At 37.0% G+C, this 288358-nt stretch overlaps 3 protein-coding genes across 9 annotated transcripts; 2 read left to right on the plus strand and 1 right to left on the minus strand.

Annotated features, from left to right (window-relative positions):
- The first annotated feature begins 454 nt into the window (after positions 1-454).
- On the plus strand, positions 455-50532 carry LOC137240993 (RNA-binding protein 5-A-like). Of its 2 annotated transcripts, none has more exons than XM_067768095.1 (13): positions 455-738; positions 825-948; positions 1099-1401; positions 11566-11710; positions 31809-31875; positions 32290-32363; positions 42184-42282; positions 44075-44189; positions 44340-44576; positions 46330-46830; positions 48866-49742; positions 49805-50051; positions 50121-50532. In XM_067768095.1, the coding sequence occupies exons 1-13, from the start codon at positions 714-716 to the stop codon at positions 50232-50234; spliced, it is 2928 nt and encodes a 975-aa protein (XP_067624196.1). In that variant the 5' UTR covers positions 455-713; the 3' UTR covers positions 50235-50532. The 2 variants fall into 2 exon arrangements, with proteins under 2 accessions (XP_067624196.1, XP_067624197.1); XM_067768096.1 differs by having other exon boundaries at positions 455-723; positions 50121-50531.
- A 25237-nt stretch (positions 50533-75769) lies between these two features.
- On the plus strand, positions 75770-199134 carry LOC137240994 (dnaJ protein homolog 1). 6 transcript variants are annotated; one of them, XM_067768099.1, is made up of 8 exons: positions 75807-75979; positions 76252-76487; positions 146406-146512; positions 148453-148610; positions 148677-149099; positions 150385-150613; positions 152340-152709; positions 198317-199134. In XM_067768099.1, exons 5-8 carry the CDS (start codon positions 148874-148876, stop codon positions 198542-198544), a joined length of 1053 nt encoding a protein of 350 aa, XP_067624200.1. In that variant the 5' UTR covers positions 75807-75979; positions 76252-76487; positions 146406-146512; positions 148453-148610; positions 148677-148873; the 3' UTR covers positions 198545-199134. The 6 variants fall into 6 exon arrangements, with proteins under 6 accessions (XP_067624201.1, XP_067624200.1, XP_067624199.1 ...); XM_067768100.1 differs by lacking the exon at positions 146406-146512 and having other exon boundaries at positions 75770-75855; XM_067768098.1 differs by lacking the exon at positions 146406-146512 and having other exon boundaries at positions 75807-76043.
- Positions 199135-235821: 36687 nt separating this feature from the next.
- Positions 235822-244736, minus strand: LOC137242789 (uncharacterized). Its single transcript, XM_067770042.1, has 4 exons — positions 244558-244736; positions 244344-244492; positions 239074-239196; positions 235822-236101 (listed from the first exon to the last, which is right to left on the minus strand). The coding sequence occupies exons 2-4, from the start codon at positions 244481-244483 to the stop codon at positions 235957-235959; spliced, it is 408 nt and encodes a 135-aa protein (XP_067626143.1). The 5' UTR covers positions 244484-244492; positions 244558-244736; the 3' UTR covers positions 235822-235956.
- Between the last annotated feature and the right edge of the window lie 43622 nt (positions 244737-288358).

A 288358-nucleotide genomic window follows, 5' to 3' on the forward strand; every position in this document is an offset into this window, starting at 1 on the left:
AAAATGTCTTTGTGACACGGTCTTCATGAACATAATAAAATCCTTTCAGACGAGGCCATTACTTCGCACATTTTCTTCAGGGCTGTTGGCATTTCCTACAGCGCCGCTACCTTGTGCAACAATAGCGAACCACTCTGGCATTCCCATAACTACTCGTCGCTCGTTGGTAGGAAATTGTCAAAGTCATAGTGTACAAGTACAAGTGTGTTGACTTATCTGTCAAGCATTCTGACAGGCACTCGCTGGATTCGGAATGACAGCGAATTCAAAATGGATACCATTACCGAGTGCGCCGAATGATTGAAAAATTGAAAAAGTCGATACGATTGGTAGTCAAAAATGTTGTCGTTGAGACCAAAAATGCGACTCTAGACCTGAGATTTCCATCAGGTGAGCGAGGCTGTTTGTATTTTTGACGTTTATCGCTTAGTGAACACACTTGGTATAGGTACACTATGGTCAAAGTGAAAAATCGATCTAGCTGCAGAATTGTAATTTTTATAGTGCTAAATTGTTTGCATTATTAATCTTTAAATACTCAATATACGGTGAAAAAATAATACTAAAAGTATAATAGAGTAAATAAAATAAAGGACCGAAGTTGCACGCATTTCTTCTATTTGACCCATTCAAGTTGTGCTGCTGCAAGTGCAAGGCAATCACACTTCGTTGGCTGTAATTGTGCGCGTGAAAAATTTCTATACCATAAGATAATGGATAGGAGTGAGTTTTTTACATGTACATATATTATAGTTTTTATATATTCGTTTTTACAACTTTTTAAAATTTTTTTTTGCTGCATTTGCACTTTTTGTTAATATTAGGTTCACGATCCCCAGGTGGTCGCCGATATCGCAATGGTGGCGGCAACATTAGTAGCGTAATGGGTGGGGGCTCCCGGCGAGATTATCGTCGTTACAGTCGATCGCGTTCACGCTCAAGATCACGGTGAGTATACATGATTGTTAATACACATAATTTACATTTATTATATCATATCCAAAATGGTTTTTTTACGATTTTTTGGTAGTTTTAAAAGCAGAATACATGTGCTTTCTTTTACTTACACTATTAATTTAAATATCTACTTCTTTTTAGTGAACGCGGTCGCGAACAAAATTTTCGCAATCATAATACACGTTCTAGATCAAGAGATCGCATAGGTCCACATCGACGTGGTGGAAGCGTAGAAAAGGATTTATATCGGGACATAATCTATGATGATTACCAAGATGACAAAATCTATAATAATCGTGGTCATCGTGGCGGACGTGGCGATGATGATTTTGCTGATGAACGTGAGCGTTTTTGGAATGAACGAGCTAGGGATAAAGGACGCGACTATGAACGTGAAAGAGAACGTGAACGTGAACGTGATTATGATCGTGAACGTGAGAGAAGGTATGTATGTAGTGGTAAATACAAACGAACATTTTATGTCGTATCTTAAATTCCGAATAACAACAAATAACTACAAGGCGCGATATACCTCTGTGGAGATTGTCTAGAACAGCAGCCGACTGTCAATTCACTGAGAAGCGTTTAATGACAGCAATATACTCTGAGTCCGGATCAGCGCATTATACCTCATACCCTTCCACTTCCATTTCTTTGGAACTATTGGAATACTAATGCATCGGCTCGTTCGCCCTTTGACCGCCCTTACGACAACTTACCACCAATTTTTGTTGTGATATCGGCCTACTGATTTGTAAGATCGCGGTTTTGAATCGAGCTCAAGGCCTAACAATAATTATTTTATCATTATTATTGTTATGATAATTTTTTTCTTGATTAAAAAAATTTTAAATTAGAATAGAAGAAAGGAAAAATTTAGACAACTGCCAAAGCTCGTTGTATAGATCCATTTCGGGAACTGTTAAATTCCTTCATCGGCAACGTTTAGGCGCCGCTGCTATAACCATTCAGCTATCACAGCGGTTGTTTGTTTATCTTCATTATTTCTACTTCTATTCTGATTCTTGCCAACTGATATTCACAGCACTGCGACATCTGTTGCAGAATAGCTGTGAAAATTGGACTTGTCCCATGGGCAATGATGCCATAGTGTCATATTTTATGGACACTTTTTCCCCGTGCTCTGGGATGTATTAACAATTTTTGTTGTGATATCGGCCTACTGATTTGTAAGATCGCGGGTTTGAATCGATCCTAACAATAATTATTTCATCATTATTATTGTTATGATATATCTTCTTTATTGAAAACATTTTTTAAATTAGAATAGAAGAAAGAAAAAAATTAGACAACTGCCAAATATCCATTTTTTCAATCAAGAAAAAATTTATCATAACAATAATAATGATAAAATAATTATTGTTAGGCCTTGAGCTCGATTGAAACCCGCGATCTTACAACTTACCACCTCTATTCTGGATCTAAGAGCCCCACCGAAGAGCAAGTGTGGGACCAGGTAGTCATATAAAGCAAACTCTGAGTAAAAAACACAACATGCCACTCTGCCAGGAGTTTGTGTAGCGATAAAGACACTCCCTGAATGCTTTGGGGAGGGTTATCGATGTTGATGCTCCTTTGCCGGATATAAACCCGGTACGTTCCGGTAACAATACAAAAGCAACAACATTAAGGTACAAACCCAACCATATCGGAAGCAATAATATTACCAAATTGAAATTTTTTTTGTTGATATCCTTCAAAATTCTTCTTTTTTTTTTTTAATTTCAGTTTTCAACCAGTTTGTCAAAAGTAAAATATACTATTAAAATATACATTGGGTTGAGTATATAAAATGCAGAAACCGTTGAAAATTTTCACAAATGTGTTTTACTGTTGTGTAGACAACTTTTGGCAGTAAAATGAAAAACTTTCTACGTTTTTTTATGGATTTTAGACAGAGAGAATACCCCTAAAATTTCCAAAAAAATTTAAAATAATATTTAAATCATTATGTAAAAAAGCCAGGTGTTCTATGTATAGACAGCTCATTTTGAAAACTCCCATACTAAACGAAGGATCAGCGAAAGGGAAAGAAAAGAATATGGCCTTTTGTGAAACCGTATTAAATTTAATGCTTTTTTTTATCAAAGCACTACGTGCGTTTTTTTTACATTTTTCATGAAAATATTTCTTATATTAATATTAGCTCTCAGAATATACTTCAAGTTTGCTGTACTATACCCAAGAACATTAGGTCCAAGAAGCCTTAAGAAAGAATAGTAATCTATGGGGGATTCAAGGGGTTGTGTAGCGCAATATATAGCTTCTCCAACCCAATTGTCAACCTCACCTTCGAGCGGCGAATCCCGTTTCACTAACAGACGAGGCTCTGGCGACACCAGGCTCCTCATGGAACTTGGGGGTGGGGAGGGAGGGATGGCCTGAAGGTCCAATGTGGCCATATAAATCGTTCCCGAGATGGTCGGGCCAGCACCTTAATGGTGTTGTGTTACCGGAGCGTATCGGATCTGTATCCGACAAAGGACCATCACATCGATAATACTCCCCAAAGCCTTCGGGGAGTAACCTAATCGCTACAACAACAACAACAACAATAATAGTAATCTATCTTTAAGTGACCGGCCCTGCGTGTTTTATGCAAACTACGAACTGCACCAGCTAGGACTGGTGAATTCTCTCTGTTGTTGTTGTATTAACGATAAAGACACTCGCCGAGGGTTTTGGGATGTTGATGATCCTTTGCCGGGTATAGAACCGGTACCTTCCGGTAACAAAGCACAATTAAGGTACTACCTCGACCATCTCGGGAACGATTAATATGACCCAATTAAACCTTCTAACCCATAACGCCCCCTCCCCACTCCCTAGTTCCATGAGGAAGTTGGGGTCGCCAGAGCCTCGCCTGCTAAATATGCGTATGATACATACATATTTGTAACCGGATTCCCCTCCCGTAGCTGAAGTTGACAATTGGGTTGTGGAAGCTTTGAAGCTATAAAGCTTTGTATTGCGCTTATCAACCCCTTGAATCCCGTGAATTCTCACTTAACAATTAATCAGACTAGATATAGTTACGGATTACAGATAAATTACAGGAACATACAAAGTGAAATGTGTTGGATACATTAATAGAAAAAAGAACTCACTACCTTGATTTTAGTGCATTAAAAATAAATAAATACTCAACACGATTGAATTTTGCTGCTAATATATTTGGTTTGGTTCAAAGTAGTGATTGTTAACAAGTAGAGCTGATGAATACTTGATATTAAGGTTAATCGATAAATTTTAGGAGTAGGGTTAGTAAAGTACCAGGTGAGATAAGTACAATGTGGATAAAACAAATTAAGTAAGTTGATGAAAACCAAACATTCTCCCCCACTAAGAACGACTGTTCTTGAATTGCTTAGGTGTTATCTTGTGGTTCAGGTTGTTCCTGGTCCTTGTTGGTAAACTCCATTATTGGTAGCAGACACACCTTGGATATCGGACGTTTCAGCAGTTTACCGTTGAGTAAAAGTGTAACCATCCTTACCAGTCCATCTGTCCCAGGATGGGTTTGATGTACTCTCGCTAAGGGCCAGTACCCTGGTGCACTTCGTTCGTGCTGCAGTAAAACAATGTCGCCAACTTCTAGGTTTCGATTAGTATGAGGCCATTTAGAACGTGTTTGTAGGGTGTGAATGTACTCACTGCTCCATCTCTTCCAAAAATGCTGTTTAAGTCGTTCAACTAACTTCCAGCGGCTTAAAGAATTTTCCTCGTAAGCTAGTAGATCATATTCAGATACACAGGTAGTTGGCCACAAGTTGGCCGGATAAAGGACACAGTGATCGTGAGTTCAAGCAGCTCTCAATTTGAGCTAAAAGCGTGGTTAATTCTTCAAATGTAAGTCTTTGATCACGCATAACACGTCGCAGATAATGCTTTACAGATTTTACACCCGCTTCCCATAAACCACCGAAGTTAGGTGAGCCGGGCGGAATAAAATGCCAGGTGGTTCCTTCGTTAGCCAGTCCAGCTGCCAAATACTCGGGTAACTCTAATTTTTGAATTTCGAAGCAAATTTCAAGTTCTGTTTCGGCTCCAATGAACGTTGAGCCGCAATCAGAATACAAGTCTGTGCAACGTCCTCTTCTTGAAATAAATCTTCGGTAAGCTGCCATGAAGGCCTCGGTAGTTAAGCTGGATACTACTTCAAGGTGAATAGCTTTCGTGCACATGCAGACGAAAATGCAGATATAAGACTTAACAGCTGGCGTTTTACGTGATGTAGAATTTCTTATTAAAACGGGCCCAGCATAGTCTAGTCCACTATGTTTGAATGGTCTGGTAGGTTGAAGTCTCACTGCTGGTAGATCACCCATCTTTTGTTCATGCATTTTCGCAACATATTTGAAACACACAAGGCAGTGTCGAAGTACTGATCTAGCCAGGCTTCTGGCAGATAAGATCCAAAATCGACGCATAACGTATGCCATCATTTGTTGCACTCCACCGTGAAGTGTTTGATTGTGAGAATCTCTAAATATGAGTAACGATATTGGATTTTGCTTAGTTAGCACTATTGGATGTTTACTGTCGTAGGCTATTTTGGCCTTAGACAGTCGGCCTCCGTTCGAAGTATATTGTTGTCGTCGAGAAATGGAGAAAGTTGTAGGAGGCGATTGTTTTTGCCTAACGTGTTCTTCTTTGATAAACAGTCGATTTCAATTGCAAAGTCGACACGTTGGACTACTTTAACGATTGTGATAAGTGCTCGCTTTAACTCGTCCGATTTTAAAAAACCTGTTTCGTGGCTTACATTCTCTTGCATTTGCTGTTTGCGTTTGTTCACAGCTGATTTAAGCGTATTATAAAACCAAAGAATGTAACCTGTAATGCGAAGAAGCTTCGAAAGAGTAGAGTATTTAGTAATTAAAGAAAAATATTCATGCTTATCTGAGGTTACAGCAGTGTTGTGAAAGTTGACCTTAGTCTTTCGTTCTTCAAGCTCAGTATGTAAATTCAAATTTTGTGTCGGCCAGCGAGATGGAGTTGCTATCCATGGTGGTCCATTCCACCACAGCACATGTGTACGAAGTTTTGAAGGTGTTAGACCTCGTGTTAAACAGTCGGCGGGATTTTCGCTAGTTGAAACGTATTTCCATTGAGATGTGCTGGATTGCCGTTGAATCTCAGCAACCCTATTCGCGACATATACTGCCCACCGATTCGAATGGCTTCGAATCCAACTCAGAACAGTGGTGCAGTAATAAGTAGTTCTAAGATTTGACGTGAAGTAAGTTTTTTCTGTGGCCATTAGTTTTACGGATACGGCTTTAAGCGGCGCTACCTTTGTTTTCGATTGTATTAATGTTGATGAGAGAATGCCATCTGTACATACTACTGCATACACTACAGCCCCGTAAGCGGCTTGAGAGGCGTCGCAAAACCCGTGTAAATCAACTGTACTTGTTTGTTTGCAGCCAATCCATCTTGAAATCTTGATTTGCTCTAGCTCTTTCAATGAGTGACGATACCGAACCCATTCTGAATGAATTTGAGGTGGAAGCGGATCTTGCCAATCCAGTCCTTCTAACCATAATTTTTGAAATATAATTTTTGCAATGATAGTGGTAGGTGCTAGCCAACCAAGTGGATCAAAGAGCTTGGTCGCTTCAGAAAGAAGGCTGCTTTTAGTTACGGTGGCAGAAAATTCAAAGTTAATTTTGAAGTAGAAATTATCATCTTTTGTTTCCCAATGAAGTCCAAGCGCTTTAACAAAATTTTCGGAAGTTACCTCGAATGAGTGATGCTTATCAATGTGGTCTAGTGGAATAGATTCCAGCAACTCTGCCGAGTTAGAGTTCCACTTCCTTAAATTGAAACCACCACGTTTGGTAAGCATCGTCAGCTGTTGATATAATTCGGTTACCTCTTGAATAGAGTCTCCACCTGAAAGTATATCATCGACGTAGCTGTCAGTTAAGAGGATCTTACTTGAAAGAGGATATGAGCTCCGCTCATCATTTGCTAGCTGATGTAGCACACGTATGGCCAAGAAAGGCGCTGAAGTAGTACCATAAGTAACTGTGCAGAGTTTGTATATTTTTATTGGTTTTGTAGGAGCGTCTCTCCAGAGTATACATTGGAACAGCTGGTGTTCTTCAGAGATATTGATCTGTCGAAACATTTTTTCTACGTCAGCGGTAAAAGCTATGCGATGTAGTCTCCATCGAGACAATATAAGCGGCAAACTATTCTGTAAAGCAGTTCTTGCAGCGAGTTCCAGGTTAAGGGAGTTTTGGTTTTGATGATGATTTCCGCCATCGAATACTACTCTTAACTGAGTAGTACTGCTGCTGTCTCTCAAGACACCGTGATGACATAGGAAATATGAGTTAGCTGGAAGATCTTGCGGATAGTTTCCGATTTCCTTCATGTGACCTAAACGAACGTACTCCTCCATAAAGTCTCTATAAAGCCTCGAAAACTCAGGTTGAGATCTGAATCGTTTTCCGAGCTGATTCAGTCTTCGAAAGGCGTTAAAATTGGTCTGACTGATCGTTGGTAACTCATTTTGCAAAATAAGACGTTTGAATGGTAAGTGGACCTGATCTCGACCAGTGTCGTCACGAGAGTGAGTTTCCAAAAAATGTTTCTCTACTGCAGCTTCCTCAGTAGAAATTAGCGGAAGATCCACCATATCTTCTTGTTCCCAAAATAGACGCAGTTGGTTATCGATGGAATCGATTGACTATTGTTTAAGCGACTTAAACTATGAACATTTTTCGTTCGTTTGTTTCAGTAGCCATTGAGTGTGCTTGTAATTCTCAACTGGTTAGTGAAATATTCTAAAGACATAGTTTGAGTTTTTTAATTAAAATCGAGGTTCTTCGGATGGTGTGCTAATACATCAGAGCCCAGTGCTCGCCTCCATATCACACTTTGAAGGGGTTCTTCAAATAGAAGATGAGGTGGCTCATTAGAGCGAAACCTCAGAGTGCCCAACGCTCGCCCCAAATTAAATAAATAGAGGTTTTTCTTGTAGAAAATGGGGTGCCAATACCTCAGAGCCGTTCCGTGCTCGCCTCCATATCACATTTTAAAGGGTTCTTCAAATAGAGGATGAGGTGGCTCAGTAGAGCGAAGCCTCAGAGCCCCCAGTGCTCGCCCCCAAATTAAATAAATAAAAGGTGTACTGATGCTATGCATCCTCCCATGACTTAAACACACCAATAACACTAAAACTACCCAACTTAATAAACTGAACCCCTTAAAATAAACACAAATAAATAAATAAAGGTGTACTGATGCTATGCATCCTCCCATGACTTAAATACACCAATAACACTAAAACTACCCAACTCAATAAATGGAATACATTAAATCAAAAACCCCATAAACTCAATACAGTCCATTAATAATAATAATTTATAAAATTTGCAGAAAGATTGCACTCAATAAAATTGGTTTTTACTGGACCTGAATTCATCCACCCAAAGTAGGTTTCTTGCAGTAGTAAACCATTTTCACATTTTATCATTCCCGAGAGCAAAATGTTACAATAAAGCTCAGCACCCAAAATAAAATCGATTTTAGATGGAGAATTGAATCTGCAAGGAATATGTTTGGTAAATCCTTCAGGTAATTGGGATCGGTTGCAGTAGGAGAGTATGTTGTAACCCTTGGCAGTAAAAGAAATTGGCATTCTAGATTAAAGTGCTTGTTGTAAGCTGACCGCAAACTTATGTGAGCAGCCCTTCTTGTTGTAAAAAATTGAGAACCTCCAATACCCGAAATATTTGCAGTAACGTTACGTGTATTTAATCTTAACAATTGAGCTGCATCCTCAGATATAAAAGACGCTTGAGTTCCTTGATCTACAAGAGCCTTGAAACAAAATTTCCTACTGGGCGTTTCGACTATTACGCGAACGGTAGCTAGGAGTACTTGTGTACTAATATTAGTGGACAAAGTGTGAACGTTGGTTGACTGCACGGTCGCAGCTTTAGAGGTGTTAGATACGCCAGATTGGTGAGAGTTGTAAGTTGAGTTTCCAATTGAGGAATCGCTGTGAAGTAATGTATGATGCATGCTTCCACAGACTTTGCATCGTGATGTTGTTGTACAGTTACTGTAGGTGTTACCCTTACCTAAACAGTTCATGCACAGTTTGTTTTGTTTAACGAACTCCTGTTTATCCACTGCTGGCAATGCAGCGAATTTAAAACATTTATATAGAAAATGGTTCTGTTGACAGCAGGAACAGCTGTTATTGGCGGTGGCAGTTGTTGCTGTAAGTACCGATTTTGCGTATGCACCACGCCGTAAATCTTTATAGGAACTGACAGAAGGTTTTGCCAGTTTCGCAATAGGAAGCCCTTCTTCAACAAACTCTAATGCCTTGTAAGTGGAATCTAAAAATTTAAGAAATTCTTTCACTTGTGGGATGTCAGTGCTGCCGTGAAGTGATTGCTCCCATTCCTTTCAAGTTTGCTTGTCAATTTTTTGGGTTAACAAAAACATAAGAATTGGATCCCAGTTCGAGGTGTCCACCTCTAATCTTCTTAAAAGCGCCAAGCAATTGCGTGTTATGTCTAGCAATTGTTGTATAGTACGAAGACGTCCGTCTGTGTTTTCAGCATTAACCAATTTTCTTAGAATTTGGTCAACGAGTTTGCGTTTGTTATGATACCGATTCACGAGTGCAGCATAAGCTGGTTCATAACTGGTATTTGTAGCTGGATACTCCTCAACCATTTTTTTGGGAGTTCCGGTACACGAACCCTTTAAATAAAAATATTTTTGCACCTGCGTTAGGTTGGTATTGTTGTGTACGAGCGACAGAAACATGTCGCGGAACGGAAACCACTCCAAGTAGTCCCCTGAGAACGTAGGAATATCGATTTTAGGCAAGCGAGCGGCAGCTGAAATGGTATCGTTGCGTGAATTACTGGCGACGAATTTTTGTACCAGGTGTCGTAGGCAAAGCAAGTTCCAATTGTAAGTCTAACAGTTTTGTTTTGAAATTGATAAAAAGATCATAGCAGTCGTAAAAGGTCTCATCTTTTAGGTAAGGAACGTCGGCATCAGCAATAGAGTTTGCTCGTACTTCCGCGCAGATGTCGTCGTGGCCTTGCTTAAAAGTACAGAACAGCAATTCAGTTTCTGTAAGCCTTGTATAAGACCTGCAGTTTTTGATGCAGCGGGTTTTTCGTCAAAGTTTTTTTGGAACCTTTGTAGTTGCTTGTATGTCTTTCGCTGGTCCTCGATCATCGAATCGACGGTGGCCATTTTAGAAATTTTAATAAAGTGTATAGATATAAAGAGGTTAGATAATCCACGTGATTACTTTACTTTACTTAGCTGGTAAGTTTGGCAATTGATGTGGGATGATTGTAGAATCAGTTATTCCCGGGTTTCGGCACCATTTAATGTTGGATGCATTAATAGAAAAAAAGAACTCACTACCTTGATTTTAGTGCATTAAAAATAAATAAATACTCAACACGATTGAATTTTGCTGCTAATATATTTGGTTTGGTTCAAAACCATATGCAATCAATATTTGAGTTTTGAACCACAGCCTCCACGAAACTAATCAAAGGATATGCAATGAACAGATGGAATGTTGTAAGGTAAGGAGTGTTGTTTATCTGTTCTACAAAGTATTGTAATTAAAAGTCCATCTTACGTGAAGGAAACTAGAAGATGGTGAGCAGGAGCTAAAATGGGTCACATTCTTCGATTAGACATTGAGTGGCACGTCACAACTCCACCGCTATTTATTGTAGCGATATAGACACTCCCCGAAGGTATTGCGCAGTGGTATCGATTTCTATTTAAAAGTGAGCGATGTATGTAGCCTATTATGATGAATTTCATATAAAAAAGGCACATTTTGAACCCCACCCCCTCAGATTTTCATGAAATTTTTCATAGAGGTACACTTTACCTATACAAACACCACCTCGTTTTTGGAAATTGCATTTTTGAAAAATTGTGGGCGTAGAAAGGTGTCAAAATTGTGAAAAATTACGGTAATAGGTACTTTTTAGCTGTGATAACTACGGAATGGCTCAACCGATTTCAAAGATCTTGGTACCATTGGAAAGGTGACGTATACTGTAAGAATTTTGAAATGAAAAACCATATTTTTTAAGTTTTTTTAAAAACTAAACTTGGAAAAAAGATCAAGCATTTAAAAACAAAAAAAAAAAATGCTTTTCAGTGTAATCAAAATTTTCCCAGTGCACGATTTCGGTAGCCGATTAGAATACCTTCCCAATGGTACCAAGATCTTTGAAATCGGTTGAGCCATTTCATAGTTATCACAGCTCAAAAGTACCTATTACCGTCATTTTTCACACATTTTTCACAACTTTGACACCTTGCCACGCCCACAATTTTTCAAAAATGCAGTTTCTAAAATTTAGGTTGTGTTTGTATAGGTAAAGTGTACCTGTATGCAAAACTTCATCAAAATCTGAGGGGGTCGGGTTGAATGCAAATCGGTTTTGATATATATGAAATTCATCTTATGTAAATACACAACTGGGTATACATTAGTCGATTTCATCCGAATGAAGACTAACTTTTTTAATTGAATTGTTCGTTTTTTCTTATTTTCCTTTTTTTTAGAGACAACCGTCATAGCATTAAATACAGTCGACGTTACGAGGATAGCGATGATAGTGATGACAGCATACATAAACATTGTAATAACAAAATACCATCGAATACTATTATTGTTTTAGGACTACAATCACATATAACCGAAGCTGATGTGAGTTTGGTTTTTTGCTAATGGTCTACACAAAAAAGACATGAAACTATTAGACAAATTGGTAATAATTTCGACAAAGCTAAATTGATTGGAGGCACAGTCGGATTTTGATATTTTGTAAACACCGCCTGTGGCCCTCATTCAAATGTTGGCCCATGTATAAAAATTTAGCGAAAAGGGAGTCGTTTGTGGCTGATGTAGGATGATACATGCGATAAGAAACGATTGAGCGCAAGAGGTTTCGGTTTTCGAAAAATATTAGTCGTACAAATAGGAAGCGATCAGTTTGCAAATACCCGATAAGTACTAAGCTGCATAATTCCTTAGAAATTTTTTTTTATACTCAGCGTGCTTTGCACACAGAGTATTTTAACTTTGATTGGATAACGGTTCGTTGTACAGGTATAAAGGAATGGAGATAGATATAGACTTCCATATATCAAAATCACCAGTATCGAAAAAAAATTTTATTGAGCTATGTCCGTCCGTCCGTCTGTCCGTCTGTCTGTCCGTCTATCCGTTAGCACGATAACTTAAGTAAATTTTGAAGTATCTTGATGAAATTTGGTATGTAGGTTCTTGGGCACTCATCTCAGATCGCTATTTAAAATGAACGATATCGGACTATAACCACACCTACTTTTTCGATATCGAAAATTTCGAAAAACCGAAAAATGCGATAATTCATTACCAAAGACGGATAAAACGATGAAACTTGGTAGGTGCGTTGACCTTGTGACGCAAAATAGAAAATTAGAAAAATTTTGGACAACGGGCGTGGCACCGCCCACTTTTAAAAGAAGGTAATTTAAAAGTTTTGCAAGCTGTAATTTGGCAGTCGTTGAAGATATCATGATGAAATTTGGTAGGCACGTTACTCCTATTACTATATGTCTCCTAAATAAAAATTAGCGAAATCGGATGACGAACACGCCCACTTAAAAAAAAAAATTTTAAAGTCAAATTTTAACAAAAAATTTAATAATCTTACAGTATATAAGTAAATTATGTCAGCATTCAACTCCAGTAATGATATGGTGCAACAAAATACAAAAATAAAAGAAAATTTCAAAATAGGCGTGGCTCCGCCATTTTTCATTTAATTTGTCTAGAATACTTTTAATGCCATAAGTCGAACAAAAATTCACCAATCCTTGTGAAATTTGGTAGTGGCATAGATTCTATGACGATAACTATTTTCTGTGAAAATGGTCGAAATCGGTTTGAAGCCACGCCCAGTTTTTATACACAGTCGACCATCTGTCCTTCCGCTCTGATGTTAACACGATAACTTGAGCAAAATCGATATATCTTTACTAAACTTAGTTCACGTACTTATCTGAACTCACTTTATCTTGGTATAAAAAATCGAAAATCGACTATGACCACGTCCACTTTTTCGATATCGAAAATTACGAAAAATGAAAAAAAAAATGCCATAATTCTATACCAAATACGAAAAAAGGGATGAAACATGGTAATTGGATCGGTTTATTGACGCAAAATGTAACTTTAGAAAAAACTTTGTAAAATGTGTGACACCTACCATATTAAATAGAAGAAAATGAAAAAGTTCTGCAGGGCGAAATCAAAAGCCCTTGGAATCTTGGCAGGAATACTGTTCGTGGTATTACATATATAAATAAATTAGCGGATTAGCGGTACCCGGCAGATGGTGTTCTGGGTCACCCTGGTCCACATTTTGGTCGATATCTCGAAAACGCCTTCACACATACAACTAAGGCCCATTCCCTTTTAATACTCATTAACACCTTTCATTTGATACCCATATCTTACAAACGCATTCTATAGTCACCCCTGGTTTTTCTTTATGGCGATATCTCGAACCTATAGAACCAAGGACCACTCCCTTTTAAAATAATCATTACCACCTTACATTTGATACCCATGTCATACAAACACATTCCAGGGTTACCCTAGGTTCATTTTCCTACATGGTGATTTTCCCTTATTTTGTCTCCAAAGCTCTCAGCTGAGTATGTAATGTTCGGTTACACCCGAACTTAGCCTTCCTTACTTGTTAATTTTATGATGAATTTATTAACATGCTGATCTATTAGTGTGGCTGAAAATAGGTAATTTTATGAAAATTACGGACATCAAGGAATCGGGCACTTTCGTAAACCTATGAACATACGAAACCTAAACCAATTTAAAATTCATCGTTCAACGTCAAAAACTCGCCTAGTAAATTGATTTACGCAAAAATGTAATTAGTAAAATGTATTTTTGGAATATTATGTATATACGAGGTGTGTTCAGAGAATAACGGGAATTTTTTAATTTCGATGGTTTCGAGTGTCCAATTCATTTTTTTACTTTGTCAGTGACAGCTGCTTAGGTTAGACGTGTTTTTATGAGGTCGGCGGTTTTCGTTTGTTATAAAAAATGGATCAAGTGGACAAGTGCGGCTTTTCCACCACAATAATGCACCCTGATCACACTTCATTGCTTGTTCTTGAATTTGTAGGCAAAAACAATACTGTAACGATGCCACAGCCTCCATATTCGCTAGACATGGCTCTGTGTGACTTTTTTCTATTTCCAAAAATAAAGAGAACCTTGAAGGGCTGTCGTTTTACAAGCATAGATGAAATTAAAAGCGCATCGCTTAAAGCGCTGAAGGCTATCCCAAAGATCGAGTTTGAGAAGTGTTTCGAGGATTGGTCGAAGCACTGGCACAAGTGCATAATATCTAATGGGAACTATTTTGAAGGCGACAACATTAATGCAGATGAATAAATAAATATCTTTTTCAAAAAACGAAAATTCCCGTTATTTTCTGAACACAACTCGTACTTAGTTGAACACTTCCATGAATACTTAAACGGAAAAGAGCATTCGGATTTTGGCAGCGGGCGTACGGTAGAGATGTATTTTCGAAGGTCAGAAGATGGTAAAATTTTTACCCGCTTTGAAGAAATAGGAATAGAAAAACAAGTAAGGAAGGCTAAGTTCGGGTGTAACCGAACATTACATACTCAGTTGAGAGCTATGGAGACAAAATAAGGAAAATCACCATGTAGAAAAATGAACCTAGGGTAACCCTGGAATGTGGTTGTATGACATGTGTATCAAACGGAAGGTATTAAAGAGTATTTTAAGAGAGAGTAGGCCATAGTTCTATGGATGGATGCCATTTAGGGATATCGCCATAAAGGTGGACCAGGGCTGACTCTAGAATTTGTTTGTACGATATGGGTATCAAATGAAAGGTGTTACTGAGCATTTTAAGAGGGAGTGGGCCTTAGGTCTATCGGTGGACGCCTTTTCGAGATATCGCCATTAAGGTGGGCCAGGGGTGACTCTAGAATGTGTTTGTACGATATGGGTATCAAATGAAAGGTGGTAATGAGTATTTTAAAAGGGAATGGGCTTTAGTTCTATAGGTGAACGCCTTTTCGAGAAATCGCCATAAAGGTGGACCAGGGGTGACTCTAGAATATGTTTGTACGATATGGGTATCAAATGAAAGGTGTTAATGAGTATTTTGAAAAGGAGTGATCCTTAGTTCCATAGGTGGACGCCGTTTCGAGATATCGCCATAAAGGTGGACCAGGGGTGACTCTAGAATGTGTTTGTACGATATGGGAATCAAATGAAAGGTGTTACTGAGCATTTTAAGAGGGAGTGGGCATTAGGTCTATAGGTGGACGCCTTTTCGAGATATCGCCATTAGGGTGGGCCAGGGGTGACTCTAGAATGTTTGTACGATATGGGTATCAAACGAAAAGTGTTACTGAGCATTTTAAGAGGGAGTGGGCATTAGGTCTATAGGTGGACGCCTTTTCGAAATATCGCCATTAGGGTGGGCCAGGGGTGACTCTAGAATGTGTTTGTACGATATGGGTATCAAATGAATGGTGGTAATGAGTATTTTAAAAGGGAGTAATCCTTAGTTCTATTGGTGGACGCCTTTTCGAGATATCGCCATAAAGGTGGACCAAGGGTGACTCTAGAATGTTTGTACGATATGGCTATCAAACGAAAGGTGTTACTGAGCATTTTAAGAGGGAGTGGGCATGAGGTCTATAGGTGGACGCCTTTTCGAGATATCGCCATTAGGGTGGGCCAGGGGTCACTCTAGAATGTGTTTGTACTATATGGGTATCAAACGAAAAGTGTTACTGAGCATTTTAAGAGGGAGTGGTCATTAGGTCTATAGGTGGACGCCTTTTCGAGATATCGCCATTATGGTGGGCCAGGGGTGACTCTAGAATGTTTGTACGATATGGGTATCAAACGAAAGGTGTTACTGAGCATTTTAAGAGGGAGTGGGCATTAGGTCTATAGGTGGACGCCTTTTCGAGATATCGCCATTAGGGTGGGCCAGGGTGACACTAGAATGTGTTTGTACGATATGGGTATCAAATGAAAGGTTGTAATGAGTATTTTAAAAGGGAGTAATCCTTAGTTCTATAGGTGGACGCCTTTTCGAGATATCGCCATAAAGGTGGACCAAGGGTGACTCTAGAATGTTTGTACGATATGGGTATCAAACGAAAGGTGTTACTGAGCATTTTAAGAGGGAGTGGGCATTAGGTCTATAGGTGGACGCCTTTTCGAGATATCGCCATTAGGGTGGGCCAGGGGTGACTCTAGAATTTTTGTACGATATGGGTATCAAACGAAAGGTGTTACTGAGCATTTTAAGAGGGAGTGGGCATTAGGTCTATAGGTGGACGCCTTTTCGAGATATTGCCATTAGGGTGGGCCAGGGGTGACTAGAATGTTTGTACGATATGGGTATCAAACGAAAGGTGTTACTGAGCATTTTAAGAGGGAGTGGACATTAGGTCTATAGGTGGACGCCTTTTCGAGATATCGCCATTAGGGTGGGCCGGGGGTGACTCTAGAATGTTTGTACGATATGGGTATCAAACGAAAGGTGTTACTGATCATTTTAAGAGGGAGTGGGCATTAGGTCTATAGGTGGACGCCTTTTCGAGATATCGCCATTAGGGTGGGCCAGGGGTGACTCTAGAATGTGTTTGTACGATATGGATATCAAACTAAAGGTATTAATGAGGGTTGTAAAAGCGAGTGGCCCTTAGATGTATATGTGAAGGCGTTCTCGCGATATCGACCAAAATGATCACTGATCGTAACACGTAATACGGGCCCAGTGCGAGTAACATTACTTTTAGGATGGAATAAAAATAAAAAATTCAATTTGGCCACTTTAACTGACCTCAATTTCAACTGCAGTTGAAACTTTCATTGAAAAACCGGACATAAAAGAAACATGTATTATTCATATAAGGTACATACATACATATGCACGTCAGTTATTTAGTTGTACTTTTCTGCCTTTGGCGGTACTTAAATGGGTTTCGGGTTCGATGAAAAGTTTTACAGTCACACTTGGAAGTGATCGTGATAGTCTTAAATGTGTTTCCGTCCCTTAAAATTCATTGACATGTTCATCTGCTTTATTGGTTTCTCGTTGAGAGTCGGGATTAAAAAATATGCTCTTCTAATATATAATAACAAACTTAATCAGAAGATCCTCCAAAAATTCTTGACAGTTGAATTCATGATGTATTACTAATGTTACCAAGTTATTATTTACCAACATATATCAGGGGATAGACTAGCTCAGTGGCATTCGGCCTAGAACGATAAGATGCTGATCCGAAGCGATCTGGATTCATATATTCTAAATTACAATCCTCTCATCTTAGTGTTCTGATTTTTGAGTTAAAATTTTTTGTATATTTAGAATACCACTGTTTAGCCGAATTTTTTTCTTGTTTTTTTGTTTTTTTCTTGTAGGAATGAGAAAAACATTCTTCGAAAGTCTTCACTAGTACTGTACAAGGGAAAATCTTTGGTTGAATATGACGTGAATGCAAATAGTTTGTTTTAACATTTTTTTGGGAACAAATTAAACATGTGTATGTATATAATAACTAGCAGTCCCAGCAGACGTTGTTCTGACCTAAATTTGGTTTATCTGCATACATTTTAATAAGCTTTTTCCGTATAACTCTGCCCTCGCCCCTCTACACTTTTTCCTAATCTTTGTATTCACTCCTCCCTCCGTATTTTTCGCTTCATCTATCTCCATCTTCGTCTCATTCTATCTCTTTCTCAGTCTCCTTCTCTCTTTTCTCTCAAGTTTTTCTCATTCTTCTGCATATCTTATTGCCAGTTCCAGAGGGTGGTATGTATTTTGTTCCAGTCCCATTCCGAGTCTCAGTCCCAGTCCCTCTTCGAGTCTCAGTCTCAGTCCCAGTCCTAGCCCTAATCCCAATCCCAGTCCGTCTTAGGTCTACTTCCCGGAAAAAAGCATCGTAAATACTCATATAGGCAAATTTATATACCAAATTGAAGGCAAATCGAATAGGACGTATGTAAATAGGTATGTGGGTATTATTAATTCATGACTTTATTTCGGCTTCGCATGCATATTTATCAGTTTTGCCAGGTTGATGCGACTAAATCGAATATCACTATGAAAATTACTTTAAAGCTCTCAGCAACAGCTTTCATTTGATATCCATAATACACACACATTCTAGGGGTATTCGGGTCCATGTTTTGGCCTATCTCTCGAGACCCTAGTCACCCAGCGGTGTAAAATTTATCCACGATTTGGCCTATATCTCGAGACCCTAGTCACGAATAGGTATGAAAACTACCCTGTACTAAAGCACTTATCAACAGCTTCAATTTGATACCCATAATGTAAAATTAGTATCTAGGCGTTCACGGGCCCACGTTTTGGCTTATATATCTCGAGACCCTAGTCACCCAGTGGTATGAAAATTACCCTTTACTAAAGCACTCATCAACAGCATTCATTTGATATCCATCTACTATATATTTGTGAAAGTATGTCTGTATGTATGTTTGGACTTGCAGCCTAAACCACAGAATGGAATCGAACGAAATTTTGTCATGACATACCCTGAGTGCGTCAATCTATGGTAGGTTATATAAAAAAAGTTTTCGACAAGGGGGCGTGGCACCTCCGATACAACTGGAATTTTTCGTAGTCAATATATCTGAAAGTATTAAGGCTAGACGACTGAAATTAGGTGAGTGGTTATATGAGACCAATCCCTACCCCTCCAGAAAAACTGGGTATAATGAAAAAGGGGGCGTGGCACCTCCCATACAACTTGACTTTTTCGTTGTCAATATATCTGAAAGAATTATAGCTAGACGACTGAAATTAGGTGAGGAGGTATATAAGACTAATTCCTACCCCCTCGGGAAAAATTGGGGATAGCGAAAAAGGGGCGTGGCATCTCCCATACAAATGGGGGTTAGGAGTAGTCTAATATATTAGTCAATATAGTACTGCTTTTATTTATAGCAGAACGACGTCGGGTACTCTGCTACTATTTAATAAACACATTATAGGGGTACCCGGGTCTACGTTTTGGCCTATATTTCGAGACCCTGTTCGTCGATCCTGAATTTCTTTGCTCTAAACCTCACGGAGCCCGAGACCTTTACAACGAATGCAAAACCGTGGAAATCGGATCGTGCGTTCTGGAGTTATAGCGTCAGGAAGGAAACCCCGACTTATTTTTATATTGTAACGAATTTACTTGCAATTCCTCTTATTTCAAATTCTCTGCTAAGTTCGAATCACTAAACTGTTGAATAAATAACTCCAATATGTAATAATGCAAAATGGCCTTTATTAAAGTACTTCACAATAACGCTCAAACTGTGCAACGAATAGCTTGCTTGATAACCAATCTGATTGATAGCTCAAATGAAACTCTACTATTCAAAATAATACTGCTCTTGCTCGCTAGATAGCGTCTTAATCGAAATCTCAAATCAAACTGAATTCCAGCGCCTCTACAATTGCCGCCTTTTATACTCTTGGATTTCAACGTTCACATCTTCTAGGCGCTTCCAGAATCTACTAGTCCAGCAGCTCTCAAACTTCTCAGCTGTAACTACAATTGCACAATTTTATAGTTTTTCTCATTGCATACTTTCAGGAGTATCTCATATATATGCATGTGTTTGTGCATTGACTCTCCGCTGCTCGTACAAGTACATGGTACATATGTGTAGACGCAATTATTGTTTCGTATATGTAGATATATAGTGATTTATCTATGGATGTGAATTCACGTCACTGCTTAGCATCAGCTTAGAGACGATAGCATCGCTCAGTGTTGCTAACATTCGTTACACTGTCCTCCACCTAAGTCTGATCGTCCCGATCAGACAAATCTCTCGATCTATACGCTGCCAGCCTTTCCAAATGAACCACTTTCATTTTGGTTCGTGGTTTGCCAAAGGTTTGTATGCGGTAAACTACATCGTTGATCCGTTTTAAAACTTTGTATGGGCCCTTCCCAATTACACTGCAATTTCGAGGACAAACCTTTTTTTCGGTGTGGGTTGTATAACAGCACCAAATCTCCTTCCTGAAACCCTTCCGAATTAATTGCTTTATCATATCTCGCTTTCATCTTGTCACTCATAATCTTTGCTCGTTGCCTTACAAGATCGTGTATCTCTCTCAGCTCTTCTTCCAAGACACCAGTGGATTTCTTGACATTTCTTTCCCAATGGCATCTATCCCAAACCTCAAATCAGCTGGCAGTCGAAGGTCATTGCCAAAAATTACTTTTGCAGGTCTTTGGCCCGTGGTTTCATGCACTGCTGATCGGTAAGCCATCAAGAATAATGATATGCGGGTATCCCACTCCTTATGGTACTTGTCTACTACTTTCCTTAAATGCTCTTCCAATGTTCTATTGAAACGTTCCACCATACCATCGGACTGAGGATGTAATGCAGTTGTCCGTGTTTTCCGAATGCCCAACTTCTTGCACATTTCTTGGAACACAGCTGGTTCAAAGTTCCTGCCTTGGTCAGAATGTATCTCCATTGGTACACCATACCTTGCAACCCATTCGTTGGTAACCACTTCTGCTACTGTTTCTGCTTCTTGGTTTGGGATTGGGTATACCTATTACTGAAATAATCCATAACCACCAGTACGTATTTGTTTCCGTGGTTGCTAGTAGGAAATGGACCTGCGACATCCATAGCGATCCTTTCAAATGGTGCACCTGAAATATACTGCTTCATCTGACCATGACTTCGTGTTTTGGGCCCTTTCGCTCTGTTGCAAACCTCGCAGTTGGCAATCCACTCGGTGACCGACTGACGGCAACCAACCCAATAGAATCTCTGCTTAATTTTCTCGAGCGTGTTCGTGATTCCAAGATGACCTCCACTTGGACCATTATGCAGCTCGCTGAGCACGTCAGGATTCCTCTTTCTGGGAACAACTATCAGTTTCTTCTTGCATTTACCATCCTCACTCTCCCATACTCGATGAAGGCAACCGGATATCAATTCTAAACTGTTCCACTGTGCCCAATATGACTTCGCAATGGGACTCTCTGCTGACATCTCTTCTCTGTTTGGTCTTTCGTTTCGTTCGAGCCCTTGCATAACACGTGACAGATCTGTATCTTCTAGCTAACACTTTCTTAGCTGTTCCTTGTCCCATTCATCTGTACATGTTATAATCGTTAGCCGGACATCTATAATGTCTTCTTTAGCCTCGGCTTTTGAACAGTGCTTGCATTCCAAACTACATGGTCTTCGTGACATTGCATCAGCATTTCCATAGGTACTACCTTTTCGATGCTCATTGGAAAAGTCATAGCTTTGTAGTCGCTCGATCCACCGTGCCAATTGTCCTTCCGGATTACGGAACTGCAGAAGCCATTTCAACGCTGCGTGATCAGTCCTGACGCGGAATCGCTGGCCGTAGAGGTATTTGTGGAAATGTTTAATGCACTCTACCAATGCCAACAGCTCTCTCCGTGTAACGCAATAGTTCCTCTCTGGTTTTCCAATTGAACGGCTGTAATATGCAACTACCTTCTCCTGTCCATTGACCAATTGTGATAAAATACCTCCTATAGCATATCCACTCGCATCTGTATCTAGAATAAATGTTGCCCCTGGAATCGGATATGCTAACATTGGGGCAGTGCACAAACGCTCCTTCAATGTTTGGAAAGCCACTTCTTGCTCCTTCTTCCATTCAAAAGCTTTATTTTTTCTTGTAAGCTCATGGAGGCTATGGGCTACGCTGGAAAAATTTGGTACAAATCGGCGGTAATATGTGCACAGCCCAAGGAAACTTCTTAATTCATGTAGGTTCTGTGGTCTTGGCCAATCCTTTACAGCCTCTATCTTTTCGTTCGCAGTGCAGATGCCCTCTGTCGCTACCTTGTGACTCAAATAATTTACTTCCTTTTTAAACAGCTCACACTTTTTGGGACTTAACTTCAGACCAGCGCCAGCTATTCTTTGGAAAACTTCCTCCAAGTTCTTAAGATGTTCATCAAAATTCTTGCCCAATACGATGATGTCGTCCAGGTACACCAAGCATGTTTTCCAATGTAGTCCTTTCAGTACCTGGTCCATGAGTCTCTCAAAAGTAGCTGGTGCATTACAAAGTCCAAAAGGCATCACTGTAAATTGCCAAAGACCATCACCGACACTGAAGGCTGTTTTCCCTTTATCTTCCTCCTTCACCTCCACTTGCCAGTAGCCGCTTTTCAAGTCCAGCGTGGAAAACCATTTCGTACCAGATAGTGAACCAGAGTGTCGTCAATTCTTGGCAATGGGTAGCTATCCTTTTTCGTTACGTCATTCAACTTCCGGTAGTCCACGCAAAACCTCATTTTCCATCCTTCTTCTTTGCAAGTACTACCGGTGAGCTCCATGGACTAGCTGATGGTTCAATGACGCCGCTGTCGCTCATTTCTTGTATGATTTGACTCACAACTTCCCGCTTCGCCAGTGGAACACTACGTGGAGGTTGACATCCATGTGGTACATCCATGTTTTTATATCGCATCGTCTTGCTTTGCATGTCGATCTTGATGCCCTGGTCGATAAAGAAGTCCACTCCAATTATGATTTCATCAACAATTTCTGCCACTATAAAATTGTGTACTATCGTGACGTTCCCAATTGCGACTTCACATGATACTTCTCCTAGAACCGTGCTGTCTTCTCCAGTGGCTGTACGCAATATTGCTCCATGCAATGGTCTTATCTTCTTGTTGACTAAATCCGCTCGAATGAGGGAATGAGATGCACCCGTATCTACAGTCAGTAAACGTTCCTTTCCATCCACATGTCCTCCGACAGTAAGATTGCTCGACCTTCTTCCAATTTGTGAGATAGAGATTATGGGGCATTCAATTGAGGGAGTCAGCTGTCGCCCCTTGCTGCTGACTCGCTTTAGTTTAACGATTGATTTGTCTTGGAGATTTGCTCATCTCCTTCTGCTCTGCGTTTACGACCACCCACATTGTTGGAACTGTTAGGGTTGGTGTTGCAATAACGCGCAATATGCCCTGGCTTTCTACACTTAAAGCATTTGACTGCATCATTATTCTTCTGCTGCGTACCCTTCAATGCTTCCAAAATTGCGTCTACCCAGTCTGGCTTTTCCACTTCCACGCGATGAGCTTTGTACGCTGGCTTACTCAAAAGTGAGGCTGTTTCCTGAGTCAGTGCAAGCGATACCGTTTCAGCAAATGTTAGTTTTGGATTCGCATATGTAGCCCGCTTCGTTTCCACATCTCGTATGCCATTTATGAAGCTCTGGATTTTGACCCTTTCAGTGTATTCCACGGGTGCATCAATATCTGAAGCAAACTCCTGCAATGTCTCATTTGCTTTTTGGTAGCGGTTTTGCAACTCAATTTGGAATATCTGTTTCCTATGCTCGCTTCCGTAACGTCTCTCTAAAGCGCTCATCAATGTTTCGTAGTTGTTCCGCTCAAACTCTGGGATGGTCTGTAAGATTTCCGCAGCTGGTCCTTTTAAAGCTACGAACAATGCAGCAACTTTATCTTCAGCATTCCAGTTGTTCACTGTTGCGGTCTTCTCAAATTGTAGCTTAAAGACCTGGAAAGGAACAGAACCGTCAAAGGATGGTGTTTTTACCTTTGGATTACTCGTTGAAACTGTTGGGCGATTTATTTGCAACTCCTGTATACGACCTTTCAAAGCTTCTATCTCGGCATCCATTTTGTCCTCGAGCTGTACAATTTTTGTATTCTGTGATTCTAGCTGCGAAGACATTTGTGCCACCTGCAATGATAACGCTCCTCTTGTGCTTCCATCTTGGATGTAATCTGTGTCGACATTTCTGAAATACGCGTTTCTTGTGCTTCAATCTTCGATGTTATTTCTGACGACCATTCTGCAATACGTGTCTTCTGTTCTTCCATCTTGGATGTTATACGGTTCTCTTGGGATTCTAGCTGAGATGACATGTTGGTGGATATTTGTGATGACATTTCTGTTATACGTGCCTCTTGCGCTTCCAGTTGGGATGCCAATTGCAACGACATTGATGCTACTGTCGATGTTTGTGCAGATATTGCAGCCAATATCATGTTCAAGTCTGTGCTGGTAACCGTCTGCGATGTTTCGTTTTTCTCTTCAATTTTTGTTGTCTCCTCGCCATCAAGATGAAAGACATACTCTTCCACATCAATTCCTTCTGCTTCCATTGCCTCTCGTAGCCGTGCCTGAAGTTCGAGTTTAACGCCGCTTGTATTCAATCCACGGCTCTCCAACTTCTTTAGTTGCTGGATCTTCAATTCACTGAACTTTGCCATGTCCTTGTTGTCCTCTGGAATTTATTCAACAATTCCTCTTCTGACACCAATTTTAACGAATTTACTTGCAATTTCTCTTATTTCAAATTCTCTGCTAAGTTCGAATCACTAAACTGTTGAATAAATAACTCCAATATGTAATAATGCAAAATGGCCTTTATTAAAGTACTTCACAATAACGCTCAAACTGTGCAACGAATAGCTTGCTTAATAACCAATCTGATTGATAGCTCAAATGAAACTCTACTATTCAAAATAATACTGCTCTTGCTCGCTAGATAGCGTCTTAATCGAAATCTCAAATCAAACTGAATTCCAGCGCCTCTACAATTGCCGCCTTTTATACTCTTGTATTTCAACGTTCGCATCTTCTAGGCGCTTCCAGAATCTACTAGTCCAGTAGCTCTCAAACTTCCCAGCTGTAACTACAATTGCACAATTTTATAGTTTTTCTCATTGCATACTTTCAGGAGTATCTCAGATATATGCATGTGTTTGTGCATTGACTCTCCGCTGCTCGTATAAGTACATGGTACGTATGTGTAGACGCAATTATTGTTTCGTTTATGTAGATACATAGTGATTGATCTATGGATGTGAATTCACGTCACTGCTTAGCATCGGCTTAGAGACGATAGCATCGCTCAGTGTTGCTAACATTCGTTACAATATTATAGATAATATCAAAAATATGGAAGTATTAGTTTAGCACGGCCTTACTTATGGAAGAGAACACCAAAGATAACCTAACTGATGAATTTCTGTAGTTAAATACAGTGAAGGTCGATCGATAGCCGTGAAATTATAGTGAAAAATTTTCAGATAGCCGAATGACAGAAGAAAGAAGAATTTAGAGCGAGACAGTTGACGGCTTACTTCACATGGTTATTCCACCATGATTTTCGTGTATTGTGACAATTTAATTACACAATTGACAAAAAAAGGAAACATTTTTCTTACAAATTTAAAAAGAAGTTTCAAGTGCGTCAAACGGCGCAAAAGTTGAAGAATTTTAAAATCACATCGCCGACTCCGTGGTCGGTGGCATCAAATATGAATGAGCGGCATCAATCCAGTGCTAAAAAACCCAAAATTATTAGTAACAAAGATGTGAGCAACTTTTATGAGCTATCTTCGAGTGGGGGCTTAATAAAAATCAGTGAAAGAGGTGAAAATTTGAATATGCAAATAGACCCGGAAGTATCAGGTGGCAGTGGGAGTAATTGCGCAAGCAACAATAGCTCTCAATTGCCTAAAAATTAACATAACGATAATGATGGATCGCATGCCATCAACCCAGATATCCGTCTTGAATGTAGGGGAGGGTAGTGATGGTGCTCACGCTATCGACCAAGATGGCGGTGCTGCAAAAAATATTGCACTTAGCGGTAGTGGCAACGGTGCCAGTACAGTTAACCTAAAAGACTCTGAAAATGTTGAGTCTCCAATATTATACCCACATAAATTTAATGGAACAAAATTTGTACTGGTTGATTCTTCAGCCAATACAAATATGCTTAAAATTTCTTCAGGTTTAAATTTATATTCCAAATAAAAGACTTAAAGCTAAAAGACATTGAATTAATCAATGCAATTGGAAAAACACTTTACAAAATCACCTTCAAAAATACTTTCTCAGCAAATAATTTTACACTTGATAAACGTCTAATTAAAAGAGGACTCAGAGCCTTCATTCCTAAATCGGCCTTAGAAGTTGATGGTGTTGTGCGAGGAATACCGACCGTTTGTAAAGAGCAAGACATTAAAATTGAAGCAATCTCTGCAATTCCAATTAACTCTGTTATGCGCTTCAACAGAAAAGACAATACTACTAATGAATATGTCCCAACCACTTCCTTAAAAATTAGCTTTGAGGGAAATGATATCCCCAAATTCATAATATACAATTATACAAAACTTAATGTTGAAGTTTACATACCACCTATTAGACAGTGTCGTAACTGTGGTCGTTTTGGACATACCAAGATGGCATGCAAAAGCAAAACTTTTATGTGGAAAACCCGAATGTAAAGAATCCTCTTGCAATGCAAATTCGTGCATTCTTTGCGGCAATAAAGGTCACACCTTTAAAAATAAGGAAGTTTGCCCAAAATGGGAAAAATAAATCATAGTAAAGCGTATTAGGACAGCCAAAAACTGCCTAGAAAGGAAGTGCTAGATCAATACTTAGGCAAAACAAATTTAGCATTTTGGAAGATGATTAATCATTCCCATCACTACCAACGCAAAAAAACAAAAACAACTAATAAAGATGATAGTATTAATAGAAGTTTTATTAAAAAGCCATACAACTTAATAGCTAAAAGGGGTCAAACCATTTTAGCTTCACCTCCATTAAATAATCAACTTAGACAAAATTTACCGGAAAAGCATATCACACCAGTCTTCAACTCTCCTGAATACCAGAAAGGGTCTGGTAAGTCAATTTGAGCGACTCTTGACTGAAATGATCAAAGTCACTCAAAAAGTTTCAATTCAAACAAATGACAACCAACTTTTCAATGAAATACAACTCCTCAAAAACCAATTTGAAATCATCAACCACAGAGATGAGTTGGAGATCTCGGGATCTTCAAAACATACGTTTCAATATGATGAAGATGATGATATATAATTGCCAATCTTTGCGTGCTAATCTAGATACAACAGAATTTTATTTACACAAATACAACTTTAATATAGCATGTTTTAGCGAAATCTACTTTACTAGTCGCACTCCTCACAGAAAACTTATTAATTTTAATCTAGTTAAAAAATATCGCGCTGATGGCTATGGCGGTGTTGCTATCGCCATCAAGAAGCACATTATTTAAAAAAAAAAATTCAATTTGCCACAAACTATGACATTTTAATCATAGAAACGAAAACTATGAGTAATAACATCATTATTTGTAATACTTACTTTCCACCAAATATCTCCATAGGCGATTTCAATTCTGAAGTAACGAGGCTTCTAAACTTTTTAGAACCCTTCAATAATATGTTTCTTGTTGGTGATTTCAATGCTAGGGCTCTTGCGTGGGGTGATAGCATTGACTCGAACCGAGGTAAACATTTCTTTAATATCATTCAAAACTCTGCTTTTCATTGTATCAATAATGGCAGCCTCACGTATAAAAATGACTTTAGATCTGCTAATGGATCTGTCTTAGACCTTGCCTTCACAAATTCGTCTATAAATTGCTACTTTTCTGTTGATTTCACTAGAATTGGAGGCAGTCATCACAACTCCCCATAACTATTGAAACCAATTCAATAACTGTAAACATCACTTCCAAGAAAAAACTTTTCACCTCTTTAAAGGAAATTTACCCGAAATTGAGAACAAAATACAAGAAGAAATAGTTAACTCTTCATACAGCGTAAAAATAATAGAATTCCAAAATCATGGTGGAACGATGACATGTCCAAATCTTACAGATTCCTTCTAATCGCTCACAAAAAGGCAAGACAACATCCAAATACTGGTAATTTTGATAACATTATCTTACAACAAAAACAATGGAAAAAGGCAGTTAAACTGGCAAAAAAAAAGTCAATTTTAATAACAAAATTGATGGAGTGAATCAAGGTTTGGGAAAAAGATCATGGAAGTTTCTTAAGGCGTTGAGGGGTGATCACAGTCAGGACTATTCAAATTCCTGGAATGAAGACAATAATAATTTATATTTAAACATGCTCAAGGAGCAGGTTTCTGCGCAACCCATAAACTATGAAACAAATGCACCTACCGAACCAAAGAACAATGTTGCAATATCATATGAGGAAATACAAGAAGTTCTAAGGAAAAAAAGACAGTGCTGCTGGTGCTGATGGCATATCCTATAGGTTAGGTTAGGTTGAACTGGCCGGTCCATGAGGACCTCACATAGTCCACTGATTGAGTCCATAGTGTTACCAGAAGTTTGTTTTAACAACCAAACTGAAATAACTCCGTCCTCTTGGCAAATACTAGAAGCTTCCTAGGACTTAAGCCACTTGCTGCTTCTAGATCTGATAGCTGTATCACTCCTAATAGCTGGAGTCTTAGCCTGGCAAGTGCAGGGCACGAGCACAGAACGTGCCCGATCGTTTCCTCCTCCAACCCGCACTTCCTACATCTGCTATCACTGACCAAGCCTAATTTAAAGGCATGTGACGCCAGAAGGCAGTGCCCAGTCAGAATACCCGTCATGAGTCTACAGTCCTCTCTTTTTAATGACAGAAGCAACTGTGTTAGTCTAAGGTTGTAAGACCTACGCATAATCTTCGACACTTTACACCCCCGCGCTTGAACCCACGCCTTTCCCGCTTGGTCGAACATGTGCACCTCTCGCCTTCGCTTAATCTCGCCCAATCTAATTGGGACGTCTACGGAGCATATCCTATAGTATGATTAAAGCTCTTTCAGATCAAACCTTGAACTCTTTTAAAACTGCCATCAATGATGTATTTCTAACCAATCATATTCCTCAACACTGGAGAATAATAAAAATCATTCCTATCCCCAAAACGGACAAAGACTTAATCTCTATCAAAATTTTCGCCCGATTTCATTGATTTCTGTCATACTTAAAATTATTAACACTTGCATAAAAAACAGATTAAAGGAAATAATTGAATCTGATAACATTCTGCATCACAAGAGCTTTGCATATAGGAAAAACAAATCCACATCAATTTGCTTAAATCAAATGCTTCACCAAATACATTGTCTAAAGAGCGATAAAAAATAAGTTATACTATTCTCGTATGATATTTCGGTAATAGTCTAGTTAAGGGGTCGACTACTAATACGCGTCAAAAAATATCGAGAGAGGTATTAATCTCGAGAACAATAATCCGAAGGCGGAAAAGAAAAATTTTCACTCGTTCAAAAGATATTAACGAAAAACCGAAAAAGACCCGCGGGTACCTCCGAAACCGGGGGTGGGATCCATAGTATTTTTGCGCAGAACACCTTTCTGCGTTGGCGGCCTTCGGCCGCGTTTATAAAAAATAACCCTGGGCTACGCCATGCCAAGTCCGGGCGTGTGCTATAACCGTGGCTACCGCCACGGTGATGCACAATTTTTTTTGTGGGTACAACCATAACAACAACCACATGAAAATCGCCAACTTCAACTGCAAATATCTCCGGACAGAGATAAAATTTGTTCTCGAGATTAATACGCGTCGTTTGACACCTCTCTCGATATTTTTTGACGCGTATTAGCAGTCGACCCCTCAACTAGACTATTACCGATATTTCCAATGCATACGACTGCGTTGACATTAACATTCTCAAACAATCTTATTAAATTTACAAATTGACAATCTCTATATTGATTGGATAATCAACTTTCTGTCTTATCGGACTTTACAATTAGGTAGCAGCAGCATTGATATTCATAATGGACTTCCTCATGGTAGTGTCATGTCGCCTGTTATCTTTAACATTTACACTTCCAAACTTCATGAATTAAGTTATTTCAATACATATATATTTTTTCCAGTTTGTGACGACTTTTTATTTCTTTCTGCTGGATCCAATCAACCTGCAATATGCAATCTAAACTCAATCTCTTTATTTCAAAATGCAACCAACTTAACTTAAACTTTAATCCCACAAAAACTCAAATAATGGACATCAAAAATGGCGCAAGGAAAACAGTTGATATTTTCATTAATAATATCAAATTAAATGAAGTTTCTGATAAGAAAGTTCTTGGAATAACCCTAAATTGTAAATTAAATAGTAAAGATCACTATAACTATACGATCCAAAATACTTCTTCTAATTTAAATTTTTTTAAATACTTCACAAATATTAAATCAAGTCTTCAGCCCCATAAGGCTCTAAATATTTACAAATCTCTAGTTAGATCTAAAATTGAATATGCTTATACCATTACTGCAAACACATCTAAAACTACATTCTATAAAGTTTCAGTATTGCAAAATAAATTTCTCAGAAGATGTCTTGGCTTGACCCCCTCTACGCCTATTCCAACTATGTATGCCCTTGCAAACGAATTGCCCCCGCAAGAACGAGCCATATGGCTCACTGCCAAAGAGCGCATCAAAACGTTTGCTAACAACGATCCTTTTATTGCATCTATAACTTCAAATACAAATGTAAATTCAAATTATTCAAAAATATACAGACAATTCCACGAAGTTTTTGACTGTCTTGATACGATTGAACATTTTCCTAATACCACCAACATTAAAGTCATTGAAAAGACTATACTTGGCAACAAAGAGTCAATAGTGCCGGAAAATGTGAAAACTCTATATGCAGCTCTTCTGGAAAATTACCTCATGGACTAGTTTCATATTATGTACACAGATACTTCACTCTCTGATCAAAATACTGGTTGTGACATCTACAATTTATCTGATAGAACTGAACACTCATTCCACATTCCTTTCAAAGCTTCCTCTCTTTTTGGTGAACTCCTTGCCATTGAGGAAGCAATTGAAATTGCAACAAATAATGAATACAGGAAAGTGGCTATTACTGAAAGCCTAGGAGAATGCAACCTTTTTAAAAAATGTACCACAACTAATATCATTGTAAACAGAATCAGAAAAAAGGTATTTAATAGCAATATTTTTGTTGATATAATTTGGACTCCTAGCCACAAAGGAATTCCAGGAAATGAAAAGGCTGATGAAATTGCTAAAAAACTGACCTTAAATTCCACCAGAAAGAGCTGCAAACTCACTCAATGAAGCCATCCGACAAATTAAAAATGATATCCATGAGAAATGGTATAATGAACTCCTTATCTATTCCACTAATCATCCTAACTTATATGCCTCAATTTTTCCAAACTGCAATAACAACACTTGGTTCAAAAAACTTTCACTGCCACCTGCTAATATTAAAAGATTAAATAGAATTTTAACTGGGCATACGTATGATAAAGCGTATCTTTATAAAATAAAAGCTTATAATTCAAACCGCTGTATTTGTGGTCAAATAGATGATTATGAGCATTCACTGCAGAGGGCTCATAAATATTCGCAACAATTTCTCATTCTCTTAAAATCACAATACCTTTCCAAAGTCAAGGCCTGCATATAAAGTTCTAAGACAATAAGCCATTTTCTTTTTTTTCTTTCTTAAAACAAATTCTAAAAGAATGACCAATCCAACATAACTATGAATTCATGAAATATTTAGTAGAAAATGAATTATTTCCCCAAAAACTGTTGGCATTAACAAATTTATTATCAGTAATAATATACTACTAAAGGTACTTTCCCAAAGCACCGTCATCATTGGAGAACAAACCTCTAGTAATTGAATCATGCGCAATATCTTCACAAAAATTTCGCTTTGTTAAAACTATTACATATTATTTAAAATATCTTAATTTGAAATATCAGTAATAATTACATACTTACGTTCCATTTAACCAACGTAAACACTTTTCGATTTACAGTTAATGAGCACATTAATTCAAAAAGGCATGACCGCATCAATACGTCTTATACGTAAACGTCAAACAGGTGGGTGTCACGACCGTTTATTTGTGTTATAAATGTAAAGCGCTAGTTTAGATTAAGTATGCATGTAAATGGTTACAAAAATGTAAATGCAATGATGACAATGATGACACGTAAGTAACGGCTTAAAGATCTGTACAAGCTTTCCAATGCAATAGAAATTTAACAAATGGGATGGCAATTACAACGGCAGCTACAGAAAAACAAAATAATAACAATATAAAAAAGTTCTACAAACAATTATGTGCTATATATTGTAGTTGACAGCAACAAACGATATACTAAATACTCCATATGTTGCAAGTCTTCTTAAACAAAAAAAAAAATTCAACCTCAAACTCAACTATTTTCAACAACAACAACAATACATTATTTTTTGACGTAAATATTTTGTATTTGCTTCTATCTAAAATCTAGGTGCATCACGAGGCTTCGCATTCGTCGAGTTTAGTACCGTTGATGAAGCTGTACGTTGGATGGAACTAAACCAGGTATCTCAACTTGTTGCTCAACCAACTCCACACAAAACCATTAAAAATAAAAAAAAGTGACAAAATATATATATATTTTACTAATAAATATGTATAGTAAATAGATATCACAAAAATGACAAAAACATGCAGGTTCTAGGGAAGACAGTTTTGGGGAAAAATATTTTTATTTTGAGTGTTCAATTATTTTGTTTTATTGATGAAAATCGTGCATAGTGGATAATATTTGGGGTAATTACAGTTTTACATTATTTAGGGTAATAACACCGGTTTACAGCCAAAATGCACCAGAGAAATTCCTATTATGAAATTATGAAATTCCTATGTAAAACCAACCCCTGATTCCGAAAATCAAATTTATTTTTAATTCTATGGTAAAGTTTTTGAGATATTTACGAATAACCGTTTTTTCAAAAAATAAAAAAAATAAAAGATTGGGTCCACTTAATCATATATATCTCAAGAAAGAATTAAGCAATGTCAAAACGGTTTGAAGCTTTTAAAAAGTAATAAAATTGTGCATACAACACTGCATACAACTAGGCCCTGCAGATTCAAAGATAACGAACAATCATTACGGATTTTTTCAATTTTTTTTGTAAAAATATAAAAAAAATTTGTACTTTGCGAGGAAAGATTTCGAAAACTTTTTTTTTTTCTCTCTAAGCTCTGTTTTATTACAAAAAAAAAATAAGCTTTGATTCAAGAAAATCGACAAAAGTTATAAGCATTCAAGAAAATATATCCATATAGTAAAACTTAAGTACCCTACAGATAATAGCATATGTACCTATGATTCTCTCTTAACTCTATGATCTTATTTTATAATTGAAAAAGTTATGTGACTTGTTTTGACGCTTATTTAGAATAGAATCGGTTTCTCTTATCAGAAACCAACAGTAGTCACCCATCATAGCGACATCCCAGAATCCTTGATACCGACTTTCAATCATTTTCATTTGCTGGTGAAACCTTTCGCCATGCTCGTCACTTTCGTCGCCAAGATTTTGCGAGAAAAATTTAAATGGGAGTGTAGAAAATGAATTTTTAAAGACATATTTACTCCTGAAAGAAAATAAAAAAGTAAATTAGATAAATACATAAGTGACACATTAGTATATAATTTTCTTACGCTGGATTTATCTTTAAATTCAGAACAAATTTTTTGTTTACATTTTTCTCGTTCTTGTTTGTTCGGAACTGGACGTTGAATTCAGATTTAGGGCTATATATTCTCATGTAAATTTAAAAATTTTCATAAAAATTTTTTGTTTATCGGGCAGATAGGTTTTAAAGTTGACTGAGAAAACGGTCTTAAATATGTTTTTTTATTTACCCATTTTCGCATAGTTTTTGATTAAGTCGTTCACTATCATCTCGTAGTTAGGATTTTTGTGTTTGCCTAAAATAGAAGTAACGACCTTTTCAAGAGAATCCCACGCTGCTGCCTCCACTGGTGAGAATAGTTCTTTGAAATGGCAAATTCCTAATTTTTACAACGCACCTTTTTGTTCCGGTTTCCCATAAAATCAATTCGACTCGACATGTGGTGCACCAGAGATCTGCTTTGAGTACTAATAAAATTAGTGCACTTAGTCATGAGCCAAAAAATTGTGTTTAAATGTGTACTTAGTCAAGTACAGAAAAATACTATGAGTGACTAGCACATAAAATAGAAAATACTCGCAACACATATGTCCCATACATATTATTATTGTTAGCTTCTTTAATTAGCCGTAGATATTTAAAACTTTCAGGTACAGTTCAGTAAAACAAAATCGGTAATCTTAGCAATAGCTAATTGGCTCTAATATGATATATTATCAGTCTTTTAAATACATTAATATCTCTTTCGTAGTCGCGTTAACTCAGTAGCACGTTGGTTTCGTGTATACTTCATTTATTATCGGTTTTTTTTAGCGCTGCATTCAGTTTAGTTTCGTGTACATCGATGTGTTGCTAGCGCCAGAAGGCTTATATGACTGTATTCATTTTATTGTACGTTAGTCTTACTTACAGCGTTGCCATATATTTTTTTTCCAAGTCGTCAAACACCGCCGAAAAAATCGTCAAAAATCGTCATATCTATGGCAAACACCAAAGTCGATTTAGGGCGAAAGTAGGTTATTACCAGGAGCCGTACGATGAGATCGCCGGTTTCATTCAACAATATTATCTTTAAAAGCGCTTTCTTGAAAATTGTCTTTGGTTGTTATTTCTTGTTGCCACATATAACATATAACATATAAAAGCCTTTTTAATTTATTTCGTTTTATTTTATAAATGACAAAAACGTCTTAAAAGATAAATTTTGTATTACATATAAAAGGTACTTGTTTTCAGTCTATTTCATTTCTTAGTTAAACATTTTCACGTTAATTTTTTTAGCATATTTATTTGCGGTTCAATATTATGACAGGAAAAGTTATTTAATTTTAAATAATCTTGAGCTCCAGGCCTAACAATAATTGTCTGGTCTTATTATTGTTATGATACATTTTTTTCTGTCTTCTATTATAATTAAATTTAAAAAAATTGTTCCGTTAAGAAAACATTTATCATAACGATAATAAGATAAAATAATTATTGTTAGGCCTTGAGCTCGATTCGAACAAGTCATCTTACAAGTCTGTAGGCCGATATAACAACAAAAATTGTAATCCTTGAGCCAGCAATATTCCTTTTAATGTATCATTAAAATTTATTTTAGAAAAATTCATTCTACATTCGCTGATGAGTATGAAAAGCACATTACATCTGCAGCGAATGCAGCGTATGTAGAGTCAGCTCTTTTAGTAGTAGAAATAGTTTTCCAAAAAACTTCTGGGGGAACCTTAGAAATGTCTTCAGAATATGTCTTAAATTCTAAAAACTCCAATTACCTATACTCGTTATCAATATCCTGAACAATTTTCTGATTTATTGTGTGTAAAGAATGTTGCAAGACCAGATGCAAAGAACAACTTCTTTTGGATCCATGAAACTTAAGTTTTGTAGTACAACATTGTTAAAATCAAAATGCTTTTTAATTTGATCATACAGTTCACTATAAAGATAACACAAACTTGTTTAAATTTTACTTTTTCTTGCACAGAAATGTTAGAGGCAGTCTTAAATCGTAATTTTTCATTACAAAATCGTCCAAGCGTCATTCTAGTTGAAAATCGTCAAAATGACGACGGCGTCGTCATTCGTCAACGCTGCTTACGTATTCCAATTAGTGTTTTCGTATAACACAGTTGACTTTCTTGCTCAATAAGACAATTGAGTACTGAACTGCTTCGTGGCTTATGAGCGGTTATTCAATTTACGAAGCATCACTATGTAAATGTGTTTTAGTGGATATAAGTGCTTGATATTCTTTGTTTGTGTACGCACGCACTAATACAAATTTTTTGGTTAGTCCACTAATAACCTTAAAAGATGAATAATTGCAGCTCACTGTGGTGCACACAGTATTCGGTGTCCATGGTTTTTAGGCTCAATTCCAAAATACTTATAGTATGTAACTTTCAAAGGATTTGAAAACACACGTCGCATCCTTTTAACGATAAATTGACCGCAGATGAAACAGAACATATCTGGATTTTTTGCACACTCAAACTCTCGCGCCCTTTTATTCATATTATATTTTTAAGTAAACGACAGGTTATAAACTGCAATTATGAACTGAACAGTATCCGGCGAGCCTTGCAGTTATTTTGAAGGAACAGGGCGCATGTACTATTATTTATACTTAGATCAAGTAAAAATTCAAGCCTACCTAGACAAAAAGGTTCCCTAGTTCTGCAAAGAAAACACTATCTTAAAAATATGCTCTTGCTTGAAATGTACCTGGGTTTGAGATAACAACACTAAGTTTTGTGTATCTAATAACCCTTCGAAAATCTACCTGCTAACTGATATACGAATACTAACACATATGTACCAGTAGCGTACTTAAGTATTCAGTGGATATATTTACTTGAATGCTTATAACTTTTGTATTAGTCCATCGATTTTGTTGAATGAAAGCTTATTTTTTTGTAATAAAACAGGGCTTAGAGAGAAAAAAATCTGCAAAAAATAAAAAGTTTTCGAGATCCTTAAAAATAAAAAGTTTTCGAGATCGTTCCTCGCAAAGTACAAATTTTTTTATATTTTTACAAAAAAAAATTTTAAAAATCTGTAATGATTCTTCGTTATCTTTGAATCTGCAGAGCCTAGCAAAAAGTATCGTATGCACAGTTTATAGCAAATTTTATTACCCTTTAAAAGCTTCAAACCGTTTTGGAATTGCTCATTTCGTTCTTTAGATATATATGATTAAGTGGACCCAATTTTATTTTATTTTTTTTTTGAAAAAACGGTAATTCGTAATTATATTAAAAACGTTACCATAGAATTAAAAATAACCTCGATTTTCGGAATCAGGGGATGATTTTACATAGGAATTTCATAATGGCGTCTCTGGTGCAGAAAAAAAATTGGAATTTGTGATCCAGTGTAATCTCGCCTTATATTAACTTGTATACACTGCTAACTGGCAGCTTTCTATCTTGGTAAGAAGCGAGATATAACGAGCTGCCACATATTGCTAGCTGAGCTTTTTGTGTTTATTTTTAAAAAAATGTATGTTACTAATGCCTATGCTATGCTATGTACTTAAATAGCTGAGAAACGAGGTGAATTTCTAAAACGCCCCTTGGTACGGAGTTCTGACTTCACTTTGATAAGGAATGAAGGTTATGAAATCATTTCAGCAAACTTTATTAAGCAGGTACCGCAAAAAATGTTAAACCCAATGAATAAAAAAAAAAAAAAACGAATGATTCGTATAACGAAAACTATGTATTCTTGTAATTTTTTCGATCAGTTCAAATTAATATTTTTATGAATTATTTCAGGCTTGGCTGATCCATTTATTTGGGTGCAAATGAAAGAATTCAATTCACCATTCTGCCCAACGTTTCGCTGACAAATTTCAGCATCATCAGGGGCAACTCTGTTTATTTTTAAAAAACAAAAGACATGTATCAATTATACATTCGCACAAACAGAAGAAATAAATGCACTTGAATTTTCGCAATACTCACTAAAATATTAAACAATTATATTAGAGCTTAAAACTAGTACCATCAGTACCACTTCTTGTGGTAGTCTTGTCTAAACTAAATTGCTGTTCATTTTTTTATGCATAACAAGTAAGCTGAAGCTATATTATCGGTGTCCTCTTTTTTGTTTATCGTCTCCTCCCTTCTTTGTAATATTCTTAGACTCTCTAATGTGTATCGCGTTATTTCTCTCTTTTCTTTGTCGATGATTCTGGTGTTGGTAAAGTCAGCTGCGTGGCCACTACTTAAAATGTGTTGAGCTAAGGCTGTGCTTTGTTTTTGCTTCTTTATATCCGATTCATGTTCGGCTAAGCGGACGCCTAATGCTCTTTTTGTTGTTCCGATATACACTTTATCACAGCGTTCGTCGTCGTTGCCTTTGTATTTTATTTCATAAACAACGTTGCTTTGTTGTTGTTTTTCTATTGGGCTTTTCATTTTCGTATAAATGCTGGATATTGTTGCATTCGATTTGTATGCAAGCGTAATATTTTGTTGCTTTAATATTTTCTGATCAAAGTTCTCGCTGAGTTTTGGTATGTATGTGACGCTATAATATTTTTTTGACGCATTAGATGTTTCTGGGTTTTGTTGCTTCGTTTTCTGTTCTCCTGTTATTATTTTCTCTTGTGTGATCAGTTCGAGTATCAATTGCACTGGGTAGTTGTTGCTTTTTAGTATGTTGTATATTTTTTCTATGTTAGCTTCGTGGAATTTTCTATGGCTTATTGTCAATATTTTACTAATTAAATTTTTCGCTGTGTTGATTTTATATTTCCTAGGTTGGGAAGAGAAATAGTTGATCAGACGTCCAGAGGAGGTGGGTTTAGAGTACCAGTTCAGAATTATATTGTTTTTGTCTCTATGTATACGGACATCAATAAAGGGGATGCTTTCGTTTTCCTCCATTTCTATTGTAAACTTAAAGTTTTGGATGATATTTGTTAAGTGTCTCTAGAATCTTGTTCGTGTCGCTTCGTTTTGTTATTGCAAAAAATGAACAGCAATTTAGTTTAGACAAGACTACCACAAGAAGTGGTACTGATGGTACTAGTTTTAAGCTCTAATATAATTGTTTAATATTGTAGTGAGTATTGCGAAAATTCAAGTGCATTTATTTCTTCTGTTTGTGCGAATGTATAATTGATACATCTCTTTTGTTTTTTAAAAATAAACAGAGCTGCCCCTGATGATGCTGAAATTTGTCAGCGAAACGTTGGGCAGAATGGTGAATTGAATTCTTTCATTTGCACCAAAATAAATGGATCAGCCAAGCCTGAAATAATTCATAGAAAACTATGTAAGCCAACTTCAAAAACCTTTTCGAAAAATATCGAGCTGTTCAAGAAAAACATAAGAAATTCAACATTTTTACTTCTAGAAACTCTTACAGAGTTGTACACCAAGCGAAAAACTCGAAAATTCGCGAAGTTTCGAAGTATCAAAAAAATTTCAAAATATGTACATATGTATGTATGTGTTCAGAATGTTGGAAATTTTTGCGAGCAATTTCAATTTTCATAAAATTTTACAAGTTCTTGTTCAAAATTTTGCACACTTTTTGGGAAATTTTCGACGGAAACTATGTAAATGAAAATTCAAATTTGTTTTTGAGAAAATTCGAATTGTTGAAGAACAATTAATGCAAAGTTACAAATTTTGATTTCTTGAAACTTTTACAACGACAACTTAAGTGCTGTTCTCTCTGTCTAGAGTCCATAGAAAACCTAGAAAGTTTTCCATTTAACTGTCAAAAGTTTTCTACACGCAACAACAAAGTGCTTTTGTGAAAAGTTTTCTAAGGTTTCTACATTTTCTAATCACATACCCATGTATGTATATTTGAAATGTAAATTTATAAATATGACAAGAATGTTGAAATTGAGTTTTTAATTAAATAATGCTACAATTTTCTGTGCGCGTCAATCTTATAAATATTTTAAAGCATAAAATATTCATTTCTTATTTAATTTTCGGCGCAAAATGAAGGATCAAATCTAAAATATATTTCTTGTGTAAGTGGTGCGTCCTCGTGAGTAGTTTTGGTTTAGACAGGGAGAATTGCCCTCATGTAAACACATTTCGAATCTTTCGAAAAAATTCGGGACATTTTAAAAAAATATTTGGTAAAAGTCTAGTTGAGGGGTCGACTGCTAATACGCTACCAAAAATATCGAGAGAGGTATCAAAACACGCGTATTAATCTCGAGAACAATAATCCGAAGGCGGAAAAGAAACATTTTTTCTTTGTCCGGAGATATTTGCAGTTGCAGTTGGCGATTTTTATGTGGTTGTTGTTGTGTTGTACCCACAAAAAAAATTGTGCATTGTGCTACCGCCACGGTTATACCACACACCCGGACTTGGCATGGCGTAGCCCAGGGTTATTTTGTATAAGCGCTGCCGAAGGCCGCCAACGCAGAAAGGTGTTCTGCGCAAAAATACTATGGATCCCACCCCCGGTTTCGGAGGTACCCGCGGGTCTTTTTTCGGTTTTTCGTTAATATCTTTTGAACGAGTTAACATTTTTATTTTCCGCCTTCGGATTATTAATACTGATGTCAAGGCGCGTCGTTTGACACCTCTCTCGACGCGTATTAGCAGTCGACCCCTCAACTAGACTATTACCAAATATTTATGAACATTTTAAATTCATTTTGTCTAACAAAAGTGAAAAATTCTACTTTGATACCATGGCTCAACTATATGGTTGGCTCATCTCTACAGCACCAACATACCTTTGTTCAGATTGTCAAAATCAGCGTGTTGGTGTTAGACGAATGGAATGGAATGAAAACATACAACTTAGCAGCTTTTTTGTGTAGTAAGAAAATGTTGTCAATGTGTTGGTTTCATTTTGAGTTTTTAAGATTGAAAAAAATTTTTAAAAAGCTAAAGCGACACTATGCGGTTATTACATGAAGAAATAGCACGATGTTGGTTTAAAATCGGTTCGACATTTTTTGTGAAAACCGAATTCGGGGATGGGTGATAAAATTTTATGATAATATTTGATGTTTTTTTACACGCAGATATATACGCTATCAGATGGGGTTTGGCCAAGATGGTCTCCAAAAACTTTATCTTAGAGGTCGCTACCGGACTTTGAAAATTCCATTTTTCGTTAACTGGGAATTGCTATTTAATGATGCTTCGATGAATAAGGTGGTTTTAAAAGAAAATAGTTTTTTGTAGTGTCCCTATTATAAATTCCTTCAAATTATTTCGAAACCAACCATCTCACCTAGCTAGAATTTAAAATGCAAAAAAAAACAAACAAGTATAGGTGTCTAAGTTCGGGTGTAACCGAACATTATATTCTCAGCATGAGCTTCAATTGTACATTTCATTTCAGACAACTTACTTTTCTACATAACATGTGGCACCCCCGTTTAAAAAAAAAAATGTCTCCACATTTCCTCCTACAATGAAACTTGATAAGTGAAATATCATTGAATCAAAACTATTTTTTGCTATGTTATAGTTTATTATTCTAGTCTACGACTCCTTTAAACTTGTTTTATATCTAAGTTGCCGTGGTGTTTAACCGATCCCGTCCATTTTTAATAGAAATATTTTCTGCTATAAGGAAAATATGTGTACACAATTTCATTACGATATGTTAATTTTTCTTCTAGTTATGGCTCCCGAAACATAGAAAATTGCTTAGTCATAAAAGGGACGGTGCCACGCCATTTAAATTTTTTTTTTCAAATTTTTATCAAGTCTCAATATCAGTCCACACGTCAAATTTCAACATTCTAGGTGTATTATTTACTAAACAATCAGGTTTTTTGTGTTTTTTAAAATGTTATATATATAAAAAGTGGCCATGGTTATCATCCGATTTCGCTCATTTTCAATACCAATCTATTCTGGGTCCAGATAAGCTCGTGTACCAAATTTGGTGAAGATATCTCAATATTTACTCAAGTTATCGTGTTAACGGGCAGACGGGCGTACGGACGGACGGACGTACGTACGGACGGACATGGCACAATCAAATTTTTTTTTCGATACTGAGGATTTTGATATAAGAAAGTCTATATCTGTCTCGATTCCTTTATACCTGTACAACCAACCATTATCCAATCAAAGTTAATATACTCTGTGTGCAAAGCACGCTGAGTATAAAAGCATTTTTCAAATCGTAGCTTACTGTGCGGAGCTTTACATTAAATCGAAATTTAATGACTTGATTTTGTTGAAGCAATATTTTGCTTTTCTTTAACACCACGATAGTAGTTGACAATTAATTTCAAATTTCCAAGCTAGCGAAAAACGTAGCTTTCAAACGCCGGTAGTGACCAACCCCTAAATACATATGTATATTATTTTTTCGACCAAGCCTCATCTTTTACACCAAATAATCGAAATATTTATGAAAATCAAAAATAATAGGCATTTTCTTTATTTTTAAACACTGTGATAAATAACTATAGGATAATTAGCATAATTTTAGGATGATTAGCATATTATACTGTAATCGAATAAAATAAATATAGTAATGTTGTAAAAAAAAAAAAATACCAAAAACATAAAAACAAAGGCAACTAGTTGAGTCATGTTCGAGTTTTAGTTCAACGCGAGGTGCAACCTGCAACATGGCAAACTCAGTGCAGCAAGCAACCAATCGGTGACTGTGTAGTCTGTGGGAACTTTACAATAAAATTGTTGCTAATCTATTCTTTTTTCTTTTCATTCTCTTCCCTTTTTATGCTTTATAGGGCTCATTACTGCTACCGGATCAAACGACAGTCAGTCTACAATATAGTCTTTCACCTAAACAGAAACTGATTAATATCACTGATTGGCATTGTGGCAAGGTTTGTGCTTAATTTGTTATATGGGGCTTTTCACGTCAAGTGTTCCCACTCGAAAAACTTGATATCTTCAAAATCCACAAAAGTTGGTGAACATGTTGTCATTATGTGGTATGTCACCCGGGCAGTAGGAGTGAACGAAAATGTAAGCGGATTGCGATGATACAGGGTGTCGAAAGTAGGATTCTTTTCCTTGATAATTAAAAAACAAAAAAACAAGATTTGCATGATTATAGTACTTTTACTGTACCTTCCGAAAACAATTATTAAACAATAATTTTACCAACTTTTGTAATTTGATATAATTTTTCAACTTTTTCAAATTTTGCAACCTTTTGAAAATGAGTCTGCTTCGATTACACAGGCCTGCAAAAATGGTTTTTTTTTTTGTTTTGGATCAGGAAGTCATTTCCGACGTATTTTTGCGCGCTGAGTCCGAATCCGTCCTCAGATTTGGACAACAGACCCCAACTTGAATTGACCATATCTTGGGAAAAAAATCGAATCGAGGCGTTCGAAAATAGATTTTGTGGGGAAAGAGTTGTTCTCAAAGATACTGTAAGCAGATTTGCACAAATAATTTCCTATTATTAAAATATAAACTTAAAAAATGCTAAAAACAGCGTTTTTCCACATTTAGGTTAGGATATCTCAAAAATCTAGCGTGCTGGACCAAATCTGAGGACGGATTCGGACTCAGCACGCAGAAATACGCCAGAAATGACTGCCTGATCCGAAACAAAAAACCGTGCAGGCCTGTGTTATTTGTGTTGCTCGAAATAAAGAGTTCAAAAAATGTACAGGATAATTTGTAGTGCATTGTAAATTTTTATATATAATAAAAATCGAAGCAGGCTCATTTTGCAAAAAGTTGCGAAATTTGAAAAAGTTAAAAAATATGATTACAATAATTGGTCAAATATTTTTAAAATAATTTTTTATGAAAAGTACGGAAGAAGTACTAAAAGAATCATCCAAATCTTGTTTCTGTACGTTGAAATTTAGTGGTCTAAATATATTGTAACGAATTTAGGGAAATTCCGCTTATTCCAAACCTTCTGCTAACGTTCGAATCGCTAAACTGTTGAATAAATAACTCCAATATTCAATAATGCAGAATGGTCTTTATTAGACTACTTTGAAATTCTTCACAATAACACATACTTCACAACTAATAGCGCGTTTAAATCAAAACTGATTACTGACTACTCAGCTTGTGCTGCTTTTATACTCTCTGTTACCTTGTCCGCATATTTCTCCAAATGTCTAGACGTTTCTCCTTCTAGAATCTACTACTTGGTTACCACCTATATGCATGTGTATTTGTAGTTTATAGCCTCTCGCATAGCCATATGCGTGTGAATATGTGAGTACTACTTCGGCTGATGATTACATGTGTTTATGAGTATCTCTCCGTTGCCTTGTATGTATGTGTGTAGATGATAATTGATTTGTTACGTACATACGAGTGGCTGCTTAGTATCGGCTTAGTGATGGTAGTATCGCTGGTTGATACTAATATTCGTCACAATATATTAAAAAAAAAAAAAATCGCAAAAAATAAAAGCTAATTTTCGACACCCTCTACCATCGCAATTCGTTCATATTTCGGTCACTCCTTTTTCACGGGTGATGTAACCTATAATGAGAAAATGTTCACAAACTATGGTGGATTTTGGATATGTCAAGTTTTTCGAGTGCGAACACTTGACGTGAAAAGTCTCATATACATATGTATATGAGTGTTTCTCTCAAATATAATATTTTTTTTATTTTTCTTTAAATATAATTTTAGTGTGGCGTTTTGAATTTTAAACGACGCGATGTATGTTTCAAATGCTATGCCACACGTGAGGATTGTGAAAAAATTGGCGAGGGTAGCGAAGAAGTTAGCAACATCTTAACCAAAAGTACTTACATATATTATATTAAACAAATTAATCTAAGCAAACTAATGAATGCAAATTTTAAAATAAGCTTAACGCATACATATGTATATAGCCTTAATATTGATTTGAACTAAAAATTCTACTCTGTCCCAATCCAATACTTCAATGCAGAGATTATGTTACGCAATTTGGATACATTAACCACAGAAGAGACTGTACTCACTGCAATGCAACAGCATGTACCGGAGTTGGCGAGCAAAATAACGAAAATACTCGTTAGTCGCGATACATTAACGCAGACATCACGTGGTATTTGTTATTTGAATTTTGATAGTTTAATTGATTCGATGAATCTGTATACGTCCTTGAAAACGTTGGATCCACCGTTGGAAATTGATAATCGACAATGTAAGTTTGATGTTAATTTTATTAAGTTAGTACACAATCTTATATGAGGAGTTCAAAAACAAAACGCAATAAGTGCATCATTAACTTTTTTTGAGATGTTGGTGGGATTTAAATTCACTTTTTTAAATCCTATGCAATAACCTTTATGGCAAGTAAAAAACAGCAAATATAGCCTCTCTGGAACACTCCAAAAAATCAGGGACGGAAAATAATAATAATTTTTTTTTCGGAGTCGAAAAAGTCCCCGTAAAAAATTTGTCCTATGTGAAAATGTTTGAGTTCCCAGGTATCCCTATAGCAATATCATGTCGAATCATGCATCCTTTTTATTTTTCGAACTTTTTCCATAAAAGTCCACATATAAAAGTAAAATCTCTATTTTTATTTTTTGAGTCCGATAGAACTAGTTAAACTCAGACTTTTAAAAATAAAAGTTAAATCCGGACTTATTTTTTAAGGCCAAAATAAAAGTCCGGCTTGATAACAAAGAAACGGCTTATCCGAATTAAAAATTTGTATTTTTTATTTTTTTGAGTCCGATAGAACTAGTTTTTAAGGCCAAAATAGCAGTCCGGCTTGATAACAAAGAAACGACTTATCAAAAAATAAAAATCCGAAAATAATTTTTATATTTAAAGTCCAAAATTAATAGTTTTGCAAGGAATTATATTATAAAAGGAATAACAGGTTCAGCCCCTGCAAAAAATACGTTTCATCGCAAAACGCAATAATTTCATACAATTCTAACAATTTTTGCCTTGCAAATTTTGTTATATGAATGGGGATAATTTGTGGAGTACCGGTATACTCCTTAAGGTTGCTTTAAGAATATTTAAGGGTATACGAGTACTCCATCCTCATACGTATAAAAAAATATGGTGCAATTTACATTGCGATGTCCTGGGCCAGGATCAATTACTTCAGCTCGGAACACTCCTTCATAGTACTCCATGGAACACCTACGGGCGAGAGCTTTCCAAAAAATCATAAAAAATATTGAATGGACTATTCACAAGCAATACTAGAGCTGGAACATGTACTACATATTGGAGAACTAATATGACGAAAATGGTACACATTAGGGTGGGTCAAATTTACTGTTAAAACGTCACATCCAGTTTCTGAATCTATGGGTCATACTGAGTAATATTGTCCATGGGACGAATAGCGGCTCTCACAAATAAAACACATGAAAATAAATGTAAAATTCGGATTTGGATTGGGATATAAAATTTTCTAACAAAATTAGGGAGGCTCGAAATTCATTTCAGACCTATGGTCCCATGGACAATATTACTCAGTATGACCCATAGATTATTCAGAAACTGGATGTGAACCTGAAGTTTTTTCCCCCATTTTTCCCCATACAATTTGACCCGCCCTAGTACACATGCTTCAACTAAATAACAAAAACTGTTTACACCAAAGTGAACACACTGCAATAACTTCCAAACCAAAACGCATTAATTCCAGAAGATTTCAAACCAAAACGCAATAAGTAAATTTTTTCAGACGAAAACGCAATAATTGCAAACAACGACTTTCTGTCGTAACTTCAAATCTAGATGTCCGATAAATGTGATTTTTTGGCTGCATGTGCGTTTTTCCATAACTGCTATAATATCATAGGTATCGTTTGAAAATATGGCTCCATTTAACACGGAGGTTTTTCTCATTTATCTAGAAACTTTTTATGAGTCAATTATTGCGTTTTGGTTTGCAACTTATATTAATTATCACATTTCTTCTTCAGTAATCGTCACCTATTGTATTGATCATGAGAATCGACAAATTGTACCCAAGAAAACCGAATCAATACCAACTGCACCTCCGCCGCCTACTATTGGCCCTATGACAGCTGCTGAAATGATAGCTTCCTCAGGTCTTAATACAGCTGCAGAATATACAATGGCTGATGTGCCGCGTTTAGCTGAATACAGTGCCGCCATATACGCTTCAACACCAGCTGAACATGCACAATATTTGAAATACTATACCGACTATTATGTTGGTGAAATAAGTAAAGGTCATTATGGCAATTTGCCAAGCTCTGCACAATTAGCTGAAACATCAGCAAATTCTGGTGCGGCTGTAGCACTCTCGGCAATACAACGTAAACAAAAGAAAATGAGCGTCATTGAAACGACAGCAACACAAGCGGCGGCTGCTGCAGCTGCAGCCGCAGCAGCGGCAAAAGCTGCTTTAGCATTGAAGAGTATCGTAACGCCGAGAGGAAATGATGGCAAGACTTATCGTAAGACATTATAAAATTTATGGGTAACGTTTTACAAGACGGTGAACTACCTAATTTTTAGCAAAAATTAAAAAAGGGGGCATCAAAAGACGCGTTTCGATCACCGTTTTGGAATTCGAAAGCGGATATTGCAGATTTTATTTCTGTCGAAAGATATTTACAAAAAACCAGAACATGACCCCGAGAGGGTCCGAAATCAGGGCCAAAACCCATAGCTTGTATTGCACAGAACACCTTTCGATTTATAAAAATAACCCTGGGTGGGTCCAACACCTGCTTGGGGATCAAAATTGTATCCGCGCAGAACACATTTCTGCAAGAAATCTGGCAAAATATAACAACCACATGGAAATTTGGACCAATTATTATACTCAGCTGAGCAGGGCTCACAGAGTATATTAATTTTGTTCGCATAACGGTAATCCGTAACGACGTAAACTAATCGAGATAGATATAGACTTCTATATATCAAAATGATCTGGGCGAAAAAAGAAATTCACTTAGCCATGTCCGTCCGTCCGTCTGTCCATAAACGCGATGACTTTAGTAAATTTTGAGGTATCTTGATTAAATTTGGTATGTAGGTTCCTGGGCACTCATCTTTGTTCGCTGTTTGCAATGAACCAAATCGGACTATAACCACGCCCACTTCTTCGATATCGAAAATTACGAAAAACCGAAAAGGTGCGATAATTCATTACCAAAGACGGATAAAGCTCCGCCCATTTTCATTTAATTTGTCTAGAATACTTTTAATACCATAAGTCGAACAAATCCTTACCAATCCTTGTGAAATTTGGCAGGGGTATAGATTCTATGACGATAACTCTTTTATGTGGAAATGGGCGAAATCGGTTGAAGCCACGCCCAGTTTTTATACACAGTCGACCGTCGGCCGTTAACACGATAACTTGAGCAAAAATCGATATATCTTTACTAAACTTAGTTCACGTACTTGAACTCACTTTATCTTGGTATAAAAAATGGCCGAAATCCGACTATGACCACGCCCACTTTTTCGATATCGAAAATTACGAAAAATGAAAAAAAATGTCATAATTCTATACCAAATATGAAAAAAGGGATGAAACATGGTAATTGGATTGGTTTATTGACGCAAAATATAACTTTAGAAAAAATTTTGTAAAATGGGTGTGACACCTACCATATTATGTAGAAGAAAATGAAAAAGTTCTGCAGGGAGGAATCAAAAGCCCTTGGAATCTTGACAGGAATACTGTTCGTGGTATTACATATATAAATTAATTAGCGGTACCCGACAGATGATGTTTTGTGTCACTCTGGCCCACATTTTGGTCGATATCTCGAAAACGCCTTCACATATATAACTTAGGGTCACTCCCTTTTAAAACCCTCATTATACCTTTAATTTGATACCAATATCGTACAAACACAATATAGAGTCACAATGGCGATATCTCGAAAAGGCGTCCACCTATAGAACTAAGCCCACGACCTTTTAAAATACTCATTAACACCTTTCATTTGATACCCATATCGTACAAACAAATTCTAGAATCACTCCTGGTCCACCTTTATGGCGATATCTCGAAAAGGCGCCCACCTATATAACTAAGCCCACGACCTTTTAAAATACTCATTAACACCTTTCATTTGATACCCATATCGTACAAACAAATTCTAGAGTCAGCCCTGGTCCACCTTTATGACGATATCCCTAAATGGCGTCCACCTATAGAACTATGGCCCACTCCCTCTAAAAATACCCTTTAATACCTTCCATTTGATACACATGTCATACAAACACATTCCAGGGTTACCCTAGGTTCATTTTCCTACATGGTGATTTTCCCTTATTTTGTCTCCAAAGCTCTCAGCTGAGTACGTAATTTCGGTTACACCCGAACTTAGCCTTCCTTACTTGTTTTTGATAAAAATTAGGTGGTGCACCGTCTTGCGAAATGTTACCAATTTATTGTAAAAAATTATTACATTATAAAAGTTAATTTACTTGAGAATACTTAACTTATATTTTTATGTATTTCTTACTCAGCCACACCCGATGTCTCGTTGTATCAGTATGATGAAACTTCAGGTTATTATTATGATCCCACAACTGGTCTGTACTATGATGCACATTCGCAATATTACTACAATAGTGAAACGGGCGCTTACCTATATTGGGATCAACGTAAGAGTACATATGTGCTGGCAACACCAGCTGCTACAACTGCGGCTGCAGAGGATGCCATAAAAGAGGATGCGGCAAAGGGGGAAGCAGCGGCCGCGGCAACTGTTGCTACTACTGCAGCGCCGAATGCTGACGAAGAAAAGAAAGATAAAAAGGATTCAACAAATAAGCATGATAAAGTTAAGGTTGCTAAAAAAATAGTTAAGGATATGGAAAAGTGGGCTAAGCAATTGAATCAAAAGAAAGATTATACAGTTGTAGCAACGCCGCAACCTATATTGCCTTCGCGTGGCGATGAACCAGCCGGACGCTCAGCGGGCTCTAGCGCACAATCATCGAGTGGTTATGCCGATGTTGGTTTTTCAATTTTGGAGAAGAAAGAACGTCCTAAATTAGTTGATTATATGCCAGCAACAGCGACGAGTAATAACAAACTTACAGCATATGCTTCTGATTCGGATGATGAACATGCTGGTCCGTCAACTGTGGCATTGGGTGCATCTGTTGTCGGTGAAGCTAGTGAAAAGGATTATGTTGATTTTCAGAAACTTACATGTCTCTTGTGTAAACGCGGTTTTCAATCTTTGGATATATTACAAAAGCATTTAAAAATGTCAAATTTACATAAAGAAAATTTACAAAAATTCAATATGTCGCGTGCAGCCGCAACCGCAGCCGCAGCCGCAGCCACAGCATCTAGCGCTAGCACTTCCGCTGATTCATTCAATGCAGCTTTATCGTAAGTGTTTTTTTTACATATTTAATGCTGCTTATATTTAACAAACATTTTACGCATTACAGTTATAGAGACCGCGCAAAAGAGCGTCGCCAAAAATATGGCGAAAGTGATCCACCTGTTACAAATCGTACTCGTGAACGTTTTGCATTGGAAATGAAATCCATGGCAGCGCGTCAAACATCGCATGCAGAAGCGCCACCAATGCCGATAAGTTCCACAAATGTTGGCAGTCGTTTGTTACAAAAAATGGGTTGGTCTGAAGGACAAGGACTTGGACGCAAAAATCAAGGACGTACAAGCATTATAGAGGTTAGTTTAAAATACAGCACTTATAGTACGCATGTTCAGCAATATATTTGATTATGCTTTTTTTTAAAGGCGGAAGCACGCTCGTCTTCTGTAGGATTGGGTAATAAAGCTGGCATTTCACCCGGTGAAGACTACAAAACCTATATAAAGAAAATGATGAAATCACGCTATGAATCCGTCTGATTCTTTTGCTTGTTTAAGCATTTATTTTGAAGTTCAAAATTTGAACGCATTGTATAATAGTTTTGCGTGATTATTATTATTATAAGTTTTCTATTCAAATCAGTTCATATTAAAAACGATCTGTGTTTAAGTGCATTGACACATTTTATAAATAGCTAATGTGTCTATAAAAAGGTCTTCAATTATTTGCCGAAAAGGCGTACAGTGATTATCTTTGAATATTTGTACATTATTCTCTCGGTAATTAAATGTATATTCAAAAAGAATAATCATAGTCATAAATAAATAAGTTTGAATTTTATTTGAAATAGCGACGTATCAGCTACGAAAAACAAAAGAATTTAAAAAGAAAAAAATAAAATTACAAAAACCACCACATGTGTCATACACAGGGATTTTGTGCGTGATGTGTGACTCCTTCGATTATTCCCAAAAAACATTTTCGTCAATTCTCAGTTTGAGATACATTTGAGAATCAGTCCATTTCTCACATTTCAAACGTTAGTTTTCAAATGCATTTCAAATAACCGTTGATAGCACTCTCAAGCTAAAAGGCACATTTTTATTATGGAATTTTTCTTTTTTTCAAATTGAGATGTTTTGGATTCTCAGCTTTTTCTCAAACGAGAATAAAGCGGAACGAAATGGATTCCGTTTAACTTAAAAAATTTTTTTAAATTATTTTATTTTCAAGTTTTTAGTCTTTATTTAATTGCCTATTATTTCTCATTCTATTTAGTTCATTTAGTGACTCATTATTACAAGGAATCTTTCCTGACAATTTGTTACAACCTAAGTCCTCAATATATAATCCATCCAAAGACTCTACTCGACTCTGCGCCATGTATGCTTGTCCCTCCTCCAACTCCAAAATATTTTGATGTCACTTCTACCGGACTGTATGCAATATTTGTTCCAAATATGAGCCAAATCGGGCATCATAGGTCGATTTCTATTCTTGCATGTATTATGTGTTCCAAATATGAGCCAAATCGGACCACAAATGCGAATTTGCGAATATCTCGATATTTGCGCCACCTAGCGGCGATTTTTTTCTTATTATTGCATTGTCATCGGGTTCTGAACTACATTCCAAGTTTCAAGCTTGTAGCTTATCGGGAAGTTACTTTACTTTTAATTACAAGATTCGTCCACAACGGCCGTGCAGCCTGTCAACTCAAGCTAAATAAAACCGTTTAAAAATGTATAAATACTTCCTTATTTTTTCACTTCAACTCAATAAAATCGGTTGTTTACTTTTCCAGCTAAAGTATGTAAATTAGACCCTCACTAGGGTAGGCACCTTGTCGTTGATGTGAGGGCTTAGCCGAACTCCATAGCGCCCGACTATGAGGCGGAGCTGTTTAGGACTGATATCTACGCCATTTCGGTCATAGGAGGGCGGCGGGATGTCGGTGACCAAGAACTGCCAACCCCCTAATCCAAGGTGTTATGCGGGCCGTGCCTATTGGACGATTTGCAGCCAGGGGATAAATTCGGCTGTATTCGAACGGAGCCTTCCCGATACCGGGCCACCTCGGGAAGTATTAATGGCCTTACCACAGTAAGGGGCGTTGCTGTGGCGGACGGTTCTTTCCCTGTATATAATACTGGACCGCTGAGCCCACCTTGTCGGGCAGGTGGTCGTACGACCAAGATGAACGACTCATTACCTGATTGTAATAAGGACGATGTAAAGAGGAGGACTGAGTCGCAATCCAAGGACGACAAATACGAATTAAGCGATGCGTCGGACTCGGGGAGTGAGAGTAGTGCTTATTCAATGAACTCCGTGTTGGAGAAGCACACAAATGAAAACGGAGTAGAAGAGTGGAGAAGGGTACGGAGCAGAGGAAGTAAAAGAGCTCTCTTGCAGTACCGTGCAGCACTAAGAATTGTACAACGCTTGGCAGCAGTGGTCGACCCGACAGAAGTGGAGATCGAGCGCTTGGAATGGGCCCATGAAGCGGTAGAAGTAGGTCGAAGGCAGTTCAAAAGGTTTGCTACGAGAAACCCACCGTTCTGCAACCGGTACGAGGAGGAAGAAACGTCGAATGGCAGAATGAAGAGGCAACGGAAGGCGACAAGCCTGCTTTAAAGAGGCAGAAAGGACCCAGTCCTAGAGCCGCGAGGCAGGGCAGTCGCATAGACAAGACAAGTAGGCCCAAAGCTGTAAGATGGGCTCCAATAGCGAGGTACCAACTACCTCGAAAGCTGCGAGTCAGAGGGAAGTTCCAATTACCGAAGTAGGAGATAAGCCAAAGGGAGATAATGTTAAGGCTCCGGCTTTCCCGGAGGCGCTAAAGGGAGTTAACGCTAAGACTCCGGCTTTCTCGGAGGTGCCAAAGAGAGATAACACTAAGACTCCTGCTTTTCCCGAGAAGATGAGTGATGTGGCAAAGCAGTCACTGACTGTGGCGCTGGTTGATCGTAGCGGTCCTTTCGGACAAATGACTACTGAAAGGTGGAGATCTGTGGAAAGGGAGCTTATTAGCTTAATGCTTAAGATGATGCGGGAACAACCAAGTAAGCCCCTTCCAACCTTTGATTCGGGGGATGGTATAATGGTGTGAAGATGATAGCGTGCGACAACATCGCGAGCTTGCGGTGGCTGGAGGAAGTGGTTCCAAACCTCCAAAGGCAAGGCACGAACGCGCGGTTTGAGGTGGTGGATAAAGCGCAAATCCCCACGGTGCCAAAAGTTAAGGTATGGATACCATGCGTGATGAAGTCGGAGGATACACTGCGACTTCTGCAGAATCAGAATCCGAACATAGCGATACAGGATTGGAAGGTACTTACTGTATCTCGGCCTACCGAGGATGGTCCGTTCTACATCTTCCAAATAAACAAGCAGGCGGAGGATATTTTGCACACGCAGCTTGGCAAAATGTCCTTTGGCACTGGCAAAATTTACTTGCGACTCAGGAAAAGAAGTCCCGAGGATAAAAACCCTAACACGCTAGAGGTGGCCGAAGTCGAAAAGGACCTCAAAAGCCTAAGGGAAAAAAGACAGGTGGAGGTCCCCGACGTCACCACGAACGTGCTAGAAGTGGACCAACCGCTAAATGGTGCTGTGACTCGCACAGAGGAACACTCGGCATAACAGTCACGAGAGGCTGAAGGGGGCCTCGAATACTCTTAACCAAAAAGGCAAGGGGAGGACGACGATGTCAAGACGAAGTTGCTGGAAGGGGACAAACAGCTCAATGGTGCTGCGAGTCCTACAGATAAACCTCCAACACAGTAAAGTGGCGTCGAGCGAGCTCCTCCTAACCCTTGAGGATGGTTCCTTTGACGTGGCGCTGATCCAGGAGCAGTGGCTCTCATCGGGAGGAAAGGTTTCTGGACTTAGCGCGCGCGGGTTTGGCGTTTACTACGCGCAAACGGAAGGACAGGTGCGAGCTGTAATAATGGTAAGGAAACAGCTGCATTCATATATGCTGCCTAATTACACCACTGAGGATCTCGTAGCGGTGGCCGTTGAGTAAAAGAATAAGTAGGCATTTATCCTGGCGTCCTGCTACATGGCCCATGCTGCGGAGGTTCCACCGATGGAGTGCAAAAGGCTAGTACAGGAGGAAGGGCGCAAAGGGCGGTTGGTCATAGGCGCAGATGCAAATGCGCACCACAATGCGTGGGGAGGAGCAGATACGAACGATAGAGGCGAATCTCTGTTTTGTTACGTCCTGCAAACCAATTTGCAGATAGCCAACAGGGGAAATGTCCCTACATACATTGGTCCAACATCCAGCAATGTTCTGGATATTACATTGAGCTCGGAGCGTGATATATCAAGGTATGATTGGATGGTTCTTGATAGACCATCCTTCTCCGACAATGCGTATATCAGCTTCAGCATCCCCCTAAAGAGGGTAGAGAAGGGAGGAACCTTTAGAAACCCTAGGTCAACGAACTGGACTAATTTCCAGAAACATGTAGAAACAAAACTGGGACAACCCAAAGAGGTTGCTAATGTAGAGGAACTGGAGGAGTCGAATGAATTCCTAACAAGGACGCTTATGACTGCGTATAACAAAGCTTGCCCTCTAAGAAGATTCAGAGGAAAAGCAAAGCTGCCATGGTGGAGCAATGAGCTGAGTCTTCTAAGAAGATAGGTAACAGAAATGTTTTAGCTCGCAAAGACCGCGGAAAGCGAAGCGTGTCTGGACGAGTACAGGGATCTACTGAGGATCTACAAGCGTGAAATTACCAGGGCGAAGAGAAACTCATGGAAAAGTTTCTGTACGGACATAGAGTGCTCCGGCGAAACAGCACGGTTGAAAAAGTTCTAGCAAAGGGAAACATTGTCCAGGGACTAATAAAGAAAGAGAACGGGGAATGGTCACGTAATAGTGAGGAATCCCTTGAGGTGCTTCTCGATACACATTTCCCATCGGGAGACGGTTTAGAAGAGCCAGCAGACATCACTCACACTTCGATCACCGAGCTAGTAGTGCCGGGCTTGGTGACCGATACCAAGATCGAGTGGGCAGTGAAGACGTTTTCTAAGTTTAAATCGCCAGGTATATTCCCGGCCATGCTACAAGTCTCAAGTAGGGCGGTCGTGGAATGGCTTAAAATAATATTCGATGGGTGCATAAGACTGAATCATGTACCGCACTCTTGGAGAACTGCTCGTGTAGCTTTTCTACCAAAGGCGGGGAAGATCGGTCACGTGTATCCCAAAGACTATAGACCTATTAGCTTAACATCATTTCTGCTCAAAACCTTTGAGAGGCTGATAGATGTGTACATAAAGTTCAACGTGGATGAAAAGCTGCTCTCCACAACACAGCATGCGTACACCAAAGGCAAGTGGGTAGACACCGCATTGCATAGGGTGGTAATAAGCATAGAGAAATCCCTGGAATATAAGGAGTATGCTCTAGGAGTCTTCTTGGACATTGCCGGGGCTTTCAATAATGTTGCAAAATGGGCGGTTATGGATGGTCTTAATTACATTAAAGTACATCCTGCCTTAATCAGATGGATCGGCTGCATGTTAAATTGCAGAAAGATTACATCACAATGGGGATTGTACGAGGCCACGAAATCAGTGGACAGGGACACGCCGCAGGGAGGGGTGCTATCACCTCTGCTGTGGACGCTGGTCATCAACCAACTGCTCAGGCAATTCGATGAGGGACCCGTAAAACTTACGGCTTACGCAGATGACGTTGCAATTGTCATAAGTGGAAAGTGCCTTCCGACGATTAGTTCTTTGATGGATCGGGCGCTTCGGGATATTCATACCTGGGCATCTAATGTCGGGTTGAAAGTCAATGCGGAGAAGACGGATATGGTCTTGTTTATAAAGATGTACAAGGTCCCAAATTGGACCAGGCCTAAGTTAGGAGGGGAGACCTTACAGGAGAAACCTTGCATAAAATATCTAGGAATCATCATAGACAGTAAGCTGTCATGGAAGCTCAACGTGGACGAGAGGGTCAAGAAGGCCTCAACGGCACTCTATGCATGTAAAATAACGCTGGGGTGTACGTGGGGCCTATCGCCCTCTCTTTCTCATTAGGTTTTTACAGGGATTGTAAGCCCTATTATATACTATGGAGTTCTTGTTTGGTGGAAAGCCACACAAAAAACAACATACCTCAAAAAATTAGAGGGGCTATGCAGACTATCGATGCTTAGCATTATGGGAGCCCTTAAAACAACCCCGACGGCTGCACTGTATGCCATTCTGCACATCCCACCTGTAGACCTGGTAGCAAAGAACAAAGCGTTAACGACCGCAACCAGGCTCGGTGCTTCGGGGCGGCTTGAGCGCCGACCATATGGCCATAGTAGTATAGCGTCATCAATCACAAGACGAACAGACTACATGATTCCCTATCTGCGCTTCGAGGGAGATCTTAAAGCCACAATAGAGGTGGACGGTTGGCGCAAGGGTGCGCAAATGGCGGACGAGGCGATACATGTGTACGCCGATGGTTCCAAAGTATTGGAAGGAGTAGCGTCTGCGGTATACTATGCTGATCCGGAAATAAGCAGATCCTACAGGCTGCCGGATTACTGTAGCGTTTTCCAAGCGGAAATATTAGCCGTAACCAAGGCAGTAGAAACCCTGGAAGAGAATAGCTTAAGCTGTAACCGTGTTAACTTTTATATTGACAGTCAAGCAGCAATTAAGGCAATAATCTCGCATAACACAGCATCTAAATGCGTGTTAGAGTGTAAGCAGTCTCTGGAGAGAATCGGGACAGGGAGAAGCATACATCTATATTGGGTCCCAGGGCATATGGGAATAGATGGGAATTGAAAAAGCGGACGAACTAGCTAAAAAGGGCGCATCTCTTGAAGCTTGCTCCGTAGATGTCCCAATTAGATTGGGCGAGATTAAGCGAAGGCGAGAGGTACACATGATCGACCAAGCGGGAAAGGCGTGGGTTCAAGCACGGGGCTGTAAAGTGTCTAAGATTATGTGTAGGTCTGACAACCTTAGACAAACACAGTTGCTACTATCATTAAAAAGAGAGGACTGTAGACTCATAACGGGTATTCTGACTGGACACTGCCTTCTGACGTCACATGCCTTTAAATTAGGCTTGGTCAGTTATAGCAGATGTAGGAAGTGCGGGTTGGAGGAGGAAACGATCGAGCACGTTCTGTGCTCGTGCCCTGCACTTGCCAGGCTAAGACTCCAGCTATTAGGAGTGATACAGCTGTCAGATCTAGAAGCAGCAAGTGGCTTAAGTCTTAGGAAGCTTCTAGTATTTGCCAAGAGGACGGAGTTATTTTATAACATAGGTCCTGGTTTTTGATAGGGTTTTTCAGTTTGGTCGTTAAAACAAACGTCTGGTAACACTACGGACTCAATCAGTCTATGTGAGGTCCTCATGGACCGGCCAGTTCAACCTACCATGTAAATTAGAGATCGACGAATTATCAACGGCACTATCAACAACACTAGCATGTTGTACTATGTTTTATTTTATTTTGGGGTTTCATGTACTTTAAAATTTAGACACATTGGCGCAAAAAGTATTCACATTATTATTAACGAAAATATTCCATGATATCGATGGTTTTCAATCAGAATGGAACGAAATGCAAGTATATCTCAAACCATTCTCAAGTTGAGGAACAACGTTTGAAAAAAAGTTGAGAGAATATTTAGCTTCAAATGATTAATAATGCTGAATATCAAACTGAGAATTAATGTTTTCTCAAACATTTGAGAGAAACAAATTTTCAAGTATGTCTCAAATTATTTTCAAGTTGAAGATCGACGTTTGAGAAAAAGTCGAGAAAATATTTTGTTTCAAATGATAAATAATGTTGAATATCAAAATGAGAATCAATAGTTACGTTCCATTGAGACTTGAGCGAGATACGGATAGAAATTTAACATGCAAATGCAACAACAACGTTGTTATCCTGATATTTATCTGGTTCAATTTCTGATCCGTATAGCAGTTCTGTTCGATTCGTTTTCTGTAGTAGATTTTTTGACAGCTAACCACTTTTGAGTTGGTAGCACTATGGCTCAACTATATGGTTGGCTCATCTCTACAGCAATAACATACCTTTGTTCACATTGCCAAAATTAGCGTGATGGTGTTAGACGAATGGAATGGAATGAAAACATAAAACTTAGCAGCATTTGTAAGTAGTAAGAAAATGTTGTAAATTCGTTGGTTTCTTTTTAAGTTTGCCATCTCCTTCTGACAATCCCTACTCCAGTGAAATGAAAAAAATAAAATCAGCTGGTGAGATGAGCCAACCATATAGTTGAGCCATTGTAGCACTGAACTAAATACGTGTACATTTGTGTATACATAAAAGATCTCGCCATATTTAAAAGCAAGAACACTGAAAGAGTAAACAACTTGAAGATGATGTAAGGAAAATAAACAGTTTGCTTACGTGCGAAACTATTTAAATGGTAATAATTCTATCAGTATCTTAAAATTTTGTGTACGTTTCTTCTTATTTTCTACAAAACAGATGTTTTATATTAGTGCTGCCAGCTCTCATAAAGTTGATCTAGATCGTTCCAATGAGATTTGAGCCAGAGCCAGAGCTCGATAAACCAATGGAACGGCCCTAATGTCGTATTCATTGATAAATATAAAATTTCAGGATGTTTCCATGGTTTCCTATACAAACTTTTAATAAACTTAGCGATAGGAGACTTAATTAAAACTGCACAAACAAAAACATTACTTTTAGGTATTATATTTTCAAACTTCTAGGATAAGTCTATGCCTTCACTAGCTATACGTTTTGAATGTAGTTTTGCTGACAAAGTTCTTAGTTCCAGCATTATGTTGTTAATTGGAAAGAAATAAAATGTACAGCGCAGTTAGGTTTTAGTAAAGAAAGGCTCAAAAATTTGCGTTTTGGTGTAGCCGAACTATGAGCAAATTCAGTTGTGACGGACTTTTCCTTGTGCCGGGGTATGCTCAGTCCGTCCAGGATCCCTGTGGAATTAGAGAAGAATCCCTATCGTCTCCTTTTAAAGAGAAAGATCCCGTTTTGTTGTTAAAAAGAAACGTTATAAACTCTTTATTCCGAAATATTCAAACTACCCTTAAAGCTATGGCGACGGAGGTGGGAAACCACCGTCGGTTCTACGCCGATGGGGTTGGGAGAACCCCCACCGGGACTACGCTTAAACTAAAAATCTCAGACTACTTCGTAAAGAAAGTGGAGGTGGAGAACCACCACTTCCTCCCAGTCGGTGGAGTTGGTAAAACCCCCACCGAGTATATAGCTTAAGAATACCCTGCTCTTTCTGAAGGTTGCGGAGGTGGAAAAACCACCACAATCCCTCTAACGATGGGGTTGGAAAAACCCCCAAAGTTGCTAAAATAAAGAACTCGTGAGATGGAAAAATCCCAGGAGTCCCATTCACCGCTAAACAAGGCGTTAGCAGGCTACTATACCTAGCTGGCTACTGTCTCAATTCGCGAAATTAGTCGCCCTTTTATACTTATCCACGCGCAGGTGGACAGTTATCCTACAACAATAAATTTTACTTATTATATGTATTTACTTAAGGTATCTTACATTTAACTGTATTATTCTACCCATATCTCGCATTATAAGTATTTATCTCCAAATTGCGTATGTAAAAATGCCTCTTGTACTGCTCCCCCTAACATGTGAGTTCGTTGGTACGCATCTCCAGTTAGCTAGCATAGTTATTTTTGTTTTCCCTCTGCTGCTTGCTTATTGGGTCTTGTTGTCGACGAGTTGGTTGCCCTTCGTAGGTAACTTGTGTCTAGTACCCACGCTGTGTTGTTGGTATGGCTAACGTGACCGCTTCCTAGTACATTGCATTTTTTCGTTTCTCTTTGTGCGATGTCCGCCCCGACGGTTCGCTTTAATGCCTGCTGTGCTTGGTCGCAATGGCTTGGTATACGTATGTTTGTATGTTTTTGGTGTTCTTCCAATGGGAGCTTATGTGTGTTGCTTATTGCATTGCTGTATTCCCAGCATTATTTAAAATTCCAGCCGGTTATGGGTTATCTGTGGAAATTATAATGTTCAACCAAAATATTTACCGTATGCGGGCAGAGACAATTATTTAAACGAAGAAATTAGATGTTGTCATGAATGTTTGCATGTATATTAGGGTAATTCAAAAATGATTATTTTGTATGTGTAAATTTAATTCATATAATTCAGTTTTGTACATTTTACATGCTATATGTATAAATCCATTATAATGCAAGTAGGATTTATACACGTTTTAATGAGTTTTGATAAATATTTGTAGGTTCGAATGTGTGGGCTCCAAAGCCGGTGGATTTGGGTCCTCACACTCTCCCCTCACCTGCCGTAAGCAGGGTTACCGTTACCAGGCCGGTCCTACTGCTGCGGAATGATGATGTACCAATATACGAATGTAAATTCAAAGTTATACGTATATGTACATTAGGGTATTTCAAAAAAATTATGTCGGTAAATTTGAATATTGTAAAATTTGAAAAAATGTGGTTTTGCGTGTGTGGCCCCAAGGCCGATGGATTTGGGTCCTCACGCTCTCTCCTCACCTGCCGTAATGTGACTAACTGTCACTATTGTAAAATTCAATTTCCCGTAGCGGTCAATACTTGCGTTATTTATAGGGTAATCTCTCGCGATCTGGGTCTTGTTCTAAAATGAAATGTTATGCAGAATTCCGTCACCAGGTTATAGCATTGGCTGGCTATGTGGTTGACGTAGTTCATCGTCGTCAGGATCCCGTTGTCTAGGGTTGGGGCTTGCGCTCGTGCTGTGTGCCACCCACTCCGGTCTTCATCTACCACCTGTTGGTTGTTGATTATGTCTGCGTGTTCGATTCCGAAACCATTTGCACCTGAATTGGCGAGTGCTAGTGAAGCCCACGTCGCTACCGTGCTGTAATCCGTCTGATCTTCTTCCGTGACCTGGACTGTTTGCGCGCGTGGCGTTGCTCTTACTACGGCCAGTTGCTCTGTGTGTTCCTCGGTGGATATCTCGGTGGAATGTTGGTTCGAGTTTCTACTACACGATGCTGATGATGGTGCGCGTTGTGTTGTTGCTATCGTCGTCGGTCGTCTCGTTTGTTCCCCGATGGGAACTTCGGTGATGCCCCCATTCGGGGCTTGGCGGGGCGCTTTTGACTTACCACGTTCGCGGGGTGAACGTATTCTTCTTTCTGTTTCTGGACTTGCTTCTTCTTCGACTGTCGCTTGATGGTATGCTTTTAGCTCGCTTATGTGTGCCGTCCTCCTTTTGCCGTTATGCACCTTGTCTAGCTCGACGATTACGGGCGATACGAAGTTCGTTACACGATGAGGCCCACTGTATCTTGGTGCTAACTTTGCTGCGAAATTGTCCACTGCCTTGGACAGCTGATGCTCTTTACTAGTACCAATTCGCCCACCGCCGGTTGCCATTGCCTCCTACGTAAATTATAATGCCTTGCCTGCTCCGCTGATGCTTGCTGTTGTCTACGACGTGCCATCTGATATACCTCTCGCATTTTCGCCATCTTTTCACTGAGAGCCACCTTCTCCTCGCCTGTGCCAAGTGTTTGCTCATCGTAGAGGGCGTTGGGGATCCTCGGTTCCCTACCCTGTACCACGAATGCTGGACTGTAGCCTGTTGACTCGCATACGCTCGTATTCAGTGCTAGTGTCATCTCTGGCAACAACTCATCCCATGTCTTATGCTCCTTCCCAGTGAATTGTGCTATCATCCTCTTGATGTTACGATTCGCTCTCTCCGTCGGGTTCTCTTGCGGTGTGTACGGTGCCGTTAGCTGGTGCTTTGTGCCGGCTTCTTGTAAAAACTTCTTGAAATTCCTGCTTGTGAACTGTGCTCCATTGTCTGTGATTAGAATTTTTGGCGCGCCAAATCGGGCCAAAATCCTCTCCCTCATACCTCTGATCACATTCTCCGTCGTCGCCTTCCGTATTGATATGATCTCTCCCCATTTCGAGAATTTATCCACGAAAACTAATGCCATCGTATTACCATGCTTCGAACGAGGGAGTGGTCCAACGAAATCTGCACAAACGGTAGCAAAAGGTTCATCTGAAATCTGCGTTAGCATCTTACCTGCAGCTTTTTGCTGGCTGGGTTTGTAGACTTGGCATGCGTGGCATTGTTGCACGTACTTCCGTACGTCCCTGAACATCCCAGGCCAGTAATACCGCATCATTGCACGCGCGATGGATTTCCGTATCCCCAAGTGCCCCGCGCTTGGTGTGTCGTGAATCTCGTTAAGCACTCTTCGCCTCTCCGATTTCGGTACGCATAACTTCCACGGTACCGCATCCTCACCATCCATTTGACTTCCAATTCGTCTGTATAGTCTTCCTTTCTCTATGACGTATTCGGGAAACTTCTCTGGTGTCCTCGTTACTTCAGCCATCTTTGACGTGTACCACTTGCAACTCAAACTTTCTTCATGTGTCGTAAGGCTACCCAGCTGTTCCTCCAGTGGCTGCCTCGACAGTGCATCTGCGACCACGTTCATCTTGCCCTTCCTATACTGCACGTCGAACGAATACTGCTGTAACTCGAGCGCCCATCGAGCGATCCGGCCTGACGGACTTTCGATCGCGTTCAACCATTTCAAAGCCAGGTGATCGGTGATAACCGTGAAATTGTACCCTTCTAAATACGGTCTCATTTTCCTTATTGCCCACACGATTGCTAAACATTCCTTCTCAGTTGGTGAGTAGTTCATCTCGGCTTTATTCAGCCGGCGGCTAGCATACGCTATTACTCGCTCTTCGTCATCCAACCCCTGTGTGAGAACTGCTCCGAGACCATAATCGCTCGCGTCTGTCTGTAATCGAAATCTTTTCGTAAAATCTGGGCAAGCTAGTGCTGGTGCTTGTATTAGTGCATTCTTCAACGCTTCGAATGCCGCCTGTTGTTCTTCGGACCATTTCCACCTACTTCCCTTCTTCAACATTGACGTCAGTGTGTGCGCAACTTGTGAAAAGTCGGGTACGAACCTCCGGTACCAAGAAACTATCCCCAGAAATCGCCTTAACTCTCGTATGTTGTGTGGTGGCGTCAGCTCCTTGATAGCCGCAACTTTGTCGGGATCCGTGTGTATCCCTTCCTCGCTGACGACGTGTCCTAGATATTTCAAACTTTTCTTAAAAAACTCACATTTCTCTGGGTTGATCTTCAGATTCGCCCTCCGTAGCCGCCGAAATACTTCCCCTAGGTGCTTTATATGCTCTTCCAAAGTTGTGCTGGTGATGATGATATCATCCAGGTAGGCAAACGCATTTGGTTTCAACTCTGGGCCAATAACACGGTCGAGTGCTCGCTGAAACGTAGCCGGAGCGGAATGTAGACCGAACGGCATTACTTTCCATTGATACAACCCTCGGCCGGGCACGGTAAATGCTGTATACTTCTTGCTATCTTCTTCCATCGGGATTTGCCAATAACCATTTTTGAGGTCCAGACTGCTGATAAAACGCGCGCTACGTAGCCTATCTAAGATATGCTGTATTCTTGGGAGTGGGTACGCATCTGGCACTGAGCGAGCGTTGAGCTGCCGATAGTCAACGCAGAGTCTCCATTTGCCGTTCTTCTTCCAGGCTAGAACTATTGGTGCACTGTGTGGGCTGTAGGATGGTTCGATGCAACCCTTCTTTATTAGCTCGTCTACCTCCTTGTTTATGATCTCCTGCATCTTTGGGTTCTTAGGGAAATACCGCTGTTTGATTGGACGGTCACCTCGCATCACTATCTTATGCGTGGCAATGTTGGATACTCCTGTCATCTCTTCGAAAATCTGTAATTCGCGCTTTAGAAACGTACTCACCGCAACGTCACTCCTCACGTCTTTCTCGATACTTGCGCTACCTTCGTCCTCCATCATGGTTGTACACGTCACCATCTCCTGCGCTCTCTCTTCTGCTCGTAACGTCATTGTTTCGTTGCCACACCTCAGCTCAAATTTAGCCTTTGCCAGATAATCTGTCCCGATCACCACGCTGTCGACTAACCCAGGCAGAACTAACAACTCACTCTGATGCACTTGATCCCCCAGTTTTACCTCTGCGTCCACTGCCTCCGCTATCCATGCTGCGCTGCCATCGCCCATCACCACTCGTGTATGTATCTTCTTGAGCTTCCGTGCGTCTATTTTCGCCGCTGTCTTCTCGCTGATGAAACTTCGTGTCGCCCCCGTATCTACTGACGCCATGACTTCCTCTCCATCCAGGGTTACTGCAGCCAAGATTCGCCCTTGGGTCTGCCTAAATGTACTTACTGAGTACGAGGTTGGGTTTGTTGAGACGCCACCCCTCGATACCAATGGGGTCTCTGCCCGTTTCCCTGCTGTCCACGACAGCAGTCACGCGTTAGTATACCTACTCGGCCACACTGCCAGCAGAAATCCCTTCGTTCTTTTCGACACCCATGTGCGTAGTGTCCGCTTTCCCCGCATCGCCTGCATGCGTTCCGTGGATCGATGGGCCCTTGGCGTGGTGTCGTCGCATGCTCTGGCGTGCTCGCTTGTCGTTGCGCCTCCGTTCTCCGATCTCCTTGCTTCTCATCTTCGTGTATATATTGATAATGCTCGGTTGGCCGTCGCGGCACAAAAGGTTTCGCCGCCGGCCTTAGCGGTTCTTTCTCCGGTAAGATGTTTTCGTAATCCTCGGCCATGCTTACCAGTTCCTCTAAGTTGGTGAACTCGCTCCGTTTGATGTAAAGTTGGTACTCTCGTCGACAATTTCTGTAAATCCGGTTCAGCTTCTGCTCGCCGTTGTAGTCAGCGTGACGCATGAGTGCCTGTAACGATAAAACGTAATCCTTAAACTGCTCACCTGCGCGCTGCATACGCTGACGGATCTCGTCCTCTAGCTTCTCGAAATACCTCGAGCTCAGGAAAAATTTTAGAAAGTCCTTCTTGAAAGCTTCCCACTCTTGCCACTGCCTGTTGTTGTTCCGGTACCACACCAAGGCCTTGTCCTTCAGCAACTCAGGTAACGCTCGTGGGATGGAATCGCGACCAACTTCGTAACTGTCGGCCAGCTCCTCCACCCGTTCAATAAAACATAGCGGGTCCTTCCCACCGTCATATTTCAGACCCCACTTACGTACTCGGTCCATTACGTTGGCGTGCGACATCGTGCGCGTCTACTCTGAATTCCCTTGTGTGATCTTCCTGTGATTTAACCACCTGTTATCCTCTTGTTGATTGTACCCCACTAGTGATTATCCTCGTATTGTTACTTGTTTGCCATGTGACTCTATGTATTCAGAGTCCCTGCTCGGGCGCCATTTGTGACGGACTTTTCCTTGTGCCGGGGTATGCTCAGTCCGTCCAGGATCCCTGTGGAATTAGAGAAGAATCCCTATCGTCTCCTTTTAAAGAGAAAGATCCCGTTTTGTTGTTAAAAAGAAACGTTATAAACTCTTTATTCCGAAATATTCAAACTACCCTTAAAGCTATGGCGACGGAGGTGGGAAACCACCGTCGGTTCTACGCCGATGGGGTTGGGAGAACCCCCACCGGGACTACGCTTAAACTAAAAATCTCAGACTACTTCGTAAAGAAAGTGGAGGTGGAGAACCACCACTTCCTCCCAGTCGGTGGAGTTGGTAAAACCCCCACCGAGTATATAGCTTAAGAATACCCTGCTCTTTCTGAAGGTTGCGGAGGTGGAAAAACCACCACAATCCCTCTAACGATGGGGTTGGAAAAACCCCCAAAGTTGCTAAAATAAAGAACTCGTGAGATGGAAAAATCCCAGGAGTCCCATTCACCGCTAAACAAGGCGTTAGCAGGCTACTATACCTAGCTGGCTACTGTCTCAATTCGCGAAATTAGTCGCCCTTTTATACTTATCCACGCGCAGGTGGACAGTTATCCTACAACAATAAATTTTACTTATTATATGTATTTACTTAAGGTATCTTACATTTAACTGTATTATTCTACCCATATCTCGCATTATAAGTATTTATCTCCAAATTGCGTATGTAAAAATGCCTCTTGTACTGCTCCCCCTAACATGTGAGTTCGTTGGTACGCATCTCCAGTTAGCTAGCATAGTTATTTTTGTTTTCCCTCTGCTGCTTGCTTATTGGGTCTTGTTGTCGACGAGTTGGTTGCCCTTCGTAGGTAACTTGTGTCTAGTACCCACGCTGTGTTGTTGGTATGGCTAACGTGACCGCTTCCTAGTACATTGCATTTTTTCGTTTCTCTTTGTGCGATGTCCGCCCCGACGGTTCGCTTTAATGCCTGCTGTGCTTGGTCGCAATGGCTTGGTATACGTATGTTTGTATGTTTTTGGTGTTCTTCCAATGGGAGCTTATGTGTGTTGCTTATTGCATTGCTGTATTCCCAGCATTATTTAAAATTCCAGCCGGTTATGGGTTATCTGTGGAAATTATAATGTTCAACCAAAATATTTACCGTATGCGGGCAGAGACAATTATTTAAACGAAGAAATTAGATGTTGTCATGAATGTTTGCATGTATATTAGGGTAATTCAAAAATGATTATTTTGTATGTGTAAATTTAATTCATATAATTCAGTTTTGTACATTTTACATGCTATATGTATAAATCCATTATAATGCAAGTAGGATTTATACACGTTTTAATGAGTTTTGATAAATATTTGTAGGTTCGAATGTGTGGGCTCCAAAGCCGGTGGATTTGGGTCCTCACACAGTAAATCATAAATGATGCTTACTTTTTCCCCTGAACGTTGAAATTTCATACCAACGCCTAGATTTAGTAAGTGTGATTTTTGAAAAACCTTCATTTACTGAATCTAGCCCCAGGCTTCAGATTAAATTCCAACGTCTTAAAAGTTTCAACTGTGCAATAACGGAATGTGATTACATTTAAGTAGGTACTAGAAATTAGTTAACAGCGTTGTTATTGAAGTTTATGGGGTTCTATACCTACGAGAATAAAACACAAAACACTTTCGAAATCAAATCTTTTTTACATTTGCATCAAATTTGTTCAATCGCGATTCGTTAATAATTTATAAAGTTACTGCTTTAAAGAAGTATTCCTGCCTTACATACAGTTAAAATATTTCTTATGCCAAGCTACTTAGTTTTCAAGTATGCGGCGTGCCTTAACACCACAATACACCTGAAATTTTCACATAGGATTTCTTTGTAAGAAATTTTGAAATTTCATCATTTTACTTAGTTTTCAATTCAAATCTTAACTCGACGGCCATCGTAATGGCTCAAACAGTGGAAGGCCCTGCCAAATTTCTTAGAGGCACAAGTGCATTTGAGAAAAATTATCTCTACTAGTGAAAAAAATCCATCACGAAAAGTGTTTGATAAACGATCGAAATATCTGAATACTAAAACAAGAATTTTTTCTGATAAGTCCGTGTAATGTTTTTTTTTTGCCCCTAGATCCATCACTTTATTAATGCCTCGCCTAAAATATCTCCTATGAAATGTCATTGGTCTGCTACATTTTATTGACTGGGCAATTTTTGTGGTAAGATTTCCATATACATAAGTAAATTGAAAATTATATGTGTAATGAAAGTGTGCCAAATGATGTGGGCAGAGTTGTCAATTTTAACCCTCAGTGAAAAAGGAAGAAAAGTACCAAAATCGTGGCTAATGCCTAAAAAGGACCAAAATCGAAAAAAAATTCACCAGTGGACCGAATGGGTTTGGAAGGGACCATTTTTGGTCCAAATGGACCAAAAGTGGCAACCGTGATTTCAGCGCTTGTACAGTGAGCACCTATCACACGCATTCTTGTCTAGACTGTTTTAAGCGCGCGTGCCTCAAAATGAAACTAAATGAGCTGTTGTTGATTTTGACGAAGTAATCGTTGTGCTCTTGCTCATCGTATATGTATATGATCGCTTAGCAGGTGCTAAGCTCACGCCCACCCCTGATTATGATTCTCTAGTAACGCTATGACCACAAATTTTTAAAGAAATGGACCGAAATAAAACAAATCGATCACAGAGACTCAGCGAATTTGATGTGCCTGCTATTGTAGGCATTACAGCTACTCGGATCACTATCATACTATGCGTGGAAGTTGCATCTAGAATTGCAAACGTAATAGACAGGTCGCCTTTGAAAAGAGATCACATACTATTTAATGAACCCTTGAAAAATGTAAGTGCGTAGATCTAAACTCGTTTTGGAACACTTTTTAAAATTTCTAGGGATTGCAAGAATGGAAAGAAAAGAAGTCATCGTAAGTGGGGGAAAACTCCCGCAGAGCTAGTTGTGGACTAGTTTTGAGACCGCAAAGTCCGAATTAGGAAGAATCTCACTGATATGTTCAAAACCAAACGTGGTACCAGCGCAATACATAGCTTCGCCAAACCCAATTGTCAACCTCACCCATCCGTGGTGAACGCTGTTCCATTAACAGCCGAGGATCTGGCGACCCCGAACTCCTCATGGATCTAGGGGGTGGGAGGGCGGGATGGCCTAGAAGGTCGCATGTGGTCATAACAAATCGTTCCCGAGATGGTCGGGCTTGGTACCGGAACGTACCGGATCTGCATCCGGAAAAGGACCATCAACTCGACAACATTCCCCAAGGCCTTCGGGGAGTTTCCTTATCACCACAACAACAACAACAAGGAACTTGATGTCATCAAAAAAAGAATCGGCGGCCAAATCACTGGCAGCTTCGAAATCTAGCGTAGGTTCAACTCATTCTTGCTTAAAAGTGCCACTTTGAGCGGAAAAGCAAACTCCAATCGCTCCTTTGTTCTGCAAACCGGCGCCAATTGGTAACACCAAGGGAATTTAAATCGTTTTTCACCTGCTCCTTCCAGGGGAGTGGTAAGGCTCGTACAGTTCATAATTCTTGTACCGGAGTGTACCGGATCTATATCCGGCAAAGGACCATCAACATCGATTAAAAATCATATCTCCGAAACTACTACGGGTGCCGCAACCATAGGAGTACAAAATGTTTAAAAAATATGTGGCTGACTTAAAAAAATACGAAGATACATTGAGGTTAGTTTTTTTTTACTATTTCGCTTTTCTCATAATCTAGACCCGCAATTCAAAGTGCATATTAATAAATTTAAATCAAGTTATGAAGACATGAAAATTAGTATTACACCTAAAGTTCATGTTGTAATTGAACACGTGCCTTACTTTTGTTCAAAACATGGAAAAGGACTCGCTTTTTGGAGAGAGCAAGTTTTGAATCTGTGCATGCAGATTTTAAACGTGGGTTAAGTACAGTGTTAAAATATCTCATCCAGAATACTTTAGTCGTTTATTGAGAGCAGTTTGCGAATAGAATAGTTGTCATTTGTGATTCAAATAAATTGGAGAAGCTGATTAACGAACTTTTGTTGTTTCAAACAAAAATATGCATTATTTTGTAAATTTTGTTTAAAATAACTGTTTGCTTGTATGTAACGTTACATAAAATAAATGTTTACATTATTTTTTGCAAAGAAACATGATTACTTTTGCGTTAAAATAGATTTCCCTATCAATAACGCGTAGAAAGCTTTAATTCCAAAAATTAAAAACTTCAAGTGACTAAAAAAAAAGCGCCGAATATGCGATTTCGCGGTAGGTTTTTTTTTGACACTAGGCACCTCCTAGAATAAGCCCACAGAAAAATTTCCCGGGTGGTCGGCAGAAAAATTAAAATTTTTTAAAACCCACCGTGGCTTACGTTCGTATCGCTAAACTGTTGAAGAAAACACTCCAATATTCTGTATTACAAAATGGTCTTTATTAGACTACTTTGAAAGTATTTCGCAATTAAACTTCACTTCGCAACTGATAGCGTGCTTAAATCAAACTGAGCACATATTACTCAGCTTTCGCTGCTTTTATACTCTGTGCCCAAATGTCTAGACGTTTCTTCTGCTAGAATTTTCTACTTAGTTACCAGCTATACGCTACCAGCTATAAACTACAGATACACGTTTATAGCCTCTCGCATATCCGCGTGTATATGTGAGTAGTACTTCCACCGATGACTACATTTGTATGTGATCTCTTCGCTGCCTTGTATGTATGTGGGTAAATGATGATTAATGTGTTTATATAGCTTGCTTAATGTTTGTGTTGTTGTGCCTTTATTTAATAACCTTAAAGATGGTAATATTCGTCACAATATCTTTGTTCAGATTGTCAAAATCTGCGTGTTGGTGTTAGGCGAATGGAATGGAGAGAAAACATAAAACGTTGAGCCGAAATAGTGGAGTTTAATTTACTTTGCACTAAGCAAATAATGGTCAAAAAGCCTATTTAGACTGCTCTTAAACACATAATTTACCGGCTATCTTTTAAATAAAACTTTGCAATTCTTGTGTGATGTGGGAAAATAATGCGCTAAGTTAGATGGATTTGCAAAAAAAAAAAAAAAAAATTACTTAAGGTGATATGAAACTATATATATATATAAATATATTTTAAATAAAAAATTTACCACCACGGTAGTAAATAATTGTCAATGTGTTGGTTACATTATGAGTTTTAAATCTCCTTTTGATAATCCCTATGCCAGTGAAATGAAAAAAAAAAAAAAATAATAATAAAACAAGCTGATGAGATGAGCCAACCATATAATTTAGCCATGGCTAAAAAAACGTAAGTCCAGAATGAAATTACTACAATCTTTGTTAAAATAATTTAAAAAACACACATTAAAGCAATTCACAAGGTCTCTTATTTGTCGTATGCGCTATGCTTAATCAAATTTTGCATAAGAAACCATAGAAACATCTCGAATCTGAATTTAGCCCAATTGTATTGAAAGTCTATTACCAATATCATATACTGAAAATGATCATTGGTCTTTGAACGGTATTGCTCTTTAACGGCAGAAGTGTATACTTTCTGTAAAATTAGATACCTAGGTACCTCAATTAACTTTTAATATTTGTTTACGAACTGGTGTATAAACTGCAAGTTGTCAAATGTCAAATAAAATTTCATTGAGTGAGCTTAATTTTTTCCATATTTTATTATTAATTTTCATAAAAATTCAAATCGATAATGAGAGTACGAAACAACTCTCACCACTTTAACAGATCGTTTTGTCTGCCATATGTGGTAAAAATGTATAGCAAAACATAAAACTTGAAAACTTAAATAAGAAAGCAAAAAAAATCAAATAAAAAGAATACTCTGAAAGGCGTAACTAGGCTTCGAGCATAAGAGGGGTAGGCATTTATGTAAATAGAAGTGATAACATTTTTTGGTTAAACTATCAGACCAATTCTAAATATTCTCGCGGATTTTTTTATTCCCGCGGAAAAATTCCTCCAATTCTTTTCTCCTAGGGAGAACAATAATTGGGGAATAGGAATTTCGAATTTTCGAAGTCAGCTGTTTTTTGGTTTAATTATTGTTTATTATTGTTGCAAATTGGTTTGAAATTACGAAATAAAATAATATAAGCAATACAGTATTGCATTTCATATGGTATTCACTGAAATTAGTAATGAATTGGTGCCACAGCAACATTAACGGAGGTGCATAAGAAGAAGAAGGCGGGATAACACAAATCTGCCGGAGTTGCCTCCTTCCATTCAGCAAAGCAATTTTCTAGCGGCCAAGTCGAGTTGAATTCGTCCTTCGTCATATGCCAAAATCTATTTATGCCTTCTTAAAATATCCTTGCGCAATTTCTGGATGGCTGCATCAAATATACCAAGAGCTCTTCCGTTGCTAATGATATACTTTTCGACTTAAAATAAGGAATATTGTGATAGAATGTACATATATTAGCACAAATTTGTATAAATAAGTGTTCTTTCTTAAAAGAACCAACTTCCTTTAACTATTTTGATGCACTCCCTTTAATTTAACAAGTGAAAAAACTCCTAAGAAATGGCAAAGAAATCTCCCTCTCACTCACATTCATAATACCTACTTTTCTCCCATAACCGGTTTCCGCGTTTTCGAACATTGTTCAGAATAGAAGGAAAGAGAGAAGTGAAAAAATTCACAAGGAATTTTTATTTAGAATACGAGGAATTGGAGAAGGGATAAAACTCGCACGGAATTTTTGTTTAGAATTGGGCTGTATATTTTTTTCCCAGTGTAATGTAGATTGTACAAATTTACTTTAAGTCACGGATGGCTTTCCATAATTCGATTTCGAACAAGAATGAGTATCAAATGGACGTTTTCGATTTCCATAACCCAAAATGTCGACGCATCGTACCCAACGTTCGATAAAAACTTTACGATACGTAATAAGCTATCGAATTACATATTCGTAAGTCGAAAATTTATGCTATGGTTTTTTTTTAATGAGGAGTTAAAAAACCAACTGATCACAATAGAAAATATTTTGAGCTTAATATTTAAACTATTTTGTACCACATATGTATATGTATTACCAACCAAATTTGGTTTAAAATTAAAACTTTAGAGTTTCTCATGAATGATGGGCGTTTAAAACTTCAATTGTTATGATTAATAATAAGGCCTTAGATGACAATTACTCAATTTCATTAGAATCGCCAGATTCATCTGTTGCAATATATTGTCATTACTCAAAGCTCCCTTACAGTTCTTGAACTTTGTAAATAAGCAGGAAAACAAAAATAAATTGCTAAATTTTGTTAGTCAGAAAAAAAAATTGCTATTTTTCGTCAGCCACAAAGTGAGATTGCTAGTTTTGGTCAGTTAGAGGCCGAAAGTGTTAGCTTTCGAACGAAATTTTGAAAAAGTTGCAAAAATCCGCCCCTAAATATCAAGCTTATGTTGAGAGGGTTTCGGTATTTTTTTTTTTTAATTTTTTTTGATCCATCGAAATAAAGCAGATAAAAATAGTAATTGTAATTTGGTTATTTGACTTCTGATTTTGAAATTGATTCCTCATTATTTTGGTGTTGGAATTCTGCATATTTGCTTTCAATGTCTTTTCGAGTTATGATGTCGTTTTCACATGATTAGAGGTCAGATAATTGGGTTTTATTCAGCCTACAGTATTGTTTTCGTTTTACCAGACGAAAGTACTTCCAAATTCATGTTATTGTTACTTTTGAATCATGTTCCTAAGTTAATGAAAAAAGAAGTTATAGCACCGAATCCCGAAGATCTTTTGCAATCCCGGAATTTCGGGATTTAAAAATGACCATCCCAGGATCCCGGGACTTTTCGGTATCAGCCAGATACTGTTACCTTTGATTTTTTAATTATTATCTAATGTATACGAATATGAGTAGTTTATTTATTTCAGTCCTTTGTTTTATAACGAAAATTTGTTCTGAACTGTATGTATGAATGTATGTATGAATTCGTTTCACACAAAAATAAATAATTTGTGTTGTACACTTCAGCCCATTCAAAATACTTTATTCTAAAAAGTATCCTTATTACATGAGTTTATCTAAGCAACATCTGAAAGGCTAGATCTTAACTCGGTACGGCCGTAGGCGAAATTGTAACTATACTATATTTCTAAATGTACACCACGAGATCCAACGGATAGAAAAATGTTTGCTTCCTTTGAATTCGGATTATTGAATTTTGGTTATGTCTAAAGAAGGAAAAGAGAATCCTTTTCTGTGGTTTGAAATTGAACTTGGAAAAATAAGGCAATTGAAGATTTTCAAATTTGGGATATGAGATTTCGAAGAAATTTTGTGATCTTATTAATTTAATCCCGGGGTGGCAAAATGGCTCGGAAATTCCGGGATTCGGGATCGGAATTCTCGGGACTCGATGCCTTCATAGCTACTATTCAACTTGACTAATTACATGCTATTAAGTGGGCAATTCACAAGAGTGTCGTATTCATGCAACAGTTTAAGATTTGAGATGTCCCCATGGTTTCCAAAATAAAATTTGGTTAAAGCGAAGCACATACGGTGAAGAGGAATTGCGAATTGACTAAGTATGTATGTGCATATAAAAAACAATTAACATACTATACATTGCCAATTTTTCTAGAGATATAATTTAAAGTATGTATGTATATTTGTCGATAAGGCCTTTGTAAGTAAGCTGCAAACACGTTAAGTTCAAGATGTCAGTTTCAGTAAGAATGTAGATACCCACGTTCTTTATTAGGACTTATCCCTTTCCCAATTTTTTCAAGGGATTGTTTATCTACACTCTAACATATCTTTAGATAGTGCGCCATGCGAGATCGTAGCCTTAACTGCTGCTTTGCTGTCAATGTAAAAATTGACGTAACTGCAGTTGGAACAATTTACGGGATTGCTTTCGGGATAATTTTTAGACCATTTCGGGATTGTGCTTAAAATCAATTCGGAACTATTTCGTCATTGTCTTCCGAACTATACCGAGCTCGTTTCGGGATAGCCGCGGAGCTATTTCGGGATTGTTTAAAGATCTTTTCGGGACTACTTCGGAACATTTTCATTGCAATTTTGGGACTGTATTTTTTTGTTATGCCCAATAATGTCAATATCATTACCTTACACAGCTGTACCGTGGCAGGTTAGCTCTGAGTCTAGAATTCTTCAGCATTACATTAAAGAGTTCACACTATAGGAAGTCTCCAAGCTTCTGTTTGGAAAGACTTGTTAACTAACGATTTTTCGCTTATGATAACGATTGTGCTACTCACTAACTCAACATGGCTAAAATGGAGACTATTATTATAAGTTTAATTGGAAGAATAATGGAGTTAAAGTTAATGCCGTTGACAACCTTCATCTTCTATAACTTAGCAACAATAACTTATCAATATTTAACGAATGTCGATAATTGGTTATTGAACATGAAAATTGTTATAATTATCAACTCGCCATTATATTGATCACAAAAGTCGTTAACAATGTTAGTGAATTCGTCTGCTGTATAGAACTACTCGCGAAACCTGACATTATCACCGAGTAAATCATCGGCGACCTTATTTACAACATGGACGTCTCAGATGTTGACCATTTTGAACATCCACGTCAATGGCACTACGCTATCTACACGACTGTCACCCGAAAATCTTGGGTGTGACGTTTGATCAGGATCTACATTTTGGTGAGCATGCAGCCGCATTTGTACCGAAAATCCAGAGCCGTAATAAAATCCTCAAATCTCTTGCTGGCAGTAATTGGGGAAAAGATAAAGAAACGCTCATTACCACTTACAAAGCAATTGGCCAGCCGATTGCATGCTACGCGTCCCCGATATGGTCGCCAAGCCAAAAGACCACTCACTGGAAGAAGCTATAGGCCTGCCAAAATACTGCCCTCAGAACCGCCACGGGTTTTCTTCTTATGTCCCCAGAACACCATCTACATAATGAGGTGAGAATACTCCCCATTAGGGGGAGAAATGAAAAGCTAACCAAACCGTTCCTGTTGAATACCCAGAAGCCTGAGCATCCCAACAGACATCTGATTGATGAGCCAACACTGTCCAGGGGTTTAAGGAGTCATCTCCGGAAGCATTATGCGGAAATACGGCACCTGAGAACACAGCCGTATGAAGCCAAAAACACAAGCAGGTCCTCAGTGAACTCCACAAACGGGCGTCGGACCTCTATGCCAGGAATTGCCCGGTGAATCCTGTACTTAAATAATAATACCCTAAACTTGCAGAAGAGGAAGGCACACTCCCTAGGGAAACGCGAGTCACTCTAGCACAACTTCGACCTGGATACTGTAACAGGTTAAACTTTTACCTATCCAGACACAACCCCGACATACTAAACATATGTCCTGCTTGTAACGTGTCGCTACATGACACCAACTATCCCTTCAACTGTATTGTGGAACCAACGCCTCTAACACCCCTCTCATTATGGTCCACCCCTATTGAAACAGCAAGTTTCCTTGGACTCCCGTTAGAGGATATTGATGACAACGTGTGATCGGTCGCACCTATTGGATGGGGCGAAGCACTGCTAGAACAACAACAACAACGTGTAGTCCCTTTACATCATAATGAGGTTATTCACATTGATCATAACTGCATCCGATCGGAAGTGTGGATTCATTCCACGCATGTATTATAATAAAATTAAACTTTTGGATGGCATTGCCCCAGCTAGCTGTCTCCCCTTGGTATACGCCCATGAACGCACTGTTGAAAGCCCACTGATCGCTAACGATCGGCGCACCACACTCTCACAACAAAAGCTAAAGGCAAAAGCAATCTCAAAAAGTTTACAAATAGTATCTGTTCAAACTTTGTGTGTTTCGGTTGTTGGGTTGGTTGGTCAGCTTGTCGGTAAATTTTAGTTGTGCATTGACTTTGTTGGATAGTAAAAGCGAGTCCATATAACGTAAATGGAGTGATTTTGATGTGTGAAACGCCAAAAGCAGACGAAACGATCGATATCCATGTGAAAAGTGTATGTGAAAAATATACAGTGGAAACATACTTATGTACATATGTACATAAATACATATGCACATGTAATAGCAGTAGAATATATTAAATTTTTAAAAAAGTATTTGTTTAAAATGACCAAAAAATTAGGTTTTGAATGCTGCAAATCGCATATTCAATGCGGCGATCGTGCTAGTACACCAGATTACTTTATAATTTTATGAAGCAGATTTTTTTTATTTAAAGTTTGAATTCTTTTTTTTTTTAATTTTAATTTTGTAATTTTTCTAATAGGAGTGCAGCTACAGTCCTTAAATAATATTTAAAAAAATTGTGATTAAAATAAATCGAAAAGTGTCGCTAAGTAGTAAATAACATCTGGTAAATTACGCGTTCACACTGATTCATAAAACGAGTAAAGAAAAAAAAAAAATTAAAAAATTTGCACCAACAACAATAGCAGCGTAACTCATTGTGCAGAAAATTATTTACCGGTATTCAACACGCTACGGAAAAAATATACAAATAAGGTATGAAAAAACAAGTTCGAATCAAATGGAAGAAAAAAAAAGAATCAAACATAATAAAACTACATATATGTATGTATGTACTTTGGTTATATATTAGACTGGGTCGATTTATTAACCGATATCGCGCCATCGATGTTTCGATAGGATTTGGGCTCAGGAAAAAAAGTTCCATTACGCATACCCAAAAAAATTATTTTCGAGCCTGCGAAATTTCATTTTCTTTGACTTTTTTCGATTTTGATTTTTAAGGTTTTTTTCATGACCTACTAAACAAATTTTCATTTGATTGTAAAATTTTCACGTATACCCTGTCCGACCCAAAAATGTCCGCTAAAAACGTTGTCGATAACAGTCTTTTGAATAAAAAATATTTTTTTATACATATGAAAATTTTTTAGTAGGTCATGAAGAAACCTCAAATATCAAAGCCGAAAAAGTAAAAAAAAAAAATGAAATTACACAGGCTCGAAAATTATTTTTTTGGGTATGCGTAGTGGAACTTTTTTTTCCTCAGCCCAAATCCTATCGAAAAATCGATGGCGCGATATCGGTTAACTTTCGTCCATAAAATTCGAACCCTATTATATATAAATAGTTATGCGGTGGAAATAATTTCAGATTTATGTGCTATTAAAAAACCAAAAGGGGACCTTTAGCAATAAAAAATATTATACCCCATGCCACTAAAACCCAAACTCGTGATGTGGCTATATACGGCCGTCGTCAGACCCATAACCACATATGTACATATTGAGCTATAGCGTGGTGGCCGGCCATGGGCAAACAGTACAGCCGGGCAGCCCTCCGAGGACAACAGACGCACTAATGTGCTCCTAAACCAACTACCTCTGCACCTTCATATATGTAGGCGAAACTGCAACTTGTTCGGCAGTAAGACTTCGTGAGTCTAACTGTAACTGAAGGCAGGATGGCCACAGTAGTATTCTCAGAAGGCTTTCCCTTGTGGCTTCGTCATCATGGTGTCACAGGAAATTATAGTTTGAAAGGTAGAGCGTTCAAAGTTGACAAATTTTCAACACTGGGAAAAATTTGTAGTTTTTGTTTTTTTCGGTGTATTTAAAATGGCTTTGTCTATAAATTAAGGGACCGGTTGCTGCTTTCTTGTATTGTAATGAAAGATAATTTATTTTGCTAAAAGTTTACGGGTCTACCCGTTTTACAAAAAGTCTATTTTTAGTCCCTTTTTCAAACTTTGATGGACAATAAAAAAAAGTTCAAAGAACACCTCCGTGTATAGATAAGAAGGTGGCAAATTTTGTCGGTCGTAAGGTTGTTGTTGTTGTAGCGATAAGGTTGCTCCCCGAAGGCTTTGGGGAGTGTTATCGATGTGACGGTCCTTTGCCGGATACAGATCCGGTACGCTCCGGTACCACAGCACTATTAAGGTGCTAGGCCGACGATCTCGGGAACGATTTATGTGGCCACATTAAACCTTCAGGCCATCCCCTCCCTCCCCACCCCCAAGTTCCATGGGGAGCTTGGGGTCGCCAGAGCCTCGTCTGTTAGTGAAACAGGATTCGCCGCGGATAGGTGAGATTGACAATTGGGTTTGGAGAAGCAATATATTGCGCTGGCAACCTGAAGGGTTGCACTACACAGCCCCTTGAATCTGGTATTTTAGTCGCCTTTTACGACAGGCATACCTACCGCGGGTATATTCTGACCCCCTAACCCGCTAGGCAGTCGGTTGTAAGGTCGGTTTTGGTTGTTGGAATTTGTTACCATGCCTACAATTGGTGGGACCTACATCCTCTAAACCGACTCCAAACGGCATCTGCAAGGCAGATGAGTTTTCACTGAGAATAGTGTTTGCCAAATAACTGCCGTGGGGTGACTCCGGTTAGAAGCACTTTTCTTGCTTGCCTTGCAGATGTAGTTCTGAATCAACATGATACAGGTAGGGCCTGCAAGGCCAATTTGTGGGGTTTTTGTGAAGACCGTGGAACAACTTCTACGACAGGAACGACACCCCGCGAAACCTGACATTATCACCGACTAAATCATCGGCGACCATACTTACAACATGGACGTCCCAAATATCAACCATTTTGAACATCCACGTCAATGGCAATACGCTACCACTGTCTTACACCCCAAAATCTTGGGTGTGACGTTCGATCAGGATCTACATTTTGGTGAACATGCAGCCGAAAATCCAGAGCCGTAATAAAATCTCCAAATCTCCTGCTGGCAGTATCCGTAGGAAGGCAAAAAACACAAGCAGGTTCTCAGTGAACTCCACAAACAGGCGTCGGACCTCTATGTCAGGAATTGCCCGGTGAATCCTGTACTCAAAGAACAATACCCTAAACTTGCAGAAGAGGAATGCACACTCCCTAGGGAAACGCAAGTCACTCTGGCTCAACTTCGATCTGAATACTAACAGGTTAAACTCTTACCTATCCAGAATCATGTCCGACATATGTATGCCCTGCTTGCAATGTGTCTCCACATGACACCAACTATCTCATCAATTGTAATGTGGAACCAACGCCTTTAACACCCCTCTCATTATGGTCCACCCCTATTGAAACAGCAATTTTCCTTGGACTCCCGTTAGAGGATATTGATGACAATTTGTGATCGGTCACACCTATTGGATGGGAAGAAGTACTGCCACAACAACAACAACAGGAACTCTCCTATATAGTCTGCGAGACTTCTTCATGAAAAAGTACGCGTCCATTAGCTCCTCCTAAGAAGGTGCATTATCCCGTCTATTATGGAACATATGGTATAAATTGCCTGGCCCGACATCAAGTTTGGCCACGCCTGTAGTCTGGGTACTATCTCCAAAAATTTACCTCAGCAAGTTAAAATAGCTATATATTCTTGTAAATCGATTTTAAGGATTTGAGAAGAACCTTAACACTATAAATTCAACATTGAGAGAGATGTTTGGTAACAATGCCGGCATTTCAATATCATGATATATATTATTTCTAATTGCTGTTTTTATGTACGGGCCCCTTTTTCGCTCTTATTTGACATCCAAATCTATAAAGTTTTGGTTGTAAAGATGGAGATTCAGGCTATTAGTGAGCTTTGGGCAATTTTGGTCGTAGAGCTTTTGTTTAGCTATATTTTATTAAAATAATTTGTTAAAAATAAACGATTGTGAGCACACAAAGAAATCTATTTGTACTATGGCACTATTGTGAATATTTGCACTGCATTACGGGCAGCTGCTCTCATACGCCAGATGGCAGCGCAAGCTGTAAGTTTTAATTGATTGATAGAACATCTGATATCTGTTGATATTTGATAAGAGACGTTTAGATTGGTTGCGCAAGATGCGCACGGGTTACTTAAAAAAGGAGAGATAATGTGTTAAAACTTGCTATTGTGTTTTGCTATTGTTATGCTGTAAAAACATTGACAGAACAGCAATAGAGAAATTAAGGGCCTCATTCTCTATTGATAAACGAACGTTCTTAATCGAAAATTTTACCAACCATAGAATATACCAAATTAAAGCGAGATTGATAAAATTGTTTAAAATATGTATGTTCGTTTATATATTTATATGCATGGAATAAAGGCCAGATCACATTCGGAAATTGCACCGTCTTTGATGCTGGCGTCACTTTGAAAGAACGTAGGTTGAAAGTTTTCCTGCTACAATTAACACTAAAAGAAAATTAAAATTTTAATTTCATTCAAAAATAAATAACAAATGTTTTAGCTTAAAAAAGAAAATATATTTGTAAATTGAACCCGATTGACTAAAAATAGAATAAAATCGAGCAAAATAAAAATACTTTGGTGTTTCCGTTACATTGTTTTTGGATTGAGAACATAGCGGGAATGTTCAAAGTCAGCTGTTAACGAAGAGTAAGTGCCAAAAACCACGTAAAAGTCGAATGTGTTTGGACATTAAAGGCGGTAGTTGCAATAAGAAGGCAATACTTGGATCGTAACAACTCATGTCAAGGTTGGATAAAAAAAATGGCTAGAAAACATACTCACATAAAAGATGGTGGTATATAGATTAGAGAGCTTAGGCGTCCAGCTCAGAAGCGGTGAATGCCATGCCATAACTCTTATGCTACAGGATATTCATATGGAGTTCCGAGGCTAGCCTAGGAATTGTGATTGACGAACCCATCGTATTTCATATTTTCTTTGAGGCACTCTCGTATTGTGTATATATCTTTATTTTAATATTTCAAATATGTATGTATGTCAAATAGGCAGCGCGGCCTTCCAAGATTTTAAAGTTTGGCAATGAAAATAAAAAACTTTGACAAAAAACTTTGATTGACAAATTTGTTGTTGTTGTTGAAGTGATAAGGACACTCCCCGAAGGCCCTGGGGAGTGTTACCGATGTTGATGGTCATTTGCCTGATGCAGATCCGCTACGTTCCGAGAGCAAGCACCATAAAGGTACTAATCCGGCCATCTCGGGAACGATTTATTATGACCAAATGAAACCTAGGCCATACCGCCCTCCCACCCCCTAGATCAATCAGGAGTTCGGGGTCGCCAGAGCCTCGGCTCTTAATGAAACAGGATTCGCCACGGGTAGGTGAGTATGACAATTGCGTTGGAGAAGCTATATATTGCACTGGCAACCTATTGAGAATGGTTGCGCTACACAACCCCTGGAATCAATTTGGTGTTTTAGTCGCCTCTTATGACAGGCATACCTATGGTGGGTATATTCTAAGCCCCCTAATCCGCTGGGGCATGACAAATTTGTTCGGCTGTTTCGGTGACATAACGTAAATAAGGTAAAGATCGAACGGAAAGGATAGAGAATAAGAAAGCTGGACGAAATCGCCGAGAGACGTATCGTTCGTCTGAGCTTTTGTTCGTAATACAGAATGAGGCCCAAAAATTTCGAGAAAAAATTTTATATAATTATAATATTATATTATTATCCACATTTCCATAAAAAAAATGTTTCCTCGTCAATCCTTTTCGATTTATTTGCGAAAGTTTTCCACTCATTTTTTGGTTTTACGAAAAATTTCATGGTTTCATTTCTTTAAATAAATTTTATTTTTAGCACTTTGCTTAGTTTTGGTTTCTTTAAATGTTTTTATTTTTGTATTTTTTTAAATTTATTTTTACTTTTGTTGCTTCTTTGGTGGTATTGTTGTTATTGTTGCAGTTTTGCGCGCGTTGTGTGATTTTGGTCTCTCATTTATATTTTGATTTTTCGCATTTGGAATAACTTTTCTTTTCGTGTTAAAATATGCATTAGGGTTAGCAAGGAAAAATGTACATATGTATTAATAATTTATAAAATAAGAGATTAGCCGTATGAAGCTTGTGAACAAATAAAAAATAAATAAATAAATGTAAGGCGCGATAACCTCCGAAGAGATCTAAGGCCGAGCTTCTCTTCCTATCGATTTTTATTTAAATGGGCGTGGAAGCAAATCGATTCCGTTTATTTTCACATAGTGTATATATAACAGCAAGAAAAATCTCAGTAACAAACTTCATTATGATATATTCAACGGCTTTTGATTTACGGCTTAAAAACGTTTGAATTTTCATCTTCCAATACGGCCATTTTATAAAATTTCATAAAATTTAAATTTTTTTCATAAATTCAACCTGCATATCAAATGTCATCATGTCACGTTTTTGGTAATGCATAATCGCATTTTTTTTTCCATTTTTTGAAATTTCGATATCGAGTTTTTTTAAAAGTGGATTGCGTTAAGTTTCATAATGTGGCAATATCCTCAACGGCTTTTGATTTACGGTTTGAAAAACATTCAAAATTTCGTATTCTAAACGTGAGCAGTGCCACACCCATATTCAAAAATTTAAAAAAAATTATGTTTATGGTAATACCCATATTCGAAAATTTTAAAAAAATTATGTTTATGGTAATAAAATAAACTTACGTATAAATTTTAGTTAGTTTATTCGTCTTTGGTAAAGAATTATCGATTTTTTTTCCATTTTCGATATCGAAAAAGTTGGCGTGGTTGACGTTTCGACTTTCAATACCAATCTATTCCGTGTCCACATAAGCCAGCATACCAAATTTCGCGAAGATATCTAAATTTTTACTCAAGTTATCCTGTTCACGGACGGACGAACGGACATGATTGAATGCAAAAAATTTTTTTGATGCTGATAATTATACTCAGCTGAGCAGAGCTCACAGCCGTCCATCCGTCCGTCCGTCTGTCCGTTAACACGATAACTTGAGTAAATTTTGAGGTATCTTGATGAAATTTGGTATGTAGGTTCCTGGGTACTCATCTCAGATCGCTATTTAAAATGAACGAAATCGGACTATAACCACGCCTACTTTTTCGATATCGAAAATTTCGAAAAACGGATAAAGCGATGAAACTTGGTTGGTGGGTTGATCTTATGACGCAAAACAGAAAATTTGTAAAATTTTGGACAACTGGCGTGGCATCGCCCACTTTTAAAAGAAGGTAATTTAAAAGTTTTGCAAGCTGTAATTTGGCAGTCGTTGAAGATATCATGATGAAATTTGGCAGGAACGTTACTCCTATTGCTATATTTTCAAAATTGGATGATTAAAAAAAAATTTTAATAAAAAATATTTTTACAGTGTATAAGAAAATTATGTCAATATTCAACTCCAGTAATGATATGGCGCAACACAATACAAAATAAAAGAAAATTTCAAAATGGCCGTGGCTCCGCCCTTCTTCATTTAATTTTTCTAGAATACTTTTAAGGCCATAAGTCGAACAAAAATTTACCAATCCTTGGTAATATGATAGGTAATATGACGACAACTGTTTTCTGTGAAAATGGGCGAAATCGGTTGAAGCCACGCCTAGTTTTTATACACAGTCGACCGTCTATCCTTCCGCTCGGCCCTTAACACAATAACTTGAGCAAAAATCGATATATCTTTACTAAACTTAGTTCACATATTTTTCTGAACTTACTTTACCTTGGTAATAAAAATGGGCGAAATCCGACTATGACCACGCCCACTTTTTCGATATCGAAAATTTCAAAAAATGAAAAAAATGCTATAATTCCATACCAAATACGAAAAAAGGAACCAAACATTGCGATTGGATTGTTTTTTTGATTCAAAATATAACTTTAGAAAAAGCTTTGTAAAATGGGAACCATATTAAGTAGAAGAAAATGAAAAAGTTCTGCAAGGCGAAATCAAAAGCCCTTGGAATCATGGCAGGAATACTGTTCGTGGTATTACATATATAAATAAATTAGCTGTACCCGACAGATGATGTTCTGGGTCACCCTGGTCCACATTTTGGTCGATATCTTGAAAACGCCTTCACATATACAACTGAGGGCCGCTCCCTTTTAAAGCCCTCATTAACACCTTTCATTTGATACGCATATCGTACAAACACATTATAGAATCACCCCTGGTCCACCTTTATGGCGATATCCCGAAATGGCGTCCACCTATAGAACTATGGCTCACTCCGTTTTAAAATACTCTTTAATACCTTCCATTTGATACCCATGTCATAAATACACATTCCAGGGTTACCATAGGCTCATTTTCCTACAAGGTGATTTTCCCTTAATTTGTCTCCAAAGCTCTCAGCTGAGTATGTAATGTTCGGTTACACCCGAACTTAGCCTTAATTACTTGTTTTGATATCTATTTTCTCTATGTCTATCTCGATTCCTTTAAGACATTACGCACTACCGTTATTCAATAAACGTTATATTACAATCGTGTACAAGTACACGCTGGGCATAAAAATATATGCGATTTTATTGTAACGTGTAATCAATTAAGGAGGCAATGAACTTTATTTGATTAATCAAAAGTAAAGAGTGACCTTTTTTCAAGATTAACTGAAATACTTAGATAGAGTAGTGGCAGGACTGATTAATCCAAGTTTTGACTCACTAATAAATCGAATACCCCACTTATTTTTTTTATCTAACTTTAAGTACAGTATACAGCTTGAAAGAAAAGCCAAAAGTTCATGATAGGGTGCAATATTCGTAGGTGTATTAGTAATTTCCCTGAATAATCAGATATATTAAATTTTAGTCAGTCGGAGTAATTACTGTGCCAAAAAAAAAACTTTAAAATTTTCATTTCAGCGTATTCATTTCATTAATTAATGTTGATTATTCTCTGATTAAATAAATAATCAAGTATCGATTTAACGGTACATTTATTTAACTGATTGACTTTATATCAAAAAAAAAAGCAAAAAGTTTGTAAATGTTATATGTAATTGATAGATTATAAAAATGTTTAGTTATTTATTTCGGTGATTAATCAGATTCAAATAGTCGTAGTAATTAATGTTATTAAAAAAAAAAAATAGTAATAAAACAAAATTTTTAAGTAGGCTATTTGACCTATTTTGGTTTTCAGCGCAAATAAAACAATTTTACTTCACTGTCGCAGCTCGACGTTTCGCCAGTCACCCTAGCATCTTCAGGAGCGAGATCTATATTCAACAACAAAATCATTATACATATTTTGCATTACATTTTAAATTTTAACAATTAAACATTGAGTTACATATGGCAAAAACAAAAACTAAAAAACTTACATTATTTGTTTATATTATTAACTAAAAAATTAACTAATTATTAGTACCGCGCGCATTGGGTATCATTGTCATACTAAAGTGGTTATCGGCATAGTAGGTATGCAGAGCTGTGTCTTCCTTTTTATTGACTGTGTTTTCCCTTTGTTGTAATATTCGTAAGCTTTCCAAAGTGTATCTTTTTTAGTTAATAATATAAACAAATAATGTAAGTTTTTTAGTTTTTGTTTTTGTCATATGTAACTCAATGTTTAATTGTTAAAATTTAAAATGTAATCCAAAATATGTATAATGATTTTGTTGTTGAATATAGATCTCGCTCCTGAAGATGCTAGGGTGACTAGCGAAACGTCGAGCTGCGACAGTGAAGTAAAATTGTTTTATTTGCACTGAAAACCAAAATAGGTCAAATAGCCTACTTAACTCCAATAAATTTAAGAAAATTTACCGGAATCACCAATAAAAAATTTTTAAGTTAAACGGTTTTATTGACAACAATACTTACATGAAGTAATAATAATACTAAAAGCTAGAAAATAATTAGGTAGGAGACGTAGCATAACTAAAGGTTCAGTTGGTCTTATATACATATGACTATCAATAGAAATTTGACGCGTCCAACGCTTTTATTTAATTGTCGGATCAACGCCCTATATTGATGAGGAATGTGATGACTAGTACCTAGGACCTGCCTAATTATTTTCTAGCTTTTAGTATTATTATTACTTCATGTAAGTATTGTTTTCAATAAAACCGTTTAACTAAAATTTTTTTTTTAATTATTTTATTTTCAAGTTTTTAGTCTTTATTTAATTGCCTATTATTTCTCATTCTATTTAGTTCATTTAGTGACTCATTATTACAAGGACACTTTCCTGACAATTTGTTACAATCTAAGTCCTCAATACATAATCCTTTGAAAGACTTTACTCGACTCTGCGCCACGTATGCTTGTCCCTCCTCCAACTCCAAAATATTTTTATGTCACTTCTACCGGACTGTATGTAATATTTGTTCCAAATATGAGCCAAATCGGACCACAAATACGATTTTTGTGAAGATCTCAATCCTTGCGCCACCTAGCGGGGATTTTTTTCTTATTATTGCATTGTCATCGGGTACTGAACTATACTCCATGCTTATCGGCAAGTTACTTAAATTTCAATTACAAAATTCGTGCCAGTCAACTCAACCTAAATAAAACCGTTTAAAAATTGTACACTGAAACTTTTTGAACTTAAAATACAGTTTTTTCAAGAAATATATGTCCTCACACAGAAGAGATAGCAGCAAAATTGAAAATCTTGAGCATTTTCTTTAGAACTGGATACTTAGCTAAATAGGCAACAAATTTCATAGTCCGGTCAATAAAGACATTCGTAGTGCAAAAAGTCAATTACAAATACAATTTTGAAACTCTTCACCATTTCAGTGTGTGGAAAAAATTTGATTCAAGGTCACAAAATTGAGTTTTTCGCGATTTTCAACAAAACGGTATGTTTTATTATGGAAATATAAATGGTAGATCATCCTTTTCTTTCCTACGAGCTAATATTTCTGAGATATTACGATTCAAAAAGTTGTAAATTTTTGCATTAATTCTCTTATTTTTTGGTCTAATTTGACTGACCTATCAATTCTAAAGGGCCTTGCAAAGTTGACATAGTCATAACGCCATAGTCCTAACCATATTTTTACCTAACCATATTATGATTGGCATCCGTTATTGGTGCCTTAACCTAAAAATCGTGAAATTTTCATAAAAATTAAGAAAACGCAAAAGATCACAAACACATTCCACAAAAAATAAGTCTCTTAGTCAAAACGTATCCAAAGCAATTAATAATAAAAAAAAAACAAAGAGTCAGTTATCCGGTAATCTTCCAATAGTTTCTTTGTAAGTTCTTGGTAAATATTTCCAAAATTATAGCCCAATTTACCGATGTTTTCATGTCTAGTTACTTACTAGTTAATAATTCCATATTCTAAATTAAATAAAGCAAATTTTCTATCAAAATTTATTAATAATTCATTCTTTATTTAACAATAATTAGAATTAAAACTAAATTTAAAAAAGTTAAATTCTAAATTTAAACTCTAAATTTAAAATTTAAAGTTAGCACGTGGTATAAAAGGTGAGTTACATACGTTCAAACATGCAAGTGAAACTTATATACATATGTAAGTGGCTTAAACGAATAAAGTTTATTTTATTTATTACTATTATTTATTATTGACTTAACGTGCTTAAATCGGTTATGCGCCAGATCGATCGACTTCCGCATTAATTTGTCAAACGTTTTGCGACCCAAAGATGAAAATGCATCTATAAAAAAAGTTAAAGTTATTAGATAGTAACCTTTCGTTCATACAACTCTATTGACTAAAAGCCAAAAAGTTTTAATTCGGAAAGAAATTTAAGTCTAGCCATCTTATTGAAAACTTGTAAAATCTCATGTGTGTAAATTCCTTCTAAATAATGTTAAATTTACTGAAAAAACCTCATTAAAAAGCTTAAGGCTGTTTAACGCCAACTTTGTACAGCGACCATCCCAATTGTATTTACGAACTAAATTATCTTTTATTAATTACCTAAAAACGTCGTCCAGCGATGAAGACGCTCCTTTTTGCTTTAGTATGAATGTAAGCGATTTGGAATTATTAATTAAAATCTTATAAATTTTTTAAAAATTTCAATACCATTGCATTCTCGAAACCAGGCTTCCGTTTCCATTTTGTCTAATTCGTCGACAAAATATATAACTCCATCTCCCCACACAGCCGCTTTGTAACCTTAAGCAACTGCCGATTTATAACCAGATTTTCTCGCAGCATTTTAGTCTGGTCATCAAATTCGTTCTTATCTATGAACTGAAAATAAAATTGAAATTTGTCCCAGCGGGTATATTACGTTTACGTACGGTGGTCACGCAAATTAAATTATTACATTTTTGTGCAAAGTTTCTTCTATTCCTTCCAATCTTTTCGTAGTGCAAAGTTGAAAACCTTTCTGGTTTTCCACCATCTTGGCAAGTAATTGATGTATACTGGGCCTGGGCATGTTATGTATTTCCACTAATTCTAGTTGTTGTTGATTTTCTATGTTGACTCTATTGGATAGTTTTTGGTGAATCGCATGTAAATAACCGAATGCTAAATTTTTTTCAGAGATTTGGATGAACCGACTTCAATCCCAGTTTCCAAAAGAGATGAAACTTCTTTGCAAAATCCTCACAAATACTCTTCAATGTTCCTCAGTTTTTCTTCTCCACTAAAACAACCTATTAAAAAAGGATTAATATTTGGAGTTCCAACAATTGCTCCTAAAATCGGCCAAAGAACTTTTTTTGAGCTTTTAAAAATATTGAGACCATCTATTCCAATGTCAAGTGAAACTTCTTGCGAGGATGATAAAAAATCAAACGACTGAGAATTTTGTATGCCTAGATATGCAAGCTCGCCAGATTCAATTTTGCTTATTTTAATTTTGTTAAAATGAGTTTTTGTCTGTAATAATAACCGAGCAGTTATGGGCAAACCATCAAAACCTAAGAAAACCATAACAAGTCGTCAAACTGGCTTTGAGGAATATTGTTACGCATTGCGTACAATATAACTTGTTGAATTTTTAAGTCAGTTTTTTCTGAGCTTGCATTTTCAAAATTTTGAAGTGACACCACTGAGGAGTCTTCTATTTCCAGAGGTCTATCTGAACATGTTTCCTCTTCAAAATCTCCTAACTTCACTCTTTTGATTTTCAAATTTAAATCTGCTCTTGATAAAGCTCTTTTTTTTCTAAACACACTAAATTTTGTATTGTCTTATTATTCATTATATTGTATTGTTTTATATATTATTGTATATATTTTAACGTTTATATCCTGCAATATGGAACTTTATCAAAATTTTTTTTTTTGATGCATCTTAACCATAGTCAGGCACAGTACTTTAAATGTTTAGTGCATTGAGCAGTTCAATACCTCTAATCAAAGTTATTTATTATAACTCTTAACGCTAACAATATATAGCTACCAAAATCTAATGAAAAGCTTCTTCAAAAAATCGCCCACTTTAAAAATGTTTATGGGGATTGAGTAACTTCCAAGAGTAACTTCCAACTATGTTTAGTGCATTGAGCAGTTCAATACCTCTAATCAAAGTTATTTATTATAACTCTTAACGCTAACAATATATAGCTACCAAAATCTAATGAAAAGCTTCTTCAAAAAATCGCCCACTTTAAAAATGTTTATGGGGATTGAGTAACTTCCAAGTAGACTCAGTGCCAAATTTTAAGATAAAAGCTGCATTGAAAAAACACTAAAAAATTGAATGGTAACATGTGAGAATATAATATGTGCCCAACTATGGTATTAACTTACGAATATAAAGAACGGTCCGCTCAAAATGCAAATAGACTGATCACGCCTTTTTTTTTATACTCAGTTGAGCAGAGCTAATAGGGTATATTAACTTTGATTGGATAACGGTTGGTTGTACAGGTATAAAGGAATCGGGATATATATAGACTTCCATATATCAAAATCATCAGTATCGAAAAAAAATTTGATTAAGCCATGTCCATCCTTCCGCTCGGTCGTTAACACGATAACTTGAGCAAAAATCGCTATATCTTTACTAAACTCACTTCACGTACTTATCTGAACTCACTTTGTATTGGTATAAAAAATGGCCGAAATCCTGCTATGACCACGCCCACTTTTTCGATATCGAAAATTACGAAAAATGAAAAAAAAAAAAATTTCATAATTTTATACCAAATACGAAAAAAGGGATGAAACATGGCAATTGAATTGTTTTATTGACGCAAAATATAACTTTAGAAAAAAACTTTGTAAAATTGGTGCGACGCCTACCATATTCAGTAGAAGAAAATGAAAAAGTTCTGCAGGGCGAAATCAAAAGCCCTTGGAATCTTGGCAGGAATACTGTTCGTGGTATTACATATGTATATAAATAAATTAGCGGCACCCGACAGTTGATGTTTTGGGTCACCCTGGTCCACATTTTGGTCGATATCTCGAAAACGCCTTCACATATGCAACTACCACAACTCCCTTTTAAAATTCTTATTAACACCTTTAATTTGACACCCATATCGTACAAACAAATTCTAGAGTCACCCCTGGTCCACCTTTATGGCGATATCTCGAAAAGGCGTCCACCTATAGAACTATGGCCCACTCCCTCTTAAAATCCTCTCTTTAATACCTTCCATTTGATACACATGTCATAAAAACACATTCCAGGGTTACCCTAGGTTCATTTTCCTACATGGTGATTTTCCCTTATTTTGTCTCCATAGCTCTCAGCTGAGTATGTAATGTTCGGTTACACCCGAACTTAGCCTTCCTTGTTGTTTATTTATTTATTTATTTAAAGTCTTCACAAAAGGAAAACGGTCCACTGACAAAGTATAAAATTTGTACAAAAAGTATTAAACTTATAAATTATAAGATTAAAATTCAAAAAAGTAAACTTATGCATTTAACAATTCAAATTGATTCAGAGAGAATATCAAACTATAAAATATCAGGTCAAATTAGAAAGTATCAGTCAATTTAATACAGGAAGCGAACATTCGGTACTTATACATTTATACAGGTCATTGTAGTGCGCACACCAAATCCGCAGAGGGTTACTTGTTGCGAAGTTTGGACGACATAGCGGTAAAAGAAAAGGTACGTAGTGTCTCGACGTCCTAGCGGGAACAGCGAAATTAAGCCGAGCTAGAAATTCAGAAGAGTCAATTTCACCGATGACCAACTTATGGATGAACAACACCCCAAGTAGAATTCTACGATTTTCAAGAGTAGGCAGATTGCTGAGAAGAAGCCTACTTCTGTAAGGTGGAAGATTAATGCTAGAATCCCAATTAAGACCGCATAGTGCAAATATTAAAAATTGTTTCTGCACAGACTCAATCCGCGTTATATGTTTTTGTGTCCAGGACACCAGACACACGAGCAATACTCAAGTACTGGGCGGATCAAGAAAGTGTATAGGATCTTCCTGAGATAGTAGAGACATTTTATCCTTTTAATATTAGTTTTATTTCGCGCACTGATTAAATTACTTGAACACTATACATACCTCTTTAATTAGTCCACGTTAAACAATCTGTATTATATAAAAATGAAGAACATTCTTCGCAAGTGAATGAAAATTTATGAAAGACAAATTGATCGTTTTTCACATAGCCTACTACTATGTAATATATGTTTCCAAATATTCTTGTAAATTTCAAGTATTTTACTTGTAAAATATTTGAAAAATACCGAGTTTGTGATACGTTTTTTTTGTCGTCTTTATTATGGAAAGGTACCGAAACTTTACCTAAAACTTCTTATTCACAGCTCACAGTATAAATTGAAGAAAAATCCAGTAAAATACTGGCAGATTCCTAAAAATTACTGAAAACTACCTCAATTGTAAATTGGTAATTATAATGGATGGCTACTAAAAGTTTACCAAATGCTTATTTACTTTCTTTTCATTGGTGTTAGTAAGTTAGAAATTTTTATGTTGTATTGGTAGTTTCGGTAGTGGATGTTTGCAGGGTAGAAGGTTCAATATGGTCATATTAATTTTGATCATTTTGTTGTACCAACAAAAAAAAAAAATTGTGAAGAAAAGTGTTTTGCGCGGATATAATTTGATCTCCAAACCGGTGTTAGACCAACCCAGGGTAATTTTTTATAAGCGCGTCCGAAGGCCACCAGTGCGGAAAGATGTTCTGCGTAAAAATACTCTGGATACCGACCCCGGTTTCGGAGCGGTCCGGGATAATTTTTCGGTTTTTCGTGAATATCTTTTGATACACCCACAATTTTTGGCTTCCGTTTTCAGAGTTCTGTGCGGCCCAAACGTGTTGAGTGTCATGCTGCTGTTCTATAGTATTACCGAAAATTTTAATTTTCGTGCGACGGTCAATTTTATGGGGGGCCATTTTTGGTTTGCGTACTTATACGTAAACTTTTGATACAGAGCAGCTGTTTGTCTGTTCAATTGTTTTCTCATATAGCGCGCATACAAACATACATATATATATAATATGTATGTTAACTTGAGGGACCTTGAAATCGGCGTCAAACCCATTACCAACCCATGCCAAACAAATTATTCGACTTTGATTGGCCGGCGATGTGTTGTGTGTAATTTTTATTTCTTAATATTCAATGAAATATGAGTGTAAATACAACAGTAAAACAACAACACTTAACCAACCGAAAAACGATAACAAATTTAAGATTTGCTAAAACGCTATAAAACCAAAGTCATATGAATAACTTACAAAATTTGGATTTACAAAAGGGTATACGCGAATTATAGAGTTGATCAAATAGTCGGATTGTTGTCGTAGCCGCTCCAGAACAATGTTACTTATGTAACATTTATGGAATTGGAAGATAAGCTATTGTTAATTGAGACTTCCCTCTTCCTTGGCTTCCACAGGCGCGATCCGATAAGTATACCTCTGGGCCGGAGCATCTTCTTTCATTCGAAAAATACGTCCCAGCCCGCATGCCTGCTGTGTTTTCGCTAGATTAGTTTGATGCCAGCATTAAGGTCACACAGCTCATCATTAAAGCTCCTTCGGTGATGATGCCAGCGTCCATGCTTCTTCAACATATAGCAGAATGAGTGCGATAAGTGACTTGTAGAACTTGATTATTGTTTTGCCAAAAGGGGTCTTTACTTCTCAACTGCCTCCCCCAATTGCATTGTTGACAAAGGTTATCATCCGTTGGATTTCTCGGTGAACGTTTTTGTTTGTGCTAAAGCCGGTGCTTCCATTCGTGGACATTTATATCGTTGTAATGTGATGCTCTCTGTGGCCGTTGTAGGAGGACACGAGCACACCTTTGCTCAAGCGGAAAAAAAGAGTGATAAATCAACTATTTTCACTCCTCATCCTGACAGTTTCTACAAAAGTTTGTTCGTAAATACCATCAAGTTTATCCAGTGAGATAGCGCAGTGACCAGTGAGAACACAAGCGACCCCATGCTCCTCACGGGGTGGGCGCATTATCCTAGAAGGTTTAATGTGGTCATATTAATCGTTCTAGAGAATGTCAGGCTAGTGTCTTGATGGTGCTTTGTTACCGGAACGTACCGGATCTATATGCGGCAAAGGACCAACAACATCGATAACTCTCCCCAAAGCCTTCGGGGAGTGTCTTCATCATTAATACAATAACAACAGGACACAAGCAAGTATTCTTACTGCATTTTTTTAGTTCGACATGGATTAGGGATCTTGAGATTTCGCAATCGTCCCGACTGGCCCACAAGTTGACCGTTGTCCTAGCGAATCGTTCTTAAATTTTGTAATGAGCAGTTCGCCTCTCTAGTTCGTTTCTGCTGCACAACATCACATTGCAACAGTTTTGATTATAATGCCCAAGATGCAGATTGCCTGAAATTCACTATCCTCTAGCAGACTAATCACGCCTTCTCCAGCATAGATCTCTGCTGAAAAAATGAAATAAGTAGGAACGCCGATAAGACTGTCTCGACTGCATAACCATAGCCCTTTTAAGAACCATTGTCCTTTGTCTAAGTTCATTTTCCAAGTTCTCTCTCATTTAATTCTTATGAAAGTCATAATAATAATAATATCATCTAACAATTCTGGAACATATCCTTCCTTTTCCGGCAACGGAGAAATTGATCATTGTGCTGTCAGTTTAGGAAATTAAGGTGGCATTCGTTGTGATTCTAAAGCAGAAAACGAGACTCATCGCTGGTCCGTTTTGCGGTCCACGCCACGAATATTTCTATGCATTACCTTAATTTTAGGATATTTCTAGTGATCTGTCTGAGTCGCCAGCGTATACGACTACCTTCGTTTTTTGCCATCAAAGAACTTTCCTGACTACATTAACTATCGTTATTCAGAGGTAATACGCTAGAGCTCCTCCTTGAGTGGTTCGCTGGCAGTCAATTTATATATAAAGAACTTGCAGTTCATCTTACTATAGAGTGGATGGTTCCATGTCATTCGAGTGTTCATGTTAAGAAATGGACTTGGGATGTATTTCTGTAACTCAGAGATTTACCACAAAAATGCTCCCGTAAGGAGCGTTGTCGATATATATAAGCAGTCTTTTGTCCGTTATAATCTAGTATGTTCCGGTTACAGTACCTGGTAGTAATCAGATTGCGGCGGAAACTGTTTCTTTTTTATCCCTCGAGCTCTTGGATTAAAGTCTTCTCTAAGAACGGGCATGCTTTACGTAGGAATATTCTAATCCCCTTAACCCGCTTTCTGAGTGGCAAGACAAATTTCCAAACGCTTCTTCAGGCGTATGCTACATATCCCATTCGAACACAATTAACTAGAAGGAAAACCGAACTGTCAAAAGCGAATTCCGTCAAAGTTGGTATCACCCAGGGCTGTTTTGACCATCTTAAGCTAAGTTCGCCCGACATCGCCCAGCATCGCATTGAACCGAACTGACCCAGGTATAGCGCTTAATCCATTTTGGGGGTGAAACATACAACTTTTCTGATTTTGATTTAACGGCAAACCTGTTACTGATGTTTAGAACGGTACCAGTTCTACCAAAAAGCAGAATGTCGAAGTCAAGAATTTTCCCTACTATGAGGTTCGCTCAGATTATCGCTTCCCCGTATGTTGAACAAATAAATGAACAAAGTAGATGAAAAACCACTAAAAAATACAACAAAAGCATTTAAAAACAAGTAAGGAAGTCTAAGTTCGGGTGAAACTGAACATTGCATACCCAGTTGTACAATTGAAATGCTCTTGTTGTTTGTTTTGTGTGCTTAATAATGTTACAAGGCTGCGCAATAGTACATATACATATGGTTCTATTCTGAACTAATTTTTCTTCGAGCTATCGCTCCCGAAACATAGAAAATTGCTTAGTCATAAAAGGGACGGTGCCACGCCCATTTTTTGAAATTTGAATATTTTCCTATTTATTGTTATAAATCCACTTGGGAAATGAAATACCATTGATATAAAGCTCCTTTTTGCAAAGATATAGTTTATTTCATTTGTCCACGACCCTTCTAAAAATCTTTTATATAAAAGTGGACTTGGTCCTTAACCGATTTCGTTAATTTTTCTTCAAAGCATTCCTTATAGTAAAGACATCCTCTCTGACGAATTTGGTTACGATAGGCTTCACGATTTTTGATTTATGATTAATAATATTTGTAAAATTGGTTTTATCACAAGTGGGCGGTGCCACGCCCATTTTAAACAAGTAAGGTAGGCTAAGTTCGGGTGTAACCGAACATTACATACTCAGCTGAGAGCTTTGGAGACAAAATTGTCTTTTTCATGGGTACATACAAATGGTAATACTAAAAAGTGGAGCAACTAGCATTTGCTATCTTTCTTCAGCTATCAATTCGTTTTATTTGAATATTTTTTTAAATATGAAAATTTGTTTAAATTTGAACGCATTTCTTTATCGTTTTTTTTAACTCACCCCTGAAATATTTTCGAAGCGCTCTTAATTATGAGTCCGATAAGAGTGCGAAATTGTAGACCAAGGGTGGCGTTTTTTGGAACGATTTTCCTTCATCCCCTGTCAAATAAGGAAAAATCACCATGTAGGAAAATGAACCTAGGGTAATCCTGGAATGTGTTTATATGACATGGGTATAAATGAAAAGGTATTAAAGAGTATTTTAAAAGGGAGGGGGCCTTAGTTCTATAGATGGGTGCCTTTTTGAGATATCGCCATAAAGGTGGACCAGGGGTGACACTATAATGTGTTTTGTACGGATATGGGTATCAAATTAAAGGTATTAATGAGGGGTTTAACAGGGAGTGGCCCTTGGTTGTATATGTGAAGGCGTTTTCGAGATGTCGCCCAAAATGTGGACCAGGGTGACCCAGAACATCATATGTCGGGTACCACTAATTTATTTATATATGTAATACCACGAACAGTATTCCTGCCATGATTCCAAGGGCTTTTGATTTCGCCCTGAAGAACTTTTTCATTTTCTTCTACTTAATATGGAAGGTGTCACAACCATTTAACAAAGTTTTTTCTAAAGTTATATTTTGCGTAAAAAACAACAATCCAATTACCATGTTTCATCCCTTTTTTCGTATTTGGTATAGAATTATGGCTTTTTTTTCATTTTTCGAAATTTTCGATATCGAAAAAGTGGGCGTGGTCGGATTTCGCCCATTTTTAATACGAAGATAAAGTGAGTTCAGATAAGTACGTGAATTAAGTTTAGTAAAGATATATCGATTTTTGCTCAAGTTATCGTGTTAACGACAGAGCGGAAGGACAGACGGTCGACTGTGTATAAAAACTGGTAGTGGCTTCAACCGATTTCGCCCGTTTTCACAGAAAGAAGTTATCGTCATAGAAGCTATGCCCTTACCAAATTTCACAAGGATTGGTAAATTTTTGTTCGACTTATGGTATTAAAAGTATTCTACACAAATTAAATGAAAAAGGGGGAGCCCCACGCCCATTTTGAAATTTTCTTTTATTTTTGTATTTTGTTGCACCATATCATTACTGGAGTTGAATGTTGACATAATTTATTTATATACTGTTAAGATATTAAATTTTTTGTTAAAATTTGACTTTTAAAATTTTTTTTAAAAAGTGGGTGTGTTCGTCATCCGATGTTGCTAATTTTTATTCTGAACAGATACAGTACTTAATAGGAGTAACGTTCCTGCAAAATTTCATCGTCATATCCTCAACGACTGCCAAATTACAGCTTGCAAAACTTTTAAATTACCTTCTTTTAAAAGTGGGTGGTGCCACGCCCATTGTCCAAAATTTTACTAATTTTCTATTCTGCGTCATAAGATCAACCCACCTACCAAGTTTCATCGCTTTATCCGTCTTTGGTAATGAATTATCGCACTTTTTTGGTTTTTCGAAATTTTCAATATCGAAAAAGTGGGCGTGGTTACAGTCCCATATCGTTCATTTTAAATAGCGATATGAGATGAGTACCCAGGAACCTACGTACCAAATTTCATCGACATACCTCAAAATTTACTCAAGTTATCGTGTTTACGGACGGACATGGCTAAATGAATTTCTTTTTTCGCTCAGATCATTTTGATATATACAAGTCTATATCTATCTCGATTAGTTTATGCCGTTACGGGGTACCGTTATGCAAACAAAGTTAATATACTCTGTGAGCTCTGCTCAGCTGAGTATAAAAATCAGAAAGATTATTGCACTCCAACAACTGTGAGGGCTATTGTCAGGGGGAAACTTATTTAGTGTGTAGTGTACATGGTAAGCAAGAAGAGAATCAAAATAACCAATCAGCTCAATTTACACGATCAACAATTGAGTGACTTACAAACTTCATTATTTATAAACATAAAATGTGAATTTTTCTTAAACATTTGTATTAAAAGGGAAGTGGTTCGATGATTCTTTCTAGGGAAGTTTTAATAATTAAAGATAGTTTTAGTTATAAATATTTTTGTTGAAAACTTTTACTAATGTTTTGCTCTCTGATTTCAAATTTAAATTTTTAATAAAAGCTAAACTCTCTCCAAAGATATATGTATGTATATTTATTTTTTGGTATGTACGTAGGTATTTGTAGTATTTACTTATTTTTAAATTATGACACATAATTGTATCATTCGCTATCGGCAGTGAACTTTTTTCGTTTTCAGTTTGGCGATCACTCTTAGAAACTTGTATTGTATATATTTACATACGTATACATATCTGTGGCCAACGCAAATGAGTATGATCTCGGTACTTTTAGGCTGGCTGTGGACTGTGGCAAAGATATGTATGCTAAACTTAGCCGTAGAGTATTTGTTATTAAACATGTTAACGGAGTTCCAATGAACACTAATTCAGATCCCGATAGAAATTTAACATGCAAATGCAAAAACACCGCTGTGATCCTGGTATTTATCTGGATAACTTTCGTGCATTGTAAACCTTAGCAATTGTTTGTAACACTTCAACCATCGTAGGAGTGCGGGTTCAAATCCTACTCCCGGGAGAAAAGGCTTTGAAGGGATTTACAAGATATAATCGAAACAGCTGTCGCCTTGTCCGTTCTGATGTCACGTTGGTTAAATTTTTCCCAAATTATTAAATAAATTATAAAAAAATTAAAAATTGCTTGAAATAAATGTTCATACAATTAAAGCAATACGGGCAATCCCCGATTAATTCATATAAAGAGACAACATTTGGTTAATTCGTTGTAGTTCTATAAATAGAACAAAAACAGCAATAAATACCAAGATTCTATGAAACCGCCTTACAAACATGCATAACTTCAACATATAACTACATACGAAGTATGGGATGTGTAGAAGATAATATATGCGAAAGAAGGCAATTGGGAAACACTTTACAACAACTAAGGCATGACGTAGCTGAATGCGTTTGTAACCATTTTAACTACCGTAGGAGTGCGGGTTCGACTCCCACTTACGGGAGAAAAGGCTTTGAAGAGATTTACGAGGTATAATCGAAACAGCTGTCGCCTTGGCCGTCCTGATGTCACGTTGTTTAAATTTTTCCCAAATTATTAAAAAATTATAAACTTCCTTAACCCTAACGCCATAGTCGTAACCATATTTTTACTTATCTATATCAAATTGGCATCAGTAATTGGTGCCTTAATCTCAAAATCGTGAAAATTTCAAAAAATTGAAGAAAACGCAAAAAATTACAAACATTTACCCATATATGTAATACTCCTATATTGCTAATAGAAAATGCTCGCAATGTGTTTTGAATTCGAAATTAAAACAAAACAGCCTATAAAATTTTTGTGATTGTAGCAGCATAAGTGTGACAAGAAAAAAATAAATTTAGGTACATCCGATCATTGAATACAAAAACAAAAACGTTTAAAAAACAATATATCGGCACTCTGATGTTTGGGAATGTACCTAGCCTTTTGTAGCAATATAGGAGTATTACATATATGCATATACCACAAAAAATAAACCTCTTAGTCAAAACGTATCAAAAAAAAAAAGAAGGGTTAATAAATTCTCCAACTCAAATATTTTTAGGTTATGGATATGGCGAAAAACAAAAAACCAATTGGTGGGCTATGTGTTATGGTATGGCTCCATTAATCGATTACATTGATTTCCATAAGGTTGGTTCGGTCAGCTGTTTTATCTGTTTATGGATAAGTCACTATTAATTGGCCCTTAACTTGTTAGCACTTACAGACATATGCACTAGGTTCAGATATATATGTATCAAAATTTTCCCACTCGACACCCCATACATATTTGGTTTGGCCGTGAAATATGTACATCATCATCATCATTTTAAACCATGCTAGAAAAACCATAAACTTTCTAAGTCAAAATAAATGAAATTACCAAATTTTTCATAGAAAATTGCAATTCATAGCAATGAGCTACACATACACAATCACAAATTAAACAAACCAAAAAACGTATTTAATAAAATTCCATTAAATACACTCTGTTAAATGGTTTTGAAGGGAAAATTGGCGCGTTTGACTTCGTTATTAGTAATCTGTAGCTAAAATTAAAAGTTTTGCTTCCTTCAAAATATATCCAGAAAAAACAATGAAACCGCTTAGCCGTTCCAAAATCGGCGTCCAATCAACAGGCTTTTCTGCACAGAACACATCTCTGCGTAAGTGTGGGTGCTTCTGTGCAACGAAATGTGAATTTTACGGAAAATATCTGTTTCGAACTTCGAATTCCACCTCACAAAATTTGTGGGAAGCAAAAAATAAATAATAATAATTTCGAAGAGAATTTAGGCCGAGCTTCTCCTCCGATTTGCGTCGTGCTCTTTTTTATTGTAAATTTTTCCTACAAATTGGTGGGACGGGACCTACATTTTTTAGCCGACTCCGAACGACATCTGCAAGGTAGGTCAGTTTTCACTGAGAAACTTTACATGACAGACATGTTTGCCAAATCACTGCCGATGTTATAGTTTTATACAGAAAAAATACCGTATTTGTGGCATAGTTAGAAGAACTAATCATATTATTTATTAATTTGATAATTTGTTTTCAAATTTCAAAAAAAAAAAAAATTTCGGGAAATAAGTTTTCAAATAACAGGTACCCTTTTATGCGTACACATAAGTTGAGATCTGCCAAATCTGCGCGTGATCAGAGCCTGATATCTCATTGGAACTCATCTATTCTCTCAATTTTTCTAGGGGTTTGTTAAGCCTCGAGATCTAAACCAGCTCAGCTACAGAGAAAAACTTATCAGCTAAGTAAAATAAATGTAAAGTCTAATAGATATGTATGTTTATGTATTATAGATTATAAAATGAAGATAGAACATGTTTTAATGTTAATAAGAAATGACTCGGGAGCGACAGGTAGAGGAAGACTTAATCTCCTGGGTGCTCGCAATTGGCGTCAGTTATCGCGAAAGAGGGATAAATGGGGTAAATTGCTACGCAGCGACGAAAATTTCGAAGCCGGTTAATGATGATTATGAAGATGTATTCTACGTCAAAAGTTCTCTCAAAATTATTTACATTTAAATGTGAGAGCCTGTATGTTTGTGAAATCCAAAAGTGAGCATACATATGTACATTAGACTGAGTCGGTTTATTAACCGATATCGATTTTTCGATAGGATAAAAAAGTTCCACTACGCATACCCAAAAAAATAATTTTCGAGCCTGCGCAATTTAATTTTTTTGACTTTTTTTCGACTTTGATTTTTAAGGTTTTTATCATAACCTACTAAAAAATTTTCATTTGATTGTAAAATTTTCATGTAGACTGGGTCGATTTATTAAGCTATATCGCGCCATCGATTTTTCGATAGGATTTGGGTTCAGGAAAAAAAGTTCCACGACGCATACCCAAAAAAATAATACTGGAGCCTGCAAAATTAAAAAAAAAATTTCATTTGATTGTAAAATTGTCATGTATACCCTGTCCGACCCAAAAAAAACTATCTTAACTTAAACTTATCGCCAACGTTTTTATCCAACATTTTTGGGTCGGACAGGGTATACATATGAACATTTTTTTAGTAAGTTGGTGATGAAAAAAACCTTAAAAATCAAAGTCGAAAGAAGTAAAAAAAATGCGTAGTGGAACATTTTTTTTCTGAGCCCAAATGCTATCGAAAAATCGATGACGCGATATCGGTTAACTTTCGTCCATACAAATCGACCCACCCCAATGTACATACTTTTATTGAGTAGTACTTGCACATGAGAATGAGATCGTTAATCAGTTTAAATGTTGATCTTTAGCGTCGTTGTGTAGGCACTTGTGGGGCTAAGAGGTGATTTCACAGACCAAATCGACTGTCAAAGGGTTACCTCGGCGTGAACTTGTAAAGCTCGTCATTCACAAGCTTGTGGGAAAATTAAAATTTTGTTTGCTAAAGAATTCAAAGAGATATGTACATAAATTACAAACGAATGAGAGCTAATCGTGAGAATTGAGCACATATGGGGGTGTAGGTGTTGGTGCTAAAAAAGTGCGTGTGAGACGCCTACATATTGGACATTGATTTTGCAAATTTCGTTGTGAAGAAGAAGAAGAAAAAGAAGAGCCATAAATAGACTAAATAAATTATGAGTGTCTCATAAAATATAAGAAACAAGTGAAATTGTTCGAATAAATTTCGGTTTTAAAAAATTTCCAAGTGAGTTTATGAGGCTAAATTTTATGATTTCATGAAACAAAATTTTTTTATTTGCGGAAATAACTTAAGTGTTGGAAGGTCACCTATTTACATACATATGTTGCTTTGCTATTGCCTTTTTAATTTGTAAGTTTGTGTGTAAGGTTTGATCGTTTTGGCGGATAGGCTAGTAGTGATATTGCAAGCTTTGGGTTGGTTTTTAAAGAGTTTTTCTCAATTTGACTGTTCGGGTTAGGTCAATAGCTGGGAAGCGAAAAATATGTATAGATATGTACGTATTTCTGTGTAATTTTTTTCTAGTTGCAGAAAGCGTGCCACTATTTTCTTTTTCCCGATGCCGAAAACTTCAAAGGAAGCCCTGTTCTTTCTAAACACATTGTTCGAACATACGACCTTCCTAAAAAAATATGACCTTACTATTGTAGCCGCTTGAAGTATAGTTTAGGGATGTAGCAGAGCTTCGATTTCGATACTTCGAAGCTTCCGACTGAAGAAGACTTTTGATTACGATTTAGGTTCCGTGTGTTTGGAATCCAGCGTTTAACGGAAAGGTCAGAAGAAAAGTTTAATGGGCAAATTGTGTATCCTTAAGCACTGATAAAAAGAGGTTTTCGCAAGAACGTCAATTCAGCTTCGGCACACTTCATACCAGCTGACAAAACACCTGAAATAAACCCTGTTCTTGTGGGAAGGCAAAACCCGCAACTCCTCCAAATAATGGAGCTGAATGCGTAGATCAGGCAGCTTGTAGACAAACATAAACGAGAAAAATGGAAAAAGCAATTCCAAACTGTGATCACTTTGCTGATGCTGGAAAGCTGTCGTCAAGTGTGTGCTTGGCAAATCAGACAAAACTCAAAAGATTATCGAGCCCTTTGGAGCGAAAATTTATAATACATCCTTCAGTTGAAGTGACAAATGGCCAGCTATAGGACAAACATAAAAAAAACGTAGTGCCGATGACTATCGCGGCCATAGAGATGCACTCGTGCGCCTATATTTCTTATAGCAACTCTTCACAGCTCAGTACTTCGACGAGTGCCACTGCTTTCTTATTTCTTAGCCAGAATTAAAGCTTCCCCACAAAGTGTGTCATGTGACGTGGTTTGGCGGCGCATTTTCAGCAATAAGAGGCCATTGAATGCGTTGTACAGCGAGATTATTTCGGCAAAACTTGTTAATTTTAAGTGAAATCTAAGTGAAACATAATTTTTGGCTCTAGAGACAGTTTTTAAAGGTCATTATGCAGCATTCTATATATGTACTTAAGTATCTATGTATATGTGTAGTAGGGACGTAACGAAGCTTCGAATCTGATTCTGAAAAACGGAACTTCCGAAAGATAAGACTTTTTGTTTACGATTTCGATTTCGTTTGTTTTCAATCGCAGGTACACCCAAAGTTCCTCAGTGGAGAATACTTCTGATAATTGCATGAAGTGAATATAACTTCACATTCTATCGTTTTTTCAGTACAAGTACAACTCAATTTATTAGTTAAACGACGCTCAAAATTATTATGCAGCTTTTTAGTCATCTTTAGCAGAAGTTTAAGCTAAGCTTTAACGGCCAATCTTGTAGAGTTAGACTCTAGTTAATCTATCAGCTGTTTGCTTTTACATTGAAGTATAAAAAAGTTATTATTCCCTCGACGAAAATGATGGTTTGATAAACGAATTAATTTATTTATAGATAGATATTTAAATTTATCCTTTTTCCTTTTTAGTCACAGCCTTTTATGCTCGGAAATGACGTCGAATATGTCAACAAAATCCAGCTGTCGACATAGTATCTACCAAATATGTAGATAAAGAAAAATCAATTTTCCGTATAAATAAAAGTTTTGGGAAATGCTATCGATTTTGATGGTCCTTTGGCGGATATAGATCCGGTAGGTTTCGGTAACAAAGCACCATTAAGATAATAGCCCGACCCATATAGGAAACGATTACATGACCACATTCCATAAGGATCTTAGGATCGCCAGAGCACCACCTGCTAAATATGTGTATAATACATTCCAATTTGTAACCGGATTCCTCTCGTTTAGATGAGGTTGACAATTGGGCTGTGGAAGCTCTGAAGATATAAAGTTTTGTATTGCGCTTATCAACCCCTTGAACCCCATATTATTTTACTCAACATCTTCCTTATATTTAGTTAGATAGTTGCACGATTCTTCGACTTCCGATTTCGATTACGGTAAACTTACTTCCGTAACACCTCTAATATGCACAATATTCTTGCATATTTTATGATGGGCGCTCACATCACGTTTGTAGCATTGTCTCACATTTCCTTCAATGATTCAATTTATTCAATTACGGCTTTAGTTTTAAGCATGCAAATTTTTTATGTAGATCTTCATATATGTATTTCATACATACAGTAGCGTAGCTGTGACATCGACAGGAGAGGGGGCGGGAATGAAACATTTGCTATGCTGAGGGTAAAATATTTTAGCGGAAGTAACCTTATTGCTTAATGTACTAAAACATATATTAAAGCAATTTTAATTTTTAAATTTATGGAATCTTTGGGGAAAAATGTCTACAACTCGATATCGACAGGACAAGGCGAGAGTTGTTTCGATTATATATTGTCTCATTCTCGAAATTATCCCACTCCGATTCCTCATCCTATGTCAGTCACCGAATATGTTGACCTAGGCGTTGTGTTTGATTCCAACTTCACCTTCAAAACTATATCTGCTACTTATTTCCTGCCAAAGGCCTACAGAAATCTAGTTTTCTTTCGCAGATATGTAAAAGATTTTAGAGATCCTTATACCAGGAAAGCCCTATACATCTCTTTGGTGCGCTCTAATTTAGAATATGCTTCCATTATTTGGAACCTTATCTGTAGCAGTCATTCGGTTCATAGGAAGTTTGTTCACTTTGCCTTATGCTCTTTAAATTTTGATGATCCGTTGCCATCTTATTCCTCTCGTTGCATACTTATCAATTTGCAATCAATTGAAACAAGGAAAACGGTGCAGCTGGTCATGTTTGTCTACGACCTCACTGCAGGCTCTTCGCACTGTTCAGCTCTTCTTGATAACATACTATTTATTGTGCCCCTAAGAAATCTTTGCTCATTCCTCCTGTCTTATTTATTTGCTAGTCCGGCCAATTACTATCAATTTGATCCAATCTTCTGCGCCCCCACCGAACTTAATAGACTCTCAACAGTTGTAATGAGAAACCTTCAAGTCAGCTATTAATATTTTCTTAATATGACATTATCTTCTATTTAAGTTTACTGTTATATTTAATATTTGTTGGCTTTTATATTTTGTTTTAAAAGATTTTATTAATTTTTGTATCTAGTCTGTAAGATTTTGTGATCATAGACTGAATAAACTAAGCTTAAACTTAAAGTTAAACTTAAATTTCGTCAAAGCCTTTTCTCCCGGAAGTGGGATTTGAACCCGCATTCCTGAGATGATCGATTTGTTGACAAACACTCCACGTAATTTCTCAAGTGCATTGGATGTGGGATCTCTTCAATCAGATGCCTGTTGGGATGCTCAGTAGGGATCTTAAAAATATTCGAAATTTTCGATTAATCGAATACTCGATTATTCAATATTAAATTTTTGAACGTCTATTAATCGAATTTCACTATTCGAATAATTGATTTATTAAATTAAGTATACGCCCTGCATGTACCATATATTTCCACTTTTTGAATTTGCTCGATAATTAGGTATTGAAATCTTCGAATGGTTTGTGTCAAAAATGTTGTCCCTAAATGAAATTTTCCGAACTTTCCCCTTCCGATGAGAAAACATAATTAAGCATACAAAACTTTCGTAAAAAATCAATATTTGGAAAAGTGTTTCTTAATAAGAAGAAATTTTTTTCGTATTCGCCCGTCGGCAGTGTTCGGCAAGCACGAGTGTATTTCTGCCACGAAAAGCTCTCAGTGAAATGTCCCACCAATTTGTGGGTAAAATCAAGAGGAGCACGACGCAAATTGGAAGAGAAGCTCGGCCTAAAATCTCTTCGGAAGTTATCGCGCCTTACAGTTATTTATTTAATGGCATTTAACAAGAAGCAGACAATGCCGGATTTATCGATGTGGACTTCTTATTTGATTATAAAAACTCAACAAACAGCGTTGTGTCACAAAATTATTCATTCATGGCCGAATTTACAATCGGAGATAATACTCCCCCCTTAACATGATTGAAAAACCACCGTATAGGTTATCTTGAACTATATGGTTTGACGACCAAGCATTGGTGTATACCAGCTAAATCAACAGAATCTGGCCACTTTTTTACCAATGCTGAGATATTGTCAGTCCACGTAGAAGTTGTTTGTCGCCACAAATGTACGCCTTCTAAGATTCCTTTATGTTGTCGTTGTTGTAGCAATAAATACACTCCTCGAAGATTTTGCGTAGTGTTATCGATGTTAATGGTCCTTTGCCGGATATAGCTTGAGTACGTTCGGTTTAAAAGCACCATTAAGGTACATGGCCGATCATCTCGGGAATGATTTAATATGACTACATTGAACCTTCCATTGGCTTGGAGAAGATATAAATTGCGCTGGCAACCCCTTCGGGGATCAAATCATAATCCCTTCCTCAAGTTTTTTGGTATATTTTTGTATCGTTTCGAACCTATATTTGGAAAATTTTCAGGTTTATTAAGGGATGACTTTGAGACCATTTCATCAGAATAAATTTTTATATACGGAATAAGCATTGGTCCATAGTAACCATTTCAGAAGTTTTTTCGGCATCAACATGGGTCAAATCGAAATCTCTAGACTTCAATTTATGATTTCGATCACGGATCGTTTAAAGCGATTTATTCAAAATATTTTGGGAAAAATGAATACAACGCAACATCAGGACGGTAAAGGCGACAGTTGTTTCCATTATACTTTCTAAACCTCTTCAAAGCATTTACGTCATAAATATGAACCAGCACACGTACACAACGGATCAAAGATAAACCCATTAATAGGTACAGCGGTATGAAAGGCAAGCTGAGATGATTTAGCCATGTAGGTTTGTCTGTTCGAGCGGGAAATTTTTTTATGCCTCAATGCAACGCTCTGCGCGTGTAGCACTGTCTCCCACTTTGGATAGAATTCTCACAAAACGTAACCTCACAAAGCTTGGAAATTGTTCTTGAAACTGCGTTAGCTTTACTTTGGCTATATGATTTCTATGGCTATTCCAATCCTGATGGATTATAAGGTAAAGTGTTCGTATTCGAAGGTAAATGGCCTCTACATCCTTGCATACGCCCCTGTTCTATTTATAAGTCATGCGTTTTGGCGCGAAAACTACTTTGGCTCTTGAAATGTTCTTTCTCAATTAGTTTAATGGCGTTTTATATCTTCTTTAAGTTACTGAGCTGCATACGTAAATAAATATATATATTCATAGAGAAACATTTTTTAAGAGAGCCTCACGAGAATAAAAACCACTCCAAATGATTACTAATCATATCTGTATCAAACCAGTTTTGTAAGAATTAAGTTAAAATGGTTTTTATGAATTTATCTGTCAAGTGATTTTCAATGAATGAAATGATAACGAAAAAGCGGATAAACTAGCTTAAAATGGCGCATTCCTTCATGCTTGCTTCATAGATGTCCCAATTAGATTGGGCGAGATCAAGAAAAGGCGAGAGTTGCACATGATCGACGAAGCGGGAAAGGCATGGACCCAAGCGCGGGGCTGAAAAGTTTCGAAAATCATAGTACAACCTTAGACCAAGAAAGTTACACCTATGATTAACAATAGAGGAATGCAGACTCATGACATGTATTCTGACTAGATATTCCCCTCTGGCGTCATGTGACGTTAAATTAGGCTTGGTCAGTGATAGCAGATTTAGGAAGTGTGTGTTGGAGAAGGAAACGATTGAGCACGTTTGGTGCTTGCGCCCTGCGCTTACCAGGCTAAGACTCCAGCTATTAGGAGTGATAAAACTGTCAGATCTACAAGCAGCAAATGGCATAGGTCGTAGAATGCTTTTAGTATTTGTCAAGAGAAAGAAGTTATTTTATAACATAAAATGAAATGCAAGTCGCGATAACATCTGAAGAGATTCTAGACCGAGCGTATACCAAATTTGGTGAGGATATCTCAAGTTATCGTGTTAACGGACGGCCAGATGGACGGACGGACATGGCTTAATCAATTTTTTTTTCTATATTGATGATTTTCATATACGGAAGTCTATATCTATCTCGATACCTTTATACCTGTACAACCAACCGCTATCCAACCAAAGTTACGAGTATAGCTGGGTATAAAAAGAATGAACAACATGTCTCGAATTTGCAAAAGGAAACAAATATACTTACTCACGTACGTATTCACCATATATGACGTTAGTAATACAAAAAATGCAGTAAAATAATTTTATTGTTAAATATTTGCATTACAAAGTGAACAATGCTACTCACCGGAAGATTTCGTAGAGCTTTGAATGCCAAATTCAAATTCACCGTTTGGATATGACGAAAAATTAAATTGCAAAAAAAATAGCTCAAAAATTTAAATTCACAAAATGATGGGGGTATTCACGTAGGCTCCGTTATTTTAGATAAAATAAATTCCAACCACGCTACTGTTAGGTTAGGTTGAACTGGTCAGTCCATGAGGACTTCACATAGACTGATTGAGTCCGTAATGTTACCAGAAGTTTGTTTTAACGACCAAACTGAAAAACCCTATCAAAAACCAGGACCTATGTTATAAAATAACTCCGTCCTCTTGGCAAATACTAGAAGCTTCCTAGGACTTAAGCCACTTGCTGCTTCTAGATCTGACAGCTGTATCACTCCTAATAGCTGGAGACTTAGCCTGGCAAGTGCAGGGCACGAGCACAGAACGTGCTCGATCGTTTCCTCCTCCAACCCGTATTTCAAATATCTTCTATCACTGACCAAGCCTAATTTAAAGGCATGTGACGCCAGAAGGCAGTGTCCAGTCAGAATACCCATCATGAGTCTACAGTCCTCTCTTTTTAATGATAGAAGCAACTTTGCTAGTCTAAGTTTGTAAGATCTACACATAATCTTCGACACTTTACAGCCCCGCGCTTGAACCCACGCCTTTCCCGCTTGGTCGATCATGTGCACCTCTCGCCTTCGCTTAATCTCGCCCAGTCTAATTGGGACGTCTACGGAGCAAGCTTCAAGGGATGCACCCTTTTTAGCTAGGTCATCCGCTTTTTCATTCCCATCTATTCCCATATGCCCTAGGACCCAATATAGATGTATGCTTCTCCCTGTCCTGATTCTCTCCAGAGACTGCTTACACTCTAACACGCATTTAGATGCTGTGCTATGCGAGATTATTGCCTTAATTGCTGCTTGACTGTTTAACACGGATGCAGCTTAAGCTATTCTCTTCCACGGTTTCTACTGCTTTGGTTACGGCTAATATTTCCGCTTGGAAAACGCTATAGAAATCCGGCAGCCTGTAGGATCTGCTTATTTCCGGATCAGCACAGTATACGGCAGACCCTACTCCATCCACTACTTTGGAACCATCTGTGTACACATGTATCGCCTCGTCCGCGATTTGCGCACCCTTGCGCCAACCGTCTACCTCTATTGTGGCCTTAAGATCTCCCTTGAAGCGCAGATAGGGAATCAGGTAGTCTGTTCGTCTTGTGATTGATGACGCTATTCTACTATGGCCATATGGTCGGCGCTCAAGCTGCCCCGAGGCACCGAGCCTGGTTGCAGTTGTTAATGCTATGTTCTTTGCTACCAGCTCTACAGGTGGAATGTGCAGAATTGCATACAGTGTAGCCGTCGGGGTTGTTTTCAGAGCTCCCGTAATGTTAAGCATCGATAGTCTGCATACCCCCTCTAATTTTTTGAGGTATGTTGTTTTTTGTGTGGCTTTCCATCAAACAAGAACTCCATAGTATAGTGCTTACAATCGCCGTAAAAACCCAATGAGAAAGAGAGGGCGATAAGCCCCACGTACACCCCAGCATTCTTTTACATGGATAAAGTGCCGTTGTGGCCTTCTTCACCCTCCTCCACGTTGAGCTTCCATGACATCTTACTGTCTAGGATGATTCCTAGATATTTTGTGCAAGGTTTCTCCTGTAAGGTCACCCCTCCTAACTTAGGCCTGGTCCAATTTGGGACCTTGTACCTCTTTGTAAACAAGATCATATCCGTCTTCTCCGCATTGACTTTCAACCCGTCATTAGATGCCCAGGTATGAATATCCCTAAGCGCCCGATCCATCAAAGAACTAATCGTTGGAAGGCACTTTCCCCTTAAGACAGTTGCTACGTCATCTGCGTAAGCCGTAAGTTTTACGGGTCCCTCATAGAATCGCCTGAGCAGTTGGTTGATGACCAGCGTCCACAGCAGAGGTGATAGCACCCCTCCCTGCGGCGTGCCCCTGTCCACTGATTTCGTGGCCTCGTACAATCCCCATTGTGATGTAATCTTTCGGCAATTTAACATGCAGCCGATCCATCTGATTAAGGCGGCATTTACTTTAATGTAATTAAGACCATCCATAATTGCCTATTTAGAAACATTATTGAAAGCCCCGGCAATGTCCAAGAATACTCCTAGAGCATAATCCTTATATTCCAGGGATTTCTCTTGCTTATTACCATCCTATGCAATGCGGTGTCTACCGACTTGCCTTTGGTGTACGCATGCTGTGTTGTGGGGAGCAGCTTTTCATCCACGTTGGACTTTATGTACACATCTATCAGCCTCTCAAAGGTCTTGAGCAGAAATGATGTTAAGCGAATGGGTCTATAGTCTTTGGGATAAACGTGGCCGATCTTCCCCGCCTTTGGTAGGAAAGGTACACAAGCCGTTCTCCTTATGCACCCATCGAATATTATTTTAAGCCATTTTACAACCGCCATACTTGAAACTTGTAGAATGACCGGGAATATACCGTTTGGGCCCGGCGATTTAAACTTAGAAAACGTGTTCACTGCCCATTCGATCATGGTATCGGTCACCAAGCCCGGCACTACCCACTCCGTGATCGAAGTGTGAGTGATGTTTTCTGGCTCTTATAAACCGCCTCCCGATGGGAAATGTGTGTCGAGAAGCACCTCAAGGGATTCCTCACTATTACGTGACCATTTCCCGTTCTCTTTCTTTATTAGTCCCTGGACTATGTTTCCCCTTGCTAGGACTTTTTTCAACCGTGCTGTATCGCTGGAGTCCGTACAGAAACTTTCCCATGAGATTCTCTTCGCCCTGGAAATTTCACGCTTGTAGATCCTCAGAAGATCCCTGTACTCGTCCCGGCACGCTTCGCTTTCCGCGGTCTTTGCGAGCTAAAACAAATCTTTTACCTGTCTTCTTAGAAGACTCAGATCATTGCTCCACCATGGCGGCTTCGCTTTTCCTCTGAATCTTCTTAGAGGACAAGCTTTGTTATAAGCGTCCTGGTTAGGAATTAATTCGACTCCTCCAGTTCCTCCACATTGGCATCTCTTTCGGTTGTCCCAGTTTTGTTTCTACATGTTTCTGGAATTTAGTCCAGTTCGTTGACCTAGGGTTTCTAATGGTTCCTTCCTTCTCTACCCTCTTTAGGGGGATGCTGAAGCTGATATATGAATTGTCGGAGAAGGATGGTCTATCAAGAACCATCCAATCATACCTTGATATATCACGCTCCGAGCTCAATGTTGGCTATCTGCAAATTCGTTTGCAGGATGTAATAAAATAGAGATTCGCCTCTCTCGTTCGTATCTGCTCCTCCCCACGCATTGTGGTGCGCATTTGCATCTGCGCCTATGACCAACCGCCCTTTGCGCCCTTTCTCCTGTACTAACATTTTGCACTCCATCGGTGGAACCTCCGCAGCATGGGCCATGTAGCAGGACGCCAGGATAAATGCCTGCTTATTCTTTTGCTCAACGGCCACCGCTACGAGGTCCTCAGTGGTGTAATTAGGCAGCATATATGAATGCAGCTTCCTCACCATTACTACAGCTCGCACCCGTCCTTCCGTTTGCGCGTAGTAAACGCCAAACCCGCGCGCGCTAAGTCCAGAAACCTTTCCTCCCGATGAGATCCACGGCTCCTGGATCAGCGCCACGTCAAACGAACCGCCCTGAAGGGTAAGGAGGAGTTCGCTTGACGCCACTTTACTGTGTTGGGAGTTTATCTGTAGGACTCGCAACACCATTGGGCTATTTGTCCCCCTCCAACACTTTCTTCGTGACGTCATCGTCCTCCCCTTACCCTTTTGGTTTAGAGTATTCGAGGCCCCCTTCATCCTCTCATAACTGTTGTGCCGGGTGTTCCTCTGTGCGAATCACAGCACCATTTGGAGGTTGGTCCTCTTCTAACACCTTCGTGGTGACGTCGGCTACCTCCACCTTTCTTTTTCCCTTAGGCTTTGGAGGTCCTTTTCGACTTCGCCCACCTCTAGCGTGTTAGAATTTTTGTCTTCGGGACTTCTTTTCCTGAGTCGCATGTACATTTTGCCAATGCCAAAGGACATTTTGCCTAGCTGCGTGTACAAAATATCCTCCCCGTGCTTGTTTATTTGGATGTAGAACTGACCTTCCTCGGTAGGCCGAGATACAGTAAGTACCTTCCAATCCTGTGTCAGTATGTTCGGATTCTGATTCTGCAGAAGTCGCAGTTTATCCTCCGACTTCATCACGCATGGTATCCATACCTTAACTTTTGGTACCGTGAGGATTTGCGCTTTATCCACCACCTCAAACCGCGCGTTCGTGCCTTGCCATTGGAGGTTTGGAATCACTTCCTCCAGCCACCGCAAGCTCGCGATGTTGTCGCACGCTATCATCTTCACACGATTATACCAGCTCAGCGGTCCAGTATTATATACGGGGAAAGAACCGTCCGCCACAGCAGCGCCTCTTACTGTGGTAAGGCCATAAATACTTCCCGCGGTGGCCCGGTATCGGGAAGGCTCCATTCGAATACAGCCGAATTTATCCCCTGGCTGCAAATCGTCCAATAGCACGGTCCGCATAACACCCTGGATTAGGGGGTTGGCAGTTCTTGGTCACCGACATCCCGCTACTGTTGGCAGCGATAATTTCGAAACAGTAAAAGACTTCATTTATGTGGGAACCAGCATCAGCAACAACATCATTTCTGACATCCAGCGAAGAAACACTCTTGCCAATAAATGCTTCTTTGGACAAGGTAGGCAATTGAAAAGTAAAGTCCTCTCTCGGCAAACGAAAATCATACCCTACAAGTCACTTATCACTTCCGTTATATGCTGACATCAACATAGTCCAGCGAATTAAAACGCAGCGGCCGCGCTGGCTAGGCCATGTTATGCGAATGAAAGATGACGCTCCGGCCAAGAAAGTGTTTCTATCGGAAACCTTCTGTGGAAGCAGAGGTAGACGGCGGCCCCCACTCCGCTGGAAGGACCAGGTGGAAAACAATTTAAACTCCATTGGTGTAACCAATTGGCGCCGGTTGGCAGAGAAGGAGCAACTGCCGCGCCTTGTTGGATGGCCATAACCATTTAAACGGCATTTGAACGGTTAAGCGCAAATTAAGTAAGTAAATTACATGAAAAAAAAAAAAATAATGGCCTGATATTCTGACGCAAATACCCCGAATGTTTCATGAATGATATCGATCTTATCAGAAGTGAGCACAAATAATAACGATCATCATCGTTTGACCGCTATGCAATAAAAAATAATGTGGGTCATACCTTTTTAGCGATAACTGATACCAAATGGAAACACCAAGGGACTTCAAGTAATCCAACACATTCTTAAAACATAAAGAGACTGTTTTCTCATAGCCTTATAAGCTTTGAAGAGAAGCGAAGTTGATGGTGGAGTAATATAAAGTCAATGGCCATAAGGTTAATTGCTTTTATTACCACTTCAAATGGGCTATTAGGTCCATTGGCCTTTTTAAAAGGCCATGAGGTCAATTGGCTTTATACCATTTTTAAATTTGACGTAATGGCCACTTACGAATTTTTTGTTGACCAAGAAAAAGGCCATCACCATATTTTTGCTGAATTGAGACAAAAAACAAAAATAAAAAAGCTCTGCAGGATGAATTAAACGTTAGGTTAAAATATTTTTATACTCAGTTGAGCAGAGCTCACAGAGTATATTAACTTTGATTGGATAACGGTTGGTTGTACAGGTATAAAGGAATCGAGATAGATATAGACTTCCATATAGCTGAATAGAAAATTAGTAAAATTTTGGACAATGGGCGTGGCAGCGCCCACTTTTAAAAGAAGGTAATTTAAAATTTTTGCAAACTGTAATTTGGCAGTCGTTGAAGATATCATGATAAAATTTTGCAGGAACGTTACTCCTATTACTATATGTATGCTTTATAAAAATTAGCAAAATCGGAGAACGACCACGCCCACTTTAAAAAAAAAATGTTTTTAAAGTCAAATTTTAACAAAAAATTTAATATCTTTACAGTATATAAGGAAATTATATCAACATTCAACTCCAGTAATGATATGGTGCAAAAAAATGCAAAAATAAAAGAAAATTTCAAAAGGGGCGAGAAAATTTCAAAAGGGGCGCCCTTTTCAATTTAATTTGTCTAGGATACTTTAATGCCATAAGTCGAACAAAAATTTACCAAACCTTGTGAAATTTGGTAGTGGCTTAGATTCTGGGACAATAACTTATTTCTGTGAAAAAGGGCGAAATCGGTTGAAGCTACGCCCAGTTTTTATACACAGTCGACCGTCTGTCCTCCCGCTCGGCCGTTAACACGATAACTTGAGCAAAAATCAATATATCTTTACTAAACTCAGTTCACGTACTTACCTGAACTCACTTTGTATTTGTATAAAAAAAGGCCGAAATCCGACTATGACCACGCCCACTTTTTCGATATCGAAAATTACCAAAAACGAAAAAATGCGAAAAAAGGGATGAAACATGGTATTTGGATTGGTTTATTGACGCAAAATATAACTTTAGAAAAAAACTTTGTAAAATGGGTGTGACGTGACACCTACCTTATTAAGTAGAATGAAATGAAAAAGTTCTGCAGGGCGAAATAAAAAACCCTTGAAATCTTGGCAGGAATACTGTTCGTGGTATTATATATATAAATAAATTAGCGGTATCCAACAGATGATGTTCTGGGTCACCCTGGTCCACATTTTGGTCGATATCTGGAAAACGCCTTCACATATACAACTACCACCACGCCCTTTTAAAATACTCATTAACACTTTTCGTTTGATACCCATATTGTACAAACGCATTCTAGAGTCACCCCTGGTCCACCTTTATACCGATATCTCGAAAAGGCGACCACCTATACAACTACCACCACCCCCTTTTAAAACCCTCATTAATACCTTTAATTTGATACGCAGATCGTACAAACACATTCTAGAGTCACCTCTGGTCCACCTTAATGGCGATATCTCGAAAAGGCGTCCACCTATATAACTAAGGCCCACCCCTTTTAAAATGTTCATTAACCTCTTTCATTTGATACCCATATCGTACAAACAAATCCTAGGGTCACCCCTGGTCCACCTTTATGGCGATATCCCTAAATGGCGTCCACCTATAGAACTATGGCCCACTCCCTCATAAAATACTTTTTAATACCTTTCATTTGATACACATGTCATACAAACACATTCCAGGATTACCCCCGGTTCATTTTCCTACATGGTTATTTTCCCTTATGTTGTCACCATAGCTCTCAACTGAGTATGTAATGTTCGGTTACACCCGAACTTAACCTCCCTTACTTGTTATTATTGATATTACAGAAAAAAAAAGCAAAAAAAAAAAACAAATTATTTTTATTTCCCGATTTTCCATTGGAATATATTTCATATTAAGTTAAATCAATTCTTTAACTGTCCAACAGTCACGGGTTCACTAGTTACTACCGACCGATCAAGCACGTTTTGTGCCCGTACCCTGCGCCTGCCAGGCTAAGACTCCAGCTGTTAGGAGAGACACGGCTGTCAGATGTAAAAGCAGCAAGTGGCATAGGTCCTAGAAAGCTTCTATTATTTGCCAAGAATCAAGAGGGCGGAGTTACTTAAAACATAGGTCCTGGTTTTTGATAGGGTTTTTCAGTTTAGTAGTTACACAAACATCTGGTAACACTACGGACTCATTAAGTCTAAGGGAGGTTCTCATGGACCGATCAGTTGAACTAACCTAACTATTGCGGCAACGACCAACATTATTCAACAGTGCTAGATGCTAGTACCGGATCGGGCGAAATATGTTAATGGGCTTTCTTCTAAAGTTATGGGAATGATAACCAATCGATATCTTTTGAAAACAAATCGATAGTTTTCGATAGTAAAATTATATCTTTTCAATAAAATATCGATAAATTTTTAGATAACAAATCGATATCTTATCGATAACTCGTCGAAAAAAAAAAATTGGTAACTCATTGAAAACCTTTGTTATCCATAACAAATTTATCTTTGTTACCGATAAAAAAATTGAAAATTCGTCCATAATACATCTATGCATCTACAAAAAACCGATAACTCGTCGATTAAAAACGGATAGAGTGCCCGTCGATAAAAAACCGAACACTCATATATAACCAACCGTTACCACATTGTTAACACATTGATATCACGCTGTGCCGTTCCGGCTTCGGGTTTGACTCCAAATCTTTCCTTTCCTCTTCCCTTCTTTGTTTCTTTTCCTTTCCTCTCTTTGCCCTACCGAAATTTTCCGCCCGTTTTCGCACATATCAACTCTACCACGTACATATGTATGTACATATATTATTACATTACGTTGTAGTGTAGTGACTACATCTATGCTTACAATCTGGATTCTCAAAACGTGGAGCAAAGAAGTTTACACATCAAAAATGTTTAGACTATATGAGTCCGGCATGGAGACATACCTCTTGTTCAGTACCCTTCTTTTACAGAACAGACCAAAATAATGATCATCCATATTTCGTATGGAAACGTGACTATTTTGTCACAGAGTAATTTATCTGAATGTGAAGGTGATAAACTCTTTAACGAAAACAAATTACATAAATGGCAGCACGTGAAATTTTCATAAAGAAAATCAAATGAAGAACTTGAAACAATTGCTAAATTGCTCTAAAGCTCTATTTTTACAACAATACGTACATATGTAGAAATGTGTATGTGTGTGTGAACATGAAAAAATGCAATAAGGAAGTAAATAAATTAAATAAGTTGGCATTGATGGCGGCTAAATGGCAAAAAAAATAAAATATGTAAATGGAGAAATTCAAAGTTCAAAGGAAAATGTGAAAAAAATATATTTTATGACTTTTCGCCGACTTCATGGGCAAGGTGAATTCAATACCAGGTGTTGTTATCCCAACAGCTGTTTGCTATGGTATGAATTCGCCTTACTTCGTGGCTCGCACCTTAGGCGAAATATTTCATTGACGCAAAAGCAAGGAGTAATAGCGATTAACGTAACTGTTTCGGATTCGCTAAATGATTCGGTTATTTTTTACTCAAGGCGAATCCATACCAGGTGGTGGCAAAGCGAATTCAACCAATTCGCCGTTCAGAAGAATGTCAAGTCAAAAGAAAAGGCTTTGTATCGAAAATTATCAAGAAGAAACAATCAGCTGTTGCGATAACACCACCTCTACTGAATTCGCCTTGTTTTTTACTGGAGGATGAGATCTACAAAATTTTTAACCTTTCCTTACGAAAAGAAACCTCGCAAGAATATAATGGTTAAAGACGGAACATAATTTTAGTGCTGTACCACATTTATAAACAGCTGTTTCCACTAGTTTTTATAATAAGGCAGTTTAGGATTTTGTGCAAATGTTCTCATTGCAAACATGTGTAACATATTGCTTACAATACACTAACAAAATACACGGCTATGCATTTGCTAAGTCATGGCACATACTGAATAGCAAATCAACAACGCCAAACAAAATATGCAATGAAAAAATTGAAAACGAAAAAAGTTGTTCACTATCCTTAGCTTTTATTTGCTATAGCAACATTTCCAATATCAAATACTCAAAATTCTGAACTCCCTTAATGCTTTGTATATGTGACATTTCTTTGCTTAGTTTTTTTTTACTATTCTTTAATCAATTACGTCAGTGCTTTTTTTGCGATGGATTGGTGTCCTGCCAGTCGAGTCTTGCAGGAAGGTCAAGCGAAATGCGCATGAAGCCAATGAAAACGTTTTTAAATGACTCATTTAGAAATACGCATTTCAGGCCAATGGAAATTAGAGGTACCCCCCATAAATTTAGAAAGGAAAAATTCAGAAACACATTTTTTTTCAGAAAACATTAGGCAGAAACCTTTTTTCAGAAAGACAAAATTCAGAGGTCAAAATTCAGAAGTCAAATTTCAGAAGTCAAATTTCAGAAGTCTGATTTCTGAAGTTCCATAATATTATGTCTCCACGGCACCAAAATCAAATTGATTTCGGAAGATTCTTAATTTCAGCCGAATTAAGCTCGAAATTAGCTAATTTCGTTATGTGAAAACTGTCAAACGAAATTAGAAATTCTTCTTAATTTCATCGAAATTGGACCCAAATTATGTGCAATTTACTGAGCGACTCTGGGGTCGATTACAATTTATACAAAATAATCGATGGGCTGCCCGCACTAGCTGTCAAATTTCAAAAAAAATATATTTATCTTGTACGTTTTCATTCGGTGGTGAGGAAAAAAGCGAGAACAAATGTCATTTGAAATTATGCAAAAGAAGAGCACAATCGTGTGGACAGGTATGTAATTTACGAAATCATACTACCGAAATCGTGTACCGTGTAGACATAGTATAAGGCAAAATTCAGAAAGTAATAAGGCGACATAAAAAACATTAAATTTTTTTGAAAATTCAGAAACCTTTAATTATTTGGAAGGTATTAAGTATAAAGTAAAATAGTACAATCTAAAATTTTCAATTATGGTTTTTTTGCTGTCTGATTACTTTTTGAATTTTGAATTCTGAATTGCGATTTCTGAAATTTGACTTCCGAATTTTGGCTTTCTAAAAAAGGGTTCTGACTAATGTTTTCTAAAAAAATGTGTGTTCTGAATGTTTGTTTTCTGAATTTGTGGGGGAACCAAAATTAAGTGTTATTCTGATGAGCGGCTTACTTGAGAATCGCTAGGCGCGTGCGAGCCACCAGGGTATGAAATGACTTTCTCATCTGGTATATTCACCACTTAACTTACAGAGTAGAGAAAGTGAGCAAGTGAATATATCCTAACGTGTAGGCGTAAAATAGAAGGCAGGAAAATAATGGAATTACATCTAGAGGATAACGCTTCAAACTTAGGTCTGCTGTACTTTCTTATTAACACGCTCATATAGCATTTTCAGGTCAAATGAAACTTTTTTCAATTCAAATGAAACTTTTTTCATTTCAAATGAATCTTTTTTCATTTTAAATGAAACTTTTTTTTATTTTAAATGAAACTTTTCATTTTAAATTAAACTTTTTTCAAGTCAAATGAAACCATACTACTAAGGTAATTGTCAATATATTTATATCGTACTTTATAACGCTAAGTATTTATCAAATTTTTCTTTAAGACAACTATTTCTAATTAGCCACATTGAAGGCAAAATTTTTGCTTAAATTTTCTTTGTGAATTTAAGCTGCAGTTAAGGTCGGCTTAGTTTAGCCTTGCCTTTTGATCGTTTCAATTTTTAATAGACGAAGTAGCAGGGTTATACGCTAGGCAACTTATATACTACAGTTTAACCGCCCACTTAAAATAAGCACCTATATTTTTTACTTGTATCTACTCTTCTTATATATAAAGCACATTCTTCTTCTACATATACTTCGTTAATAACGTAGGAATAAAGCAACGTAGAGAACAAATAGAAGGAACCAAAGAGCATGATGTGAGTATATTTCCTATTCACTGTCTGACACCAACTAACACATCGGTTGAATCCTCTGTATTATGCTTTTCTCTTTGACCAACGTCTTACCAAACAAGATAGAACGATAGCAAGGTATTGAGAGAAACATTACTTTTACCAACTATATAGTAGAGCATGTGGACTGTGGAGAGATCTTTTTAACTATGCTGAAAAACATAACGGTAAAAAGTGATCTTTTCTACTCTATGGCGTAGTTACATTGCACTCCACTCGCTTGGGCCTTTGAAAACATATATATTTGTTTTTATTCCATTATTTTTCATTGTATATTGTATTTAAATGTAATACTTAGAATATATATATTAGAATGGGTCGATTTATTAACCGATATCGCGCCATCGATTTTTCTATAGGATTTGGGGTCAGGAAAAAAAGTTTCACTACGCATACCCAAACAAATAATTTTCGAGCCTGCGAAATTTCATTTTTTTTTTTACTTTTTTTGACTTTGATTATTAAGGGTTTTTTCATGACCTACTAAAAAAAATTTCATACGTCCGACCCAAAAGCGTCCGCTAAAAATGTTGGTATACATGAAAATTATACAATCAAATAAAAATTGTATAGTGTTCATAGTGTTTAATGTGACAAAGTGTACCACATATCGATGGTACCGATTTTCTATGTAATTGATGGTGTAATATTTGAAAATTTTATTTAGTTTTCATTTGTAATTTTGTCAACCGCCACATCTCAAAATATTATTCCCCTGATGATGCCAAGGAAATTTGGCGAAACGTTGGGCCGTAAGGTGGAATAAACTTTGTTTTTATTCGCACTACAACGAAATAGATCAGAATAGTTTAAAGGAAACTTAATCTCCGAAAATTTTTTTAGTAGGTCATGAAAAAACCCTTAAAAATCGAAGTAAAAAAAAAGTAAAAACAAGTAAGGAAGGCTAAGTTCGGGTGTAACCGAACATAACATACTCAGTTGAGAGCTATGGAGACAAAATAAGGAAAAAGTGGACGCCTTTTCGAGATATCGCCATTAGGGTGGGCCAGGGGTGACTCTAGAATGTTTGTACGGTATGGGTATCAAACGAAAGGTGTTACTGAGCATTTTAAGAGGGAGTGGGCATGAGGTCTATAGGTGGACGCCTTTTCGAGATATCGTCATTAGGGTGGGCCAGGGGTGACTCTAGAATATGTTTGTACGATATGTGCATCAAACGAAAGGTGTTACTGAGCATTTTAAGAGGGAGTGGGCATTAGGTCTATAGGTGGACGCCCTTTCGAGATATCGCCATTAGGGTGGGCCAGGGGTGACTCTAGAATGTTTGTACGATATGGGTATCAAACGAAAGGTGTTACTGAGCATTTTAAGAGGGAGTGGGCATTAGGTCTATAGGTGGACGCCTTTTCGAGATATCGCCATTAGGGTGGGCCAGGGGTGACTCTAGAATGTGTTTGTACGATATGGGTATCAAATGAAAGGTGGTAAGGAGCATTTTAAAAGGGAGTAATCCTTAGTTCTATAGGTGGACGCCTTTTCGAGATATCGCCATAAAGGTGGACCAAGGGTGACTCTAGAATGTTTGTACGATATGGGTATCAAACGAAAGGTGTTACTGAGCATTTTAAGAGGGAGTGGGCATTAGGTCTATAGGTGGACGCCTTTTCGAGATATCGCCATTAGGGTGGGCCAGGGTGACTCTAGAATGTGTTTGTACGATATGGGTATCAAATGAAAGGTGGTAAAGAGTATTTTAAAAGGGAGTAATCCTTAGTTCTATAGGTGGACGCCTTTTCGAGATATCGCCATAAAGCTGGACCAAGGGTGACTCTAGAATGTTTGTACGGTATGGGTATCAAACGAAAGGTGTTACTGAGCATTTTAAGAGGGAGTGGGCATTAGGTCTATAGGTGGACGCCTTTTCGAGATATCGCCATTAGGGTGGGCCAGGGTGACTCTAGAATGTGTTTGTACGATATGGGTATCAAATGAAAGGTGGTAATGAGTATTTTAAAAGGGAGTAATCCTTAGTTCTATAGGTGAACGCCTTTTCGAGATATCGCCATTAGGGTGGGCCAGGTGTGACTCTAGAATGTTTGTACGATATGGGTATCAAACGAAAGGTGTTACTGAGCATTTTAAGAGGGAGTGGGCATTAGGTCTATAGGTGGACGCCTTTTCGAGATATCGCCATTAGGGTGGGCCAGGGTGACTCTAGAATGTGTTTGTACGATATGGGTATCAAATGAAAGGTGGTAATGAGTATTTTAAAAGGGAGTAATCCTTAGTTCTATAGGTGGACGCCTTTTCGAAATATCGCCATTAGGGTGGGCCAGGTGTGACTCTAGAATGTTTGTACGATATAGGTATCAAACGAAAGCTGTTACTGAGCATTTTAAGAGGGAGTGGGCATTAGGTCTATAGGTGGACGCCTTTTCGAGATATCGCCATTAGGGTGGGCCAGGGGTGACTCTAGAATGTTTGTACGATATGGGTATCAAACGAAAGGTGTTACTGAGCATTTTAAGAGGGAGGGGGCATTAGGTCTATAGGTGGACGCCTTTTCGAGATATCGCCATTAGGGTGGGACAGGGGTGACTCTGGTATGTTTTTGTACGATATGGATATCAAATTAAAGGTATTAATGAGGGTTTTAAAAGCGAGTGGCCCTGAGATGTATATGTGAAGGCGTTCTCGCGATATCGACCAAAATGTGGGCCAGGTGATCCAGAAAATCATCTGTCGGGTACTGCTAATTTATTTATATATGCAATACCACTAACAGTATTCCTGCCAAGATTCCAAGGGCTGTTGATTTCGCCTTGTAGAACTTTTTCATTTTCTTCTACTTAATATGGTAGGTGTCACACCCATTTTACAAAGTTATTTCCAAAGTTATATTTTGCGTCAATAAACCAATCCAGTTACCATGTTTCATCACTTTTTTCGTATTTGGTATAGAATTATGGCATTTTTTTCATTTTTCGTAATTTTCGATATCGATAAAGTGGGCGTGGTTATGGTCAGATTTCGCCCATTTTTTATACCAAGAAAAAGTGAGCTCAGGTAAGTACGTGGGCTAAGTTTAGTAAAGATATATCGGATTTTGCTCAAGTTATTGTGTTAATGGCCGAGCGGAAGGACAGACGGTGGACTGTGTATAAAAACTGGGCGTGGCTTCCACCGATTTCGCCCATTTTCACAGAGAACAGTTACCGTCATAGAATCTATGCTCCTACCAAATTTGAGAAGGATTGGTAAATTTTTGTTCGACTTATGGCAATAAAAGTATTCTAGACAAACTAAATGAAAATGGGCGGAGCCACGCCCATTTTGAAATTTTCTTTTATTTTTGTATTTTGTTGCATCATATCATTACTGGAGTTGAATTTTGACTTAATTTACTTATATACAGTAAAGATATAAAATTTTTTGTTAAAATTTGAATTTAAAAAATTTTTTTCTTAAAAAGTGGGCGTGTTCTTCATCCAATTTTGCTAATTTTTATTTAGCACATATAGAGTAATAGTAGTAACGTTCCTGCCAAATTTCATCATGATATCTTCAACGGCTGCCAAATTACAGCTTGCAAAACTTTTAAATTACCTTCTTGTAAAAGTGGGCGGTGCCACGCCCATTTTCCAAAATCTTACTAATTTTCTATTCTGCGTCATAACGTCAACCCATCTACCAAGTTTCGTCGCTTTATCTGTCTTTTGTAATGAGTTATCGCACTTTTTCGGTTTTTCGAAATTTTCGATATCGAAAAAGTGGGCGTGGTTATAGTCCGATATCGTTCATTTTAAATAGCGATCTGAGATGAGTGCTCAGGAACCTACATACCAAATTTCATCAAGATACCTCAAAATTTACTCAAGTTATCGTGTTAACGGACGGACGAACGGACGGACGGACGGACGGACGGACATGGCTCAATCAAATTTTTTTTCGATCCTGATTATTTTGATATATGGAAGTCTATATCTATCTCGATTCCTTTATATATGTACAACCAACCGTTATCCAATCAAACTTAATATACTCTGTGAGCTCTGCTCAACTGAGTATAAAAAAACAAGTAAGGAAGGCTAAGGTCGGGTGTAACCGAACATTACATACTCAGTTGAGAGCTATGGAGACAAAATAAGGAAAATCACCATGTAGGAAAATGAACCTAGGGTAACCCTGGAATGTGGTTGTATGACATGTGTATCAAATGGAAGGTATTAAAGAGTATTTTAAGAGAGAGTAGGCCATAGTTCTATGGATGGACGCCATTTAGGGATATCGCCATAAAGGTGGACCAGGGCTGACTCTAGAATTTGTTTGTACGATATGGGTATCAAATGAAAGGTGTTACTGAGCATTTTAAGAGGGAGCGGGCCTCAGGTCTATCGGTGCACGCCTTTTCGAGAAATTGCCATAAAGGTGGACCAGGGGTGACTCTAGAATATGTTTGTACGATATGGGTATCAAATGAAAGGTGTTAATGAGTATTTTCAAAGGGAGTGACCCTTAATTCCATAGGTGGACGCCGTTTCGAGATATCGCCATAAAGGTGGACCAGGGGTGACTCTAGAATGTGTTTGTACGATATGGGTATCAAATGAAAGGTGGTAATGAGTATTTTAAAAGGGAGTAATCCTTAGTTCTATAGGTGGACGCCTTTTCGAGATATCGCCATAAAGGTGGACCAAGGGTAACTCTAGAATGTTTGTACGATATGGGTATCAAACGAAAGGTGTTACTGAGCATCTTAAGAAAGAGCGGGCATTAGGTCTATAGGTGGGCGCCTTTTCGAGTTATCGCCATTAGGGTGGGCCAGGGGTGACTCTAGAATGTTTGTACGATATGGGTATCAAACGAAAGGTGTTACTGGGCATTTTAAGAGGGAGTGGGCATTAGGTCTATAGGTGGACGCCTTTTCGAGATATCACCATTAGGGTGGGCCAGGGGTGACTCTAGAATGTGTTTGGACGATATGGATATCAAATTAAAGGTATTAATGAGGGTTTTAAAAGCGAGTGGCCCTTAGATGTATATGTGAAGGCGTTTTCGCGATATCGACCAAAATGTGGACAAGGTGATCCAGAAAATCATCTGTCGGGTACTGCTAATTTATATATATATGCAATACCACTAACAGTATTCCTGCCAAGATTCCAAGGGCTGTTGATTTCGCCTTGTAGAACTTTTTCATTTTCTTCTACTTAATATGGTAGATGTCACACCCATTTTACAAAGTTTTTTCCAAAGTTATATTTTGCGTCAATAAACCAATCCAATTACCATGTTTCATCCCTTTTTTCTTATTTGGTATAGAATTATGGCATTTTTTTCATTTTTCGTAATTTTCGATATCGATAAAGTGGGCGTGGTTATGGTCGGATTTCGGCCATTTTTTATACGAAGATAAAGTGAGTTCAGATAAGTACGTGGACTAAGTTTAGTAAAGATATATCGGTTTTTGATCAAGTTATCGTGTTAACGGCCGAGCGGAAGGACAGACTGTGGACTGTGTATAAAAACTGGGCGTGGCTTCAACCGATTTCGCCCTTTTTCACAGAAAACAGTTATCGTCCTAGAATCTAAGCCTCTACCAAATTTCACAAGGATTGGTAAATTTTTGTTCGACTTATGGTATTAAAAGTATCCTAGACAAATTAAATGAGAAAGGGCGGAGCCACGCCTTTTTGAAATTTTCTTTTATTTTTGTATTTTGTTGCACCATATCATTACTGGAGTTGAATGTTGACATAATTTACTTATACACTGTAAAGATATAAACTTTTCTTTTAAAATTTGAATTAAAAAAAATTTTTTTTTAAAAGTGGGCGTGGTCGTTCTCCGATTTTGCTAATTTTTATTAGGCAGACATATAGTAATAAGAGTAACGTTCCTGCCAAATTTCATCATGATATCTTCAACAACTGCCAAATTACAGCTTGCAAAACTTTTAAATTACCTTCTTTTAAAAGTGGGCGGTGCCACGCCCATTGTCCAAAATTTTACTAGTTTTCTATTCTGCGTCATAAGTACAACTCACCTACCAAGTTTCATCGCTTAATCCGTATTTGGTAATGAATTATCGCACTTTTTCGATTTTTCGAAATTTTCGATATCGAAAAAGTGGGCGTGGTTATAGTTCGATATCGTTCGTTTTAAATAGCGATCTGAGATGAGTGCCCAGGAATCTACATACCAAATTTCATCAAGATACCTCACAATTTACTCAAGTTATCGTGTTAACGGACAGACGGACGGACGGACATGGCTCAATCAAATTTTTTTTCGATACTTATGATTTTGATATATGGAAGTCTATATCTATCTCGATTCCTTTATACCTGTACAACCAACCGTTATCCAATCAAAGTTAATATACTCTGTGAGCTCTGCTCAACTGAGTATAAAAAAAATGAAATTTCGTAGGTTCGAAAATTATTTTTTTGGGTATGCGTAGTGAAACGTTTTTTCCTGACCCCAAATCCTATCGAAAAATCGATGGCGCGATATCGGTTAATAAATCGACCCATTCTAATATATATATTCTAAGTATTACATTTAAATACAATATACAATGAAAAATAATGGAACAAAAACAAATATATATGTTTTCAAAGGCCCAAACGAGTGAAGTGCAATGTAACTACGCCATAGAGTAGAAAAGATCACTTTTTACCGTTATGTTTTTCATTATAGTTAAAAAAGATCTCTCTACAGTCCACATGCTCTACTATATAGTTGGTAAAAGTAATGTTTCTCTCAATACCTTGCTATCGTTCTATGTTGTTTGGTAAGACGTTGGTCAAAGAGAATAGCATAATACAGAGGATTCAACCGATGTGTTAGTTGGTGTCAGACAGTGAATAGGAAATACGCTCACATCATGCTCTTTGGTTCCTTCTACGTTGCTTTATTCCTACGTTATTAACGGAGTATATGTAGAAGAAGAATGTGCTTTATATACAAGAGGAGTAGATACAAGTACAAAATATAGGTGCTTATTTTCAGTGGGTGGTTAAACTGTAGTGTATAAGTTGCCTAGCGTATAACCCTGCTACTTCGTCTATTAAAAATTGAAACGATCAAAAGGCAAGGTTAAACTAAGCCGACCTTAACTGCAGCTTAAATTCACAAAGAAAATTTAAGCAAACATTTTGCCTTAAATGTGGCTAATTAGAAATAGTTGTCTTAAAGAAAAATTTGATAAATAGCGTTATAAAGTACGATATAAATATATCTTGACAATTACCTTAGTAGTATGGTTTCATTTGACTTGAAAAAAGTTTCATTTGAAATGAAAAAAGTTTCATTTAAAATGAAAAAAGTTTCATTTAAAATGAAAAAAGTTTCATTTAAAATGAAAAAAGGTCCATTTGAAATGAAAAAAGTTTCATTTGACTTGAAAAAAGTTTCATTTGACCTGAAAATGCTATATGTAACTCTCCTTTGAATTAAGAGCTAATTACAGTTAGAATATCCCAACATTTGGCGGGCGCCGTTGTGTGGCGGTTGTGTGTTCTCTGACCACAGTAAAGTACCTGGATTCAAGGCCAGTGAAAAACCATATAAAAACTTTGGAAAAAAGTTTTTTTTTTTTTTTAAATTAGCAAACAAAATTTCTAAGCGGTCTCGGGCCTGTGGTTTGGCAAATATTCCGAGTGTTTTTCTACCAAAAGAAACTTCTCAGTAAAAATTCGTCTGACTTGCAGATGCAGTGCGGAGCCGGCATAAAACATGTAAGCCGATTTGTAGTAACAAGTGTAGAGACTTCCCTTAAAAAATACCGAGCACGTTTACACAAGTTCTACATATATACATAAATGTTTAACTAATTTAGTATAAACTGCAGTCAGTTCATTAGAACTAGTGCCCATTTCCACGCCCGTCTGTTGATTTTGTTGTCACTGCTTATTAATATTAATATTGAATGCGTTAAAAATTATCACAGCAAAAAGTATGAAAATGTATATAAATAAATGTAACTTTTAGTGCAATTATTTACTTTGACATATACAAGGAAGCACCTTTCAGCAACTTGTGAATTAATTGTCAATAAAGGAGGATTCAATTAATAAAAAAATTAATCATCACAATACAGCAATGTAAAATATTTTAAAATTTATGGCGGTCAGGTCAGATTAAGAGTTGTTACAAAAAAAAAAGTTCATTCATACATAAGTAACAAAATTTCAAAGCATTATGTACATTAGAGTGGGTCACAAAAGACATTTGTTAAAGTGCGCCTCTAAAACAGAATCTTGTGTTGAGAGGGTTTTGGAAAAATTGTCAAAAAATTGTTTTTTTTTTATTGTAACTTGGTTATATGACATCCGATTTTTAAAATTGATACGTAATTTTTTTGGTTTTGGAAATCTGCATATTTTTTTTCTTTTAATGTCCTTTGGAGCTATGAAGTCGTTTTCATAAGGTCAGGTTAGCTAATTGGGTTTTATCCCGCCTAAGCTATCCTTTTCGTTTTACTAGGCGAAAGTATTTGCAAATTCATGACATTGTTGCTTTTGAGCCATTTCCCTAAGTCAATAAGCAAAGAAGTTATAGCACGTTTAGATTCATTTATACATAGCTACAAATCAATCTGTTTTAAAAAACAATAAACATATTATACTATGTTCAAACAGAAAAATAAATTGAGGCAATTTCGATTTAAATTTAGTGGTCTTCATACAACTCAATTTAGCTTATACAATAGAAATTTGATAGCTAGTTGGCTCATCTCTACAGCAACAACATACCTTTGTTTAGACTGTCAAAATGTGCGTGTTGGAATTAGGCGAATGGAATGGAATGAAAACATAAAACTTTGAAATTTTTGTGTGTTGTAAGAAAATGTGTTCAATATTTTGGTTTCATTTTGAGTTTGCTATCTTCTTTTGACAATCCCTACTCCAGTGAAATGAAAAAATCAAATCAGCTGGTGAGATTAGCCAACCATATAGTTGAGCCATGCGTAACTGACGTTTAAATCTACTCAATAAACACACTTTACAATATTGCATTTGCAGTTTTAAATAATTTATTACGCAATTGTTTTTAAATTGGCAATTTATTATTACAATTTATTATATGATAAATTGCGTAATAAATTGCCTAAATGGTATAAATTGCCAATTTAGTGTGGGTGTGTATATAGCATATACTGAATAGCTTGAAAAAAAGGGGATTTGATTTGTCTCCATAATTGACACTAAAGGTGCTATAAATTCTTTGGTTATTGACTAAGGGAAACGGTTCAAAAGCGACGATGTCTTGAATTCAAATGTAATTTCGTCTAATATAACAAAAGGGATACCTTAGAGGGGATAAAAATTCGCCAGCGGGTTAGGTGTAGGTATGCCTGTCTAAAAGGCGACTAAAATACCAAATTAATTCAAGGGGTTGTCAGCGAAATATACAGATTATCCAACGCAATTGTCAACCTCACCTACCCGTAGCGAATCCTACCCGTGAGACCACCTTTATGGTGCTTGTTACCGTAACGTACCATATTGGCATCCGGCAAAGGACCATCAATATCGATAACACTCCCCAAGGTTTTCGCGGAGTGTCCTTATCGCTACAACAATAACAACAGGCGATAAAACTCAATTAGCCGATCTGACCATGTCAAAACGACTTCATAGCTCGAAAGGACATTAAAAGCAAATATGCCGATTTCCAAAACAGTTTCCGCTGTATTTGGAATGATAGAAAAAAATGAAATTTTTTTCCGAGACCCTCTCAACGTAAGCTTCAACTTTAGGGACAGACTTTCACAACTTTTTTTTTGTATGGGAACTAGCCCAGTCTAATGTACATACTTCTGTGTATATTCGAAAGATATTGCGAATCACCATAAATTGCAAACCATAAATCAATTTTAATGCCTCTAAATGTATAAATACATCTCCCATACATATACATTTTAATTGTTACATATGTATATATATGCATACATATAAAAAATAATTAAGGAGTGTCCTTAAGTAAGTAATTTGAAAAATTAAAGGCGCATCAAATCAGATATGAGCTACATAAGTGATAATAAATACATATGGGGTATTCCATCCCATTTCGACCAATTTTGAACCGACCCCTTTAGAATTGGCTAAAAGTTTTTCTTCTTTTTATACCTTTCATGAAAATGAAATGGTATATTAATTTCGTCACGAAACCGAAAATTGTAAGTCCTTAAAGGAAAATAGATAGACCCACCATTAAGTATACCGAAATAATCAGGTTGAAGAGCTGAGTTGATTTAGCCATGTCCGTCCGTCCGTCTGTCCGTCTGTCTGTTTGTATGCAAACTAGTCCCTCAATTTTTGAGATATCTTGATAAAATTTGGTGAGCGGGTGTATTTGGGTGTCCGATTAGACATTTGTCGGAACCGACCGGATCGGACCACTATAGCATATATCCTCCATACAACCGATTTTTCAGAAAAAGAGGATTTTTGTAATATCTTACCCAATTTAACGGATTGAAGCTTCAAACTGCACCATATACTTTCGTATATTGCACATATTTTTGCCTGAAAAAATTGATGAGATCGGTCGTATATATAGTATATATCCCCCACAACCGATTGTTCAGATAAGGAACTTTTCGTAGTTACTGCCCTATTTTAAGAGCTAGAGGCTTCAAATTTCAACGAATGCTTACGTATATAGCATATATTGTTGTCTGAAAAAATCATAAAGATCGGTGGTATATATAGTATATATATGGTGGTATATATAGTATATATATATATAGAATATATATATATATATATATATTTTCGCAAATTTTAGCCCCATTTTAACAGCTAGAAGCTTCAAGTTTCACCGAATACTTACGTATATAGCATATATTGTTGTCTGAAAAAATCATAGAGATCGGTTGTATATATAGTATATATCTCATACAACCGATTGTTCAGATAAGAAACTTTTCGCAATTTCTGCCCCATTTTAACAGCTATAAGCTTCAAATTTCACCAATTGCTTACGTATATAGCATATATTGTTGTCTGAAAAAGTCATAGAGATCGGTTGTATATAGTGTATATATCTCATACAACCGATTGTTCAGATAAGAAACTTTTCGCAATTTCTACCCCATTTTAACAGCTATAAGCTTCAAATTTCACCGATTGCTTACGTATATAGCATATATTGTTGTCTGAAAAAATCATAGAGATCGGTTGTATATATAGTATATATCTCATACAACCGATTGTTCAGATAAGAAACTTTTCGCAATTTCTACCCCATTTTAACAGCTATAAGCTTCAAATTTCACCGATTGCTTACGTATATACCATATATTGTTGTCTGAAAAAATCATAGAGATCGGTTGTATATATAGTATATATCTCATACAACCGATTGTTCAGATAAGAAACTTTTCGCAATTTCTACCCCATTTTAACAGCTATAAGCTTCAAATTTCACCGATTGCTTACGTATATAGTATGTATTCTTGTGTCAAAAAATCATAGAGATCGGTGATATATATAATATATATATGATGGTATATATAGTATATATATATAGTATATATATATTTTTTTACGATTTCGGCCCCATTTTAACAGCTAGAAGCTTCAAATTTCACCAAATGCTTACGTGTATAGCATATACTGATGTCTGAAAAAATCATTGAGATCGGTGGTATATATATTATATACTTCATATAAACTGTCATTTTTGCCCCTTTTTTACGGCTAGAAGCTTCAAAATTCATCAAATTTCATCAAATAGTTACGTCTACGTCATATATTTTTGAAATACGTGATTCGTAGTCTTATTTTTTACATACAGACCACAAAAAACGTGAAGCTTTGCATCCTCACACAAAGTACCTACCTGTTTTTTATTTTATATTTATCTTAAAAATCGTTAAGGTATGTGGATCTGTTCACTATATATTTCTTATCTTATACATCCGATTATTCGGAGATTACGAACGGGATAAGATTATTGTTCAGCCCCATTCATGAAAGGTATGAAGTCTTCGGCACAGCCGAAGACAGTCCCGTTCTTACTTGTTCTAGCTTACGAAAGACGTTTTTCAGAATTTTTTCAAATTTTTTCATCCAACTCAAAAAAAGTTATGAATTTAAAAAAAAACACCGTTTTTGTTTTCAAAATGCTATAACTTTTTCAAAAATTGGCCGCTTGGCATCTCTTTTTTTTTTAAATTTGTTTTTAAATGTACTTTTCGGAAAAAATACAAAAAAATTTTTAAAGTTTTTTTTTTTTAATTTTTCAAAATGACTCGCTTTCGCTGTCCAGCATTAGTCCTGGTTATCTTAATCGTAGATTACCATAATATATAAAGAAAGAATACTTAAAAATCATTTTCTTACATTTTTTTTATATAAATAAAATTGATAAAAAAAATTTTTATTTTTGAATTTTTTTTTTTTCAATTAAATAAAAAAAAAAATAGTGGGGATGATTGCAGAATTGATTGAAGTTTTTTATGAGAAAAAAAAATGGCGAAATTCGAAAAATCTCGAAAAACTGAAAAATTAAAAAAAAAAACTTTAAAAATTTTTTTGTATTTTTTCCGAAAAGTACATTTAAAAACAAATTTAAAAAAAAAAGATCCCAAACGGTCAATTTTTGAAAAATTTATAGCATTTTTGAAACAAAAACGGTGTTTTTTTAAAAATTCATAACTTTTTTGGATTAGATGAAAAAATTTGAAAAAATTCTGAAAAACGTCTATCGTAAGCTAGAAAAGAAGAAAAACTTTCAGCCAATTCTAAAGGGGTCGGGTTCAAAATTGGTCGAAATGTGATGGAATACCACATATATACTGCGGAAGTTCTGCTTACTCCAAACTGGAAAAAGAAGGGAAACATCTTTTGAAGGTGAATGAGCGCAAAACGAAGTACCTGCTGTCATCAAACAAAGGGTCAGGGCTTTTGCGCCTTGACAACCACTTCTCTGTTGACAGCCATAATTTTGAAATAGTAAAATACTATGTTTTTCTAAGACTGGTTGCCCCTCTGCAGTGATTTGGCAAACACTCGGAGTGTATTTCTGCCATGAAAAGTTTTCCAGTGTAAACTCAAGTGCCTTGTAAGTGCCTTTCGGAGGCGGCGTAAAAACACGTTCCGTCCCTCCAATTCGTAGGAAAAGCCAAAAGAAGTACAGCACAAATTGGAAGAGAAGCTAGGCCTAAAATCTCATCGCAGGTTATCATGCCTTGTATTTATTTTTATTTAAAATACTTTTTTATTTGGGCACGAGCATTAACACAAACAACAACACCAGCTATGAAATCCAGCAAAGAATAATTCTTGCCTACAAATGCTTCTTTGGACTAGGTAGGCATTTCATCTCTCGGCAAACGAAAATCATGCTCTTAATGTCACTTATCGCACCCGTCCTGCTAGCTAGGTGCAGAAGCATGGACCATGAAATCATTAGATGAGGCGGCTCTATGAGTGTTCGAGAGAAAAGTTCCCCGAAAGATTTACAGACCTCTACGCTTCGGCGACACAGACCACTCTCTTTTATTTTGTGTGTCGGTGTTATTTTTGCAATTCAAGAAAAATATTTATAGGATTTGTTACGATTTATTACGAGCTTAATTTGTTGAACAAATTTTTCTTCCACACAATGGGTTCCACCCTAATATATATGTACAGTTCTTTTTGAAATAAGTACATAAAATTAAACAAGTAAGGAAGGCTAAGTTCGGGTGTTATCGAACATTACATACTCAGCTGCCAAATTACAGCTTGCAAAACTTTTAAATTACCTTCTTTTAAAAGTGGGCGGTGCCACGCCCATTGCCCAAAATTTTACTAGTTTTCTATTCAGCGTCATAAGTTTAACCCACCTACCAAGTTTCATCGCTTCATCCGTCTTTGCTAATGAATTATCGCGATTTTTCGGTTTTTCGAAATCATCGATATCGAAAAAGTGGGCGTGGTTATTGTCCGATTTCGTTCATTTTAGACAGCGATCTGGCATGAGTTCCCAGGAACTTGCATACCAAATTTCATTAAGATACCTCAAAATTTGCTCAAGTTATCGTGTTTACGGACGGGCGGACGGACATCGCTAAATGAATTTTTTTCTTCGCCCAGATCATTTTGATATATAGAAGTCTATATCTATCTCGATTTATACCGTTACGGGGTACCGTTGTGCGAACAAAATTAATATACTCTGTAAGCTCTGCTCAGCTGAGTATAAAAATATAAATATTTAATTTAAAATAAAGAACTATTCGAAATCTGCCATTCTTGCATAATATTTTCACAAATCTAACGATTGTGTTAATTAGAAAAATTTTGAAAATTAAAAATTAGCAAAAAATTACAGCGCTTAATCTGTATGTGACTGTAAATATCCCAGCAGTAAAACCAACTAGCAGAAAACAAACCCAAAGCTATTACGAAGATTTAGCCTAATAATTAGTCAATAAATTGTTTTTATTCTATACTGGATACTGATACCCTGCGAGAACTAAAGAGTCAGAGGCGCGAACTTTGAATTTTATAAGCAAGGAAACTAAAATTAAAAGTACTAGTTGCCTTTTTCGGGCTGTTCAGTTTTCTGCGAAACCTTAGATTTGAAATTTGTACAACTTTGATCTTTTACGGATTAGTTTGATATGAGTTAGGTGATTTTTGTTGGAAGCTGGTCTATATCTTAACTGATTTGGTATTTTTCTACGAAGATATTTGGCGTATTTGTATAATATATACTATATTTATATATAATATTAAATTTGTGTACTTCACGTTTTTCATACCAAATAAAATTTAACTACATAATTTGCGGCATTTGCTTTGACTATCTTTTGGTTTTCGTTTTGCTTTTTTTTGCACTTTGGCAATCAAAGAATGAACTAATTTTAGCAACATCACGTTCGTTGCAAATTTTTCGACATCTCTTTAAACTTGTTTGTTTTTGAATCTGAATTCATTCAAAAATATAGACAATATTTGGAAAGAACTATGAAGTTCAGAATTATAAAAACCGATTTCGGATTTTGTTTTGGAAACAATTATGTATGTAGTATCTCTGTTTGGAATGCACGGAAATTCCTTGAAAGAAATAATGATAGTGAAAGTGCGTACATATGAACATTAAGTGAGCCAAAAAAATTTCTTAATATCTTATTGATTAAGTAAAGGCATCATAAATATAAAACCACCTTCATATCCATCACCGTTGCCAATTCCCATATTCTTTCCATTGAACGCTGCATATGACCTTTAATCGTCATTCTCTTTGCCATTGTCAGCCAAAATGATCGCGTTTGGGACTCCCTCCTCCATGCGCTGCTCCTTATTGTATTTCATTCATTTTCTTTGTGTTCATTTTGCGTTGAATTTGTTTTTTGAAAGATGTGTAGGGATTATTTGAAATTAAACATAACATTTGAGGAATTAAAAAAAAATATTTACGAATAGTGTACCTTATATAGCAATATGGATGAAATCTAAGCTTTGGTAATTCGGAGGTTGACTATTTTTTTATAATTTTATTATTTCTCCAGCTATTAGGAGTGATACAGCTGTCAGATCTAGAAGCAGAAAGTGGCTTAAGTCCTGGGAAGCTTCTAGTATTTGCCAAGAGGAGGGAGTTATTTTATAATCATTTCATATCTTTAAAAATGATATTTTCACATATGTATGTATAAGCAAGACCAACTGAACCTTAATCAGATCATGCTACGCCTCACGTTTTTAGAAATTTCACGCGCCCAACGCTTTTATTTATATGTCTGATCAACGCCCTATATTGATGAGGAGTGCGATGACTAGTACCTAGCACTAGGACCTACCTAATTATTTTCTAGCTTTTAGTATTATTATTACGTAATGTAAGTATTATTTTCAAGTTTTTATTTAATTGTCTATTTTTTCTCATTCTATCTAGTTCATTTAGTGCCTCATTATTACAAGGACTCTTTCCTGGCAACTTATATAATACCAGAAGAGCCGGCAGACGTTGTCCTGCGCTAAATTTGGCCTATATGCATACATTTTAATAAGCTTTTTCCGTCTGACTCTGCCCTCACCCCCTCATCACTTTTTCCTAATCCTTTTATTCACTCCTCCCTATGTTTTTTTTTTGGTTTAATCTATCTCCATCTTCGTCTCATTCTCTCTCTTTCTCAATCTCCTTCTCCTTCTCTCTTTTCTCTTCTCTCAATTTCTTCTCATTCTTCTGTATCCCTTATTGCCTGTCCTAGAGGGTGGTATGTATTTTATTCCAGTCCTAGTCCCAGTCCCACTCCGAGTCTCAGTCCCTTTCTTAATCCTAATCCCAGTCCCAGTCTGTCTCTGGATAATATATTACTCTGTACTAAAGCACTCATCAACAGCTTTCATTTGATATCCATATTGTATAAACACTGTCTAGGCATTTACTGGCCTATATCTCGAGACCCTAGTCACCCAGGGGTATGAAAATTACCCTCTACACAACTAAAGACTCTCCTGAATTAAAAAAAATGTCGTAGTACCTCTAAATCGCGGCCCCCCGCACCCCCCCCGAAAATATGAGTGCTACTGCGTATACGTAACATTTTATTATTACGTATAAACAAATAAAAAAAATTGCAATAAAATTATATTGCGACTATGAACTGATATATAACCTATCCTATCTCTCAAGTTAGATCAAACTACACACGGGGTGCAAAACAAATACAAAATCGTTTCAGTAGTCTAGGAGTCCATCGCGCCCAAAAAGTTTGTGACACGTGTTTTTTATATATTAAGATTTGTTCAAAATTTGAGCCGAATTGTACGAAAAATACGCTTTTTTTGAATATCTCGATCCTTGCGCCACCTGGCGGTGATTTTTTCATAGGTCGCTTTCAATTTCTGTTTTTTTATACATATGTGTTCCAAATATGAACCAAATCGGACTAAAGATACGAGGTTTTGAAATATAGCGATTCATGCGGCACCTAGCGGAGTTTTTTCTTTTTATAGCATTGTCGTCGGGTTCTGAACTTTATTCCAAGTTTCAAGCTTGTGGTTTATCGGGAAGTTACTTAAATTTCAATTACAAAATTTGTAAACAACGCTCGCTACACAGAGTCAAGTTAAATAAAACCGTTTAATAAAAGTCCGGTTTGTATAATTTCTTCGGACTAAAAATTTAAAGTCCAGAATTATTTTTTTCTGAAGGACTTTTAATATTAAAGGAATAACAGTTCGGTTCGCTGGTTTTTTGCTGTATTTTTGTTCGAATGAAATAATAATTTTTTTAGTTAAAACTACGGCGTTCCTGTTCATATAAATTGATCCAATTCTAATGAAAAATCGGATAAAAACCGGCACATTGAGGTCCTTTCTGATTTCGATTTTTTATTCTAAAATGTGCTCCCCTGTGGCGCTCCTTTTTTCCGGTCTCATTTTAGTAAAAATTAAAAACCAATCACGGCCCCATCTAGACTTTCTGAGTAAAGTCAGTACAGAAAAAAAGCTAGGCAGTTATACACATCAATAGAGTGCACAAACGTACTGTCAAGAAAACAACTATACTTTTTTGTTAAGGTAAATAAATAAAAAATGTAAGGCTCGATAACCTCTAGGCCGAGCTTCTCTTCCAATTTGCGTTATGCTACTTTACATTTTTCCTACAAATTGGCGGGACGGGACTGAGAAGCTTTTCATGGCAGTAATACACTCAGAGTGCTTGCGGAACAATACCTAGGGGCGACGCCCCATAGAAAAATGTTCTTCTAATTGAAAAAACTTGTTTCTAAAATTTTGATGTTACTGTGCCCGGGGCGTGAACCCTGAATCTTCGGTGTAATAGGCGGAGCGCTGTACCATCACACCACGGTGGCCGCCATTTCCTTTCGAATAGAGTTAGAAAATAATGCCGTGGAAATGGATAAGGCAATGATAATGGGATTGTGATTGTGAGTGGAAGAGAAAGTAGAAGTACGCTAACGCGCTTGTACGCTTATACGCTTGTATATTTTTACGTTACGACTCTACGTTTACGCATTAAATTTCGATGGTAGCTATGCCTGCAACTATCACTGGGATTATTGTTACGTCCCCAAATTTCTATTTATTATTTTGGTCGTTGAACAAAGTTCTGGTAACACTGTGGACTCATTCAGTATATGTGAGGTCCTCATGGACCGGCCAGTTCAACATAACCTAACCTAACATCGCCCAAGGATAAAGCAGGAGGACGAAAACTAGGTCTCCCAATTGACATCAGACACAAAGCGTATTTACATACTTATTTACTTTCTGAAAACAACTGCATCATGCATGTAAAACATCTCGTCTAACATTAGAGAATACCTCGATGTCTGGTCTGCTCATTAGAATACTAAGTACATATTACATAATATAAATATGTAAAAGAAATGTATCTACACATGTACATATATATGTATGTATGTATGTAAACAATTCAATTCGCATATAAATGATTCGCGCACGTATAGCCAATCAATCAAGATGCATATTTACATACTAGAAACACATCCCACAAATGCTAATAATGACAAATTGACAACACGACAAGCGCGTGTCTGATATGAGAATGTATACATTATAAATATATTTCTGCAATTAAATTTGCATATCAAAATAGAAGAAGAAATACATATTTAATGAAAATGTAAAATGAAAACAATCCATCAATACATTTGTGAATCGATCATATATATTATTTCTAATTGCAGTTTTTATATACGAGTCCCTTTTTCGCTCTTATTTGGAATCCAAATCTATAAATAAAGTTTTGGTTGTAAAGATGGAGATTCGGGCTATTAGCGAGCTTTGGCCAATTTTGGTCGTAGTGCTTTTGTTTAGCTATATTTTATTAAAATAATTTGTTAAAAATAAACGATTGTGAGCACACAAAGAAATCCATTTGTACTATGGCACTATTGTGAATATTTGCACTGCATTACTGACACTTGCTCCTATACGCCAGATGGCAGCGCAAGCTATAAGTTTTAATTGATTGATAGAAGAGCTGATTTCTGTTGATATTTGATAAGAGACTTTTAGATTGGTGGCGCAAGATGCGCACGGGTCCGGCTCGTAATTTTTAAAAGCGAAAGTTTAATAAAATTGTGGTCATAGTTGCCACAAAAATGGCATAAAAAGTATTCACACTAGACGACATGGCAAGCACAGAAATTAATTTTTTTTATTTACCAATACTCTTTTCGCTACACACTACTCATAATCCAATTAAAACCGCATAAATAAATATAAAATAAATATTTACTAGTGGAAAATTTGTGAAAGATTAATAAGATGAAAACTTAATTGGGTCAGCAAATTGGAGCACCCTGACCGTTTTATGTACGCCCCAAAGAATCCACTAAAGGCGGGAAAAAGATCTCAAAAATATAAAACAAAACAAATTTAAACTTCCATATGCACAAATATATGTTTCTACATACATACATATATGGAACGTTGTTTCGTACATATCTATGCCGGCATTGGCGCTAATTTTTAGTCTGCAAATCCAAGTTCACAGACACACACTAAAATGCATCATACATAACAGTATTTATTGTGGGATATCATGGTGGGCGGACGGCTTTTAGTGAGTAGTTGACAAAAATGTATGCACATACAGCAGCGAACACAAAAATAGTAGTCTAAATTGTTCTTCAAACTTTGTCATATACATACATAATTTCTTCATTTTTTATTTTCGATATTTTAAGAAAAAACTTTAATGAATTTCGTAACTCAAAACAAACTTAAAAATCAAAAAGGTTTTTGGAAAAAAAGTCAAGAAAAAAATTGGAGAAGTTTCAGAAAATCTTCGAACTTTTTATTTGCAATAAGGGCGATAGTCATAGCCGGTTGTGCCTGTTTCAGAATAATATTGTAAATAAAATGTATTTCTCATATATAAACAAATAAATATTGCAGCCAGTGTAGACCCTTCAGCACAATTGTAGTAGATCAACCACATTTTGAGCAAATTTCCCTTTATACCTCATCTGCCTTTTTTTTTAAATCTACCACAATTTGGTTTGCCAACATGTTGATATTAAAAATTTTCAGAACTTACTATTTTCTTAAATACGAGTTTTATAAACTTAAGCTGATTAATACAAGGGGATGAAAAAATGAATTCAACCCAATTCGCCATGCAGAAGATCGTCAAGTCAAAAGAAAATTAGCATTGGTTTCGATCAAGGCGAATTTATGTAGCAAAGCGAATTCAACCAACTCGCCGTGCAGAAGAATCTCAAGTCAAAAGAAAATGTTCACTGATTTTGATTAACTGGCAATTTGTTGTAGCAAGGCATTGTCTGAAAAATATCAAGAACAAGCAACCAGCTGATGGGTAACATCACCTTGTACAGAATTCGCCTTGGTTTTAATATTGAAAATCATACAGAAAATATTTATTGCGGTCTTAGGTTAACATTTTCCAAGTACAATGAAAACAATTCGAAATCATTGATTTTGGAAGTGGCAACACTGTTTGTAGTTCTTCGAATTTTTTTATGCAGTTTTATAGCCGAATCAATTTTAGTCAAACAAAGTATGTACAAGTTATGGGTGCCTCAAAATATGCATTGTTTTTTGACAATGTTTTTCCCGAAGGAAAGTTTTAGATTTTTCTCCATACAAAAAGGTGAACGCTTTATTTAATGTGGAAGAAAATCTCAAATATAGCTCGGGAAATAGTTTTGAAAAATCAATGGGAATTTTGAGAAACCTAAAACTTTTACTTTGTTAGACCAAAATTGATTGGGCTCAAAACAATTTAATGAACTCCAAATAAAATGTGAGACATTTTTATAAAAATATCTCGAATTTTTTCGCAAACGTTTTTGAGACTAGTTTGCATAGTTTCAGTTACAAAATTTATAGAAGTTGTTTCGCAAAATATCTAAAATAAAAAAAAATTGGAATGAAATTGACGAAATTTGAAAAAATCGCTTCTGCTATTTTTCTTTTCGCTGCTGTATATATGTGTCCATATACATACCTATATATTTGCATATATATATACAACAACATAGATATAATTTAGAGGTTATATGGAACATTGACATTCCATTGCTACAATTTCTACGTAGTTAATCATGTTTCTTTCCAATTTCACCAAATATATGTACATACATATGTATGTATCTTCTGCCGTACCAAGTATGTTGATCATATATTGGGTCTCATGCACAAAAATACTCGATTTTCAGACTAAACGCAGTATATATTTTGTTTCTGTAGCAAAACCAAAAAGGCCAGCTTTTACTTGAAAAATCGAGCCTGAGTATTTGCTCACTTTTTAGCTATGAGCCCCATTGCGTTTGTGTCCTGCGCAAAGATAGTGCTGACCTGGTACCGAATGCGCCTAAGCTAGGGATAGAACACTTATCCATTGCTATATTACTAATACTTTAATGCTTGGCGAGGATGGCGAGTGGAGGCAAAATCTGGGTAAAGATAATGCAACAAATTTTGTGCGAGATATGGTCAAACGAGCGCATGCCTTCAGAAGGGAGAGTGAAGATGAAGAAGAAGTATTTGTTGTTATTTGTCAGAAACTCACTCTATCCAACACCTGCAACTTGTACTGATTAGGAAACTAACAATTGAATTTCCCTCTCAACGAACAAAAATCCCTTTCTATAAGGCTTCCATCATATGTCCTGATGTACTGTTCGGAACCTGGAACGGTGTCGTTGAAATATTTGAGTGAAAAGTTGAAGATTTATAATTCTTCAGGCGATACCAACGGATTTGATCGAAAGAAGGAAAAAGCTGGTTATATAATGCTGTGTGAAGGAATAAGCACGCTCCGAAAGTATTTCAGAAGTACTCCTATCGAATCTTCTTTTTTCAGTTTTTATGGGTGGAACAAAGAGACATGGGTGTTAGAGGCATTGATTCCACATTGCAAATGAAAAGATGGTTCGTATCATATGGAGATAAATAATATGCAGGACATCGAACCTCGTGCATAGAAGCAGAGGAGGGGGCCGGCTTAACTAAAATGCGAGATATAGGTCGAGATTTGAAGGTGCTCCCAATTAATGTAAGTTATCGCTTCAGTATCTGAAGAAGTTTGTGATGGACGCTTTTCTTAAAAGCGTTCAATCAGCTCCTCTCGACGCCTATTGGAAAAGATAAAGCCGCTTTGGGAGTCAATCGACTCTGATCTTATTTATAAACAGACTTCTGTGTAGCAGAACTAGCACTAGTGTGCATGGATGGAAGCTAGTGGCACAAATCATAATGAAACCGCAGTGAGCTGTTTTGTCTCCCAGTTTCAGGGTTATGGTCAACAACGATCCACTCTAGTGGTGTCCTGCGCTGAAAATCAGATACTCGTATTCCTCGGCAAAAGGAAAATTCCGGATATTCCTTTTTACTTTTATCAGGTTATCTGATTACGGTGGCTACATGATCTGAACATACGGACTAGCTGTAATTTCTAATAAAAATTATCTTATTATCCTCAAAGTAAGGTACAAGATACTTGTATCTAGACCACTTCTCAGTGAAAGAGTAGCGCGTTTGGCAATGTGTCCGATTGCTATATGTCATGGCAGCTGAATATCGCCACTGCTGTCTTTGCTGTCAAAATATGAAGACAGCCGGAAAGTGAGGCTACAAGACCATTGCAGCTTCTTCGGAGTTGAGAATATTTCACAAACCAGCTGCGAATTATAACTCCATTCAAACGTTAATGTAGTAAACGAAAGAAAATTCTTAATAAGATCTATATCCATAATAGGATCCCTGATCCAAGTATGTATAAATTCTATCTAGCTTGGAAATTTATTTTGTTACTTATTCGTCATGGCATCCCCTCGGAATCACTTCAGTATGGGAGTCTCGTTAAAAGAGACGAATATACATATGCGCTTCAAATAGTAAGTGTTTCGGCTACTTTTAAATTAAAATAACATTTCCGGTCATATTATTTTCAACACATCTGTACCAAAAAGCTTCTGCAACTGATTGCAAGAACTGTGTTCCGATAATAAAGTAAAAATTCCAAAAAATGGTACTATAATTCAGTAGCGGCATTAAATGCCCAACGTTGGGCATACTTAGAATCGATCTAGCCTTTAAACAAAACAACCCAACTTATGATTTTCCTCACACGTTCATTTAGAAACCAAACTATTTAATATCTAATACTAAGCTTTTCGAGAAATATAAACTACTTATTCAAACACCTATACATACATATGTATAGAAGAGAACAGAAAAATAGCAGTCCATTTTTATTAAATAACGTCAATCTGGTTTTTTTTTCGATATTTTGAAGGTACATTTCTATGGATTTTATAACTGAAACTATGCAAACCAATCTCGAAAACATTTTCGAAAATCCGAGAAAGTTTTAAGAAAGATTCGAGTTTTTATTTGGAATTCTCTGAATATCGTTGAGTAGCAGTTTTGTAGCATAATCAATCTTAGTCTCATAAAGTACACGCTACATGTATCTTAAAATCCGCATTAATTTTTGACATTTTTTATTCCGAGGCGTGTTTCGATTTTCTCCGATATAAGAGAATATTATTTCACACTTTGTATACAGGAAAATCTTAAGCCCCCTTCGAAAAAAACTTGTCCAAAATGAACACAAATTTAGAGAGACCTTAAAGTTGCACTTTTCTAGACTCAAATTGATTGAGCGACAAAACTACATATTCAGAGAAAGTCAGGGAGCTGGAAATAAAAAAATTGAAATTTTTATAAAATTTTCTCGAGTTTTCGAATTTTTGTCGAACATATTTTTGAGACTGGTTTGCATAGTTTGAGTTACTAAATTAATCAAAATTTTTTCTTAAAATCGCGACTCGAAATGAAATCATTGTTTTTGTTTGCATTTGTTGTTGGTACACGAAAATTAATGTTTACAAAAATCGCTGAAAATGCTTATAATCATTAGCGAAATATTGGGTGTAATAGTGAAATAAATGTTTTAATTGCACTAAAATAAAATAAGAACAGAACAGTCCACGTTACAGATAACATTAAACAAAATGTAATTGACGAAAATTGTTAAAGACTGTCACTGCTGTTTTCTTCTTCGCTGCTGTATATATTTCTATTTTGAGACAACATAAGTAATCATGTTGAGGGCAGTGGGAAGAATTGTTTCTTTTTTTTTTGTTTTGTCGTAAACATTTATTAAATTAGTTGTACGAGATTAATTTAATAAAACCAATCACTTAAACTTGTTTAATATGTAAATATTTATGCACACCACAAATAATTTTACATAAACTATAGACCGGCATTTTGCAAGTTCCTACGAGCTCTTATAGCAAATATATTAAAAATTAGGTAACGAGAACATTTTTTAGTTTATAAAGTGTGAAAATTAAAAGATTAAAAATAAATAGCATAGGTAAGCAGTTTTAAACAAGTAAGGACGGGACTGTCTTCGGCTGTGCCGAAGACTTTATACCTTTCATGAATGGGGCTGAACAATAATGTTATCCCATTCGTAATCTCCAAATAATTGGCTGTATAAGATAAGAAATATATAGTGAACAGATGCACATACCTAAGCGATTTTTAAGATACATAAAAAATAAGTAGGTAGTTTGTGTGAGGATGCAAAGTATCACGTTTTTTGTGGTCTGCATGAAATAGCTGTGACAATGAATCACTTGTCTCAACAATATATAACGTAAACGTGAGTATTTGATGAAATTTGAAGCTTCTAGCCGTTAAAAAGGGAGCAGAAATGACAGTTTATATGGGGTATATAATATATATACCACCGATCTCTTCGAATTTTTCAGACAACAATATCTGCTATAGAAAAACATAGTAGTTGAATATTCAATTATTATAAGCCGGTGTTAAGCTCATGAATTCTTAAATAATAAGTATAAATGAACACACCATTAAAAACAGACAAACATAAATATGTTAAACTGAGCCCGAGTTTACAAAGCTTCTCATTCGCAACGAAAAATAAACTTTACAAAAACAAGTCTACATAACACAAATTAATATGGAGACAGAATCTCTCAATTGTGTTGTTAGTGTAGAAATGAAATAAACTGAATTAAGCTAGGAAACAAATACCATCAGGATAGTTAGTGGTTAAGGCAATTGCAGTTTCACCGTGTGATTCGCGGTTCGAATCTCGGTGAAACCTTTGATAACATTACGAAATTGTCTGATGATGATTACGTGGCGGTTTTCGAAATGGTACCATCGCAATATGCCAGTAAATGTTTCTTTCTTTCTTTTCAGTTTCTCTTAGAAAAAACATAATAATTGAATATTCAGTTATTATACACCGGTGATAAGCTCATGAATTCTTAAATATCTGCTATATACGAAAGGATATGGTGAAGCTTGAAGGTTCTAGCTGTTAAAATGGGGCAGAAATTACGAAAAGTCTCTTATCTGAACAATCGGTTGTGGGGGATATATGCTGTATATACTATCGATCACGTCGAATTTTTTCTGACAACAATACTTGCTATATGCTAAAGCACATGGTGAAATTTTAAGGTTCTAGCTATTAAAATGAGGCAGAAATTACGAAAAGTTTCTTATCTGAACAATCGATAGTGGGGGATATATGCTATATATACGACCGATCTTATCCATTTTTTCAGAAAGCAATACGTGTAATATCTGTAAGCATATGATGAAGTTTGAAGCTTCAATCTGATAAATTGAGGAAGATATAACAAAATTCCTCTTTTCTGAAAAATCGGTTGTATGGGGGATATATGCTATAGTGGTCCGATCCGGCCGGTTCCGACAAATGTCTAATTGGACACCCAAATACATCCGCTCACCAAATTTTATCAAGATATCTCAAAAAGTTTACAGTTTACATACAAACCGGCAGACGGACACGGCTAAATCAACTCAGCTCTTCATTCTGATCATTTTGGTATACTTATTGGTGGGTCTATCTATTTTCCTTTAAGGACTTACAATTTTGAGATTCGTGACAAAAATTGATATACCATTTCATTTTCATGAAAGGTATAAAAATACACACATATTTATACCTATATACATATGTATAATATCGTTTAAATAGTAGATATGTTAAAAAATATGTTTTGTTTTAAAAAAATTTCTCTTCACATTCTGCAATATTCAACCAAACGCTTGCCAATTCGTCGTCGTTGTCGTCGTCAAAAATATGAGCGTCATCTCCATCCAAGATTTTGTTTCGTATTCACGCCGTTAAGGCATTTACAGTTGGCCATTGGCCGTTCGTCGTTTATGTATGGTGGTGCTAAATTTGTAGAATGCGTGGGTTGGCGCTAAATTGATCATCATCATTATTATGATCTTCATGCTGAAGAGAGCGATGATTGTACATTCTCGCTTTCATGGCAACACATTTTTGCTATTATTATTGATTTAGTTATTATTTGTATTTCAATTTATGAATATTTCTTATTTTTGATTTCGCAAATAATTTAAATAAGTTATCTTTGCGATTTCATATTTTTGCCTATTCCGTTTTGCGATAAAATTAGTGGCGGTAATTATAAGTTAGATAAGTTTTGAAAAAAAAAGACGAAACAAAATATTTGTTTTGCTGAGACTCATTTTTCCAATGACCGTGAGTTGTTGTGATCGCTTTGAATGCTATTTTTATATGGGAAATTTAGTTCGAGAGGATATGCAAACATATGGAAGGTTAAAGGGCTAATTAAAACTTCCTTAACCCTAACGCCATAATCGTAACCATACCCATATCCATAACGATCTCCAATGTGATCGGTTAATGGTGCCTTAACCTAAAAATTGTGAAAATTTCATAAAAATGAAGAAAACGCAAAAAATTACAAACATATTCCACAAAAAATAAGTCTCTTAGTCATAACGTATCCACAAACAATGAATAAAATCTACAAAAAGTTATTAAATTCACCAACTCCAATATTTTTAGGTTATGGATATGGCGAGAAACCAAAAACCAATTGGTTGGCTATGGTATGGTTATGGCGTTATCGTTATGGTATGGCACCATTAGTCGATTACATTGATTGCCATAAGGTAGGTTCGATCAGCTGTTTTATCTGGTTATGGTTATATGGTTATAAGTTACCATTAATTGGCCCTTAAACTCGGGCTAACAGTGATGCAGTCCCCAATCAGAGTAAAGTTAAGTTATTTTATTAGTATTAAGTACAAAAGCGAAAGTTTGGATGTGAGGATATTAATATATTCAAATGCTTGTGCGTTAAATACGATAGAACGGCTGCACTGATTTGGATAGCGCACCGTAACCCAAAGTCTGGAGGGATCCACAAGCTATTTAAGAATTCTTTTCGACATCGTTTCGGAATAATTTCGTTAGCGTTCCGGATTGTATTTGAGATCATATCAGAAGAATTTCGAAAGTGTCTTATGATCATCGGAGGGATCTACAGGCTATTTCAGGATTTTTTTTGGCTTCATTTCGGAACCGTTTCGGGATTGTGTTCCGAATTATTTTGGGACTATTTTGGATTTGTTTCGTCATCCGTTCGGAGTCAATTTCTTAATTCGAAACTATCACATGACTATTTCAAAACATCTTCAACAATAATCTGCGGCTTATTTCGGGATGGTTTTTGGTATTATTTTAGGGGTTTTTCAAACTATATCAATATGGTTTGGGACCATTATGTAGATTGTTTAGGGATTGTTAACAAAATCATTTCCATACGATTTCGAGATTGTTTTAGGGACTATGAGACTATGTCAGGATAACTTCGCAGAAGCTTTCGCGATAATGTAAGGAGCTATAAAAGATAATAACGCCAATTTTTTGGAAGCATTCAGAATAGTTTTCATATATGTATATTTCGGCGTTGTTTTGGAGCCATTTCAAGATTATTTCGGAACAAGCTTCGCGTCATTGTATAAGTAAGCACGAAACATTTCGGCGTTATGTATATGTAATGATAAAACTGCCCGTTATGGTTACATGAAGTAAACATGGAGAGATATTCTGTCACCTTTGGATAATCGAAAGAAAACCCTCCCTATTCAGGCAACGCCCAGATAAGTATGTAATCTTAGTTGTGCTTTGTTTTCACTTCAGATTTGTAGCTATTGCACTGCTTTGGAAGCGCTAAATCACTCTCTTGAGTCACTGTAATCTTGTAGCGTCACTGTACTTGATGAACTACAACGATCCGTTAAACCAAAGCACTTTGTTCTAAGAGAGTAGTGATTTCTCCTGATCGTGCCATATCATTTAGGTCATCGAGTAGCTATCTCTCGGTAGAAATCCACTTTTTAGCGGATCTCTCAGTACAAGGTATTGACATGCCATCAGCTGATTGCTTTTCATTGTGGGCTTTCTAGGAAAATCTGATACCATTGGATGTTCAATAATACGGAATAAGTTGAATTTATATGCGTTAATAGCAAAGAAAAAGCAGAGCTAATTCGCCGTACAACAGAATGTCAAATTGAAATAATATTTGCTTCATTTCGTATTTTTCGAGAATAATTGCAAAAAGATGGTCCAACTATATGGTTGACTCATCTCTACAACAACAACACATTTTTGTTCAGATTGTCAAAATCTAGGGGTTGGTGTTAGGCGAATGGGATAGAATGAAAGCATAAATCTTTGCAGTTCTTGTGTGTTGTAAGAAAATATTGCCAATGTGCTGGTTGCATTTTGCGCTTGCCATCTTCTTTTGACAATCGCTACTCCAGTGAAATAAAGAAAAAATCAGCTGATGAGATGAGCCAACCATGTAATTGAGCCTTCAGGTAATCCTATACTTTTGCAGTTTCGAAAACTTTCAAACACTTTTAAGAGTCAAAAAATCTCAAAGTAAAAAGTTGATTTAAAAATTTATTGTTTTGATTTTATTTTGCTTTTTGTAATTTTTATCTTGAACAAATTTCCGCCACATTTTTAAAAACTGTTATTATAACAAATAAATTGATCGTATTAAAAAAAATTAACTAAATTTCTTCTTCGAAACTTACAGTCCAGGCACAAGGGTCTCATTTAAACATTTCTCCTTATTTACGTATTGGAACAATAAACAATGTCTATGCCGTATGCCGCACGCACAGAGGAATTCTATGAAAGTGGAAAACAATAATTAAGGACTTTCTTGTTTCAGCTTAGTCAATTTGTTTTGAGGTTAGTAAATTAAGCAAAGCGAAACGTACATATGTTTATATACTAACTGACCTCTATTTCCAATAGATCTAAGCAAATAATTCAAGGTAGCTCTTGCAGAAATCGGCGTTACTTTGCCCAGCTAACCCAACTCCTTCCCAACTTAAACTTCCACATAAATAATCCAAAAATATAAAAACTCAAGATACTCACCACAATATACAACTAATAAGTAATTCACCATACAAAACGAAACTACACAACACAACACAGAGTAACATAAAATGGGCAAAGATTATTATAAAATACTGGGTCTGCCCAGAACGGCCACCGATGAAGAGATCAAAAAAGCTTACAGAAAATTAGCGTTACGCTATCATCCTGACAAAAATAAAGCTGCTAATGCAGAGGAAAAGTTCAAAGAGGTCGCTGAGGCTTATGAAGTACTCTCCGACAAGAGTAAACGAGAAATGTACGATAAATATGGCGAGGAGGGACTAAAAAGTGGAGGTATAGTGATCGTGATTCAGTACTTTTATTAAGAGAGCGACTGAATGGGGATTTTTAAGTTTCCACTAATGTGAATATTTATATGGTGATAGCAAAGCGAATTCATTCTGTATAGCATGTCAAATCATAAGAAAATGTGCGTTATTTTGTTTGATTGGCCATTTTTAGTGCCAGCGTTTTCTATGAATTCGCAATGTTACCACTTGTATGGAATTGGCGTTGTGCCAGCAAAATCAAGGCGAATTCAGTACCAGGTGTTATCCCAACAGCTGATTGCTTCTTCTTGATTATTTTCCATACAGCGCCTCGTAGTTTAATATGTCAGTTAATCGAAATCAATTAAAATTTTCATTTGACTAGACATTCTTCTGCACGGCGAATTGGTTGAATTCGCTTTGCCACCACCTGGTATGGATTCGCCTTGGGCAAAATAAAATCTAAGGAGAACTAAATAAAAAGTGATTACTTTTACTTGAGATTTTCCTTGGAAACCCCCTTTCTGTGGAAGAGCAGAAAAAAACTCAGATTTTTTATTTATTTGGCATTCAGCTTTGCGGCGAATTGGATCAGAACTGGCTTTGCCATGACCAAGGCGAATTCTGTACCATGTGTTGGTATCCCAACAGCTGATTGCTTCTTGATTATATTCCATACAATGCCTTGTACAACAATAAGTCAATTAATCGAAATCAATGAAAATTTTCTTTCGACTTGACATTCTTCGCTTTGCCATCACCTGGTATGGATTTGCCTTGGCCATGACTTTGTGTAGATCCGCCTTGTCAATTGTTGATGGTACAATGAATAAAAATTTATGGTCAAAACGAGTCGGTTCAATGCAAGAGCCAATTCGCCGTACAATTAAATGTCAAATCAAATGAAAGCTTACGTTATTTTCTTTAACTGACATCCTGTAGAACCAGAATTTCTTAAGACACTCGAAAGAAATAGAAATCAGCTGATGGCATGTGTTCACTTTGGACTGAATTCTTCCTATTAAATATTTAATCAAGGTGAACTCAGTACGTGGTGGTGTTATTCTACCAGTTGATAGAATTTTTTTCCAAAATTTCGCACAGCAGAATGTCAGTAAAACTAAGTCGACTATAAGTTTCTTTCGAGTTGATATTCTGCTATACGGTGAGTTGGGTTGAATTCGCTTTGTTATCACTTTGGATAAAAAACGGGTGTCTTCAAAAAATGCTTCACAAAGTTCGGTCGTTCTATATTCTTGTTTCTTCTGTACTCATGTTATCAATACTTTCTCGTAAAAATACTTCCGCAGGTTCGCGCAATGGTCCCAGTAGCGGTAATACGTTCACATATCAGTTCCATGGCGATCCACGGGCGACATTTGCACAATTCTTTGGCTCCAGCAATCCGTTCGCGTCTTTCTTCGATATGGGCGATAACTTATTCGATAAGAATGTGTTTGATTTAGATACCGAACATGATTTCTTTTCATCGCCATTTGGTGGTTTGGGCTCGCGGCATGGTCTGGGTAGTGGGTTCAGGTAAGTGTGTAATATTATTAACAAAACGGCAAATGCTTACTAAATTTTAAATGAGATCACATTTGAAAAAAAAAGAAACGTATTAGATGGCCTGAGGTTGAATGATAACGATTCTTATAAGAGGTTGGAAATAAAATGAAGTGCTTCAAAATGGAGTCTTGTCTTTGCTTCGCCTCTTTATTCTTCGAGGTGGTATAAGCGCAGTGTACTTATGTACTGTTCCATTGATTCTTTTCACCATGAAACGTGAAATACTTCGTAGAAAAAATTCTTCTGCTGTTGGTTGGTTCCTCTGCTGTCTGGTTCATAAAATTCCTGTGTCAAGGCACCGCTCGGGTGCCAGTTTTTTGCACTTTTTTCTTCAAACGCTTGTTGCTTGTTGCTGTGATTACTGGAAGCTTTGTTTTACAATTTCACTGAGTCCCGACAGCATACGGCTGCTCTTTTAAAGCTAATGTGTGTTTAATGGGGTACATACCTTGTTAATGTTTCTGTGGCACTCGCCTCAACCACATCTTTTGCAAAATGGGTCCCAGCTGTCCGTGTTCACTCATTTCGGCAGTAATTCTAAAGGTTTCTTTCCCTGACTTTTTGGCATGTCCTCTGTTTTTCTTATATCGTATGACTCAAATTAATATTTTCTGGAAACTCTTGAGAGATGCTATCAGAGTCAGGAAGATTGAATCAAGGCGAGGTCTTTAGCTTAAGAGAGAAAATACCAGTCCAATACCCGTCGGTGGAGAGCGATGTTACCCCCTTTGTGCACACCCTGTCACCCCATAGTGTCTTCTTAAGGGAAACCTCACTTCACAGCTCCTGTCAAAATTCAGCAAGGAAATGTGATAAAATGAAGTTTAAATCACTCAAGAATACTGGCTCGAGCTCGATATGTCGGACTCACGAAGTCTTATTGCAGAACCTCTTTGTAGCTCCACGTATGTGGAAATCGCGAAGTAATTATTGAAAGATCATGTTAGTTGCACACAACCTTAGTGCTCCTACTGCCCTTCCAAAGTCCAAAGGTGATGACCCCTTTGCTGATTGTCATAAATATTAACTAACCTGCAACAGAATATTAATCCCTTAGCGATTCACAGTTAGCATATTCTATAAAGTGGATTCCTTATATATGCTCAGTAGACTTATCTACATAAAACGGATCTCTTACAGCTCTCAAGTAACCTTTATCTAAATGAAGCTCAATCAGAGTATTTTTTAAAGTAGATTCCTTTAATGAGCTCATCTCATGGTAAACCCAATTCAGTACCAGGAAGCAGTATCCTTCATAAAGAAATGAAGAGACCTAACCAAGTCATGAGTAGAGTGCCTTTTCAGTAAGACGGTGTCACTTACAAGCCAAAAAACCGGCGCCATAAAAAATCGTCCGCAGAAAACAGTTTTCTTGAGAAATATTTGGAGAGATCTCACTAAATATACACGATACACGCTGCTGAGAACACTGCAAGGATCATACCTCTTTTGAAGAACTTTTTTTTCGAATTATTTAAGAGCCATAAGGTGTACGAATACACGCAGAATCTAGATCTTTCCGTTTCTTTTTTTACGTCTAACTATGTCTGAAATTTTATCCTTGTGTAAAGGATCTGTCTCCAAGTCAGTCTATAGAGCTATTTCTCTCTTAAACATGCCTTTTGGTCAAAATCAATCTCTAAAATCTTAATTGCTTCTCGCTTGTAATAACCCCCTAAAATACAAAAACTTATAGACCTTCATTTAGGTCGCATTCGTTCAATGTACATACCCCATTTGAAAAGAAGAAACAACAAGATCCCCCCGTTGAACATGATCTCTACGTAACATTAGAGGAAATCTATCATGGTTGTGTGAAAAAGATGAAAATCTCCAGACGTGTCGTCAACCCGGATGGTGCGTCTAAAAAAGAGGATAAATATGTTAGCATATCAATTAAGCCGGGCTGGAAGTCGGGCACGAAAGTGACGTTTCAGAAGGAGGGCGATCAAGCACCCGGCAAGATACCAGCAGATATTGTTTTCATTATAAGGGATAAACCGCATGCGATGTTTAAGCGAGAAGGCAGTGATTTGAGATACACAGCGCGCTTAACGCTCAAACAGGTGAGTGAATTTATTCGTAAGTTTAAGAGATAAATTGGTGGGGGGTCATTTAAAAAAAAATTGTACCATGAAAAATATGTTTCTCTCGGTATTATAGGCGTATGTCATGGGTAACTCAACTTTTAGTTCGTACTAGACACAAAATGGCTTGTAGGCTAAATTGTATAACCTTCAGGATACCATACTTATACTTTCTTCAAAAAAGAATTCGTGGGAGTTAAACTTCTTGAACACTCATGAAAAGTTTTATCAAATGTTTTCCAAAATCAAAATTGTTACTATTCCAACTGGGATTCTAGATATCTCTGTATAGTAAGATAATCCTTAGTATAAAATTGGAATTATGTATATTCCCTTTAAGGAGTTAAAAGGACTGGTAGTGGGAAAGCAGAAGCTTTAGAAAAGGGTTTTAAATTTTAAATGTGATCTAAAGTCAGGAAGGACAATGTCCAACAAAATCTGCAAAAAGTCTAGACCTAGAAGTTAATAATTTTCAAAAGGTCCTCGGTTCGCTTAATCCGAATTCGTAATCAGATATTAGTTTGGTTGTTGTTTTCGACATTTTCTTACATAAAGGTACGAAAATCACGCTTTTCAGTTTCATTAATTTTGTAATTTTGTAACGAAAACTAATTTTAGTTAAAACTCTATGTATATCATTTGAAAGCATAATCATATCGTTCAAAAACACTCACAAATGTTTATCGTCATTTAATTGTGCTATATTGATATTGTAACGAATTTAGGGAAATTCCGCTTATTTGAACGGTTATGCTAACGTTCGAATCGCTAAACTGTTGAATAAATCACTCCAATATTCTGTATTGCAAAATGGTCTTTATTAGACAACTTTGGGAGTAGTAGTACAATTATATTTCACAATTATACTTCGCAACTAAAAGCGTGTTTAAATCAAACTGATTACTGCTTTTATACTCTCTGTTGCCTTGTCCGCATATTTCTCCAAATGTCGAGATGTTTCGTGAACTTCATGCTTGGTTACCAGCCACCAGCCATAACCATTTATATTTGCAGTTTGTAGCCAGATGCATGTGTGTATGTGAGTACTACTTCGGCTGATGATGTTGTTGTTGTTGTTGTTGTAGCGATAAGGTTGCTCCCCGAAGGCTTTGGGGAGTGTCATCGATGTGATGGTCCTTTGCCGGATGCAGATCCGGTACGCTCCGGTACCACAGCACCAATAAGGTGCTAGCCCGACCATCTCGGGAACGATTTATGTGGCCACATTAAACCTTCAGGCCATCCCCTCCCTCCCCACCCCCAAGATCCATGAGGAGCTTGGGGTCGCCAGAGCCTCGTCTGTTAGTGAAACAGGATTCGCCGCGGATAGGTGAGGTTGACAATTGGATTTGGAGAAGCTATATATTGCGCTGGCAACCTGAAGGGTTGCGCTACACATCCCTTGAATCTGGTATTTTAGTCGCCTCTTACGACAGGCATACCTACCGCGGGTATATTCTGACACCCTTACCCGCTGATGGTGACATGCGTTTGTGAGTATCTCCCCGCTGCCTTGTATGTATGTATGTGTGTATGATGATTGCTTTGTTTACGTACATTATGCTTAGTATCAGATTAGGATGCTAGTATCAGTTAGTGATGGTAATATTTGTCACAATATACACGTTTTCGTAATCTACGCACTTGATCGCTGGGACAAAAGCAATATGCGTAGCACACTTTTAGGCACACTTTATTATATGGGGTTTGGAGTTGTGCAGCAGATAGAGTACTGGATATAATTTTTTTCAACTTATAGCGTTTTCTTTTCTGGCATAAGTGTTACGCTTTTTGTACGCCGCGCAAGGGTTGTAAATATATTTTGTTCTATTCTGAAAAGCAGGTAATGCCTTTACGGAGTATTTCGTTCTTTTGTGGAAATTGTTGCCTGCTCGCAACGCAAAAGCGTTACAGTTTTATCCTGCATAAAATGGCGGTGTGCCAGTGCAACTCTGCTAAACCAGCTGATCGTGACAATTTAGTTTCGTAACTTCACAAATTTTTAGCGAAGAAAATTGAAATGAAGGAAATAATTGCTAATGAATTTTTATTATCATTGACAGCGCGTTTGTGAAAATCAGCTAATATAAGGGGTAGCCATTTATGCTCTTTGCATGCACTATAAATGCTGAACATTTTTGGGGTAGGAGTAACTCTATTAAAGCTTTACCATTTACTCTTTATTTAAGGAAAGAAAACACTATTAAATGTTTTGTTTTATTAGTTTAATATAATATTGTAACGAATTTACTTGCAAATCCTCTTATTTGCAATCCTCTGCTAAGTTCGAATCACTAAACTGTTGAATAAATAACTCTAATTTGTAATAATGCAAAATGGCCTTTATTAAAGTACTTCACAATAACACTCAAACTGTGAAACGAATAGCTTGCTTAATAACCAAACTGATTGATAGCTCAAATGAAACTCTAGTATCCAAACTAATACTGCTCTTGCTCGTTAGATAGCGTCTTAATCGAAATCTCAAATCAAACTGAATTCCAGCGCCTCTAAAATTGCCGCCTTTTATACTCTTTGATTTCAACCTTCGCATCTTCTAGGCGCTTCCAGAATCTACTAGTCCAGCAGCTCTCAAACTTCTCAGCTGTAACTACAATTGTACAATTTTATAGTTTTTCTCATTGCATACTTATAGGAGTATCTCAGATATATGCATGCGTTTGTGCATTGACACTCCGCTGCTCGTATACGTACATGGTACATATGTGTAGACGCAATTATTGTTTCGTTTATGTAGATACATAATGATTGAATTATTGATGTGAATTCGCGTCACTGCTTAGCATCGGCTTAGAGATAGCAGCACCCCTTAGTTTTGCTAATATTCGTAACAATATATTCCGAATACTTATGGTTTGCTGAATCCGCCTACATTCAGTTAAGTGCTTGAGACTTCAAACTTGTGAAAAAATTATGAACGAAGAAATTATTAAAAACCTACTACAGTTTCAAAACAGAATACCCCGAATGGCTAAGTTAACCTTCCAACAAATATAATTAGTTTTTCAAGAAAAATAGTTTCGCTTTCAAATTTCATGTGTTGTTTTGTAATAAAAGAGGTTTTCGCGACGTAAAAGCTTAGTGAATATAGCAGTAGAACGTGTCTTTAGCACTTACAGGTACATATAAATACATACATATCTCGAAAACCACAACTACATAATTCAAATTCTACCACCGAATTCAGAAAAAATGTACCGAAAGCCTTTAGAAAAGTATAGACTTATTTCTGAGTCAAAAAAAAATGTCGGCCTGAGTTTATTTTATGAGCTACAAATTTAACACCTCTCTCACTTCACGCAGCAAATAAAAGTTACATGTTTTTTTTTCATTCATGCAACTAAAATTGAATGGTTTAGTGTAAATATATAGTAACTTATGTAACTAATAAATATTTTGTTTGTAAAACATATTCGCGCGATAGTTCAAATAGTATCACGTTATTCATTAATTTGAGACCAACCAGTGGGAAAAAACTAACCAAAATTCACTTAACCAATAAATATTTTTAGACACAATTTTTAGTATTTCTTATAGTTTTTTTTATATAAAAAATGGTTATTGTAACATATTCTGAATAAAATAAAGTGTGGTTGAAAAAACGTGAAGAAATGTACAATGGTGGCCACCTAAATAGAAACCTATTGTAGACAAAATTCATAACTGTTTTTGTGCATAACTATTTTTATACCCGCTGTACTTGTACACAGGGTATTATAACTTTGATTGTATAACGGTTGGTTGTACAGATATAAAGGAATCGAGATAGATATAGACTTCCATATATCAAAATCATCAGTATTGAAGAAAAATTTGATGGAGCCATGTCTGTGCGTCCGTCTGTCCGTTAACACGATAACTTGAGTAGATTAAGATATCTTCACCAAATTTGGTACACTCGCTTATCTGGCCCCAGAATAGATTGGTATTCAAAATGAGCGAAATCGGATGATAACCACGCCCACTTTTTATATATATAACATTTTGGAAAACACAAAAAAACATGATTATTTAGTAAATAATACACCTAGAATCCTGAAATTTAACGTGTGGACTCATATTGCGACTCTTGATAAAAATTTGAAAAAAAAATTTTAAAATAGGCATGGCACCGCCCCTTGTGATAAAATCAATTTTACAAATATTATTAATCATAAATTAAAAATCGTTAAACATATCGTAACAAAATTCGGCAGAGAGGTTGCCTTTACTATAGGGAATGCTTTGAAGAAAAATTAACGAAAACGGTTAAGGACCACGCCCGCTTTTATATAAAAGATTTTTAAGAGGGTCGAGGACGAATAGAATAAGCCCTATCTTTGCAAGAAAGAGCTTTGTATCAATAGTATTTCATTTCCCAAGTGGATTTATAACAGGAATAGGAAAAATTTCAAATTAAAAAAAAATGGGAGTGGCACCGACCCTTTTATGACTAAGCAATTTTCTATGTTTCGGGAGTCATAACTCGCAGAAAAATTAACGGATCGTAATAAGATTGCGTACACAAATTTTCCCTATAGCAGGAACTAGAAAAAATGGACGAGATCGGTTAAAGACCACGCCCACTTTTATATAAAAGATTCCTAGACGTAAATAATAAGCTATATCTTAGGGAAAAAGAGCTTTTTATCAATAGAATTTTTCTTTCTAAATTGAATTATAACATTAAATTGGAAAACACTAAAATTTTTGAAAATGGGTGTGGCACCGCCACTTTTTTGTTTAAGCAGTTTTCAATGTTTCGAGAGCCATAACGCGAAGAAAAATTTACATATTGTAACAAAATTGGGTACGCATATTTTCCTTATAGCGGGAAATATTTCTAGGACCACGCCCACTTTTATATAAATGACTTTAAAAATGGTCATAGGCAAAAATAATAAGTTAAATCTTAGCGAAAAATAGTTTTGTATCAACCGTAATTTTTTTTGTTCTGTTATATCTTTATTTTAAAATAAACATTAGGGAAATCTCCATATCTGATGGAAAACTGCATTATTACTCGCTCAAGGTCATTGGTGTTAGCCTCTGTATCCTTTTTGCTTCTTTTAAACGAAAATGAGTTCAGAATAGAATCATATATGTATTATTGTGCAGTCATGTAACACTATTAAGCACACAAAACAAACAACAAAATCATTTAAAGTGTACAGCTGGGTATATAGTGTTCGGTTTCACCCGAACTTAGACTTCCATACTTGTTTTATTTTCAATTAAAATATAATCCCCTCAAACATTCTCGGAGCACTCATAACTTAGGAGTCTGATGTGAGTCCGATATCTGTGCAAAATATGACCCTCAGGAGTCTGTTATGACTCCGATATGAGTAAAATTATGAACTATATGCCAAAAGTGTTCAGCAAACGAAGCAACTCTGCGACAAATATTCATATTTTATTTTGAAACAAAAAAAAATTTCTTCATAAAGTGTCTTGCTGTTTCCATTTTAAACTGGCATGGACGCTTCTATCTAATCATCTCCGTAATAATCACATTTTAACAATGTAAGTATTTCGAGCAAAATTTCCTATGTGGTATGCCCTGATAATAAGCCCAACGGATTAATAGCCTCCAAAACCCGCCCAACCGACACGAGGGGCGCATCTACATGTTGTACGGATTTTGTTTTTGGCGAGTTGTTAAGTGTCGAGATCTAAAACTGCTCAGCTACAGAATATTAATCGTCAGCTGAGTATTATACATAACAGTTAGAAATTATACATATACTAAATTGTTAAATAAGTGAACACTTTTAGTATATAAAGATTTTCATTTTTTATTTATTTATTTTTTTTTATTTGGTTGCGAGTTAAGATAGGATAGGAGAGTTAAAAGGCTGCCGGCAAAGGTCTCCGAGAGAGTGACATGAATTTACATATATTGAGGTTCAGCGGCATTGAATACGCGTTGCACCAAGCAAGCCGCTTGAAACAAGAGGCATTCTTCAATAGATGCATAGAAGCTAGTCTTTTTAATTTACGAAATGGGTATGCTCTACATTTATGAGTTTACTACGAAGTTCCTGTTGCTCAGCCAATATTGAGGATGTGTGTCCCCATTTTTAATGGCATGCGTCCAAAATCCGTCCTGAGCTAGCCAATCTAAACCCTTATATCAAACTTATAAAAAACTCCGAAAAGAGTCATACAAGGAGTAAATTATTAGCTTTTTATGAGCCTATTAGGAGTCATATCGGACTCTTATTTAGGCTCATACAATGTATGAAATAAGGTGCATTTCGAACGACCATCGAAAGTAGAGAAAAGCCTTTATTTCGAACTTCGAAATGTGCTCATAATGAGCGTTAACGATACGGACTCCTTTTTGACTCTTTTTTTTTACCCCGAATATTTGCTGGCATGCTTTTTCTTTCCGAATTTCTTAAAGCTCAAATACAATACAACTCAACGAATGCTAAAAATTTAACATGAAGATTTTCAGCTTATAATAAGGAGTTTTTAGAATTTTTTCAAGTACGCTGTGAATTTTATTTTAAGTATTGGACTTAAAGTCTAAGAAAATCGTAAAGAGAAATTACCATATTTTAATTGAAAATCAACAAAACAGTTAAACATAGAAGCAGTTGTTAACACTGTGTAAAAACAAATGGTTTCTATTTATGTGGCCACCACTGTACATATAAGCATTGTATGTGTGCATGTAAGTGGAAAAAATTGTCAATTGCCAGCGATTAGCTGTACAAAAATGGTAAATTGCCATATTTGTATAAAGATTTTTTTTCAATAATAAATTTTCAAGCTTTATTTTTTTGCTTTGCTACGTAGCAATAATTTTTCAAGTGTAACAAAATTGCATTAATTCAACCAACAACCAAACGTAAAAGTGTATATTGCATGCTGTGAGAAAATGTCAGTGTGTTATTGGCCAATTTAAGTTATTAATTAAATTTTTTTCTCCAAAATTTTAAATTGAGTAAAATAATGCTGTTTTGGATTGATTTCTCTTGTTTTGCTAATATAACAAACGTGATAAAATCTTGATTTATTAAATTCGTAAAGCTCAAGAGATTTCACGAAAAAAAAAATTATTTCGTAATAAATTTTGATTGGGAAAAAGTTAACTATTTTTTGAATGAAGGATAAAAAAAATTTTACTAAATTTGAGGTGAACTTTAAGCTTGTAAACTATCGTCCGTGTTATCGATACAAGTGATGGTATAAACTTTGGACTATTACAGATATTACATACTAGTAGAATACTAGACATTGCTTGAGTCACTAACAATCCCTACCTCCACCTAGGCCCGCCGATAGGGGGGGGGGGGTGATGGGGATCCCGCCCTGGCCCGGGGTTTCTCAGGGGGCCCGCAATTTAGAGGTACTAAGAAATTTTTTTTTAATTCAGGAGAGTATTTAGTTGTTCCATGTGCAAATTTTAAGCCGAATTTCAAAAGCACCGAATATTTATAATAACTTTTTGCCTGGGCCTGAGGATACAATAAAAACATCAAACAAAACTGTATGTTTACACGAATCCGAAATCGGAAACTTTTCGTGGTGACACTGATGAAGGTTCATCTTCAAAAAGTCTTCGAACAATACCACCAACTCTGTATCAAAGTCCAGATTATTTAAACGTCTTCGATATCGGTACCGTGAATAATGAGTTTTTGCGATCTGAAGAAGTCAACGAAATAATTCGTCGAGGTCATCATGACGGAGGTTGTCATGACGGGGCATTTCCTACCTCGTTGTTAAACAGAATCTTGCCAAATGGAGAGAAAGTGGAGCGTGACTGGTTAGTGCGGAGTGCCAGTAGCAATGCTTTTTATTGCCTACCATGTCGTTTTTTAAGCACCAATACTTTAAATCGACCTAAAATTTGTTGTGCGGATATTCGAAATTCCAGGTATGGGAAGAAGCTATACGATAAACTGTCAGCACACGAAAAATACTCAAGATCACATTAAATGTTATATTCAATGGCGATCTTTACAAAATCTAATTCAAAAGGAGCCTACAATTGATATACTTATCAATGACCAGCTAATCACTGAAACTAAAAAGTGGAAAGAAATTTTATATAGAATTTGGGACACGATTTTATTTTTGGGTGGAAGAGGCCTAGCTTTCAAAGGCGAAAGTATATATATTGGTGGACGAAACGATGGACATTATTTGCGCATCTTAGAAGTCATAAGCCATTATCATCCGATACTTAGAGATCATTTGGAGAAAGTTAGGATTTCAAAACAGCAGCAGAAACGTTTACAAGTTCACTATCTTTCCCCAGATATTCAGAACGAGTTTATAGAAACACGTTGGGAAACTACATATATTAGATCAACGCAAGAAAGCCAAGTATTTTGCTATTATCGTTGATGCTATGCCTGATGTTAGTCACGTTGAACAGACTACGTTCATTTTACGCTACCTCCATTTCAATTCGAAAGCAACAAATTTTACAATTCAAGAACGGTTTTTGGCTTTCGTGAATTGTAACCAAAAACTGGTCAGGAATTCGCTGATTTAATTTGCCATCCTTGATTGAAGATTGTCGTGCACAAGGGTACGATAACGGCGCCAATATGAAAGGAGCTTACAACGGATCACTATGTCACATTCCCGACAAAAACTCGAATGCTGATTACTCGCCTTGTGCAACCAACAGTCTCAATTTATGTGGTGTTGATGCTGCAGAATGTTGTATGGCTGCAATTACTTTATTCGGAGTTGTACAACAATAGTTTACTATTTCCAGCAGCACTCCACAACGATGGGACATCCTCAAGCATACGGCGATGTTACCGGCATTCTCAAGTACATCAACGAGTTCGAATGTATCCTGCTGTCCTTAATTTGGTTCAAAATACTGACTACCATTAATGAAAGAAACATGGTCCTCCAAGCTAGGGACGCCACCATAGATGTTGAAGTCCGACATCTAAATGCCTCATTAGCTGATTTGAAGTTGATCAGGAACCAATGGGAAACAATTTTAAATGAATGCAAAACAGTTGCTATTCAATTGAACATCTCGCCAAAGTTTCCGGACATGCGAAAGAGAAAACCCAAAAGACGTCCCGAGATAATTTAAATGAGATGATTACGGATAATTCAGAGTCTGATTTTAAAAACAATACATTCCTGGTGATCGTTGATGCGGTAATAACGATTTGCAGCCATGAGAAATTTGAGCGGGACGTTTTCCTTTTTGTGGCAATTTGAAGACATGGGTAAAACTATGATGCGGGCGAGCGCAGCAAAAGTTGTCGAAAAATACAAGCCGGACATTTTTCAAAGCTTAGAATACGAAATAATTCACTTGAAACACATTTACGAAGCAAATTTTGATAAAGGTCTGTCACCATTGGATTTGCTAAATGCCATCTACATATGCTAAAAATCTGTATACGATTTTCCCCAACATTTGTGTTTCTTTACGTATCTTTTGCACTATACCTGTCACTGTAGCTAGTGCAGAACGTTCCTTCAGCGTTCTTTCAAGAATCATAAACTTTCGTAGATCTTGCTCATCTCAAGAGTGAGTTTCAGGACTTACCACGCTTTGTGTTGAATCCGTTTTGGCAAGACAGTTAAATTTTGATATTATTATAAAAATTTTGCAGCGAAAAAAGCAAGTAAAGCCACTCTTTGATATCCGAACCTTCTATATTGAATAATTAAATTTATCAGAAATGTATTAAAGTGGTACCAAATAACTAGAAAAGATTATTTGAAACAATATCTGGTTGTTAAAAGAGAATTTTATTTCTACGTTACAATAAAATAGTATAAATAGTAAATATTCTGTGTTAATTTTATTGTCAGCTCTTAGTCCAAAAATCACTTGATGTGGCAAACATTTTTTTTCATGTAATCCATCAATAATGATTCATGAATGAGACGTCATTAATTCAAGTTAATCAAATATATTAGTAGATTTTTTATAGGGGGCCGTAAATTGTTTAGTCCCAGGCCTGGATTTTCTCTCTATGGTCCAGCCGCCACATAAATTCCAATCTCTTTCCTCTCTCCATCGTTCCCTACATCTTTTCTCAACTCGCTATTATGAAAAACCAAGAAGGAATGGAAATCTCGGGTAACTTCATTTTAGTCGTCGTTTTTTAATGGTAAAAACTTGCACTGCCATTCTAAGTAGCATCGCACGTTATCAGAAGCACCACAACACCACTTTACATTCATATAATTACTACTACATACGGTAACAACAATCAGCAATTCCCTCAACTTGCACAGGCCCGCAACTTTTGAAGATGACCTCGGTCGATCTCTAATTTGTAGTGTCCCGATATTGGGCGTGTAGGAACTTAGTTCCTACCTCATCCTTCTCACAGACACAAGTGTGCCTGCCACCAACCAACGGTTGCTTAAAAACCCATCGATCCACCTGTTAGTCCCTTGGATTTTTGCGGACTCCCATTTCACCAAGCACCGCTTGTTTGGAAATCGATCAATCCTATCCGCCAACATTTATCAATCTACCGATTCGTCAGCTGAACGGACATCGATTTCACCAACCATCGGTTGCTTGCAAATCGATCAACCTATTCGTCATATACGCATCTCCGATTCATCGGGTGTGGCCATTACACCTCCAAGCCACCAATCGCCTGTACCACTATCGTAATCCCTTCCAATCATCGATCGGATACTAGATATGCTGCAAACCCAATCACCATTCACCGATTACACCAGAAACCGTAATGGGTCCGTCAACCGATGCAGTCCTCACCTGTCCACCGACGACACCAGCAGTAAAACGCTGTTCGTCGATCTTAGGCTCCTCTCTTTTCCATTAATCAGCGGATGGTTACAGTTCCTCTCCAACATTACGATTAGATACGATTCTCCTCCATGGACAGGGTAATAGCTCGACTTATTCTAGAGCCATATTCTGTCATTCAGTCATGGTCTCAGAATATTTTGCAAGTGCTAGATCACCGTTCTCCGCTTGACATGAAACCCACCTATCTAGAATTTTGTACATAAATGCCAGCGAAATTCTTAAATCTTAACAGATTGTCTTCTCTTATGTCACAAATATGCGGCGTACGTATTACCGGGTATGTCGGTTATGCCCCAGTAGGAGGCAATTTATTCATATTGTAATGTAGCTAAGGGAGTTGATTTAACTATGCAGGTAAACAAAAAATAAGACAAAACAGCGTCTGTATGTGCTAGTATTAAATATACATAAGAATGTGCGCACCCAAGAAGATATCATTATTAGCTTCTCCTTTTTGGTTTTTACAATTCTAGTTGCTGGAGCTGTAGCTAATTCTTAGTTCCAAAAAAAAATTATTCTGCTTAAGCTCGCTTGATCTTCCCTATGTACATATGTACTACATACAAACATGCATATACATTAGGGTGGGTCGATTTGTATGGACGAAAGTTAACCGATATCGCGCCATCGATTTTTCGATAGGATTTGGGCTCAGAAAAAAAAAGTTCCACTACGCATACCCAAAAAATAATTTTCGAGCCTGCAAAATTTCATTTTTACTTTTTTTTCGACTTTGATTTTGAAAACAAAAAAAATTTTTTTTTTGCAAAAACTGTTATCGACAACGTTTTTAGCGGACATTTTTGGGTGGGACAGGGTATACATGAAGATTTTACAATCAAATGAAAATTTTTTTTAGTAGGTCATAAAAAAACCTTAAAAATCAAAGTCGAAAAAAAGTAAAAAAAAAATGAAATTTCGCAGGCTCGAAAATTAATTTTTTGGGTATGCGCAGTGGAACTTTTTTTCCTGAGCCCAAATCCTATCGAAAAATCGACGGCGCGATATCGGTTAATAAATCCACCCAGTCTAATATACATACATACACATGTATCTGTTTGTGGTTACTTGTAAAGTCACGTTTAGTTTGTTGTCATGTCAAAAATTGTTAATTGGATTAACTAAAGTTGACAAGTGCATTAAATTACACCAACAATAGTAACAACAAATATAAAAAGCAAACACCAATAAACAACAACAATATTGTTAACTATTTTTCTGTTGTTTCAATGAACGATTGATGGCCAAAAATGTTTGTTAGAGAAATAAACAAAACGGCAGTTGAATACTAACTTAATTGTTGTTTATTATGGCGAGTCGCGACGAGAAGAGCTGTCGATACACAATTTAAAAAGAGCTATGATAAAGGGGAATTGAAAAGCAGTTAGTATGTACAAATGTATGTAAGTATGTAATGACTAGCTAGTTTTGGTGTTAAAAAATATTTTTACAATTCGTATATTGAACATACTAAATATTGTATGAGACCAAGCGAGACTATGTAAAAGCTCTGTATGCGACAGTCACTACAAAAAATTACACACTTTGTTAACAACAATAACAATAACAACTGCATATGCACATTGTACGCGGTTAGTGATTGCAGCATTTTGTAAATTTTTAGGATTTCATTGCTTGTTAAATTTGACCAATTTAGGTAGAGGAATTCTTGTTGCAGTAGGTTTTTTTGGTGATAACGATTTTTTTTAAATTTAATAAAGTGTGCAAATAGTTATGAATTTGGCCAAGAATTAGAAAAATGAACTGTGAAGAGATAAAATAAAATAAAATAAAATAAAATAAAATAAAATAAAGTAAAAACAAGTACGGACGGGACTGTCTTCGGCTATACCGAAGACTTCATACCTTTCATGAATGGGGCTGAACAATAATCTTATCCCGTTCGTAATCTCCGAATAATCGGATGTATAAGATAAGAAATATCTAGTGAACAGATCTACATACCTAAACGATTTTTAAGATAAATATAAAATAAAAAATAGGTAGGTAATATGTGTGAGGATGCAAATCTTCACGTTTTTTGTGGTCTGCATGTAAAAACTACGACTACGAATCACGTATTTCAAAAATATATGAAGTAAACGTAACTATTTGATGAAACTTGATGAATTTTGAAGCTTCTATCCTTAAAAAAGGGGCAAAAATGACAGTTTGTATGAAGTATATAATATATATACCACCGATCTCTATGATTTTTTCCGACAACAATATATGCTATATACGTAAGCATTTGGTGAAATTTGAGCTTCTAGCTCTTAAAATGGGGCCGAAATCGCAAAAAAAAAATATATATATACTATATATACCATCATATATATATTATATATATCACCGATCTCTATGATTTTTTGACACAACAATATATACCATATACGTAAGCAATCGGTGAAATTTGAAGCTTATAGCTGTTAAAATGGGGTAGAAATTGCGAACAGTTTCTTATCTGAACAATCGGTTGTATGAGATATATACTATATATACAACCGATCTCTATAATTTTTTCAGACAACAATATATGCCATATACGTAAGCGTTCGGTGAAATTTGGAGCTTCTAGCTGTTAAAATGGGGCTAAAATTGCGAAAATATATATATACTATATATATACTATATATACCACCATATATATACTATATATACCACCGATCTGTATGATTTTTTCAGACAACAATATATGCTATATACGTAAGCATTCGTTAAAATTTGAAGCCTCTAGCACTTAAAATAGGGCAGTAATTACGAAAAGTTTCTTATCTGAACAATCCGTTGTGGGGAATATATACTATATATACTACCGATCTCATCAATTTTTTCAGGCAACAATATGTGCAATATGCGAAAGTATATGGTGAAGTTTGAAGCTTCAATCTGTTAAATTGAGTAAGATATTACAAAAATCCTCTTTTTCTGAAAAATCGGTTGTATGGAGGATATATGCTATAGTGGCCCGATCCGGCCGGTTCCGACAAATGTCTAATCGGACACCCAAATACACCTGCTCACCAAATTTTATCAAGATATCTCAAAAATTGAGGGACTAGTTTGCATACAAACAGACAGACGGACAGACGGACAGACAGACAGACGGACATGGCTAAATCAGCTCAGCTCTTCATTATGATTATTTCGGTACACTTAATGGTGGGTCTATCTATTTTCCTTTAAGGACTTACAATTTTGGGTTTCGTGACGAAATTAATATACCATTTCATTTTCATGAAAGGTATAAAAAATAAAATAAAATAAAATAAAAAACTAAAAATAAAATAAAACAAAGTAAAATAAAATAAAATAAAAAAAAAAACAAAACAAAATAAAATAAAATAAAACAAAATAAATAAAGTAAAACAAAATAAAATACCATAAAATAAAATAAAACGAAATAAAAATTAATTAAAATAAAATAAAAAAATTAATAAATTAAAACAATTAAATAAAAGAATATAAAATAAGAGATAAGGCAAATAAAAGTACAAATAAACTTCAATAAAATAAAATAAAACAAATAAATAAAATAAAAATAATTAAATTAAATAAGGGTTCAAAAATAAAATAAAATAAAATAAAATTTAATTTAATTTAATGAAACTAAAAGAATAACGTAAAGTAAAATAAGAAAAAATAAATAAACAAAAAAGCATAAAATAAAATAAATTTAGATAATCAAACAAATAAATCAAAAAAAGTAAATAAAACACAATACAATGAAATAAAATAAATTCAAATAAAAGGAAAATAAATAGAGTGATCGCGAGGGCATATGTAGCGAAGTAGAAGGAGAAGAATGATGTAAAGGAGAAGAAAAGGGTAAGGGAAATGGAAAGATGGAAGGGAACATTAGAAGGAGACGAGTAAAAAGGATATGGAGTAGGAGAGGTGAAAGGAGGAAAACTAGAAGGAAAGGAGGGAGAAGAAAAAGAATAAGCGTGGAAAAGAGGAGGGGGAGCATAGCGAAAGGAGAAGGAACAGAGATGGAGAATTTGAAGTATAAGAAGGAAAAAAGGAATATCTATGGAACATCTCCAAACTTTTTAGGGGCTATAAAGGGATCATTTAACACTTATTTCGAAAGTGGTACAGGGATTGCTTAAGCATAATTTTAGAATCATTTAAAGGTCATAGTGGTATTTTTTTTTTGAAGGGTTCGGGATTGATTTCAAATTTGTTTCGTTATTATTTTAGGGATCATGTCGGTACCAATAAGAGATCACGTCAGAATTATCCCCGCCTCATTTTCTGATTCACACTCGAAAATTTCGCTACTTTTCTGAAATAATTACAAATGTGGGAACCTTATTGGCTTTGACATTTCAAGGAGCCAGGGGGAAAGTGCAAGACGGAGTGCTTTTGAGATCAAGTAAATAACTTAAAGGGCTTTTGGTACACTTTTTTTGCCTAGCTCAATGATATTTATTTCCTTATAACCCGCTGCTTTGCTTGCTTTTTTTCGCAATACTAACTTTCTATCTACATATGTAGTATGTATGTATGTATTATATCTTCCCTACTATATCTAATATTTCAAAATTGGTATTTGACAAGATTTTTGAATTTATTAAAATTTAATTACGAGTACAGCTTTCAAATGCCACCAAAAGGGGCACCATAACCAACGCAACAACACCAATCGCTTCACATGTTTGTTGTTGTTGGTGTTAAATGTTACACCGTTCCGTATTGGGGCCAATTCATTTAAAATTACAATCTTAGTTAATCATCTGCTATACTCGCACAGTGTGTTAAATATTCTACATAAAATGGCATGACACCAAATATGCGCAATTATAATGAACATTTTTGCTGACTTCGCATAATTTATGCCATTTAATTGTGTTTGTATAAAAAAAAAATTCTAGAATTTCCAAAAATATTTTATAAAATTTGTTAGCCGTCACAAAACTGTCAAATTGTCATCATATTTTTTCAGCGCAAACAAAAAGAGGAGGAATATAAATATGCGTATAAAAATTTAAAAAAAAAAAAAGTAGGAAAAAAACGCTACAAACTGTCAATAACTTTGACATTTTGTTATAAATCCAATAGAATTGGTTGATGTGTGATCGACCGTCTTTTGGCTGTTTTGTCATTGGCCAATATCTACGCATTCGATGTTACATTGTTGTTGTTGTTGCTTTAACATCTTGGGAACCAACAAGTTTTCGCATAAATATGACTCTCGCATTTCCCAAAAAAGGTCGTCATCACTTCGCATATTTCACACCTGAGCGACCGCGTGGCTGCGTGGTTTTGATTATTGAATGTCTATTGTATTGGCAACGCTTTGATATGATATTGTGACGAATATTAGCAACACTAAGGCATACTATCATCTCTAAGCCGATATTAAGCAGTCACTTGTATCTACATAAGAAAATCAATCATTATGTCTACACATATGTACATACAAAAAGCGGAGAGATATGCACAAACACATGCATATATCTGAGATACTCACAAAAGTATGCAATCATCGGTCGAAGTATCACTCACATATACACGCGCATATGAGAAACTGTAAACGTGCATCTGTAGTTTATAGCTAGTGAGTTTATACCTAGTATACAAGTAGTAAATTCTAGAAGGAGAAACGTCGACGAGGAAACCGAAAGAAACCGAAGAGTATAAAAGCAGCACCAGCTGAGGCATGGGAATCAGTTTGATTTGACAAAACCAAATGGATGCACAAAGACGAAGGAAAGAATTTCACAGAATGTTGTGAAACGTGGGAACGATACTCATTATGAGACGCCAATTCGTCAAGCGCAAGCTCTACGAAGTAGATCATTGGCCAAACAATAGAGTGTGAGGGAACGAACCAGGATAATGAGTAGTAAGAGGAAACCCAGGTATGACGAGAACGAAAATTTGGAAGGTTTCTTGGAGGAGATTTGGTACTGTTATACAACCCTCACCGGCGGAAAGGTGTTCCATCCAAATTTCGGTGCAGTTGGGAAGGCCCGTACAAAGTTTTCAAGAAGATCAGTGATACCATCTACCGCATACAAACCATTGGGAAATCACGTAATAAAAGGGTGGTTCATTTGGAGATGCTAGCGGCGTTTAGATCAGGAAATTTGTCTGATCGGGACGATCAGACTTAGGTGAAGGGCAGTGTGACGAATATTAGCAACACTAAGGAATACTATCATCTCAAAGCCGATACTAAGCAGCCAATTTTATCTGCATAAACAAATCAATCATTATGTCTACACATATGTACATACAAGAAGCGGAGAGATATGCACAAACACATGCATATATCTGAGATGCTCACAAAAGTATGCAATCATCGGTCGAAGTATCACTCACATATACACACGCATATGAGAAGCTTTAAACGGGCATCTGAAGTTTATAGCTGGTAAACAAGTAGTAAATTCTAGAAGGAGAAATGCCTAGAAGTATGCCGACGCGGAAACCGAAGAGTATAAAAGCAGCACCAGCTGAGGCATGGGAATCAGTTTGATTTAAGCACGATATTGGTTGCGAATTATGAGTGTAATTGTACTTTCAAAGTAGTCTAATAAAGACCATTTTGCATAATTGAATTTTGGAGTTATTTATTCAAAAATAAGCGGAGTTTCACTTCGTTACAATATGAAACCAATAAATATACACACGCGAGAAAAAAAATTGCAGAAAATATGATTTCCAACTCCTATTATTTATATTTAACATGTCAAGGTTTTTTTCTCTAAAAACTCCAATTTCAAAAACCTTTCCAAAAATTGAAATTTTCAAAAAACTTGCCACGATTTTCAAACTTTTGCTGATTTGTAGGGTTATAGGGGGTCCTAAAAATTACAAAATTATCATCCGCAACTCTAGGAAACTCTTAGTTTATGAAATATAAGCTTTTTAATTTCCAAATTTAGTAAAATTTCAACTTAAGTCCTGCACTTAAAATTCGGGTCGCACATGTCGAAAGACGCGTATTTGCGTCAAGATTCAGAATCCTAAAGCAGAAACTACATTTTTTATCTCGTTTAAAAGTTATTCGCGGAAAACCCGTCGGTACTATTGTCGCTTTTTTCGTTGTTGCAATTAAACAAATAACGGTGGTGAATAGTGTTGCCAGCTCCGCAACAATATCTTTTTATCTTGGTAGAACATAATAAGGTGGTGGCACTTCGACATAAATGCAAACAAACATACACTATTAATGTATTTTGTTTTTGTAAAACACTTTTAATAATTGTAGTCTAATATTATTTGGGGTGCTGCGCAGAAGGGTGTACTACGCAGAAGGACATCACCGTGGCGGTATTATACCACACACCCGGACTTGGCATGGCGTAGCCCAGGGTTATTTTTTATAAACGCGGCCGAAGGCCGCCTATGCAGAAACGTGTTCTACGTAGAATTACCGTTGGAATCAGCATAAAAATCTCTATGAAGTCCAATTTTTTTTTTTTTTTTTTTTGACAAATGTATGATTCTGATGAACAAAATACATTGATAGTGCATGTTTGTTTGCATTTATGCCGACGTGTCACCACCTTATAATCTTCTTCCAAGTTAAAAAGATATTGTTGCGGAGCTGGCAACACTATTCCCCACTTTCACTTGTTTTCGTTTGTTTAATTGCAACAACGAAAAAAGCGACAATAGTACCGACGGGTTTCCCGCGAATAACTTTTAAACGAGATAAAAAATGTAGTTTCTGCTTTCCGATTCTGAATCCTGACGCAAATACGCGTCTTTTGGTATTGCTATCGACATGTGCGATCTGAATTTTAAGTGCAGGACTTAAGTTGAAATTTTACTAAATTTGGAAATTAAAAGGCTTATATTTCATAAACTAAGAGTTTCCTAGAGTTGCGGATGATAATTTTGTGATTTTTTGGACCCCCGCCGCCCCTCAAAAAAAAGGAAAGTTGGAAAATCGTGGCACCTTATTCTAAATATTCCCCTTGGAAATGATGCAATAGCAAATATAAGCTACAGATTGTGAGCAACTTTTTTCATTAAAATTTTTTTTTATACTAGATCATTTGCACAAAATCGTGAACTCCCCTATAAATTTAAAGAAACTTTAGAATTGTTTAGCTAAAGCCATATTTGAATATTTAAAAAAATTGAAAAACTCGAAGTTTTAAAAATCTTCAAATTTACAAATTTGAAAAATATGGTTTTGAAAACTTTTTTGATATGCAGTTTAGTTTAGTCTTATTCATTTTAGCCTAGCAAACTACATGTTTGAAGCGTAACAAAATTCGCTGTAATTTTTGAAAATTTTTTTCTAAAGAATTTATAGTATTGTTACGAATATAAGCAAAACTAAGGGGTGCTGCCATCTCTAAGCCGATGCTGAGCAGCGTCTTAGGAGATCAGAATATACCCGCCGTAGGTATGCCTGTCGTAAGAAGCGACTAAAATACCAGATTCAAGGGGCTGTGTAGCGCAACCCTTCAGGTTGCCAGCGCAATATATAGCTTCTCCAAACCCAATTGTCAACCTCACCTATCCGCGGCGAATCCTGTTTCACTAACAGACGAGGCTCTGGCGACCCCAAGCTCCTCAAGGAACTTTGGGGTAGGGAGGGAGAGAATGGTCTGAAGGTTTAATGTGGCCACATAAATCGTTCCCGAGATGGTCGGGCTAGCACCTTAATGGTGCTATGTTACCGGAGCGTACCGGATTTGTATCCGGCAAAGGACCATCACATCGATAACACTCCCCAAAGCCTTCGGGGAGCAACCTTATGGCAACATACAGCGCCTTGCATGCACATCCATAGATCAATCATTATGTATCTACATAAACGAATCAATCATTATGTCTACACATATGTAGGTACACGCAGCTGAGAGCAACGCACAAGCACATGCAGATATCTTATCTGAAATGCTCCTAAAGGTATGCAATTGTGATTGCGGAAGTGTCGCTCACACATACAAGCGCATGGGGTATGAGAGAAGCTATAAAAATTATACATCTGTAGTTGCAGCTGAGAAATTTATAACTAACTAAATTCTGGATGCGCCTAGAAGATCCCACAAGGAAATCACAGAGTATAAAAGCATCAGCGGTAGAGGCGCTATGGGCAGTTTCAATTAAGCACGCTATCTATCGGGCAATATATCAATTTCATTTAGGCTATCAGTCAGTTTGGTTATTAAGCAAGCTAGTTGCAAAGTATAAGTGTTATTGTGAAGTACTTTAATAAAGGCCATTTTTCCATTATTCAATATTGGAGTTATTTATTCAACAGTTCAGTGATTCGAACGTTAGCAGAAGATTGCAAATAAGGGGAATTGCACTACAGTATTTTATGTCATGAACTAAAATACGGGACGAAGATCCGAAACAACCTTAGAAGAAAAAATTGTCAAAAATCAATTCGAATTGTGGGAAGCTTCTGATTTATATTTTGTTAGACTAAGATTGGTTCAATTGAACTTCGATTTTTTCCCGAACATTTTCGAAATTCGGTTACAGAGTTTTTCGAAATTAGATTCATTAAAGCTTTGTTTTTAGTTGCAGTAAATACAAAATGAAGAAAATAACTCACGAAACTTGAAAATAGTTGTTACTGCAATTTTCTTACTCGTAGATGTAACAGCTCAGTTTTATGCAATCCGCATTAATGTTAATTCATCAAAAACCATTTTGATGAACTTTGCTACGCATTAAATTACGCAGCAATATTAATCAAACCGGAGAGAAATTAATATTAAACAATATAGAGAGAATGAAATAGCAATAAATATAATATTAATCATAAAATCATGCACAAGAACAACAATAATACCACTGCATATAAATACAGAAAGAGCGATGTAATTACTTTTGCTCACGTCATCAATTCACATTTTATATCTAAATCGTTCATGTATGTAAATAAACTTAAAATAATCGCTTAGTACCAGGAAAACGATCTAACCAATTGGCTGTACCGCTGACAAGTGAAGTCCTCCTTCTTCCTGTGTTTCAAAATGGGTGTAGATAGTGATATTTTCTGGGTCGGAGCGTCTTCACCCATTCACAAAACATTATTCAGCTGGTAACACTTTGAGCTTTTGTTCCTTGCACTAACTTCAAAGTATCTCAGTAAAGCTAATAAAGCACGTCATTATAATTATCTCCATATACGTTATTACCATCTAGGACAGCACTATAAATCTTCCGGAGATAATTTCTCTTAACCAAAGTTATTTTTATTGGCCGAGAAAGGACTTTTTAGTTCCAAAATCGTGGATGCATCTTCTCTTCCGAGTACTATTGGATTTTGCGGACTCACAAAAAACCTATGGTGTTAGCAGTGACGGTGCTGCTCGGCTATACAGTAAGGTTGAAGATAGATTACTTTTAATGCGCTGATGTGAGATCCTAGTGGAGTTCTCAGCAGCTTTTAGATGTTTCTTCGCGAACTTTCTTAGCCGCACATAGGCGCGTGTGATTCTTGGCCTTCTCATGTCATAAATCACGTTGATATTTTAGCTCTCGTAAAGTGCGCGCATCGTTGTCACTCATAAAGAAATGAGCCAAGATCTGGCATTCCGGAATTTTTGTATTTGTAATCGAATTTGAAAAAAAAAGTTTGATGACGTAGGGCTTTTAAAGTTTTTTGATTAGTTACATTTCTCTCATATTTCGCTACCAGTGTTCGGAGTATTTAAAACTATTACCTGAGTAAACCACTACCCCCCAGAAAAAATTAAATTTTCGGAGTATATTTTTTATTCCTTTTTGAAAGCGGGCGAACAACTAATATCAAATTGATTTGGTGGCTTGACAATCCCTTCGATTGTGCCATGAAATGTTTCTCAGAAAAAAAGTTATCTACCTTATCAGAGGCACATGGGGTCGGTCTAAAACGTGTAGGATGACTAATTAATGCTCCCATAAGCATACCACATTCTGGAAGAAAAGTGGGCTTTATCTCCCCGGATATTTATCGCGATATTTATCATACATATTTCATGCTCCTTTAATGACAGAAGGTTTCAAGACCGGGGCAGATTCCTGTAGGAACGATAATGGCGACCTGGTAGCTGACGTACAGAGTGTGGAGGAAGACGAAACCTATACCCCACGGCACCAACTATGGCGAAGTGAGAATGGCAATATCACGGCTAAAAAATCGCAAGCTGCCAACTAATGACGGGATATCCGCCGGGGTGTTCAAACATGGAGGCGAAAAGTTTGTATAAGATAAAGAAGCAAAGAAAGTGGGTCTTGCACTAAATGTGGACAGCACGAAATATTTGCTGTCATCATGGCATTTGTAGCCATGTCACGAGCTCATCTGGACCCAGAATAGATTGGTATTGAAAATGAGCGAAATCGGATGATAACCACGCCCACTTTTTATATATATAAAATTTTGGAAGACACAAAAACCCTTATTATTTAGTAAATAATACACCTAGAATGTTGAAATTTGACTGATATTGAGACTCTTGATAAAAATTTGTAAAAAAAAATATGTTTAAATGGGCGTGGCACCGCCCACATGTAACAAAATCACTTTTACAAATATTATTAATCATAAATCAAGAATCGTTAAACCTATCGTAACAAAATTCGGCAGAGAGGCTGCCTTTACTATAAGGAATGCTTTGCAGAAAAATTAACGAAATGGGTTAAGGACCGTGCCCACTTTTATATAACAGATTTTTAAAACGGTCGTAGACGAATAAAATAAGCTATATCTTTGCAAAAAAGAGCTTTATATCAATGGCATTTCATTTCCCAAGTGGATTTATAACAATAAATAGCAAAAACTTCAAATTTTAAAAAATGGGTGTGGCACCGCCTGTTTTATGACTAAGCAGTTTTTCGAGACTGTGAAGGATTTCGTCTATTTGGGAAGCAGCATTAAAAGCAAAAACAATGTCGGCCTAATAATCAAACGGATAATAACTCTTGCCAACAAGTGCTTCTTTAAGCAATTGAAAGGTAAAATTCTCTATCGACGAACAAAATTCTCGCTCTAAATGTCACTCATCATACTTGTCCTGATGTATAGCTCGGAATGATAGAAGGTGTCGAGAAAAGATGAGATGGCTCTCGGAGTATTCGAGAGAAAATTTCTCCGTAAAATTTATAGTCCTATCCATGTCGTCGACGGGATTGTGCAGCGAATAAAAAGAGAAAGCATCGCTAGCTAGATCATGTTATGCGTATGAACGAATACGCTACGGCAGTTTGTAAACAGAGGAAAGAGAAGACTTTCACTGAGTTGGGAAAGACAGTTGGAGGAAGCTTTGACCTCGATTGGTGCTCCTAATTGGCGACCTCGCTGACTCAACGTACTTAATTTTTATATAAAACTTCAAGGAATATGTTGAATTTTGGCAGGATTTACAGATCGCGCCCGGACACATTTTTTGCTTACATTTTACTCCTTCTTTTCTCATTCCGCACGAAAAAGTACAAGAACTGTTAGTAAAATGTGAACAAACATGTCTTAAGACATGAACAATGAATCGCGTAATTTCATCTAATCGTCACTTTTAAACAATCAGCTTTTCATAATAATGCTATGAAAACTTCAACGAAAAGATATTAGATAGTAATACTATTTACTAGCGGAGCAAAATACTCCGATTGGAATAAAGTCTGAACACTGTGTCAGCAATGAAATATGACGTCACGCCGAGAAAATTTATTTCCCAGCCAACTATGATTTTTGTGCTCTCTCATTTTTTAATGCGGCATCTGTTTATTGGCCATGTCAATCATGTAAAGAGACAGCCAAATAACTTATTTTTTTATACTGAAATCTGGTAATGCTTATTAGATATTTCGAGCCCCGGCAAAGTCGATTAAATTGTTAATCAATCCGTTTTGACGTCAGCAACATAACCAATATCAATACCGACACCAAGCACGAGCAGCGGTAAAATGCCTTTTTATCAGGGACGGAAAATAATAATTATTTTTTTTTCGAGTCGAAAAAGTCCTGGTCAAAAAATTGTCCTAGGTGAAAATGTTTCAGTTCCCAGGTATCCCTATAGCAATATCATGTCGAATCATGCATCCTTTTTATTTGTCGAACGTTTTCCATAATAGTCCACATATAAAAGTAAAATCTGTATTTTTATTTCTTGAGTCCGATAGAACTAGTTAAATCCGGACTTTTATTTTTTAAGGCCAAAATAAAAGTCCGGCTTGATAACAAAGAAACGGCTTATCCGAATTAAACATTGTTTTTTTTAAAGTCCGAGTTTAACTAGTCCTATCGGACTCAGGTAATGAAAATCCGAAAATATTTTTATCTTGATCCAAATATATATAAAGTCCAAAATTAATAGTTTTGCAGGGAATTATATTATAAAAGGAATAACAGTTTCAGCCCCTGCTTTTTATCATGAAATCCACGTCGTCCGCCTGTTAGTGCACCAACATCAACGTCATCACCAGCACCAATACCAACACTGAAACTAACACCAACACAATTACCAACACCAACACCAGCACCAATACCAATAACAACATCAACACAAACACAAACATCAAAATCAACACCAACACCAACATCGATACCGAAAACAACAGCACAAACACCAACCCAAAGAATAAACCAACAATAGGAATAACAAGTAAGGAAGTCTAAGTTCGTGCGAAACCGAACATTACATACCCAGCAGTACACTTGAAATGCTGTTGTTGTTTTTTTGTGTGCTTCATAGTGTTACAAAGCTGCGCATTAATACATATATGTACATATGGTTCTTTTCTGAACAAATTTTTCTTCGAGTTGGGGCTCCCGAAACATAGAAAACTGCTTAGTCATAAAACAGGCGGTGCCACGCCCATTTTTTAAAATTTGAAGTTTTTGCTATTTATTGTTATAAATCCACTTGGGAAATGAAATACCATTGATATAAAGCTCTTTTTTTTGCAAAGATATAGCTTATTTGATTCGTCCACGAACCTTTTAAAAATCTGTTATATAAAAGTGGGCGCGGTCCTTAACCCATTTCGTTAATTTTTTTTTCAAAGCATTCCTTATAGTAAAGGCAGCCTCTCTGTCGAATTTTGTTACGATAGTTTTAACGATTTTTTATTTATGATTAATAATATTTCTAAACTTGATTTTATTACAAGTGGGCGGTGCCACGCCCATTTAAAGATTTTTTGTTTCAAATTTTTATCAAGAGTCTCAATATCAGTCAAATTTCAACATTCTAGGTGTATTATTTACTAAATAATAAGGGTTTTTGTGTCTTCCAAAATTTTATATATATAAAAAGTGGGCGTGGTTATCATCCGATTTCGCTCATTTTCAATACCAATCTATTCTGGGTCCAGATGAGCTCGTGTACCAAATTGGCTGAAGATATCTCTAAATTGACTCAAGTTATCGTGTTAACGGACAGACGGACGTACAGACATGGCTCAATCAAATTTTTCTTCGATACTGATGATTTTGATATATGGAAGTCTATATCTATCTCGATTCCTTTATACCTGTACAACCAACCGTTATGCAATCAAAGTTTTACCCTGTGTACAAGTACAGCTGGTTATAAGAATGTTAACATAAACAACAAAAAGGGAAAAAGCACAGGCGCAAATAAAAATAATTTTATATTCAAAAATCGATATTATTTGCATTAATTTATGTTACACATAAGCTGATAGTCGCAAATTTTTTTATTTATATTTATTTGCACCAGAAGCTTTCACACACCTGCGAGTAAAAAAATAGCAGCGAAATTTATTTGAACTTAAAATGAATTAAAAACATCAATTAATCGAATTAAGAACATTAAAATAATCAATTTCTAAAGTGTTTTCGAAAAGATTCGGAAATTCGTGAAGTTTAAAAAATATCTGACGCTGTTTTTGTTTAACCAAAATTGTGTAAACTAGTTTCATAAACGTTTTCAAAAAAAAAAAAAAAAAAAAAATTCGAGATGTGAAATTTCATCGGCAAACACTCATTTTTTATTTAGGGCTTTATGAAAATTTTTGAGATTGGTCCAACTAAAACTTGAAACTTAAACGTTTTCGAAAAAATTTCGAATATTCGAGAGGTGAAATTTTCTTGCCAACTGCCAAAGATATATTTAGAACTAAAAAAATTTGTTTGAGAATTGCTTAACCAAAATTGAAACTTAAATATTTTCAAAAAAAAAAATTTTAAATAAAATAAACATCGAAACGTGAAGTTCCTCAAAAATTTGAAGTTTTTAAAGATCTTTTAATATTTCCAATTTTTTTAAAACATTTAAAACCCAAAACTATGTAACTCAATTTCGAATATGTTAGCGTAAAAATTCGAAATTCAAAAAAAAATTCCCAAATTTCTTACGAAGTCAGTTAATTTCAGTACAACGTTTAATTCTTTTGTAGTTCAGTTCATTTTAGTACAAATTTTACTTTACCTATGAAATTCGGAAATGTTTTAACTAAAACTTGAAACTTAAACGCTTTCGAAAAAATTTCGAATATTCGAGGGGTGAAATTCTCTTGCCAACTTCCAAATTTATATTGAGATTTTTGGAAAATTTTTTGAGAATTGCTTAACTAAAACTTAAACGTTTTCAAAGAAAACAAAGATCAAGAAGGGAAATTTTTTAAAACTATAAACTCTTAAAAATATTTGACAATTTCCTTTTTTTTTAGGATTTGAAAACTTTTTGAGAAACCTTTTTTGCAGTTCAATTTATTTTAGTAGAAGTTTTAGTTAACCAAAATCATGTATCTATTTTGAAAATGTTAGCAAAAAATTCGAAATTCGAAAAAATTTAAATTTTTTTACGAATTTAGTTAATTTCAGTAAAAGTTAGCAATAATTTTTAAAATATTTTTTCCAACATTTTAGCAGATTTTCTTCCATATATGTACTTAAAAATAATATTGAGCACGCTTTTGTGAAAACTTAGACATTTTTTTTCAAAACTGAAATGTACAAAAAAAAATACATATTCAAAAAGTTTCGCAAAATTCTTAATACCAATTTGGTATTTTTGGTGAATTTTTTTCAAGTTTTTAAAGTTATTAAAATTTTCGAATTTTTTAGCTTTTTATAGTTTTTGCTACTTACTTACTTACTTAATTGGCGCTTAACCGTCTAAACGGTTATGGCCGTCCAACAAGGCGCGCCAGTCGCTCCGCCAGCCGGCGCCAATTGGTCACACCAAGAGAGTTTAAATCGCTTTCCACCTGGTCTTTCCAATGGAGTGGGGGCCGCCCTCTACCTCTGCTTCCATAGGCGAGTTCCGATGGAAACACTTTCCTAGCCAGCGCAGCCCCTGCGTTTCAATTCGCTGGACTATGTGGATGTCTCTATATAGCTCGTATAGCTCATCATTAAATCTTCTTCGGTACTCGCCATCGCCATCGCCAACGCGTAGAAGTCCATAAATCTTTCGAAGGAAATTTCTCTCGAACACTCCCAAAGCCGCTTCATCTGCTGTTTTCATGGTCCATGCTTCTGCCCCATATAGCAGGACGGGTACGATAAAAGCTTTTTTGCTATACAGTACACAATACATTAAAAATTTGTCTAAATAAACAAAAATAAGAAATGAAAAAATATCTAGTAAATTTGCTAGAAATTTTCGCTGCTGTTTTTTGGCTCCAGGGTGTGAATAATACTCCCAAACGCCAAACTATATTTTTATTCTGATGAGTTTTTGTTTCTATCTGGATCTGATGCACATCACATGGCATCAAAAAGTGCGCAATAACAAAAATACCGACTGATTGATAAAACGTTTTTTTTAGCAAAATGCATTGCAGTGCCCATTAAGCAAACACGAAAGCAGCAAATATTAATTCCTAAATAAAAATATATGAAAAATATACAAAAAATCGATTTTAGTGGGATTTGACTTTATAGCCAATGGAGCTGCAACCGCACTTTTGTTCATACATTTATTTGTGCATGAAATCACAATTTTTTGTTAAACCAAATTTTTGTAGGTATGTCAGTATATTTGGCTTTTTAAGTGCAATCATTCAACTGTATTATTACAGTCTCTTTGGACTGGATGAATTGGCGTAGCGCAGCGGTTTTATAATGGCTTTGACTGTAGTTGGTAAAATGCATAAATTTTTATCGCATGCGATCTTTTTTTACAAATATTTTTTCATGTGTTACACCACACAGTAGTTTGTGCGTTATGTTCTGGTTGGGTTTTCAGTTTTTTTTGCCTTTATGCTCTATAGTGGCACCGCTTTTTATGATGACTTAATGGCTGTTGCACGCCAAATAAGGCAACAACAGCAAATAAAAGCTGTGACTGTGACTACGACTGACTGATTGCGCGCTGCTGAGCTAACGAGAAGACAAATGCTTGTGTACGTACAAAAATCTGAAAAATATTTTTCATTGCAAACATAAAAGCTCAATAAACTTCACGCTTTGCAAAATTGTAGTAAAAATACTATATGGCAAATATGAATATCGATAAAAAATGAAATGAAGGAAAAAAAAAAACAATACAGATAAGCAATAAAAAAGGTCACAATGGCGATGAAATGAAACCGCCAAGAGAAAAATAAACCGTAAAGAGGCCAAAAAACGTCAACTAAATCAGTTGATACGCATAATATTTTGAGAGGTAACAAAAACAACAACAAAAAGGCAGTTAAATTCAGAAAACGAAAGAAATCAATCAATGGCAATAAAGCAATATTTAAAGTTGGTCAAATATATAAGATTGAAACAAGTAAGGAAAGCTAAGTTCGGGTATAACCGAACATTACATACTCAGCCGAGAGCTTTGGAGACAAAATAAGGGAAAATCACCATTTAGCAAAATGAACCTAGGGTAACCCTGGAATGTGTTTGTATGACATGTGTATGAAATGAAAGGTGCTAATGATTATTTAAAACGTAGTGGGCCTTAGTTCTATAAGTGGACGCCTTTTCGAGATAACGCAATAAGGGTGGACCAGGGGTGACTCTAGAATGTGTTTGTACGATATGGGTATCAAATTAAAAGTATTAATGAGGGTTTTAAAATGGAGTAGCCCTCAGTTGTATATGTGAAGGCATTTTCGAGATATCGACCAAAATGTGGTCCAGGGTGACCCAGAACATGTTCTGTCGTGTACCGCTAATTTATTTATATATGTCATACCACGAACAGTATTCCTGCCAAGATTCCAAGGGCTTTTGATTTCGCCCTGCAGAACTTTTTAATATGGTAGGTGTCACACCCATTTTACAAAGTTTTTTCTAAAGTTATATTTTGCGTCAAAAAACCAATCCAATTACCATGTTTCATCTCTTTTTTCATATTTTGGCATTTTTTTCATTTTTCGTAATTTTCGATATCGGAAAAGTGGGCGTGGTCATAGTCGGATTTCGGCCATATTTTATACCAAGATAAAGTGACTTCAGATAAGCACGTGAAATAAGTTTAGTTAAGATATATCGTTTTTGCGCAAGTTATCGTGTTAACGGCCGAGCGGAGGGACAGACGGTCGACTGTGTATAAAAACTGGGCGTGGCTTCAACCGATTTCTCCCATTTTCACAGAAAACAGTTATCGTCATAGAATCTATGTCTCTACCAAATTTCACAAGGATTGGTAAATTTTTGTTCGACTTATGGCATTAAAAGTATTCTAGACGAATTAAATGAAAAAGGGCGGAGTTACGCCCATTTTGAAATTTTCTTTTATCTTCTTATTTTGTTGCACTATATCATTACTGGAGTCGAATGTTGACATAATTTACTTTTATACTGTAAAGATATTAAATTTTTTGTTAAAATTTGACTTAAAAAATTTTTTTTTTTAAAGTGGGCGTGCTCGTCATCCGATTTCGCAAATTTTCATTAAGCACACATATAGTAATAGGAGTAACGTGCCTACCAAATTTCATCGTGATATCTTCAACGACTGCCAAATTACAGCTTGCAAAGCTTTTAAATTACCTTATTTTAGAAGTGGGCGGTGCCACGCCCATTGTACAAAATTTTTCTACTTTTCTATTTTGCGTCATAAGGTCAACGCACCTACCAAGTTTCATCGCTTTATCCGTCTTTGGTAATTAATTATCGCACTTTTTCGGTTTTTCGAAATTTTCGATATCAAAAAAGTGGGCGTGGTTGTAGTCCGATTTCGCTCATTTTAAATAGCGATCTGAGATGAGAGCCCAGGAACCTACATACCAAATTTCATCAAGATATCTCAAAATTTACTCAAGTTATCGTGTTTACAGACGGACGGAGGGACATGGCTAAATGAATTTCTTTTTTCACCCAGGTCATTTTGGTATATGGAAGTCTATATCTATCTCGATTAGTTTATGCCGTTACGGATTACCGTCATGCGAACAAAGTTAATATACTGTGAGCTCTGCTCAGCTGAGTATAAAACAAGTAAGGAAGGCTAAGTTCGGGTGTAACCGAACATTACATACTCAGTTGAGAGCTATGGAGACAAAATAAGGAAAATCACCATGTAGAAAATGAACCTAGGGTAACCCTGGAATGTGGTTCTATGACATGTGTATCAAATGGAAGGTATTAAAGAGTATTTTAAGAGAGAGTAGGCCATAGTTCTATGGATGGACGCCATTTAGGGATATCGCCATAAAGGTGGACCAGGGCTGACTCTAGAATTTGTTTGTACGATATGGGTATCAAATGAAAGGTGTTACTAAGCATTTTAAGAGGGAGTGGGCCTTAGGTATATCGGTGGACGCTTTTCGAGATATCGCCATTAAGGTGGACCAGGGGTGACTCTAGAATGTGTTTGTACGATATGGGTATCAAATGAAAGGTGGTAATGAGTATTTTAAAAGGGAATGGGCTTTAGTTCTATAGGTGAACGCCTTTTCGAGAAATCGCCATAAAGGTGGACCAGGGGTGACTCTAGAATATGTTTGTACGATATGGGTATCAAATGAAAGCTGTTAATGAGTATTTTGAAAAGGAGTGATCCTTAGTTCCATAGGTAGACGTCGTTTCGAGATATCGCCATAAAGGTGGACCAGGGGTGTCTCTAGAATGTGTTTGTACGATATGGGAATCAAATGAATGGTGTTACTGAGCATTTTAAGAGGGAGTGGGCATTAGGTCTATAGGTGGACGCCTTTTCAAGATATCGCCATTAGGGTGGGCCAGGGGTGACTCTAGAGTGTTTGTACGATATGGGTATCAAACGAAAGGTGTTACTGAGCATTTTAAGAGGGAGTGGGCATTAGGTCTATAGGTGGACGCCTTTTCGAGATATCGCCATTAGGGTGGGCCAGGGTGACTCTAGAATGTGTTTGTACGATATGGGTATCAAATGAAAGGTGGTAATGAGTATTTTAAAAGGGAGTAATCCTTAGTTCTATAGGTGGACGGCTTTTCGAGATATCCCCATAAAGGTGGACCAAGGGTGACTCTAGAATGTTTGTACGATATGGGTATCAAACGAAAGGTGTTACTGAGCATTTTAAGAGGGAGTGGGCATTAGGTCTATAGGTGGACGCCTTTTCGAGATATCGCCATTAGGGTGGGCCAGGGGTGACTCTAGAATGTTTGTACGATATGGGTATCAAACGAAAGGTGTTACTGAGCATTTTAAGAGGGAGTGGGCATTAGGTCTATAGGTGGACGCCTTTTCGAGATATCGCCATTAGGGTGGGCCAGGGGTGACTCTAGAACGTTTGTACGATATGGGTATCAAATGAAAGGTGGTAATGAGTATTTTAAAAGGGAGTAATCCTTAGTTCTATAGGTGGACGCCTTTTCGAGATATCGCCATAAAGGTGGGCCAAGGGTGACTCTAGAATGTTTGTACGATATTGGTATCAAACGAAAGGTGTTACTGAGCATTTTAAGAGGGAGTGGGCATTAGGTCTATAGGTGGACGCCTTTTCGAGATATCGCCATTAGGGTGGGCCAGGGTGACTCTAGAATGTGTTTGTACGATATGGGTATCAAATGAAAGGTGGTAATGAGTATTTTAAAAGCGAGTAATCCTTAGTTCTATAGGTGGACGCCTTTTCGAGATATCGCCATAAAGGTGGACCAAGGGTGACTCTAGAATGTTTGTACGATATGGGTATCAAACGAAAGGTGTTACTGAGCATTTTAAGAGGGAGTGGGCATTAGGTCTATAGGTGGTCGCCTTTTCGAGATATCGCCATTAGGGCGGGCCAGGGTGACTCTAGAATGTTTGTACGATATGGGTATCAAAGGAAAGTGTTACTGAGCATTTTAAGAGGGAGTGGGCATTAGGTCTATAGGTGGACGCCTTTTCGAGATATCGCCATTAGGGTGGGCCAGGGGTGACTCTAGAATGTATTTGTACGATATGTATATCAAATTAAAGGTATTAATGAGGGTTTTAAAAGCGAGTGGCCCTTAGATGTATATGTGAAGGCGTTCTCGCGATATCGACCAAAATGTGGACCAGGTGATCCAGAAAATCATCTGTCGGGTACTGCTAATTTATTTATATATGAAATACCACTAACAGTATTCCTGCCAAGATTCCAAGGGCTGTTGATTTCGCCTTGTAGAACTTTTTCATTTTCTTCTACCTAATATTATGGTAAGTGTCACACCAATTTTACAAAGTTTTTTCCAAAGTTATATTTTGCGTCAATAAACCAATCCAATTACCATGTTTCATCCCTTTTTTCGTATTTGGTATAGAATTATGGCATTTTTTTCATTTTTCGTAATTTTCGATATCGATAAAGTGGGCATGGTTATGGTCGGATTTCGGCCATTTTCTATACCAAGATAAAACGAGTTCAGGTAAGTACGTGGGCTAAGTTTAGTAAAGATATATCGGTTTTTGCTCAAGTTATTGTGTTAACGGCCGAGCGGGAGGACAGACGGTGGACTGTGTATAAAAACTGGGCGTGGCTTCCACCGATTTCGCCCATTTTCACAGAGAACAGTTACCGTCATAGAATCTATGCCCCTACCAAATTTGAGAAGGATTGGTAAATTTTTGTTCGACTTATGGCATTAAAATTATTCTAGACAAACTAAATGAAAATGGGCGGAGCCACGCCCATTTTGAAATTTTCTTTTATTTTTGTATTTTGTTGCGTCATATCATTACTGGAGTTGAATTTTGACTTAGTTTACTTATATACAGTAAAGATATTAAATATTTTGTTAAAATTTGAATTTAAAAAAAATTTTTTTTAAAAAGTGGGCGTGTTCTTCATCCAATTTTGTTAATTTTTATTTAGCACATATATAGTAATAGTAGTAACGTTTCTGCCAAATTTCATCATGATATCTTCAACGACTGCCAAATTACAGCTTGCAAAACTTTTAAATTACCTTCTTGTAAAAGTGGGCGGTGCCACGCCCATTGTCCAAAATCTTACTAATTTTCTATTCTGCGTCATAAATTCAACTCATCTACCAAGTTTCGTCGCTTTATCTGTCTTTGGTAATGAATTATCGCACTTTTTCCGTTTTTCGAAATTTTCGATATCGAAAAAGTGGGCGTGGTTATAGTCCGATATCGTTCATTTTAAATAGCGATCTGAGATGAGTGCTCAGGAACCTACGTACCAAATTTCATCAAGATACCTCAAAATTTACTCAAGTTATCGTGTTAACGGACGGACGGACGGACGGACATGGCTCAATTAAATTTTTTTTCGATCCTGATTATTTTGATATATGGAAGTCTATATCTATCTCGATTCCTTTATACTTGTACAACCAACCGTTATACAATCAAAGTTAATATACTCTGTGAGCTCTGCTCAACTGAGTATAAAAATCACTTCACATACCACAATGCCATATTAAAACGCGTAGTAATAGTGGTTCATTCTTTTGTTTAACATAAAATCGTGGCCACTCTTGCTTATCTGCTTTTTATTGGTGTAGTTGTTAAGCTGGATTGGAGATGAATTGTAATTTTTTTTGGAGCCGGGTACTTTTTGGAGCCGTTTACCTTTTTGATCCGATTACTATTTCAAACCAGTTCCTTTTTTAGAATCGGTGACTTACTTGGAACCGGTTAATTTTCTGGAACCGCTGATTTTGTGGGAACCGGTTACTGTTTTGGAACTGGTTACATTTTCGGGGCCGGGCCGCAAATTTGGAACCAGAATTTATTTTGGACCGGTTAAATTTTTGAAGCCGCGTTGGAATTTGGAAGCTGTAATTAATTTTGACCCTGAGGCTTTTTCAAAGTCGTTATCTTTGTTTAAAAACTATACTTCTTTAGAATCCGCCAATTTTTCGTAAACTATCGCCCTTGGGGAACTGATTACTTCTTTTGTTTCTGTTTTGTTATCTGGTTTTTGGAACGGGTTCCTTTTTCGGAGCCCGTTACTTTTTTTGAATAATATACTTCTTCATAATTGGTCTATTTTTGTTAATTATTGATGTTTATGAACAGGTTATTTGTTTTGAAAACGGCTAATCCTTTCTGAACCGGTTACTTTTCGAAACCGCTTGCCTTTGTAGGAACGATATTGTTTAAGTAGCGGTTAACTTTTTGGAACTGGAGACTTTTTGTAGCGGTTTCTGTTTTTTGTTCTGCCTCTCTTTCTGGTTTCTTTTTTCACACCGTTTACTTGTTTTTCATAACTTTTTTGGAGTCGATTACAATTTTTTAACCACTTGCTTTTTTGCTGAAAGTAACTTTTATGAAAACTGTACTTCCAAAGAACTGGCTAAATTTTGGTAAATAATTGCTTCTTATAAAACGGTTAATTCTTTTGTAACGGTTGCTTTTTGAGATCGGTTACTTATTTATAACTAGATCCTTTTTTGAAACCGGTTACTTTTTTTGAACAGGTAATCTTCTTAGAATCGGATACTTGTTTGGCACTGATTCCTTTTAGAACCACCTCCTGTTTTGTAGTGGGTTACTTTTCTGTAATCGGTTTTCTAGAATTGGTTATGTCTCTAGAACTGGTTACCTTTTATCAGTTACTTTTTGGAACCGGTTAGTTTGTGAAACCGGTGATTGTTTTAAACCCGATTAATTTTTATAACCGATTACCTTTTTAAAACGGTTTTTTTTTGTTTATTTATATTTGTGGATCGGCAATATTTTAGAAATCGGCTACTTTTCTGTAGCCGCTTCCTTTCCTAGAATCAGTTACTATTTTGAAAGCGCTTACATTTTATGGAACCGGACATACTTAAGATACGGAGGCACCACCTCTCCCTTACTTATGGGAAGCTACTGCACAATTTTTCTTGCAAAAATCAATGCAATGAAAATTTGCTCTAGAGAATGCTTTCGAAGATTACACGGTGCTACAAAAAAAAAAAGAAGAAAATTCAAAACACTTTTCAAGTGACCTAGTAGATGTTGTAGGCCTTGACGAGTACATCACGATAATGTATCTCAAAATTGTCTAACACCCCCAAATTTTCAAGTTATTGTCAAATTGCCGTTTTTCGTATACTGCGCACACTCTAACAATCATAACGTCGTCATGTTTTAACCGTTTTTCGATTGCTTTACGGTTTTGGAAAGAAGATGAAGAAGGCTTTAAGCTAATATATATTTGTTTTCATTTTATATAAAAAAAATGGGACATTATCCAAAAGTTATCTAAGATTTACCCTTTTTTCCGTTTTTTACAGTTTGCCGTCTTTTTTATGTAACATATCATAAAAAAATTACTTTTTTACATTTATCCTTAAAGAACCATTTATTCCGAGTAAGAAAAATCATGGTTTATTAAAATCGGTTTATAAATGTTTAAGTTACGACGCTTATTGTAAACAAGAAAATTTAACTCCCACCATCAATGTCGTCCCACTTCAGGATCATGGATATGATTTCAGTATAGAATAACTTCAGAATTTATCATAATTATTGTTCGAGAGTATCTTCGTATTACTTATTTTGTAAATATTTTATCATAATAATTTATTTGAAATAGATTTTCGTAATTTTTTAAACAATGTTGGTGGTATATATATATAGAAAAGGAATAATTGATTTTGAACACAAATAGTTATAATATTGTTATATTTCAAGTTCTTATTACAGCCATACGTTGAATTTTGTGACTATAAAATGTTTGCTTGATCTCTTACGTTTATAGGCTGCATCATCAGTCTAGCGTTTGAGCGACCAGCAGTAGGTAGCCAGCATTCTTATTTGATTCTTGCCAACAAAACGTGTTTCAATCGCTGATATTTCCTGGTGAAATCGTTCTCCTTGTTCATCGCTGAGTTTTCCAAGATTTTCGGGGCAGAAGTCCAAATGGGAATGTAAAAAATGGATTTTAATCGACATTCTGCATCCCATGTATTCATAAGCCTTTAAAAACTTATTTACTACTTCAACATAGTCATCACTCCTGTTGTTTCCAAGAAAGTTTTCACACAAAGAAATAAAGCTCCTCCACGCTCTTTGCTCGATTGGGTTCAATTTTTTGAAAAAGTCTTTGGCAGAAAAAATATTTCGTATTTCTGGACCAACAAACACACCTGTAAAGTCAATGGATTTTGATGTAGATGTAATAAAAAAATTCTATCTATGGTCTGTACTCAGTTAGTTGAAAATAGTTGCGTACCTTCCTTGATTTTTGCCTCACTTAGTTTTAGAAACACAGCTTTCAAGTGCAAAAAAGCCTCGCTGCTTTTGTCAAGTCGTTTGAATGCTTATCATAATTTATGGAGTGTAAAATTTTCTTCATTGTCGCATACGTTTCTTTCATATTGGTAGCGTATGCTATTGGAATTGATGGAATGAACAGTAAAGACATTTTCGATAAAAACTTACTTTTGCACGAACCGTCCAAAAATAAACGCCACTCTTCTGGTTGGTGTTCGTGATCAAGACAAACAAAGAGAAAGAACAATAAACAAGTTCATTGTTGACGTCGTCAGATCGGAATATTTTTTCGAAGGACGATAGGTTATCATCCCTCGGGAATATAGCCTTAAATTTATTTTCCACAATATTCCACTGTTTCACCCTCGAGCCCAAAATTTCTGTATGCCTCCAAGACAAACCTAAATCACGCATAAGGTTACGAAAATCTTCATTTGAGACTACATGACGTTCTGTTGTTCGAACCCAAGTTGGAAGAAATTCCTTGTCAATTTCAGAATTTTCTTCTTCATATTCCAATGCATTTCTCGATTCTAGAGTTGGAACCAGAGTATTCGTTTTTTCTTCCTTTATAGGGCGAAATACGGTTACATTAGCATATTGTATGCGGTCACGGGTTTTATAATGTTGACCAACGGTGTTTGTTTGGCAGAAATAGCAATCTTCTTCCTTATGGAAAATTTGACGATGCCAAACCATTGGGGTTGAAAATGGTAAAGGTCGCTTGTTGCATTTTTCATTTTTCCATTTTTTGAGTGCACTGGAGGACGTTGGAGACGCGTATTCTGGTTCATACCAAACACTTTTATCATACGCGTGATCGAAGGAATTGTTAAAAGCTTCTTTCACGGCTTTATTTGTCTCTAATTTTACGCGTTGTTGCTTGTCAACGAACAAACCACAGATATAAAAAACTTGTTACGATTATCACACATTGTATAAAAAATAAAACAGCGATATACCTTTACACGAGTTTAATTTTCTAATTTTAATTTTTTTAATTTTCCAAAACTAAATGACGCAAAAATCAAGGAAGGTATGAAAATATTTTCAATTTATACATGGTGAATCAACTAACAGAGTACAGACCATTGATAGATTTTTTTTTATGAATTTTCTTGTTTACAATAACCGTCGTAACTTAAACGTTTATCAACCGATTTTGATAAACAATGACTTTTCTTACTCGGGATTAATAGAGAATCAACGTAAAAAAGTACTTTTTTTTTTAATGATATGTTACATAAAAAAGACGTCAAACTGTGAAAAACGGGTAAAAGGGGGAAAATCTTAGATAACTTTTAGAAAATGTCCCAATTTTTTGTATAAAGTATATCCAAGTGTATATCAGCTTAAAGTCCGAATCTTGATCTTTTCAAAACTGTAAAGCAATCGGAACTCGGTTAAACCGTGACGACGTTATGATTGCTAGATTGCGCACAGTAGACGAAAAACGGTTTTTGGACAATAACTTGAAAATTTGGTGGTGTTAGACAATTTTGAAACACATTATCATGATGTACTCGTCAAGGCCTACAACGTCCACTAGGTCACATGAAAAGTGCAAAACCACTGAAGCATTGTGTTATTGGAACGATGGGTAGTGAGAGAAGAAAAAGAAGAGGGCATGGCAAAAAGGAGGTATGGGAAAAGAACACATATGTGAGAAAAAAACTGGGAAAGATAAACTGAATGGGAGGGTGGCAAGTAATATATAGAAAGAGAAGGGAAATACAGCGAGCAAAACAAAAGGAAACGAACAGGAAAGTGTAGGGGAAAGGAGTAAAAGAATTATGAAGAAAGAAGAAGTATAAAATTAAATAAGCGGAATTAGAAGAGGAAACATAATTCCCACGTACACCATTCCGGAATACAAAAAATTTTAAATAAACACTAGGCTCGATTTATCTCACGAGCTGATATAAAACTCCATAACTTCAAGTGCCCAAAATTATAATCACTCTGAGCAAGTCTCGGTCCACCAGGTACATATGGAACTGATACATGTTGGCTGCGTCGATTATATTAAAATCAGGCTAATACATGCAATAAAGTAGACATACATACATATATGAAAACAGTAAAATACTTATGCAAGTATGTAATGTTTAAAGGATGATTATAATGTACATACATGATGATGATGTTGCTCTTGATAGAGATTAAAATACTGCTACTGATGAAATCTTCATCAGCTGCCGATGAGTGCATTATTACCTTGCCTGCCTAAGTATTTCAATTTCAAGTACGTGCCTCATTTGACTACTTCTCCTTTAATGAATTTTATTTTCAAAAATCATATATGCGGATTTACTTACTGCTGATTTAGCTATCTAAGGTATTTACACAAATTGAGTGGCATGCCTCCAATAAAATAATATAAATCCAGCAATTAAACCTAAATGCGTGTCATTTGTTTGTCAAATTTACTATTTACATGCTTACAAACTACAATTTACTACAATACAATTACAACTACATATTACATAACTAATACATACATAGTACTATCTGTGCAACACTGTTTGTGATTCAATGAATTTAGCTCACTCATCTGTCAGTTCGTCCTTCGATTTTATCACTCACTCGCCTGTGTTGCATTGCTGTCATTTCGACATTTATTGCACCGCAATAAAAATATTTATATGCGAACTTCTGATTGATTTTGGTGAAATGGCAAAAGCAATTGGGATTTACGCATAGGTACGTGGATGTCATAAAAATATGAATTACCGTTCTTATAGTATGTTTGCATATTAATTTGGTGTGTGCATGTGAGAGATTTGAGATGAGCATACGAGACCGGGACAAGTAGGGTTTTGAGAAAACTAAAAACAAATTTTATAGATTTGAAAGAAAGAACAGGCACATTCAAACCTTTGCAGCCATGCCTCTGTCGACAAATATACATTCGAAACTGTGAAAGAGTTCGTCTATCTGGGAACCAGCATTAAAAATAGAAACAATGCCATTCAGTGTCAATGTGACTCCTACCAAACTGTAATGAGTAGGCAGTTGAAAGTCCTCTCTCCACTGACAAAAATCGAACACTAAAATTCTCGGTATCATGGACGGTGTAGGGAGAGGTAGCCATGGCTCCTCAATAATTGAAAAAAAAGTTGCTCGGAAGGGAAGATGGTTCTTCCCTTGCAGCTATCGTTATGTAATACGAGAACTTTAATAATGTGTTAAATGAGTTTTGTGCAGATATGAGCAAAATAAATCGAATAAAAACAGAAACTACGGTCTAAAAAGGATTCATATAGTTACTCGTAGTAAAAGAGGATGGGGGAGACCACCACTATATTACGCGGACGAACACTTAACAGGAAAAGGAATAACAGATGCAGTGAGCAGTGCATCTATAGCCTCTGCAAGTATTCCTGTAAGGTTTGTCCACAAACACAACAACTGAATAACTCTGGCTTCAAAGACCAATCGTTGACAGCTACGTTTCCCTAAAGGTATTAAAATCTCATCTCAATACCTTTATTTGTTGGTACAATGAGCGTCTCAATAACAAAGCGAATTAATTCGAGATAAGGGTGTTTGGAAAGACAAACAGATATTATACAATAATACGAGTACCATACTACAGTACGAGTTGAAGACTTGTTTTCATATGTTACTCCTACACAAATCATCTGAATAAGGAGAAGAGGAACCGTTTTTTCGCCCCCCATGAAAACCCTGAAAAGTAGAATATCGTAAAAAGTGTTGGTGTACCTATATATCTGCGCTGACGCCCGCCACCTGTGCAATGTTCAGCTCACTCATTCCTCTGAGAGAGACAGTGGACTGGAAGTGCATCACTTTAATAACTCACTTATGTCTAGACTTTCAAAGGGAATGTTGGCGTGGTGGCTACTGTCAGTTGCTTTATGTAATGGAATATTATGGAACGATTAGAGAATTCCAAATCTAATGGAATAGCCAAGCGGCTGTTAAAGTATACGGTGCGTTCAAGTGTGCTTTGTAATAAGGGATATATGTATTAGCCCATATGGATACGAAGTTCGCTAGCCGCCTGCAGTCCACTTCAAAAATGATTGATATCACCAAGGTGCGTCCTTCAATAGTGGTTGGGATTCTGAAGGGTCTCTATCGAACAAGAATCCATGCGGCACGTCGTTAAATACCAGTGAACCCTTTTTACAGCAGCTTACTTGAAGGATGACGAAGTAAAATCATGGAGACACTGCGTGCCTGACTGTCCATTTTTTTGCCAGAACTTTGGAAAAGTATTTTAGTCTCGATTTACTTGAATCGCCTGAGTAACCAAATCTAATTAATTTTATCTTACATCACCGATATCTTTTGTTGTATTACAAGGGATTTGTATACTGTCTAAGTGAGTTTATATGTGAATGCAAGCAATCGTTTAATCAAATTTAGGTTAAATTGAACTGGCCGGTCAAGTGAAACTTCATATAGGCTGAATGTGTGCATAGTGTTACCAGAATTTGTTTGACGATGAAACTGAACAATCCTATTTAAAACTAGGACCAATGTTATAAAATAACTACACTCTCTTGTCTAACACAAGAAGCTTCCTAGGACTTAGCTTAGTTGCTGTCTATAGCTCAAGCCTTAAAACGAACACAGAACGTGGTCTACAGTTTCTTCCTCAGCTCGCATTTCCTACATCTGCTGTTACTGACGAGGCATAACCTATAAGCATGTGTCGCCAGAAGGGAGTGTTCAGTTAGTATGCCCATCATGAGCTTGAAGTGTTCTCTCCTTATAGATATGGGCAACTTTGTAAGTCCATTATTGTAAGATTTTGTAATCCCGCCCTTCTGTACACGCCTTTGAAGAGTATGCGATACTGAGCATTTACTAACCTTAGGCTCTTGTTGTTGTCATCATTCATCAAATTGAAATACTCAATCCATGTCCATTACTTCTCCCAACTTCTTATCATTACTTATCAATAGATTCCGATTCACTTTCTTTGTTTGCAAATGGACACTTTCCTCCATTTATGTGAAAATATTTACTCACAATGAGTAACAAAAAATAATCTTTGATGGATGACTTTTTTAAAAGGCAAAAAAAATCATGAAAAAGGAAAAAGATACGAAAAAGAACTAGAAAATATAATAAAAATTAAATTAGAAGGCTAAGCTCTTTAAATGTACAGGAAACTTACGTATGTAATAGAGATGCATGTACTGAGTGAGTTCGTGCTCCGTTTGATCTGATAAATATTCGTCAATGCTAGAAATCACCTTAAGACACAAATATACTTAGCTTAAGGGATTTGTGACATTTTTGCTAACAATGCTGAGGATTATGTAGACACACGAATGAATATATATGTAGTAACCCACCAGAAAATCGTGCTATTTCAAAACTAGCACAGTAGTATATAAATTATAGTTATCAACCGGCGCAATATTTACATTTCTCATTCCCACTCATTCCCTCTTCTTCGCCTATTTCTTCTTCTAAATCTATCCTTACACCCAACTTACTTTAACCATCAACTTTCTTCTCACCTTTCCGCGCTCCCGGCTTACCTCTCGCTCGCCTCTTCCCTCTAACTCCTTCTTCTTCAGTTCATCTGGTTCTTTGTCTGCATTTCATTGTTCGTTTCAACTCCATATCCATTTCAATATACTTTCCCGTACAGGTCTATTTCCTCATACCGCTCCATTTACCACTCCCTCTGTCCCCCTCCCTCATAAATTATAAATACGATGTTTTTTTAAAGTTCGCTCTCTGATTTCCAAAATAAAAAAGGCTAGCCACATCTTAAAGAATATTTTAATATTTTTTCAAAGAGTTCCATCTCTGTTTCATTCCCCGTACCTAAGTACCAAATTTTAAGCGTATGGAATCATTAATAATATTTTTTCCATAAATCGGTATCTGCCTCACATTCCTGAAAAAAATATTGACCTATGAAAAGAAAGAATAAGGTATGAACTTTCTTGAATAAAAGGTTTCGGTATTGTCTCGAATGGTTCCGAAAATATGTCAGTAATATGAGAGATTTGGTTTGTATGGGAGGATGAGAGGTGCCACGCCCAGTAGTGCTTAAAAAATCCGCAAAATCTCCAAAACCTTAACCGAAATAATGTGGGTAAATTACCATGGACTCTCTTTTATGTCACCTATCTCTTTCGAAGTGTAAGCAATAACTTGACGAAGTGTGATTGAAATTCGATGAATAGTTTGCTAGCTTCTATTAGTATGTATTTCTCTAAGTGCTGATAGGCAGGATCTACACAGAACGCTTTGTCGCGTCAAACCGAAGAGAAGGGCGGGTCTTGAACACACACATTATACGTGGTTCACTGAAGCCACCTCAGCAAGAACGCTTGCTTTCGCTCTTTCGCCGACCAATCGGTAAAAGAGAAGTAGGTTGCCTGCAATTTGTATACTGGTGTGAGCAGAGTGATTCCGTGGACTTAAGTAGAGTATCCCTTTAACTATATCTTTAGCACTAACAACATATGTCGTAATCCAAAGTAAATGGGGGCACATTTTGACTCGTACTCGGAACTTGTCAGACTTGTTTTCATCCATGATTTTCACGTAGAAATTTCTGAACTCAGACTGACTATCTTTCAATTTTGACCCAACTAGGCGATGTTACTTTAACAGGAAGATGCACTAGGGGAAATGTGTATGCTACAGTAAAAGCGTATGACCTCATGTGGTGATTTTTTTGTTTTTTAATTTCTGACTAATCATAACCTGATGAAGCAGAGCTACAGGAACAAGATCCTGCCAATTTTGGAAACATTTTTTTTTTGGCAGGATTCCTTAAAATGATGCAGTTAATATTTCGATTAAAACTAGGCTATGTTAGCTGTCAGCAGTTACGAGGCAAACTTTTACTGATTGTATCAAAAATAGACGTTGGACGGTTAGTTGCTGGGTTTGACAATACATCGAGCCTTCTTAGAGATATGGTTACATAAAAGCTTGGAACGTTCCATATTAACTTAATATCAATTCAATATGGCCACCCATCCTAATATAAATGTGTGGACATATGTATGGGAATATGTTCATATAAAACATAAATATATGCGGAAAACAATCAATAATGCTAAAATGAACAAATAAATATTTTAGCAAAATCGAAAGCGAGATGGACTATAAGCAGACAGCTTAAAGCTTTGAGTGATGCTTTTCAGAAAAAAAAAATTTACAAAAAGTAAATACAAATGTATTTGTTCAGCAAACAAGTTGTCAACAACATGTTTAAGTGCGATTAAGTATATAAAAAGGATTTAAGATGTCGTATTAAGATATCCCAAATGAATAGTAGAAATCAGCGCACACATGCGCACATCCACACATATGCATTCAGTGTGTGTGTATTATATTAAGGACGATATAGAAATGTATTAGTTTATTGAATGTTGACCTTTTTTTTGTCATTGTAACCGCTTGGATTAACTGTCTAGTATGCGTATTTAGTAATGAAGAAGATTGATAATTTGTTGAATTGGAATATTGGCGCATGTTTACTATCACAATAAAAACAAAGACAATTATATGGCAACAAGTTGAAGATTTAAGTACATTGCAGACAGATGACATTTGCCGTTAAATGAATGATGGATGCGGGCATGGAAAAATTGATAGGAGATGCAATTGTTCATATATGTAGCAATAAGCGCCTAAGTCCTCTCTTAAGATATAGGATTTCGGCTGTTATTGTTTGTGACCACAGATATATCGATGTGCGAAGGATTAGTTTTCATTTGATTGAACGATATTTAAAATTCTCTTTGCATCCGACGATTGTGGAGAATAAATTCAAATATAGGGATGAGACTACTATTTCGTTATTATTTCTTTGTTTATAAAAACTCAATTTAGTATGTACTCTTTTTCACTTTGTTTTTACCCACGACTGCAAAAAAGTCAAGCACTGTAAGGGTAATGCTTGATTTAGCGCCATGGGTTTTATATATTTTTATTTTTACTTTTAACCGAAAATAATTATTACTTTTGATGTATATTGGAAAATCGACACCGATTATGACACAACGCCGAAACCGGTTTTACTCGAAACCAAGGGATGGCAGAAAATCGTTCCAATATACATCAATTATCCACCATGTCGGAAAATCAACAATACAAAATAAGTCTATTACTTTTGAGTTTTTCATTTTGTTTGAAAATAATAGGTTTGTTTAGTGTTTTTTATTTGACTGAATGAATAACATTTATTTTGGGAGTATTTTATTTCTCTTGGAGAAAAACAGGTATATTTAAGTTATTTTATTTCACTCGGAAAATAATAGTTATTTTTGCGTTTTTTTTACGCTGAGAAAAATAATTATTGTTGTTTGAGTTTATTGTTTCGCTTAGAAAGTAAGAGCTTTCTTTGAGATTTTTTTTTGAGTTGTTTATTTCACTCGGAAAATAATAATAATTTTTTAGATTTTTTTTAAATGCGTTCCGATAAAAAAAACTTATTAAGTTTTTTGATTTTGCTCGGAAAATAAAAGTTAAACTTTAAGTTTTTTACTGCGCTCAGAAAATAAAAACTTTTTAGTTCGCTGCGAAAATATTAATTTTTTGATCCGACAAAAATAGTTAATTTTTGAATTTTTTATTACGTTCGGAAAGTTTAATATTTACTTGAGTGTTTTTTTAATTAGCTCAGAAAATTTTTTTATTTTGCTCGGAAATTAATAGTTTTTCGCTCGCAATATAGTCTTTATTTTTTTTCGTTTTTGTGCTCTCGGTAAATAATAATTACTTTTTGGGTTTCAATGTGGTGATATTAAATCGTTCCCGAGATGGTCGGGCTAGTACCTTAATGGTGCTTGTTACCGACACGCACCGGAGCTATATCCTGCAAAGGACCATCAACATCAATAACACTCTCCAAAACACTCGGGGAGTGTCTATAGCTAAAAAAAACAAATGAAGCGTTGAGCGACTCTCGAAATAGATGTATCTACGCAGCTATGTGAGGTGTCTGAAAACTATGTCACTGTAAAACGGATAGTGCCATTTTGCTTAACAATTGAACATTTTTTAAATAAAAAAAAAAAAAATCTGAAATTATAAAAAGTTTCATGTTATAACATTAATATTACAAAAATTACTGTTATAAGTTATAACCTGGACATCCAATTCGAACCAAGAATCTAAAAAAAAATAATTTATTAAGAAAAAGAAATATTCCATTATATATTTTATAAATGCTACGATACTTATCAGTAACCCAATTTATTACATACTCTCTATTTTATTGTTTATTTTTTATCCTTCAACAATTTGTATGTACTAATTCCCTCTTTCTTCTCTCATCTCTTCAAATTAGGCGCTTTGCGGTGTGGTCTTTCAAGTTCCTACAATGTCCGGTGATAAGTTGCGTATCAGTACCATGCAAGAGATTATCAAACCGAATACGGTGAAACGTATACAAGGCTATGGTTTGCCCTTCCCCAAGGATACGTCGAGAAAGGGTGATTTATTGGTGGCGTTCGATATACAATTCCCCGAGAAGTTGACTGCCGCGCAAAAGGAAGTACTCAGAGATATGTTATGATGAGAGCAAAGAGAAAAAGATAAGTCGAACAGTAGTAGCAGAGATACATAAGTAGCTGCAGCAATAATAGCGAGAGAAAAAACCACGAGCAAGCACGCAACAACAAAAATTGATATGCAATATGCAAACTATTTATACAAAGAAATCGAGAGCTGATTACAAATTTAAAGTGACGTCAAAACTGCTGCAGAGAATATTGAAATCTGCATTGAGCACCACTATAAATTTATAAATTTAATTTTCATAGTGATCTTGAATTTTGTTCAATTCTCTGAAACAAATGCTTGCAATGGATCAAAACTCTCTCTATCTCTCCCTTTCATATTTATTCGCTGTTTAATCTCTCTAGTCTCTTCTACTTCCGCTCTCTTTCTTCCAAAATTTCACAATTCATTTCTGCCTTGTCATTCTATCACGCAGAATTAACATTTTGCTCTCACTCTCTTTCTCTCTTGTTCTTAATCTTTTTTTTTTGTTTGTGACAATTTACATTTTAGTTTTAGGCTTTATTTAAATTAAAAACCAAAAAAAAATAATTTTGTGTAAATTAACTAAAATTAAATTAAATGATGCGTCTTTACAAATTTTAATGTATTTGACTTTTTTATTTCTATGATTTTATTTTCGAAATAACATTAAATTATTAAAAAAAAAAAAAATACTAAATTGTTTTGTTATTATTTCTGAATGTCAGGTAAGTATGAGTAGTGCCGCATCTACGTCACATTACCATATCCACTTCTCATTATCAACCAATCAAAATAGTGGGGGAGAAAAGAGAACAACGTGATTGGTCTAGATAATTTTTTTTCGATAATGTGACGTCAGTATCAGTGTTGCCAGGTGATGAAAAAAAAGGAGCTAGATTGGCAAAAAAAAGGTTAGAAAAAGCTAAATTTAGAAAAAAAAGAAGCTAAAAAAAGGCCAGACATTTTTTTGGTTAATTCATAAATTTTTTTTTTATATTTTAGTTTACACATTTGTAAATAAAAACTTATAAACATAACTTAAACATAACTTCTTGTTTCAAAACATATCAGGCACATTTTCCTTGACTAGCACATGGAATTACTTTAAATGATTGCATATGTGTATATACACAAAAAAAAAATATTACAAACTAATTATTTATATAAAATATTCCCTGTCTGAAAAATCAGAAGAGCTTAAGTCTGCGTATAAAGTTTGGCTATTTACCATAGATATGAGATCATCGGTAATTTCAAAATCAATACAACATTTAGATAAGCGTTTTAACGAGCATCTAATATTAAGCAGCGCATTAAGCATTTTAATTTTTAGTTTGTTCCTTAATTTAGTTTTCAAAATTTTCATGCCACTAAAAATTCTTTCAACCTCTGCGTTACTGAGTGGTAATACTAAAAAACTAAATATGAATTCGGCAATTTCTAAAAAAGGTTGTTCGTTTAATGCATTTTTATGTTCTCGGATTTCCGACCAAAATTCCATGGTGGAGTGTACATTTTTCCATTGTATAGTTATAAGTTTTCGCCACTGCAGCTCTATTAATGCTATTTGACTTGAAGAATAACTATGCTTCTCTTTTTCAAAGTAAGAAAATACATCTGGCTTTGAAACTTTCAACGAATTTTCAGCAGAAAAAGAATTAATCTTTTATAGAGAACTCATATTATTAGGTATTAGGAGTTCACAGGAACTATTGAAATTATTTTATTTTATTTTAGAAATTATTAAAAATACATTCGGATTAAAAAAGGCTAGAAAAAAGTCACGAAGCTAAGCCCAAAATTTCGAGGCTAAAGGCAAAAACAAAAGGCTAAATCTAGCCTCGAAAAGGCTAACCTGGCAACACTGGTCAGTATCTGTGAGCGCATTAACATATTTGCAAAGAGCCAAATTTTGAGTTTCAGCATCCTTACATTCCAACCTAATATAAACGCACGCAAGTAATTTTCTGTCAAAAATGTCTCATGCACATACAACTTGTATGAGAGCAACCCAAATTGAATTTGCTGCGTGAAAACCTAACTCGATTTCCAATTTTTGTTCTGCGTGACATTTACATTTGACGTTTGTACACAGGCTTTACATTGTCGCAACGCCTGCTTATTTGGGTTCGGGCAAAAAACGCCGGTTGTTTGCGTGCGCTAAAAAAACGCAGTGCGGTTTTATTAGGTTGGTAGAGCGGTCTCTTTTATAGATCTAGAAATTCAAGGTAGAGAAAATTTATATATTCTGTGCCTAATTATGATACCTTTAAACTGCGTGATGCAATGGCTCTTACGTTCAGAAATTCACGAAATTTACATGTGCACATTGTGGACGAAACTCTTTGGGAAACAGGAAATCTAAAAATCTAACTTGAATCAGGGGTTCGGTTCACTGACGGATCAAAATTTGATGACAAAAAAACGGGTGTTGGCATCTATAGGGCGAACTCCAACAAACCGATACCAATGAGATGCCACGTAGAAATTCATGCAGTCGTTATTGCGGGTGGATAATGTCTACGAAGGGGCTTATCCACAAGGAGCATCCTAATTATGTCAGACAGGCAGGCAGCCTGACGTCCCTGGCAGTATGTATGAATTGGAGTTTTGAATAATCTGGGATCCAAAACAAGGTTTCATTAGGATGGGCTCCCAGGCATAAGATACATTAAGGCAATGAGCAGGCAGAAGCAGGGCGATATAGAATTATTCTATGGTCCACAACCCTCCTGTTAACTCACAAAGGCACACACTAGTACGGCCATAAATAACTGGGAAACAAAGAAGTTAGAGAAGATAGGCCAATTGTTTACAATCCCAGCAACGAGAGTATAAGTCAAACTCATTAATCTAATCAAAGAGTAGCTACGAACGGGAAACAAGTCCTCTATATCACCTAAGTAAGATAAATCTATTTGATACACAAATCTGTCGCTTTTGTGAGATGGAGGACAGGTTAGGTTAAGTTGAACTATCTGGTTCATGAGGACCTCCGTAGACTGAATAAGTTCGTAGTGTTACCAGGAGTTTTTTTTAACGAACAACCTGAAAAAACCCAGGACCAGTATAATAAAATAACTCCATCCTCTGGGCAAATACTAGAAGCTTTCTAGACCTATGCCACTTGCTGCTTCTAAATATTACAGCTGTAACACTCTTTATAATAGCTGGAGTCTTGGCCTGACAAGCGCAGGACATGTGCACAAAACGTGCTCGATCGCTTCCTCCTCCAACCCGCACCACCTACATCTGCTATCACTGACTAAGCCTAATTTAAAGGCATGTGACGCCCAAAGACAGTGTACATTCAGAACACGCGTCATGAGTCGACAGCCCTCTCTTTTTAATGATAGGAGTAAATTTGTTAGTCTAAGGATGTAGGACCTTCACATCACCCTCTACAGTTTGCAGCACGGCGCTTGGGTCCACGCCTTTCCCGCTTGGTCAATCATGTGAACCTCTTCCCTTCTCTTAATCTTGCCCAATCCAATTGTGAGGTCTACGGAGCAAGATTCGAGGGATGCGTCACTTTTAGCTAGTTTATCTGCTGTTTTATTCCCATCTGTTCCCATAAGACCTGATTTTTTCCGTGACAGCTTACACTTAACACAATATAAATGATGCGGCTGCAGTTTAAGTTATTTTCTTCCAGTGTTTCTACTCCTTACACTACTTTGGAATCATCTGTGTACACGTGAATCGATTTTTCCGTCATTTGGGAATCCTTGTGCCAACCATCCACTTCTATTGTGGCTCTAAGAGTCCCTTCGAAGCGCAAACACGGAATCAGGTAGTCTGTTTGTTCTGTAGTTGGTGACGCTATACTACTATGGTCGTATGGTCTACGCTCAAGCTGCCCGAGGCACTGAGCTAGGAAAACTTTCTGTACAACTTTACTCAGCTCTTGTGGAATCTCGTTCAGTGTGACAACCAAAGAGGATAGCTGAGCACCATATAGTACAGGCAATGGAGTGGCACTAAGACGAGCCTTCACTGCTCAATGTTTTAAGTAGTTATTCTTTGGAAATTTTTTGTTATGTTATTATCGTGAATTTCACGCTATAATTAACAGCCTCCGACCCCTTTCCACGAAAAGCTTAAGGCCGAATTAAAGTCTTAGGGAAAGTTTCCCTTACACTTTCGTACACATCGTTCATTATTTAAGATTCAGCATCGCAAAGATATTTTAAATATAAATACAAGTTTTGCCGAAAAGCTCCAGGCTTTGGGGATGATATACACTTATAATTTTATGAAACATTCTTCAATACATACATTTATCATACATTTTCAATGGGAGAACAACCAAATCCGCAAGCTTACACGCATTCCTCGAATATGACATATGTACTTACATACACATGTATATATGTATGTGCAACGTCCGTACGCGAGAAGCACGCAGAAGCCACGTTAATATTCATATTATTAAGATTTTATGAAATTAGGTATGAGCAGCGTGAAGATGTGCCAAAATCTTAGTTTTATTTGGGGGTTGCAAAAGCACTGCTGGAGTTCGGCAAACTGGCTCAAGATGCCTTGTAATTGAAGTGCAATCAAATTTATTTATGTGCATATGTACGAGTAGGTAATAAGACGAATAAGAAAGTGAAGGGGGCATAATATAGGCAATCGGATTTCGAACCTAATCCATGTCTTAAGAGCTAAGACCTTGTCTGAAGATATAGGGAAGATTTAGTGGTCTTATAAAACAAAGAGAGTGTTCTTAATGAGCGAAAAAGGATTTCTTCCTGTCTCTTTGAGACCATTTGGTATAAACTTAGGATTGATTTCGTGTCTTTAGTGTATACCTTCGAAATCATATCAGGGGAAGAGTAATGATGTGGTTTAAAGAATGCTGCCGTGATAGGCTTCGACTGTATACAAGTACAGTAGAATATTGCGAATGAGCAGGATTAGCTTATGTTTTATCAAAGTTAACTTGTTGAAGTCACCCTAGAAGATAAGAAAAGATCCTTTACAGTAACCTTTTAAATCTTTAAGGAAGAGTTGGCGGTAAAGTGATTTTAAGGAGTGAAGAGTTCATATCGCCGAGGAAAATGAAAGCGCGAAAGTTGAGACGGCTTTTGGTTCTACGCAGTGATCTATATGTGATTGATGTATCTGTCATATGAAGTTGGATCTCTTATCTCAACCGCTCTATCCACAATGTTAATCTAGCACTCATGCGCGATACATTTTCCCTTCTCACTGGATAGCAACAGTCAAGAGTTAATATTTCGCGTCTCAGAGAAACTATGCGTGAGATAGTAGTATACCAGAGAAGCAAGGTGGGTATTGTCATAACGGTGAGAAAATCGGTACAATATTGCTCAAGAAAAAAGTGTCACGATCAAAGTTTCTTAGGCATCCCATAGGTGAAAGTTACACTCCACACAAAGATAGCTTGAAGGCTTTGGCAAGGAGGTGAGGTCTAAGTTGAAGAGGCTTTCGTGCAATATATCGATGCCCCTTCGTAGTTTCCCTGCAGCGAAAATGGGAGACAGTCACGCAAAGCAACAGTTTCGCAGTATAGGTTTAGTGACTTTCTTCGAAGTGGTGCTAATTAGATGCAGATGGAGACAGTTGATAGCCACACTTGTATCAACAGCGCTTAAGTTTGAGCTACTGAACCAGTTAAGGACGCGTGAATCGTGCAGGGTTGTGCCGATTATAGGACTGTATTATGCAACGGAAGGGTCATAATTACCTTTTCTCCCTCACTTAGGTGAAGTACATGTATTGGAAGGTGCACTTAATAGCGAACGCTGATGATGCGGCAGGTGTTTACAAAACAAAAAATATATGGAGGTGTGTGTGATAGGAAAATGGCAGGATTGTTGGAAGTTGGAACAGTCGAAGCTCTGATAAATGAGATTTGCCATTCATATTATCAGCAGTACACTGAATCTGCAAATTAAGTCTTCAAAACGTTATACCCCTTCTTCGTCCCCAGATCTTCAAATAAAAATCATTCTTTGGTTTTCCACATGGTCACCCTGTACTCAGAGAGGGCCAAGTGAATTGTACTGTGGAGAGATGATGAGCATTAATAAAACGTCAAGATTGGTTTTTAATTATGCAAAGTTTCTGTGGTGTTCAACACGCGTGACCCAGTCTTCATCTGACATTAGGAGAAACCAGACAGATGTTAATAAAGAAACGCCTTTCCGATTAGCCTGATTCATGGCCCCCTGATTAAACTGAGTAAGCAGATTCGATGCTAGCACTACTGATCCGAGAACCCTCGCCTATTAAAGAACATAGCTATCCTCTACTGTGCGCAACCTAGAACCTAGAACTCCCCCTAAATAGCGAATATCCTATATAGCTAAGCATGGGAGACTTATAAATACGACTGCGGCCGATAAAACTTCAAGGATAACTTCCCCTACTTCCCGTGCCATGTATGATAGTCCGTTAAAACTTAGTTAGTTGTAGAATTTTTGAACAGCTTATGCATTTTTCCAATCTTTCCTAGTAGGTAGGAAAAGATTATCAAAGAGTCTCAACTCTCAACCTTATCGAGCATTGGGAATCTGTTTCTTAGATAGAGAAATCGTATCATTTAGCATATCATGCGTAGAGCCTCTCTGGGGCTGATCAGTTGGCCACTGTTATCGCAGTACAGGCCCCTGCCATGCTTTACAAGTAGCTCCCCTCGATTCCCTCCCTCCAAGAAAGTGCTCCATAGCTTAGGCTCGGTCGAATAACTATATTTCAGATACATTGCTCATATCATACGGTAAGTTAGTATCGAAAACTCCATATTGAGAAACCCTTCAAATTACATGAAAATTTGACTTGCGTCGACATATCAAATCAGGTTTTAATAAGGCTATGAGTGCGCTTGTACTCAGCTGTTCTCCATTTGGGGGCGTCTTTGTTTTTGCAATGAAAATGTGTTGATTGCTAGCGGATTTGTTTAAATATCACTGCGTGGATGATTACTTGCACATACACATACTTACATATGAAAAACATATCTACATATACATACATATATGTATGTAGTATACATGAATTATGCCATTTATCTGCTGCTTGGAATTTAATGAATTTTCTCGCAACATATTTCCCTTTTTTACACAAGAACAAGGAAGGAATGGACATTTTTCTTTCTGCCATAGATTTGGGCATTTCAGACCCATAGCAATTTTTATATGACACAGAAAATCATCAATCATAATTCGTGATTATATTTTATTATGTGTTGGGGGGGGGGGGGGGTGTGGTTCAAAATATATGAATTTTTTAAATTAAGTGAAGCTTTAGATTAATGTAAATAATGTCCTGTCTACATTATGGGCAGTACTGACACAAATTTAGCTTGGAATAATTTTTAATGGAATTTTCGACTTTATTAGCTTCATAATCTGACTGTTTTCAATTAGTTTAATTTGATGAACATTGCAACTAATTTAATGGACTATCATTCCACATATAGATGCCAATTAAAAGCACAAGGAAAGTCCAAACACCACTCAATCTAGGGGAGTGAGTAACCCTCATTTCTTCTGCTCTCATCAGCAGCTATCAGTCACAAAAATATGGCCTGTACAACGAAGATGTTGAAATTTGTTAACAGAGCTATCGTTATGTCTGCGTAAAACTCGCGATGTCCATGTCAACTACCAGTGAAGGCGGTGAATGCTGACTCGGTGAGCAGCTGATTGCTGTCGAACTGATCAGTGGGATGTATGACGGCGGAGTAGGTATTTAGTAGATGTTTATAGGTACCCTAGGGGTGACATTGGTCAACGTTGGGAGGCAAGTAACAACGTCACAAAGTATATAGAGGAATGGGGCACCGATGTCAAGCATTTGGTGGATTAGTAAACGGTGAGTCAATGTTGAGTAACCTGTGGATCGGTGATAAAAGAGCCGATGTCCAAAAGGACCAATGTATATATGCTAAATAACCGGAAACGGAATTAAATTAGTGGCATGTCTTCACAGGTGCGATGGCGACGGATGCATCTCGGATATGACGAAAGTACTTGGCAGCACTAGATGACAGCGTTTGCATTAGCGAGAGAATCAAGGAGCGTGGAAGTGCTTATTCCGTTAAAAAGATCCAAAAAATCTTACATAACTCATAGTTCTTAAAACAGCTGCCTGCATTCCATAGCACAATTATGCTCTCATTGCGTATTCGGAAAGGGGACCATGCTTTAAAAGTTTTATCATGCATTTCATCATAAACTAGAGTTCTAATTCCAGTCCCATGCTCTATGAGCGATTCTAGCTTGCGTCCAAGTAAGCAGACGTTGCTAACCATGGGCGACGGTTTAACAGGAAAACTGCTTTATAGCATATAAGCCAAAGAAACGGAAATGGACTGGGACTAAGACCGGATATATTCATGCCCCGCTATCAGTTCAAGGCTCGCTTGTGACCACTTGGTCCCTTCGCATCAGCTATGACCTCGAGATGCGTACACTACGTCCTTTTTTGCGCCCCCACAATCTTCCCTGCCGCGACGGTGCTAATTAATAAAATATTTTTGTTACTCGTAGCAAAGCTTAATCACTTTACTTATTGCACCCCAACGTTCCGTTACTACACTGCAACTCTCGCCGTTATTTGACCTGCGCCTAAAACAGGGATGCACCTTAAGGTTAAGCTAATCGTTTATCAAAAAATTTCCACCGTTTCCGTTGAAACACTTCGAAATATTATCGATAAAGAAATTATCAAGATAAATTGTATCTCGTTTTTAACCGAAACGAAAAGCTTTCGTTAACGTTAAAAACGTCAACAAAAACGTGATATTTTATGTTTGAATTGTGCTGGCAATGCTATAGCCATGGTGAAGCCGTAAGGTGGTAACAGCGAGCGGACATACACACACAAACTCCATGTAGTCTGTTTGTGTAATTCGTTGGTGGTAATGTCAAAAATACTCTGAGAAATGTACGTACTGTCAAAATTCATGAGAGAAGTTGCAATCAGCTTGGGTAATGCTTTCACGTTTAATGACTCCGCCATCAATCAGCTTTGCCAGCATAGTTTGAAATTAATAATCAACATAAAAAATTTGATTTCGTTTGGCAGAAAACGAAACGAAATCATTTCGTTAATTTGACGTTCGTAACGTTAATAAACGAAACGAAATGACTTTGTTTCGTTTATTAACGTTAATTATCATAACGAAATGATATCGGTTCGTTGGTTAAGCATGCCTGGCCTAAAACCACATTATAGTACAGTAGCGCAACAAAGAGTTATCATCGCCGTGCATTAATGACGCGGCTGGTGGCTTTTGGGGCGTTCACGCGTCGGTCGGCGGTTAAGGCTCGCCCTTATTACTCTTACCTTTATACTTAGTCATGACCTAGCCTGATCCCCAGGGGCTACCTGTGAGGGCGTCAGTCGACAGATCAGTCTACGATGTCCCTGTTGTGACAAACCTATCCTTCAATCTAGTGCCTTCCATATAAACAAAAAATGTAAGGCGCGATAACCTCCGAAAAGATCTAAGGCCGAGCTTCTCTTCAAATTTGCGTCGTGCTTCTATTGATTGTCCCCACAAATCGGCCGGACGGGACCTACATGTTTTATGCCGACTCCGAACGGCATCTTCAAGGCAGATGAGTTTTCACTGAGAGCTTTTCATGGCAGAAATACACCCGAAGCGCTTGCCAAACACTGCCGAGGGGCGACCCCGCTTAGAAAAATTTTCTTCTAATTGAAAAACCTTATTTCTAAAATTTTTATGTTGCTTTGCCTGGGATGTGAACCCAGGGCATACGGTGTGGTAGGCGGAGAACGCTACCGCCATATTGCGTGCAAATATGCAGGCGAAGGTGTCCATAGAGTGCGCCAGAACTAGCTGGAATCTCCTCCACAAAAAAGTACCCACTAGCGAATGGAATAACCACTTATTTCTATTTACCAGGATACTAAGGCCGCTATGAAATTGCTAAGCTCTGCCACCGCAGGGTCCAGGACTGTCGTAGATTCTTGACGTTACTTGCTGTAGCATCGAACAATATTTTGATAAAAATTATCTAGGTAATATGGCATAAGAATATACTTGCCAACTGCCACGATCATCTCCTTTCGTAAACATGTACTTGCGACTTGAACGTGGCTGAGTGTACAGAGTCTCTACAAGAGACCTTGGGATTCAGCTGGCCACCTCCTCCCTGATTAGGGACAGGTAGGCCTCGAGTCAGTTATGCAAGCGGTGGAGTGTTAAGAGCTCAAAAGAGCCGGTTGTCAAAGGCGAGTTGGCCAGTTTGGACAGTTGTTGACTGCAATTGGTCTGCGGAGCAATTATGGTTTACTGAAATTCATTTACGCGTCGTAATTGGGCTTGCTAAATGGCAATGACCGACAGGAGTCCATGTTCTGCGCCTTAAGATCCTGTATAGGTCGGGAAGATGGCGCTTGGCTGAAGACGAGGTGGGGTAATTCAAGTATCTTTTGCCTTGTTGGCTACCCTAATGAGCTTGCTCTTAACTAGGCAGCTACCAACCAACCTTACACACGGTCGCTGCTCGACAGTGGTTTGATGAACACTCCAAGTGTATTTCTGTCATGAAAAGATTCTGAGCGACAAATTGTCTGCTTCGGAGGTAGCATGTTGGACGTGTTCTCCCAACATTTAGGACAAATTAAATAATGTACCGACCAAACAGGAACATAAGCTAAGTCTACATCTTCGCGTAGGTATAACACAGCATGTATTTCTTTTTAACATCAGCCCTTGCATGCCACAATTTCCGATATCTTTCTAACAACAAATGCCACGTACTTGCCTACTTTCAAGAACTAAATTCAAAACTTTTATCTTTTTGAGAGGAATAGAAGGAGATCTAAGATATTTCGATTGATTTATTCCAAATCGGTAACTTCCCTTCCGCTCTTTCCACTCATTCTTAAAAAAAATTCGCAAAAATTATCTACATCGACAAATTTTTCAGTAGCCACTTAACGTCATACCTATCAACCCCGCCGTCCCTCTGCACACTCACTCTAATTTTCGCATAACCATAACTCTCGTCGAAGTAAATACAGTTCGAGTAACTTCCACAACATCATTTACAATTCGTAATCGATATTGAAAAATGAAAAATCCACCAAATTAATCTTCGACTGTTTTTCGAACACCAACCATCTTCCTACAATCAACTTAAGTCAATGCAGTCAGCCGGCTGTGCTCCTTCATCCACGGCATTTCTCATATATCCCCTCCCCACATCATGCCACCCGCCTCCTCACCTGGTCCGCTTGGCAACCCTAAATCCACTTGAATTGTGGTCAGCAACGTAAAGGTCCGCAGTGGCAGCATCGTCAATAGCTGCAACATCGATTTTACTATCGGCCAACCGCATTTGTGGCACAATTTATTGACTGGATTTGCCAGCCAGCACGTCTCAAACGGCATGTCTTGTTAAGCAAAAGCAAAAAATAAAAATTATGCTCAAGGCAGAAAAACCACAAAATGTTGTTGCTGTGGGCGACTGACGATGGCAGAGCGGAGAGAGATGTAACATAAGCAAAATCAAAACAAAGGGAAGGAAATAAAAAAAACCAGATGGTAAATAAAAGCTAAAGGAACTACACTTCATTGGGGGAAACCAATGTATGTATGCACGTGTGTTAAAAAAAATATAGCTTTGTGGGTTTTGTCAGTTCAAGCAACCGTGACGAAGATCCATGAGAGCAGGCTCAGCAGCGTCGAAGCATGTTACTGCAGAAAAAAAGCTAAACGCAATTGAACTATTTTCCCGTAACAAAAATTAAAAACAAAAGTTCAATCACTACAGCCAGTCATGGACGTGGATAAGGGCGGCCGAGCCAGAGGGGCTTCTGCCCCATACTAGATCTAGTCCCGCGTACGAATTTTGACATAATCACACACTCTGCTGACTAAAATGAGATTTTGTACGGTAAGTGGCGAGTATCACTTGCATCCGCAGACCATCTCTTCACTTTGCTGGGCTACCGGGTTCATAATGAATGGACCAATTTCCTATAGCGATGCTTAGACAAGTTTCTGAAATATATACAAATGAGGTAGGCAGCTCCGTGCGACCACAACTAGGTTATTACTCGAAGAGAATAGTTTGAAAAACTTTCAGGACAAATAATTTGCTGCAGATAAACCTGGACTATTGCGAGTTCCTAATGAAAATGTTCGCACGGGAAAAGTATCAGCTTTCTAGGGGAAGTAAACAGGTCTGCAGTGGGAGTATTTACTGTCGCCATCACTTTGCATCGATGCCTAGGCGATGGTCTAAACAGAAAAGCTCCCCCTGCTGAGGTTGTCAGCATGAGGCGACTCATCTCCTTATCTTTCATTGTCCGTGACCACGGACATTACGTCTCAGGTTAATAAGCTTTTCAATAGTTTGGCGGAGGTAAGAAGAATGGTGTTTCACTCCAACTTAGATTCACATAGGAACTAATAATGTTGAAAACTAATAAGGAACCCGGCAGCCAATACACTACCCATACACTACACAGAAGATCAGAATATTCAAGCTATTCACGTCGATGGTATCAAACTACCGAAAGTCGATTTGCATAAAAATCATCAAGTCCCTGGCAGCATCGAACCAGAGAAAAGAATGTTATTGGCAATGTTCAACACATTTGGAAAGCCGAATATAAGCCATCCTCAATTGAGTTTATCGACGGGCTATCTATGATATTCACAAGGAAGGAAAATAAATGAATCAATTGGGATTGCAAGGTCAACTGAAAATGGAACCGTGGAGGATGGAAGCCACTTTGGGTTCTCCCGGGAAGACTATCAAGCAGTTGCGACGATGTTCTATCGATGAATACGGAAGATTCATACCAAAGTTTTTTCCCCATGACTACGATCGAATGACAATCGAAGTCGGGCTAACTTCACTTATAGTGCTGCTCAAAACACTACAGGCGTAGGGATCTGCTATTTCAGTAAGATGAGAAGCCGTAAAAACGACCTATAACGTACATTGTGCAGAAGTTGACCTTGGAGAATAAGATTGTGCGTTTGATGGCTATATCACTAACGGCATGAACCAGAAAAAAGGCAAATTCATCGCTTTGGTAGTGCAGCGCGCTGGTGTCTCAACCCTTAGGACTTTGATTTGGACATCATTCATCTTATGAAAGCTACAAATATGGTTTTATATGGCATGTGATTTCAACAAGATAGCTATCGAGACCAATTGAAAGCCACGGATGATGATGCGAAGCAGCTACTGAACTTCAAGAAGTATGGTGCGTCACCAATATTAAAGCCGGGCTCAGAAGAGGCGCTGTAAAATATGAGTTGAATTTGCTATTGTATATATCGGACCCTCAGGCGGTCGCTGAAGTATTGCCAATACGACCAACCACTTGCGAGCTAGGTATTACTAGACCAGAATGGGTGCCTTGATGCCAATTTTCGAGGGAACTACAAAGCCTGCAAAAAATGCCAGACTTATATTCTATAAGTAGACTCCTCATGAGCCGATAAATGAAGAGCGGAAGCCCTTAGTTTGGTACATGAAGAAGGGTGTTGTCAAGCAGGCGTCAATACGTGTCTGAGAAAGTGAACAAATATTGCTGGCTATGATCCTGTCGTATATCGTACAGATTGAACAGGGATAATGAGACAGATATGAGTAGAGATCTGAATTTGGGTTGCAATATGATAGTCCAGCAAGGGAACAGCTCTTCCAACTGTGAACCTTAGCAGAAGGCGTGGATTCCAGTACAAAAATAGCGCCAAAGAACGTATGCCGCAGATCAAAGAGAGAGATGGTGTTGATGGCGCTTGGTCTCCGTAATAAAAGTGCTGTACATCGAGTCGGCCCTAGAGGTAAAGAATTTAGAACATAAATTGCGTGCAAGCGAATGTGCCAAGGATAGAAGTCCATCACCCCCAGGAAAGCGACCGAGGAATAATTCGTACTCGACCAAGGAGAACAACGTGGTAAAACCCACTACTACACTAAAAGACGTCTTGCCAGGGCACGTGGGTGGTCACAAACGACGGCAAGAAACGCAAGAGAAGACGGAGCGGAAAGAGGAAAATGCAGCCCAAAAGACGGGAGAGTGGCAGTTAGCTAAAAAGAAGAGCAAGAAAAAAGCACTTAAGGCTAGGCCGGATGCAATCATCATTTCCAAGGCGGGGGATGCGACGTACGCCGACATATTGCGTAAAGTGAGAAGATGCGACGAATTAAAATCCCCGGGTGATGTCGTCAAAATGATTAGAAGAACCGCGAAAGAAGAGCTGTTACTAGAGCTGAAAAAATCGCAAGATGGGAAAATAAGCGCGTACCAAGCAGAAATTGAAGCGGTACTAAAGGACTCGGCTAAAGTTATAACAAAGTCCCAAATGATCACGCTACAGTGCAGAGATCTCGATGAGATTACTACGCCCGAGGAGATTTGCAATGCCCTCCACCAGCAATACAACATCAAACTTCCAGATGTGGCTGCCATAAAAAGCATACGCACAGGGTACAGTGGCACGAAGTCGGCACTTATAATCCTTACAGCGGATGATGCCAAGGCGGTTCTTAATACGCAAAGAATCCGGGTAGGATGGGTTTCCTGCCGAATTAGAGAGCTCAAGCAAGAGAAACGCTGTTATAGGTGCTGGGGCTACGGGCATATAGCTCAGAAATGTAAGGAGATTGTAGATAGGTCTAACCTATGCAGGAAATGCGGCCAGGAAGGTCATAAGGCTGCAAGTTGCGAAAACGCGCCGAAATGTGCGCTTTGTGGGGGACAACATTCAGCAGGCAGTTTTAAATGCCCACAACGAGAGGGCAGCAAAATGACTGTCTCATGAGGGTATTGCAGCTCAATTTAAACCATTGCGAGGAAGCCCAAGAGCTATTATCCCAAACAGTCTATGAAGGAGGATATGACATAGTGGTACTCTCTGAACAATACAAAAATCGCCAGGAGCAGGGTTGGCTCTCAGATTCAGCAGGGAAAGCCTCAATTTGGGCACCAGGGAAATTTCTCCCACAGGAAATTGACTCCAACGGTAGCAGGATTCACGTGGACAAAAATCAACGGTATATATGTTTTCAGTTGCTATGCCCCTCCGAGCATGACCATCGCCGTGTTCGAAGACATGATATACGGGATCACCATTGAAGTACGAGGTAAACACCCGCTTTTAGTGTGTGGAGACTTCAATGCATGGTCATCTGTGTGGGGAAGTAGACGAACCAACGAAAGAGGGAGAGTTCCCTCGAAAGCCTTACTTCTTTGAGGCTAGAACTCCTAAATGAACCAGGGATATATACCTTCGATACAGGTACCAGAAGATCCATTATAGATCTCACCTTCGCTAGCAGCGAAATAGCAAGACGAGCAAAATGGTCCATAAGCAACGTCTACACACAGCGACCATAAAGCTATTAGCGTAGAGCTGCTCGAAACTCCACGAACGGTAGCAGGAAGACATCGACAAAGTAGGAAATGGAAACAGGACCTTTTCGACCCACAAATATTTGACATTATCTGGAAGGACGCCATAGTACGAGAATCGCATGCGGAAGACCAGTCGGTTCAAATCACTAAGTTGCTATGTATGGCATGTGATACTGCCATGCCCAGAGGTCACGGAAAATCACAGCGCACTCCGGTATATTGGTGGAATGAGGAAATTGCGGAAGAGCGTAGAAAATGTCACAAAGCACGAAGAATAGCGCAGATGGCACGCTCATCATCACGATATGCGGAGCTACAAAGCACCTATGTCAGACAAAGAAAGGCACTTAAAAATGCCATAAAAAAGAGCAAGAAGTTATGCTTTAGGGAACTGCTGGATAATGTCGACCTAGATCCTTGGGGATCAGCCTACAGAACTGTGATGGCCAAAGTTAAAGGACCGATATCACAGCAACCTACGTGCCCGATACTGATGAATATTATTGTTGAAACACTTTTCCCGGCGCAAGATCGCTGGACTTATCCAAACGAGGATCTAGAAAGTACGGAAATTCCGCAAATTACAGAGCAAGAGGTGCTGGACTCTGCAAAAAGAGTTGCTGATAACAAATCCCCAGGACCCGACGAAGTTCCAAACATAACCCTTAAAGCCGCGATCACAAGTAGGGCTAGATTATTTACTGATCTTTTTAATGCCTGTATGCAAGAAGGCGTGTTCCCTCGCCCGTGGAAACGACAAAGACTTGTCCTATTGCTGAAACGTGGTAAACAGCCGGACCAACCATCCTCATATAGGCCACTTTGTATGCTGTATTCCCTAGGGAAGATTTTCGAGCGTATAATTAGTGAGCGCCTACAGCTGACTCTAGAAAGACCAGGTGGCTTATCGAATAGTCAATATGGATTTCGCAAATCAAGATCCACCGTAGATGCAATACAAACAGTCGTCAATATAGCTAGAGAAGCTATCTCTGGAGGCCAAAATAAAAGGAAGTTCTGTACACTAATTATGTTGGACATAAAGAATGCTTTTAACACCGCGAACTGGATGCAGATAATGGCAGCGCTGCAAAGCTTCGGCACTCCAGCTTACTTACGCAGAATTATAGGTAGCTATCTTAAAGACAGAGTACTTCTTTTTGACACTTACAAAGAGTACAAAATCACAGGAGGCGTCCCACAGGGATCTGTTCTCGGTCCAACGCTTTGGAATGTAATGTATGACGGGGTGCTAAAGATTGATCTACCAGAAAACACGCAAATTGTGGGATATGCTGATGATATTGCAGTGGTAGTAGTGGCCAAGAAACTGGACCTGCTTCAAGCATTATGTAATGACGCCGTAGCAAGAATAAAGGAATGGCTGACCAATACGGGACTGGAGTTGGCTAGCCAAAAGACGGAAGTGGTATTAGTAAGCTCCAAACGGTCGGCGAACGAGTTAGTCTTAACTGTCGGGGATCATCAAATCACCTCAAAGGATTCCTTAAAATACTTAGGAGTGCACATTGACTCTAAGTTAACTTTCAAAGAGCACTTCAGAGCGGTGGGGGAGAAAATTACCAAAGTTAATGGATCACTTATGCGAATAATGCCTAACATTGGTGGTCCGAGCGAAGCTACACGTCAGCTATTGTCCACAGTAACCAGCTCAATAATACTATACGCAGCACCAGTGTGGTATGGATCTAAACAGACCCATCAAAAATATATATTAGCAGCGTACCGACTTGCTTCTTTAAGAATAGCAAGTGCTTATCGGACGGTGTCCGACGACGCGATCTTGGTTCTAACCCGGAAAATCCCAGTGGACTTACTGGCAAGCGAAATGGCCGATCTGTATAATATTAATATCGAGCGACCATCTGAAGAAGACAAGAAAAGAGCAAGGACACAAACAATAGCTAAGTGGCAAGAACGGTGGGAGGCCTCGAGTAAAGGGCGTTGGACTTTCACACTAGTTTGGAACGTAGCTCAATGGAATGAGCGGAAGCACGGCGAACTGAACTACCATCTCACGCAGATAATGAGTGGACATGGCGGTTTCCAAGAGTATTTATGGAAGCGTAGGATAGAGGAAGATCCTCATTGCCCAATGTGTACCACGGAGTTAGAAAACGCAGAACACGTCATGTTCCACTTCCCCCGTTTCCACGAAGAAAGACTCACCTTGCATGGAGTCTTTGGGGAGGAACCTACCACGAGAAATTTAGTATCACATATGTGCAACAGGAAAGAGTGCTGGACTGCAGTGAGCAAAATGGCATTTATAGTAATGACACGCCTGATGGATGCTGAGAGGGAGCGCAGAGAAATGCGTATGCGAAGCAGTGGTGATTAAATGGACACTCAGAGCAAATAGCGGGAACCTGGACGCAGGGACAACAGTAGGCTCTTAAAAAATGAGAAATATGGAACGCCACCCTGAAGTAATGCGAAAGTGGTGCCGGGGTGGGCGACAGTTCCAGAACGGGGCTGTTTTTTAGTCTACGGACACACGGTTGCTGCGACGGCAGCAATTATGGTGCATTAGGCGTTTTTCAGCCTCCCCGCAAAAAAAAAAAAAAAAAAAAAAAAAGGGCATACGAAAGGAGTCGGCATGGACATAATCAGCGCCAAACCAATAACTTCTATAGAGGCACCGGTGGGTTTCGGGAAATTTTTTCACCAATGTGGAGGGACACGTGAATTCCCCGCGAAGCTAAAGAGGATATTAAACAGAGCGGTGTATGTACCTGCTGGCTGACCAAAGAGACAACAACGTATGAAGCTTCCATGCCAAGGACCTCTTTGGAAAGCAAATGCAGCCATATTGCTTTAACGGCCCGTAAACTCACTATCGGGAGGTCGTTCAGAGGGGGAAGTCCTCCTCTGAATAAATCTTTGGTTCAATTAGGCCTTAAACCCCATTTGTCATGCAAATTTTTTTATTATTTTTTTCTTTTCGAAATCTGAAATCTTGTTCCACTCTTGGTAGCAGTCTCACTACGCCCAATAAGTTCGTGTTTTACTCCCTACACATACGCCTCTACTACTGTTACATATGTAAACACAAGTGAATATATGTGCGTGAAATAGCGCGGTGCTTGCCTTGTGGCTACTCTTCTTCTCGCTCAGGATTAATGTGAAATGTTTATCCAATGTTTTGTGATGGACATGAAGATGAGCGTAGTCCATGAATTTAACGTACAGCATAGCGTCAAAATAAATTGGATGAACTGCTTGAATTGTTGCTTGTGTCTGATGCCAAATAAAACTAACAAGCTAGCAGGCGGGAATGCTGATAGTTAAGTTCAAAGCAGAAACGTTGAGTTGTAGCCGGAGTGGACATGAAAAGCTGAGCTGCAGAAGTGCGTAGAATAAAAACCGGTAGCAAAAGATGTCAGTTGTCAGTAAGTATGTGAACAAGAAGATAGTGCTCATCATATAAACACATGAGAATTAAATTGTGAAGTAAGAAGAAGAACTGGCTTCAGCGAAAACATAATTCATTGCAGCTCATTGACTGACAGATTGAGTACAGTGTTTTGAAAGAAACAAAACATTTTTAATAATTAGGAGGGCCTTTTTGCAACTGGCTTGGCTGGATAGCGGGCAAGCCCTGATAAGAGAAGAGTGAAAGCACTGTTAGCAGTTTATATTTCGGATACGAAGACCGCTACCTTCAGGCTGCAGAACCGGCAAGGACCTTTTCTTTGGATCCTCTAGTAGAGAAATCCCTGGGTATGGACCCTCTACATGCATCCTTCATGCAACAAGGAGATGACACTTTTCCTATTGCAAGGTTCACGAGGGACAGCCTAGGGCTGGCTTGCATATGGTTGTGCTGTTTTGAAAAAAACGAAGGAATGCCCGCAAGGAGCATTGGTCTTAGCACTCTTATGGAGACTTGTAGTGAATGATCTATTCGAATCATTATACGACAAAAGAATGCGCTGTTGTTGTTGTTTTAGCAGTGAAGTTATATAACCTACGAAGGAAAGCCAGTGGACGACTCAACGTCTGGAGTTACATTCATGGATCGTATTAGTTTAGCGTTAACGGATTACGTGAAGGATCTCGGCGCTTGTCAAGAGCGCGCTACAAACCAAGAATTACTCCGCTTTCCAAAGGCCCACTATTCCAAGACCGGACTGAAAATTTCTAGCGTGATGATAAAAAATCTACTGCAAGCCACTTACAGTTGCTCGCTCGGACTACAAGTTCTTGACAAAATGTGATATAGCAGCTGATTTTTAGCGACGCCGACAGCCAATCTCGACAAATTCTTATTTTATATACATGAATAAATGTAAGGCGCGATAGCCTCCGAGCAGATTTTAGTCCGTGCTTCTCTTCTAATTTGCCAAGGGGCGACCGCGCTTAGAAAAAATGTCTTCTAATTGAAAAAACTTGTTTCTAAAACTTTTAATGTGTCTTGTCCGGGACGTGAACCCAGGATCTTCGGTGTGGTAGGCGGAGCACGCTACCATCACACCTCGGCAGCCATCTTATATGGAGAACAACAATTTTAAGGGAAGCATAGGAAGTCCAATTCGTTAGGATCTTCCCATTTATGGCTTTAACTATATATAAAGGAAACGAAAAGAAGTTAAAATAAAAAAAAAAAAACTAGTAAGCTACGGGAAATCCCGCCAGATCCCTAGAATTGTTCAATAGCATTGGAGACTTCCATTATTATTATACGAAACAAGCTGCTTCTCCTCCAGGGGGATAGATGAAGTTCTTACAGAATCAACGATTGTAGAAAGTACGACAGAAAACTCGAGGCTCATCTGATTAGGATCACAAAACAGATGACCATCAGAGCTCCAAATTCAATGTTGCCCTCCACGTTCCATCAATTGAACTATGCCGCGAAGCCCAGACCTTGATTGCAACAGATTTATGTTCAGCATTGCATTTACGGCTCTCTGAGTGCCACTGACACAAACAAACGCTGACTGTTTAGGTACACTATCACTGTGGTAATCCTCGTCTCATCCAATGCTTTCCATCAGATCAGCATCACATAGATGAGTATCGGATGGCCTACCAAGGGTTATCTGACGCAACGGCCTAAGAGTCCAAAATAGCATTTCATTCTTTCACACTCTGGCCACTGTAAAATACAAAGCCATCGGGAAATTGCAGTTTATTTACTCGTATCAAAAGCATTTATGAAATTTCAAGTAGTTGGTCTGTGTGTCTATTATATCCTTCTATTTACTTATATATACATCTTGTTATGTGTATTCAAGTAAATCATATAGTTGATATGCATACATGTAGGTATGCTTACCCATCCCAGCATTCGAATGCGTTTGATATTTGCTAAGACCAAACTGGCGGCAGGCGTCGCTACTGAAGACGAACTATTTGTGTGCTTACTTTGGCAAAAGTGTTGAATGAATATGAAGCGTGAACCCAATGCGTGTGGGCGTACAACGATATGTAAATGTAAACACACATATATACATACTTATATAACTAAAGTTTTGAGAGATAAATTCCATAGGTACAACTCTATTTGTGTTATAAATGTTAATATAAATTTGTGCATACATACATATGTATTTAGAATATAAATAGCTATTAGTTGCATGGATGAGTACATACTTAGACCAAATACCTATGAAGGTACGTATACCACTTTTAAATAATGGGGCACTCCAGTTGATAGGGGAACAATTTTAAAATTCAATTATATTCCAATTGTTGACACTAGAAGTCACGAAAGTGGTTCGAACTTAGAAATTATCGATTTCAATTCAATTAATTGTTTTGGGCTTCTAAATAATAATATTTATTTATTTTTTATTTAACGTACTTCATTCTTTCCTCATAGCACAATAATTTCACTTTTTTTTGGCATTTTTTTAAACACATGTTAATCAAATTTAAAATATTTTAAAACTATTTTTTTATTTTAATTTTTTTCCTCCAACTTATAAAATTAAAATTTTAATGTATATTAATTTTTTTAATATTAAATAAGTATTTCGTCGTTAGTTTTGGTGAAAATTTTAATTATCTTTTAATTCTTTTTCCTCTGATATTTTAACGTTTCCGGAAGATTTTATGCTACAAATTAAAAACTTTTTTCATTCTTAGCAGTTTTTTTTTTATTTTTTTCTCTTTTTGCTCCTTTAGTGTTTGGTATTTATACTATAATGTAAATTAGCTTTTTAATAAATTGTAAATTGAATATTTTTATTTCCTTTGTTATTTTCTTTAAAGTTTTTATTTTTAATTATTCTTTCTATTAATTTTTTGACCAAAATTTTTCATAAAATTTTTTATTATTTTTCACTTTTTCTCTTCCCATGCAATTTACTCTTAAAGATTTCTAGATTATTTTATGTAGGGCGTTTTTCTTAAGTTTCAAAATTTTTTCTACTCGATTTGAAAAAATTTCAATCAAAAAGTAAAATCAAATTAAGCAACATGGTGCTGCACTCTTTATTTCTTTTTGTTTTCCAATGGAAATTTTTTTCTAAGAGAGCAGAACAAATTTTAAAGCCTCAAAAAGAAAACTTCCATAATTTGGTTTACATTTTTTATTAATTTAATTGAAATTTTTTTTCAAATACGTGTTTTTTTTTTTCTTTAATCTATCTTTTCGTTTTGTTTTCACCCTTATTATTTTTACAATACTATTTTATGTATCTTAATTTTTTGCTTTTATCCAATTTTCGTTAAACTTTAATAGATTTTCATTACGATTTTTTTATGTCTTCTTTTCTATTATTAATGTTCATTAAATTATTCTTAACTTAAAAATTTTCGATTTATTTAATAATTTGGGAAAAATTTAAACAAAGTGACACCAGGACGGACAATAAATATTTTAAATTAAAAATTGCTTCAAATAATTGTTTTCATACATTTCATGCAATGAGGGCAATCCCCGCTTTATTCATACTAAATAATTTTTGTTTTGGTTTTCTTTTAAATTTTTTTTTTATAGTTGCATTCATTTTAATAGTTTTTTAAGTATACATTTTTAATGGTATTTAAATTTTATTTTATTTTTCGCTAAATTATTGTTTTTTGGCTTAACATTTTATATTTTTTAATTGGTATTCTATTTTTGTCTTCAAACTTTTCGTAGTTAAACACTTTTAAATTTATTTCATTTTTCTATAGTTTTTTTTAAAAAGTTTTTTTTTATTTATTTTCATTTGTAGTTTTTTGTTAGTATTTCGATAAATTTAAAATTAACATCTGAATACAATTTTCGTATATATATTTTTTGTTTTTAATCTTTGAACAATTTTTTGTAATTTTCAAACGTTTTTTTAAATACTTTTTTTCATTAAATTAGATTTCACTTTTAAACTGTTTATTTTATTAAATTTTTTAATTTTATTCAAATTTATAATTATTTCTAGTAAATTTCAAGTATACAATTTTTGTATAGCAATTAAATTTTTTTTTATTTTTCGCTTAATTCAAGTTTATTTTGGTATTAACTTTTTTTCTTCTATTTATTTTTAACGCATTTTCATTCATTTCTAATAACTTTAGTTTCTTTTATTGTTTTTTCAAGTTTTACCCAAACTCCTTCCTTTTGGTTTCTTTTTCATATTTATTTTCTTAAATTTTTCTTTTAAGGTTCCGTTTTTTTTCTTATTTTTTATATAATTTTATGGCTTTTTATTTTCTTTTTCCTTTGTTCTCCATTTTGTTTTTCTTTTTTCCTTTCTCTTATTTAAAAAATTTTATTTTCTTTATTTCTCTTTTATTTCAGTTTTATGTGCAATTTTCACTCTCTTTTCTCACATTTGAGATTTTCTTATTTTTTTCACTTTATTTTTCCTTTTAAATATATTGGTTTCTATCTTATTATTTTGTAAGTTTTTCTGATTGTTTCTCTTTTTCTTTTCTTCCGTTTGGTTTTCCTTATTATTTCCGTTTTATTTTTTCTTTACTTTACCTTTTTCATCTCTTTCTTTTCATTTCTTTCACTTTATTTAATTTTTTTTTTATTTTTTCCTTTTCTTAATATTCTCGTTTAATTTCTTCTTCTTCGTTTTCCGCTTTGTTTTCTATTCTTTTTCCAAACTCTTTTTATTGTTCTATCATAAAAGATAAATTTTATAATATTTAAGAGCATATGTCTGGTGAACATGGAATGACCCTAATATTAATGCGTATTTATAGAATGTTTGCTTTGTATTTTGAGGGCATATCAGCTTGCTCAAAATCACATAATGATGCTCAGATTACTTAAACATAAGTTTCTTTGTATGTATGTACTTAGTATCATACGCAATATAACCAAAGTGCGTATGAATTAGTCCTTCGCAGTTAAATGTTACGTATACGCCATGTCGTTATGGAGGTGTTTTTCAATAACTTGCGTTATAAATAATTTAAGTATTTACAGAACTTACAGCAAATATAACAGATATCTGTTCTACTTAATATTTATTTGCATGTTTGTATTTGTATTGTAAAGGTTTCGCAAACACACCTATATATACTATAATACAAGTTTTATTTGCATTTTGTTGTTGCCTCTCTCGCATTCTTTGTTACACGCATAATAACATTCAAATATTTAGTTGCCCCTAAAGTACTTCGACCATTAATCTGTCCCAATAGTTAGAATGCCATGCTCCACAGGTAAATATACATAAATAGCTTTTAATGTTGCAGCTGTGTATTGGTCTTATCGTTGTTGTTGTGTAAAAGCTTTTTCAAAAGTATTTGTGTGCTAAAGCAAAATGGAGTTTGTGTGTATGAGTGCGTTTGGGTTGTATGCGTGCCATTGAGTGCCAAATAGGAATTTTACTTTGATGTGTGAAATTGTATGCATAAAATGTCAACCGGTTAATTTAGGTAAATGGCCGAACGCTTAATTACTTGTGTGTACATTTTTTTAATCAGTTAGTTTGTAAGGGTGAGTTTATTAATGTGTGTGTGTGTGTTTTACGTGAAATTGATACCAATTGACTAATTAGGGAAGTAATTAAAATGTTATAGAGCGAATTGTTAACAAAAAAGAAAGGGCTGATATGTTGGTGGCGATGGGCTTGCATTCAAAAATAAGTAGAAACGGAGAATTTAAAATTTTTAAAATAATCCTTCGTTTGCAATCATTCTTGCTTTATCTTTATAACACAGCCCAATTAACTGGATGGTCAATTAAGACTTCACATAGATTGAAAGCATCCATATATTCACTGTAAAAGGACAAGCCAAGTTCAATTTCGTCATCAGCCCCTGGCCGTTTCGCAGGATGTATACACATAATGGTTTTCCTAACTTTCTACTAGATTTGTTTATGTCACATTAGTACATCCCCAACAGATACATCGGCTCATCATATACCATTTTTCACAGACTCTGCTGGCTTAAAAATAGCCCTGACTTGCCCTCAAAGGAAAGCTACTTACCTCACAATGTAGGCTATGCTTTGCTCTTGAGGCTTCTTGGCGTATTTGTGAACATGTAGTTGAATTGTCCAACTGTTGTTGTTGTTGTTTTAACGATAAAGATACTCCCCGAAGGCCCTGGGGAGTGTTATCGATGTTGATGTTCCTTTGCTGGATACAGATCCGGTACGCTCCTGTAACAAAGCACCACTAAGGTACTAGCTCGACCATATCGGGACCGATTTACATGACCACATTAAACCTTCAGGTCATCCCTCGCTCCCCACCCCCTAGTTCCGTGAGGAGCTTAGGGTCGGCAGAGCCTCGTCTGTTAAAGAAACAGGATGCGCCGCGGATAGGTGAGGTTGAAAATTGGGTTGGAAAAGCTATATATTGCGCTGGTAGCTCGTTGAGAGGATTGCGCTACACAACCCCTTGAATCCTTCATTTTCCAAATCCTTCTCTTATAGTGGCAATGTCCCAAGGAAGACCAAGCTACCTATCAACAAATTTGATCAAGCCTCTTGCGTTTGACCTTCTCTAAATGCATATCATATCCCGCCGAGCCCAGAAACCTTCTCTTTAGTAGGAAACTATTGTTCCTGGAATAGTTCCATGTCAAACGAACACTTATCAAGAGTTAGAAAGGGTTCATCACGCGCCACCTTATCTTCTTGATGACTTATCTGGGGAACTCAGTATCACTGGGTTGCTTGTTTCCCTCAAACAATTTCTCCGTTGCGTCTACATCTTCTTCTATATCCCTTTATTCTCGTAGTCTGCCAATGAACATTGGCTTTATTGTCCTTAGGACTCAGGCGCTGATAACTATTGCTTATGTCGCCGGACATATTCTCTAACTCTGTGTGCAACATATCCTCCGCTTGCGTGCCTATTTGAAGGTTATATTGTTGACTTCGCGCAGAGGCTTATATACAGTTGTAATTTCTAATCCTATGTCTGTGTATTCAGTTTTGACAACGTAAAATGGTATATATACTTTCGTCTTTGGCACCGCGGAGATCTGCGCTTTACACATAACCTCAAATAAATAAATCGAATAAAGGGAGGGAAGTATGTGCCCAGACAAGCGAAGTATCTTCCTATCCTAGCAGTATTTTCGAGTTATTGCACCGGAGTATGAGCCGCTTTGGTGGCCACCGTGGTGTGATGGTAGCGTGCTCCGCCTATTACACCGTATGCCCTGGGTTCAACTCCCGGGCAAAGCAACATCAAAATTTTAGAAATAAGATTTTTCAATTAGAAGAAAATTTTTCTAAGCGGGGTCGCCCTTCGGCAGTGTCTGGCAAGCGCTCCGATTGTATTTCTGCCATAAAAAGCTCTCAGTGAAAACTCATCTGCCTTGCAGATGCCGTTCGGAGTCGGCATAAAACATGTAGGTCCCGTCCGGCCAATTTGTAGGGAAAAATCAAGAGGAGCACGACGCAAATTGGAAGAGAAGCTCGGCCTTAGATCTCTTCGGAGGTTATCGCGCCTTACATTTATTTTTTATTTTTTTTATTTTTTTATGAGCCGCTTTGGTCTTCAGAAGTGTAGTGTTCTGCGTTCTACCTACCACCTCAAAGAAATCGAAGGGAGGGATGCTTTTACTAGGTTTTTTTCTTTACCCCTGATCAAGAAAACAAAAATCTCCATTTCTACTGATCGCCGTCTTAAGGAATCGTCACTAACAACCAGCGTTATAGGCAGGGCCTGCCTGAGAGGGTTTGAAACTGTAGCTGATTTAGTTTAAAAAAACTGAACGGTTTAAAGCGGTCACAGTTTCGCCTGTGAAAAATATTATCTTTATAACAGAAGGTGGTAGTGTAGAGGTTGGGGTTAGGGGCTAGGTATCCCTTTTAATGATTGCTTAAAATCCTGTGCAAGTTTGAATAAAAAGTCTACAGCACTCACCTAACTTTTCGCTACTCTGTACTTTCGAAGCAAAGATCAAAGTCCTCATTGATAGTTTTCATATATATTTTGTTTCAAATTTCGAAAGGACTTATTAGCTCTGAAAATCCTTCGGAACATAAAAATATATCTTCTCTAAAGAAAGACTTTGGTACGTAGAAAAATAAAATCTCAAAAACATTGAAATTGTTTTCAGTAGGAAACGTTAAATTTTCGAAAGTGTTTGTAAAGAAAATAAGTAAATAAACAAAAAAACATGAAGATATTAAAGACAGTGATAAAGCAAAAAAGTCTTGAAAAATTGGCAACTAACTAAATTTCACGAAAAAAAGAAAGCATAAAAACAATTGAAAACAAATTGAAGAAAAACTTTCGCGTCAATTCACAATAAAATAAAAGCAAATCACGTTTATCAAATGCAGACGAACAAATAATAAATAAAAACTAGTACAATTTAATAACTAACAAGAGTCATTACAAACGACAACAAAAGAAGAACCGCTCAAACCAAAACCAAAACCATGGATGAAACTCGAGTACTCGAAATTGCACTCCAATCATGCCAACAGCTTGAACGTTCCATATACAAATCGATACGTACGGTGCGCCGTCTCAATATTCGTTACAATTCCGATTGGCTTTTGAAGAACTACAAACATTATATGGCAAATATTTGGTCACAATATCAATGCCAAAAAATACCCGAAACAGCGCGTAGTGCCACTTCGGTACGCTCAATGCCTGTTCTATCCACAAAAAGTAGTTGCAGCAGTGTCACGAAATTGTCGCGCACTTCACTACAAAGAAAGTCCTCATTTGCGGTGTTGAATGCGCGTAGTTCGCACGAGTTGTGCGGCATCAGTCGACAAATCAACTATAAATTCATCAAAATTAAACGAAGCATGGAGACGCTCATGCATCAGATACAACATACCATCGAGATAGCAAATCGCCAAAAGAACTTTGTTCATCTCAATGTGAATGCACGTGACAATCGTACGCGCATTTGTTGTCATTGAGAGCAGTTCAACCACGTATTCGATTGTGTTGTGTGTGAAATATGTAGTGATGATGGAGGTGTTATGTATGTGTGTGTGTGTGGAATGTATTGCGTATTCAAGAAACTATGTAGATATTTGCGGTTTTTGGTGTTACGAATATCTTAAAAAAAGGAAAGATATATGCTTAGATTAATCACGTTAAATACACATACATATTTAGTTAACAAGGAATTTGTATATACAAAATATTTTATTAATATATGCACGTAGATATATACTTAAATATGACCATATTGAATTGTAATGTAACACTTCAAAGAAATACTCGAGATTTGTGCTTTAATTTTTGGTACTAACCCACCTCCTGCTTTTAGATTTGATAGTTGTACACTGAAGCGCAGAACACTGACAATAAATATTCTCTTCCCGCAACCTGCTTTTCGCACAACTCTGTGATGCCGTAAGGTAGTGCGCCGTAGAATGCTCAACATAAGCCTATAGTCCTCCCATTTTAGCGATAAGAGTAACTGGGTTAATCTAATCTTGGAAGGGTTGCTCACGATCCCCAACACATTGTTGTTTCGCCGCCCTAACCTCTACAAAGTTAAATACTACCCTTTTGAGGTACTTGAGGGATGGTGTTCGACGCGAATCTACACCCATCCTGATTGGTAGACGAACTGATTTAGACGTCTACTACAAATACATAAGAAGTCAAAGTTCACTACCCCTTGTGTGACATTAACACTATGGACACATTCAGTCTATGTAAGGCTTTTTTTATTAGCTTAAGTGGCCCATTGAAACCAGGATAATACTAATACTGTTCATGTGTCCACACCCGGTGGTACCGTCGTTAGGCATAACATCAGGGGAGGGGGGGTTGGGGAAAGAAGATTTAGTCGCCATTATTTCGCATGCGCCTTTTACCCTTTCAGCATGCACCAATTGCGTCACAACTAGAATGTCCATTTTGCTCACGGCAGTCCAACAATCTATTTGTCTGTAAATTCAGGGAACTAAATTCCTTATGGAAGGCTACGTGTTTTGCGCTTTTCAATTCGACGGCACAGTGTGGACAGAAAGGATCCATCTCTATCCCATGCTTATGTAGATATTCCTTGAAACCGCCGTGCTCGTTCGATATCTGTGTGAAGTGGTAGTTTGGTTCGCATTGTTTTCGCTCGTACCATTCCGCTGTACTCCGAACTAGCATGAAGGTCTAGCGCCTTTTTCTCGATTCTTCCCACCGTCCTTATCACCTAACTATTTTTCGTGACCATGCGTTTTTCTTAGCATCTTCAGATGGACGGCTGATCCCAATGCCATACAGATCGGCCGTTTCACTTGAGAGTAGATCTACTAGGATTTTTGCGGATCGCGTCGTCGGACACCGTCCGATAAGCACATGCTATTCGTATAGCAGTAATACGGTAGGCTGCTAGTATATATTTTTGGTGGACCATTTTAGATCCGCTCCATACTCGTGCTGCATATATTATTATCGAGCTGGTTACGTTGGATAATAGATGACGGGTAGCTTCGCCTGAGCCGCCGATGTTGGGCATTATTTGCGTTCGGGCTGCTCTAACTCTAGAAACTCCCCCAACGAGTTAGTTTTGAGTCAATGTTTACTCCTAGATATTTCAAGAAAGGTTTTGGATTTATTTGATAATCTCCTATGGTTAGGACTAACTCATCCACAGTCCGCTTTGAGCTCACCAAAACCCCTTCTGTCTTATAGCTAGCCATCTCCAGCCCCATTTTCGGCAGCCATTCCTTTATTCTTTCCATGGCGTCATTACATAATGCTTGGAGCAGATCGAGTTTCTTGGCCACTGCTACTACGTCAATATCATCTGCATTACCTACAATTTCCGTGCCTCCGGGAAGTTCGATCTGTAGCACACCGTCATATATCGCATTCCATAGCGTTGGACCTAGACCCGATCCCTGAGGGTCACCGCCGATGATGTTCTGTTTTCGTGGTCCCCCATTCGTATCAAAAATGAGTACTCTGTCGCTTAAATAGCTACCAATTATTTTGAGCAGGTAAGCAGGTGTGCCAAAGCTTCATAGCGCTGTCATTATCTGCATCCAATTCGCTGTATTAAAAACATTTCTATGTAAGGTTTTTATTGACCGCCCTATTCAACCTACACAGCAAACGAGGTGACGGCAAATATGACTAAGGGCTATCAAAAATTGATACAGGTGCAGCATGTATAGCTTTTCTTCAGTATTTTTAAGGATTCGATCAATACCAAAACAACACAGTATACAGAAAATTCTAATCCTACGATTGGCTTGGAACAATCGGTGATGCACCGTATCATTTGACGTCTCTGCACCCTTGAGCCAAACTTCCGCCTCCATTGTGGCTATACGATCTCAATTTAAGCGACCAACCCAAGTTGTACCGAGTCTATCTTCTTGTAAACTGAGTTCATGTTGGATTGTGTAGAATGACATACAGTGCTGCCTTCCTGCGGGGTGGTTTCAGAACTCCTGGTAAGTTGATCACTGATAAACTACAAACAGCCTCTATTTTCTTAGGGTTTCATTCTCTATTGCGAAACGAATATTCGTCTCAGCGGCAAATCGTTTGTGTCTTTGCACTATGTTAAGCGATTGCGACATATCGTTTGACCATTGTGTTCTAGGAAACGAACGAAAACTATACAAAATACCATTGCTAGATGAAATCGCTAAATCACTAATCTCAGTTTTCGTTCGCAATACAAGATTATGACCTTTATGAAGGTGTTTTACTCCGCTACAATCACGTTAAATACTCAATGTGAAAGGTAGGCGATTGTCTCCTCGTACATGCCACATTATTTTACCCAGAAATATATCGCCAGATCGGTCTGCTTTGCAATAGCGGTCAACCAGAAATCAGATGTCCATGCAAGGCGCTTTATCCATCATAAAGCAAATTCAAGGGGAGGGTTAGTGCCATGGTTGGCTTGGGAATCACGGGAGATCTAGTTTAATTCATTAAAATACTACTGTACCAAAAACATGTTAAAATGAAGAGGGATGATATCACAAACCGGATACACAGTTATAAGATGTGTAGTCGTGTGGACTGGCTCTAAATGCTAGAAAAATGAATAAAGCTGAAGATATTTTTACCGGAAGATTGTTGAGAGAAGCAACCTCTAAGCAAAGTATCCCCTTGGCAGTGGTCTGGCAAGTACTTCTTTTTATTCCTGCCATGGAAAGATCCTCAGCGAAGTCAGAACATACATGCAGGTCACGTACCGTTAACTTATATAAAGCTCATAGTAGTTATCTTTCTAAGAGATCCCAATGCTAACACACAGTGTTGAAATTTTATTCTAACTTCTTCACTCCAATTGTCTTTAAACAAACAAATTTAAATGCAATCCATGACAGCCGAAACACAACCAAATAAGCAACTCAATCGATCGATCTTGCTGTCGTTAATGAATTATTAGTTGAAATTTGGAGAGCACTCCTTCCCATTTAACCACTCCACCCATCAAATTGTACGCCAAAGAAAAGTTTGCACAAAAAAAAAGACTTCCTCATGAGGTTAAGATATAGGGATGTGTAGATCCGTGTATTTATAGAACGGGTTTTAAGAAGTTTATTTGAAAGATCAACCGGGTGTTTGTAGACGTTCCAACTCCAAATTTTGAAAATTCACCTTAACTTATTTAACTTAACTTTTTTAAAGACGAAAAGGCCGGTTACTTTTAATTTTTTATATGTATGTACGTCGCTTTACCGAGCCACACTTATTACTCAACCAATCTCGGTTATCCGCTTCCCTGTATCCCTCACGTCCAACTACTACTGCTCCTCTATGACCATAAATAACCTCCGGTTCCACTCAGCTGCTTTCAAATTTCAGATGAAATCCAACGAACTACTTGTCGGCCCCTGAATAAGAGAGTGTCGGATTGTATTTGCCTTCAAATGGATTGTGCATAACATATATATAATTTATACATCTTTCTCTTTTGCCTTCTTACTCCCTGGAAATAGAAAGATGCTGTCCTCTTAACAACAGAAGATTCCACATGGATTGATTAAGCGAGGCTGTTGCACTTCTTTATGACTCTGCATTAGTTCGGTGTAAATTCAGCCTTTGAAAACCCAACATCATAACCTTTGTATTTTTTTGCTTAAGGCTCTCGCTGTCTAAGAAATCGCGCCTGCCACTGTAAATTTGTGACTCCTAGCTTGAATGTGAGATTCTAATGGATGTAATATCGCCCCCACCTAGAACTTCCAAAGGAATGACGTTCTTTATTTTTCTCTTCTTTCATGGGCAAATTTTCATCTAAACCAATCATCTGTTTTTCTCTCACGTGTAAAAGGGATAATAACTCTAAAGATGAACCTAAATGATCCAGAGTCAGCAACCGGTCAAGTGGTAAAGAAAAAGTAAGGAGAGCCGCCTAGTAGGTTCGATGTGCTGAAATGTAATCATATGCCCCACAGTCGGGATGATGGACTCAGGAAAGTTGATTCTCCAGTTCCATATTCAAATCTGTTTTATAGCCCTTTGGAACAGCGTTTCGGTTTTCACTTACTCGATTTGGTTTTTGTAAGACTCGAAAGTTCATTTGTTTAAGGACTCGGTTCTCTGTTTCCAGCTTCTTGTTTTTGTTCATCAATAAAAAGAATTAAGCGAACAAAGTTTCCGCAGCTATCATTCACCAAAAATTGAAGTGAGCAATAATCGCCATTTCAAGAAATCAACTCGCCACGAAAGCAACCAATAACACCAACAACAATGAACAAACAAACCAAAGAAAGTATGCTGCATTCAACCCCTGAAAAATTTCGATTGTTGCCACTCCGTCTGCTGGCTGATGCTTGTTGGTTGTTGGCTATTGGTAAGGCAGTCGATGTGATAGGAAAGCAAAGTGTTAGCAATTGTAATGCAGGCGTGCGCGTCTGACAGCGAACAGCAGCAGCTTATCGCTCTAATGGCATAAACATCCGAAACGTGAGCAAAATACCTATGAGCTAGCATGGGGTAGTGGCGCGGCCTTTTTTTAGATATTTAATAGAAGGAATGCTAAATGAGTGTATGCGGTGTGTGCACTTTGTTTGAGCGAGCGTACAAACCAAACCAAATCAAGTCAAACCAAATCAAAAACTTCCTAGTCAAAGTCGCATCAAACTCAAAAACCTCCAAAATAAGTAGTGTTCGGTGGTATAGAATTAATGGCAAAAAGCTAACCCACGGTGGTTGAGACACAAAATGAGTTAGCTAACCGACACACAGTTGCAAGCATACCATGGTTGGTGAAGCGGCGAACAGACAGCACGTTCCACGAGTTAGATATGTTTCCATAAGTATGCAGTAGAGTGTTGCACATAGGGAGTGAGAGAGAGAGGGAGAGGCGAGCAAACTTTTCAACAATTTCCAATTCTCAAACTCTTCATTGTCTACCCGCATCAAACGGCATCGAAGCAATTCAATACAGCTGTGAGGCTGGTTAATGGCGCTTCTCTTTGATGCTGATACAACGAGGCCAACGCTATGGCCTGTATCAAGGTAATTGCGACAAGCGAGTTTTTGGGGCTGCTCAATAGATGCACCAAATAACAAAAATGAGGCAATAGCTTGACTTTTTCCCAGGGAGTAGGTTATAGACATGCTAAAAGGTTGGACAAATTTATCTCCAAATCCGGATAGTAGGCTAGATAAAACAGATGTAGCAGTGCCATTAAAAGGATGTTTTTGGAATTCGAGGTGCAAACAATTATTTCTTCATGAGGTAACTAGAAAAAGCGTGGATCACCTCCATTGCTATAGACATGCATGCACCAGGGGTACCCACTTAGCCCTATATTATTTGACCTGTGCTTGAAAATCGTTATCCGAAAAGTATTGCATGAAGGACTTGACTACCAGTTAGTAAATGTCTAGAACATGGTGGTCATTGCAGACTCTCCGGCAAATACAAAGAAGCTGCTAAAAGCTGTGGAAAAAAGTGCGAAAGGCGTTGCAGTTAACCATAAAGAGCCAAATGCGCAAGGCTTTGCATACTGGTAAGAGGCAATGACACGGAAGAAATGCAGTTCCTACACTAACTATGACCACTTAGAGAAACCTACTGGCTTCCAGATTCGACACACTCTAAGGAAAACCACAGCTGATATGCTGATCGCTGAACCTTTCGGGCATAAATTGTAGGCAGAAGCGTCTCATTTTTTAATGCTGAGCTTTATCCTGCAAGGGCGGGGGCTGGAAAAGAGTACTTAAATGAGAATGACAATGTAATAAAAAAGGTCCAGATGCATGCTAGTTCTGAACTGCCATCCCATAAAGGGGGTAGGCTTCTGCACCGGGCTACCTGACAGACCTACTCACAGTGGCTTATGCATTTTAAAGGCTGAGCTCTGAAGACACGATCGTGAGAAGTCTATTGGTGCCATCTCAAAAAAGGGAAAGAGCGGAAATGCAATGAAAGCTTGCATTTTACATAAAAGTGGTAAGGTAATTATAGTCAGATTGCTGGATCCAATGTGGCCAATCGCCTGATCACCGTTGTGAACCGGGTGTCGCCAAGCACAGACATTAGACGCTGTGTGTGGTACAGTATTACGAGGGGACATTGTTAGTAAAGCCCAATCAGTAGAACACCACCGAGCCTTTCTTTCCAACCACTTCCTCAGACCTGGTAAGTAAATCTGCTCCAGCGACTGGTACTGTATACACCGCACCGCGCATGTCTCAACGTACATCGGAGAAGACAAGAAGCAGGTAACTAAAGGTTGCTACCCAATTTGCTGAGTAACTGTGCACTCCACTTCGCGGCTTAATAACTTCACTACACCACCATACCGGATAAATTGAGCACAAACAGAGCACTAAATGCTACCCACCGCTAACTAAAGACCAAACATCGTGACGAGATAAGCCTGTGTAGGATTATGCAGGGAAGGTCATTCCATTCGAAAACAATATGCAATTCCTTCGACAGGCCCGGCAGCAGAATATAAGAAAATATCAGCCTCTAACTGAGCAGCTGACTCTAAGGAGGGTAGCCAAAAAAGGGCCGGCTCATGAACCCTTTGGATTCTCGCGCCACTAAGCGAAGCTCCTGGAGAGACTCATGATAAGTGGCACAGTCCGCTGGTTGCAGGACTTCCATCATTAGCTTTTTGGCATGGTATTACGAAATATTATATCAGCGCAAGTAGCGCCACCATCAGTAACAACGCAATAACTCAGCGCCTCGCAAATTTAAACAGTCTTATTCAGCGGTCCTCTTACCAATATTTGGTTGGGCTTCTATGTGTCAGTGATATGCCATACGACGTGGTCCGGAAATCTTTTTGAAAATTCAATTCACACATTTTGCCAGTTGTCGAATATTTTAGGGCCGTGATTTGCAATGCGAGCAAGTGCCTCCGGCAGTCATGCGTTCATACATTAAACTTAGCCAAACCGATAACAAACAACATTCAAGCTTGTTCTTTACTTTGGGGGTTTCACGTTTCAAAGTATGTGCGAGGGCTATGTTCATAATGTGCTTTGGTAGAGTTACGCGACTTCGCTTAATCACGCACATTGCAATTTTTTCGCGTCGTGTTTCGTTGAGCATATAATGATTGGTTGTTTGCTGGCTTTTCATCGTGATTGTGGCAAACATTATTACGAATTTACTGTAGATGAGTTGCGTTCTTTATCTACATAAATACAATATATGGTATGTTAGAAGTGGTATGAAAAGTATCGCATGTCAGCGCGAATACTGCTATGGATGCTGATTATGATCAGTCGTTGATTTCTCTATTCACCGATATTTGTGAAAGGCAGGAGGTGTCAAAGTATGAGGTGCCCAAGCTCTTTGCAGATAACACTGGGAGTGTTTAAGGAGAGGTGCGTTGAATATTTGTTTCCTAGCTTTTAGGAATGTGAATGAAAAATAATTAAACAATACTTTTAATAATGAGATAGTTCTGCGCTAGTTCGGAACGAGTGCAATTCCTGCAGGGCACTGTCAGCAAATTTCCATTAACTTTCCGAGGAATAGTTCATCCAAGACTTATGAGGCACAGAAAGTCCCTTCTTCTTCACTTTCTCTCTCCCTTTCGCTTTCCCTCTCCTTCCCCTCGCCTAACCCTAATGATGAACCAGAAAAACTGAAAAAGCAAGTTGCTGTAAGTTATAGTAATGTGAAAGGCAGACTTCATTGTTCTCGTTCAGAAAGCTGAGCCTACTAATGACGACGTGATGGATTTCATTTAGCCTTTCATTTCTAATGAAGAAGAAAACAGAAAGCTCCTCTAGCGGACTTCCTAGTAATAGCAGTGATTATTGCCATTTATCTCGATTGATGTCAAGCCCCACCCAAGCACTTAATGCGACAAACCTATTCCACTGCAACATGTTAATGAATTATATCATAGCTAATCGATTTCTAGGCAGGCACCTAGAGAAAATTCTTCGTTCTCTATGGACCTTTCTATTTGCTTATATCTAAATTGGAGAACCATTCACCTTCCTTTAAATAGACGTGCTACAAAGCTATTTGCCTCAGCATCAACTATAGCGTCGACTCCTGTTTGTTTTGTTTCGGTGACGACCTCGTCCAAGATCGAAAATGGTGACTCTATTTCATCACCATGGGGCATAGATGCCGAAACCCCCGTGTACTCGCTCAATGTTGCTAAAAAACGGAGAAGAAAAACTTGAATCTCCTTTTTAACAAGCACACAGAAACTTGGATCTCCTGTTCTTCTGTCTCCTGTTTCCGGTAAAGCAATCGATTATATTTGTTCTTCCTTAATCTACTACTACTCAGCCATGGCTTCTGAATGAAAACTACATTCCCATTGCCTTTTTCAAGGCAGATCAACGTAATATCGTAAGCCACCTTAGAGTGGTGATTTACAGAATCACGAATTACCGTTGCGGCCCTTGAGGCTGATAGTGTTGCTTGGAGTCTCCGAGAAGAAAAGCTGGCCACATACTTAAAAATGCAACCCTACTGATATGACAACGAAGAGAGACTGTAAGCGAAGCAGCAGAAAGATGACGACAGTTAACGAAGACTACTGAAAGGATTGGGTATCGAGCGGCAGTAACGAAATAATTGAAATTTAAAATATCATAAATTTTGTATTTTCTGAACTCTGTAATTTCCATTTTTTTGAGTTACTCATTACTAATTATATTTCTTCTATAAAAAACCCTGACAAAGGGTGAAATAGTTAAGGACCACACGGTAAGTCTCTGGCAAGCTTGAATCTTCCTTCTAACAAACACATGTAATGTTGGCCATAGTGGTTTTCGATGAACCTTGCATTTTTCCCTCCATTACTACTCAGCTACGATTCCTCTGCATTTTTCATGGCAACGTATTGGCGAAATCCGCTTTAGGGTACGGTATCATCATCCGAGTATAATGCGATCGGGAACTAGCTCCTTCAAGTATTACCTAGAAAGATTTTATTAGGACAAGCCGTATCTTGAAGGTCCCACTGTACTTAATTTTACTACATAGGTTTATTTTTATTTATCAGATTTATTAAAGGTACATTTTTTTCGCTTATCCTCCATCAGCACGGGGCCATAATCTTCTTCTTTACTTTTCTCTTACAAATATTGTTTTTTATTGCCACTATCCCAATGTATCATATTCATCCATCATCTTCTACTCACGCACTCTGATCCACTACCCTTTCTCATTGTTATTGCTACTCTTTTCCTTTCCACTTCTTTGTAAAACGCTCGTCTCAAGTTTATTTTCACCACTACTTTAGCAACGCTTCGTCTCGCGCTTGAGTATCTCCTCCAAACGACGTCGCTCTTTGACATTTAAAACATTCTCCAATTGTTCCAGCGTTAAGTTGACTTCACGCTTCGAGTGCAATGGCGGCCAAAGTGTTGTAATGGAGAAGGTCCTTAGAGGGGAATGAAGAAACGTTAGAAATTTTAGTTTTGTTTTTGTGAGTTTGTATTAAAATATGTCAAAAATGTTTGAAATACTACTTTGCTTGTTGCTTTTTTATGCGCTTTTGTTGTTGTTGCTGTCCTTGTATACTCGAGCGATTAACACAGCTCGGTTTCAAGGTGTTAATTGCTTGACTACAAAAACAACAAAACAACTATGGAAGTGTTGGTGGACGGTGTAGTTGTAAGTGCGAAGATAACTGTTTCACTTGATATTTTTGTTGTTGTTGTTGTTGATGTTGTTTTTATGATTAAGCATTTTTGGTGTTAACAACGAATTAAGTCAAGAGTGTCAACAAAAGGTGCAGAAAGTATTTATGTAGTTCGCGGTATTGAATTGCAGTTAGTTGTGCTTGGCTGAGCGTCTATTTTGTTTTTGCAATAGTTTTGAACTTTGAAGTGTTGCTTTTGTGGATGTCAGTTGACCTAAATATTTGTTAGGTGAACGATATTAGATAACTCAAGTAGCAACCTTTTTAAACTCTTGTGGGTTGAATGCATTTTTTGGGAAATATTAAAGAAAGTGGCTGATTTATTTTAAGTCTTTATTTATTTTTAGACTAGGAATATATGAAGGCGAAAATATGGCTCTTGTGACTATGGTGGAACAAGTATTGAACCTCATCTTGGTAGGTATGCAACTGATAAATTGGGTATCGTGGAGTAGGGTTCTCTCCGAGCACCCTTTTTCTGATCACCAATGTACTCAGAGCTTTGTTCATAAATTATGTCTTAGTGGAATATATTATAGAGATCAAAGTGGAAAGAACGGGAACAAGTAAATCAGGGCTTAAGAAAAACTGCTAAAGAAACTAGAGTGGAAAGTTTCATCTCCGCAAGCAATAGCCTTGTCCTTTGAAAACTAATTAGGAAAAGTGTAAGTCCCTTGGATGTAGGTCAATGGAAGCAGCATTTGAATGGAATGTAAAACAAGTGGAGTTGACCCTAAGTTAGGTTAGAATGAATTGGTCAGTCCGCGAGGAGCTCACAAAGGCTGAATGAGGCTATTGTGTTACCAAAATGTTTCTCAACCATCAACCATCAAACTGAAAAACCTTGTCAAACATCGGAATCTATGTTATAAATAAATCTGCCCTCTTGGCGAATCTTATACACTTTCTATGACGTATTCTTCTTGGAACTTCCAGATTTTAAAGATGTGTTGCTCTTAAAAGCTGCAGTCTAAACATGGAGAGCGCAGGATCCGAACAGTACGTAGTACGAGTACGTACTCGATCGGTTTCTTCTGCAACCCGTACTTCCTACATCTGGTATTACTGACGAAGTCCAATTTAGAAGTATGTGTTCAGCCTACAGTCCCCTCCTTGTAGTGATAAGAGTACGCCGTAAATCTTAATGTTGTAAGCCATCACATGATCTTCGACATTTTACAGCCCCACGATTTCCCTACTTGATCTATGATGTGTAATACTTTGTTGCTTGGCTGTCGATATAAAAGCTGACCCGAATGCAGTTTAAGCTATATTTCTCAAGTAGTTCTACTGCCTTGATCACGTTTTTTACTTCCACTTACACTAAAGTAATCTAGCAGCTTTTAGGATTTGTTTATTTCCGGATAAACACACTATACCACAGACATTACCCCTTCCCTAGCTGTGGGAACATCGATATAAACGTGTTCGCCTCGTTCCCTATTTGAGCGCAGTTGCTCCAATCGTTCGCAAATATTGTGTCTCTAAGAACCCCCTCGAAGCTAAGGTACGCATTTATATCATTTACAACCGCTAAAGCCTCAATGAGAACGAAAGTGCGATAGGTACGTACACCCCAGCATTATTTTTCATGCAAAAAGTGCCGTCGAGGCGTTCTTCAATCTCCCCTCAGAGATGAGCTTCCACAACTTATTGCTTGGATTAATTCCTAAGTGATTTGTACACTTCTGCAGGGATAAATCTTCTAGTTTATGCCTAGTCATATTCGGCATCTTATACCCCTTAGTAAGCAAGATCATAACCGTCTTGTCCACGTTGATGGTTTACCATACATTGGATGCCCAGATATGTACATATATACCGCTGCGTCGGATCAATCAAACAGCTAATTTTTGGAAGGTAATTTACACTTATCACAAATGGAATGCCATCTGAGTGCGACGTGAGTCGGACCGGTCCCTCGTCGAACCGTATGAGTAGTTGAGAGCAGGAGTCCCTAGAACCCTAAGAATTTGCTCGGGGCTTCTTGCCAAAAATGAAGGGGCATGTAATAATATCCTGCTTGAAGCTATTGAAAGAATAGAGGTTGGTTTGGGAGTCGAAGCGGCTCCCGGCTCGATTCGTGAACAAACTTCTGCGCTACAGAGTGGGGTGGAATAAATTTGAGGGCACTTTCAGGACAAGAGTGTGCAGTGGTAAAAAAAATGTTAGGTCTTGCATCACTTTTCTGATCGAGCCCATCCTACATAACCCTACGAAGTACTTAAATAGGCATCACTAGGTGGAACCATTTGCAAATGGAACTAAGCAATTGTTAATGGCATTGCATGCTTACTTTGGAAGGCTCATGATAGAAAAAGGGGAAAACTGAGCTACATTTTTCGTTTCCCTGATGAAGGTGCTAAATTGTGTCGAAACGCGTGAAAGAAATAGATTCTTTTTGTTTTCAAAGATAAGGTTGAAAATAGTGACAAAATTATTTTTCATCCATTCTTAACCATACCCGAAACCTTATGGCTACTGAATGATCACCAGAACAATCTTTCCTTTATAAAAAAGAGGATTTAATACATTAGTGAGGGCGATATCTTTTACATCGAGCCCTCTCACTAGAAGTTTTTCAGCTACAAGAAAGAGATGTGCAACAAAACTCGCCTTAAGTATACTAAAAAACCACCTCTACTGCTGCTACTTCTCAATTACGTAAAATGTTTCTTTATAATAAATATCCAATTCCCTGTTCGACTTACCTGTGAACACGCATCGCATCAATGGCTGTTGGTTGCATGATCTCATGATGTTTTATTTCCTTGCGGAATTGAGCATTGTAACGACGGAATGCATCCTTGTAACGCCTTTGGCAAACTTTCTGACTATGAACAGAAGATGCGAGCATGAAAAGAGCAAGATACAAAAAAGAGCATAAGAAAATCGACAAGATGATGTGGGGTTGTTGGAGCGCAAGCAACGGTAAAGATTACAGGTGCAGCATACGAGAGTAGCAGCAATGCAAATAAAAGGACAACAATAATGTACAAAATATGAAATGAAAATATTTGCTGTATATACAAAACGAGAAAAATATTGGAAAATGGTAAACCAATAAAAGCGAGGAGTATCGAAAGGAGGCAAAGATGTTTTTTTTAAAGACATTTGTCTATGCAAGCTTCAAATTATATCTGCATATGCACGAGTACATTAATGGAACCAACCGTAAGGCATTTGCTTACCAAAGTACAAACAACAAACGACACAGTGCGCTTGTGTTAAGCACGTACCAGAACAAACCTTAACTAATGTGGAATATGGATCATCGCCGGCAGCAAAGCGTAAACATAGACTAAGCTAAGGAGCTATGCGAACGAATGAAGGCAGGCAGGCTGGAAGGCGGGTTGAGTATCGAGGAAGCGCAAATCAAATCAAGCTAAACGAGGCAGTAAGGAAATGCAATTTCCTGACGAATTGTAAAAAAGATTTGTTGCGATTTTGCGTTATCTTCCTTTACGACAACGAGTCGTTATTGTTAACAACGAAGGAACTGTGTAAGTACACAAGGCTAAGTAGGTAGGTAAGCGAAATAAGAAAAAAGAAAAACTGCAAAGTATCACTGACTTGTTGTTGTTACAAATGAAGTTGTACTGGATAGGTATCTTGTTGTAGGGGATTATTGTAGGGGAGATTATATATACAGGGTGTGTAAGGTTGACATGGAAATACATTATATGATAAAATTTAACCGAAGCCAAAAACACAACCAAGACGGAAGCAAAATAGTCCTGAAATTAAAGCGGAAACAGAGACAAAACGAAAATAATTTTGAAAACTTAAGCAAACCCGAAATCGGGGTGAATTTCAGTTTTAAGGAATATACATTTGTCCATGCGCAGTGTAAATCCATTTCGTTTTAATATTTTCAAAAACTTTTCGGGTCGTTTTAGCCCTTCATCGATGGTTTTACTTGAGATGATAACATCATCCAAGTAGGCTAGCACTTCCCCACGTGGCATTTGTGCAACTATTTTGTCCATCATACATTGGAAAATAGCAGACGCGTTTACAAGACCAAACGGCATGCGGTTGTATTCGAAATGTCCGTCGGTAGTTACGAACGCGGTATATTTTTTTGAGGATTCGTCGATTTCATTTTGGTGATACCCAGTACGATGGTCAAGTGTTGTTAAACAAATTTTCCCACAAGTTGCGCAAATTGTTCCTCCATGATCGGCATGGGATAGGGTCCTTTTATGGTAACCTTATTAAGGCTGCGATAATCAACACATAAGCGATGTTCGCCATTCTTTTTATCGACAAGAACTACTGGCGCGGCGTATGAGGACTCACTTGGTCGAATTATATATATTATTACTCAATAACTCTGATACGATTTCCGATACGATAGCGTGTTTAGCAAACGGAATGCGGTACGGTTTAAGACAAATTGGTACAACAGTAGATAGTTCAATATTCATTTTAGAAATGTCACACTTACCAATTTCAGATAATTTGCTTGCAAAAATGTCAGAATATTGTTTTAATAACTCTGATAGATCCTGGCGATCGATTGGACTTAACTCATTGTTAACGTAAATTTTATTTATTTATTCTATACGGCACTTATCTTGTTCAATAACTTAGCGATTACCCGCGCGGCACAGTACACCTCTTCCTAACAGCACGGATTCACACAAGAAATCATCTTCAATGACAGGCATATCAGTTGAATTATTATTCCCGTCAATCTCGATAATCATACTTACAACTTCGGTGATAGTATATTGTTCACCCGCGAAGCCTCTTAATGTGGTAAGGTGTTCACGCACTTCCCCGATTTTCTGCGCGAATGTTTTTCGAATGAGAGTACGATTGCTACCGGGGTCAACAAAAGCTACGGTTTCTATTCCATTTACTTTTTATGGTTTTTAGAATCTTGTCGTCACATGCGCGCTGATCGATTTTATTAACGCGGTTATCAGTTTTCACCTTACAGTTTGCGGTTTTATGTGTTGTACGTTGACACTTTTCACATCGCGGCTTTCGTTGCGGCTCGGTATAATTTATGGAATAACGTCCAAGTTTAAAACAGTTATAACACTTAACTTTTTCGAGTGGTAACGATTTTGAAGAGTTTTCATTTTCCACGACCGCAGATTTCCGATTAGTCTATTTTTCTATCGGCGCGTTTACTTTGGTTACCGGCTTAGGCGGTGCGATTTTCACATCGTTATAAATACTGAAATTTATAATGTCACTCAGTAAATCTTGACTTCGTGTATAGTTATTAGATATTTTTTTTACGTAAATCCCTACATTTATGCCGTTTATAATATGGCGTGCAATACTTGAGTCAGATAACCCCCCTTTTGCACCCAGCGCGAGCATATGGTAGTAAAATTCTTGTGCGGATTCGTTGTTTAGACGTTTTGTTTGTGCCATCTTAATATGTACATCGGCTTCGTTTTCGATACACGGAAAATCTATCAAAAATTTGTTAACGAACTCTGGCCACGAAAAAAATACACTTTGCAAAGTCAACCCAGTATTTAGCTGATCCCCGCATCTTTTGTTGTACGACAAACAAAAGTGTGCTTTCTCTCCATCCATATACCTACATTTTTAAGATTTTCGACGCGTTTTACGAATTGTTGCAAATTTAGAGAGCGATCGGGTGATGGATCGAAAAACGGCAAGAGTTCAACAATATCGCGCACATTCTCGTATGGATTATAGTAATTAGGTACTACCGGCGGCGCGCGAATGTGATCGAACGTATATGGTGTGTACGGATTATGGTATAAGACGAAGCAGAAATAATTTTGAAAAGGATAACAAAAACCCAAGCGGGAAGGAAACGAAAATAATTTTAAGAAATGAAGTTACAACCGGTATCAAGACAGAAGGAAAATAATTTCCAAAAACTAAGTCCAAACCAAAAGCAATGGTGGCAAGAAATAGAAAAAATTTAAAAAAATAAAGCTGAAACCATGGGGCTCCAATTAACAATAAAATTCCCACCCGTAAAAACTGAAATAATTTTGGTTTCAGAAACTGATATAGTCTCGGTGTGGAATTGAATTAATATTGAAAATTTGATCCCGATATTAACTGAGACGGGAATCGCAAAATGAGAGTTCCAGAAGCTAAATTTACCAATTCACTGTTAACTGTGTTAAATGAAAATACAAATTTAGATTTGATAGTAGGAGATGATGTTTCTTTAGCAGATTCTAGTAAATTAAAAAGTTTGTTTGTAAAATTGTATGTAAATGTGCAGCGTTCTTACGAGCCGAAGGTTAAGTGTCAAATGAAGTTAACACTTAATAGTGTTAAGCCTTTTCATTGTTCCCCGCTGTGTTTGGCTTATAAAGAAAAGAATGAACTTCAAAATTTGTTAGATGATTATTTAGAGAAAAAATATATTAGACCAAGTGAATCAGAGTTTACATCGCCAATAGTGATAGTACGTAAGAGAACGGGGGAAATAAGAATGTGCGTTGACTACAGAACTCTTAATAAAGTTACAATGAAGGATAATTATCCTATTCCTCTCATAGACGATCTACTTGATAGGTTAGTTCATAAAAATTTTTCTCTAAGTTGGATCTTAAAAATGGATTTTTTCACGTGTTTATGGATCCAGCCTCAGTAAAATATACGTCGTTTATAACCCCAATGGGTCAATTTGAGTTTTTACGGATGCCGTTTGGCTTGAAAAATGCTCCTTCGGTATTCCAACGGTTTGTCAATAAGGTATTTTCTGATATGGTGAAGTCGAATAAGTTAATTGTGTATATGGATGATACAATGGTGGCAACAGAAACAGTGGAAGAACATTTTGAAATTTTGCGGGAAGTTTTTAAAAACAATTTGGAACTTCGATTAGATAAATGTGAGTTTTTAGTAAAGCGGATAAAATATTTAGGTTACTTGATTACTGAAGAAGGCATAAAGGCAGATGATAAAGGTCTAGAGGCTGTTACAAATTTTTCGATTCCAACAAAAGTTCAGTGTGTTCAGAGTTTTTTAGGTTTATGTTCCTATTTTAGGAGGTTTGTTAAGGATTTCAGGAGATAGTCCCTAGATGGTCCGTAAACAATACTTAAAATTTTTCTGAAAACAAATCCGAGATATTTTCGAAATGATATTCAAGCAATAAAGAATGGATTGGGAAAGTGATTCCGAAATTAAAAAAAAAAAACCTCATTAAATGATCCCCAGCGAGTACCGATTGATATCGAAATTATAAAAAAAAAACTGCAGGAACACGATATGATCTGGCGAAAGGTACCGTAGTTGCACCGAAAAAGATTCGTTAATCCCAAAATAATATCGAAAGAGCTCTGAGACGATTCCGAAATTATACATAGAGCAGAAACCCGAATAGATCCAGAGATACTGTATAAATCATACACAAAGAGTACCAGAAACTTTCCTGAAAACAGTCTCGAAGTAGTCGCGAAATAATCCTTAAACAAGTAAGTAATGCTCGGGAATGAAAGCAAAGTTTGCCGAAAATAGTCCCATAATGGTCCGCAGATAATCACACTATGATCGCAAAATGATATAGAAAAAACCGGTAGTAACTTGGTATAAGTACCGTAATAGTTCGGAAACATATTCCGAAAAGATATCGAAATAGCTGGCCAAATTTTCCGAAATAGTTTTCATGACCCATATCGTTGGTCGGTACCTCCTTAAGGGAAACTCTTTATCAAAAATAAGTAGGTACTTGAAAAGTCATAATAGTTTTCTAGACTTTAGATGGCGGATTGATATTGAAGTCTTTCAGGTTGAACCACTTACATTTGGTTAAGCCATTATATGTACATCTAAAATAACTTCGAAGCATTTTTGAGCTCACGACGTACCCTGTAAGTTAAAATCATTCATCAGCGCTTTTCCTTCATTGCTGGTGATTCCTATTTCGTATATCTAATGTAATTTCTTCGATACTACCCCCGTGCACCCCAAATTTTCGATGCTGTGTTATTTTTTTTATTCTTTACTCTATTTTTATTCTTACTACGTTTGGTCTGGGTTAGAATTACTTGTCGAGTTTTCCGGTGCATAGCCAACACGTCGTGCGATAAGTAAGCGGTACCATTGCTTTTGTAGCATATTCATCGGTCTTTTGAATGGATTTGTATCGTTTTCGAATTTCATCACTGCTTACTGCAAAGAAGAAGAAGACATATAAAATAAGTACCTAAATACGTCGTATGTGCAAATACACATACAAAAGCGAGAATTTTTATTATTCCAAATTAAAGAAGGATGCTGCTGCTTGCAAGGTGATGTCGTGATGTACTCTGTAGCACTGGAAGTGCAATTGCAATTTTAACTGATTGTTAACACATTTGCCTTGTATGGCTTTGCAATTTTTCACCTGCCTGTTTGTTTTGTTTGCAATGATTTCTTATGATTTTCTGATTTCGATATTCCTTCGCTATTGGATTGGTCCCTCGCAAAACAAACAGTTCGTTGGCAACTGTTTACATCGAACAAATAAGTTGGCAAAGTGACCCATTTGTGTTTGTTTGTCTGTGTGCGGGAAAAATTGTTATTTTAATGGTTGCCAAGCAATGAATTGCAACTTAGAAATAATATGAAATTTTTTTCCCCAAATAACAATGCATGCATTGGAGTGCTGAGAGACAGCACTTCTTCCAGCCTTCAATACATGCCATGCCATTATTTTCTTTGATCCCAACCTAAAGAGCGTATTCACTCGTTTTACACTAGACTTTGAAATAGGCTCAGTGACACGTTGAAGAATCGTTGGTAAGCTTCACTTATATTTTAAAGGTAAGGGCTGAGGGCCTGTTCAGGCATAGTGGAGTCTCAGAAGTTGACTGTTATCTGTTAATCAGGTAGTGCGGAGAGAGAAGGAGTAATAAATGAAAGATAAATAAAGGTAAAGGTAAAGGTAAAAGTAACGGCAAAGGTAAAGGTAAAGGTAAAGGTAATTGTAAAGGTAAAGGTAAAGGTAAGTTAAGGGTAAGGGTAAGGGTAAAGGTAATGGTAAAGGTAAATGTAAAGGTAAAGGCAAAGGTAAAGGAAAAGGTAAAGGTTAAGGTAAAAGTAAAGGTAAAGGTAAAGGTAAAGGTAAAGGTAATTGTAAAGGTAAAGGTAAAGGTAAAGGTAAAGGTAAAGGTAAAGGTAAAGGTAAAGGCAAAGGTAAAGGTAAAAGTAAAGGTAAAGGTAAAGGTAAAGGTAAAGGTAAAGGTAAAGGTAAAGGTAAATGTAAAGGTATAGGTAAAGGTAAAGGTAAAGGTAAAGGTAAAGGTAAAGGTAAATGTATATGTAAAGGTAAAGGTAAAGGTAAAGGTAAAAGTAAAGGTAAAGGTAAAGGTAAATGTAAAGGTAAAGGTAAAGGTAAAGTAAAGGTAAAGGTAAAGGTAAAGGTAAAGGTAAAGGTAAAGGTAAAGGTAAAGGTAAAGGTAAAGGTTAAGGTAAAGGTAAAGGTAAATGTAAAGGTAAAGGTAAAGGTAAAGGTAAAGGTAACAGTAAAGGTAAAGGTAAGAGTAAAGGTAAAGGTAAAGGTAAAGATAAAGGTAAAGGTAAAGGTAAAGGTAAACTTAAAGGTAAAGGTAAAGGTAAAGGTAAAGGTAAAGGTAAAGGTAAAGGTAAAGGTAAGGCTAAGGGTAAGGGTAAGGGTAAGGGTAAAGGTAAAGGTAAATGTAAAGGTAAAGGTAAAGGTAAAGGAAAAGGTAAAGGTAAAGGTAAAGGTAAAGGTAAAGGTAAATGTAAAGGTAAAGGTAAAGGTAAAGGTAAAGGTAAAGGTAAAGGTAAAGGTAAAGGTAAAGGTAAAGGTAAAGGTGAAGGTAAAGGTATAGGTAAAGGTAAAGGTAAAGGTAAAGGTAAAGGCAAAAGTAAAGGTAAAGGTAAAGATAAGGGTAAGGGTAAGGGTAAAGGTAAAGGTAAAGGTAAAGGTAAATGTAAAGGTAAAGGTAAAGGTAAAGGTAAAGGTAAAAGTAAAGGTAAAGGTAAAGGTAAAGTTAAAGGTAAAGGTAAAGGAAAAGGTAAAAGTAAAGGTAAAGGTAAAGGTAAAGGTAAAGGTAAAGGTAAAGTTATAGGTAAAGGTAAAGGTAAAGGTAAATGTAAAGGTAAAGATAAATGTAAAGGTAAAGGTAAAGGTAAAGGTAAAGCTAAAGGTAAAGGTAAAGGAAAAGGTAAAGGTAAAGGTAAAGGTAAAGGTAAAGGTAAAGGTATAGGTAAAGGTAAAGGTAAAGGTAAAGGCAAAGGTAAAGGTAAAGGTAAAGGTAAAGGTAAAGGTAAAGGTAAAGGTAAAGGTAAAGGTAAAGGTAAAGGTAAAGGTAAAGGTAAAAGTAAAGGTAAAAGTAAAAGTAAAGGTAAAGGTAAAGGTAAAGGTAAATGTAAAGGTAAAGGTAAAGGTAAAGGTAAAGGTAAAGGTAAATGTAAATATAAATCTAAATGTAAATGTAAAGGTAAAGGTAAAGGTAAAGGTAAATGTAAAGGTAAAGGTAAAGGTAAATGTAAATATAAATCTAAATGTAAATGTAAATGTAAAGGTAAAGGTAAAGGTAAATGTAAATGCGTGCAAAGTCAACACAATTATCTCAAAATTCACATAATCATATCTGTTTTTTTTCAACACCTGATATCAGAAATGTCTCTAAAATTATCCTGGAAATAATTTCGAAATAATAATGGAATAGTCCAGAATTGATACCCGAAATAGCCTTGGAATTCTGAATATCATTCTGAAATAATCCTTGAGTAGTGCCAAAATACTCATGAGCGATATTGAAATTAACCAAATAACAATAACCCAGAAAAAGTTTATATTTTCTACCGAAAAAATCACTAAAATTATAAAAAAAAAGTTCTGAATACCTTTAGTGACAACTCCAGATTAAAGTTGCCGTTTTTCTTCAGAACTTAGATGGGTTCTTTTTATTAGTGATCAGTATGTTACTCACCAATTTTTTTCTGCCCGGAGACGTTTGTCTTCAATACTGCAAAATAGAACGAGTTTGATGTTGACGCGAGTCAACACTTACGCAGATGACTCATGAGTCATACATACCGCTATACCCTTTTTAAATGAATAATCCTCATAAAACTTATATCATTCCCGAGATCTGTGCCGTCTCTCAAATGGACACACAGCACGTTATCAAGGCAGCCAATTTCTTTTTGTTTTATTTCAAATAATTTATCTAACAACTCTGAAGGATTTAAATAATCGCACAATGAAGCATACGTCGAAAAAAGGATATCAAAAAAGGTTTCTTAAACGCACACATGCTACCCAATAAGATTTTTTTATGAATTGTTAAAATATTTCAACATTTTTTATTATAACAATAATTTATTGGTTAAGCTTATTGAACGTATCGATATTGTCATTATGGTGTAATGATGCCATTTTGACCCAAGAAATGAAAGAAGAAAAGAAAACGTGAGGTAAGGGGGATATTTTACAGACTAAAGTGTGAAGCATAGTTACGAAGGGTCAAGCGAATCCAAAAAGAGTGTTTTGGTCAATGACGCGCAACTAATGGCAGCTGGCGCAAGCCCAAAATAGTTCGTATCGGATTGGACAAATAGAAAACTTCGAAAAGTAGAGGCATAATAAATTCGTTTCTAATATAAATGTATGCCAATTTAAAACATAAATTGCAAATGAAAACTTTATAGCACAAGAAATAAGACGCGCAGAGTTCAGTAACCATGTGATTGAGGCGCAAGTACAAAACGACCAAGCTCCAGCGAAATCGAAGAGAAGCAGTGGCATAAGAAAAATATTGTAACAGCTGCCAAATTATTACAGTGATAAAAATGTTAAATCGTCATATGGATAAAGGCAGAAGAGAACTACAGCAAACGGCCGCACATAGACATTGGCAACGCAGTCGAGGCGAGGCAAAATATTCGTATACGTACATGACGTCCATTTGGCGCTGGGCAATACATGACATACGGCTGCCATGTACGGGTTAAATGTTCAAAGCAATCAGCACTCAACCTCCCAACTGGTAGGTACACGACCTCTGTATTATCAGTGTGTCGCAGTGTCGACAGAGAATATCTTGAACTTTGCACTGGGAGAGTTTGCAAGCGGCGCTGCTTTATGTTGGTTTGATTGGCATCAGCTGGTCATTGTGTCTTTAGGTTTATTGATGATTGTCGTTAGTTTCGATTTTACTTTATGTACACATGCGGTGCCCGTGCTGAAATAAGAGTTTTTGAAGGAAAATTATAACAGTAACTTATTGATTTACAGTAAATAACAACAAAAGTCGAATAGAATATTTTCTTCCTCAAGCAAAGCGCAGTCCAAAGAAAAAATTGCTTTTAGACACTTGCAGTAGTACAAATGTAAGTCTACTTAAGATTTTATTCGCCTGGGCAGGCTGAAATTTTTACGTCCGTCTCACATTATTACGTCCGCATACAAATGCTTACTGAGCCTTGGATCTATCGCTTATCGCAAAGCTTTTATTCTTGGTTAAGCTCTCTAGATTTTACTTATTTTGAAAGTGATTGAGCAAAGCAAAGCTTTTAAGATTGGAAAGCAGTCCCCGTAAACAATGATATAGCTCCACCCAAACAGCAGATAAGGGGGCTAAGAATATTCTCGCATTAGGCGTGCATGTCCCTAGAGGGTGCTATAGCAGCATTCTATGGTCCTGAGCCCTTATTTGGACTTACCAAAGCACACACTAAGGAAACTATAAGTAACTGGGAGACTAAAAAATTTAGACGTCACTGGAGCAGGACCTTAGAACTCTCACTGGGTACTATACAGGACACTGTGGTCTACATATCACCTAAGTAAATTAAATCTATCCAATACTCAAATTTGTCGTTCCTGTGAGCTGGAGGATGCAACGCCGGTTCACATTCTCTGCGAATGCGTCGCTCTGATGTCAGGTGGGGTCACTCTTAATCCCTATGTGATAGGGATTAAAAAGACTGAAGAGGTACTTTGGTACATTAAAAGCCCCCAGATTCGAAACTAGGCTAAAAAGTCATGCAAAATGGATATGCACAAAGAACGCAGTGCTTCCAGGCCTAGGAATATTAAATAAATAAAAAACAGAGGCGACAAAAATCTACAGGCCTAGATGGTTTGACATGGTTACATCAAATCGTTCTCGAAATGGTCAGGCTAATACCTTAATGATGATAATTGCTAGAGCCTACGGGATCAATATCCGACCAAGGATAATCTTTATCGATAATATTTCCAAAACTTTCGGTTGCCTGAGGAGCAACCGGCAAACATCTTCAAGCGCCTCAAAGTCAATTGTGATACGATTAAAGTAAATCTGTTCGCTTGTTCTAAGTGCTCAATTTCCGTTGGAGATTAAATATTTTGACGCCGTTTGGACAGTAAGCTAAACGTATATGTCGACTACAGGTCCAGGAGACTAGATAGTTTTTAAGTGAAAACTCTACATCTATAACAACTTACTGTGCCTCATTTTAGCAGGCACCTTGTAGTTGGTGAAAGAGCTAAGCCGAACTCCATAGATCCCGACTATGGGGCTGATGGGTTTAAATTTATTACAATCTACAACGACTGCTCAAAAATAGAAAAGGGAACTGGAGCTGTAATATAATAAAAGCATCTACAGGTAAATCAACCATATCGACTTCCTGGGTCATGCAGTGTTTTCCAGGTAGAGGTCATCTATGCCATAGAGAAAGCAGCCATACTGCTTCAAGAAAGTACGGTCTTAGACTCCAATGCAACGATTTTTGTCAACAGTCAGGCTACCTTAAAGGCGTTAGAATGCAATGTGATAACGTCGAATATTGGGAGGAAGAGTCGAGCCTCGCTGGCATCCATAAGATATATCATTGTTCCCCTTTCCGGGTCCCTGGGCACATCGATATTGAAAATAATAATTTGCAGATAATATGGCTAGAAAAGGTTCTAAACATAAAAAAGCGTACAGCTCCGTATGACCAATGTTTGGCTATCTTACTTATCTACTTACTTTACTGGCGCTTAACCGTTTGCACTGTTATGGCCGTTCAACAGGGCGCGCCAGTAGCTTTTTCGCAATGCTAACTGGTGCCAGTTGTTCACACCAAGGGAATTTAAATCCTTTCGCAACTGGTCCTTCCATCGGATTGGGGACTGCCCTCATACTTTGCTTCCATAGGCGGGTTCCGATAAAAAATACTTTCATAGCAGTAGCGTCATTTTTCATTCCCATAACTTAACTGCGGAGTTATCGCGTAAGGAAAATCGAGGAATATGAGATCGGAGCAACGTACTTGCAGTGGACCAAACTGCCTACACTTTTTCTATAGTCTGCCTGAAGTTAGGAAAGTTGGATCGCTCCCTCCTACTTAAGCTCAAGAAGAGAAAGCAAGTGGTTCGTTGAGGACCACAAGGGAGTAATCTGCTTAGGCGAATGTACCGCCACCCGACACTCACCGAGGGCACTCATAATGGACAAAAATGTCTCCGAGTGGAAGCGTGGGAATTTACGACGCACTTAACTGCCGCATGAGTGCTGCAAAACCCTTGTTTGTATAAATAATCAACTATCTAATTAGATGGGATTTATGTAATAATTAGCCTAAAAATATCGTGACGAATACTAGCAACACTAAGGGATACTATCATCTCTAAGCCGATACTGAGCAGTGAATTGCAAATAACCAAATTAATCATTATGTCTATATATATGCCCATACAAGCAGCGGAGAGCAACGCACAAACACATGCATATATCTTAGATAATCCCAAAAGTAGGCAATAATTTGTGCAATATCACTCACATATACACGCGCATATGAGAAGCTATAAACTTGCATCTGTAGTTATAATTTTATAGCAGGTAACTAAGTAAATTCTAGAAACGCCTAGAAGTATGGAACGAGGAAATCGAAGAGTATAAAAGAGCGCAATCTGAGCAATCATAGAATCAGTTTAATAGTGGAGTTATTTATTCAACAGTTTAGTGATTCGAACGTTAGTAGAAGGTTGCAAATAAGCGGAATTGCAGTAAATTCGTTACAATATGTACTATTAAGGCTGACGAAAATATTCTACTCTTGGATCAGGTTAAGTAAGTTTGAACTGGCCCATCAATAAGACCTCACATAAACTGAATGTGTCCAATTGTGTTACCAGAATTTCATTTGTTTGACGACAGAACGTAAGAACGCCAATCATATGCCAGGACTTATTTATAGTATAACTCCGTCCTCATGGCAAATCCTAGAAGTTTTCTAGGAATTAGCTTAATTGCTGCTCGAGACCTCAAATATATATTTGTTGCTTCGTGAAGCTAAGCAAGAATTTGTCATCAGTTAGTTGGTTGAGCTCGAAAATCATCCCTCATGTGAAGCCGACCCTTCATTCGCTTACAAATATTATGGTGCATAATTTTAGGGGCTTATTTGTAAAAACCTTTAAAGTTTAAATTAAAAAGCCGCTACTTCTTCTAGAAAAACTGTTAAGAGAAATTTGAAGTGAAAAATTACAAAAAATAATTGCGGCCTTTTTTGTTTAGAATTTACTGTGCCAAATGGACTAGGTAAGCTTTCATTTTTATTATGCTGTTACACTTTTCCATCAATCTGTTATCGCCATTACATACTAACCTGCTTCCTTACATGCTTTAAAATAATTTACTTTCCAAAAGGAAAATGTTCTTTTAGTTATTCTATTGGATACTTGACTATTGCAGAGCGCCTAAATCTATGCAAATTAAGCTGGGTTGGTTTGCATGCACGAAAGTTAACCCATATCGCGCCATCGATTTTTCGATAGGTCTTGGGTTCAGGAAAAATAAGTTCCATTAAGCATGCCCAAAAAAATAATTTTCGAGCCTGCAAAATTTGAGTTTTTTGACTTTTTTTCTTTGATTTTTAAGGTTTTTTTCATGACCTAATTAAAAAATTTTCATTTGATTTTAAAATTTTCATGTATACCCTGTCCGACTCAAAATTGTTCGCTAAAAACTTTGGCGATAACAGCTTTTGAAAAAAAAATTTTTTTTTGGGTTTTGAGGAGTGTTTTGGTGAAAAAATTTATTTTTCCGCCATTTTTTTTAAGGGTTTCTTCAGAAACGTGCAAAAGTGTTGCCGATGAAAACGAATTTGTCTCGTAGTTCCTATCTTACTTAGAATTATGCGATAAAACGTTGGCATTAAAAGTTTTAAAAAAATTTTTGTTTTTTGGTTTTTGGGACTTGTTTTGGTCGAAATCGATTTTTTTCATTTTCATGGCTCCAAATCATTTTTTATGTATATTTTTTCGTTAGACCCATCAATAAGTATACCAAAATGATCAGGGGACGAGCTAAGTTGATTTAGCCGTGTCCGTCTGTCCGTCCGTCCGTCCGTTTGTTTGAACGCAAACTAGTCCCTTAATTTTTGAGATATCTTGATGAAATTTGGTAAGCAGGCATATTTTTATGGGGGATTTGACATTGTTCGGAATCGACCGGATCGGACCACTACAGCATATACCTCCCATATAATCGATTGTTCAATAAGAGGGCTTTCGCCATTTCAAAATCGTCAAGAGCGGACATATTTATAATATACATATATTCCATACAACCGACTGTTCAGGTAAGAGGATTTTCATCATTTTTGTCGAAATCGATTTTTAGTCCCATCTTGACGATTTTTTTAGACAACCATCTATGCCCAATGCGTAAGCTTGTGGTAAAATTGGATCTTGCTAGCTGTTAAAATGAGGCAGAAATGGGGCAGAAATGGCGAAAACCCTCTTATTGAACAATCGATTGTATGGGAGGTATATGCTGTAGTGGTCCCATCCGGTCGATTCCGACAAATGTCAAATCCCCCATAAAAATATGCTTACCAAATTCCATCAAGATATCTCAAAAATTGAGGGACTAGTTTGCGTTCAAACAAACTGACAGACGGACGGACGGATGAACAGACGGACATGGCTAGATCAACTCAGCTCGTCCCCTGATCATTTTGGTGATACTTATTGGTGGGTCTAACGGAAGCATATACATAAAAAATGATTTGGAGCCTTGAAAATGAAAAAAATCAATTTCGACCAAAATAAGTCCCAAAAACCAAAAAAAAATCTTTTTTTTTAAACTGTTAATTCCAACATTTTTATCGCATAATTTTAAGTGGGATAGGAACTATGAGACTCATTCATTTTCATCGGCAACACTTTTGCACGTTTCTGAAGAAACCTTTAAAAAAAAAAAATGGCGGAAAATTAATTTTTTCACCAAAACGCTCCTCAAAACCCAAAAAATATTTTTTTTTTCAAAAAACTGTTATCGCCAAAGTTTTTAGCGGACAATTTTGAGTCGGACAGGGTATACATGAAAATTTTAAAATCAAATCAAAATTTTTTAAGTAGGTCATGAAAAAAACCTTAAAAATCAAAGAAAAAAAAAGTCAAAAAACTCAAATTTGCAGGCTCGAAAATTATTTTTTTGGGTATGCGTAGTGGAACTTTTTTTCCTGAGCCCAAAACCTATCGAAAAATCGATGGCGCGATATAGGTTAATAAATCGACCCAGCTTATTGCACATACAGGCGAGTGTACAGGAACACAAAATAAAACACAACTTTTTGAATACATATATATAATAAACAAACTTCATCACATTTACTCATATATGTACATAAAAGCATTAAGCTTTGTGTGAGAACGATTTTGTCTATTTTTTGCGCTTTTGTATATATGTATATGCGTTTGTGTATGAATATAATAAATTTTTTATAATCTCCTTGAATGGTATGAGCAACATGTTCTTAAGTAACATAAACTGAAGATGGTGCATGGATACAATCACTTCGTAAGTTGTTTGCTCGTTTACTTATGTACCGACTTCTTAAGTATTTTCTTTTGTGGCTGTTTGGTGGGAGGCTAATATTTTTGTTTTTTTTTGTTTTTTTTGTATGTAATGTGTACACTTTATTAGTTGAATCTCATTATGTAAATATTCTTCCAACTCCTTCATAGACTGAGCATTATCTAAGCTCATTATGTACCCTTCTAACCACTTTTATTGAAATAAAGGCACACAATATAGCAATGTAAACAATAGGGCAATCCATTCAAACTAGCAAATGCCTTGTAAAAATCGCAAATTGTAAAAACTGGTTTCCATGGTAGGCCATAAATGCTTGGAAATTCGAGTTATATCGAGTCAAAAAACATATGAAATACCTCCTTATATTACATCACACCCAAAAATATCAATTGAAATTTTCAATAAATTTCCTCAATTAATTTTTTATTTTCGATATTCTAGAAAACACTTCAATGAATTTATAACTGAAACTTTGCCAGCTAATCTTATGAACATTTTTGGAAAAATTCGAAAATTTGATAAAATTTAAAAAAATTTCGAACTTTTTATTTTGTGTTCCCCGAATTTTTTTTGGGCATGCAGTTTTGTAGATCAATGAATATAGAGACTAACAGAGTATATATCGTAGTTCTCTCAAATTTTTTGTCAAAAATCAATGCAAGATTTGAGAAACTTATAACTTGTACTTTGTTCGATTAAAATTGATTGGCCTACGAAAAAAAAAATTTAGATACAAAAAAATTAATAAATGTATGGCACGATATCCTCCGAAGAGATTTACGGGCGAGCTTCTCTTCCAAATTGGCGTCGTTCTCCTTTTTAATTTTTCCTACAAATTGGTAAGTCTACTTGTATTATGCAGCATCCTAACGGCATCTGCAAGGCAGATGAGTTTTCACTGAGAGCTTTTCATGGCAGAAATACACTCGGAGTGCTTGCAAACACTGCCAAGGGGCGACTCCGCTTAGAAAAATTTTCTTCTATTTGGAAAAACTTGTTTCTTAATTTTGATTTTGCTTTGTCCTGGACGTGAACCCAGAGTGTTCGGTATGGTAGGCGGAGCACGCTACCATCACACCACGGCGGCCGTCTCAAACTCCAAATAAAAAATGGGATATTTTAGTAAATTAAGAAGAAATGAAGAATTATCATGGCGAAATTGTTTTTGATGTGAAAATGGTCAGGAACCATCCCTGCTATTCCCTTCATAAACCAACATGTAAGGTAACCCCAATTGAGGCTCCACAAAAAAAGTTAGTTAAAATTAGCAGTTAAGTTCCTATGTGGTAATTAATAAACATAGTTAAAAAAACTAAAAAAAAAACATACTTTTGCAGCACATCGAACTAAAATGTTAAAAGTTATTTTTTAAATAAACTTAAACAAATAATGAACGAAAAATACTTTTTAGAATTATTGTAAAAAGCGTCAGTTACTCGATTTACGAAAATACTGGCACAACAACAGTATTGTTAAGTATTTTTCTATCAATTTTAAGTTTATTTTAATAAATATTTTAACTTTTGAGTTAATTTCTTAGAACTAAACACTCTTTTGAACCGGGTGGTTTTTTCAAACGATTACTTTTTTGAACCGAGTACATTGAAAACCGGATACTTTCATGAACCGGGTATTTCTTTGGAACAGAATACTTTTGTGAGGTGGCAACCCGATTCTTTTTAGAAATGCGTACTACTTATATTTTTTTAGCCGGATACTTCTAAGAACCGGGTACTTCTAAGAACCGAATATTTTTTCTGAATAGGAAGTTTTTTTAGAACCGGATACTTTTTAAGAACAGGGTACTTTTTAAAAACCGGGTACCTATTGAAACTGTTTTTATTTAACCGAGTACTTTCTTCAAACATGGTACTTTTTAAAACCAGACACTTTTCTAGAACCTGGTACTTCTTATAAACCGGTACCTTTCTTAGAACCGTTCACTATTTAAAAACGGATATTTTTTTGTACCGGAAATTTCTAGAGTCGTGTTAGCCACTCGGTCAAAGATCGCACTTAAAGTGGTGAGGTATACTAACAGTTCTAGGCCACTAGCTCTTAGTTCAAAGGAGAGTTATGTAGATACAAACAAACAAGTTGTTGTTGTTGCAGCGATAAGAACACTCCCCGAAGTCAATCTAATGTGTGCTAGTTAAAAATAGGAAGTAAATTTGCAAATGTAGAACCGAGGCGGTTGGAACCATCGAGTACCTTGGCGCAAGGCTTTCAAACTTTTTGAAGTCGCGAGCTAAACGCCATTTCCAAAAAAGTTTGGGACCCAACAAGGTTGGCGAAATTTATATACATAATATAGTAGTACAAAATTACTTAAACTCGTAACACTTCACTTTGTATGGTAAGGGGGTAGTGTGCTTGCTTACAAATAAATAAATCTAAGGCGCGATAGCCTCCGAAGACATTTTGGACCGAGCTTCTCTTCCAATTTGGTTGCTTACCAAACAGAAAATCACAGGTTCATACTTTGGGAAAGCATTATCAAACATGAAAAAGCTTCATCACAAATTATTTAAATAAAGAAAGGTTTTGAAGAAGTAGTGGCAACAGACGACCGTGTAGTTATTTCTTTTTAAAAAGATTCCTAACTGAATCTAGAAGCTTGAAAGCAAGCCTTCTTCTCCACAACGGCCATTTCCTAATTTTCTGGATGTGCTCTGAAAAGCTGCCGATGAGTAATTGTCTAAGAAACAAACTTAATTAAACACTTCAAATGAAGCGGCCTACCAACACAATTATGAGACTTTATTGTAGAAAGCTTCCAGTATGTCTAGAAACGGCCAACATACCAGCCATGTGCATTCATAATAACTTCTGTTGCGATGTGTTGCACCGCGGCATCTGTGGATATTGACGTTCTGTAGGCGTGCTGATCGGTATTTATTCGCTACAGAGCTCAATCTCTATGTTTTGCATTGCTTTCGAGACAACCCATATTGAAAATGTACCTCCTAAGTTGCTGACATACTGGACAAATGCTGTCTACTCCTGTGTATCTCTCAAATAAGGCTTTTGTCCACTAGGCCACTGGAGACAATATGCGAGCCGTAGTATGAAGTTGTCGGCCTTACAATTAGATCCCAAGCCCCATCAAGTTGGGGGAAGAATCTGGAAAGTAGGCTGTCTGCGAAGTGTTTGTTGGGTTGGGTTTTCTGTATGAGCCTATTATTTTAATTAAATATGACAATAACAAGAGCAGAGGAGCTCAATTTCAGCTTGCATTATTTGCATATCACCTCGCGCTTTCCCATACAGATAAAAACAATAACAAAAGTGAGCAAGACTAACCAATGAAGCTATGATGGCAATATTTGAGTTGGTGGCTTCAAAGAAGAGCTTGCACGTTTTGAAATAAATTTTTTTTGTTATTTTATGGTTTTCAAAATACACAAAATATACCATAAACAAACAAAACAACCACCAAACAATTTACCAATTATACAACGCCAATCATCTACCGTTAACTGGCTCCCAATTGTTTGTTCCATGGTCTGCGAAACAACGGTGGTAGCGATGGTTAACGCTTGAATGGAAAGTAAACAAAATGCGTAAATATTGCCAAAGAATCAACAACAACAAAGCTGGCTGGCTGGCTGTCGGCCTGCAAACACCGATCAACTTGAGAACTTTACTTTTTATGCTGAACTTATGTTGTGGCAGTTAGAATGTATCTTGAGGTGGGTGGTTGGCTTTTCGGCATGGAGTTGGCGGAGTGCGAGTTACGCATAATGCTCTTTTTTTGTATGTTGGCGCTTGTTATGATTAAATTTCTCTGCTCAAATGAAGTTGAAAAAAAAAAAAAAAAAAAATAGTAATACAAATGTTGAAAGATTCCTTGACTCCAAAGGATATATGCGCCTGTGTGTGTTTAAGCAACCCTTTTGACAGTGTAAACATCTTTGCGCTCGGTATGGGGGAATCCAGAATGTAAGCGCTGCGTAGGTGCAAACGCAACGTTGTCCTTGGATATGGTATGAGCGAAATTTGACAGCAAATTAAGGTAAAAGATATTATCAATTTTTTTTTCAAAATGTTAGCGGTTTGTTATCGACAGGTTATTGGGGAGTAGTTCATTTTTTATCTGCGAGTTATCGGTTTGTTAAAGGTGTGTTAACGACAGGTATACACAAGTTATCGATTTATTATGGAATTGGAAAATATATCAAATATATATCTTTAGGCTATTGTTTGTGATTTATTACAAAAAAAGCTATCGATATGTTAATACAAAGCTATTGATATATTATCGAAAGGCGATCGATTTATTATAGAAAAGTTTTCGCCTATTTATCGAATATTTATCGATTTGTTAGAACAAAGTTATCGATTTGCAATCGATGACTCATCGACTTGAAATAAATACCAAAAAAACTTCATTTTAAAATCGATGACATATCTGTAACCCGTCCTTAAACAAGGCAATCGGAGACCAACAAGAAGCCGTCAATCACTTCCTTAAAATCACAAAATTATTTTTTTTTTGCTACATTTACCTTTGTTGTGATTTATCTTATATTAACACTTGGAATAATTCACAATAGCGGGTTGCCGAATATATTTTCGATAAATTGAAACATACAACTTTTCACTACGATTCATATGTTCAATGAAGTATAAGGCGTGGATTGAAATTCAACACTAAGCGGCGACAAATGGATTGAATGGTAAAAGTATAACAAATTGGATTCACATCATGTTCTCCGAAAGGGGGAGCCAAGAGATTTCAGCAAAGGAGCGGTTTACTGTCCATTTTATTGTGCTTTCATTTTGCTAGCATTGCAAGAGTAGTATTGCGCCTTGTTTTTTATTCTTAGAGTTATTTAAGAATTTTGTGGAATTTCGTTTATTGCTCTTTGATCAAAATGGCAAAATTATGCCCAGAGATTTCTCTGGCGGAAACTCTATATCAGCTTTTGATCAAAAGAATATATAGATTTCCGGAAACTCTCTTGCAGGCACAATACAGAACAATATATGCAGATAGACCAAGGGCTGGAAGAGTATTGTATATAGTTTGGCGGTTTCTCGTTGTATTTAGTCATAGGTATAATTACAACAAAACTTTTCCGTGAAATGGAATAAGCTTGAGTGTTCAAGTTGATTCAATAGAAGAAGAGATGGGATGATCTGGAGCATAAAGATATCCCGTGAAACCTAAATCAGCAAAAGTATTAGCCATTGCGGGTAGTACATTAAAGACATGATGACGACAAATTCCGTGAGAATATATTATTGACAGATTTGTACGAAGTTACCAAAAGTTTACTGAAAAGCTATACAAATTCCAGCTTAAAAAAATAAGGGGGGGGGGGTGGGGTGACTACCTTTTTAGGGGCAGATTAGGTGATACAACCATTTGGATAGTGCATATTGATTACAAGCAATATTATCTTAGCCATATTCTGCATGGTGGCGAGTAATAGTGTCAGTAGCACTAACGTCAATTGGCACTAATTCGCTTTTGAAAGACATTGTCATTAATTCCAAATCCAATGTCAGTTTACTTAAGTTCGCTTTAGGACCATTCAATGCCGCTGCGGGAAATAAGACAGTATTCAAAAATTTTGAAGTAACAATCGCGCAATTTTTAATTGGAAATTTACAATTCGTGTTATTGTGGCGAATATTAGCATCACTATGCTCTTAAAAAATAATCAAAACAACAGAAAACAGCAAGCAGCCACACTTTTATGTATGTGAACACATTAAAGCAACCAATATAGAATATTCCACACACATAACCAGCAGCTTAAAGCAAAGAAATTATCTCACATACACATATGTAGTCATCAGCTAAGAGACGAAGTTTTTAGTCACACATACACATGCATATAGCTAAATAATCAAGTAAGCGATACAACTGTTCCATCTAGACCAAAGTCTGGACCTTATTAGAAATTTGCGAACGAAGCAACGGAGATTATACAAGCAGCGCAAGCTGCGGAATAACTAATCAGTTTGATTTAAACATGCTATTAGTTGCGAAGTATAATTGTGAAGTACTACTCCCAAAGTAGTCTAAATAAAGACCATTTTGCTATACGGTATATTGAAGTTATTTACTCGTCAGTTCAGCGATTCGAACGTTAACAGAAGGTGCAAAATAATCCGAATCCCCCAAAATCCTTTACATTATGCTAGGAAATATTTACTAGCTTTTGTTTCCAAAATATTGGAAAAAGCTCTTTTTCAAAACTATTACACGTCACCTCCTGCATATGTGGCAAAGTGACAGGATTTCGGCTCAGATAAGAATCATCGTAAGGGATGACATTTATGAGTTTAGGAGAAAAGTGCCCTTTCTTACCCATCCTTGATGTGTTGGCACCAAATATCTCTTTTAGTTTATCATAAAGCATGTATGTATACCGATCGATAACGCCTACTTAAGCTGGTCGTATATTTTAAAAAGCATTTCATCGAATTTCGGTAGTATATCACAAAAACGGTTTAAGATATAGGGATGAATCTTGGTATGCATCTTTTTAATTAAAATGCAATTTAAATTAAAAATAAGCTAAAATCAGTTTATAACGATGCTAACATTTTATACGTATGTGTAACATTAGCTTATTTTTTATTGTTATACGGAAATTGGGCGTGGTTATGAGCTGATTTTCGTGGTTCCTCCCTCATAAATTCAGAAATCAAAAATTCAGAAACACAATTTTTCAGAAAACATTAGTCAGAACTCTTTTTTCAGAAAGCCAAAAAAGTCACAACTTAGAAACAAAAATTCAGAAATCAAAATTCAGAAGTCAAATCTCAGAAGTCAAAATTCAGAAGTCAAAATTCAGAAGACAAAATTCAGAAAGTAATCAGAGAGTAAAATTTAATAATAATATTTAATATTTTTTGCTCTCTGATTACTTTCTGAATTTTGTCTTAAGAAATTTAACTTCTGATTTTTTCCATCTGGTAAGTTCCTGGAACACAGCAACATCGTGAGAAGGCATTATATCCAATCGACCCATACCGAAAACGTAAGAAAAAATATAAAGACATCTGCCAGCGTTTGTTTAATATTGCAAATTCATATGTTGTTGTTGTTGTATTAACGATAAATACACTCCCCGAAGGCTTTGGGGAGTGTTACCCATGTTGATGGTCCTTTCCGGATATAGATTGTTAAGTTCCGGTAACAAATCACCATTAAGGTACTAGCCCAACCATGTCAGGAACGATTTGTATGACCACATTAAACCTTGGAGGCTATACCGCCCTCCAACCCCCCGGTTCCGTGAGGACCGTGGGATCGCCAGAGCCTCGCCTGCTAAATATGTGTGTGATACATTCATATCTGTAGCAGGATTCCCCTCGCGTAGGTAAGGTTGACAATTGGGTTGCGGAAGCTCTGGAACTACAAAACTGTGTATTGCTCTTATCAACCGCTTGAATCCCTGTAAATTCATTTGAAAAAGAAAAACACGAAAACGATTTAAATAATTACATGCTTCCCATTACACACAATTTAAAATTTTAGATTGTGCTACTTTTTCTTTACGTGTACAAAATACCTTCCAATAAAGAGAGAAATTTAATGTTTTTTCTGTCATCTGATTACTTTCTTAATTTTGCCTTCTGAATTTTGCTTTCTGAAATTTGTATTTTGACTTCTGAAATTTGACTTCTGAAATTTGACTTCTAAAATTTTAATTCTGAAATTTGACTTCTGAGACTTCACTTCTGAATTTTGACCCCTGAATTTTGCCATTCTGAAAAAAGGGTTCTGACTAATGTTTTCTGAAAAGATGTGTTTCTGAATTTTTGTTTTCTGTATTTATGGGGGGCACCGATTTACGTGACTTTTATCTAGAGCGACTCTTTTCTGTATGGAAAATATTATCTGTGTAGAAACTACCAACATATATATTCTACCCTAAACCAGTGCACTGCGCCTGTAATCCTAACAAAACTTCTTAATAGTTAACCAATTGCAGATTGTTAATTAGAGCTCTATAATTATGATAAACGTACTATTTAAGTATTATGAAAAATCACTGTATTAACTTTATTGCATAAACCTCTCACCATTAGTTTTCACTCACGGCAGCATAAAGAATTATTGCTCTTTCTAAGTGCTCATTACAAAAGGGTTTCATTTAGACGAAAATACATAAATTTACAGCTTAACGCCTTTATGAGGCGCACCCTGCATTATATGTATGTAGCCACGAATACAATTACATCAACTTCAACACACAATTATGTAATACCTGAAATACAATGGGCATTGCTCATGCCAAACGCACACACATACTCATACACACATACATTCATACTCTGTTAATCACGCTCACATGCCAAGTCATTGCCAATTATACACACAAGTTGTGCTCAATTCACATAAATTTTACTAAATTAACGGCAGCCGCTGACATACTCGCAGAGTTTGAAGAAAATAATGCTTTGCAAAACACACCTCTCGAAAATAAATTTTGCTAAAAAATAAAATAAAATAGGAGATAAATATAAAAAAAAAAAATTGTATTAAAAGTGCAAAACACTTACACATTCTTGCTTATCCATCCTTAAAAACAATGTAGAAGAGTTGCGCATGTGTGGGTATTTGCTACTTTGAATCAGCGAGCATACGCAAAAAACGCCCCTTTACTTTGAACGTCCGTCACGAGTGCTGCTGCTGTCCTGCCCTCACATTGTGGTAAGTGTGCTCTTTAATACACGCGAGGTGAGAGAAAGTACACAATACACTTCTTCTAACTGCACATATTTTATACATTTTTTTTCTCAGTTTTTTTTAAGATGCTAACGCTAACTTTCGTATTACCTTTTGGCGTTAGATGATTTCCATTTTGACTTGCCACGTTTGTTGAAATATTAATTTAATGCGGTCGTAAACGTAGTCATGCCACGTACAGTACACCTGTGCCAATGTGGCAGCTCGATAGGTGAACGAGAAATGGCCAACTAATATGTGGTTGGTTTTTAAATATTATGTGGGAAGCCAAATAATGTCCTTGCATGCATAAAAAGTGAGAACTTCGTTAAGAATTGATTTTACTTCTTACTCGACGCATTAAATGTAGTCCAAAAAAGGCATTTTCAATATGTACTAAGTTTTGAACAAGTTCTTACCTTTCAAAGAAAGTTTTTAACGGGTCAGTCCGTAACTAAGTCAGTAAGAAAAGGTGAATCCCGAAATTGTGAACTCGGGCTCAGTTGTACATATTTATGTATGTTTGTTTAATGGTGTGTTCGGTTTCTCTTAAAACACATAATAATTGAAATTCAATTATTATAAGCCGGTGTTAAGCTCACGAATTCTTAAATATAAGTATAAACTAAATACACCATTAAACAAACATACATAAATATGTACAACTGAGCCCGAGTTTACAAAGCTTCTCATTCGCAACGAAGAAGAACTATACAAAGACAAATCTACATGGCACACAAATCAATATAGAGACAAAATGTCTCAATTGTGCTGTTAGTGTAGAAATGAGAAAAACTGAATTAAGCATGAAAACAAATACCAGCAGGATGGCCTAGTGGTTAAAGGCTACTGCAGTTTCACCATGTGATTCACGGTTCGAATCCCGGTGATTCCTTTGATGACATTACAAAATTGCCTGATGATGATTACGTTGGCGGTTTTCGAAATGGCTCCATCGCAATATGCCAGTAAATGTTTCTTTCTTTTCAGTTTCTCTTAGAAAACATAATAATTGAAATTCAATTATTATAAGCCGGTGTTAAGCTCATGAATTCTTAAATATAAGTATAAACTAAATACACCATTAAACAAACATACATAAATATGTACAACTGAGCCCGAGTTTACAAAGCTGCTCATTCGCAACGAAGAAGAACTATACAAAAACAAATCTACATGGCACACAAATCAATATAGAGACAAAATGTCTCAATTGTGTTGTTAGTGTAGAAATGAGAAAAACTGAATTAAGCATGAAAACAAATACCAGCAGGATGGCCTAGTGGTTAAAGGCTACTGCAGTTTCACCATGTGATTCACGGTTCGAATCCCGGTGAAACCTTTGATGACATTACAAAATTGCCTGATGATGATTACGTTGGCGGTTTTCGAAATGGCTCTATCGCAATATGCCAGTAAATGTTTCTTTCTTTTCAGTTTCTCTTAGAAAACATAATAATTGAAATTCAATTATTATAAGCCGGTGTTAAGCTCATGAATTCTTAAATATAAGTATAAACTAAATACACCATTAAACAAACATACATAAATATGTAAAACTGAGCCCGAGTTTACAAATATTCTCATTCGCAACGAAGAAGAACTATACAAAAACAAATCTACATGGCACACAAATCAATATAGAGACAAAATGTCTCAATTGTGTTGTTAGTGTAGAAATGAGAAAAACTAAATTAAGCATGAAAACAAATACCAGCAGGATGGCCTAGTGGTTAAAGGCTACTACAGTTTCACCATGTGATTCACGGTTCGAATCCCGGTGAAACTTTTGATGACATTACAAAATTGCCTGATGATGATTACGTTGGCGGTTTTCGAAATGGCTCCATCGCAATATGCCAGTAAATGTTTCTTTCTTTTCAGTTTCTCTTAGAAAATATAATAATTGAAATTCAATTATTATAAGCCGGTGTTAAACTCACGAATTCTTAAATATAAGATTTAACACACCTTTTTCATAAAATAACGGAGTTTTCTTTACATTATGACCACGTCATTATTTGCGGAGATTTTAACGTAGATATGCTTAACTGTGATTCCCGTTTTAAAAGTATTATTAATAATTTTAAGGCGTATGACTTAAAAATTATAAATAAATTTGCAACCCGTTTTGCTCCTAATAGTAAGCCTAGTTTGCTAGACTTAATGTGTGTTAACAATATAAATTATATCAATCACACCGACCAGCTTCAGTTGGATGGTATCTCTGGCCATGAAATGCTCTTCTTATGCTGCGATTTGACATTTAATACAGCAGAGCCGGAATCTGTAATAACCTACAGAAATTATAAATGTGTTAATATGGAACTTCTTCATGAAGAGGCCTCTCTCGTCTTGATTGGAGTGGTTGCTTGTCCATTTCAAATTTGGACGAAAAGGTAAAATATTTTTAATAACCTGGTTTGGTACCTTTTTGATAGATTTGTTCCGCTTAAATCTTTTAAAATCCAGGGTCATAAAAACCCTGGTTCACATCGGAGGTTTTGAAACACATAAAGAAACGGGAGAGGGCTTACAGGGAATGAAAGGGATATCGCGATGATAAGCACTAGGAAGGTTGCCGCCTTCTGAGAAATCAAGCTACCCTTTTCATATGGAATGCTAAAGTAGCATACCTGAATATTAAATTTAATACAAATTTGCCAACGAGAGTGCCCTGGAAAAATCTTCGATTTTTGGAGTCTGTAAAAAAGATAACATTGAATGCAGCCACGAGCCAAATCATATGAACTCCTATTTCTTGTGTGATAATACAAACAATGTAGGAAAAAATAACGATGTGAATAAGAATGATATCGAAAGCGATGTGCTGGATGCTATTTTTGCTATAAAGTCTAATGCCGTGGGAATTGACGATATTAGCATACGATTTATAAAGCTTATTCTGCCTTAGCCACCACTTCGCTAACACATATCTTTAATTTCTCAATTATGTCCAGTAGGTTTCCGAGTCAATGGAAAAATTTAATTATTCAGGTTCCTAAAACGAGGTCTCAGTGTTATTACAAAGAATTTAGAACAATAAGTCTGCTACCTGCCTTATCAAAGGTGTTTGAGAAGCTATTAGCAATGCAAATAACTCACAATATATAATAATAGTTTGCTATCCGAAGTCCAGTCGGGATTTAGAAGGGGGCATAGTTGTGCAACATCCATGCCCAAGATTCTTGAAGATATACGTCTCGCCTTTGAAAATAATGAACTCACCGTGCTCGTGCTTTTGGATTTCTCAAAAGCATTTGACATGGTTGATTTTGAAAAACTAACTCACAAACTTTGGACTAGTTTTAACTTCAGCCCATTTGCCATAAAGTTAGTGCAAAGCTACGTCTGTAACCGGTTTCAACAAGTAAAATGTGCTGATAAAGTCTCATATTTAAATTCCATAACATCTGGTGTTCCGCAAGGATATATCTTAGGTTCAATACTCTTTACGCTTTTTATTAATGAAATAGTCGCCTGTTGTCGCAATGCCTCCATTCATCTTTATGCCGATGATACTCAAATATACATGTCTCTTCCAATTGGTCTTTCCGAAGACCTATTTTTTAGGCTGAATGAACATTTAACACGCACGGAGAGTGGGCTCAGTTAAATAAACTATCCCTTAATGCAACTAAATGAAAGCAATAGCAATATCGAATGCCTCGTATGACTTAAAAAACCTTCCTGAAATTATGCTTAATGGAGACAAAATATTCTTTCACGATGTGGTTACCAATTTAGGATTTAAAATCAACTCCACCCTGACTTGTGTTAATCATATGAACCTTGTCATTGGTAAAGCTTATAGTACTCTACGAAGTTTATACAGAACTGCCTATTTGTTGCCGCGAGACACCAAGATGAAGCTGGTAAAATCTCTTATTGTAACTGATATTTCCTACAGTGAGCTTACATACGGTAACCTTGACCCGATATCGCTAAACAAATTACAATTGGCTTTAAACAATGCGGCCCGGTTAATTTTTTCTAAAAGGAAGTATGACCATATATCTTCATTTTCCACACAAATCCTCAGATGCGATGAATATAATTTCTTAAAAATGAGAAATATTAGCTTTTTGCATAAGCTACTGAATTCCCAAAATTCACCTTACTTATTTAAAAACCAAAATTTGTGTCAATCTACTCGAACTATGAATCTTTTGGTTCCAAACTTTAGGTACTCATCATCATCCAGAATGTTCTTTGTCAGTTCAATCTGTCTATGGAATTCACTTCCATCTAAGACAAAAGCTATACGAAGAGCAGGATGTTTCAAACAAGCAGTAATAACTTTCCTCAGCTCTTAACTTATCTTAAACGATAGTTCGATCTTTGATTCTTAATCTGTATACCAAAAATGTTTCTATGTTAAAATGTATAATGCTATTTTTAAGATATTAATGTTATTAGTATTATTATGGTTTTCTCTTTTATTATTTCTTTGAAATTATTATATCTATATGTGTCATATTTCCTTTGCAATCTTTAAGACTGATTGATGTACTACCTAAAAGACTTTAGTCTTACTTGTACAAATTGTTTATACAAATAAATAAAAATAAAATAAAATAAAAATTGGCTTGGGGTAGCAGTGAAGCATAAAAGCTTTCAATTACGCTTAAAAAGCCCTTGCAGGGTCCTTGAACAGTTGGAGGAGCTGGACCATCCAGAAATATACTTAGGGAGGAGTTATTTTTCGGGCAGACAACTTCCTATATTTAGGTTCAGTGAACGTGTAGAGGTAGAAGTGGTTCGAGGTTGAGTTCGTATATAACAAACATGATGATGGACTCCCTGCATGGGCAGCTCAAGCGGTTTTAAAAATTCTGCGCGTATGCCGATGACTTCCCCATGATGGTTGAAAACTGCAAAAATGTTGCTTAATGGCAGATGGTTGAGGAGTCGTCCATAAGGTATGTGACTAAGGTCAGATATCTTAGGCTGACCATGGGTGAAAGTCTTAATTTCATCCCACACTTGGGGTGTGCGAGAGGTCTGCTTACACGAAATAGACAGAGGATGACCAATGCTTATAAGATTGGTTAGTGTGTGTATGTGTATGTGTATATGTGTGCAGTGGATAATGTAAGCAGCGTTTTGTTCTCCAAATTCTTTAAAGAAGACATTTCTAAAATCAAATGCAACAGAACTTATTTATTTTTATACCATTATTACCGAGTTTCCGAAAATTGATAGTGTTTAAAAGAGAAGAGGCACACTCATCAATGAATATCAGCATCAAAATATTCTGGACGAAGAACTTAGTCGATTGCGCCCTGTCCATCTGCTGTCTCGCAGTTTTTCCTCATTTGACTGCAAAAATTTTGCACCCTGTAAAATTTTGCACTCTGAGAAATTTAGTTTTGGTTACGTTTATGAAAGGTATAGGTCTTTCGGCACATGCGGAGAGAGGCCTGGTCTCTTTTCCATGCATAGAAAAATTTTGGGAGATTGCCTTGTGATTCTTTAAGCTCTTGAGCTCTTTTAAGCCTGCTTAAAATTTAATTATTTCAATACCCAGCTAAAAAGCTTTAAGAGTATTAAAACAATAACCGGTTTTTCTTTGCGCGGTTAAACGGCATTTGAAATTGATTAGAGTTTATCCATACCACTTTGGTCGTTATATAAAATTTCGCTTCTCAACTTAGTTTAGGCGGTCAAAGTGGCAGTTTAAAGCCGGAATAAAAAACTGGTCTTAATTATAATTGCATGTGAGGGGTGAATCACATAAATATTACCTGAAAGTAATACAAAATAATATACACTCACATACATATAATATTTTACATAATTCCATTATTAAACTCACATACAGCTTTGTATGTAAATACATAAAATATGTTTCCAAAGTATGGAATTTTTAGGATATTAAGTGGAGTTTGAAAAATGTGAGAATAGAAATTTATTGTACGCAGCATTTGCATTTGACCTGAATGGCAAAAATAAATATAATTCCAGACATAATTTTGCATCTATGCGATATATGTATATATCCTCCCAATAAATATAATGAGGTGTAAAGACATTCTATTGCACATACAAATATACAATCTAACAAGTAAGGAAGGTTAAGTTCGGGTGTAACAGAACATTAGATACTCAGTTGAGAGCTATGCTGAAAACATAAGGGAAAATAACCATGTAGGAAAATGAAACGAAGGTAACATTTGAATGTGTTTGTATGACATGTGTATCAAATGAAAGGTATTAAAGAGTATTTTATGAGGGAGTGGGCCATAGTTCTATAGGTGGACCCCATTTAGGGATATCGCCATAAAGGTGGACGAGGCGTGACTCTACACTTTGTTTGTACGACATGGGTATCAAATGAAAGGTGTTAGTGAGTCTTTTTAAAAGGGAGTGGGCCTTAGTTCTATAGGTGGCCGCTTTTTCGAGATATCGCCATAAAGGTGGACCAGGGGTGACTCTAGAATGCGTTTGTAAAATATGGGTATCAAACGAAAGGTATTAATGAGTATTTTAAAAGGGAGTGGGCCTTAGTTCTATAGGTGCACACCTTTTCGAGATATCGATATAAAGGTGGACCAGGGGTGACTCTAGATTTTGTTTTTACGATACGGGTATCAAATGAAAGGTGTTAGTGAGTCTTTTTAAAAGGGAGTGGGCCTTATTTCTATAGGTGGTCGTCTTTTCGAGATATAGCCATAAAGGGGGACCAGAGGTGACTCTAGAATATGTTTGTACGATATGGGTATCAAATTAAAGGTATTAATGAGGGTTTTAAAAGGGAGTGGCCCTTAGTTGTATATATGAAGGCGTTTTCGAGATATCGACCAAAATGTGGACCAGGGTGACCCAGAACATCATCTGTCGGGTACCGCTGATTTATTTATATATGTAATACCACGAACAGTATTCCTGCCAAGATTTCAAGGGTTTTTTATTTCGCCCTGCAGAACTTTTTCTTTTTCTTCTACTTAATATGGTAGGTGTCACACCCATTTTACAAAGTTTTTTCTAAAGTTATATTTTGCGTCAATAAACCAATCCAATTACCATGTTTCATCTCTTTTTTCATATTTGGTACAGAATTATGTCATTTTTTTCATTTTTCGTAATTTTCGATATCGAAAAAGTGGGCGTGGTCATAATCAGATTTCAGCCATTTTCTATACCAAGATAAAGTGAGTTCAGATAATTACGTGAACTAAGTTCAGAAAAGTTATATCGATTTTTGCTCAAGTTATCATCTTAAAGGCCGAGCGCAAGGACAGACGGTCGACTGTGTATAAAAACTGGGCGTGGCTTCAAACGGTTTCGCACATTTTCACAGAAAACAATTATCGTCATAGAATCTATGCCCCTACCAAATATCACAAGAATTGGTAAATTTTTCATCCGCTTATGGCAGTAAAAGTATTCTAGACAAATTAAATGAAAAAGGGCGGAGCCACGCCTATTTTGAAATTTTCTTTTATTTTTGTATTTTGTTGAATGGAGTTGAATGTATTAATTATGAATTATATACCGTAAAGATATTCAATTTTTTGTTAAAATTTGATTTTTTTTTTAAAGTGGGCGTGTTCTTCATCAGATTTTGCTAATTTTTATTTAACACACAAATAGTAACATGAGTAACGTTTCTGCCAAATTTCATTATGATATCTTCAACGACTGCCAAATTAAAGCTTGCAAAACTTTTAAAAGTGGGCGGTGCCACGCCCATTGTCCAAAATTTTACAAATTTTATATTTTGCGTCTTAAGTTCAACCCACCTACCAAGTTTCATTGCTTTATCCGTCTTTGGTAACGAAATATCGCACTTTTTCGGTTTTTCGAAATTTTCGATATCGCAAAAGTGGCAGCGGTTATAGTCCGATTTCGTTCATTTTAAATAGCGATTGTTGTTGTTGTTGTTGTTGTAGCAATAAGGTTGCTCCCCGAAGGCTTTGGGGAGTGTTATCGAAGTAATGGTCCTTTGCCGGATACAGATCCGGTACGCTACGGTACCAAAGCACCATTAAGGTGCTAGCCCGACCATCTCGGGAACGATTTATGTGGCCACATAAACCTTCAGGCCATTCCCTCCCTCCCCACCTCCAAGTTCCATGAGGAGCTTGGGGTCGCCAGAGCCTTGTCTGTTAGTGAAACATGATTCGCTGCGGATAGGTGAGGTTGACAATTGGGTTTGGAGAAGCTATATATTGCGCTGGCAACCTGAAGGGTTGCGCTACACAGCCCCTTGAATCTGGTATTTTAGTCGCCTCTTACGACAGCCATACCTACCGCGGGATTATTCTGACCCCCTAACCCGCTGGGATAGGGCATTCATCTCAGATCGCTATTTAATAACAACAACAACATGAAATGGCTAAATAAATTTCTTTTTTCACCCAGATTTTGATATATAGAAGTCTATTTCTATCTCGATTAGTTTATGCCGTTACGGATTGCCATTATGCGAACAAAATTAATATACTTTGTGAGCTCTGCTCAGCTGAGTATAAAAAGTTGAATATTTATAACGACGACATATAGAAAAAAGTATATTATGCGGATACTCGAAAAATATAGTCCAAGCTCGGTCGCCTGTAGTAAATCAATATTTAAATTTCAAAGGTGCCAAAATTACTAATCAGAAATTGTATTATGAATAGAAGTGTACTAGTATTTATAAAATTTATTTATGCATTAGCGAATACCAAATATATTTGGTACTGATTGAAACTCTGTTTTAGTAACTTCCTTTTGCCACTCAGGAATGTAAAAAAAATTAAAGAGTTTTCACAGGTTATACAAAAATTTAAATTGCTATAAAAAATTTTGTGCTAAACTGTTTAAAAATTTCCAAAGTGGTCCTTAAATAGAAAAAAATTAGCAACTACTAATTCATAAATAAAGTAAAGGAAGAAAAAACGATAACATTTTTGCTAATTTTTAAATTTTTCAAGCATAAAAATTCGCTTTGCACTTGCCAAGTTACATTTTTATTGCTTGCCATTTATCATTTACTGCAACATAAGTTAAGTATCTTAGGACAAAGAACACAAAAAAACAAGTAAGGAAGGTTAAGTTCGGGTGTAACCGAACATTACATACTCAGTTGAGAGCTATGGTGACTACATAAGGGAAAATAACCATGTAGGAAAATAAACCGGGGGTAATCCTGGAATGTGTTTGTATGACATGTGTATCAAATGAAAGGTATTAAAGAGTATTTTATGAGGGAGTGGGCCATAGTTCTATAGGTGGACGCCTTTTCGAGATATCGCCATAAAGGTGGATCAGGGTGACTCTAGAATGCGTTTGTACAATATGGGCATCAAACGAAAGGTGTTAATGAGTATTTTAAAAGGGAGTGGGCCTTAGTTCTAAAGGTGGCCGCCGTTTCGAAATATCGTCATAAAGGTGGACCAGGGGTGACTCTAGAATGTGTTTGTACGATATGTGTATTAAATTAAAGGTATTAATGAGGGTTTTAAAAGGGAGTGGTGGTTGTTGTATAGGTGGACGCATTTTCGAGATATCGCCATTAAGGTGGACCAGGGGTGACCCTAGAATTTGTTTGTACATTATGGGTATCAAAAGAAAGGTGTTAGTGAGTATTTTAAAAGGGGGTAATCCTTAGTTCCATAGGTGGACGCCGTTTCGAGATATCGCCATAAAGGTGGAGCAGGGGTGACCCTAGAATTTGTTTGTACAAAATGGGTATCAAAAGAAAGGTGTTAATGGGTATTTTAAAAGGGAGTAATCCTTAGTTCCATAGGTGGACGCCGTTTCGAGATATCGCCATAAAGGTGGATCAGGGTGACTCTAGAATTCGTTTGTGCAATATGGGTATCAAACGAAAGGAGTTAATGAGTATTTTAAAAGGGAGTTGGCCTTAGTTCTATAGGTGGACGCCTTTTCGAGGTATAGCAATAAAGGTGGACCAGGGGTGACTCTAGATTTTGTTTTTACGATACGGGTATCAAATGAAAGGTGTTAGTGAGTCTTTTTAAAAGGGAGTGGGCCTTATTTCTATAGGTGGTCGTCTTTTCGAGATATAGCCATAAAGGGGGACCAGAGGTGACTCTAGAATATGTTTGTACGATATGGGTATCAAATTAAAGGTATTAATGAGGGTTTTAAAAGGGAGTGGCCCTTAGTTGTATATATGAAGGCGTTTTCGAGATATCGACCAAAATGTGGACCAGGGTGACCCAGAACATCATCTGTCGGGTACCGCTGATTTATTTATATATGTAATACCACGAACAGTATTCCTGCCAAGATTTCAAGGGTTTTTTATTTCGCCCTGCAGAACTTTTTCTTTTTCTTCTACTTAATATGGTAGGTGTCACACCCATTTTACAAAGTTTTTTCTAAAGTTATATTTCGCGTCAATAAAACAATCCAATTACCTTACCATGTTTCATCCCTTTTTTCGTATTTGGTATAGAATTATGGCATTTTTTTAATTTTTCGTAATTTTCGATATCGAAAAAGTGGGCGTGGTCATAGTCGGATTTCGTTCATTTTTCATACCAAGATAAAGTGAGTTCAAGTAAGCACGTGAACTAAGTTCAGTAAAGATATGTCGATTTTTGCTCAAGTTATCGTGTTAACGGCCATGCGGAAGGACAGACGGACGAGTGTGTATAAGAACTGGGCGTGGCATCAACCGATTTCGCCCATTTTCACAGAAAATAGCTAACGTCACAAAATCTATTCCCCTACCAAATTTCAAAAGGATTTGTTAATTTTTGTTCGACTTATGGCGTTAAAAGTATCCTAGACAAATTAAATGAAAAAGGGCGGAGCCACGCCGATTTTGAAATTTTCTTTTATTTTTGTATTTTGTTGCACCATATCATTACTGGAGTTGAATGTTGATATAATTTGCTTATATACTGTAAAGATGTTAAATTTTTTGTTAAAATTTTACTTAAAAAAAATTTTTTTTAAAAGTGGGCGTGGTCCTTCTCAGATTTTGCTAATTTTTATTAAGCGTACATATAGTTTTAGGAGTAACGTTCCTGCCAAATTTCATCAAGATATCTTCAACGACTGCCAAATTACAGCTTGCAAAATTTTAAATTTCCTTCTTTTAAAAGTGGGCGGTGCCACGCCCATTGTCCAAAATTTTACCAATTTTCTATTCTGCGTCATAAGTTCAACTCATCTACCAAGTTTCGTCGCTTTAGCTGTCTATTGTAATGAATTATCGCACTTTTTCGGTTTTTCGAAATTTTCGATATCGAAAAAGTGGGCGTGGTTATAGTCCGATATCGTCCATTTTAAATAGCGATCTGAGATGAGTGCCCAGATACCTACATACCAAATTTCATTAAGATACCTCAAAATTTACTCAAGTTATCGTGGTAACGGACGGACGGACGGACCGACATGGCTCAATCAAATTTTTTTTCGATCCTGATTATTTTGATATATGGAAGTCTATATCTATCTCGATTCCTTTATATATGCACAACCAACAGTTATTCAATCAAACTTAATATACTCTGTGAGCTCTGCTCAACTGAGTATAAAACAAGTAAGGAAGGCTAAGTTCGGCTGTAACCGAACATTACATACTCAGTTGAGAGCTGTGGAGACAAAGTAAGGAAAATTACCATGTTGTAAAAGGAACCTAGGGTAACCCTGGAATGTGTTTGTATGACATGTGTATCAAATGGAAGGTATTAAAGAGTATTTTAAGAGGAAGTGGGCCATAGATCTATAGATGGACGCCATTTAGGGATATCGCCATAAAGGTGGACCAGGCCTGACTTTAGAATTTGTTTGTATGATATGGGTATCAAAAGAAATGTGTTAATGATAATTTTAAAAGGGAGTGGGCCTAAGTTCTATAGGTGGACGTCTTTTCGAGATATCGCCATAAAGGTGGACCAGGGGTGACTATAAAATTTATTTTGTACGATATGGGTATCAAATAAAAGGTATTAATGAGTATTTTAAAACAGCGTGGGCCTAAGTTCTATAGATGTACGCCTTTTCGAGATATCGCCATAAAGATGGACCAGGGGTGACTCTAGAATTTGTTTGTACGACATGAGTATCAAATGAAAGGTGTTAATGAGTATTTTAAGAGGGAGTGGGCCTTAGTTCTATATGTGGACGCCTTTTCGAGATATCACCACAAACGTTGACCAGGGGTGACTCTAGAATTTGTTTGTACTATATGAGTATCAAATGAAAGGTGTTAATGAGTATTTTAAAAGGGTGTGAAAGTGTAAGTTCTATAGGTGGACGCATTTCGGAATATCGTTATAAAAGTGGACCTGGGTTGACTCTAGAATGCGTTTGTACAATATGGGTGTCAAACGAAAGGTGCTAATGAGTATTTTAAAAGGGCGTGGGTCTTAGTTCTATAGATGGACGCCTTTTCGAGATATCTCCATAAAGGTAGACCAGGGGTGACTCTAGAAGTTGTTTGTACGATATGGGTATCAAATGAAAGGTGTTAATGAGTATTTTAAAAGGGAGTGGGCCTTAGTTCTATAGGTGGATGCCCCTTCGAGATATCGCCATAAAGGTGGGCCAGGGGTGACTCTAGAATTTTTGTGTACGATATGGGTATCAAATGAAAGGTGTTAATGAGTATTTTAAAAGGACGTGGGCCTTAGTTCTATAGGTGGACGCCTTTTCGAGATATCGACATAAAGGTGGACCAGGGGTGACTCTAGAATTTTTTTGTACGATATGGGTATCAAATGAAAGGAGTTAATGAGTATTTTAAAAAGGAGTGGGCCTTAGTTCTATATGTGGACGCCTTTTCGAGATATCGTCATGAAGGTGGACCAGGGGTAACTCTAGAATTTGTTTGTACGATATGGGTATCAAATGAAAGGTGTTAATGAGTATTTTAAAAAGGAGTGGGCCTTAGTTGTATATGTGGACGCCTTTTCGAGATATCGCCATAAACGTGGACCAGGGGTGATTCTAGAATGTGTTTGTACGATATGGGTATCAAATTAAAGGTATTAATGAGGGTTTTAAAAGGGGGTGGCCCTTAGTTGTATATGTGAAAGCGTTTTCGAGATATCTACCAAATTGTGGACCAGGGTGATCCAGAACATCATCTGTCGGGTACCGATAATTCATTTATATATGTAATATCACGTACAATATTCATTCCAAGATTCCAAGGGCTTTTGATTTCGCCCTGCAAAACTTTTTCATTTTCTTCTACTTAATATGGTAGGTGTCACACCCATTTTAGCAAATTTTTTTCTAAAGTTATATTTTGCGTCAATAGACCAATACAATTACCATGTTTCATTCCTTTTTTCGTATTTGGTATATAATTATGGCATTTTTTTCATTTTTCGTAATTTTCGATATCGAAAAAGTGGGCGTGGTCATAGTCGGATTTCGGCCATTTTTTACACCAATACAAAGTGAGTTCAGATAAGTACGTGAACTGAGTTTAGTAAAGATATATCGATTTTTTCTCAAGTTATCGTGTTAACGGCCGAGCGGAAGGACAGACGGTCGACTGTGTATGAAAACTGGGCGTGGCTTCAACCGATTGATACCCACAGAAAACAGTTATCGTCCTAGGAGCTAAGCCTCTACCAAATTTCACAAAGATTTGTTAATTTTTGTTCGACTTATGGCATTAAAAGCATCCTAGACAAATTAAATGAAAAAGGGCGGAGCCGCGCCCATTTTGAAATTTTCTTTTTATTTTTGTATTTTCTTGCACCATATCCTTACTGGAGTTGAATGTTGGCATAATTTACTTATATGCTGTAAAGATATTAACTTTTCTTTTAAAATTTGAGTTAAAAAAAAAAATTTTTTTTAAAAAGTGGGCGTGGTCGTTCTCCGATTTTGCTAATTTTTATTAAGCAGACATAAAGTAATAAGAGTAACGTTCCTGCCAAATTTCATCATGATATCTTCAAGGAATGCCAAATTACAGCTTGCAAAACTTCTAAATTACCTTCATTTAAAAGTGGGCGGTGCCACGCCCATTGTCCAAAATTTTACTAGTTTTCTATTCTGCGTAATAAGCTCAACTCACCTACCAAGTTTCATCGCTTAATGCCTATTTGGTAATGAATTATCGCACTTTTTCGATTTTTCGAAATTTTCGATACCGAAAAAGTGGGCGTGGTTATTGTCCGATATCGTTCATTTAAAACAGCGATCTGAGATGAGTGCCCAGGAACCTACTTACCAAATTTCATCAAGATACCTCAAAATTTACTCAAGTTATCGTGTTAACGGTCAGACGAACGGACGGGCGGACGGACATGACTCAATCGAATTTTTTTTCGATACTGATGATTTTGATATATGGAAGTCTATATCTATCTCGATTCCTTTATACCTGTACAACCAACCGTTATGCAATCAAAGTTAATATACTCTGTGAGCTCTGGTCAACTGAGTATAAAAAAACGACAACACTACACGCCCAATACTTGCAAAATGCAATACCAAACTACAGCAACAAATCGCAATTTTTATAAAGCCACCTACGCAAGACGATCCCAAGGCGCAAAGACAAGGCCGGCTACGATATTGGCAACAACATCGGTTGTATGAACTGCGACAGAAACAATACTCATAATAGTAATAGTGCAGGCAATCATATAAATTACAATGGCAACTCTGACAATGGCTAGACAAAGCAAAATATATCTAATATAGTTGTGAAACATTCAACTTACATAGAAAACATTTCTCATTAGAAAGAGGGCACAGCATGCGTCCAGTCCACAGCTATGCTGCAACTAAATAATACCAATTCAAGGCAGCACACAATTAAATACCTGAAATTAAAGTGCGTTCACACATACACACAAACTCCTATCCTTGCGTCTCGTAGGTGGACTGTGGCACAGCATGTTGGTGCAACAACTAAGTAAATATTTGCAATTACAAGTCAGAGTATTAAAATATATATCTATATGAATGTTTCCATTTATTTAACTCAAAGCATGTGGTTATGCAATTGCGACACCAAAAAGTATCCAAACATTGGCCAAAAGTACTTAATAGATAGTTGCATGTTACTCATACGCCCTGGTGTACTATAAAGGACTCTTCTAAGCTTTGTTGGTTTGCACTTCCTTAACTTTACTTTGCTGCACTTCTTTACATTTTCCTTCAGTTTTACTTATGGTTAGAGAAATTTCATTTTCATTTTGTCAGCAGAACAGATGCAGAGAGGGGGAGGCATGTATGTAAAAGTAGTTAATTACGTTTTTCACAATTTTGTATGAAGTATTTTTAGCGGATGCAGAAATATTTATTTTATTTTTTTCGCTCAAAATAAGATAACTCAAGGTAAACGCAAGGGTAGTTGATTTATTTATTTTTTTAGATATATTTGTGTTTGTAAGGACGTCAAAAAAGTATGTAAGACTGGCATAACTGGAGAAAAGTGGGCAGAGGAGGAGTTTTGCTTGGTTAAGTTTAAAATGTCTTTAAAATCAGAACTTTTTTAGAATAAAATAAGGCAGTTTCAACAAAAGTTAATCCATTTAATTGGTCATAGATACCTTCTAGAGAAGATCCTTTCCCTTAATCCTCTCTAGAAACCCGTTGTTGTTGTTGTAGCAGTGCTTCGCCCCATCCAATAGGTCTGACCAATCACAAATTGTCATCAATGTCCTCTAACGGGAGTCCGAGGAAACTTGCAGTTTCAACAGGGGTCATAGAAATATGCACAGATACGTGTCATGTCACTTCTAAATTTTAGTTTGAGGTTTGCCTATTGTGGTATGAGATTTTTGGAATCCGATTTCATTGCAGTTTATGATATCCGATGTTGTTCCTGATATATTAACCCCATGTTATTAGTGAAATACGCAAGTTATCCGTAGTGTGAGTTACGCGTAGCAACATTAAACAGTCAGTATGACCGCAATTGATAAGAACGACTCAGTGAGTGAACATAAACCAAATTAAAAGAAAAAACGAAGAAATAAATCAATAAGGAAAAAAAGGGGACTAGGTTAGGTTAGGTTTAACTGGCCGGTCCATGAGGACCTCACGTAAACTGAATGAGTCCGTAGTATTACCAGAAGTTTGTTTTAACGACCAAACTGAAAAAACCTATCAAAAACCAGGACCTATGTTATAAAATAATCCATCTTGGAAAATACTAGAAGCTTCCTAGGACTTACGCCACTTGCTGCTTCTAGATCTCATAGCGGTATCACTCCTAATAGCTGGAGTCTCTGCCTGGCAAATGCAGGGCACGAGCACAGAACGTGTTCGATCGTTTCCTCCTCCAACCCACACTTCCTACATCTGCTATCACTGAGCAAACCTAATTTAAAGGCATGTGACGCCGGAAGGCAGTGTAGAGGACTAAAGCAGGAGTGAAAAGGAAAAGGGAAGAGCAAATTAAAAATAAAGGAGATGGAAGCAGAAGGCAGTGTAGAAGACTAAAGCAGGAGTGAAAAGGAAAAGGGAAGAGCAAAGTAAAATAAAAGGAGATGGAGCAAGGAAAGAAAGAAGAAGAGGGAAAAGGATGGTTACAATGATGATGATGATGACGGTGACGATTGCTGATAATGCGAACAGACGAAGAAGATGGAATGAAAATTGAAGACGAAAATATAAATTGAAGTAGTGTACCATTAAGTATCTCTATAGTTCCAGTCACGGTTACAATTACAATAACTAAGAAGAACTACAGCTACGCGTTGTACATATGCCTATGGGATATGTTATTTTAGATCTGTGGTTGATAGCATCCGATGTCGTGCTTGATTTATAATGATCACCGGAAATACGGTTGTAACACGTGGTTAGAGTTACGCGTAACAACTTTGTTAAGCCAAAATGATCGCAACTGGATATAGAAAGAATCATTCAGTAAACGAAATTAAAATAACTTAGTCGGAGAACTTAAGAAATAAAGACCAAAGGCAATGTGAAAATATAAAGGGTAAGGAACGAATGCAAAAGTGAATAGGGAAGAGAAAAGTAAAATTAAAGGGGCTTGATGTAATGCAAAGAAAGAAGAAAAATGAAAACAAAATTAATCCTAAGATAATGGGGATGAGGACATTTTATTGGTGGTGATAATGCGAAGAGTGGACAAAAGCGGCAACGAAGAATTGGAACAGAGGTGCCCTTGAGAACTTCGCAGAGCGTCAGAAATCTGTTCGGCGTTCACCTACATATTGTATGAGCGGAGCGATTGAGGTTCAATAGATGAAGTGATATATGTGTTTCGCTTGTACATCAAGCAAGAAACAGATCCAGCATGAATTTGTTTTTTTTTCGCCTCTCACCATGTACATACATAATACAGAAGAAATGTGCAGTTGTATACGAAAAGCGAGGAGTTTTTATGGATCATGCTGAGTCTCGCAAGACGTATACGCGTCACAACTTGCTGATTTTTGTGTAAAGCACCTTGGTAAAGCTTGGTACTTATGCATTTTCTTACGAGAAGGAAACGACGCTGACCCCATCTTATCCTTCTACAGATATTGTAATCATTATCATCATAATAAAAAATGTGCTTACCCTATTTTTCTACGACTCATGCCAATTGGGCGCTGCAAGTGTAATTAGATCATCTTCCATCTGCCCTTCCAACTTGGTGGAGATCTTTTGCTTCCTCCGCTTCAAACATCTTGACTATCTACTGAAAACATTGGATCTATGCTCATATCTATGAAAATCATAGAGCTCATGACCAAGCATAAATCTGCTTGCAGAAGTTTGTCTCCTATACCGTTTGAAAGGATGGGCTGTTTATGCGTTTTTTTTTTGTTCGTTAAATGAGACTCCACTTTTAAACTGCCAATGTAGCCCAAAAAAGCACCTATTGCAAAGAGTGTTTCTCTGTTGGCTTCTATCTGCTCACGCATGAGATTGAAAAAATTGCAGATTTGGAGAGTCACCTTGTATGAAGCATCGACTTTTTTCAAATGGCTCGAAGAGGATCTTACCAATCCTTATAGAGCTAACAGTGCTGCTTAACGTCATTTGACATAGTCCCATGTTTTAGAAAGAAGATAAACTCAGACCTATATATAAACAATTATTTTCAACTGTCAAAAACTGCATGGAAGTAGCCAAGGATATGATGCGTGTCGATTTCCTTATCGTAGTTCTTCTCCTGAATTAAACGTACCGTGGTCGGTAGTGGATTTGTTTACCGCACTATATAAAACAGATCTCAAAAACTTCGCGATTTCCAATTTTAATCTTAGGCACACATATTTTTTGTACTATGCGTTATGTATGTGATATATTTATAATATGATATATGATGTTGTGTATGTATATATGCTTAGTTTCAATACATCGTATATGCGAGATCCAGTTTCACCTTCGAAATTTCATATCAGAAGTGTAATGAGCGATATGTGATGCATGGCTTGTGCCTCATATCGGTTGATACAAGCAATAACACCCAAAGTTGAGGCAGAATGAAATAAAGTAAATACCAGCCTTATAATCTCCGTACTCAGATCTGGCATTACACAAATTTTCTTGCTTGTTGCCCTTAAACTAAAGATTTTATGGGTGAACACTCACCTCAGTAACCTTGGGGGTGCATTACAAAATTAAAGTTCCTTTATTTCACCACAACTTTCCCTATCTATTAAAGTCCGTACTTGAAATTAGCTCAATACATGACTACTTTCTCTTATATACCTGCCATATTTGTAAAATAGACTAACTAAAGAACTTTTTTCTACAAAAGAAACACTATTTATCTTAACTACTACATCTATCTATATTTCTTAGCAAAACACACATGGCTAAAAAGGTAAAACCACATTCAAATAAAAAATAAATTCAACTAAAATAAGAAATAAACCCAAATATCTAAAAGTTTATCCTTTCTATTGCACTAAACTATACAAAGCCCAGCAGAGCTTTTATGCGATTGTGTCTGTTTTTGTAAAAAACTCGCTTGAATGCTTTGTGACTTTTATTGCCACACGTGTGTAAATAATACCTGTGAACAAAACTGACACAAAAACTACTAAAAAAAAAAGAGGGAATAGAATAACTAACCGACACAAAGATATAACAACTCGTAAAGCACAAGGCAAATAGTTAAATGCTATAAGGGACATAAGTACTTCTGAATTAAATATACTACATGCCTATCATCACACTCATCTACATACATACATAGATATGTGTGCAAGTATAATATACAGGAGTTAGTTGAGTAGAACATCAGCTGCTAGTGCGAAATACAAATACCTAGCTAAATGGGTATGCGCATTGTTCTACATCTGGCAAAGGTAAGCGCTTCCTTAAGCATAAAGAAACGTAGACATATGAGAAGAATTTGGTTAATCTCAAAGACCAAAGTTAAGTCACTAAAACAGAGAAAACTTTTTCCATCTGTTTTATCTTTTTTGGTAATGGACTTAAGTTTAGCACTGTGCCATTGTCAAGAGTTTAGTTACCTGTAAAATAAAACTAAGCAGTAGTGAAATAATGATGCTTAAAAAGTTTTTATGAATATGTATTGGCAAAAAGTATTTGAAAACATTTCTATAAAATATTGCGTTTTTAATAGATAAGGTATAAACGGCGGCCACCGTGGTGTGATGGTAGCGTGCTCCGCCTACCACACCGTATGCCCTGGATTCACACCCCGGGCAAAGCAATATCAAAATTTTAGAAATAAGTTTTTCAATTAGAAGAAAATTTTTCTAAGCGGGCTCGCCCCTCGGCAGTGTTTGGCAAGCGCTCCGGGTATATTTCTGCCATAAAAAGCTCTCAGTGAAAACTCATCGGCCTTGCAGATGCCGTTCGGAGTCGGCATAAAACATGTAGGTCCCGTCCGGCCAATTTGTAGGGAAAAGCGAGAGGAGCACGACGTAAATTGGAAGAGAAGCTCGGCCTTAGATCTCTTCGGAGGTTATCGCGCCTTACATTAATTTTTTTATTTATAAATCTTTTAATCGTAACGATTTTAGCGCGTGACTTTTTAATATGCCTGCGATGTCACAATGAAACTATTTTAAGATTTTCGATTTATGTATGATATGCGATTTTTAGCGCATGACTCTGTTACATGCATGTGATTTGCTATCGCATATTAATAATACAATTTTCGATATTTATCGCGTGTGATATTGTATCACAAATTAGTAGAGGTGCTATAAAAAAATTATATGTTATTAGATTTTACGACGTGACTTTTTCATATACATGTGATGTTGTATATCATATTAGAATAGGCGATGATACAATGAAACAATTTGAAATACCATTATCAATTTTTATCGCAGGACTTTTTAATATGCATGTGATGTGATGTATAATCACATATTGACAGAGGTGATGTGAAATGAAGAATTAAGTAATTGCTTGGCCTCTTAATATACTTATAAATGACAAAAATTTGTTTATGAATTCGATATTTATCACATGACTTTGTAACATGTATTTGATGTAGTATGAGATATCAGTAGAGATTGTGTCATAATAGATAAAAAAATTAAAATTACATGAATTTTTAATATGCATTTGACATAGTATCATATTTTAGTAGAGATGAGGTCGCAAAAAATTTTTTACGATTTTCAGTTGCTATCGCGTGATTTTTTTAAATTAATCTGATCTTCTGATCTTGTACCACATATGTATTAGTGCGAAAGTGTCGCAATGAAAAAGTTATACGACACTCGACTTTTGTCGCATGAAATTTTTATGTGCATGTGATGTAGTATCACATATTAGTAGAGGTGAAGTCACAATAAAATATGACAGTACATACACAAATTTCCGAGTTTTATTTTGTGTCTTTTATTTCTTTTTTTGCTGTTATATGCCTGGAATAAGAATAGCCACTTTAATGATTTGCGATTTTTATCGTATGATGTATGTGATGTTGTAATGTGAGGTGATATCAAAATAAAGATTTTCCATTTTTATTCCGAGACTTTTTGATATGATTGTAAAAAACTTTTACGATGAAAAATTGTATATATTTGTTATTTAACATGTAAGTGAGGTGGAATCACATATTAGCAATCAGCACTATGTGAAGACATCACTGGCTTTCGGTTATTTGACGAATCGCAGTGTTGCATTTATATATGTAACCGAGATATCTTTGTATAAATAACATGCTATCACATGATATTTTATATCACGTTTCCAGCCGATTATGTTTCGTAAATTTGACATCATTCTCTATCTAATGACTTTTATCATATGATGTTGTGTTACTTGTTTGGTTAGAGTATTAAATTATCATTCCAAGCTATCTACCATATAATGTTTTATGAATCTAACAATTTTCTTATTTCTATGGGCGCTACAGAAAATTTACTGTCCTTGCCTGATTCAATAAATTGTTTAATTTATTCCCTCTCACCATTTTCTTATAATATTTTTTTTTTTTATCACGTGATGCTCTATCACATATTTGGCACAAATTTTTTGCTCCTGAAACTTTCTTTAAGTCTATAGATGCAGGACGTCACAGAATGAAAAAAATTAAACGAGTTGTTAAGTGGCGCACAGTGTGCTTCCAGCAGCCTTTGATATTTCTCACTTTTAGTTACTATCCGCTCTCCATCGCGTCAATTTCGGTGCACAGAATTTATACATATGTTCATATGTACCTGTATACTTGTATTCCCATATGTACGTGCATATTTATGTACCAACATATGACTATACAAATGTACGAATACATGTACATACGCTGCAATGCGAATATATTCACCGGCATATACAGCCGTTAGTTGACCGCTAGGTAAAATTCCTTTACTGAAAGCTAAATTGATTTTTTGCCCTTTCATCATAATTATTCAGTCTTGAGAATTTGAAGAGTGAGCGTGTGCATAAATATATATATAGCACATAGAAGGCACAAATGTAAGTTCTAAACAATTGAATATCTAATATGCAATCTTTAAAGAAAATTAATAAAGATTTCAGCGCTATCATCAATTGGTGTTTTATTTGGATTTTAACGCTAGGAATATCTGCCAACTGCACGCGACTCAACATCCTGAAATATTTTTGCAATCGACATAGACTTGAGATCAAAATTAATTCAACTGCATATGACATGGCAGACAAAGACGTTCTTAATAGCGATGGAGGGGCAACAGGTGCCAACCAGCGTAACGAAACATCTTCTGCCGGCGCTGATGCGCATTCAAAGGTGCCAGAAAATGGTTATGACAATATCAACGCTACAACTGACAAAGGCGAACAAAGCAACATAGGGGTGGACATAACAGGTAGTTTGCCCGCATCGTCTACCCACTCATCCACGCCAACGCAGAACACAAACGTTGATCCTAAAAATAAACAGTTTGACGATCTCGTGAATCAGGTTCTAAAGGGATCGCTTTTCACAAGCACAGGTGTCTGTCGCGATACGCAGCGAGCGACTACTATCGAAGAAAGTAACGCATGGGCAATTCCTGGAAAAGCCGCCCCAATAGGGTCACGGCCAAGTTTATCTTTTTGGCCAAGCGCAGCGCACTGCAATTATTCTCTGCCATACGGTAACAGTTACGCCGACATAGTAGCGCCTTCGTCTACTGCTCTGCCAGCAGCGGGATTCGGCTGCAATTTGCCAAATATGGAGTTAAACGGCACGCTACCCACAAATACAACTACGTCAAAGGGTATCTTATCATCGTCACAAATAGCAGCACGTCATGTTATCACTAGAGAGTTACCTCTATTCTCCGGCAAACCTGAGGAATGGCTCCTGTTCATAAGCAATTATGAACAATCGACTGAGAGATGCGGATTTAGTAATGAAGAGAACCTTATTCGCCTACAGAAATGCCTGAAAGGTCCAGCTTTGGAAGCTGTGCGAGGTAAGTTGGTGATCCCCGCCACTGTTCCGTACGCAATAGGAACTCTAAAAATGCTGTTCGGGCGCCCGGAAATAGTGCATGCGGCTTTACAACGCAAACTCAGGGAAGAGCCTGCTGTGAAACACAACAATTTGGACTCAGTAATACGATTGGCGCTGGCCGTTCAGAACTACTGCGCTACAATGTTGGCCGTCGGCCTCAGCGAGTATCTAAACGACCCTCTATTGCTGAATGAATTAGTCGGCAAGTTCCCTGGCGACTTGAAACTCGACTGGGGTAGGCACAGATTATCTGCTGGTGGTATCAACTTGGCCACGTTTGATCAGTGGTTGTTTAATGTAGCCATGTGCGCAACTATGGTGACCTCGTACGAGCCTCAAGCTGCAGACAACACGAAGAGCGGAGGTGGAAAACAAGTCAAAGAGCGTGTATTGGTACACGTGGTAGAGGATCGTGATAAAGGTAAAGGTAGCAAGAACTCAAAATCATTAGAGGGCGTTTCGTGTCCCAAGTGTAAGGGACAGCATCGTTTGCCGGATTGTGACACGTTTAGAGCGCTTGATGTAAAAGGTCGCTGGGAGTTCGTTAAAAGTGAAAGGCTCTGCTTCTCTTGCTTCATGCGACATCTTGTACGATACTGCAAAACGAAGAAACGATGCGGCGTGGACGGGTCCACTTCCACCCACAGCACTTTGCTACATTCGGCTGCTACCGTGGGGGGCGACGTCCAACCACAACAACAAATTGATACCAAAGCTACACCGGAAGCGGATCAAAAGGAATCTACTGTTCTATTTCATAGCCGATCCGCTACGAAGGCTATGTTCCGATATGTGCCCGTAACGCTTTATGGTAAGGTGAAGCAAGTACATATATACGCTTTAATAGATGAAGGCTCTGCATGCACATTAATCGAAAGCAAATTAGCAGACGAACTTGAGTTGGAGGGTCCAACAGAGCAGTTGTGTTTAAAGTGGACCGGTGATCAGATGCAGACTGAACAGAACTCCAAATCAGTGTACTTGAATGTATCAGCAATTGGCAAAGAGGAACAACGCTACTTGTTGAAAGGCGTCCGTACGGTAACGTCCTTGGATTTGCCCACGCAAAGCGTCGATGAACAGTTGTTATGCCAATGATACCACCTTAAATCAGTTCCTATTCAAGCGTACACGAATGTAAAACCTCAGATTATCATCGGCCTTGACAATATTAAGGTAAGCGTTCCCATAGAAACACGCGAAGCAGAAGACGATGACGTTATTGCCGTCCGCTGCAGACTGGGTTGGGCAGTGTATGGGCGACACAACTACAAAAACCATACTACACCTCGTATTTTGTACATATGCGAATGCAGTGATGCTGATATTGCCCGTAAGCTAGATGAAGCGGTGAAAACGTATTTTTCACTCGAGTCAATGGGAGTGAGCATCAAAACCAAACCCCTGAGATCGAAGGAAGATGAACGTTCACTGCAAATTATGGAGAACACGAGCAAATATCTAGCAAATGAAAAACGCTGGGAGACTGGTCTTCTATGGAGGTTCGACAACATCGATTTGCCTGACTCATACCAGATGGCTCTCAAACGACTTAACTGCCTCGAGGCGAAGATGGCCAAAGACTCACAGCTAAATTCTTTTATGATAAGTACTATCGAAAGCTACATTAAAAATGGCTACGTACGCAAATTGTCAAATGGGGAGATAATGAGAAATTCTCGTTCATGGTTCTTGCCGATTTTCACAGTAACCAATCCTAACAAAATGAAAACGCGGTTGGTTTGGGATGCAGCCGCAAAGGTATGCGGCGTTGCTTTGAATGATGTCCTGTTGAAAGGGCCCGATTTAATGGCTTCGTTAATTGGAGTGCTGATGCGCTTCCGAGAGCGGAAAGTAGCTATTACCGGTGATATACGACAAATGTTTCACCAAATAAAAGTACGACAAGAGGACTTAGCTGCTCAACAATTTCTATGGCGAGACGGGGAAAAAACGCGCTCTCCCGATGTATATGTTATGCAGGTAATGACATTTGGCGCGTCATGTTCCCCCGCTCTTGATAATTTCATTAAAAATAAGAACGCGGATAGATTCATTAGTAAACAGCCAGAAGCAGTCAAGGCGATACATAAAAACACTTTCGTGGATGACTGGTTGCAGTCCGTGGACTCTGAAGAGCAAATGTTAGAGTTAGCCGAAATAGCGAAACGCATCCATGCAGACGGTGGATTTGAAATGAGGCATTGGCTATCAAACTCAAGGCGTGTTGTTCGAGCCTTAGATGACGAAATGGAGACATCAGCAAAAAATATTGTATTGTCTGACGAGCCTCGAGATGTGGTGGTTACCATCTGAAGATTCTCTGACATTCGTCGTAAAGCCCGAGCTAATTGCTAAAGCATCGCTTGCCACATCATCGAAACGACAAGTATAAAGCGTAGTTATGTCGATTTTTGATCCACTCGGACTCCTCGGCTTCTTCAACATTCGAGCCAAAATTATTCTTCAGAACATATGGCGATCAGGAGTTGGATGGGACGACAATCTCAAAGATGACGAAGAATCAGACTGGCAGCAATGGCTTAAGTTAGTGTCAAAGCTGAACGATGTACGTATACCTCGATGCATGCCCTTTGGTAGTTGTGCAAAGTCAATTCAGTTGCATACGTTCGTAGATGCTAGCATTGATGCATATGCTGCGGTGACATATCTACGCGCAGATATGGATGACGACGTTCGCTGTCTCATAGTTGCTTCAAAGA

The sequence above is a fragment of the Eurosta solidaginis genome, chromosome 2, assembly GCF_040869045.1.
Source record: "Eurosta solidaginis isolate ZX-2024a chromosome 2, ASM4086904v1, whole genome shotgun sequence".
Classification (NCBI taxonomy): domain Eukaryota; kingdom Metazoa; phylum Arthropoda; class Insecta; order Diptera; family Tephritidae; genus Eurosta; species Eurosta solidaginis.

Excerpts from the sequence above, each read along its gene's own strand:
- LOC137240994 (XM_067768100.1), top strand. The coding sequence starts at position 148,874 with ATGGGCAAAGATTATTATAAAATACTGGGTCTGCCCAGAACGGCCACC. Across the intron at positions 149,100-150,384 it reads GGAGGGACTAAAAAGTGGAG|GTTCGCGCAATGGTCCCAGT; the intron begins GTATAGTGATCG and ends ATACTTCCGCAG. Across the intron at positions 150,614-152,339 it reads GGTCTGGGTAGTGGGTTCAG|ACCTTCATTTAGGTCGCATT; the intron begins GTAAGTGTGTAA and ends AAAAACTTATAG.
- LOC137240993 (XM_067768095.1), top strand. The coding sequence starts at position 714 with ATGGATAGGAGTGAGTTTTTTACAT. Across the intron at positions 49,743-49,804 it reads TCATTCAATGCAGCTTTATC|TTATAGAGACCGCGCAAAAG; the intron begins GTAAGTGTTTTT and ends TACGCATTACAG. Across the intron at positions 50,052-50,120 it reads GACGTACAAGCATTATAGAG|GCGGAAGCACGCTCGTCTTC; the intron begins GTTAGTTTAAAA and ends TTTTTTTTAAAG.
- LOC137242789 (XM_067770042.1), bottom strand. The coding sequence starts at position 244,483 with ATGAAATTCGAAAACGATACAAATCCATTCAAAAGACCGATGAATATG. Across the intron at positions 239,197-244,343 it reads TCTAACCCAGACCAAACGTA|TCAGAAAGTTTGCCAAAGGC; the intron begins GTAAGAATAAAA and ends TTCTGTTCATAG. Across the intron at positions 236,102-239,073 it reads GATGCGATGCGTGTTCACAG|GACCTTCTCCATTACAACAC; the intron begins GTAAGTCGAACA and ends TTCCCCTCTAAG.